Here is a 243,793-nt window from a genome sequence, read left to right as displayed (position 1 = left end):
TTAAGTGTCTTGCCTGGGGATCACAAAGCTAGCAAGTGTCTTAGGCCAGATATGAACTCAGGAAAATGAGTCTTTCTGACTCCAGGCCTGGAATTCCATCCACTGTGCCACCTAGCTGCCCAGTCTGTCTGACCAAACACTAAATAGGGGCTGCCAAGGTTCTATAGTCTTTAACCCAGGCACACGCAATGACATAGGTAACCTTGTGACATCTGTGACCTTCCCCCCCCCAAACCTTTTCTTTTTCTCTATATCTAATATCACAAGTAGCTTTAAGCATGATCTGCAACACAAGATTTTGGCAGAGACATATACAATATGAAAGAACATGAAGGGGAAGACACACTGCCACAGCTACACTACTCTGACACAGAGAAGTTTCCCTAGTTTCTCTTAGTTTCTTTCCTTCAAGGAAAATCACTGACTTAAGCAGTAATATAAGATACCAATGGGGAAGCCTCTCTCCACTATCCCTGTTGGAAGCTATTTGTTGCAGGCAACTTTCCAGTGCGGGGGTGGGGGGGGGTGGGGAAGAAGGGAGGTGACCTCAATGGGCCTATTGTCAGCAGCTACTGCCTTCTTGCCTGTGGCTAGGTGGTGCTGGTGATAGAGTGCTGGGCTTGAAGTCAAGAAAACAGCTCTTCCTGAGTTCAGATCTGGCCTCAGAGACTTAATAGCTCTGTGTGTGTGTGTGTGTGTGTGTGTGTGTGTGTGTGTGTGTGTGTGTGTGTGTGTGTGTGATCCCAGGCAAGTCACTTACACAGTTTGCCTCAGTTTTCTCATCTGTAAAATGAGCTAGAGAAGGAAATGGCAAACCACTGCAGTATCTTTTTCAAGAAAACTGCAAAATGGGACCAGAAAGAGTCAGACACAACTGAAACCACTGAATAGCAGTAAAACTTCCTTCTTACCTTCTAACTACATAGCCTCACTGTCCCTGCTTTCTTGATTATGGTGATAATAAGGGCACTAAATTTCATGATGTTTAAGATTTATCTTGAATATCCCTTCAAAAAGACCAGCCAGGGCTCCCCTATCTCTGTGTAGAAGAGGGAAATTGGACTCAATGTGCAGTGACTCAGTGACAGGATATTTAAATGTAAACACACAGACACAGACACAGACACACACACACACACACACACACACACAGATGACAGCTCTCAACTCTCTAAACTAATGAATCCAGAGCAGAAACCAGATTTCTGGAAACCAATGTATAATCCAAATCAGTCATCCTCAGCTTTAAAAAGTTGTCAGATACAATAGGATTCTCTCTCTCTTCCTCCACTTTCCCCCTGCCTACCTCTCTCCCTCCCTTTCTTCCTTCCCCCTTTCCTTCTTCCCTCCCCACTTCTCCCTCTCCCTCTCCACCCCCACACAAACACAAACACACACACATACAAGCATGAAAACAGGCGCACAGACACATGAGAGCATTCAAGTGTGGGTGTGTGTGCACATGCACGCACACACACATATACACATTAATCCCTTCTGTATCTAGCCCCAACCTGACTCAGTTCTAGAACCAATGTGGGGATAAAAGGAAAGAGACCTGGTTAGCTGACAAAATAGATAAACCACTTGCAATTAGTAGAGAATTTATCTTTCCTGAATGCCTGGATATTGAGTGTGTGTGTGGGGGACCCACCATGTGTATCATTAAGGGTTCTAAAGAGTCAGCTCAAGTTTCATGGTAATATCTGCCTTCTCATGGAAACACAAAGATGCATATCTGCCTATGAATAAGGTCTCTCTTCCTCTCTTTAGGGAAAAGACTAGCATTCTTTTCATTGGCACTGATCTAAATGCCAAGGGACAGAGCTATTTCTAGGCATTGATCCGAGTGATATAGGAAGTGGCAGTTCTACATTTATCTTTTTCATTTTTGAGTCTCCCAGATCCCTTCGAGTGGCCTTCCTTTGTCCCTAGGAGAGCTTCAATGTCTCAGCAGGGGTAAAACCTCAGCTGAGTTCCTGAGAGCTCCCAACCTCCTGCAGCAGCTCTTGCAATTTCAGAATCCACACAGATGGAGAAAAGGTATTTGGGGCTGAAGGAGGAGAACTGGCGTTGAGCTGCATTGTCACTGACATTTAATTGAATAGCTCAGAACTTAGGAGGTCTTTTCTCACTGGCAGGATGAAGTAGGGGCTTGGCAAGGTAGTGAAGTGATGACAAAGGAGAAGGAAGGCTATTTCAAGTCTAGGTTCTTTCCACGGTTTGGTGGTAGGCAGAATCTTTCCCCCTTATCAACAAAATTCTAGTTTCTTTTTTAAAAATAAACTTTTATTGATGTCTTTTTTAGTATCAAAATTTTCCCCAATATCTTACTCCTTTACAGAGAGCCATCCCATAAAACAAATACTTTTTTAAGACAAAGAGAGAAAAAGATCAGCAAAACTGATCAATATGTCAAAAATATCTGAAAATATGTGCAATGAGCCACACTAATGGGCCTTCTACCTCTACTATAATGTGTTTGTGTTTCACCCAAGGAGTCCAGGACTTCACATCTGAGGGACTGCTATATGAAATAGTGGATGGAGCTCTGGACTTAGAATCCTGCCTCAGGCACTTACTATGTATACAACTCTGGGCATGTCATTTACCTTCTCTGGGCCTCCGTTTCTTCTTCTGCAAATTGAGACAACTGGACTCAATGGTCCATAAAGTCCCTCCAGCTCTAAATTTATAATCCATCTTCCACCAGCTCACCTGACGGTGGAATTATACAATGATAGACTCATTTTGTTGCCATTGGGATTTGCTCACTCCTCTGAGGGCCTCAGTTTTCTTATCTGTTAAAGGGAGATGATGATCCCTGTCCTGCCTACACCTGCATTGTGAAACTACACTAAGAACAGAGGGCCTGTCATATGTGAAACAGGAATGAGTGTTAAGATTACTTTAATCTCTTCTGGAATTCATACTTTACATGATTAAAAGATGGAATTTCATTTCTTTCCCTCTTTCAATGATTTTCTATTTATTCTGTATGCAGTTTGTTTTGTATATATGTTTGTTGTCTCCCCAATTAGAGTATAAGCTCCTTGAGGGTAGGGATTGTCTTTTGCCTCTTTTTGTGTCCCCAGCACTTAGCACAGAGCCTGGCACAAGGTAGGCACTTAATACATGCTTATTGGATTGAATTCTCTCTCTCTCTCTAATTGAAACTCTATAGTGTTGTTCTGGCTAGATTTCTTTACAAGGTTGGCACTGAGGGAAAAGGATAACCCTTCCCATCTTAGTTTAATATAGGTGTTACTTAATGATGTTGGTCATTTCAGTTCTGGAACATTTACTGAGAGCATGCTATGTGCTTGACATTGTTGTGAATGATGAAGAAGTATAAGAAATGGTACTTGCTCTGGAAGAGGTTTTAATCCAAATGGGGAAACAGGACATGGACCTGAAAAGGTAACTAATGTAGAAGCCGACTTGCCTCAGGCAATAAGAGCTGACATGTATACAATACTCTACACGCATTATTTCATCTGAGTATGACAACACCATGAGGCAGGTACTATAGGTGTTCTTATCCTCCATCTCCCAGATGAGGAAACTGAAGCTCAAAGACATTAAATGACTTTCCAATGCCCACACAACTAGTAAATGTCAGAGGTAGGATTTGAATCCAGATCCAGAATTCGAGCCACTCTACCAAGCTTCTTCTAAAGTTCGGTGACATCAAGACCATATACTCAGCCTCAATGGCTTTCTGACATGAAATTTGCCCTTTTTCTTCAGTCATATCCAACTCTTCATTTCCCCATACAAGGTTTTCTTGTCACAGATACTGAAGTGGGTTGCCATTTCCTTCTCCAGCTCATTTTACAAATGAGGAAACTGAGGCAAACAAGGTTAAGTGACTTAACCAGGATCACAAAGCTAGTTAGTATCTGAAGTTGGATTTTTGGGGATAAGGCAATTGGGGTTAAGTGACTTGCCCAGGGTCACACAGCTAGTAAGCATTAAGTGTCTGAGGCCGGATTTGAACTCAGGTACTCCTGACTCCAAGGTTGGTGCTCTATCCACTGCGCCACCTAGCTGCCCCTGAAGTTGGATTTTAATTCAGTTCTTCCTGACTCCAGGCCGAGCACTCCATCCATGGCACCATCTTGCTGCTCTAAATGGGCATAATATTAAAATAGAATGTCAGGGGCAGCTAGGTGGCACATTGTATAGAGCACTGGCCCTGGAGTCAGGAGTACCTGAGTTCAAATCTGGCCTCAGACACTTAACACTTACTAGCTGTGTGACCCTGGGCAAGTCACTTAACCCCAATTGCCTAACTAAAAAAAAAAATAGAATGTCAGCTGAAGAAACCTTACTAACTACCTAATTTGACATATTTATTTTCTCAATTAAAAAAAACTAAGGTTTATCCAAGGTAAGTAACCCACCCAAGATCCCACAGGAAGTTTCAGAGTGAAGACTTGAACCCAGGCCTCCTGCTAGTCTGCCCATAGCTTGGAGAATAGAGCAGACCCACCCACTGCACCCCGCCTTTTCCAACATTGGCAAAGAACCAACATCAACTCTAAGAATAAATGTTGCTAAGTGATTTGACTTGTCAACGCATGAGGCTCCTTCTGGAAGCCAAGATCAATAACTTTCAACATTCCCAGTCTTTTTCAGCACAGCTGTATCCCTACCTGGTAATTAGGCCAATGGCTGCTTCTCCCAACATCACGCTGGCTGAGCCTACACTCATTTGCTTCATGAAGAAGCCTCTATGATGATCTGGTCTTATCACTCCTTGCTCACAATTCTTCTGTGACTCTCTAATGCCTACCAGGCAAAGTTCAAGGTTCTTTTCCTGGCATTCAAGGCCCTCCACTATATAGTATTATCTCATAAAACTGCCTCCCATGCACATTATTCCCCAGTCAAACCAGACTACTCTCTGACTCCTAAACACATCATGTACTTCCTTCCCTAATGCCTTACCTTCCATGTGTTGTTTCTTATGTGAAGAAGGAAGTAAGGGCAAAGCTAGGAAGAAGCATCATGAAGGGGAATAAGGACAGAGACAGGCAAAGGTAGAGAGGAGGAGATAAAAGCAAGGATAGGTATAAAGAGAAGGAAATGAGACAAATGACAATAACTGACATTCATATCATGCTTTAAAGGTTTCAAAACACTTTATATACATTACCTCATGGGAGCCCTGTGGGGCCAGGATTATAGGTATTTTCCTCTCCATTTTATTGTTGAAGAAACTAAGAGATTTGCATTGATTTGCCCCAAATCACACAGATTTTAAGTATCAGGGACCTGATTTGGACCCAAGGTCTTCCCGACTTTAGGCCCAGTGCTTTTTTTTGGGAGGGGGAGGCAATGAGGGTTAAGTGACTTGCCATGGGTCACACAGCTAGTAAGTGTCAAGTGTCTGAGTCCAGATTTGAACTCAAGTCCTCCTGGATCCAGGGCCAATGCTTTATCCACTGCGCCACCTAGCTGCCCCCAGGTCCAGTGCTTTATCCACTTTGCCATGCTTCCTGTCTAAGGGTAGAAATTGTTGTTAGGTCATTTCAGTCATGCTCAACTCTTTGTGACTCCATTTGAGGTTTTCTTGTTAAAAATACTGGAATGGTTTGCCATTTACTTCTTTAGCTCATTTTACAGATGAGGAAATTGAGGCAAACAGGGTTATGTGATTTGCTCAGGGTCATACAGCTAGTAAGTGCCTGAGGCCAGATTTGAATTTAGGAAGATGAGTCTTCCTAACTCCAGGCCCAGTGCTCTATCCACTGTACCACCTAGCTGCCCTAAGGATGGAAATAGTGGAATAGATTCTGGGACATGGTAATGGGATAGACTCCTATACATTTGACACTACTGGTAAAGTACCATCCTGACAAGGGCCTACAGGAGGTTACCCAAAGTGGTTAGAAGAGTAGGGTGAAAGGTGATGAGAGTATTCAAGGTATAGGATGAGATTGATTCTCAATAAAGGCCTATTTTTCTTCAGGTGAATTTGAGGACAAAGAAGAGAATGACAACACAGAGGTGGGGGAGGATTATTGGGAGGTAGGAAGAGGAAAATCTACCTGAAGACAAAATAAGGGGAAATATGCTACAGACTCAACATGAGCAATCTGGTTTTAATATTAAAAGAAATTTCTGAAAGAGAAGTCCTTTAGATGATAGATAGAAGAGAGCTTTACTGTAGCCAGCTGATAAAGTGGATAGGAAGCTGGTCCTGGAGCCAGGAAGACCTGAGTTCAAATCTGACCTCAGACACTTACTAACAGGGTGATCTTGGACACGTCACTTAACCTCTCTCTGCCTCAATTTCCTCAGTTGTAAAATGAGGATAATAATAGCACCTATCTCACAGGGTTGTTGTGACGATCAAATGAGATATTAATATTTGTGAAAAGCTTATTATAGTGCCTGGCACATAGTAGACACTATACAAATGCTTATTCCATTCCTTCCCTCTCCCTTCTTGCTCCAAAGGTTTCAAGGTTTCACTAAGTGAGGAAGGCAGAGATAGGGTCTCTATCTAGAGATCAGAAGATGAAGCCAATGTCTTCTTCTAGACCATTCCAGCAGACCAAGGGTTTAAAATCGGCACAGGCTTAAGCTTCTCACACTCCCCAGCTCCTCCCCTGCTTGATCAGAAGAGGAAAGGCCTCCTGTTCTGGGGACACTAGCAGGCCTCTAGATGGAGCTGCTGAAAACCTTGTGCTGTTGGCAGAAGCAGAATCCTGTCCATGTCTACAAGACATCAGCACTTGGTCAGTTCCCTGTATCCCTTCTGTTGAAAGGGGTCAAGGGGAGGGAGAGGAGGAGGTTTTTAAAGCCTAGTTTTGGTCACAAGGAGGTGATGAGTGCATTCCCTGATGGAATGAATTTGAGTATCAGGGCTACAACTTTTCTTCTCTCCACTCTTACCAAATAAAGAATAGATGTGCAGTTGTGTCCCCTTCTACCCTTCACAAGAGGCCCCACAATAATGATAGTAATAATAGTTTAGGGTTGTTAGGTGGTGCCATAGTGCACTAGGCCTGAAGTCAGGAAGACGAATCTTCCTGACTTCAAATCTGAATTCAAATACATATTAACTGTGTGACTCTGGGGAAGTCACTTCACCCTGTTTGCTTTCATTTCCTCATCTGTAAAATGACCTAGAAAAGGGAATGGCAAACCACTCTGGTTTCTTTGCCCCAAAGACAAAACAAAACACAAATGGGGTTATGAAGAGTTAGACACAACTGAAAACAACTAAACAACAAATAATAATAGCTTCCATTTCTATAACACTCTAAAATGAGCAAAGCATTTTACTCATAACAACCTTATGAAGTAGGTAGCACAAGTATCATTATCCCCATTTTATAGATGAGAAAACTGACACCTAGAAAGGCAAAAGGATCTACTCCAGATTTCATGGCAAATAAATGAAAGATACAGTTCTATATTGGGTTTCCCGAATTCTTGATGCAGTCTAGTGTGATGGTAAATGATGGGGAGCCATATACATCATTGGAATTAGGAGTTACATTAATAAGACTATGGATTAATTACAGTATTAGAGTATTATTACTTTTTACATCCTACTTTTTCCCTGGCCCCTACTTCTGGCCAGGATTCAGATCAGGACATGCGCAAAGGGGGCCTGTGACCTCAGCCTCTCCTGATATATTACCCAAGGAGTCTCCTAGTCTGCAAAAAAGGGATGGGGGGCACAATGGCTAGTTGAAGCCTGGGGCAAAAGTGAAGTGAGTTGGTCTGTTGAACCCCACTGGCCCCTGTCTACTACAAAGCACCTAAAGTAGACAGTCCTTGGGTCCCAAGGGCTAGAGGGAGGGGCTGCTTGAAGGAAAGTCTTGCAACTCCAGGTAATTCGCTGGACTTTGTAAGGAGCAGTCTGCAGTTCCAAATTCAGATTGATTCTTTAGTTGTGGGACTAAAGGTGACACTTATTTAGTTCTGCAACCCCCACCCAATTCTGACTCCCCACCCAAGAAGGGAGGTAGTAGGTTCCCAAGTTTCCAGAAAACCCATAAGACCTAACAGCTTAGGAGCTAGTAAGCCCTGTATTTGTGTATTGAGGTAGCTGTAGAATCAAATCCTAGTTGAGTACCCCTTAATGGGAACCAGGAAGGGAGAAGGACCAAGACCTTTCTCCTTACAGGCTTGCCTTTTACCCAAGGCCAACTTCAAAGGAGTTAAATTAAGAGCAGAGCAGCTGCTCAAAGAGAATGGCTGAGGCTGACTAAGACTTTTTGAAGGAGCCCCTAGTTCTAACTCTTCAACCAATTACAAAAAAGCTTTTCCTAATCAGGTACTTGGAAGACTCTAGTGACAAAATGTCTACACATTCTCTGATGTCTCTACAAGGTACTCCCTCTGCATGTCATCACAACTATCCTGGAAGCAGGTTCCTCAGACTCTTCTTGTAGGAAATCAGCATCAGAGGCTCTTTGCTCATGTGCCTGTCCCTAATACACAAGCTCTTACAGAAGAGTCTGTTTCTTTTCCCTAGGACCTAGCACTATGCCAGAGCATATCTGAAAGCAAACCTCCAGTGAGTACCTATTTCTATGGAAGGTATGGAAGTTAACTTTGCAGAGGGAATATGGGATTCTACATAATAGTACTTTGTGCCCCTGCTCTTCCCTTCCCCCATGCCCTTTCTAAATAGGAAGAGGTAGGGTTTTTTCCCTTTGTTACATGTGTAGAGAGAAGCAATGGTGTCCCATAAGAAGGAAGGTAGTACAGTGGTTTTATTGATGCCCTGCCATGTGTACTGGTTGTGTTCCTATAAGTTCAAATTCCTGAAGAATCAACACTTGGAGAGTATGTAGAATATGAGCTAAATAGAGCTGGAAAGTGAAGGGAGAGTTGGACTAAAGGTTGGGTAGAGATTCCTCTCTACTAAGAAAGAAATAAGAACAGGAAGAAAGTTAGAATTAGGAAGGAATAAAAAAGGGTTGATTAACTTGATTTTTTTCCTTCTTGACTCTAAGACCAAAATAATCTACCAGGGAGGAAAAAATCATCTAACTTTCTTCCTTTTCCTTTATCTACTTGGTGGACACTTCCATTTCTTAAACTTATCCAGTCTATCTCTTACATACTCACTAATTGCACTCTTTCCAGTTACTCAAAGATTTAAAACACCATAGAGAGCAATCTTGTGGCAGCAATCCCATCCATTGGCCATATTTGAGAGAGGGCCACATAGCCTTTCCCTACACACAACAGAAAGGAGCTTATTCCATTTCATATCACTCTTAATCCATAAGCACTTATTAAGTGTTTACTACATCTCAGACACTGTTCTAAATACCAGGGGTATCAAAAAAGAGGTACAAAACCAGTGCTTGTTTTTGAGGGTCATACATTCTAAAGGTAGAGACAACATGTCTATAAATACTTGCATACAAAATGCATACAAAATAGATGGAAGGTAAACTTGGAATGGAAGATTCTAGGAAGTTGAGAAACCAGGAAAGGTTTCCTACAGAAGTTGATATTTTATCCGAGTCTTGAAGGAAACCAGGCAGTCTAAAAGAAGGAGCTAATGATGGACAGTCTTCTAGGCAGGGGGAGCAACTAGTATAAAGGAATTGAGATGAGATGAAGGGTAGCATTAGAGAAGCAGAAAATAGACCAGTATGGTTAGGTTGTAAGCAAGCATAGAGGTGAAGAAAGTATAAGGAAACCAGAAAGGCAAGAGGGGACCAGGCTATAAAGAGCTTTAGGTGCCAAACAAAGGACTGTATATTTAATTCTTATATCCTACTCCCTCCAGTCTAGAATGAGTGGAGGAGTCCTTAGTTTCATATTAGTTTACTATATCCTGCCTCTCTCCACCCCACCTTTCCCTTTATGCCAAACATTGGTGTTAGGTGGGGAAATTGCCTTTTTAGGGTCTTAGCAGACCAGCTAGAAGGTCACTGTAGAAATCATCTCAGACACAGACAAGAAGCTGCTTCTTATATGATTAACCATAGACAAGAGTTTGAGTCTTTTAGGGTAAATGACTCCCCTTTTGAAGAATATGTTGATGAATTAAAGAAATTTGGAAAGTGGGGAGGAAATGATACAATTGTAGCATTTGCTAAGCAGCATCAGCTGAATGTGGTGGTTCATCAATTAAATCAACCTTTATTGAAAATCAGTGGCACAGAAAAAACTGATGCTAGAGAACTCCACATTTTCTACCATAAAGAACATTATGACAGCATTAGAAAGATCAATGACAATTCAGAAACCCCTGCCACTTTGGCTTGGGGAGGAGACCAACAGCATTGCCTGCTGAGCATTTGACTTCTGACTTCCGGGGTGCGAGCTTAAAAGGCAAGGAGAGAATGGAAGTGGGGGATTTTTCCTGCTCTGCTGGTCTCCTGACTGCGCTGCACAGACGGTCTCTCTCTCTCCAAAGGTGGCCTTCGGTTTAGGTGAGTTTTTATAAGGAATATAGACTAAGCTTAGACTTAAGACGATTTGTATTGTGTTTCTACTTTCCTATCCTTCTAATCAACATCACCTTGTGACTACCATAACAATAAAAGGTCTATCTAGAAAACCAAAAGCTTCTTCCATTTACTAGTCTGGGAGATAAATTAAGGGAAAGGTTAAGTAGGGGAGATTTATGATCTAATATCCAATTTTAAATCTCACAGTGGCAGGAATACAGTTTTAGGTATAGATACCATGAGAGAAAAATAGTTCTTCTGTCATGATGTGATTCCAAGTAGATCTTCATTCCTACCCCTGTCCCAGAACTGCAGGATTTGGGGAAGTGGTAAAAAATATTAGGAGCTTTAGGTTCCTAGAATCCTTTTTCCTTAGAGTGGGAAGGTCCCAAGCTCAGGAGCTACAGCCCACTTAGTAAATTTCCCATCCTATGGTTTTGTCCATGGTGCTGAAACGAGCAGTTTGGCTCCTGGATCTGCAATGCCTTTTTTAAAAATCTGAAATTTTAAAAAGATTAATAATGACTTTCATTTTCAAACACATTTCATTGCTTTTCCCTCAAAAGAGATCTAATTTATTCTTTAATCTTTTGCTTAGATCACACACCTTGAAACTAAAAAAATTTCCTTCCACCACCCCATCCCTAAAGTCTTAGCACTTTTTGATTATCTCTAGGCTTACTCAGGGTCGTGTCAATGAGATAAAAATAGCCCAAAAAACCCCCCAAAAGCAGGCTTTTGTCCTTTCCTGAGAGCCTTCCTTGATTTTTCTTTTTCTTTTCTTGTTTGTTTTTGTAGGTCAGTGAGGGTTAAGTGACTTGCCCAAGGTCACACAGCTAGTAAGTGTCAAGCTCTGAGGCCAGATTTGTACTCAGGTCTTCCTGAATCCAGATCCGGTCCTTTATCCACTTCTCCACCTAGCTGCCCCTCCTTCCTTGATTTTGTTTTTTGTTTTGTTTTGTTGCAGGGAAATCAGGGTTAAGTGACTTGCCCAGGGTCACACAGCTAGTTAAGTGTCAAGTGTCCGAGGCTGGATTTGAACTCAGGTCCTCCTGAATCCAAGGCCAGTGCTTTATCCACTATGCCACCTAGCTGCCCCCATTCCTTGATTTTTAGCTTTTTTCTTGTACCCCCAAAGATGGATGATTATAAAATGTGGTCACTGATGGTAAGATTTGACTGGCTTTACAAGGTTCCATCTGCCTAAATATGTCTCCCTGACCATACCTCAGTGGCTGAATCCCCTACTTTCCTCTAGGAAGACCTGGACTCTCATTGTCCCTGTCCATAGGTATGCTACTTTACCTTTATGGATCTCAATTTTCTCCTCTATGAAATGAGAGAGTTGGACTAGATAATCTTCAAAATCCCTTCCAGGTTTGAAGATATAATCCTATGATCCATTTGCTCTAGGGGAATAACCTTTCCACTTTTCCCGTCCCCACCTATTCATGTCCAGAATGATCACCTTATAGAATTAGAGGTAGGCAAGGAGCACCATGAAGTAGCTCCAAGGAGGAGCTGAAGAATCTAGACTCAGGTTCTTTCTGTTTTTCTCCCTGGAGGAGAACATGTCTCTGTATTTGGATCCATGGGTCATGGCACTTCTTCCCCTCAGGACAAAGTTTACTATAATAAACTTCATTTCACAAAAAGGCCCAAAGCCCTAATGTCTTTTTCTCTAAATGTAATGAAGCATTAGGGTGTTTATGGAATATGCTTTACTTTCTTATTATTAATACTTACTACAATTAGCACTTATTCTGAAGCTGTGCTAATAGAAAGATTATCTTGATCACATCTCTCCATGATCTAGCAAGTCATACTTTTTTTTAATCTCTGAGAGATGCTATTATACTTTCAGTTTTCTTGGGAAAAGGAGAGGAAGGGCTTGAGCTGGAGGAAAAGATGGGACTGTTAAGGAAATTTTGAACTGTTGGGAAAAAGTTTGAATTTAGGGAAGAGAAATGGGGGGGGGAATTCCAAGGGCACTTAATGGAAGAAAAAGGCTACAACTAAAGGGCTTTAGAAGGAGCAGATATGGGAACAAAAAGAAAGAAAATGAAATCAAGGAGGTAGAAAAGGAGGTGGAAATCAACAAACATATATTGGTGTTTACTAGTATAAAGAATTAATTGTTATTTGAGGTTTTTATGCCTCGGCACGCACTGGCCTGGGGCTCCACAAACCACACTGTGCTCCACCCACTGGTTGTAGCCATTGCCAGGGCTCTGGCACCTCACGTCATCACCACTCTCTGACGCCTACATGGGCCTGGCAAAATTATAATGATTGGAAGCCTAGTGAGGGCAGTCATGTGACTGTCAGAGCGGCCATCCCATTGGCTGGGGCTGTGTGGGGTGTTTCTAGGTTTGGGGGAGGAAAATTGGGCATTCTAGGTGGAAGCTGGAAAGCGACAGGCATTCTGCTACGTATTTTCAGCTGATTCCTGGGCAGTGGTATTTTTTCAGGTATTATAATTTTCCTTTCCCCATTTTATTTCCTTTCCCTTGATCCTACTGATCCTGTTTGTGTTGTGTTTTTTTTTTAAAGTTCGTTCTTGTTAAAATAAATCTTGTTCTGTTTTGAGGGAGGCTGCCGGTCTCCTTCCTTGCCCCAATATTGCGGCGAGCCGTTTAGCTAGCACTCCCCAATTAAAAATTGGTCCCCACACTAGACAGATAAGTGACCCAGTGGATAGAGTGTTAGACTTGGAGTCAGGAAGAACTAAGTTCAAATCCTACCTCAGATACTTATTTAGCTGGGTGACGGAGAAGTCACTTAACCTTTATCTTCAGTAATAATACTAATTAATAATCATAATATCTACCTTCCAGGGTTGTTGTGAGAATCAAGTGAGATAATCTATACAAACTAATAATATATACTTAATACATAAATATTATTTATAAACTTTGCAAACCTTAAAGTGCTTTATAAATCTTATCTATTCTTATTATTATTATTTGCCAAGCATTGTACTAAGTACTAGGGATGCAGAGACAAAGCAAAACCAGCTCCAGCCCTTGAGAAGCTTATCCTCTAGGGGCAGTTAGGTGGTGCAGTGGATAGAGCACTGGTCCTGGATTCAGGAGGACCGGGGTTCAAATTCAGCCTCAGACACTTAACAATTACTAGCTGTGTGACCCTAGGCAAGTCATTTAACCCCAATTAATTCCCTCACCAAAAAACAAACAAGCTTATACTCTAGTGGAGGTAGATAACATGTGCATATAGGTATATAGAAAGACAGACAGGAAAGAGCAGTAGGAGGACTTGAGCTGAAGAAGAAAGAAGACAATAAGGTCAATAAAACAAAGGAGATGAAATGGGTGACCTATCAGCGTGCTAACAATATGAGAGAGAGTCTGATCATTCAAACTGAAAATCCCTGTCAACAGGTTGCCTTAGCAGTTCTCCAAGAAGCTACAGGCAGAAACAACAAAGAACTGAGGACAACACTTCCAGTAAATATGAAGAGAATTCTACAGTGACCTGAAGAGAAAATGCGACACTTGAAGTGCTTATTCAAGTTCCAGATGTCCAGGAAGCAGTCAGTAATATGGCATTACAGGTCATGAAGAGACAGCTGATGAGGACTAGATGTAAAGATTTGAGTCATCCGCATGAAGATAATAATTGAACCCACAGAGTTGATGAGATCACTGAGAATACATTGAGAAAGGAGGGCCTAGAATAGAGTCCTGCCAAGTGTAAATGAATTAATGTCAGAGAGAAGGCACTAGTGATGCAGGAAAGACCTTCTGCAAAAGGTGTGATGTGAATGGAGTCTTGAAAGAAGTCAGGGAAGCTAGGAGGAAGAGAACTCCAAACATTGGAGAACGACAGTGCAAAACACAGTCAGGAGATGAAATGCCATATATAGGAAGCAGCAAGGAAGCTAGTTAGCTTTTTTGAAGTTGAAGGGAAGGGAGTAAAGTACAAGAAGACTTAGAAATGTAGGAAGGGTCCAGGCTGTGAAAGGCTTTAAATGCTAAACTGGGGATTTTTACATTTGATCGTAGAGGTAAAGAGGAGCTGCCATTTGAGTTTATTAATAGACAGACCTGCACTTTAGGAAACTCAGTTTGACAGCTGACTGGTGGCTGAATTGGAGTGAGGAGAGACCTGAAACAGGAAACACAAATAGAAGACTATTCTAATAATTGAGGCAAAAGATGATGAAGGCCTGTCTGTACTAGAGGAGTAATTGTGTAAATAAGGACAAGAGGTAAAATCAAGAGAAGATAAAAAGGTAGAAATGACAAAACATTTTCCCCAACTGTCCTTCTATTTTAAAAATTTTAATATTTAATTGTTTTTCCTAATTACATATAAGAACTATTTTAACATCATTTTTTCCAGTTTTAAGTTCCAAATTCTCTCCTTCCCTCTTCTATCCCACCCTTCATTGAGAAAGCAAGAAATCTGACATAGATTACGCATGTGTAGTCATGCATATTTCCATTTAAGACATGCTGTGAAAAAAACACAGACAAAAACCCCAGGAAAAATAAAGAAAGCAAAGAAAATGTATCTTCAATCTGCATTCAGCCTCCACCAGTTCTTTCTCTGGAGACAGACATTACCTTTCATCATAAATCCTTCAAAATTGTCTTGCATCATTGTATTGCTAAGAATAGTGAAGTTATTCACAGTAGATTATCATACAATATTGCTGTTACTGTGTACAATGTTCTCCTGGTTCTGCTGATTTCACTTTGCATCTACAAATGACAAAATTTGACAACAAATTTGATATGTGTAAGGAGTAAGGTGTCAAAGATGACACTGAGGTAGAAAACCTGGAAAATCGGGAAGTAGATGATGCTTCCAACAGTAATAGGGAAGTTGGGACGAGGAAAGAGTTTGAGGGAAAAGATAATGATGATTCTGGAGAAAGTCACACAAATCTCCAGGTTAGTTTCATTACAATGGGATCTAATCTCAACCAGGTCCTCACGAGTATATGACAATTCTTTTGTATATTTTCCTTGATTGACTTTCCATCACATCATCTATGGCAGGTATTCCAAAACCTTCTCCTCTCTCTTCAAACCTTTTCTTTCCACCATCCTAGCAGAGGACCTTGATTCCTATGTTTCCAAGAAAATAGGCCTTCTCCATCCAATTAGGTCAATAAAACTGACAATCTAAATGAAATAGAATATTTCTAAAAATATAAATTGTTCAGATTGATAGAACAAGTGATAGAGGATTTAAATAATCAAATCTCAAAAAAAGAAATTGAATAAGTCATAAATGAATTCTCAAAGAATAAAATCCTATGACCAGATGAATTTACAATCAAATTTATTAAATATTTAAAGGACCATTGATTCTAATATTACATAAAAGGTTTGAAAAATAGGAAAAGAATGAATCATGATAAATTCTTTTTGTGATATAAATCTGACCTTGATACTTAAATAAGGAAGAGTTAAAACAGAGATAGAAAACTATAGACCAATATTCCTAATGAATATTGATGCAAAGTTTTAAAATAAAATAAAAGGAAATTTTAAAAGGAGATTATAGCAATACATCACAAAGTTTATATACTATAATCAGGTTGGATTTTTACCAGGAATGGAGAGCTGGTTTAATATTTGGAAAACAATAAAACCATAAACATAATTAACCATATTAATAGCAAGCATGATAAAAATTCAAATTATGTGTATAGATTCCAAATCTTTTGACAAGATACAATGCCTATTTCTACTTTTAAAAAATACTAGAGGGGCAGCTAAGTGGCGCAGTGGATAATGCACTGGCCCTGGATTCAGGAGGACCTAAATTCAAATCCCTTCTCAGACACTTGACACTTACTAGCTGTGTGACCCTGGGCAAGTCACTTAACCCTCATTGCCACACCCCCCCCAAATACTAGAAATAATAGGATAAATGGATCTTTCCTTAATATGATAAATATTATCTATCTAAAACCAAGAAGGACTTTCCAATAAGACCAGGGATAAAGTAAGGAAGTCCATTATCACCACTGCTAATTAATGTGGTGCTGGAAATGCTAGCTATAGCAACAAGCAAGAAAAAGAAATTGAGGAAATAAGCATAGGAAAAGAAGAAACAAAATTGTTACTTTTTTGTAGCTCTTATGATTGTTTACTTTGAAAAGCTAAAAAAATCAACTAAAAACTATTTGAAACAATTAACTTCATCAAAAGTTGCAGAATATAAAATAAATTCATATCAGTCATTTGAATGTCTATGATTCAATAGGAAGAGATAGAAACACATTCCATTTTAAATAACTATAGAAAATATTAAATACTTGAAAGTCTACTTTCCAAAACACACACAGAAACTATGTAAACACAACTATAAAACACTTTTTACAACAAAAAGGGACACATCTAAATAATTGTAGAAATGTTAATTGCTTGTGGGTAGCACAGCCAACATAATAAATGAAACAATAACTAAATTTATTTCTTCAGTGCCATCCCAATTAAATTATGGAGGTAAAAAATAATAATGAAACACATCTGGAGGGGGGTAAAGGCAGAATTTCAAGGAAGATAATGAAAAATAGTGGAAAGGAAGAGGCTTAACAGCACCTTATCTCAAACTATACTATAAAGTATTTATCATCAAAACAATTTGGTACTGGTTAAGAAATAGAGAGGTTAGGAGCAGCCAGGTGGCACAGTGGAAAAAGCACTGGCCCATGATTCAGGAGGACCTGAGTTCAAATCCAGCCTCAGATACTTGACACTAACTAGCTATGTGACTCTGGGCAAGTTACTTAACCCTCGTTGCCCCATTTTAAAAAATAGAGAGGTTGAACAGTGGAACAGAATGGAGAGGTTGAATGGTGGAACAGATCAGTTACATGAAATACAGAAGCAAATGAATACAGCAGCCTAGACTTTGATAAACCCAAAGATCCTACCTTTTGAGGCAAGAACTTACTACTTGACAAACTGTTGGGAAAACCAGAAGGCAACCTGGCAGAAACTAGGTATAGACCAACACGTCATACTATATACCAAGCTCTTCAACTTATTAGCACTTTCTCCCTCTTGAAATCACTTTGTCCAACTTTGGTTACATATATTTTGTATTTACTTATTTGTGCACATGTTATGTTCTCGGTTAAACTGATAGCTCTTTGAGGGCTGTGACCAACATTAACCAAAAACAATATCATAAATCCATGAGACACTGAATTGCAATTAGATTTATTATATGAGAAATGAGCATGCAGAGCAAAGAACTCACAATCAGAATTTTGTATATTTATTACAGTGCAACAAAGGGAAGAGGAGAAAAACAGAAATCTCCTAAAGGGGAATGGCATGGGAAGGGAAAATTTTCAGTAAAAGTGGGGCCTCAGACACTTGCTACTTACTAGCTGTGTGACCCTGGGCAAGTCACTTAACCCCAATTGCCTAAAAAAAAAAGTGGGGAAAGGACCAAATCTTTCTCAAAAGGGAGGAACAAGGCAATGGCAAAAGCAGCCTTCTTTCCTCTTGGGAACCACTAGATCATTAAGATTGGAGGGTCTGCTTATCTATAAGGGTCCTAGCTGCACAAGCAGTTTCTCAGCCTAGTATAGACTTGAGTAGTGCCTGTCTTGACTCCCAAGGACATACAGAGAGTCCAGTATGGGATTAAAACAACAAATTGTATTGCTTTAGGAGGGCTTTATCCATGACATATTCAGGGCCTCCTGCAAACTGCCAGTCCAGTGTTTCTGGAAAATGTGGGAATTCAAAAAGCAAGTTCAGGGGACTCCTTAACATTTCTTAACAACAGGATATTCATTAAGACATGATCTTCAATTATTTTTCATCCATTTTGCAGGCAAATAGACTCAAATACACACCCCAGCAATAGTGATAGCTAATTTTTATATAGCGCTTTCGAGTTTACAAAAACCAAACTTCCTCACAGGTCTATGAGGCAGAGAGTTGGTTTTATTATCCTACTTTACGGATGGGGCAATTGAGTCATAGAGAGAGGAAATTACTTGCTTGGAGACCAGATCAGGGCTCAAACCTGGGATTAGAGGCACAGCTACATGTTAGACAATGAGCTCCTCAAGGACAGGAACTATTTTAATTCATCATTGGATCCGTGTAGTACAATATTTTAGGTACTACAATACAGGTGTCAGGGATAGAAGTTAATACATTTACCATTTGTATATAAGACCCAAATGTAATCAAACTAGGGAAAACTGGTTTACCTATTTTTTTTTAAAGCAAGAAAGGTAGGCCTATAACCTCTGCTACTAGGGAGGCAGGAGTAGGTGGATTGCTTGAGTTTAGAAGTTCTGAGCTACTGTTAGGCTAAAACTGATTGGGTGGTCTACACTAAGACCAACACCAATTAGACACTCATTAGAGTGTCTGAGAGCAGGAGACCACCAGGCTGCCTAAGAAGGTTTGTCAGAAACGGAACAAGTTAAAACTTTTAAGCTGATCAGGCATCAGCCATGAGTGGCTGGTACACTTCTAGCTTGGACCAGATAAGGAGACCCAGTTTCAAAAAACAAAAAAAAAGTGTGTGTGTCGGGGGGGGGGGGGGGGAAGGGCAGAAAGATGAAAATAACTCCCTACTAACATTTGTCTGAAGGATGGAATTTCTGGAATGGAAGAAAGGTCCTGAAACAATAATCCCCTCAGAACTTCTCTATCTCCTTTCTGTTTTATCCTCTTTTTTCCCACTACCAGGATTTGTTAAGATGTTCTTTAAAAGTCCTCAAAGACCCTTCACTGATTCACTAGGATATGATCCAGGAGAGTTTTCCACATCTATCATCTGCTTTAACTTCAAAAGAATGAACATATCATACACATTTGTCACAATATTTTAAAATGTTGAAATAATTAGAAACCACCAATAATTTCCTTTCAGACACACACAAGGCTGTCTGTTCAACAGAGGGTATGGGTATGGAAATACACTGCCTGCACATGGACACTCACACATGCTCACAGGCTGTTTGCTTGCTCACCCTTCTTCACATGTGCATTCTCCTCTCTGTCTCTCTGTCTCTGTCTCTGTCTCTGATCTTTCCAGTGTCTACAACAGTAAAAATACCATCTCCAAAAACCAGGCTATTCATGAACTGGATCGCTGACAGTCTATGTCTGTGCTGTACCACAAAAAGTGAACAGTTAAAGCTATCAACCAGGTGTTGTTTTCTTTAACCTGATTAGATTGATTCTTTCTCTGAATATACTCAACTGCCTGGGTATTTTGGACTGAAGTCTTTATTTGGTGCCTTTGTCCACAGAGTCAGTGAAGCATGAGAGAAACCATTAACCTTAATTATCTAACATCAGAAGACTTCCCAGGAAGAAGTGACCCCAAAGAGATCATCTCTTCTTACAAGTCAAAACACTTTTGCCCCCTAGAGAGTATTTTATTCCTCCTGCTTCACTTGAGAATCAGTCATCATTAGAAATGGTTAAGCTAAATGGTCTTTAATGTCCTTCCCAAGTAGCAAATCACTTAACCTCTTTGTGTTTTAGTTTCCTCAGTTGTAAAATCGGGGTAACAACAGCAGCTACCTTATAGGGTTGCTGTGAGGATAAAGTGAGATAATATTTGTAAAGAGCTTAGCTTTAGTCGGTGCTATATAAATGCTTATTTCTCGCTTGCCCCCAGTTCTAACAATCTGTGTTCTAAATTCCAATTCAATTTGGCAAACATTTAGTAAGCACTGGCTATGCACAAAGTCCCATGCTAAGTGCTGGAGATACAAAACATGCAATAACAATGTTCTTGCCCTTTTAGGGCTGAGAACAGAAATATGTAGCTGAAATCTTTTGTTTGACTATAGGCGGTCCCTGGTCATATCTCTAAAATGAGACTGAAAGGAGAAAACAAACCATAAAGGCTTACACTGAAAAACAATAGCAATTATAGAACACATGCAGGATTTGCACAAGGCAGATTTGAGAGAAACGGATGCCCTATATTTGGATCTCTACCATATGGGGTCTTCATAAAGTCCTTCTGTCATTTGACTTTGAAATGACTTATATAGAACAGATACATCTACTAGTCACTGTTCTAAGGTCCCTTTCACCTCTGACATTCAATAGTCATTCTAAGTTCTAAGGTACTTTCCAGCTCTCACAGTCTGTGTTTTTATTCCAGAACTCTCTGTTCTAAGGTGTCTTCTACCATGGACATTCTATGGCTATCAGTTTCCTCATTTGGGTAATGAGGAGGTTTTGACTAAAATGAGGTGGGGCTCTGAAATATGCTTCTATTCAAGGTTTTAAGGTTCCTTCCAGCCCTGAATCATACATTCTAGCATTCCTTTCAGTTCTAACATTCCATCGTTCCAATAATCTGTGATTCTGAATACAAACTATCAGCATCTTTTCCAGAATCATCTTATTTACTCTCTATAATCATATCATACACATGGATGTCTAAACACATATGCATGGGAAGTCAATGGCTGCCCAACATCAGTTTTCTTTTTCTTTAGTCAGTTAATAAACATTTCTTGTATACCCACTGTGTACTGTACTAGTTACCACATTGCTAAGAGGAAATTTTTTTTCTTTTTTTTTTTTATTTCTGCATTAGTCATGTTATACAAGAAGAATCAGAGCAAGAAGGAAAAACCTCAAAAAAGAAAAACAACAGCACCAAAAACAAAAGAGATAGTATGGTCCAATCAGCATCCATATTCCATAGTTTCTTTTTTTTTTTTTTCTGGATTTGGAGAGTCTTTTCCATCATGAGTCTAAGAGGAAATTTTAAAAGGTTGTTTCTTTCTTTCTTTTTGGTGAGGCAATTGGGGTTAAGTGACTTGCCCAGGGTCACACAGGTAGTAACTGTTAAGTGTCTGAGGCCGGATTTGAACTCAGGTCCTTCTGAATCCAGGGCTGGTGCTTTATCCACTGCACCACCTAGCTGTCCCCAAAAGGTTGTTTCTGTCCTTAAGGAGAGGTATCAATCTAGGTAGGAACTGAAGATATAGGCAATTAACTGAGATTAATATGTGTAAATGAAATTGTCATCTGTTTAGCATCTGGCTAAGCAATAATAGACAAGGTAATACCTTTGAGACTCCAATTGCCCTGGAAAAATATCACCACTTCATTGTCTCACATGTTTCAATGTTATTTGGGATTTTTTTCAACCAGCTTGGCCATCTGTTTGATTTTGGGACATGTCCAGTGAAGATGCGTGCTATGGAAAGATGTTGGCAGTGAGGACAAAGTGGCTGCCATCCCATGAAGTTGCCATGCAACTGAAGTGTATTATAGAGGAAGGAACAGGCTGGCTAGATGCAGGTCTACCTCCCCAGCATGGTCTCGCCTTAAGCCTATCCTGAGAGAGCTGTTTATAGAGCAAATCCTCTTTCACATGTACTAGGTTCACTTGCTATTTAAGGGAATGCAAAGGTGAAAGCCTTGTAATATGAAGATTAACGATCCCCTCCCCATGCAGATATTTGGGCAAATACAGGTTTTTCATTTATCTTGTTTATTTTAAGTGAGGTACACTCATAAGTGAAGTAACTTGGTGTCATTCAGTGGCTAAGATATGGCCCAGTTTAGCAGTGACTGATGTCAAGTAAGCAAGCATTTATGAAGCCCTTACAATGTGCTAAGCACTGGGAATAGAACTACAAGGAGAAAGAAAGACAGTCTCTGCCTTTAAAGGGAGCTTATGTTTTAATGGGGGAAGATAAGTAAAAGGAAACTGAAAATGTGGGTGGGGGGATTATCCTAAACAATGTCATTAACCTCTCACTAAGAGATTTTTTATGGCAAGTGGGTACCCACCCATGTGTCAGTCAATCCATCCTTCATAACATCTCCCTTATTCATCCACTTCTGTTAATTCACATAGCCACCACCCTAGTTCAGGCCCTAATATCCTCTAGACTATTACAGCAGCTTCCTAATTAGACTTGTGTCTTCTAATCTCTATCCTCTCCAACCCATTCTCCACACAGTCTGGCATTTCCCTGTCTCCATTTCCTAGCATCCCTAGCTTACCAAAAACAACAAGCATTTGGGTGGGGGTGGGGGTGGGGGGGAGATCTACTCTGTACTAGGCTTTAATGATACAAGGAAAAAATAGAACATTCTCTGTCATCAAGGGGCACACATAGAATTGAGGGATGGAAGGGAATGATATGTACACAGATAAGTATATATACGCACATATATATTTATACATATATACACATACATATATAGTTTTTCATATATCTATATACAGCTTTCCATCAGTTCTGCCATCTTCCAGTGAGTTGCCAAAGTGACAATCACAAAGGGAAAAAGGAGAGGGACATGATACATGTTTTCTTAGCCCTTCAGAAATCATAGTCATGTCCCTTGGGCTACGTATATGTGAATATACAAGAAAGCTGATATTGTAGATATCAAGGGTATGGGCACAGTTCAGCAAGGAATGCCCCACAAATGTTACCATGCCAAGACTGGATGGGTCTTTAATGTTCCTCAACATGCTGTAGGCATGTAACCTGCAAACAAACATGTTAAGGGCAAGATTCTAACCAAGAGAATTAATGTGTATGTTAAGCACTCCAAGAGCAGAGATAGCTTCTTGATGGGGGTAAAGGAAAATGATTAGAAGAAGGAAGCCAAAGAAAAAGGCACTTGGGTTCAACTGAAGTGTCAACCTGCTCCACCCAGAGAAGCATGCTTTGTGAGAACCAATGGCAAGGAACCTGAGTTGTTGGAACCAATCCCCTGCAAATAGATGGCACAAATGACTATAAAAACATAATAAAAGATTATTGGATTATGGGGAAAAAGAACATACATATATACATACATATATATATATATATATATATATATATATATATATATATATATATATATGGAGAGAGCAAATGCAAAGCAATTTGGGGGGAGGCAATAACAACTTGGAGCATCAGAAAAGTCCTGAGTTACTCCTGGAGGAAAGGCAGGGCTTCTAAAAGCACCTAAGTGACATAGCAAATAGAGTTTTGGACCTGGAGTCAGGAAGAACTGAATTCAAATGTTGCCTCAGACATTTACTATCTGTATAAACCTAAGCAAGTCATTTACATCTTCTCATATTCAGCTTCTTCATCTAAAAAATGGGGATGATAATAATAGTGCCTACCTCTCAAGGTTGTTGTAAGGATCACAGGAAATAATATTTTTAAAATGCTTTGCAAACCTTAAAGCACTATATAAAAGCTAGCTACTGTTATTTAAGGAGGGGAGCATTCTAGGAGTGGTATGCAGTCTATACAGAGGCACAAAAGTAGGAAATGGAATTTCATCTACGAGGATCACCAAGTTGGCCTGTTCGGCTGACACACAAAATTCATGTTGGGGAGTAATTTATAATAAGCTTGGAAAAATAAGCTGAAACAAGATTGTCAAGGGCCTTAAATGCCAAACAGAATACTTTGTGTTTTATCCTAGAAGCAATAGAGAGTCATTGAATCTTCTTGAGCAAGGGAGTGATAAATACTAACTTGGCAGCTATGTGAAGGATGGATTGGAGAAAGGAGAGGATGTGGGCAGAGAAAGCAGTGAGGAAGCTGTTACAGTAGTTCAGGTGAGAGATGATAAGGGCTTCAATTAGAGTAGTGGTCATATGAGTGGAGAGAAAGGGGTGGAGGTGGATACAAGAGATGTTGGAAGACTTTGGGGAAACAGAATCAATTCAACACTTTTAAAGTGATTGGATATGGGGGAGGGTGTTGTGAAGAGTTGAGGATGGGGATAACTAGGTGGCGCAGTGGATAGAGCACCGGCCCTGGATTTAGGAGTACCTGAGTTCAAATCCGGCCTCAGACCCTTAACACTTACTAGCTGTGTGACCCTGGGCAAGTCACTTAACCCCAACTGCCTCACTAAAAAACCAAACCAAAACAAACAAAAAGTTGAAGATGACCCTAGGTTGTGAACCTGGGTGACTAGAAGGATAATGGTGACCTCAGAGAAAAATAGGGAAGTCAGGAAAATGGATGGATTCGGGAATGGAGAAGATGATGACTTTTGTTTTGGACAAATTGAGTTAGAGATTCCATTTGGGACATTCTCCAAAGCTTGCTCCACATGCTACCAGCTCTTCAAAGAAGCCTTAGTCCATCCCCCTACTTATTGATGCTTTCTCCCTCCTCAAATTATCACATATATACTTAAGTGGTTAGATGGTGAATCTTCCCCCAGAAGAATTCTACTCCTCCTCCCCCCTCCCCGCCCCAAGTCCATCACACTCCTGAGCAGATGGTGTTCTTCATTCTGTCTTTGTATTACCAGTACCTAGTACAATACCTTGTTCATTGTTGATATTTAGTGCTTGCTAGCCAAACTGGAGTTCAAGATTGAGGCTTCGATATCACAGAAAAAGTTGATTGTTCTATCTATTCTCCATCAAGTGCACAAGTGAAACCAGTGATTTCATGGACTGAGAACTCAAGCCACCACCGCCTGGTTACAGATTCTCAGGAATATAGCACATGGCTGGAAAATTTTGTAAAGCTCAAAAAATAATAATAAAATAACTGACATTCATGTAGTATAAAGGATTTGACATACATTATGTCATTCCTCGGGGACAGTGAGGTGGTGCAGTAGATAGAGTGTTGGGCCTAGAGTCAGGAAGACTCATCTCCCTGAGTTCAAATCTGACCTCAGACACTTACTAGCTGGCCCTGGGCAAGTCACTTAAGTGCTTCAGTTTTCTTATCTGTAAAATGAGCTGGAGAAGGAAATGGCAAACCTTATTTGCCTCAGTTTCCTCATCTGTAAAATATACTGGAGAAAGAAGTGGAAAACCACCCCAGCATCTTGGGTGATGAAGAGTTGGACACGACTGAAAAATGACTGTATATCAACATGTGGTTCCTCACAACAACCCCATAATGTAGCTACTGAAGGTAATATTAGCTCAAGGATGTTTTGACTAAAATTAGGTAGTGCTCTATCATCGTGATTCTATGTTCTAACATTCAAGGTTTTAAGGTCCCTTTTAGCACTGAATGCTATGTTCTAAGAGTCCTTTTGGCTCTAACATTTCATGGCTCCAGTAAATTGTGATTCTAAGGACAAACTATCAGCATAATCTTCTATTGGTGAATCATCTCATTCACTTTCTATAATCATACCCCACGTGGATGTGATCATTTACAGATAAGACAAATACAAGTCATCAGAGAAATGAAGTGATTTGCCCATGGCTGCTCAGCTAATAATTGGCAGGGGTGGACTTTGAATCCGGGTCTACCTGGCTTCAGGAGTCTAGCATACTATGCACTGGGATATACTGCCTTTCTAAGAGCAGAGATGACATTTCTTCATAATCTTATGTGAACCTCATGATGACCCTGTTTTACTATCCTCTCTGCCACTAGAAAACTTAAAACTTAAAAATTATAAGGCCTTTGAATTGTTATTTTAAGAAAAGGTCTAGCTATGATGCTCCTTTTGAAACAATAATAGTAATACAAAACAATTCTATGACTGTCTATAGTAAAAGCTAGCCTTTATAAAGTGCTTAAGGTTTGTAAAGAACTTTACATTTCATCTCATTTGAGCCTCACAAGAACCGTGTGAGGTAGGTGTTATTATTATCCCCATTCTGCAAATAAAGGATAAGGGACTTGCCAAGGGTCACACAACTAAGTGTCTGAAGCTTGAATTCAGGTCTTCCTGACTCCAAGACCAGAATTCTATGTACTAGATAGATCACCTAGTTTATGTCATTAAAAATTCTTTGCATATATTATTTTATAGGATTATCTAATATTGATTTGGTGGTAAAAATGCTGCTTAAAACAATTTCTATTTATTTCATTCTTACTAAATTTCATCTTATTAGATTCAGCCTAATGTTCTCATCTGTTCTAGTTTAGATCTTTTTTTTTTTTAATCCTGACTCTTTCCCACCTAGCTTTGTGTCATCCATAAATCTGATAAAAATGTTTTATCCAAAGTACTGGTAACAAAGGGACTGGATCCTTGATTTCACCGAAATAGGGAATTTCTGGATGAGGACACTTTCTCCCTACTCATACAAATCAGCCCTTTCTATTAGAGAGTTTTCTATAACAATGAGAGGTCAGGTGACTGCCCAGGGTCACCACTTGTCAGAGGCAAGACTGGAACCTGACTCTTCCTCCCTAAGAGTCCAGCTCTCTATTTACTGCAGCACACTTCCTCAACAAAGCACTCATAAAAACATGAAATACTACAGGACTACAGATTCTCTGAGGCACTTCACTGGACACCTCCTTTCAAGTGACATTGAACCATTTTGTTTACTCTCTGAGTCCAACTAATCAACTAGCTCTTTAATCTACCTAAATGTACTATTGTTTAGGTCAAATCTTTGCTTTTTGTCCATAGGAATGGCATCACTGTCAAATACTTTGCTAAAAGCGAGGTAAACTTTGTCTGCAACATTCTTAGGACTTACACGTACAGAAAGAAGGAAGGAAAGAAGGAAGGAGGAGTGTGAGAGAGAAAGAAGGAAAGGAAGAAAGAAAAAGTAAGGAGAGAGGGAGGGAAGGAGGAAGAGAAGAAAGGAAGGGAAAGAAAGGAAGGAAGAAAGAAAAAGTTGAATTTATTCTGACAGTCTGTACTTGATATCATGCTTGCTCTTTAACTTCTTCCTTTTCTAACCCTTTCATGGTATCTGTCATGGGGACGCAGTGGTGAAGTGCTTAGCTACATATGTGAGTGGAGAGGAGTAAGTTTACTTTGTAACCATTTCTCTCTACATTCCTGCTGAATGATACTGGGCAAATTACTTCCCCTCTCTGACATTCAATTTCCCCATATACGGAATGGGAGGATTGATTAAACTGGCCCTCGTTTCCATGATATAGTGATTTGGAATCTCAGAACCGGGAGGGACTTTAGAAGACATATGGTTTAGCTCCTATTTGAAGCAGAAATATCCCTCTACAGAATCATTAATATTTGCTTGAACAAGTCCAGTGATAGCAAAGGCCCTTTCTATCCAGGCAACACGATCCTATTGTTGCACGTCTAATTGCTAGGAAGTTTTTCCGCTATAGGGAGTCAAAATCTGCTTGCCTGAAGCTTCGACCCAATATTCTTCATGTCCCCTGGACTCTCACTGAAAAGCTTAATTCGTTTTCCACATGACAACACGGATTCTTCTCTGGGCTGGTCATCTGCAGTGCTACGGTTCCTCGGTTGCAACGCAGCACAAGGGGCCGGTGCTCTAAAATAGTGCGTGCTCATAGAATTAGCACTTGGAGAAGAGAGACCAAGACTAACCAGCCTCCACCTCCTCGTCTTCGGAGCTGACGCAGGGTTAGTCTCGGGGCTGCAATGGGTTATGTAGGCTTCAGGGAGGGCGCCCTGCAGAGCAGATGGCAGCCTGGCCCTGGAGAAGAGAGCAATGTAGCCAGAGGCTTCGTGGACAGAGCCTGTAGCCCCTAGAAAGTGGTTCCACACGCACACAGGAAGATCTGTACATGCAGAAGCAACAGAGCAAAACTCAAGGGACCTTCTGGGCTAATTTGCCCGGCAGGTATATTAGACCAGGGTGGCCTCCAGCCCAGCCCCTTTCTCACATCCCTCAGCCCGGGTTCAGTCCACGACACCTGCGGCGCAAAAAGCCCCTGGGCACAGAGCAACTTCCCCAGGCGGCGGATTGTTCCCTAGGGAGCGCGCCCAGGTCCCGAGCACACGCGCGCGCCTCTCTTCCCCCTTTACCCCCCTTTCTCCCATCACTGGGCACGCGCCCCTCCCCACAAACTCTCAGGCTGAAGGAGACGGCAGCGGCTGCTGCGCGCGCTCCTCGCCCGGGACTGGGACTGGGCTCGCGCTGCGCGCGTGCCGCTCGCTCGCTCGCCTGGAGCCCGGGCAAGCCTCGGAAAGAGCAGAAGCGGCGGCCGCTGCAGGGAGCTGCAAAGGGGGGCAGGAGGCGGGAGACAATCCGAGAAGCGGCGCCGGCAACGGCTTGTGGGTCCCTGGGGCAGCGGGGCGAGGGACGTGGGACTAGGGGGTAACTGTCTTTGGATGCAGCCCGCTTTCTTGAAGTGGGCGCCCCAACTAACCCTGACTGTCCCCGCAATGCCCCTTAGCTGCAACCAGACCGGTGTTGGCGGGAGCGGCCGCTCCTAGCGACCGGCGGGACGGCGCGAAGGGGCCCCTGGCCAGCCGGGCCCATCACGTGCAGCAGCCTCGGACGCGCCGAGGCGCTGTTTGCAGTGGACGTAGAGAGCCCGGGTCCTCCCCTGAGGGCAGCGGCCGTTCCCATGGTGAAAGGTAAGCGCTTCGGGCTGATGGGCTGGGGATGTGAAGGGCCGCTGCACTGGGGCCAGCGGACGTGGAGCTGGGAAGAGTGCATGCACAGGGGCCGGAGGCGATAGGTCAAATCGGACCGCCTGAGAAGCCCCTTTGGGATTGGGCCCCCTCTCCACGCTCGGTGTGTCCCGCGCTCCCCCTTTGTTGGCCCGTCTGCAGCAGGGTCCAGCCCGGCTGCGTCTGCTCCCCGGTTCTCCTGGGCCTGAGGCCGAGGTGGCCGCGAGACTGGGGGTGACCTCGGAGCCCCGGCCGGCGCGCGCTCGGGGATCTAGAGCAGACGCTGCAGAGGCAGACAGCCCCAGGAAGGGGAGGGGAGGAAGGGAGGAGGGACTGGAGGGTGAAAGGGTTAGCATGCCGGCCACGCCGCCTCCTACGCCACATTCCGCCCAAACAGCAGACCGACTGGGAGGCAGGAAAAGTTTCCCAAGGTGGTGACAGTGGAAGGCAGCACCTTGTCCACAGCCAGGAGCTTTTCCTGATGCATCTGTACTGTAGTGCCGCTAGCCCGTCTCCCTGAGAAGCAGCAAGGCCATGAAAAAGCATTTCGCTTTTTTACCAGCTGAGAACAAACCCTCAAAACACCGGAAGCCAGGAGAGATTTTTATAGGTCTTGATTATCCCCCTACCTTCCCCAGAAGCTCTCTCCTTCCCCTCACGGAGAACAACCATCCCTTAAAGGTGGTCTTTGTATACTTCCACAAACGGGATCAGATGTCTATACGTTGCTGATGGGACAAAATATTTAAGTATGCAAGGTCACTAGATCCATTTCAAGGAGAGATGGAGACGTTTCCAAAGGTCACATCACTATTTTACCTGCAACTTCACTGGAAATGGTTTCCTCTTCCCCCTTCCCAAAAGAAAATCGCACCAATTAAGTCAGGTTCCTATTGGATCTATTGGGCGTCTTTCTCTAAGGGAGAACTATCCCAATCACGCTGCCCCAATCCCCAGCACCCTTTGGGCTCACACTGCCAGACCAGGAAGCTCCCAGGCAGTGGGAGGAATTCAAGCTGGAGAAAAGTTTTGGCTGCATAGAAAGGAGTTGACTTTGAGCCTTTTCCACCTTCTTGATTCTTATAATTAAAGATAAGATCCTTAAAGCATCTGAGGTCGAATGCATGAAAACTGGCGAGTAGGTAGTGGGCGGTGGACCTTCAGGTCTTGGGCAAAGAGACCTCCCTTGTGATCAGAGTGATGGCGATTTTTAACCCTTTTATAACTGGGTTCAAGCACATTGATGTAACCGGGCTCAACTAGCCAGTCGAGTTGCGATTGGGGCTGCAGGTTCAGTCTCCTTTCTAAAGCTAGTTTCCTGACCAAGTGGATTCAATGGCAGAAAAATTAATTAGCTGACAGGAAAATTCCTTTAGAAGTGGATTGGAGTGTTTTCCAACCTATACTGAGAATGAGACGGGAAAACCAGCATATGAAAACAGGTTATTTTTTTGTGTCTCCTGAGTGCCATGTTCCTTTAGAGCTGGGAAGTGGGGGAGTTTTAAGATGAGCTCTTCCGTATTAGCCAAGTCCAAGAGAACCACAGCTTCTAAGTAGGGGATTATTGACCTGGGATCCACAGACCTTGGAAGTCTATGGATAGATTTCTTGGGAATGGGTGTGAACTTGGAACTTTTAACATTTTAATAAGTATTTCAATAGAATTGGTTTCCTTTGTAATTCTATAGGTTTAATGTTCTACATTTAAAATCATTATTCTAAAAAGGGGTCCATTGGCTTCACCAGGCTTCCAGAAGGGTCCAGAAAACAAAACAAAACAAAATAGGTGAAGAACCCCTCCCTGAGCCAGGTGTTTGATGCTGTTTTGGCAGTGGTAGCTTCTTCAGTTCAAATCAACAAGGCTTTATTTGTGCCTTCTGCAGGGAAGGTGTTGTGCTGGGCCCAGGGACTTATTCCCAGGAACCAAGAAGGACAAATGGCACTTGGAGGGATAGAGGGATCAACTACAGCCTTCCAGCTGGACCTTCCCTAAGGGATGCCCCTCTGCTACAGTGCATATGCCAGAGGGCATCCTTATGGCATTCCTGTATGGAATCACAGAATTGGGTGGAGAGGGTAGGTCTAGCTATGAACCTCAGGGTTATTTTCATGCCTGTTGGCAAACTACTTTCTCCCCCACTGATTGGCCTCCTTGATTCACTACCTGTGGGCCTCTTTCATATATCCTAGAACCATAGTGCTAAGGCAACTAGCCTCAGACAGCTGAGCCTCAGGCCCCCCAGTGAGGCCTTCAGAGCCCTTAGAGAAGTGCCACCAGCTTGTTTTCTGGTGCTACTGATTGTGAAAAGCATCGGGATCAGCTCCTATAATTAGAGCTCTGAGCTCAGGCATGCTGGGCTTCAGCAGTAGAACAATGGCATTGGAGAGCCTAGTGAGCAGTAATTACTGTGCTCAGGAGGGTAAAAGGGGGAGCAGAATTACTGAGAGTGATTTATTACATCTCAGTAAATTACATCTGACTTTAAAACTCTAGGGGCAGGAGGGAAATGGGAACAACTGTGCCCTCATCTCCTGTTATTTCCCTGTCTGGGAATGCAGCTTACTGATTTGCCTATTTCCAAAATATCTGTCCCTTGTTCCAGAGAGGAAAAGAGAGATCTGAGGCAGGGAAATTAGGAGGATAGGGGAGGGGGAATTGATTAGTGCAAGGAAGAAGGCAATAGCTTGAAAACATGCAACACCAATGCTGGCATTTGGCTTGCTGCATTATGTTGGGGCATGTTGACATTAAAACCATCACTGTCTGGTCTAGGGGACCTATCTCCCATGTGGTTGGGAAGGCTGGTTTGAATACCAGGCAATTCTCTAGTCCCATAGCCTCACATTCTGTATTTTACTGCCAGAAACAAACCAAAGAGGAGTCATAGAACTCATGATATCAGGGCTAGAAGGGACCTTTGACCTAACATAGAGTGCCAGAACTTCAAGGGGCCTTAGAACATAGAATGTTGGAACTGGAAGACCCTAAAGATCATCTGGCCTGTCACTTTCATTTTATAGATGAGAAAGGTGAGGCCCAAATAGGAGAATCATAAAGTTCTGTAGATAAATAGGAATAGGGACCAGATCTGTGATTGGCACCTTCTTTCCAACTCAATATCTTAGCCAACACTGAGAGGTTAGTTGACTTAGGATCACACAGCCAGATGAATCAGAGACAGGACTCCAACCCAGGTCTTCCTGATTTTGAGACCAGTTCTCTATCCACATAGCACCTCTCACTACATATAAATTTATTCAAAGTCACACAGTTAGTGGCTGAACCCAGACGACAAACAGGTTTCTGGATTGATCCAGGAGGACAGGCCCAGGTCAAGGTTCAAGGTGTTCCCCATATTTGAAGAAGATAACATTTGCCACAAAACTTTATACTCACCACTGCTTGGGTGCCAGTTGGGGAAGGTGAGATGGATATGAGGTTGACGTGTCTTTGGTCATTTTGTTTTAATTTGGGAAGAGGTTTGCAGCTAGTTTCACAGCATTCTTAATCCCCTAATAGTTGGTTACTTTATCCAGTGCTCATGCAAAAGCAGGCAAAGTGTGTATCAAATCGCACAGCATAAACCCCACAGAATATGCCAGGAATTGTGTAGGACGTAGGTACCTGGCAGAGAGGTAAAGCCAAGTCATGTTTAAGCTACCCTCAGAATGTTACAAGACAGAGACCTTGAGGGCTCCATAATTTTTTGAGCACTTTATTAATCACATACTGCATTGTATCATTCTTATTTAAGATGTATCATCTCTCCTATTAGACATTAAACTCCATGGAGCAGGGACTTTTCCACTTCTCATCTCCGTTACCATGCCTTGTACACAGTAGATACTTCATAACTGCTTATTGGATTTAGTTGAACTGGGGATTCTGAATATTCTAGTTTTGTGAAACAAGATCTTTTTGGGGAGAAACAGAAGACATATCATATGAAGTCTGTTTTACTATGAGATAATTTGTCTCCCTTTCTTCTGTAGACTTACTGTAGTGGGACTTTGGATAAATCTTGTGGGCTCAATGCTTGTGACATTTCTCTCTCAAAGTAATGGTATATAATTGATTGATGGAGAAATTCCCGAATGTCTCCATATGCCTATCTCAGTTTGCAAATTTCCTTGGGTCCCTTTGGGGTATAAGCTCCTTTAGGTACTTATTGAGGAGCTTTAAGAGTTAATTAAAAGCTAGGAGTTATTGAAAATTTTAGAAGTTACTGAAAATCTGGTGAAGCCATTCCACAACACTGCCTATTATCATTTGGAGTTCCTGGTAAGCAGATCTGCCTTGAATCTGCTCTAGGGCCTATCATTTAGCAGGCTTACTACAAACACAAAGCAAAAACAACAACAACAACAACAACGTTTTATAATAGTTTTCCCAATAAGATGGTTCCATGACATGTATTCTAGGGAGCTTTTTGAGACTCCACAGTGTAATTGCTAACAGGATAAAAAGTATGAACTCTTCCATCTGAGCATTTTCATGAAAGAGATTTTTAAATCATGAAGCATCAAACAAGTTTCAGGAGTTACAATCATTATTTTTTTTTCATTTCTTACCATTTTCCTTCTTTTCCTTCTTTCTCTTTTTCCTGTATGCTTCACAAGGATGACCCAGCAGTCTTGGAATAGGCTATAGAATAGGGCTTTACTTGAATGACCTTCCTTGATCTTTTGGCATTAATCTGCCATCAGGAATACTCAATAAAGTGGAACAAGGATTTATGAAGAAGCATCATGAGGTTTCAAAGAAAGAGAGCACTAAACTTTCAACCAATTTGAGTCCCAGGTCTAACACTCACCATCTAACACTTCCCCTCATTGAGTCTCAGTTTATGCAACCAAAAATAAAATGAGGGAATTGGACTAGACTGAGGGGGGCGGTGTCCTGGGGGGTTCTTCACCTTTTTTTATCATGGACCCCTCTGGTTGTCTGGTGACACTCATGGACGCTGACTCAGATGACTTTGGAGGACAGAGTGAAGCTGATGACTTTATGTAGATCTGCCTCACAAATCCTATCCACTCACAAGTCAAGAAATCACACTCATAATGTTGATCCTTTTCAAGAACGAAGGCTGAACAACAAGCAATGAACCCCTTCTCAGAATGTTTTTAAATGCACAAAATGAAACACATAGGATTACAAAGGAAACCAGAAACGTTGAAATACTGTTTTCTTTTTAAAAACAAGTTCTCAGACCTCAGGTTAAGAAGCCCTGGATTAGATGAGCTCTAGAATCCTGTCCAGGTCTAACAATTGATCAGCCTGGCATCAACACTCTTCATTCTCTACACTTGATCTCTTGATCAACTTCTCTACACTATTCTCCAACTATTCCTTTATATTAAGCCCTTATCTCTAGCCACATTGTACTATTCTCCCTCCCTCAGACATGTTCGTTACTTTCCTTCCTCCTCTACATCTTTGCTCATGTTTTCCTTCCACATGGAATGCCTTACTTCCTATTTCCCATTCTTGAAATACTGCACATCCTTCAAAGCCTGAATCAAGTTTCATCTCCTCTGTGAGGGCATCCTGGGTAATCAAAGTGCTTTCTCCCTCCTCTGATTGAGGGTGTTACCCATAGTCCCAGGATAGAACAAAGCTCAGTGGAGACTGAGCTCATAGGTAGGCACACTCTGACCAGGCAAGATTACCTGCCTCTCACACAGCCCTGAAGAATTGTTTCTGTTTTCTTTCTCTCCCCAGTGAGGTTCACACCAGGATTAACCATTCAGTACCCTTTCCTGATGTAGAAGTAACAAGACCCATGAGAGAATTAGCATGCTGGCACACCCCTCAGGAAAGGGACTCCATCCATTTCCTAATTCAACATAAATCCACTAGCACATCAAGAATTGACTTGTCCCTTGCTCTAGGGCTGTTATCAAAGAAAGTGAATCTTGTTACATTTTCACTGTGACAATATTGGATCACCAGCCAATTAAATTGTCCTTGGTGTGTTCCCCAAAACCAGCAGTGCTACTTACAAGTGTCTGGTTTTATCATGATTAGAGTCAGGAATGCTCAATAAACAGGGAGGCCTAAACCACTGCCGCTGGGAGCACCTAGGTGGCAGCTACGTAGCTCAGTGGATAGAGTGCTGGGCCTGGAGTCAGGAAGACCAGAGTTCAAATGCAGCCTCAGACATTTACTAGGTGTGTAATCCTAGGCAAAACACAACCCTCTTTGCCTCAGTTTCCTCATCTGTAAAATGAGAAGAAAATGGCAAACCACTCCGGCATCTTTGCCAAGACAGCTTCAAAGGGGCAATGAAGAGTTGTACATGACTGAAACGACTGAATGACAACAAGAAAAACCACTGCATGAGGGATGGCTAGGGCTGCTTTGTTCCACCAGCTGAACAAGGAATGACCATCTTGAAGACAAGAGCTTACTGGACATTCATCAATGAAATCACAGATCTGGACCCCCCAAAAATACTTCTAAGGACTTGCCATCTCTCATCACCATAGGTATTCTCTCCAGTGGTGCAGTTTGTAGCTACATCCTATGTGACTCTTGCCCATATCTTCTCATAAATTCCCTACAAAGGGACATCCAACATGCTTCCTCTAGGTCTCAACTTCTAAAAACTAACTCATTATATAAGCTGTCTACCTCATCTCTTGTTTTTGCCACGTTTTACAAGGAACTATCCTGGACCAAGCAACTAAGTGAGGTAGGTCTTATGAGAATCATTATTCCCATTTTAGATAAAGAAACTGAGGGCCTGGAAAATTTTAAGTGCTTTGTCCCTTTGTCAGATAATTTAGTAAGCATCTGAGTCAGGATTTGAACCCATGTCACGCCTCTCTATACTAAATTGCTCAATCATATCTGCCTCTCTACAACTTGCCCATTTCTCCTAATTCTACCCTTTGGAGTCAAGAATAAGCCTAATCCTTTAAATATTTGACAACAGTGATCATGCCCCCATTCCGCTTCCCAGTTCTTTTCTTTTCTGAGTTAAGTATTGCAGTCCCTTCAACTGTCCCACACACAGCATGGTCTCTAGTTCCCTCACTGGCAAGGTCATTCTCCTTTTTTGCCACCCTCCTTTCAATATCAAGCTTCCTCACAAGCCTATTTTACCTTTTGAAGGCTGTGTCTACACAGCATCAAAATAGACACTTTGTTCAGGTGCTGAACTAAGTGAAATTAAAAAAAAAATCAGTAAAGCTACCTGCTGGGTGTCTTATAGACAAGACACAAAGGCACTGATTGATAAAATTTGTCACTTTACAACTGGCTGCTTTAGTATCACACAAAGCCAAACTCACCTCTTATCTTGGAAAAAAGCAGGAGAGAAGCATTTGTTAGGCACTGCCAGTGAGCCAGAGGAGCTGTAGAAATGCTGCATTAATCACGGCTTCACTTTTGGCTGGATTGAGGAGGGAGTAGGCAAGGCGGGGAGAGGTAGGATTGCATTCAGAATAAAAACATCTCTTTATCTATAGTTTATAGGTATAACTTTCAGAGCTTAGAATAGCCTCTTCCACCTTCTCTACTTATACAAATCCTATTCATCCTTCAAGGATGAATGAATGAATGAATGAATGAATGAATGAATGAATGAATGAATGAATGAATCCCAGACTTTCCTATGACATCTTCCCTAACCACTCTAGTATACAGATAGAAAGAAGGAAACAGGCATTTAAGAAGAACCTACTACATTCCAGTCACTGTGTTTTACAAATATTATCCCATTTGATCCTCATGACAACCATTGGAGTTAGAGTATTATCATCCCCATTTTACTGCTAAGGAAACTGAGGCAGAGATTAGGTATGACTTATCCACGGTCACTCAGCTAGTATGTATCTGAGGTTGGATTTGAACTCAGGTCTTCCTGACTCAGAAAGCCCAGCCCTCTATCCATCATGCTACCTGCTGTCTCTAGATCTCTTACCCTCCCATAGTACTTACTAACTGGGCTTTTCATAGAATTGAGCAATGTCAGAGATGATATGGACTTTACAGGATCTCCTCATTGTACAGATGAGGAAACTGAGTCCAAAGAAGGGAAATGACATCACACCTCACACAGCCAGAACTCAGACCCAAGGTTCATAACTCTTAGTTCAGTATTCCTTCTCCAGTGCCTCACTAAGCTTTAATTCATTTGACACCAAATCAGGAGTCATCCCAGACATCTCTTTAGTATTGTTGAATCAAACAGTTTTTGCTTTGTATGTTTATTGAACTTTTCACATGCATGTGCCATCTTACTGGTTAGACTGGCTATCTGTGGCTGAGACCATGCCAGCACATAGCAGGTGCTTAATACATCTTGGTCGGTTGGTTATTGCTGGTGCTAGAAATAAGGGATGTTTAAATCACTGCTTTCCAAAGATTTATAGCATTGAAGAAGAAGAGTAACTGTAAAAACAAGAGCATAATGCCGACTATGTGCCAGTCACTGTGCTAAGTGCTTTACAATTATTATCTCACTTGGTCCTCACAGTAACCCCGAGAGAGAGGTACTATTTGTTGGTTTTCAGTTGTTTCTGTCATGTCCAACTCTTCGTGACCCTACTTTGGGTTTTCTTGGCAAAGGTACTAGAGAAGTTTGCCATTTCCTTTTCCAGCTTATTTTTTTTCAGATGAGGAACTGAGGCAAACAGGGTGAAGTGACTTGCCATGGGTCACACAGCTAGTAAGAGTCTGAGGCTGGATTTGAACTCAGGTCTTCCTGACTCCACACCCAGCATCCTGTGGTTCACATCACCTCTAAGAATAGTAGTGCTTCTCTCAGAAGTGATTCTGGGGCTCAGAGATCGCTCTCCCTGCCTTTTCCTTCTTTGTTTCAGCTCAGATTCATCTCTTTCTCCAACATACAGATGCTTTTGAACAAGCCAAAGGTTATTGGACACCAGAATATGAAAGGACTATCGAAGGTAGAAAAGGAAGCCTTAAGAGGACATACCCAATTCTTCCTTCACCACCACCAAAGTTAATCTTCAAGAAGAGCTGAGAATGATAGAAAGAAAATTCTTCCTGGAAGCAAAATAATTTTTTTTCTGCAAAAGTGAATATAATGGAATTCAACATGATTTAATATGATTAAAAAAAATCTCCAAGTTAAAAAAAAAGATTGTACCAGGTATATTCCAAATACTAACCACATGATATGATAGGGAAAGAGGGAACCACATCTCTGAGTGAAACCTCCTTATCCTTAAACCTTGTAGGGCAAATGAATTCATTCATTTACACTTGCTATATGCTCAGCAAGTATAGTAGACACTGGAAGTATATAAAGAAACAGGACATGGCCCCTATCCTTGAAAAGCTAATCATTTACAGGCCAGTTGGGTGATGCAGTGGATAAAGCACTGGCCCTGGATTCAGGAGTACCTGAATTCAAATCAGACCTCAGACACTTAACACTTACTAGCTGTGTGACCCTGGGTAAGTCACTTAACCCTCATTGCCCCGCAAAAAAAAAAAAAAAGAAAAGAAAAAGAAAGAAAAGCTTATCATTTACTCAGAAAGAAGCCTTACATGAACAATTAACTAGAACCATGTATAGTTATGTGTTATGTGAGTGGAGAGGCCCTGTACCCTGAAATGGCCAGGAGAGTCTCCATGGAAGGCTTAGAAGAGCTGTACTCTGAAGGGTAGTTGGCTTGGGTTTTTAGTAGGGAAATGGAGAGGGTACACCAGACTGAGGAAGAGTCATGATATGGGGCAAAGGTATGAAAGCAGGAATGTGAATGATGTGTTAGGGGGATGGTTAGTCACTATCTGATAACCAGAATGCAATACTGTCTCATCACCTCATCTGCAGTGTTGCATGATGTGGATTCTTTCATCTGTTTGAATCTTAGGAGTGAGAAGACAGACTCAAATTTGGAGATGGATTGTAGTTGTTTTTCAGTTGTAATTCCATTTAGTGTTTTCTTGGCAAAAAACACCGCAGTGGTTTGCTATTTCCTACTCCAGCTACTCTAGCTGTATGACCGAGGGTCATACAGCTAGCAAGCATGTAAGGTTGGATTTGAACTCATGGAGATGAGTCTTCTTGACTCCAGGCACTCAATCCACTGTGTCACCTAGCTGCTCCTGGGAGATGGGAGGGAAAGTTATTTGGGTAATCCATAGACTTTTCATGTAGCCAGATTTGCACACTGATGTGAATATATGTCTGGTGTATTCTCATATTTAGGCAGAATTTTAAAAATGTATGCATCACAGAATATTTATCATATATTGCTATAAAGACATCACAGGGACTATGCCCAGTGTATATAGAGTGTATTACTCTTCCTAGGAGCCAGGAGATTTTGACATAGAAGAGTTACAGATGCTGAAAAGCACCTATTAAGGGAAACAATTAGTAACATACTTAGGCACCCCCTTATTTCACAAGCAGCAAGAACACAGCTAAAATCAATACACCCCCCTAGTGTTCCATCTTATTGTTTTGCCAAACATGACATTATAGTAAAACTGGCAGTTGGGGGTAAGGGGGAAGAGGGAGAGTACCAAGGGAATGTGTTTAACCAAATACCAATAAGAGACAGTGAATACAAGCAGCAACTCTTGGAAAATGTTATTAGTAGCTCTTTAACATTTGTCAAGAGCCTCACCTAACAGTTGTTTGAAATGTCATATTTACATCATGTTTTCCAATTTCCTTTGCTTGGTATTTGCAGTTAAAAGTTTACAAATGCAATTTCACCAGCTACAACAAGAGGTTTTAAAGGGGACATTAAGGAGCTTTCTTGAGACAGAATAAACATATACCTCCCCACCTCCCCCCTCAAGTTCAATGCAGGCACTCACTTCATATATTGCATTCTCTTTATGCAGGGCAGTCAAACATCCATCTCTTATAGAATTTTATAATAGAAGAACCAGGAAAAGGCAAGCTGATGCTTCTTAAAGGGGGATATCAGATTTTGAATGAATGCCTGCATTTATTTCCTCTTCAGGTTCTTGCCTTCATATATTTCAAGTAAAAAAAAAATATCTTGTTTTAAGGTTGGTATGGTACTGTGCTTCAGTTTGGACTGCATGGGAGGCCTCAAAGGGTAGGGAATTGGGGTGGGGATTGACTAGTATTCTTCAAGAAAAAAATAACAGCTTCATGGTTATAATACAAAATGTTCTAAAATGATATACATGTAAAAGCTTCTGTTATTTACCTGTGCTTGGGTTAGCCTAGTTAAAAAAAATCATTATATGAAAAGCTTCTGTCTTGATTAGACAACATTTGCAAAATTTAAAATATGAGAATAGAGATAGAGATTCAATTTGAACTGGAAAGAGTCTTTGAAGGGAAAGAAAAGGCTACTATTTTGCAAGAAAAACAACTGCTCCATGCTTATAATACAGTTTTGAAAGCTTCTGTTATTTACCTGTGTTTAGAATTTGTTTAGTTAAAAAACATTCATTATGCAGAAAGCTTCTGTCTTGGTGAGACACCATTTGCAAAATTAAAAATAGTCAATTTTAATTTTATCCTCATGGAACTCCCCACTCATAAGTTTACCCACTAATTGCTGAACAGGTTTTCATTTCAGCTAATATACAAGTACAATAATGTGTCCTCTTGAATTATCTGTTCTTACTTTTTCTCAGCGATGAATCATCTCTTGTGTTTCCACAGCATCCTTCCTCCAAAGGGTTCAAGGCATTTCATCAACATAACAGATTGAAACAAGGAGATAAGACTATGGTTTGGGGATGTGTCTTGTGGTTGTGCTGTAGAGTCCTTTGGTGGACAGTTGATGTATATGTATGATAGGATCTGTGTTTGGGATGAAGGATATCTATTGGATATGGGCATTGTTGGTGAGTGAACAGTGTTTGTGAATGTGCATTTCATGCCTTACTGATCCCTTGCACCATGTCTTATATACCCCTAGGAAAGTCATTACCTTCCATTTCAAATGAGATCATGTTCAAAGCCTAGCTGACCCTCACTGTCTGGGTGCCATAAGTAAGTCATTTTAATTCTCAGAGCCTAAATTTCCTTGCCTGAAAAATTAGGTTGATCATACTTGCAATGCCTAATTCACAAGGTGGTAAAGAAAGCCTTTGGTAAACCTCAGAGTGCTACAGAAATGTGAGCTATCCAGGAAAATTGTGTATTGTTCTACAACAGTGCTGCATGCACAGCTCCAAGACCAGCAGTGAAGAGGAATTTAAATAATCAGATTGTAATTCCATTGCTAGATTCTAATTTAGCCAGGTCTCAGGGGTTAATGCCGCCATTCTTGGGGAAAGCGCCTCTGAATATTTAATGGCTGCTACTTTGAAAAAAATCATTTCATCTGCTGGATGGACCCTTTTAACAACACACCCACGCACATTTTAAAAATGGCTGAGCTCACTTTTTTTTTTAAAAGGGAAAATTGATAAAGTAAAAATTGCTCCAGGCAGGAACTTTGCTTCAACCTCCGCCACAAAAGACTGCTCCAGGCAGAAAAGTTGCACAAAGAAGTTTATAATAGAACAGCTGAGTCAGTCACCACAACAGAGACCTGCCTAGGATAAAAGGAAGGGTCTCTGGAAGATCAGACCAGCAAGACTTCTACTGTTTATCCATGAAAGTTCAAAACCTGAAAACAACATGCTAGGTCTGGCCATTGTGAATGGGAGCTATAGATTTTGCCGTTAGGTGAAACATCATGGTAGCTAGTCCTTATTTGTACTCAGCTAAGGACTGCGGATAATCCTTGGAAGAAATAAAAGGTCAGGAGCCTTTGGTATTATTATTTTCTTTCTCAAATGAAAAAATGGCCAGAATCAGAAGCTAGATTACATCTGTAAGAACCTTGCCAAGGTACTTATTTCTAGAACAAAAGAAATTCAATTCCATTATCCTGTGTTGGGTGAGAAGTTGGACTATGTGACCTTTAAGGCTTAAGAGTCTCTTCAGGCTTTAAGATTCTAAGATCTTGGGACTTTAATAATGGACAGTTTACCAAACATTTTCATATTCTAGTGATGTTTCCCCTTCTCCCAGAAAAATGTTCTCAGTTCTTTCTACCATTCTTAATATGATGGTTTCTAGATCTAGTCAGGATCCTGGTTGTCTTTTTCTAGGTAGCATATTGACATTCTTCTTGAAATGTGTAATCTATCTTTCTTTGCCCTTTGTTGGCAAAGGTGCCCAGTTATAGAGCTTAATTTGCCAACTGATAGAATCAACAGGTTCCCAACAATCTGCCTTTGATGTCACAGAGACAGCCAATTCTTTATTTTTTCCTTACTAATATTTTTCTTTTTTTTTTAAATATTTGTTTATCATAAAAGTATTTTATTATTTTCTAGTGATATGTAAAGATAGTTTTCAACATTTGTTTTTATAATATTTCTAGTTCCAAATTTTTCTCCCTCCTTTTCTTCCCTCCCCTCTCCCCAAGACAGCAAGCAACCTGATATAGGTTAGATATGTACAATCACATTAAACATTTTTCTGCATTAGTCATGTTGTGAAAGAAGAATCAGAACAAAAGGGAAAAACCTCAAAAAAGAAAAACCAAACCCCAAAATAGTGGAAACAGTATGGTTCAATCTGCATCTAGATTCCATAGTTCTTTTTCTGGATTTGGAGAGCATTTTCCATCATGAGTCCTTTGGAATTATGTTGGACCATTGTATTGCTGAGAAGAGTTAAGTCTATCACAATTGATCATCACACAGTGTTGATACTGTGTACAATGTTCTCCTGGTTCTGCTCATCTCACTCAGCATCAGTTCATATAAGTCCTTCCAGGTTTCTCTGAAATCTGCCTGCCCATCATTTCTTACAGCACAATAGTGCTGTATTCCATTACGTTCATATACCACAAAATTTGTTTAGCCATTTCCCAATTGATGGGCATTCCCTTGATTTCCAATTCTCTGCCACTGCAAAAAGAGCAGCTATAAATATTTTTGTATATATGGATCCTTTTCCCTTTTTTATGATCTTTTGTGGATAAAGACCTAATAGTGGTATTGTTGGGTCAAAGGGTATACACAGTTTTATAGCCCTTTATAGTTCCAAATTGCTCTGAAGAATGGTTAGATCAGTTCACAGCTCTACCAACAATGCATTAGTGTTCCGATTTTTCCACAGCTTCTCCATCATTCATTATTTTTCTTTTTTGTCATATTAGCTAATCTGAGAGGTGTGAGGTGGTACCTCAGAGTTGTTTTAATTTGCATTTCTCTAGTCAATAATAATTTAGGGCATTTTTAAAATATGGCAATAGATAGCTTTGATTTCTTCATCTGAAAACTGCCTGTTCATATCCTTTGACCATTTTTCAATTGGAGAATGACTTGCATTCTTATAAATTTGATTTAGTTCCCCATATATTTTAGAAATGAGGCCATTTATCAGAAATACTGGGACAGCCAATTCTTTAACCACAGCCAAGACCTAACTCTTTGGGAAGACATACTTTAATGATATCTCCAGTGAAACCTATGCACCAGAATATTAGGTCTAGATTTACATGGACTGAGTTCAGTTTTGACCAGTGCTTCTCACATATCATTCTGTGGTTCATGTATCTACCCAGCTTTTCCCCTAAGAACTTCAGAATTTGGCAAATTTTGTCCTTACCCAGCATTTCCTCTGAAAATAATAAAATATATTTTATGTCTAGATCACCTCAGATGTGGTTTAAAAATACCCCATCTACATATTGGATACAGAACAACCTTTATTTTGCCCCACAAAGAAAATGCAAAAGAAAAAAAAAATCCCCACAGGAGTTCCAAACAGTCAAGATTACTCTTCTTCCCTTTTTGGCAAGTCCCACCTTCCTGTAGGTCTCTAATACCATCCTGTAATTAGGACTCAAATGGAAGGGTAAGGTACTTAGGGCTACAAAGAAACAGTTCTTCATCTTCTGGTGATGCCCACCCTCCCCTAAGGAACCATAGAGTTCTACAGGCTTATTAATAGTCCTGCCCTAAGGGTTGAAACTCCCCTAAATGAAAAGTTTGTGCTTGAGTTCCTAGAAAATCAATTCCCTTTTCATGGATCCACATAAGTTTACTCCTCCAAATATGGTTGTTCCTCGGCTCACTATAAGACTTAGTTCTAGAACATGAATGACTCTTCTCTTCTCTACAAAAGACTGAGTCCAGAAACAATGCAGAACAAATCTTTCTCCTTTCTCAGGAACTCAAGTGAACCTTCCCTTCTGTTCAGGAGACTGGATCCAATGGTTCTCTTGGATACTTTCTTGCTTCCTATGGTTGCTGTCATAGAACCAAGCGGCTTTCCCTCAGAGATCAGAGGATGGACTTTGATATCTGCCTAAACTAAGGCCTCTCTGGGTCTCTAATATCCCTGCCAAATGAGCTTTTTCCCTTTTATAAGACTGAAAGCCACGGGGTGACTTAGATCTACAGTAACTCCGACCCATTCCACTTAATCTACCTCAGGGAGGTATCAGTGGGTCAATAAGTACTCAGACTAAAGAGCCACAGGGGAATGTCATCAAGTAATCTCACCTTGTTAATGGGATTACCCACACTTTCAATAAGGAGATATCCCCAAAGATAGAACAATGGCCAGATCCTTTAATCTCCTCAACCCCCACCAAGATCTTTAGTCATTCCCCATACACCTGGTTTTTATGTAGCTCCTGTTGTAGTGATAAAGTGAAAATATGTTTTTAGCAACTCTTTTGTTGCAGACTGAGCATCAAAGTAAAATCTCTTCCTCCTCATCCTACCCACTCCTACCTGGAAACATCTATAAACTACACTATTTTAGCTGAGGTTGCTCAGATGAAAGAATCTGTTAATACAGGATGGAGATGATATTTATTCCAAATATCACACAACCCCCCTACATTCCAGGAGGTACAATGAACTAAGAAGGTATTAGCCCAATTGGAAAAGTTAGCCACTGTGTCTACATTTTAAGAAATATATCTTAGATAGTTGTTGTTTGTCCTTCGTTCTGGAAGAGGACCATGACATCAGGAAGGGATGTCATGATTTGAAGTGAATTGTATCTAAGTGAGAGAGGGCTGTGCAGGGTCATCAACCGCATTCTCTCCTCCAGAGTCATCTGGGTCCAGTGGCAAGATATACATTAGAAAAACTGGAGATGACAATTGGGGTTTAAGTGGCTTACCCAGGGTCACACAGCTAGCTACTAAATGTCTGAGGTCAGATTTGAACTCAGGTTCTCCCAACTTTAGAGCCAATGCTCTATCCACTGTAGCATCTAGCTGCCCTAGATAGTAGACCCCATCTTCTTTCCCCCATCATCCTGTCCTGACACGATGCCAATACTGGTTGTCTTATGGTGCTCATGAGATAAAGTTAGTTCCCTTCCACCCCAGAGTGGGGATGTTAGTCTCTATTTGGGAGAAATATCTTTACAAAGAGAAAAATCAATCTGCTAGCTGCAGACTTGCTCTCCTAATCTTAGTCAGTTTCTCATAAATGCATGCTGCAAGTTGCATTGCACATTGGGTGCATTGTAGTACAAAGGAAAGAGTCATGCATATATATTTTTTAAAGTTGGAGGGCCTGAGTTTGAAGCAAAGGATCTATCATTACTATCTTTGTAACCTTGGGCAAACCACTTAGCTTTTCTCAGCATCAGTCTTCCTCTTCTGCATAATGAAGGGGTTGGACTAGATGCCCTCCTGAGTCTGTCTCTTCTAGCTTCAGATCTTTGTATGATCCTTAGAGGGAACAAATGAATGAATGCAGTTGGACAGAAGGAAAGCTGGTTGAGAGTGTGGATTGCTCAGTAAAACTCAAATCCACTGCTGGGAAATCAGCCAAAAGTCCAAATTTGACTGATGTAGCAATATGGTCATGCTAGATTGTAAGCCCTGATAGATTGTGAGCTCCTTGAAGGTAGGGATGGTTTCTTATCTGAAACATCTCTCTCAGCATCTCACCCTATATATACTCAGCACAGAGTAGGTGAGTAATAATCTCTGTTGAGTTCAATTGAATTAATATTCAAAGGAGGCCATGTTTATTTCTTTTCCCCTGTTTTCCTGTGTTTTTCTGTGGCCCTTATATTCTTTGGTTGTTTATCAGTCAAGAGGGCTATGGGGTGAAAGAGAAGATACCTTCAAAAGAATGATAGACAAATACTCGTTATTTGAGATACAGACCTCTGGCTATGGGTAAGACTCTTGTCATATTTCCATGGCTATTCTGTGCAGTCTTAGTCACTTTTTATGTTTATAACCATCTACAGAAAGAGCAGTTCCCTGAAGCAACCAAAATATGATTTCTCCTTCCTCCCCTGAAGATCCAATTTTCTACTCCAACCCGCATTAGGGATATTAATCTATGTTTTTATTATGGGGATTATTGAAAGACTAAGTTCCCTTATTTGTAAGATGAGGGGGTTGGACTAGCTGATCTCTATATGGCCCCTTCTGTCTTTGATGTTTACATTCCATATTCTAAGGTCTTCTGGGTCTGGCATTTGGACATTCTGTGTTCTATCATCTATCTAGCTCTAATATCCTATGGTTTTAAGATTCACTAAGAAGCATAGCATTGCTTTTCTATCTTTTTGCCCTTGGATAATCTCTTCTCTAGACCATGGCATTATTCAAATGGCAGAATTTATCTGCTGTCCACTGCATTTGTGGAAGTCAGCATTGCTAAAAGAGATTGAGAAAGATCATATGACGGTGAAAATAGATACTGTACCTCTATAAGAACAAATATTTGGGAACTGGACACCCTGGCCACTGCTTCTAATTGACTATGAAAACAAATAGTATACCGGAAATTTTGATAGGGTATTAATTCTCCCATTAGACCATAAACTCCTCAATGACAGGGATCATTTCCCTTCCAGAAAAGCTTTATGGAGCAGGTAACATGTGAGTTGGGCCTTAGAGAAAGAGAGAGAAACTTCTCCCAATAGAAATGAGTGAAGGAGTCCATTTTGGGTATGGGGAATCTTATGAATCAAAGGCACTGAGACAGGAGAAGACAAAATGATGACTTCTTTACCTTTTTTTTAAAAAACATCGCAGGTGGAAGTCATCATTCCACTTGTTCAAATTAGGACATCAGATTAGGTCATCCTAATGTCCCTTCCAGCTCTAAATACTATGCTGCTCTTAGACTTTTCCAATTAACTGGGAGGGGCAGCAGGTTTCAGGAAAGGGGAAACAGTGCTAGTAAAGAAGGGCAGAAAAAGCCCAAAAGGGGAGACTAAAATATTCTAAATCATTTGGCTCCCTTACTCACTGTTTAGGATACTGAGATAGTGCTGCTGTTGGATTCTCCACTTCTCCAAGGGGGAGACAATTATGGTCTTCCCTGCCACAACTCCCATAAATAAGTCAATTGCTGAGCAAGTAGGAAGCAAGGATGATGGGAAAGAATTTTGGACAAGGAGTCAGGAGACCTAGATTCTAGTCCAGTTCTGCTGCCAGCTCACTATATCCCTGAACACATTGCTGCATCTCTAAGTGCCTCAGCCTTCCTCTTCTGTAAAATGGACATACATTCTCCCTTGACTAACCCCAGTGTTTATTTTGTTGTTGTTGTTGTTGTTGTTGTTTTTAGTGAGGCAATTGGGGTCAAGTGACCTGCCCAGGGTCACACAGCTAGCAAGTGTTATGTGTCTGAGGCCGGATTTGAACTCAGGTACTCCTGACTCCAGAGCCAGTGCTCCATCCACTGCGCCACCTAGCCGCCCCGACCCAGTGTTTATTTTGAAGAGCCAGTGATCACGAAAATGCTTTGGAAGTGGTGACATGATGGCTCTAACACTTAGATGGTCTGAACACTTAGATGGTCAAGGCAAGTGAGGCAGGAAGCATGGGGCATCCTTGCCCAGAGGACCGCCCCCCTCATCTCCTGTGCCATGTGATGGGCAGCCAGATGTGCTGCAAGAGTGGAATAAATAAGGAACCCAGATCTGTTTGCATTAGTGAAGGCAGAGCCTGTGTGCCCATAAGAGCATCATAAAGCTGTAGCTATGGAAACTCCCTGCAGCTTACGAAGTGCGCTTGGCATTGGGTTTTCTGTTTTGTTTTTTTGGTTGTTAAAAAGAAGTCACTGGAATTTCTCTCACGCACAATATCCCAGAGCTATTATTAACCCTTCAAGATAAAAAATTGTATACACGATAATGCCTGATCAAAAAGGTGTGGGGGAAAACAATGAATATATACTCCAAACGAATTTCAGGCTTACCTTTGAAAGGGGTTGGGGCTGCAGATGGCAAAGAAATCCTTCAGTAGGCTTTTTTGCCTCCTTCCCAAGCCTGTCAAGTTTAATTCAAGAGCCTGGACTGAGCCAGCTGCTTTCTCTGTTGTTGAGTTGTTTTCTACTCTTCATGACCTCATTTGGGGGTTTTCTTAGCAAATATACGGGAGTAGTCTGCCATTTCCTTCTCATTTTTCAGATGAGAAACAAGCAAACTGGATTAAGTGACTTACTCAGGGTCACACAGGTAGGACGTGTCTGAGAACATATTTGAACTCATGATGACAAGTCTTCCTGGTACCAAACCCAGTGCTCTATCCACAGCACCACCTAGCTGCCTCTGCTGCTTTCTCTATCCCAGGAAAGGGAGAGTGGACTTATTCTGCTTAGCCCCAAAGGGCATAACAAAGAGAAGAAGTGGAGAAAGGGAGAGAAAAGAGAAGGGGATTAAAGAGAGACAGATTTGGGTTCAGCACTAGGAAAAGAAAGATTATTAGAGATATCCCACAAATGGTATGGATTGTCTCCTGAGGCAGTGAGCTCCCTGTCGCTGGAGGTGTTAAAAGCAGAGGCTGATTCACCATCTGCCAGGGACATTGTAGGGGAGGATAATGCTTTGGGTAAAGAATTGGTCTAGATATACTTTAAAGTTCCTTCACATTCTAACCCCCATTTCCCCCCCAAGACAGGGCAACAACCAGTTGACCAAATGAGTAGAAGGACCCCAGCTAGAATTTATAAGCCAATAATTAGATTTTTTAATAAAAGAAAAGATTTGTTGTATTTTTTTTAAAAAAGAATAGCAATAATATGTACTATTTTGGAACTGAAAAAGGGCCTTAGAGATTAAGTAATCAAACACCCTCATTTCCTTGCATTGAACCCAAAGCTGTCTCCCTATAATAGCTCTCTACCCCTGCACCCCTTTTCCCCTTTCCTCCTTTCTCCTCTTTGTTCTGCCCTCTGGGGCCAAGCATAAGTCTGTCTCTTTCCCCTGATTGGAAAATTGTAGAGAAAACAACATGTTGTGCAGCCCAGAGATTCCTAGGGTCACACAAAATAGCTAAGACAGAACACAGACTAAAACTCAGGTCTCTTGTCTCCCAGTTCAGAGCTCTTTTAGTTGTTCAGTCATATCTGACTCTCCATGACCCCATGTGGGGTTTTCTTAGCAAAGATATTAGAGTAGTTTGCCATTTCCTTCTCCAGCTCATTTCACAGATGAAGAACTGAGGCAAACAGGGTTGAGTGACTTGCCCAGGGTCACACAGCTAGGATGTGTCAGAGGCTGGATTTGAACTCAGGAAGATGAGTCTTCCTGACTCCAGGCCTGGCTCTCTATCCACTGTACAATCTTATCATTTCATCTGCAGTATTCTTGAGTCATACCACCCAGACCCTGACTAGTCATTCCTGTCATGGGCCAAATATGAGCTGTAAGGCTAAAGGCATATAGCAGTATCCTCTGGGGCAGATTTATTCTTTATTCAATGGGTATTTACTGAATACCTACTATGTGTGAAGGCATCATGAAAAATAGATTTGTAAAACCTATACCCCCTTCCAAGAACTTACATCTTTAAATGGGGATTAGACAGAGACACAAATACCTGCAATGACAGGCTGCATGTAATAAATGCCACATGAATAATCCACACAATAAGAGTTCAGAGGAAGGATACATTTTATCAGGGAAGAGATATCATTTGACATGGGCTTTGAAGGGAGGAGTAGGATTTCAGTAGGTAGAGATTAGATTGGGGGTGGGTGGGGGGGAAGGTGCAGAACTCACCAGCAAAGAGAATGGCAGAACCATGGAGGCAGGAAAACACAAGGAACATTTCAGGGCCTCTGGTCCAGTTTGGCTGGAATGGAGCCATTCAGGGGTATAATAGGAGAGAAAGAAAAAAGGAAGGATTGAAACTTGATTCATCTTAGAGTCAAGCTGAAGTATTCAAAGGTGGCCAGCTCTATTTTCCAGTTTTCAAACTTGTATCTCACTCCCCCAGCCTAATAATATCCCCTAAGATATTATTGTTATTATTTTCAGCACCAACCCATATCCTTGGGCTTCTGGTAAATGTTCAAGAGGCTACAGCTTCCTCCCTAATCCTTTCCCTTGTCTATCTGTGTCTCTGGTGAGCTCACAGATGTCACTGGCTGGACCGCTGGGTCAGCAGAAAAGATGAACAAAAGTCAAGGAGGGAGGAGATATTCATTTCAACTGAGCCATCAGATGTGACAGGAGGTACCTTCTAGCTATAGCCTTATGGGGTGGTACAGCTATGTTCCAAGGGCACCAGTGGATAATGGCTCATTTAATTCATTAATTATAGCCTCAGAAAGGGAGAACTGAAAGGAAATCTATGGGGTGACTCTACCCACAAGGGACTGTCCCTTTTTTTGGCTTTTATTATTTCCTACCTTCTCCAAATGTATATACAACTTTGAAAACTATCAAGGTCTCCATTCTATTCTGGTTTTGGGGGGGGGGGTGGACAACTGGAGAATTCAGTCAAAGAATTTTCATGGTTTTCTGGTAAAGCCAGGCCTCCAGGTACCACCAATGACTTTTGTAGTCTTTAGTTTTCTGAAATCTTGATATTCCCCTTTTATAATACCATCCTCTCTACCTAGAGGCAGATAATCAGAGATCAGGTAAATCCATTTATTCATCCACAAAGACTTGTGAGGACCTACTGCGTGCAAGACATGGGCTAGCACTGCAGGGTCTAGAAAGAAGAAAATGCAATCACTTCCCTCAAGGAATTTATATAGACTAGCTGGTAAATTCTCCTAAGGGACACAAAGGACACTTAAAACAGAAGAGGCATCTCATATCTTTCCTGAATAAAACTTCCATCTCCCCTATCTGGGATTCCTCCCATCTCCCCAAATATACATGCAGTTTTTACAGTTTAACAAACATTTTTTTACTAAAATGGTCTGTAAGGAACACCTGTTTAAAACTTCCTTATCCTTTGAAGCCCATCCAGGCTCCACCCCCTGCAGGGAATTTTCTCCGACATTTTAGCTAACAGTAATTTCACTGTCTCTATCTCTGATCTCCCATAGGACTTTAAGTCTGTACCACATAAGCCAGTGCTTTGTTTTCTAATATTCCCTAGCTGTTTCAAGCATGTTAAAGGTCTCCCTATCTAGAGTACAGGGTCTTCGAAAGGAGGGAACATTATTTCTTTACATTTCAAATTTCTATCTAGGGTGCCATCATCCTTCCAGTCCCCCAGATTCACAAGCTAGGGATCATCCTGAACTCTTGGGTCTCCCTTATACTGCATAAGATAATCAGTTGGCACATTTTGTTTCATTTTCATTTATTTTGTTATCTCAGCATCTTCGGCATCTTTTCATTTATCTAGTGCAAGCCCTCATCGCCTCATACCTGGACTTTTGCTATAGCTGCCTCATCATTGTCCCTGCCTGCCCCTATTCCATCCTCTACAAAGATGCCAAAGGGACAGGTCCAAACACCTCACTTCCCTGTTCAATAAACTCCATTGACTCTCTCATGCCTCTAGAATCCAATGCAAACTCTTCCGTGTGTAACATTTAAAGCCCTTTGTGACCCTGCTGCAGCCTATCTTTCATTCCATTCATGCACTCTTGATACAGTAACACTGGCCTTGCTGTTCCTTACACATATCGTCCCATCTCCCACCTCCGTGCCTGTGATGCACTCCTTCTTCATCTTTGCCCTCTTAGAATCTTTGTTGTTGTTGTTGTTGTTCAGTTGAGTCTCTTTGTGACACCATGCACCAGCCATAGCACAATGGGCCCTTCTGTCCCCCTCTATCTCCGGAAGTCTATCCAAGCTCACTCTTCCCCTGGAATGGGCTAGACACCATCCGACAGGGGGGCTCATCTTCTGACATCATATCTTTTAACATTTTAATACTGTACATGGGGTTCACTTGGCAAAGACATAAGAGTGATTTGCCATTTCCTTCTCCAGTGGATTCCAGTTAGATTCTATAGTTTCCTTAAAGGTTTAGTTTAAGGGGCAGCTAGGTGGTGCAGTAGATAGAGAGCCAGCCCTGGATTCAGGAGGACCTGAGTTCAAATGTGGTCTCAGACATTTGATACTTACTAGCTGTGTGACCCTGGGTAAGTCACTTAAACCCAATAATCTCACCAAGTTTAAGTGCTTCTTATTCCTCCTAGCTTCTATTGTCCTCCACATTCTCTAAAAGTTACCTTGTAATTACTTTGTTTATAATTTGTGTGTGTATATATATATATATATTTGTTGTTGTTTGTTTGTTTTTGTTTTTGGTGAGGCAGTAGGGGTTAAGTGACTTGCCCGGGGTCACACAGCTAGTAAATGTCAAGTTTCTGAGGTCAAATTTGAACTCAGGTCCTCCTGACTCCAGGCCAGTGCTTTATCCACTGCACCACCTAGCTGCCGCATTTGTATATATTTAATGTATTTAATGTACAAGTTGATTCCCTTGATAGAATGTAACCTCCTTGAGGGCAGAAGCTGTTAGATTTGAGGGTTCACATCCCCAGCACTTAGTACAGTGCCAATGAATGAATTTGCTTGTTGATTGATCATTTCGTCCAGGGGTTTTGCACAGTCACAATAACTGCCTGCCCAGTAAACACTTAGGAGAGACTGAGTGAGTGCACCACAGGGGTTTTTTCCATTTGCCTGAAACTGCTAAGCCTTAGAAACACAGGAGCAGAGAAAGTTGAGGGGAAAGTAAGATCTTATTACAATGAAACAGACATTTTAAATAAATAGCCTCAAGCTCTTGTGGGTCAGAATAACCGCCTAGGGAATTCAAGGTCTTCTTCCCCCCCCCCCCCCCTCCCGGGACATTCCAACACTTCCGGACTGAAGGTCAGTCTCCCTAGTGCTCAAAGAATCTGGAGAGGTTTGTGTGTAGCCTGGTCTTTGCGTCCTTTCCTCTTTAGACAAGTCTCCTGCAGAGGCTTGTGGGAATGAGCTGTGGCCATTTCAAAGATGTGTTTCTGCATAAGTGGAGGTAATGCTCCTTTGGCAGAGGAAGAGAGCTTGTGACAAAGGGAATGGTAGATTTAGTAATAGTAATAATCCCTTTTCTAGTCTTCAACATTTCTTCAGAAAAATTCTTCACAATTTACAAAGTTCTTTCTTCATACTGACCCTGTGAGGTAGGAAGTGATCTCACATTTTTCTTATTTTACAAATGAAGAAACCAAAGTTCAGGGAGGCTGTGATTTGCCCAAGGTAAGCTCACTTTTAAATGTCAAGGTCAAGACTCAAACTCATGTTTTCTCAATCCAAGACCAGTCCTATACTACAAGACATCATCATCTTCATCACCACCATCACTTTTATGTAGTACTTTAAGATTTAAGATAAATTTAAGATTTGAAAAGCCCTTTTCATTTGACCACATTTGACCCTGTGAGGTAGGTGCTATAGTTATTATTTTCTCCATTTTACAGATGAGGAAACTGAGGCTAAAAGAGGTTAAATGTCTAAGGCAGTATTTGAATTCAGGTCTTTATTTGGCACAGTGTATAGAGCAATGGGCCTGTAGTTAGGAAAACTGGAGTTCAAATCCTTCCTCAGACATTTATTAGCTGTGTGACCCTGGGCAAGTCACTTAACCATATTTGCTTCAGTTTCCTCATCTAAAAAATGAGCTGGAGAAGGAAAAAATAGCAAAGCACTGCAGTATTTTTGACAAGAAAACCCCAAATGGGGTCACAAAGAGTCAGACATGACTAAAATGACTGAACCACATCTTCTTCCCTAAAAGTCCAGCCCTCTCTCTCTCTGTTAATTCACCTAGCTACCTAAAAAGAGTGATGGCACATTTACAGAGCACTTTACATGCATTATCTCATTTGATCTTCACAACAATCCTGTGAGGTGGGTGCTTGTAGTTATCATTTTCTCCATTTTATAGATGAGGAACTAAGTCTAAGAGCAATTAAGTGACTTGCTCAGAGTCACACAGCTAGTAAATGTGGTAGCCAGAATTCAAACCAAGATCTTTTCTGACTCCAACCCTGGCTTTTTCCCCAGTATATCAGAGAAAGATACCTAGGCTGAGGCCAAAGTGGTTCCACCTCAGAGGTATCACTACAATAGTACACTTGCTTTATTCACTCTAATAACTCTGGAGTCTAAACAAGTTTGTTGTTTTAGAGATGACTCTTAGGGCATGACTTAAGTTTTCTCAGCCAATCCCAAAACAATAACAGATCATTGTCACTCTCCAAAAACTTTTACAATAACTTGGTCTAAAGTCTATATTTATTGATGTATTGAAACTAAGTCAGTGGTTGAGGTCAACTGAGACTTATTATCACCTAAAGTACTCTGAGGGGCTAAAATTCTAGCTAGTCTGTCTAAAATATCTAATGAGTGGTCGCCAATAAATTATAAGCTTTAGCAAGAGTTAGACTTTTAAGCTTTTATTAAGGAGAATAAGAATTTGAGAAAGAGGCCTAGATTCAGCTATCTATCTCAGGAAGCCCGCATTTCTGCTCCACTCTCCATGAGAGTCCTGACGAAAGAGAGCCAGCCTTGCCCCTTCTTCCTCCCACAAGCCTCCTGTGAAACTGGGAACATCCCATACACACACACACACACACACACACACACACACACACACACACACACACACACACCTCCAAGTTAATTGGCTGGTAGCTTTGATAGACAGTACCCACGAGCAAACGTCACTTCCTGACGCCAAGGAAAAGCCAGGTGGCTTGCTCTCAGACGCCTTCTCCTCATGGTAGAGCTTTCCTACAGTAACTCTCCAGCAGGTGGCGTCACTCCAATCGTTATAGTACCAGAATATATTTTTACTTACTTTAGTGCAAAAAAATCCAAAACTTTCTCAGGGAAAAAAAAAAAGTCTGAAAATTATAGGCCAGTGAACTTGATTTTAATTCCTGGCAAAACTCTAAAATGGCTACTTAAGGGAATGGTCTGTAAAGATCTAGAAATGGAAGCAAGTGATCACTGAGAGCTAGCACAGCTTCAGCAAGACCTGGTTGTGCCAGACTAACCTTATTTCCTTTTTTGATAAGGGTTGATCACAGAAACAGTATATAGAGTATACTGGGATCTCAACCGAGTATTTGAAAGTCTCACATAACAGACTTGTGAACGTGATGGAGAAATGTATGCTACATTGTAGCATACTTATAGGTAGATTTGGAGCATCTCCTTGAATGGCCAGACAGAGTGAGTTGTCATTAATGATTCAATGTCATCTTGGAATGTAGTCTCCACTAGAAACCTCCCCTCCCCTCCCCCACCCCCGGGAAAATCTGTGCCTGTCCCCATTCTATCTAACAGTTTTGATCAATGACTTCATAAAGGGCTAGATAGTATACACACTAGATTTTCAGATATCAGAAGGCCAGGAGGGATAGCTAACATTCTGGAAGATAAAGTCAGCATCCAAAAAAAAATATTGGCAGAGTAATTCATTTAATAAATTGGAATTTAATAGGGAGAAGTGTAAAGCCCTGCACTTGGATTCAAAAAATCAACTTCTCAAGTACAAAATAGGGTAGATATGACTGGACAATAGTCTGTGTAAAAAGCTAAAGGAGTTTTTGTACTGAAAGCATAACAATGTGACACGGCAACTGAAAAACCTAAACCAGAAAACCAGTCTTAGGCTCTTTCAAGAGAACATAGGCTCCAGCAATACCCCCTCTGTATTCTGCCCTGGTCACCTCACAATTGGAGCACTCTGTGGAGAAGGATATTGACAAACTGGAATGTGTCTAGATCTAGATAAGTGATGAGGGAGATAAAGGAGCAGGAGACTGCCTTATGCAAGGTGGTTAAAGGAGCCAGGCATAATTAGTCTAGAGAAAAGAAGACAAGGGATTATAAGTGGCAGGGGATGATAGTGTTTTTTAGGGTTATCAAATGAAATCGTGATGGAAATTGTTCTGTAGGCCTAGGGAACAAAACTAGAATCAGTGGATGAAAGCTGTGGAGTCAGATTTTGGTCTCATTGTGGAAAACTTTATAACAATTAGAATTGTCCAAAAGTGGGACTGGCTCCCTTAGAAGGCAATGGTTTCCCCATCATAGGAGGTATTCAAGATGAGTGGGTCCCTTGAGAGGGACACTATAGAGATTGTTTCCATTCAAGTAGGTAGAATTAGATGACCTCTGAGGTTTGCTCCTACTTGGAAATTCTGTGAATTCTGTTGCATAATCTCTGCTGAGTGTAGCTCACAGTGACTCAACAGACACATGTCCATGGGTCCTTGGGGAAGCACCATTTAGCAATGGGACAAATGGAGCAGAACCCAAGAAGTGTGGGAAGAGTTCTAGAATGTGCCGAACTGGGGTGGGTAGAGGGAAATGTGCTGGGGAAAAAAGACTTCTTACTCATTTCACTTGTAAGTTTATTGCTTGATGATCTCATTTGACTCTCTCCTGATTTGTTCAAAAGCAAGCCCTAGTCTTAAGTCTTTTAAAAAAAATTTTGGGGGGTGGGGCAATAAGGGTTAAGTGACTTGCCCAAGGTCACACAGCTAGTAAGTGTCAAGTGTCTGAGGCAGAATTTGAACTCAGGTCCTCCTGAATCCAAGGCCAGTGCTTTATCCACTGTGCCACCTAGCTGTCTCCTAGTCCTAAGTCCTTTTGAGCAAAATTCTTTTTGTTAGACAGGCCTCCTATTCCTTAAAGCAACAGCATTCTTTAAGCACCAGCATTTACTGAACAAAACACTTCTGGGTGCTGGGGAAATTTTTTTTTAATTAAGTAATGAAGACCCTGACCTCATGGAGTTTACTGTCAAATAAGAGAATGAGACATACTCAGATACCTCTAATGTACAACATTGCATGATAAGTTCATTAGAGATATAGATACGGGGGCAGCTAGGTGGCACAGTGGATAGAGCACTGACCCTGGATTCAGGAGGACCTGAGTTGAAATCCGGCCTCAGACACTTGACACTTACTAGCTGTGTGACCCTAGGCAAGTCACTTAACCCTCATTGCCCCACAAAAAGAGAGAGGGAGGGAGGGAGGGAAGCAGGAAGGGAGGGAGGGGGAGAGAGAGAGAGAGAGAGAGAGAGAGAGAGAGAGAGAGAGAGAGAGAGAGAGAGAGAGAGAGAGAGAGAGAGAGAGAGAGAGATGTAGATGCAAGGAAAATGCTATGTAAGGTTTGAGGAGAAAGTTATTCTTCCCATTTGGGAAGGGGTCTAGGAAAGCTTCCTGATGAAAATTGCATCTGAGATAGTCTCTAGAGAATGGATAGGAATTCAGTAGGCAAGGGGGAGAAAGAACATTCCAGGCATGAGGAACAGCATAGACAGAAATCAGGAGTCCAGAATGCACAGGATGTGTTCAGAAGAGGTTCTGTCAGTCACAGAGCATTTACATGCTGCACTGTCTATTGTGTGCCAGACATCATGCTGGACTCTAAGGAATACAAAGACAAGAAATGAGACAGTCACTGCCCTCGAAGAGCTTAGCGTCTATCTGGTCAGACATCATGTATACATCCAGTTTGGTCCAAGACCAGAGAGTGAGAAAGGGAGCTATTAAGGAGGTAACACAGGGTGCCAGCAGATTGTAAATGGCCTTGAATGGCAGATCAAAGGAGCCTGAATGTTCCTTTCGAGTAAAAGGAATCTGTTTAAAAGGTCTGGGAATCACCACTGAGTGTGTCACTGTCATTCACCAGTAGGTTTTAGGAAGCTACTGAATATTTTTTGAGCAGGAGAAAGATATGACCAGGTCTTTGTATTAAAAAGATTATTCTGGGAGCAGAATGAAGGATGAGTTGGAAGAGGGTGGAGCATGGAGGCCAGAAAGTTACAATCATCAGGCAGGTGGCACTGAGAGCCTGTTTTAAGTGGTGGCTGTGAGAATAGAGATAGGAGGAGGTTGGAGGCAGTTTAAAAGATGTTGCTGGGATGGAATCAAGAGGATTTTCTTTGGTAAATAATTAGATCTGAGAAGTGAGGGGAAGGAAAGAAGGCAGAGAGGCTGGATGCATGATGGTACCAGGGGCATGCTGGCAAATAACAAGGCTTTTGCATTCTTCCTTCGCCTCTTGGCTGACCCTAGTCCTGCTTGCCCAACAAGGTCCAGCAGAAGTCCTATCTTATTAAACTCTCTCCCATGCTGATCTTTTCCTCACTTTAAATCCTTCCAGGATGCACACAAAGCACTTTACTCATACAATGTCAAGGAAGGAAGGAAGGAAGGAAGGAGGGAGGGAGGGAAGGAAAGAAGGAGAGAAGGGATTGTTGTTGTTTGTCCTTTATTCTTGAAGAGGACCATAACATCAGGGTGATGACGTGACTTGCACTGAATTGGATTTAAGTGAGGGAAGGCTTTTCAAGGTCACCAGCCTCACTCTCTCCTCCAGAGCCATCTGAATCCAGTGGCAAGATATACATCAGGATGACTGGAGGTGGCCCTGGATGTTTAAGGCAATTGGGGTTCAATGACTTGCCCAGGGTCACACAGCTGGTAAGTGTCTGAAGTCATATTTGAACTCAGGTTCTCCCAACTTCAGGGCCAGTGTGCTATCCACTATACTACCTGGCTGCCCCTGGAGGGGAGCAAGAAAGGAAGGTAGGAGAGGAGGAATGAAGGAAGGCAGGAGAGGAAGAAGGAAGGAAAGGAGGGAGGGAGGGAGGGAAGGGAGGTAGGAAGAAGGGAGGGAGGAGGAGAGGGAGAAAGGAAGGAGAGAAGGAAGAGACAGAAGAAGCCAGGGAAGGAAGTTGGAAAGGAAGGAAAGGAGGAAGGGTGGGAGGGAGACATTGCAAGGAGAGAGGGAGGGAGGGAAAAAGGGAAGGAGGGAGGAGTGAAGGAATAGATCAACATGCAGAAGTTCTTATAGGCCAGTGAAGTACAGTTGGGGGCACCGGTCCCTGGCAGTCTGTGCTTCCTGTTCTCAAAGCTCTATACTGTCATTAACTGATTCATTTGACCAGCTCCCTCCTGTGAGGACTTGGTGCTAATGAACAAACTTGTCTTCTGGGTGATTGTACCATTAATTACATGGTGATTCTAATGCTGCAGTGCTTATACTTTGCCTTATAACTCAGGCTGTTGGCTTTATCAAGGGACTTAATTTATCTCATTTGGTTCCAATTGTTAAAATCCCATGGATGTTCATAAGTCTTTCAGGGTTGAATTGCTTGAGTTCTTGTGGGTGGGGGGTGCGAATGGAGGTGGGGGGAAGAGAAGTAGGAACACAATTTTTTTTTTTAAATTGATGTTAAAATTTTGTTTTTACATATATTTTGGAAAATAAAATTCTATTTGAAAAATAAAAATAAAAAATCCCATGGATGGTGCCAACACTCTCTTCTCTACTGGACCTTGGATATACTATAATGTCTATGATCCTGCCATTACCATCATGACAAAGAGAGCTAACTCCCTGTCCTCATTCAGAATCATCTAATGCCCACTGAGCAGCCTGGTGAGTGGGTGCTGTACTCTCCAAGAACAGATTGGCATCTAATTTTAGGAAACAGAGATGGGATTTTGGAAACCCACAACCCTCTCCACTGTTCTACATCTCTCGCAGTGGACTGAGGAAGGGGCTGCCCCCTAAAAGTCATAATGGTGTATCAGCACTCACCCAGTCATCCAGTGCCCCCTAGACTAGCTGACTCACACCCATAGAAACTCTTGCTGATTGTCACTATGTAATATACATGCTTCAAGGGACGGAGACAGCAGTGGCTATCAGTTAACCGGTTTGATTCCAAGTCCCCATATGGCTTGGGGATATCTAATCATCAAGGATGAGGGAAAATCTGATCTCGCCTGGGTCCTGGAAAACCTCTTACATCTTCTTTTTGCAGCACCTCACAGCCTATAACGCCATCAGCAATAGAATCTCTTCAGTCCAGGATCTTATATGTGCTAGGGGCTTCAGGAAAGGTTATGATTTTTGTCTAAAATGCCAACTTCACAGGTCAAGGGATATCTCCCAACATCTGCAACTTCAGCCTTGACCATTATGGTTCTCATCATTCATAAATTTATCTGACTCTTAAATCTGTCTTCAAGCAGGGACTGAATAACAGCCTGCTAGAGATGTACAGAATAGGAGCCTGGATTAGATGAAGTCATCTAAGAATAATAATAATAAGGTCTCTTCCATCTCTGAGCTTTTATCTTTCTGTAAATCCATTATTTTATTTCCAGTCTCTACCACTTCCAGGGATGACAAGTTCCATCCATTTGCTTCCTGCTATATTAAGAAAGCACTGTTGTTTCAGACGGGTTCATTTTATCTGACCAATTAGATTATAAGATCCTTGAGGGAAAGGATCCTGCCAGCTTCTTACATTTTACTCTTGCAAACTACTAATTAGTTTAAGGCCATTCTTCCAGAGCTCCTTCTTCCTACTCTTTTTCCTCCTCTAACACCGCTCAAATGCCTTCTCCCACTATTTCCTCCTCACTCCTGTCTCTCAGAAAGAAGCGAAGAGAGGGGCAGCTAGATGGCACAGTGGATAAAGCACTGGCCTTGGATTCAGGAGGACCTAAGTTCAAATCCAACCTCAGACACTTGACACTTAACTAGCTGTGTGACCCTGGGCAAGTCACTTAACCCTCATTGCCCTGCAAAAAACCAAACCAAACAAAACAAAAAAAGAAAGAAGCAAAGACCTTTCTTGTCAAGGCAAACCCCTTCCTATCACATCATCCCATTCCATTCACTTTCCCGCCAGATTGCCCCCTCCATCACCCTGCGTACAAACACATCCGTGTCTCCCCATCCTTAAAAAAAACCCCTCAATTGAGCTGTCCATCCTTGATTGCTGCTGCCATTCCTTTCATGACCAATCCTGGAGAAAGCAGTCTTGTACCACCACATCTTTCCTCCTTTTAACTCTTCTGACCTCATCATTCAACTGAAACAACTTTCACTGAAGTCATCAAAGGCCTTTTAATCTACAAATCCAATGACCTTGGCACTGGTTTCCTTGCTATCCCTTGTATAAGACACTCCATCTCCCAGCTCTCGGTATTTTCATTGGCTTACCCCCATGCCTGGAATGCTGCCCTCCCCATCTCTGCCTCTTGGCCACCCTGGCTTCCTTTAAGCCTCCACAAAATCTCGACTTCTGCTAGAAGCCTGTCCTTGTTCCCCTTAATGCTGGTGCCTTCCCTTGGAGATTATCTCCAATTCATTCAGTATCTATCTTGTTTATTCAGAGTTGTTTACATATTGACCCCCCTAGTAGAATGAAATCTCTTTGAGGGCAGGGACTCTTTCCCTTTCTTTGTATCCTCAGTGCTTAGCACAGTGTTTAGTGCTTAATAAAAACTTGTTGACTATCATTGTGATAGTGCTTTAAAGCATATAAAGTACTTGACACCCATTATTTTATTTTATCCTCATAATAGTGCTGAGGTAGGCATCCCTATTTCCTGAATGGGAAAACTGAGGCTTAGAGAGGTTCGTTAAATGATTTGGCCAAGGACAGCCAGAAATAGTAAGTGGCAGAATAGGGATTTGAACTCTAGTTCTTTCACTCCAAATTCAGTCTTTGTTTCTACTTAAACCACTGGTTGCCAAATGGGGCAAGTTAATCCCATCTATTTTGGGAAGAGCCCAACCTAACCCTTCTTCTGTCCTCTATTTCTCCTATCAGAAACACTCGTCTACTTAGTATAGAAGTCATTAAACCCTCCCATCTGGAGCTTGCATCATTAAACAACCTTGTGGTCTTCAGAAACCAGGCAAGAGAGAGAGAGGAGAGACAGAGACAGAGAGACAGAGGTATAACTATGTATGTATGTTGTACGTATGTATGTGTTTGTATATGTATATAGATATAGATATATGCATTTTGTTCAGGAGTAAGGGGATTCCCTACTAAAAAACATTATGTCCTTAAGTGTCATAGTTTCACCAATATTAGGAAATGTGTGCTCCCATCTAAAATATGCTTGTCCAAACTCCTCATATGCATGTCTCCCTTTGAAGACAGCCTAGGGAATCATGCCGGAAATTCAGTAGTTCAGTCAGAGTGAGATGCCAAAATAAAAAGAGAAAGAAGGGAAGAGAAACACTATCGTCCTGACAGAGGCAGAATATTACTCTCCCCGTGAATTCATAAATTTCATTAACTTTTCAATTACTTTGGTAGGCTACTGGCAAGCCTGGAATCTGCATCATTGGTGAAAGGCACCCAAGGCCTTTAGGGAAATTTCTGTTTCTTCCTCCAGGAAGACCAATCTAACCAGTTGATCAGTGAGCATTTATTGAGTGCCCATTGTGTGTCTGACACATCTGGAGGGCAGGGATTGTTTTATTTTTGTCCTTGTATCTGCAACTTTTAACACGGTACCTAATACCATAGTGGAACCAAAACCAACATAGGATATGACTCTTTCCCTCATGGAGTAGACAAGATGATTAGGGGACACAGTTCAACTTTAATCCTTTTGGCCATGACACAATGAAAGAGCGGCCAGTATGAATGATATGTGCTAGGTGCTTTCGAAGAAAGGAAGAGTCAACATGGATGAGAATAATCATGGAAGATCTTTACGGAAGACAAAGGACTTGGCCTGGGCCTTGAAGAAGGATTAAAATATGAATGGAATATCTAGACCTGTTAGGTTTTGGATGTTCTCTGGATATGTGACAATAAGATCCTAACTTCAGAGATGAGTGTCTAGTCAACTCTCTCACTTTAGAGATGACAGAACTGAGGCCCAGGGAGATTGTGCTTTGCTCAGAGTTTCACAGGTAATAAGCAGCAGAGGCAAGATTTGAACCAGAGGTCTCTTTGTCCAGATGCAGCGTTCCATCCAACTCCTCTTCCCCCTCCCCTTTCCTCCACATTTTGGAAGAGAGGCCTTATTGTCACTCATTGACCTAAGTTCCTGGGGGGAAGCATGGGAACTTTCTTCCTAAGTGCTTTGGACATGATCTAAAACTTCTCTCTCATCCCTGAAGCTGGACATCAGATCACCTGCATTATGTCCTAGGGTCCTGCTTCAAATCTTCAAAACTCTAATGTACATCCCAGAAATTACAAAAAGCTGGCAAACATAAGCAACAAGCTAGTCATTGTTCTGCAATTTCTTTTTTCTTTTCAACGACAGGACAGCCACGACTGAAGAAAATAATCCTCACCTTAAAACCTTGGCTCACTGAGGAAGGACTGAAGAGCTAACTCCTTGTGCCTACATCCCTCTCCCTCCCCCCCCCAAATTCTCCAATTTTACTCAGATGTCAGCTCCCCTTTATGTATTGCAATGCAACCTGGAGCTATATTGGGATAGGCCCAGGTTTTGGTTTTGCTTTTTTAAAATAAGTTTGACAAGTTTTATCTTTGCTTCTCTGAATCTGTTTCCCCATCTGAGAAATGAGTAGGTTGGACTAAATCATCTTTGATGTCCCTTCCAGCTCTGACATTGCATAAGTCTATTATTCCCTGGTCTAGATGACTGCTTTAATTCTCTCTTGGTCACTGGTTGCTTACTTTGGTGTAGAGAAATAAATTCACTGCAGCAGTGAGAATGTGAAAGGGTGAAAGATACCATAATTTCCACTCTACTCTGACTGTGCCTGATGGAGTTCAGTACTCAGGAGCAGCTTGCACGCAGCTGAGATGGGCCTTCAAGCTCTGGAGGAAGAAAAACGAATGAGACACAGGAACCGATGGGCAACAGAGAGCACAGTTTTCCAATGTCCTTGTTGTGGCAGGAGCTGCGGCTCCTGTATCGGACTGCACAGCCACACTGTGGCCTGTGGCTCTTCAAGGCACTGATCCATGGTCATCCTCGACTGGCGGAGGCCTACTCTGATATGACTCAGTTGGGTTTTTTTTGATTTGCAAAGAGAATCACATGCCCTAGTGGGAGTTTTAGCTCTTTTCTTCTTAATGGACCCCAGTGCTCTTTTTTTGTGCAAGTTTAAATTACTGAAAAATACACATATGTGTATCTATATAAAAACATGTATATATAAATATATACACATATATACATATATTTATATATACATGTATATATATGGCAGCTAGGTGGCACAGTGGATAGAGAACACTAGGCCTGGAATCAGGGAGACCTGAGTTCAAATCTGAACTCATACTTACTATTCTGTGTGACTTTGGAGAGGTCACTTAACTTCTGTTTGCCTTAATCCACTAGAGAAGGAAATGGCAAAAACCACTCCAGTATCTCTTCCAAGAAAACTCCATGGAGAGTATGGTCCACAGGGCTATGAAGAATTGGACACAGGGGGCAGCTAGGTGGCATAGTGGATAAAGCCCCAGCCCTGGATTCAGGAGGACCTGAGTTCAAATCTGGCCTCAGACACTTGACACTTACTAGCTAGCTGTGTGACCCTGGGCAAGTCACTTGACCCTCATTGCCCTGCCAAAAAAAACAAAAACAAAATAAAACAAGAATTGGACACAACTCAACAACAACAATATATAAATATACAGATATAGATGTAGACATATCTATTTATAGCTATGGATATACATGCCCATATATACACATATATGTATATGTGTATATAACCTTTTAAAAAAATGTTGGGCCTAATCTGACCAGAGGAAAAAAAAAGTAGCAAGAGTGGCACCTAGAAGAACTTTCATTCCTTCAGGTACCAAAGATACCATGAATTTGAAAGGTCAGTGGACGTGTCTAGCCTGTGAGTATCACTCATAACTGCACACTAGGCAGCTACAACCTTCAGTGGATAGAGAACTGGACCTGTAGCCTGGGCCAAGACACTCTGTCTCTGTTTCTTCATCTGTAAAATGGAGATAATAAAAGTACCTACCTTCCAGGCTTGTTGTAAGGATCAAATGAGATCTCTGTAAAACACTTTGCAAGACTTCAGGCACAAGATATTTTCATTATAACTATTACAAACAGTCAGATGAACCCTGCTCTCCAGTCTTACCAGGAAAAATGGGACCCAACCTGCCAATGGTCATGCAGCTATTAAGTGTCAGGGGCAGGACTTGAACCCAAATATTTTAAATCTAAGTCTATCACACCAGCTGGTGGCACAGCGGATAAAGCTTGGGACGGATGGTCAGGAAGACCTCAATTCAAATCCAGATTCACAGAGCTGCTAATTAAGTGACCCTCCTTAGGCAAGTCATTTAATTCCTGTTCACCTCAGTTTCCTCAACTATAACATGGAGATAAGAATAGCACCTACCTCAAATGAGATAGATAATAATTGTAAAGAGCCCTTGCCACATAATAGCTGCTATATAATTACGTATTCTTTTCCTTCCTCCAGTAGTACTAGGCATTTGGTCTTGGAACTTCAGATTTAGACCAGGAGCAAGGGGTTCTGGGACCTCGCTATGCCTTCACATGATCAGATCTATCCCTACTGGAGATGTGATGCAGTTTTATCAATAAATATTTAACTAAATTGAACCAAATTAGCTTCCACTGAGCTTCAGTCTCATTTACTCCTTTTCCTTGTTTTTTTCTCTCTTTCATTTTCCCTTTAGCCCCTGATATCTCTATTTCTTTTCCCCTCTTCTTTATGCCCCTTTTCTTCCATTCTCTCCTTTTATGTATTCTCTTTCCCCTGCTTCCTGCACTCTCTTCTTATTTCTTCTCCCTCCCTTTCTTCTTCTATTCTTCCTTCTCTCTCCTCTACCCTTCACTTTCCCTCTCTTCTCTCTTTCTTTGTCTTTCTGCTGTGGGAGAGGCTTCAGGAGAATGCCTTCAGTCTTTGTGATCACCCTAGTCTGAGATAAGGGTCAGCTAGTTCAGGGCTAGGGATTTGGACAGATCTCAAAAATAGGGTAGTGAGCATCATTCCAGCTAAGTAGTGGAAGCATTAAACTCAGAACCTCCCTTGAATAAGCAATTGAAACCAAAATAACCAGTCTGTGAATCACAGTCCCACCCCCATAGTGAGCTGAATCTATTATCTTTGTGAATAGCAGCAACAACGAGAAAACCTTTTGGATAGCATCTGGTTGAGTTTGCTATTCTCCCTCTTTCCATTCCTATTTTCTCTGCACCCCCACCCCCATTCTATCCCTCTTCCTCCTTTTCCAGGCAGAGCTTCTTTGGACTGGTCCCTGTCCAAACAAGGGCTGCTCTAGCTTCCCCCTCTCTACTGGGCATCTCCTTAGTCCCGCCCCCACATTTTTACAAGGAAGACCAGACCTCAAAATAATGAACAACAAAAAAGCCTAACCCAGAAGAAGCCTTCAGGGAAAACACTGTGATTAAAATATAAACAGAATGACAGATGCATATAGTCCTGGGGAAAGGCTTTAATTATAAAAAATCAGGGCGCTGGGGAACCACTTTCCTGACATTGCCCAATTGAGACCCAGATGGCTCCCAGAGGAGCAACCTTGGCAAGAACAGCAAACATTTAGCAAGTGAAGACTCAAGTCCCCTTCTGTCTTCTCTCACTATTGGTAGGAAGTAGATACCCCCAGTTCTCCCTCTTCCTATTCAACATCTACCTGTGCCTCTGGCCTGAGAGTCAAATGTTGCAGGGAGGGGAGCTCTTCTTAAGGGACCAAAATATAAGTAAGATTGTTGCTGTTATTATTGTTTGTCCTTCATTCTCACAAAGGACTGTGAAATTGGAGTGATGTCATGACTTACACTGGATTTAAGTGAGGAAGGGCTGTGTTAGGTCACCAACTTCACTCTCTCCTCCAGAACCATCTGGGTCCACTGACAAGATATCTATTAGGGGGGGCAGCTAGGTGGCACAGTGGATAAAGCACTGGCCTTGGATTCAGGAGGACCTGAGTTCAAATCCAGCCTCAGACACTTAACTAGCTGTGTGACCCTGGGCAAGTCACTTAACCCTCATTGCCCTGCAAAAAACAAAAAACAAAAACAAACAAACAAACAAAAGATATCTATTAGGATGACTAGAGATGGCCCCCGATGTTTTCCAGGCAATTGGGGTTAAGTGACTTGCTCAGGGTCACACAACTAGTATCTGAGGTGAGATTTGAACTCAGGTCCTCCCAATTTCAGGGCCTGTGGTGTGTCCACTGCACCACCCAGTTGCCCATGAGTAAGATTACTAGAATGAGAAAGGTGTAACAGCATTTTTTTGACAGGTGTAACCTGCTCAGAAGGAAAACAACATGCTTACAACTGAGAAAGGTTTGTGCTGAAGGGGAGGATACGGGGAGCCAGAAGGAATCCCTTCAGGGACTTTTAGCTGTGACATATTATAGCTCTTTTCTGGGTTAGATCCCAGGACTCTATAGGATATGGAGGGTATTGCTTTGCAGACCATACAAGGAACTTGTGGTGGGAAGATGTGGTTGTTTGACGTGTTTCCCACCAGCACAAAGGGCAGTTGCAGGCTTATGGCAGGATGTTTTTGGAGTCTTGTGGAAGGCTTTCCATGACTCATGGTCATACTACAAGGCATCTTGTACCTAAAGTTGGAGAGCCTAGATATTCTGGTGACCCTTGCAGAAGAGAGCAAAGCCAGCACCACTAGAAGTTCCTTGTACTCCAGAAGACCTCAGCTTGAAGACATATTGTGATATGTGCTCCTCATATACACCTAGACCCTAAGAGAAAAGTACATTCTCCTCGATCTTGGCCAAATAGGTGGACAGAGCACTGGACTTGGAATCAGGAAGAGTCATTTTCATGAGTCTTCTGTCCTCAGACACTTACTATTGTGTAACCCTAGGCAAGTCAATGAACCCTGTTTGCTTTAGTTTCCTCATTTGTAAAAAATGAGCTGGAGAAAGAAATGGCAAAATACTCCAGTATCTTTGCCAAGAAAACCCCAAAATGGGATCACAAAGAGTGGGACACAACTGAATAACAACAGCAATCTAGAATCTTTTTCTATTTTTATATAGAATCTTTTTCTTTCAGAGATACCTCCACCATTCATCCATCCCTTCTCCAAACTTGGGAATTATGTCTTGAGTCCATTTTACACATGTGGACAAATATAAATTATGCACAAAGGTATTTTATCTCACACTTTAGTTGGGATATTGAGTCACAAAATTCAAATAGACATAATATCCTAGTCATAGATTTAAAGCTGAGAGAGATCTTTGACATCCAGTTCTATTGTTTTATGAATAAGGACCTGAGACACAGAAAGGTTACATTATTTGCCATGAGTCACACAGCTACTAAGTGTGTAAAGTGGGATTTGTTTGTTTGTTTCTTTTGGGGTTTTTTTTTTTGGTTTTTTGGTGAGGCAATGGGGGTTAAGTGACATGCCCAGGGTCACACAGCTAGTGTCAAGTGTCTGAGACCAGATTTGAACTCAGGTCCTCCTGAATCCAGGGCCGGTGCTCTATCCACTGTGCCACCTAGCTGCCCCCACATAAGGTCGGATTTGAATGTAGGTTTTCCTGACTTCAGGTGCAGTGCCCTAGCCACTAAGCAGCATTTTTCTGCCCATTCTTTTCCATTTCTATGCTAGCTTCCTTAGTCAGCTCAGCTTAGTTGATTTCCCTGTCTTCATTCTCTTCCAATCCTTCCATCCATAGGACTTTTCAGAACAGAGATCATGGTGAATTGGAATAGTTGAGGGGGAGGGACTTTAGAGAGGAGGTAAGACTTTGTCTGGATATCCAAGGATGGAGAAGCAGAGATGAGGGGAGCGGACATTCCAACTAGGGAGAATGATTGTGGCATGGATGAAAACAAAGGGGATGAGTCTATAAAGTGTGCATTAGTCATTTTTGTTCCTTTTCCAGATCTCTGATTTCATTGGTGTAAGGAACTCCCTCCCCCAGTGCAGATTAGCCATTCATTTGTAATTTATGATCTTAGAAAATTGCCTGAGACACTGAGATGTTAAGTTCCTTATCCATGGATTCACACAGCTAGTATGTGTTGGAGTCAGGTTTTGAACCCAGAGCCTACCTCATACTTACTCTCCTTATGTCTACCTGATAATATCACATGATTCTATTCAAATCAGTAATCATTTATTAAGCACCTACTATGTGCATTAAACTCGAGGGATACGAAAAGAGACAAAAGACAGTCCCTGCTCTCAAGAAGCTTACAATCTAGCAGGAAAGACAATGAGCAAATATATACAAACAAACTATGTAAGGAATAAATAGGAAATAATTAATAGATGGAAGGCACTAAAATTAAGAGGGGTAGTAGGGCACAGTAGAGAAAGTTCTGTGGAGTCAGAGATAATTCAAGGCATTGTGGTAGTCATCATGACAAATAGACAAAGACAAATAAAAAAAACCCCTCACCTCAAGTAGAGGACTATTATATATATATATATATGTATATATATGTATATATGTATATATGTATATATATGTGTGTGCCTGTACACATGTGTGTAGTACATGCGTGTGCATGTACATGTGTGTATGTGTGCATGTAGATATAATACATATATATGTCAACTGTAAGTTTAGACATGACACTATGAGAAAGAGGGAGGGAAAAGAAACAATTAGGGAGACCAGAAAAGTTTCTCATAGGAGGTGGTATGTGTGTCAAGCCTTGAAGGAAGCCAGGCATTTTAAGAGTCCCATATAATTAGCTCAGTGAATGAGGGAGGGTGGTGCCCCATCCTTGACCAATTTGGCTTTCATTCTTAGCTTTTTGCCATTATAAAATCAGAGCCTCCTCTTCCTGGATGAAAATTGGGTCACTGTAATTAGCACCCATTAATATTCAGGGACCTCCTCAGCCCCAAAGCATCCCTGGAGCTGCTTAATAAATGGTTTGGGGTATTTATTGATAAGTGGTTTGGGGATGACTGTGACAGAGTAACTTGAAACATCCACCTTCAACTGTTTCTCCAGCAAAGCATCAAATAAACTGTACACCATGGGAGAGCACCTTCTGAACCGTTAGAGGGAGGCAGAGACAGCCAGGAGGGGGAGGCCCTGAGCCTTCTCAGCTTCACTGAGCCTAGCTCTGATCACAGCAGAAACTAGCCACAGTAACATTTCTTCTGCAAAGAATTCATGGCAAATGTCAGGGCATGCTGGGGAATATTGTGGAAAGAGCACCAGTCTGGCACGGATGGAAGTGAACAAAAGGGTCAAGTTGTAGGTATTTGGGGTTTTTTCCTCTGTAAAAAGTGAGAGTTGGGCATTATGATCACAAAGAAATTCCTTTTGCTCGAACATTATATGTTGTAACAGCAGTTTTCAAACTTTTTAGTCTCAAGGATCCCTTATGCTCTTAGGAAATTATGAAGATCTTAAAATGCATTTGTTTATGTGGGCTATATCTATGAATATTTGCCATATTAGAAATTAAAATTAATAAAATTTTAAAATACTTAATTCATTTAAAAATAACAACAACCCATTATGTGTTAACAAAAATATTTCATGAAAAATAACTACATCTATCAATATTTTTTTAAAAATTGAGAAGAGTAGCCATGTTTTAGATATTTTTGTGAATCTCTTTAATGTCTGACAGTAGAAGACGGTTACATTCTCATATCTGTTCCTGTAATCTGTTGTGATAGGTTGTTTTAGTTCAAGTATATGAAAAAAAATGACATCTCACAGTGATATAGTTGGAAAAGGGAGTAGCATTTTAACAGGCCAATAACATCTTCATATTATTATGAAAATTATTTTGACCTTTCAGGCCTCTCCCCCAAAAGAGTCTTGGGGGCCCTCAGGGGTTTGGGGACGACACTTTAAGAACCACTGTTCCAAGGATTTAGAGCTGAAAGAGATCTTGGAGACTCCCTCATTTTATAGATAAAATAACTAAGGCCCCAAAAGTTAAGTGTACTCACCCCAGGTTACACATCTAGCTGGCAGTAGCACTGGATTTATAATCCACACTTTCTGTCTCCAAATCTGGTGTTGTTTTCCCCATAACTCTATCTCTTATTCTCATGTTTTATGTTTTGAGGACCTTTCCTTCTCGGATGGTTTGTGTCCAAGGGTCCCTTTCAGACCTGACATGCATGCCATGGTTTTAAAACTTCAAGTTCTGAATCTAGCCTAAGATTCTCTTCTGTTCCTGGCTCCTTTCCTCCAGGACTGGGCTGCTTCTGTTCTTTTCAGTGTGAGATGTCATGGTCCCCAACTTCAGCCCAGAGTCAGAGTCGAGTGGTATCACTCGTGTTGTTTACTTCAGGGAGCACGACAACAAAGCTAATTAGAAACTCAAGCTTCCCTCTTCCCCATCTGGATTTGAACAAGCCAAACCTGACAAGTATGTGGGTTTTCCTGAGTTTACAAGGAGGAATTCTACACCTTGAATAACAACTTGTTGCAGCCACTTTAGCAGAAGCTATGGTGATGGGAGGCAGGTGGAAATATGAGAACTATATGTGACTTTGGACTATAAAATATTAGAATATAGAGTGTCAGAGCTTAAAGAGACCTTAGAGACCAACTTAGGATGTGTGGGCTGTTCAAGGAGGACTAGCACCTCTGGTGTGAGGGCTTGCCAAGCCCTTTTGAGGGCTGCTCATCCACCTTCGCTGTCCATCCAACTCTCACCAGTGGCTCCAAGAAGCTATAGCATGCAGAGCTGCCACACCTCAGTAAAACTGTCTTGGCAGATGAGTTAACTAGGTTGAGGGTAACCACCAGGCCTCAAACCCATAGGTGAGTTAGGGGAATGTCTACCCCAAGCATGAATGGGCTGATGAGAACAGTTTTTTCCAACAGCCATGAAAGTGGCTGAAACAGGCGTTGTAGATTTCTTAGAGCTTGGTCAGACATCAAAGACACCAATGTCATCCATAAGATCCCGGGCCAGCACCAGTTGTCTTGACTTTTAGGTTACCACCCCACTTCAGTGATTCTGGAAGAGAGAGTGAGGCTGACAGTTTTGTACAACTCTGCCTCACTTAGATCCAATTTATGCATAAGGGGCGGCTAGGTGGCGCAGTGGATAAAGCACCGGCCCTGGAGTCAGGAGTACCTGAGTTCAAATCCGGCCTCAGACACTTAACACTTACTAGCTGTGTGACCCTGGGCAAGTCACTTAACCCCAATTGCTTCACTTAAAAAAACAAACAAACAATTTATGCATAAGTCAAGACATCACCCCATGATGTTATTGGTCCTCTTCTAAAATGAAGGACAAACAACAGAGATCCACTTAGTACCTCTTTCCCATTAGCACATTAGTGTGGACTGGTTTGCATGATTAAGCATTTATCACCTTGGCTTCTTTCGTGAAGACCCAAGGTGGTGAAACAGGAAGGAAAAGTTTGCAAGTTTGGGAGATGGGGTGAGCCTGAAGCTGAGGGCAGGGAGTTGTTTTGATGGGCCCTTGGCAGCTCAAATAACAGGGGTCATTGAGATATGGAGGAAAGCCTTCTGACCAAACCTTAAAAATGAAGACTTTCATTAGAAAAAATAGAAGGAAGAAGGTTAAGAGCCAAAGGAATTGAGAAAGGAAAAATAGGCCTATTTTCCCAAATCCTAGAATTCTAGCTCAGGAAGTATAACTTCATAGAATCGTAGATAGAGAGCTTGAAGAAACTCCCTCAATTTTACACAGAAGGAAAACTGGGACCAAAGCATTTAAGTGACTTACCCAAGGTCACATAAATAGTTCTGGCACTGGTGGGATTCAAACACAGGATCTCTGAATCCAACCCCGCCACACTCTTTTCTCTTAACCGTGCTGCTTCAATTAAAATATTCTAGGCCCTGTCCTAAGTGCTGTGGATAAAAAGAAATCGAGGAACTTACAATCTAATGGAGTAGTTTCTGGATGCCTTGCCCCTCCACCACAAAATAGTGGCCATCTTAAAAATTTTTTTAAAAATAATAAAAACGTGGGTTTGCATATTGTTATTGAGACATATAAAGCCCCTTTATAAATGGTATCTTCTCTCTGCATCTGGAGCCTTCCCTCCCTGTACCAGGGTTCTGGATAATTTCTCTGAGACCACAGCAGCAGCGCAAAACACTTCCCCGTATATTTATTACTAAATATAAGAATCCAGGGGCCTGTGGAGCATGAAATTAGGAACAAATGTAAAGGAGGTCTAGACAGGAACTGTTCAGCTTATGGGCCTCCTTCATATGCTATATACTTTTCTACTCATTGGAGACTTTAAAGCTTCCAGGTAGAAAGAACTTTTTAACAAGACAAATGTGTTTCTCAGGAAATGACTGAAGTCTCCGTTGTTTCTGAGTGTGAGGCAACTTGGGGAAAAGGAAAAGTCTCTGCTCTCCAACTTACTACTAGTACTGTGACCTTGGACAGGTCACTTCCCCCTCACCAAGGCTCAATTTCCTTATTTGTAAAGTGACAGAGGGTTCCTAACCTTTTTGTTTGTGCCGTGAACCCCATGGGCAGTCTGGCAAAGCCTATGAACCCCTTCTCAGAACAGTGCTTTTAAATGTATAAAATTAATCACATACATGACAAATGAAACAAAAGGTCAGTGTAAATAAATGTCATTTTTTTTCTCTCTCCCAAGTTCACAGATTCCCCTGAAATCATGGACATATGGGGATCAGCAACCCCCAAGTTAAGAACTTCTGGTCTAAATGGTCCCCAAGATTCCTTTCAGCTTCGACATTCTATGAAAAATGTTTCTAAAAGTTAGCTCAAGAGGTTATGGTGATACAAGTGCTAAGCATGAGGCATGGATTGGGGTCACAGAGGGTGGGGGACACATAATACAAAGGAAGAGACACTGTATGTTTTTTTTCAATAAACATTTTTAAAGTTTTGAGTTCCAAATTCTATCCCTCCTTCCCTCCCTCCCCTGCCCCTCCCGGAGGCAGTAAGCAAACAGATATATGTCATACATGTGTAGTTATGCAAAACATTACTGCATTAGTCATTTTGTATGAGAAAACTTGAATAAAAGAAAAAAAAGAAAGTGAAAAACAGCACGCTTCAATCTGTGTTCAGTCAATATTAATTCTTTCTTTGGAGGTGGATAGTATGCTTTATCATTAGTCCTTTGGGATTGTCTTGGATCATTGTATTGCTAAGTATAGTTAAGTCATTCATAGTTCTCATCAAACAATATCGCTGTCACTGTGCACAATGTTCTCCTGGTTCTGCTCACTTCACTGTACATCAGTTCATATATGTCTTTCCAGGCCTTTCTGAAGTCATTCTGCTTGTCATTTCTTCTGGCACAGTAATATTCCATCACCATCATATACCACAGCTTGTTTAACCATTCCCCAATTGATGGACATTCCTTTGATTTCCAATTCTTAGCCACCACACCAACAGAGCTACTATAAATATTTTTGTACAAATAGATCTTTTTCAGGGGCAGCTAGGTGGCACAGTGGATAAAGCACCAGCCCTGGATTCAGGAGGACCTGAGTCCAAATCCAGCCTCAGACACTTGACACTTGTTAGCTGTGTGACCCTGGGCAAGTCACTTAACCCCCATTGCTCTGCAAAAAATAAAAAATAAAACAACCAAATAGATCTTTTTCTCTTTGGGAGGGATGAAGAGACACTATTCTTTTTTTATTTATTTATTTTTGGTGATTTATATTTATTTATTTATTTATTTTAATTTTATTTATTTATTTATTTTTATTTTTATTATTTTTATTTTATTTCTTTTTCTAGCTATACAACTAGAAAGCCAAGAGTTTCCTTTCATCATTAGAGATATGATCTTATAATCATATCTGAAACAATTGGAGAACAGTACAAGGTAGTCCAACAGAAAGTACTGGACCTGGAGTCCAAGGACCCAAGTTCCGATCTCAACACTGCCATTTAATAGCTATATGCTATTGGGTAAATTACGTAACTTCTCTGGGCCTATTTCCTCATTGGCAAAATGAGAGTATAATACACAGTTAACAGGCATGACCTGGATGAAGATGTAACAAAAGAGACTGTGAAGAAACTGTCAAACAAACAGGTAGGAAGAAAACCAGGAAAGAGAAGTTTCCTAAAAACCTAGAGAGAAGAAATTATCAAAGAGAAAAGGATAATTGACAGCATAAAAGCCTGAAAAGAGACCCAGAAGGATGAGGATTGAGAAAAGGGCCATTAGATCTGGCAAATAAAGAGATTGTGGTAATTTCGGAGAGAAAAGTTTTGTTAAATGATGAGATGAGAAGTCAGACTGCAGAGAGTTAAGAAATAAATGACAGGAGAGGAACTGGAGGCTCTTGTTAGAGACATTTCTCTTGGAGTTTAGGCAGAAAAGGGATGGATCCAATGAGGAATTTTTGAGGATGGAAGAGACATGGGCTTATTTTTAGGTGGCTTTCCCTACCAGATCATTATCCATCTCTTGCCCCAAGGCTCTGCCCTCTTCTCTCTGTATTAATTTTCTCTTGGTGATTTCATCAAACTCCTATGAATTAAATTAACTACCCAGATAGTTCTCAAATCTACATATCCAATCCTAATTTTGATCCTGAGTTCCAGTCCCAGATCAACAATTGCCTGCATGGATTTTCCACTGGGATCTTCCACAGACATCTCAAACTCAACATGTCCAAAACAGAACTCACTGCCTTGCTCTCAAATCACCCATTCCTCTTCTGAACTTCCCAGTTTCTATTGAGGGCACCACCATCCTTCCAGTCACCCAGGTTCACAACCTTAGTGTCATCCTGGACTCTCCCCTCTCTTTCCCGCCCTCTTCCCCAAACCGTAATTGGCAGCCAGGTTTTATCAATTCTGTTTCCATTAAGAAATCTGTTCTCTTTCCATTCTCACAGTCACAGGCTCTCTCACCTTTCACCTGGCTTATTGCAATAGTCTAACTGGCTGACCTATTTCCAGTCTCCACTCTTCAATCTATCTACCAAGTAGTCTTCCTAAGGCACAGATCTAACCATTTCATTACCCTGCCCCAAAATCTTCAGTGGCTCCCTATTGCTTCTAGGGCAAAATACAGACTGAGCCTGGCATATAAAACCTTTCACAATCTGACTCCATCTACCTTTGCAGAAAGGACTTCCCATTATACACTCTGTATCCCAAATTGGTCTCTTTACTGTTCCCTTAACTCCCCAACCCATTGCACAGGCTGCCCTGCCCTGCCTCCTTCCCTCTGCATATTAGAATCCTTAGCTTCATTTAGGGTTCTGCTCAGCTGCCACATTCCACCCTAAGCCTTTTCTGATCTCCCTAGTTATTAGTGTCTACTCCCTTGTCAAATTACCTTGTGTTTACTAATCTGTTTATATATTGTATCCCCCAGTAAAAAGGTATACTCCTTGTTTGGGTTTCTTGGGGAAGTTTTGGGTTATTTTTAGTCTTTATATTCCCAGCACCTAGAAAACAGTCAATAGAATTTTTTAAATGCCTAATGTGTACCAGTAACTGGGTTAAGTATTGGGGATACAAAAAGAGGCAAAAGACAATCTTTGCCCTCAAGGAGCTCACAGTCTAATGGGGGAGACAACAAACAAACAGATATGTACAAATAAGTTCTTCAAGATAAATAGGAAATATATATTATATATGTATATACACATACATAAATACATGATAAGCAGGAAAGGATTAAGAAAGGGAAAGCACTAGAATTAACAGGGGTTGGGAAAGACTTTCTGTAGGAAATAGGATCTTAATTGGGACTTAAAGGAAACCAGGGACAGTAGTAAGCAGAAATGAGGAGGGAGAGAATTCTAGACCTAGGGGAAAGCCAGATAAAATGCCGAGAGCCAAGAAATGGTTGTGCATTGAACAGCAGGAAGGCCTGTGTCATTGGATCAAAGAATAGGTAGGAAGGTGTAAGAAAGCTTGAAACGGTGGGGCAGCTAGGTGGCGCAGTGGATAAAGCCCCTGGATTCAGGAGTACTGAGTTAGAATGCGACCTCAGACACTTGACACTTATTAGCTGTGTGACCCTGGGCAAGTCACTTAACCCCCATTGCCCCACAGCAAAAATAAGAAAGAAAGAAAGAAAAAGGGGAAAAAAGAAAGCTTTAAAGGGAGAAGGGGACTAGGTGATGAAGGACTTTGAATGCCTTGCACATAGTTATCAGTTTTATCTTCTTCCACTCTGTCCTGATCAGACTCCATCTAAAGTATTATGCTTAGATTTGGGTACCACATTTTAGGAAGAATATTGATGAGTTAGGGCAGATCCAAAGGAGAGTGATCAAGGTGTTTAGAGGCTTAGAGACCATGTTATATAAGGATTAGCTCAAGGAACCGAGACTACTTAGTCTAAAAAAGAGAAGACTTTGGAGTTAAAAAATAATAAAAGGGATGGTTTGAAACAAACATGAGCAAACTCGTATGATACAGAGTGAAGTAACCAGAACCAGGAGAATAATTGTATAATGCTAGCCACATTTGAGGCAGCTGGGTGTTACAGTGGATAGGGCACTGGGCTTTGAATCAAGAAGATCTGAGTTCAGATGTGACCTCAAATACTTACTACCTGTGTGGCCCTGGGCAAGTCACTTAATCCCTATTTGCCTCAGTTCTTCATCTGTACAATGGGAGGATGGTGACACACTGGAGAAAGAAATGGCAAACCATTCCAGTATCCTTACCAAGAAAATCCCATAGAATTTTGTCACAAAGACATATGACTGAAAACCAAAATCGGCCACATTATAAAGATAACTTTGAAAGCTACAAGAACTCTAAGCAGGGGGCAGCTAGGTGGCGCAGTGGATAAAGCACTGGCCTTGGATTCAGGAGGACCTGAGTTCAAATCCAGCCTCAGACATTTAACTAGCTATGTGACCCTGGGCAAGTCACTTAACCCTCATTGCCCTGCAGAAACAAAACCAAAACCAAAACCAAACAAACAAACAAAAAAAAGAACTCTAATCAATGCAGTGAGCAACAGGATTCCAGAGAACCAGTCACCCACATCTTGAGAGGCCAGTGATAGACTCAGGATGCAGAATGAGGACATGGCTAATGGGAGAATTTATTGTGCTTGACTCTTCATACTTGTTACAAGGGTTTTCTCTTTCTTTTCAATGGTGGGAAAAGAGGGAAGGTAGGAGAAGAGAGAGTAAATAGATTTTTTGTTCACTGAAAGAAATTAAATAATTAAAAAAAAACTTTAAGAGATCGTGATAGCTGGTTGTTAGGACTTGAAAGGCCATCATGTAGAAGAGGAATTATACTTGTCCTGCTTGGCTTCACAGGGAAAAACTAGAAGCAAGAAAGGAAATAAGTATTTATTAAGAACCTACTATGTGCTAGGCACTTTACAAATCTGATTTCATTTGATCCTCACAACAACTCTATGAGGTTGGTGCTATTCATATTTCCATTTTACAGCTGGGGAAACTGAAGCCAAATAGAAGGTAAGTGACTTGCCCAGTGTCACAAAGATAATAAGTGCCAAATTTGAACTCCTCTTCCAGACCCTAAGCCTAGTGCTCTAGGCATTGTGCCACCTAGTTGCCCATTTCCTAGCAATGGGTAGATTTTGCAAGGGGAGTGAATTCCAACTCATTAAAAGGGAAAATGTCCTAACCAAAAGCGTCAGATGGGGATTGGGTGCTCAGGAGGTTGGTATCACTGGACATTCTCAAGTGGAGGCTGGATAACCACTAGTTAGTATTATTGGACCAAAGATTTCTCTTCCCATACACCTCAGACTGGTAACCTCTGAGGTCCTTGACATCTCTAGTTTCTGAGTTTAAGTGGAGTGGACTGACTAAGGAGGTAGTGGTCCCCTTACTGAAGGTCTTCAAGTAAAGACTGGATGACCACTTATTAGATATGTGGTAGAGGGGGCAGCTAGGTGGCGCAGTGGATAAAGCGCTGGCCCTGGATTCAGGTAGACCTGAGTTCAAATTTGACTTCAGACACTTGACACTTACTAGCTGTGTAACTCTGGGCAAGTCACTTAACCCTCACTGCCCTACCAAAAAAAAAAGACATCTTAGTAGATATGTGGCAGAGTGGATTCTTGTTCAGGAACAGAATGGAGTTTGAGATATAGAACAGGATAGGCTAAAGAGCATCAGAAGATCTGAATTTCTAATCTCGATCATGTCACTTTACTTTGTAACCTTGGGTAAATCACCTAATTTCTCTGGGCCTCAGTTTGCTCGCATATAAAATGAGGAAGTTGGACTAAATGACTTCTAAGTTTCCTTCCCTTCCAGGGATAGTGAGGTGGTCCACTGGATAGAGTACTGGCCCTGCAGGCAGAAAGACCTGAGTTCAAAACCAGCCTCAGATACTAGCTGTGTGACCCTGGGCAAGTCATTTAACCCTGTTTGCCTCAGTTTCCTCATCAATACAATGAACCTGAGAAGGAAATGATAAACCACTCCAGTATCTTTTGGGGAAAACCCCAAATGGGATCACAAAGAGTTGGACATGACTGAAACTGAACAACTTGTCCAGTTCTAGACTGAGGCATTAGGTGGCCTCTGAAACTTCTTCCAATTCAAGATTTATTTACATCTAGGGATTCACAGAATAGAAAGATGATTGTAGAGTTGTGGTCAGGTCAGTCAGGAAGGGCTCCAGGGAAAACATGGTTCCTTAACTGGGGAATAGGGCTGCTTGAATCCCCTTCTAGAGTAATCATCCCCCAGTTGGTAACCCCAGTAAATCAGGAGACATAACTAGAATTTATCAGAGTATTTTATTCTCTTGGTTTCTTAGGGCAGGCATGGGGGGATACAAGAAAGGGTCCTACCCACCAGGTGGGAAATTGGGGTTAGGATTAAGGGGGTATGGCTCCCATCTCACATTCTGTTCTTGTAAAAGTGGGGAGAAAAAGTTTATAAAGCTTTTAAACAGTTTATGGTCCAGAGGGACACATTAACAGTTCAGTGAGATGCTTGCCAAATTGTCTTGGCTAGTGGTTCTGAGATTTCAATAAACCATCAGAGAAAAGAAAGAGAATTTTAAAAACTGACAGATTGCTCCTTTACTCCAAACAAGAACCGGGGCGGCCTTTCCATAAGAGTTAAGACCATCCTTCTTCCTCCAAACTGCCCAAGCATTTTCTACCAAGTCTCCCAACTCCATCTGGGTCACTACAGGAACACTGAACTTTGTCACCATATTCATTCATTCATCCATTCAACAAACATTTATTAAGTACCTGCTGTGTGTCTAGCACTGTGCTAAACACCAAGAGAGATTAATAAATAAATTAAGAAATAAGGCCAGCCCACTCTTTGAAAAGATGGGAGGGGGGTTTCCACAAGGGTGTGGTGTTACCCATATTTTCAGACTTTTTCAATGATTTTTTATCTTTCTTTTTTGTTCTTAAAATATTATTTTTCAAAAAAATATTTTTCACATAGAATGACTGTCAGGGAAAGAGAGATGGAGGAATATTGAGGGAAATTTTGGTGACATAAAAAGCAAAAGACATCAGTTAAAAAACAATTAAGCAAAAAAAAAAAGACAAGCCCATGCACTTTTGAAACTTACAAAGTCTTGTGGGCAGATATTGTTTTTTGTCTTTCATTCTCAAAGAGGACCACGACAGGTGTCATGACTTGCGATGAATTGGATTTAAGTGAGGAAGGGCTGTGCAAAGTCACTGGCCTCATTTTCTCCTCCAGAGCCATCTATGTGGCAAGATATATTATCAGGATAACTGGAGATCGGATATTTAAGGCAACTAGGGTTAAGTGATTTGCTCAGGGTCACACAGGTAGTAAGTTTCTAAGGTCATATTTGAACTCAGGTCCTCCCAACTTCAGACAAACACAGATAAGTATAATACACAACATCATACAATAAGGACAATAGAAAGGGAAAAAACAAAGTAATATTCTAAATCTCAGGGGAATCAGGGAAGGCTTCCTCTAAGAGGTGATATTTGACAATGGCTTCAAAGAACTGGTAGGAATTCAACAGGTGAATAGAAACCAGGCAGACATTTCAAGGATAGGAAGCAGGAAAACAAAAGAACACATGTGAGGAGTTTGGAGGGCAGTTAACACAGAGGGGGAGTCACATAAAAAAAGCTTGAAATGCAGGGTGCTGTCATATCCTGAAGGACCTTGACCTTCAGGCAGAGGGGTTTGAGTTCTACTCGGGAGACAATAGGGAACCCTGAAGGATTTTAATGATATTTGTGCTCTATTGCTGGGTTGTTGTAAGGATCAAATGAATAGATACATTCCTAGAAATAATTTTGTAAGGCTTTAAGTGCTTAAGATGGCAAACACTGTTATTGTTGTTCTCATTATGATAGCATCATCTTAATTATCATTGTCTTTGCAGTCAAGTAAAAAGTCACTCCTCACCTGGCCTGAGGCGTTGCTTACTGGTGCAAGTAAAAATTGTTTGATTTAGATCCTACACAATGGTGTGATGAATAAAGCATTGGACCTGCAAGCAGGACGCCTGGAAGTGGTTCAGATCCTGCTTTGGATACTCACTGGCTATTCCATAGGGAGCGGGCAGGTTACTTAACCTCTCGTGCCTCCATTTACTTCTCTGAACAAATAGAGATACTAACACTCAAACTACCCTCCTTATAGGACTGCCATGAAGAAAGTGCTTTGAAAACCTTAAAGTACTCAGTAAATGTGTTTTTATTAGAACTAGAGTCAGGTATGTGCTGAGAAATGTTTAACAAGTACCTCGGTGGGGGGGGGGGGATACGCACTCAACGTACTTGTAAGTTTAACCAGCCATAACATTTTCTCCATCACTTTCATAAGTCCAGACAATCAACAAAACAATAAATTGAGCCTTGATTGATAGGGGGAGTTCAGAGATGTAAATGCTTACATTGAAAATGTAACCTTTAAGAGTGAATTCATCCCTTTTAACTCTAAATTCAATGATGCTAGAGCCGATAATCCTCCTGTCTCCCATCTTGAAGAACAATAAAGATTTCTCCACCACAGACTGAAAGATCTCCATTCCCTACTAACCACAGGCAGCTAGGTGTAGCAGAGAATAGTGCACTGGGCCGCTGGAGTCAGTAAAGCTGAATTCAAATTCAGCCTCAGACACTTACTAGATATATGACTCTGGGTAAGCCACTTAATCTCTAGCTACCTCAGTTTCCTCAATTGTAAAATGGGGATAATAATAGCACCTACCTACCAGGATTGTTGTGAGGATCAAATGAGATAATATTTGTAAAGCACTTAGTGTAGCACACAGTAAATGCTTCACAAATGCTTGTTCCCTTCCCTACCAGGCAGCAAAGTTGGATATTGTTCCCTTGCCCTCTGATAACTTTGTGCAACATCAATCCAATTTGTGAGCAAGTCAAGACACCACCCTGTGATGTCACTGGTCCTCTTTGCAAATGAAGGACCGACAACAACAATAAAGACCTCCCCCAGTCCCCTGAATGATGCAAGCTCAAGGATTGCAGTGTCTTTCCTGCCCTCAGGAGACTTTCCCAACTAAGGAGACCAGAGCTTTTCCACAGCCCTCTTCAACCAGTCTGACCTTGTTAAAAGGAGCTAAATACCTAGATTTGGAAAGTGTTGTATCCCTTTTATAAACAGTGCTTGAGTGGCACAGTTCTTTTTTTTTTTCGGGGCAATGGGGGTTAAGTGACTTGCCCAGGGTCACACAGCCAGTAAGTGTCAAGTGTCTGAGGCCGGATTTGAACTCAGGAACTCCTGAATCCACTGCGCCACCTAGCCGCCCCCAGTGGCACAGTTCTGACTAGAAGTGCTCTGGATGTAGGGAGAAAGGAGAAACAAGGCTGGAGTAATCAGGGAAGGCCTCTTCAGAGGCCCTGCTTAAGCTGGCTTATAAAAGATGATCTAGCTTTGCACAGGAGAATGAGCAAAGAGGATGGAGGGAGCCCGGGGCACCGGAGACTGGTCACAGTTAACAGAGGCTGGCCTCCCGCCAGGAGGCTGAGCTGTCCCTGTGTGTACATGGACTGGGGACTTGGCCTCTCTGGCCCTGGCATTCATCTGAAGCATTTCTGTTCCTCAGCGTATCTATAAGGCCTGGGATCAGATCCCCGACAGCATGCTCCAGCTGGCACAACTACAGGTGTCATGGAGATAGCTGCTGACAGCCGTTGGGGTTGGGCTGGGAGCCTTTTGTGGGCCAAGTACAGAGGGCTGGACAGAGTTCCCCGTCACACCACCAGGTTGCTCTCTCCTCCCAAGCTGTGCAGAGTCAGGCAGTGGCAGCAAAGCTCAGTACCCCTCCAACCCTGTTCTCATAGGGAAAGAGGCTTACATGGACTCCCCAAAGCTATTTGGGAAGGTGGCATGAGGGGCAGGAATGAAGCCAGACTGTTCTGGGAATGGTGTCTAGATCTCCAGTTGGCCTTAGCAGTGATCATGACAATCATCCCCCTCCTTAGCACTTACAATAACTAGGGGCGTGGTGGTCTGAGCATTGTATTAGGTCAGAACTGGAAGGGACCTTAGAACATAGAACGTCAGAGCTGGAAAGAACCTTAGGGCATAGGACACAGACTTAGATGGTATATTAGTGCTTAGTTCAAACTCTTCATCTTGCAGGCAGAGTCCCTAGAATTTCCCCAAAGGACTCCCTACCCAAATCCTACCCCACCTCCACCCCAAATGGATAGTTTCAAATGAACAAGAAAGGGAAAGGATGATGTGGCAAAGAACATCTGCACTAAACGCTCTTTTGGACAGATGTGCAATTAAGGCATCCCCCCAATCTGTCCCACAGCCACTGCCTGATTCAATTTTTCAGAAACATAGGTTTCCTCCTGACACACCCCTTGCTCAGTGATCTTCATGGTCAGCCCATTGTGAGCCCAGCGAGAGGTAGCTGTGAATTGAATAATTGCCTGCTGGCAATTACTGAGTCTCCCTGACTCAGTCTCTCCCCGATCCAGTTCCATCCTTCACTCAGGCACCAAAGTGCACTTCCTAAAGAGCAGGTCCAACCACGTCACCACCCCCTCCCCCACATACTCAATCTGCTCCAATGGCTCCCTAAAACCTACAGGAGAAAATATAATATCCTCTCCATTCAAAGCCCTTCACAACTTGGCTTCCTCTTAATTTTCCAATTTTCTTATACTTTCCTCTCTTCCATTTACTCTTCAACCCAATGACACTGGGCTCCTGGCTGTTTCTTGCACAAAACACTCCATCTCCTGACTCCATACATTTTCTTTTTTCTTTTTTTTTTTTTTAGTGAGGCAATTGGGATTAAGTGACTTGCCCAGGGTCACACAGCTAGTAAGTGTTAAGTGTCTGAGGCTGGATTTGAACTCAGGTACTCCTGACTCCAGGGCCAGTGCTCTATCCACTGCGCCACCTAGCTGCCCCGACTCCATACATTTTCAATGGCTATCCACCTTACCTGGGATTCTCTCCTTCCCCATCACTTCTTCCTGCTTTCTTCCCTTCATTCAATCAATTTATCAACATTTATTCAGTGCCCAGTAGGCTCCAAGTAGCCAGGAGGCAGTAATGAGGAAGGAGAGAATTCCAGGTCACTTCTTCCTGTGTGCCTCAGTTTCCTCATCTGTAAAATGAGCTGGAGAAGGAAGTGGCAAACCACTCCAGTATCTCTGCCAAGAAAACCCCAAATGGGGTCACAAAGAGTGGGACATGGATGAAAACAACTGAACAACAACAACTATGTACTAGGCACTGTGCTAAGCACTGAAGATAGAAAAAGAGGCAAGAGATAATCCCTGGCTTCAAGGAGTTTACAATCTAATCCTTCAAACCTCAGCTAAAATTCCACCTTCTTCCAGAAGCCTTTCCCTTTTCCCTTCAATGTCAGTGCCTTACCTCTGAGATATTCTCCAGTTTATCCTGTGCGTGTTGTGTTTGTATGTGGTTTTCATTTTGTCTCTCCCATTAGAATGTGAGCTCCTTGAGCTAGTGACTGTTTTTGCCTTCCTTCGTATCCCCCAGCCCTTAGCACAGAGCCTGACATAGAGTAGTTTCTTCATAAATACTTCTTGACTGACTTGACTGTGTATTCTTACATGTTGTGTCCCTTATTCCTCCCTCCACTAGATTGTAAACATCTTAAGGTCAGGGATGGTGATCTTCCTGTATTACCCATAGTACTTAGCACAGGGCTTCACCTGTAGCAGGAACTCAATAGATTGGGTTGATAAGGGAATGGTGAGGTTGTTACTGGAAATTTCTCTATAAATCCCTTGTTTTAGAAGGGGATAGTCTAACCCGCCCCCCTTAGTCTAAATCCCCATATTATTTGTGCTTTCTCCCAAATCATCCTTTCACTTAATGATATTCTATTTTTCTCTACTGGTTCATGTAACTCTTATTTCCTAAACTAGACTTAAGCTACTTTGGGTGAGAAATGGTGTCTTCTTTATCTATCCTATTCATCTCAGAACCTAGAACAAAACTGGAAACATAGAACTTTCCCAAAAATGGGTTTGATTTATTTTTTGCTTGACCTAAAACTCCATAATTAATAATAGCTTATATGTGTATGTATATGTATGTATATACACACACACACACACACACACACACATATATATAGACATACACACATATATCTCAGCTAGATGGTACATTGGATAGAGTGCTGTGCCTAGAGTCATGTAGAGTCCTCTCCCTGAGTTCAAATCTGGCCTTAGACATGTACTAGCTGTGTAACCCTAGCCTAGTCACTTAACCCTGTTTGCCTCAGTTTCCTCATTCATAAAATGAGCTGGAGAAGGTAATAGCAAACCACTCCAGTATCTTTGCCAAAAAAGGCAAAACCCAAATATAATCACAAAGAGTGGGGCACGACTGAAACAGCTGAACACCAACAAAGCATTTACATAATACTTTGAAGTTTGCAAAATGCTTCACCTGTTATTAAATTTGATCCTCACAGCAGCCCTTTAAAGGTCAGTGCTATTATTAACCTCATTTTACAGATAGGGAAACTGAGGCTAAGAGATGTTATAAACTTGTGCAGAACCACACAGCTAAGTATTGTTTGAGAAGAGGATTTGAACTCAGGTCTTCTTGACTTTAGGTCCAGTGCCCTATCTTCTGTGCCACCTAGCTGTCCCATGGCTGTGGCTGGATATGCTCTATCATTTATACTTTTAAAACTCTACTTCAAATCAAGTCAACATGAACTCTTAAATGCTTACTATGTGCCAGGCACTGTGCTAAATGTTGGAAATAAAAATATAAACAAAAGGACAGTCCCTGCCCTCAGTAAGTTTATATTCTAATAGTTCTTCCATTAATTCAGATTTGGGCTACATGGTCTTGGCCAAGTCTCTTCCTTCTCTAGAATTCAGATTCCTCCTCTGTAAAATAATAATAATAGCCATCATTTATATAGTGCTAAGCACTTTGCAAAAATGATCTCATTTGATCCTCTCAACTCTGGGAGATAGGTCCTATTATTATTTCCATTTTACAGTTGAGGAAACTGAGGCAAGCAGAGGTTAAGTGACTTGTTCAAGGTCATACAGCTAGTAAATATATAAGGCCAGGTTTAAATGTAGGTCTTCCTGACTCCAATCCCAGTGCTCTCTACTGTACCACCTTGCTGCCTCTAAAATGAACTTCAAAGTCCTTCAAGCTATGATAATCTGTAATCTCCTTTGAATTCCTCGAGTAAAGGTATAGTTTTTATACACAGACACTGAACTTGGAGGTCAACAAGTTTTGCATTCCAATTCTACTCTGCCACTTACTCATTGTGCGACTGTTGAACAAGATAGTTTTTCTCTCTGGGGTCTCAATGTCTTCATCTATAAAGTGGGGGTGATTATCTAAGCCCTGCTTCCCTCACAGTGTTGGTGTGAGGATCAAAGAAGATAATGGATGGAAAAGCACTTTGGAAAGTATAAGGGATTATTGTGGCACTTGCTTTACCTGGTGAGTTGGGGAAAAGCTAAACCAAAACACAGCTGGTTTTGCTCAGAGCTAAGTCTCCACATTAACCAAGAAGGAGGGAGGGCGGTGGAAGCCTGCAGTTTAAAAACTCTTCCTCCCACTCTGAGAACCACTGCCTGATTTATTTCTCCTCACCAAACTGGGCATCAGGAGGAGCAAGAAACTTGTTTGGACACAAGGCTCTCTCCCATGGACCCCCATCTCAGCCACTGAGATGCACCCCCCACCCCCACCTCCACCTGCCCCACCAACCTCTACCCCTCCCTCCCTATACACACCATGTACTTGGATCCTGTGCTTGTCTTACTCTTGTAGTCAGCAGGGCCCAGGCAGGGCCAGCTGGCTCAATCCTGACTTTGGCAGTCAGCCAGGCCAAGACTGTCTGTTGAGCTTTGCAAGAGCTGGTGTGTGTGTGTGTGTGTGTGTGTGTGTGTGTGTGTGTGTGTGTGTGTCTCCACTTGCTAGGCCATTCCTCACCTCAGGGTTGGGGACTAAGAACCTACAAAACCCTAATGGCCCCAAAGGGTTTTTGAAAACTCCCCCTTTCCCTTGCCAGGGGCATATCCTCTGGGAGAAGCAGCAAAAGTTTAATTTATCCCTAAACTGGGTATTAGGAAACCTGAGTTCTAGTCCCAGCTCTAGCACTAAATTATTAGGCACCTAAAAAGTGCTAAATCTGGCGGTGGCCTCTTCAAATTTAGAAATTAAAAAACATCAATGCTAACAGCCTCAAACTTCTCTGTCATTTTTTAAGGTTTACAAAAAGAGCTTTCCCTACAATCCCTTGAGGTTAATAGAGTATTATTATTATTATAACCATTTTACAAATCAAGAAACCAAGGCTCACAAAGAAGTGTCTTAACCTGGGGTCACGTAACTGGTGGGTATGTCTGATCCAAGATTAGAATCCAGATCTGACTTCAAATCCATTACTTTTTCAACATCAGTTCCTGCCTTCAAAGAGTTTATAAATTAAGGGAAGGAAGGGAGAGTGATGGAGAAAAAGAAGAGATGAAGACAAAAAGCTATAAATAGGAGCCTTGAGGATCTAGAGACAAGACTTTCTTGTAATTCTGGCCTCCATTCTATCATTTGCTAGCATGACTTTGCACAAGTCACCTCATTTTTCTGGGCCTCTTTAAGGTGAGATTGATAATCTCTGCCCTGCCTCCCTCACAAGGCTGTAGTGAAGACTGAAAAAGATAACGGATATGGAAATACTTTGAAGCGGATACAGAGCTATGTGAATCTGAGGTGAGATTAACCTGATTCCCCAATTTCATCCACTTCTGACCACATATAATAGTAGATTGTCTTAGTGAGTTGGTCCTTTCATATGAATTCCCTCATTTGTGCTCTTCATTCCCTGAGAGATGGGAAGGCATGGATGATTATTATCCCAATTCCCCAGATTTGGAAATGAATGCACCAAGTAATTTTCCTGAATCACAGCATCCATCATCACTCTCCTTTAAAAAACAAACATACAAACACTTTAAGTAAAATAAGCCTCTGGCCCCCAGTCAGCCATGAATTTACACCATTTTCTTCTAGATTTACCGAGATATAGGTCAGTCAGAGATATGTAAGAACTAAATCCATGTAGGCTTCTGACCCTTTCCCCCAGTCCCCTCAAAATTTTTCCAGGTTAAAATGAATAAGGACACTCTTAAAGGAAGAGTCCCAAAGGGCTAGAGGAAATTAGTTGGCATAGTAGAAGCCCTGAGTTAAAATCTATCCTCAGACACTTACTACTTGTGGGACCCTGAGCAAGTCACTTAATCTCTTTCTACCTCAGTTTCCTCAACTGCATAATGAGGTTAATAATAAGCCCTACCTCCTAGGGCTGTTGTGAGATCAAATAAGATAATATTTTACCTGGCACATAGTAGGTGCTTAATAAATACTTATTTCCTTCCTTCCAAAGGAGAGCCTGAGGGGAGAAGGCATAACCAAAGGGGAAGAGATAGGACCCACTTTGCCTTTTAATGACTGGATTCATGTGACCTTCAAGTCTTTCATCCATTCATTCATCCATTCGTTTGTTTATTCATTTATTTATTTAACTACTTATTTATTTATTTTAAAGCAGCATGATGTGGTGTTAAGAAAGGTGAATTTGAAATCAGAAAACCTGGGTTCAAATCAGCTTTTTCTTAGCTGTGTGACCTTTGGCATGGGACTTCACTTTAGTTTCCTATTCTGAAAAAAATGAGGGAATTGAACATTTGAGCCTCTTTCAACTCTAAATCCTATGTCCCTACAAAGTTATCCCTGTTCCTCCTTCACTGGCCACCTTCCTAGAGGCCTGGCTGTTCAGAACCCCCAAAGTACCACCTGGACTCTGGGCATTTTCTTTCTGGCTTGAAAACTTCTAGGGAGGCTCTGGTCAGTACACACATTCTCTGCTCTCCCTAACCCAGTCCTCCCCAACTCAATATCTTTTTCCTGTGCTTTTCAAAGACTGCTTGTATCTTTCAGGCAGTTAATGGAGAAGCGGGCGAATGACAGCCGGGACTGTGGTCATCACAGGTGGAATATTAGCAACAGTTATTTTGCTCTGCATCATCGCAGTCCTATGCTACTGTAGGCTTCAGGTACAGTGATAAGCTATGCTTCTTGGATTGTATTGCATTGGGTGAGGCTGTGTTCCCCAGCTCAGTTTACTCCTAGCTTCTGGAGAAGGGTCCCCTACTGGCATCTTAGAAGGAAGTTGGGAAAGGGAAGGTCAGGCCTCAGAGACTATACAAGAGGGGCAGTCCCACCCTGATGGCCAGCTTGGCCTTTGTCTCACTGTGTGAGTTTCCCCATCTGGAAAGTCAGTGGTAAGAGAGGGAAGACATTGCACTTTTAAATGGGGCATGATAATACCTGCCTAACTCACTGGGATGTTGTGAGAGCCAGATATGATGATGAATGTGAAAGTACTTTAGCAATGTTAAAAAGACTAAGTGTTATTTCTTCTTCTGTATCCAGTATTACTGTTGCAAGAAAGATGAGTCAGAAGAGGATGAGGAAGAGCCTGACTTTGCTGTCCACTCCCATGTCCCACCACTCCACTCCAACAGAAACATCGTGCTGACTAATGGACCCTCACTCTACCCATCCTCCTCCACATCTTTCAGCCAGAAATCCCCCCAGTGCCGCACCGTCTGCCCCAGCTGCTCCCACTACGAACCACCAGCATTCTTCCTTCAGGAACCAGAGGAAGTTCGAAATGGGGGTGAGCGAATCAACTATAAGAACATCAGTCAGGAAGACATAGAGCTACCAGTGACCTTTGGTGGACTTCAGGCCCTCAACCCCAACCGCCTCTCTGCCATGCGGGAAGCCTTCTCCCGAAGCCGTAGCATCAGCACTGATGTCTGAGCCCCATCCTGACCCCTGGTCTGGCACTGAGGAGGAACACTGGACTGGGAATTGAGACCTGGGTTCTAGGGGAGCTTTGCCACTGACTCACTATGTGACCATGGGCATGTCATAGTCTCATTTTCTTCACCTGTAAAAATGGGGGCTTTGAATAGGTTGTCTCTAAGATTCCTTCCAGTTCCATCATAATTTGACTTGGAAGCCTTCAGTCTAAACTCCAGATGCTGAACAACAGCTTCACCACTGGGGAATCCACCATGGGGGCTGACTGAGAGAGCTTATGAGATGATAAATATATTTTGGTAGTTCGTTGATCCAGCAACAAAACAAGTCCTTCAGTCAATCAGCAAACTATTTCCTGAGCCCCTACTGTGTGTCCAGCTCTTCATTAGGCACTACAGGAGACACAAAAAAATAGAAAATACATTCCCTGTCTTCAAAGGTTGACAATCTAGTTGGGGAGGTAGGGCACACAACAACATAACTAACAGTAGCAGGTAGTCTGTCGTTAATACCCAAGAGAAGTACAAACAGTAGGAAGAAAAGAGAAGAGAAAGGCCCCCCTGATGTGAGGGGGTCAGGCTGGGAAGGTCATTGTTTAAGGGTGAGCCTTCGAAATAAAAGTGGGTAAATTGCAACTGAGATGACTGTCATAGAATGAGAGTAGCTATGGGGTATTGGGGTGCGAGAGGGAAGAACCCAAGAATTAAGGGAGTTTAAGCCATTGCTTCCCCTTTATTAAAGAAATTTTGGTACCAGGCTGTCTTCTGGCTCCCAGAACTGTCCTGAGTACCACCACATCGAATGTCTTGTCTCACATATCAGATGGCTGCCTGAGGTTGGAAGGACTTTCTACTGGCAACTAGAAACACATAGCCCCCTCCAGTTCCCAATGGACACGAAGGTATTCATTCTTCTTTTCAATATCTCCCCGTCTTCTTGGGACCCCAGATCCCTTTGGATCCTAAGTGGCTTCTGGCCTTGGGTGACCCCATCTGTGGAAAAGGAGCAGGATACACAAGGGAGGAGAGAATGAGCATAAGGATATTAAAAAATCACCTAATTTGTCATCAATATATAATGAAGTATGACTCTTGTCCTGCCCCTAGCATACACGGAAATATACATGCAAAAAAGATAGTGTTAAAAAAGTGACCCAAATTTGCAAAAGACTTCCTGAATCAATCAATCACATAAGCACACACAAACAAATATACAAATATCATACCCAGGCCTTTTTGAGAGAAATGAGAAGAGCTTTTGCTGGTTGACATAGCTGCCTCTCTGCTGGAACAGTCCTTGGAGTTTAAGTCATTGTCCCAGATGCCAGAAACTAGTTTGTCCCATTCTCCTGCTTCTCACCTACCTTCCACATTGAACACTGATCTGCAGGCATAAACAACAGGATCTGTTCCAAATTGTCTCTCAACATACCCCCAGTTCCAACAATTTCCTCTCTAAGTGTTTTAACATTAACACACAGCTCAGCAGCAATGGTACACATTCTCCGGGTCTGGAGGAAGAAAGAAATTGGTTTTAATATCTAACATACTGATAAAAGAAATTCCCTAATCCTAATGATGGGCAAGTCACTTAACCTCCCATGAAAGCAGCCATTCATATAGGTCTCCAATCATTTTCTATTTAGTAAAAGGCAATACTTACTCTTTGGTGGCAGTTCATTAAACTATATTTTTAAAAGGGTACAGGAAACTAGACTGTCTGGAAAATCTTTACCCCCTTAGCTTCTCTCTGGATGCCCCCAGTTCTGTCTCTAGGGATTTCTGCTTCAAGACTACACTGCATGGGATTTGGGGAAGAATAGACCTTTGAGACATTCTGCTCACAACCAGAGAAGATACTCCTCACTGAACTCTCAGTTAAAACTTCTACTTAGAAGACGTGCTCTTGGCAAAGGGCAAGCTGTCATTTTAAGAGTTGTGGTTGATTTATAAATATTGTGCGCACCGTGACAAGATATTTTCCTCTCTTTTCCAGAAGGTTTTTAATTCCTCAGAAGAGGTTTCAAAGTACATGAAAGACTCACCACTTTTGGTATTCTTGATTTTCTTTCTTCTTCTCTTTCTGCTTTTGTCTATAGCACATTAGATTTGCCCAGTTAATCCATCCCTAATGGGGCATGTAGTCAGTGAAGCTTTGGTGTGAGTTTCTTTGCCAGGGATGGTGTTCTCAGTGGTCCAATGTTATAATAGAAGCTTGAACCAAACTCTTACTTTGTATAATTCTTATCTGAAGTTGGCTCTGTTGCATTTGACTTAGGGGGGAGGGGGGGTTGGGGAGGGACAATTTCCTGTGGCTGTTGTCTTTCTATTTTCCTGTTTTCTTTTCCAATCTATACATAACTATAAAACATATATACATATGTAGCTTTGAAATGAAACAAGAGATGGGCAGCTGAATTTCACACAGGTGGACTGCTGAGTGGGACTGACTCTTGGGCCTGCTGAAAAAACAAAATAAAATGAAACGAAATGAAATAAACCTTATCTTTGACATTACTACGGAGAGGAGGCTCTTTAATCTGTTCCCATTTCCAGACTGCTCTTGATAGTGGTTTAGGAAAGAGAGGTCATGCCAGCCAACAATGACATTGTACAGAAATCTGACTTTAGAAGACAGTTCCTGGTGAGTGAGGTCCAGGCCACAGACCAGGCCTATAATTGGTATATGGTATCGTTTTGAAAATGAAAGGCTAAGAATTGCAACTGTTACAGTCATCTGACTCAGAAGTGGTGAGTGGCTGCCACAAAACTCACCTGGAAACAGGAGGGATGGATGTTTTCCCCCAGAGTGAGCCTTAGAGCAGGAAAAGGAGCCACACTTCTGGGGCACAAGTGGAAGCAGAGAAGACCTCATGGGTAGAAAGGTGCCTCCAGAATAATCCAAGAGGATGCCAGGTACCCAGTACCAACATAAAGGCAGCCCATGTGCCCTTATTTCTTTGAGTCAGAAAGAATCCTTTAAATGCCAATATTCCAGGGCAGAGCATTCTTTGTTATTAGCCCTGCACATTAATGATCAGTGAGCCCCTCAATGGTTAAACAAGAATAAGAATGAAATCTGGGGTGAGAGAGAGGAGGGAGGGGAAGGCCCCAAAGACAGCTTTGGCTGACTTCTCCATCTACTGAAAGCTGGTCCTGACTACTTGAATGCGAGGCTCAAAGAAAAAAGCTTTGGGGGGAAATAAAATGAGGTAGGTATCATCTACTCCACCACATGATCTCTGACACTAGTTGGGTGATCTTGGGCAAGTCATTTAAGGGGGTTCAGACTGGGTAGCCTTTAAAGTCTTCTAGCTCTAAACCTATGATCCTATGAATAGCCTGTGGATGTCCTCATCTCAACACGAAGTCCTCATAAACCCTGAACAGTGAAAGTAAGCCTTAGCTTTCCCTCTTTGAGGAACTTTTCTCAATTAAGGAACTCAAGGAAGAGGAAAGAGCCCCACTGATGACCACACTAGTTCATAGGAAAAAGCGCTGATTCTAGAATCAAAGGACTTGGGTTCAAATTCTACCCTTGAAATTTATTACCTATATGACCTTGGACAAGTCACTTGACCTCCATGGGTTTCACTCGTTTCCTCACCTCTAAAACCAGGGAGTTGGACTAGATGACCTCTAAGATTTGCCCCAACTCTAATTCCATGACACTATGAAGCAAATTGGTATAAAAAAAGCCACAATGCCCAAAAGACTTTGGTGCAAGGCAAAGATATCAAGTTAGTGAGTCACCCACTAACTTGGCTTGGGAACAATTCTCTTTTCCTTTGTGGACCTCTTTTCTCATCTGCACCATGATGGGCTGGAACTTGGTGGACCCACCTCTAAAGTGCTACATTCAAGGCTCATGGAGAGGTAAGTCTGGAACAATTTTATAGATTGTTCCACCACCTGCTCCCACCCCTAGTTTGGGAAAGGCCAGACCCTGTCTCCATGGAAACTGGAAACATTTGTTGAATGACCAGTTCCCCTCAGTCTCCATCCTATCTCCCCACCCACACCCATTCCCCCAGAAGCTGCAGACAGGTGATTGACAGCTCTGAGACCCAATCAGCTCCACAGAGGGTTAAGTTTTTATGAATTCAGTCATGGGGAGGGGGGAATTCGTCCCACTGAATGACTGAGGAATCCTCATCTAAGGTGGGTTTCTCTGAAGTTTTGTCATGCCTGGTAGAAAGTTCACCATCTTCTAAGGGGAGAGAGAGAGCAGGGACTTAAGCCACTGGGTTTTTCCTGGGGTGTACTTATTGTCAGGCTTGGGGAAGAGAGTTCTCATCTTTATTCCAGCTCCCTCCCTCCTCCCCTTTCCCCCTCCTCCTCTTTCTCTCCTTTCCCATCTCTCTCTCTCTCTCTCTCTCTCTCTCTCTCTCTCTCTCTCTCTCTCTCTCCCCCCACCCCCACCTCTCTTCTTCTTCCTAACACAGGCAGCTGGTGGCATAGTAGAGTGCTAAGCCTGACATCAGGAAGACCTGAATTCAAATTTGACCTCAGATGCTTACTAGTTACAAGACCCTGGGCAACTCATTTCACCTCTGTTTGCCTCAGTTTCCTCAACTGTAAAATGGGAATAAGAATAGCACCTACCTCCCAGGGTTGTTGTGAGGGCCACAGGACATATTTGTAAAAAGTGCAGCTGACAGTAACCCACCACAGAGAAGTTGCCTATCCTCTTCACCTCTTGGTGTTGTGAAGCTCAGGTGATATAATGGATGTAAACACTGCAAACCTTATTGTTGTTGTTCAGTCATGTTTAACTCTTCCCGACCCCATTTGGGGTTTTCTTTCTTTCTTTCTTTCTTTTTGCGGGGCAATGAGGGTTAAGTGACTTGCCCAGGGTCACACAGCTAGTAAGTGTCAAGTGTCTGAGGCCAGATTTGAACTCCTCCTGAATCCAGGGCCAGTGCTTTATCCACTGTGCCACCTACCTGCCCTCATTTGGGGTTTTCTTGGCAAAGATACTGCAGTGGTTTGTTATTTCCTTCTCCAGCTCATTCTACAGAGGAGGAAACTGAGGCAAACAGAGTTAAGTGACTTGCCCAGAGTCACACAGCTAGTAAGTGTCTGAGGCTGTATTTGAACTCAGAAAGTCTTCTTTAACTCCAGGCCCAGCACTGCATGCACTATGGCGCCACCTAGCTTCTGTTCACAAACCCTAACGTGCTCTACAAATGCCAGTTATCAGTGTGACTATTAGCCTCCAATCTGGAGATGAATGCATTCCCTGAGTCTTCTATTACACTCCGGCTGAGCTAAAGCAGTATTTGTGGAGCAATCCAGGAGGGTGCTGGTAAATGTTTAACCAACTGGTATCTTGGGGTGGGTGGGGAGGGACTTTTAAATGTAATCTGCATTATTCACAGAACGAATCTAACTCTTATTTGTAGTGCCCATTTCTGAAGCATAAATGCTCACATTGAAAATCGAGCAGTCAGAAGCTGCTCAGAGCTGGCTCCCCCCGCCTTTCTGACTGCTTCGGTTTGCCCTGCTCACATGCCAGTCTTGCTCTGAGCAACAACCAGAGAAGCAGAAAGCTTTTGTGAATGAAGTCCAGGATTGGGAATCTAGAGACCTGGATCCTCGCACAACACCTGGTACATTGCTCTTGTTCAGTCCTGTCTGACTCTTCATGACGCTGTTTGGGGATTTCTTGGCAGTTACTGGAATGGTTTGCCATTTCCTTCTCCAGTGGATTATGGCAAAAAGAGGTTAAGTGACTTGTCCAGGGGGACACGGCTACTAAGTGTCTGAGGCTGGATTTGAATTAAGGTCTTCGTGACACTAGGCCCAGTACTCTATCCACTGCATCATCAAATTGACTCTAATTCTTGTTGATTGATGGACTGCAGCTAGGAAATGCAATGGATAAAGCACTGGGCTTGGAATCAAGAAGACTGATCTTCCTGAGTTCAAATCTAGTCTCAAACACTTAGCTGTGTGATCCTAGGCAATTCACTTAACCCTGTTTGCCTCAGTTTCCCTCATCTGTAAAATGAGCTGGAGAAGGAAATGGCAAACCACTCCAGTATCTCTGCCAAGAAAACCCTAAAATTAGGGGCAGCTAGGTGGCACAGTGGATAAAGCACTGGCCTTGGATTCAGGAGGACCTGAGTTCAAATCCAGCCTTAGACACTTGACACTTATTAGCTGTGTGACCCTGGACAAGTCACTTAACCCTCATTACCCTGCCCCCCCCAAAAAAAGAAAGAAAGAAAAAGAAAGAAAACCCTAAAATTGTGTCCACAATGACTGAACAACAGCAATCCCTAAGTCTCAGCTTTCTCATCTGCACAACGAAGGGTGGGGGGATGCAGAGTCTATAAGGTCTCTTCCAGCTCTAACATACACCGTATGTCTTAAGACCACTTCCAGCTCTGATCTTCCATTTTCTGAGGTTCTTCCCAGATCTGAATCTGTTCAAGACCTGCCCCCCACCCCCAGCTCTGATATTCAGCATTCTAAGTGCTAACATTTTATATTCTAAGGTCCCTTCCAGCTCTGACATTTCATAATGTATTTTCTAAAGTTGGCTGGTACAAAGCAGAGCCATGGATATATTTACAAAACTGCCTTGGCCTGGTTGTCATCAAGGCCTGGGACAGACTTTTCTGGCCCTTTCAACATGAAGTCTGTGTCTTACTGCTGTTCCAATGAGGGCAAAAGTCCAGGGCTCTCCCTCAAAGCTCCCTGAGCTTCTTAATAATAGCTAACATTTATATAGCACATACCACGTGCCAGGTACTGTGCTAAGCACTTTACATTTATTATCTCGTTTAATCCTCACAACAACCCTGGGAGGTATGTGCTATTATTATCCCCATTTTCCAGATGAGAATACTGAAGCAAAGAGCAGTTAAGTGACTTGCCCAGGTACACATGAGTTAGTGTCTCCCCCGGCCTGGTGCTCTATCCACTGAGCCGCCTAGCTTGCCTCTTCGCCCATCTCCTCCCAGGTTCCCTCACCCTGCCCCAAGCATCCAATATTTAACATTTCAAGGAAATGAAACCAGATGCCAATCATAAATATGACAACTTTATTACCGTACACTGATGAGTACTGATTAATGATTATAGGGATAAAATCCACTGTTTGTAAACAAATATATTAAGAAACAAATGCGTCTTTTTGTGATATAAAGTGCAGGTACGTTTCATTATATACACTTCTGTCAGCATGGATGATCTTTTATAAGGACTATGAAACTGACATGTGGTTATGAGATAAAGTTCTCTGAGAAGTATACACCTACTTTTACAGTCTCCTGTAGTACCCCTCACCCTAGGGCCCAGAAAGAACCAGGGAATAAAAGGGTTTCACTCCAAGGCAACTTGTACATCAACAGGATGGTCATCTAATTCCCAATATGCTTTGGTGGCCAGACATGCTCCTCTGATATCCCCCTCCCTCTGGACTTTTGTAAGAGCAAGCAAGAAGCCGGGCATGGAGGCAGGAGACCAAAGACCAAGGGTTGGAGGAGAAACCCATACAAAGATCTGGATCTAAAACAGAAACAAATATACAAGATCCTATGTACATCCTTCCATAGCCAGACACTACCAACACACGGTAGTGAGGAAGCATGGATGAGGGTTCTCAGCCTTGAAACCCAAGGCAGGTGACCAGTGGATCTCTCTTCCCTGGGATCGGCAGAGTGTGGTCAAAGTGTCTTCTCTAGAAGCAGAAGGCCAATGTTCATTTTTCACAGGCTTGTGCTCCCAGCTACCGGGAAGAGCTTCAATGAAAAGAAGGGGTGGGGAGATCCCCTTCCATGGGGCTCTCTCCCCAGGCCTTCAGTCTCTTGGTGCGGCAGTCCAGGCCAAGGTCAAAAGGGATGTCTCTCCTCCAAGGTGCCTAGGAGTGGGTGGGTCTACAAGAGCGACAGCAGGCTTTGCTGTAGTACCAGTGGCTACAAAGGTTGACTTTGATGGCCAGAGCACAGTTGGTGCCTGGCTGGTCCTGGCAGCTGTCATCTGGAGGAGAAAAAAGAAAAGCAAAGAAGCATGGTGAAGGGTGATGCCAGAAAGAAAGCCAACAGGCTCATGCCTCCCCCTAACTGCACCATCTAAGAACTGAGCTGACATCTCTGTAGCCCTCTCCCTCTCCATGGGTGCTTGCTGTTTGCAAAGCTAGCCCAAATCTCTCTCACTGATGTGTAGAGGGAAGGCCAAAGATAGGTAGGGAATATGCCACCCATTTCTTTGCTTTACCCCTTGAGTTAACTAACTAGTCCATAATTCCTGGAATAATGGCTCCTCAAACTATAGTGTAGACTAAAACCGGAGCTCTAACCCCAGATCAGTCACAGGCCCTTAGGCCTCCCATCCTATTTAGTACCTTTTCCTTTCCCTACCTGTCAACCATAGTCAGAGGAAACACAACTTACTGCCAATAGGGAGGTTTGATCTGGGCAAAAGAAAGATAATACAGAAATTTGAAGTGGTGCCAGATACAGTTTTTTTTTGAGGGGGGCATCACTATCTGATTTCACATGGGGTGAATAGAGTGGTGTGACTGAGGACAATGAGACAGTTATTCAGCAAATGTTTACAAAGCCCTTACTATGCATTGATCTTTGTGAAAGGCACTGTAGGGGATAGAAATCAATTAAGAGATACAGTCCCTGTCATCAAGAAACTTACAGTCTAACTAGGAACAATCAATTAGAGAAGTTGACAGCACTAGGTTAAGTGGGAGAAACTCTGTAAGACAGTGGAAAAAATAAAATGGCCAGAATGGAAGGATCATTTAAGAGACTAGACTAGAATAGAATAGACTAGACTAGACTAGACTAGAATGGAATGGAATAGAATAGAATAGAATAGAATAGAATAGAATAGAATAGAATAGAATAGAATAGAATAGAATAGAATAGAATAGAATAGAATAGAATAGAACAGAATGGAAGAAATAGAATAGAATAGAATAGAATAGAATAGAATAGAATAGAATAGAATAGAATAGAATAGAATAGAATAGAATAGAATAGAATAGAATAGAATAGAATGGAATAGAATGGAATGGAAGGGAAGGGAAGGGAAGGGAAGGGAAGGGAAGGGAAGGGAAGGGAAGGGAAGGGAAGGGAAGGGAAGGGAAGGGAAGGGAAGGGAAGGGAAGGGAAGGGAAGGGAAGGGAATGGAACGGAATGGAACGGAACGGAACAGAATAGAACAGAATAGAATAGACAGAAATCTGCCTATATTCCCCACTGAGCCTGCCACACCAATCCCCAGGAGGTGAGGCCAGGAGCTGGAAGATCCCAAGGCCCTGACCACAATGGTTCTCCACCCACCATATCTCCAGCCTTCCCCCTCCCACATTTCAGCCCGTCACACCTGGAGGTTCTGTGGGGCATGGCTGTAGGTCACAGGTCTGTTTGGCAACGGGTTTCACCAGTGGGTCACAGCCCCGAACAATGTCTGTCCCTTGATAGCATTTCACATCACGCATTCTCACACCTACTCCACAGGTTTTGGTACACTAAAGAGAACAGAGATGGCACTTCATTAGGTAAAACTCCTCCCACCTCAAGCCAAACAGTGCAGAGACCCCAGTGTGCTAAGCAAGACAGGTTAGCCTGGTCCAACCTAGATAGCCTCTGAGATGGGCACTGGGACAGAGTACATTGATAGACGCTGGCTATGTGACTTTGGGCAAGACTTAATTTCATAAGGTGGCAATTTCCTTTATCCATCAATGACTCTTTAATATTCCATTTTATTTTATTTTTACATCAACATTCTCTGTCTCCTATCACCCCTCAAACCTATGAAAGAAATGCAATTACATGAAATTACAAACATGCATAGTCACAAAAAACAAATTCTCCCATTGGCCATGTTCAAGAAAAAAAGTCTCCATCTACACTCTGTGTCTATCTCAGGATGTGGATAGCATGTTTCTGGAATTGTGGTTTGTCAGTGTGTAGATCAGATTTCCTAAGTCTTTCAAAGTTGTCTTTACAATATTGTTATTATATACGGCTCTTCTGATTCTGTTCACTTTACTTTGCATCAGTTCCTACAAGCCTTTCCCAGATTCTCTGAAACTATCCCCCTCATCATTTCTTACAAGCACAATAATATTCTATCACATTTATAGATCATAATTTTTCAGGCATTCTCTTATTGATGGGCACCCCTGCAGTTCCCAATTCTCTGCCACCACAAAAAAGTGCTTCGATAATTCAAATGGGTCTCTTAATCTCTGCCCTCCTTTTCACAGGGATCTTGTAAGGATTAAATGAAATAATGGATATGGAAATTCTAAAACCCAATACAAATTGTTACATTTTCTAGTGTTTGAGTAGAGATGGGGGAGCTGGAATTTTTTTCCCACTCCAATAAAAGTCTTGTTTTGTTTTCCAATTAAATCAATCCTTCCCCAGAGCTCCCTGTGCAGATGTTGCCCTTGGAAAACCCCACTTCACGGTACAGAGTAGTGAAGACGTCTGCTGACCCCACCTCACTCCCTGCCAAGATCTCACAGACAGCAGACACGGCCCCCCCTCTTTCTGGGTTCTTTCCTGCCCCAGTACAAGCGACCCCACATTACACAGCCAAGTCTGAGGCCTCCAAGCTGTTTATCTGGTGCAAGTCCTGATTAGAGCTTGCTTGGGAGAGCCTTGGAGGACATACACAGCCAGCTTGGCATCCTTAGCCAAAGAAACTATAATCAGCCTCTCGGGATCACCCTGAAGGAGTCTCAGGGCAGCCTGAGCCTTCTTAGGCCAAATGCAAGGCATTTTACTCCATTTAGCTCCTTGCTCTCAATTGTTCCTAGTGGCCCAGCTGTCTCTGGGCTACAGGAAATCAAGATGCTGTGCTTTGGGAATGGAGTGAGCCTATACCAGTACACTGAACTATGGTTCAGGGAGGTAGACACTAGCTAACAAGGCCAAACATGCAGATTGTCCAAGGCAGGGAGGTAGGTGCAACTCCATCTTCTCTCTCTCAGACTGCCCCCATGGTCATTCCCCTGACCTTATTTCACCTGATTAAATTCATATGATAGGGCAGAAATGGGTTTGTTCCCAAGCTCTGAGAATGGCCTTGGGATAGCTCTAAGTTTCTCTCTTCCTCCTCCCTCCCCTTTAACCCCAAGCCCTGGACCCAGAGAGAGAGAGAGACAGAGAGAGAGAGAGACAGAGAGAGAGAGCTAGGCAGGAGATGGTGGGGGACAAGAACAGCCAAGAGAACATTTGTGCTCTCCCAGGCCAATCAAGGAGAAAGAAGGGGAAGAGGAAAGTATCCTGTTGCATCATGTACAGAGCAGAGGAAAGGTCAAATCCCAACTTGTGTTTACTCAGAGTTGCAATTAAGAATAATTTGACCCCAGGGACCATCTCTGTGTCTTCCTATTCTGTGGCAGAGAGAGCCATGATGATGGGCACCAGTGGGAGGACCTGAAGATGCCCGATCCTTGCCCTTGACCTACTCCTTGAGCAAGCCCCAGGAGGGCCCTTCCCAGTACTGGGGAGAGCCCGGACCGCTCACCTCGGACCATGGTGTGGTGTACCACTTGAAGCACGGCCTCTCAAAGCAGGTGCTCTCCTCTGTGGGCTTCTTGGTGATGTCACAGTCAGGGGGGCTCCTCGTCTTCAGTTTCCCGTTAGCCAGCTCCAGACACAACACGATCCTCTTCTTCACCCCACGCCCACAAGTGGTGTTGCACTAGGAAGGAGAGGCAAACAGACAGAAGGTCGGCCCTCGCAAAGATGAGGAAGGAGCTTGGGGTCACATCCCAGCTGGCTTCCCATGGTAGCAAGGCCACTCACCCGCTCCCAATCCTGAGCCAGCCAATGAGCAGGGCAGTTCTTGTCCCCGCAGGGGTGGATGGCCAGGGGCTTGGCTTCCATGTTACACTGGGACTCAGGCACGACCCGCCCATCGCTGGTCTTGCAGTAGACATGTCTAATCATCCGTCCCTGGCCACAGCTTCCGCTGCACTGCAAGGGGAGAGAGAACCAGGAGAGAAAGAGAAAAGGGGGGAGGGAAGAAAAAAAAAAAGAGAGAGGGAGAGAGGAAGGAATTTAAAGAGAAGGTAGGAGGAGACAGGGAGGGAAGAGATGAATGGAAGAAAAGAGGATGCCGGAAAGGAAATGGAGAGGGGAAGGAGGGAGGGAGGGAGAGAGATAAGGGGAAGGAAAGAGGAAGGATGCAGTGGTATAAAAGGGAGAGGAGAGGAGAAGGAAGTATGGAGAAAGAGAACACCCTGGGTTAGAAGATTTCAAATCATAAAAACTTGGGGAAGGGAGGTGAATCTGAACCCAGGTGGGTGACTGCTTGGCTCTCAACTGTCCTTGGCACTCTCCCAAAGGAGAAGGTGCTTTAGGCCTCAGGTGAAGGCAGTTGCCATGGTGACAGTTTATTTTTAGAGAATGCTAGAATCCAAAAAGATGGAGAAAAGGCCCAGGAATCACTGTTTATCATAGGATTCTTTCCCAAACTCACCTTTCCTGCTATCTTGCTCCCTGTGCCCAGCCCAGAGAGATCCCTGTCCTCCGAGCTGTTTGCCTTGGGAGAAAAGGAGACACTCACCGGTCCCCAGTCAGAGACAGTCCATTGTCGGTCACAGGGGGGGCCAGTGCAGTTCTTCTCTGCTACAGGTCTGGTGTTGACATCACAAAGCTTCTCATCCTCAGAACATCTGATGTCCCGCGTCACCACACTCCTCTCCCCACACCTGGCAGCACACTGAAGACAGCAGGACAGGCAAAGAACAGAGGGAGTCTTTAAGTCAGTATCCAGCAACTTCTTCCCAACCCCAAAGCATATGTTTACTTGGAAACAGAACTGGCTTCATTCATAGATATAATTTGAGGAACACTGGGAAGGACCCCACCATCCTAATTCAAATATCGTCAGTGTCTGAAATTCTACCATTAGTAATCCATTCCTTTGGGCCAAACATATCCCTTTTTCTGAACTTTAAAAAATGTAAATGCCTATGTGGCTCAGTGGATAAAGTACCGGCCCTGGATTTAGGAGGATCTGAGTTCAAATCACTTGACACTAGCTGTGTGACAATGAGCAAGTCACTTAACCCTCATTGCCCTGGGGAAAAAAAAATGTAAATGTCCTGGAAGGTAGCATGTCAAATGCCTAATACCTTAGAATGAATGCCTTTTTTTCCTCTGAGTCATGAGAGAATACTTAAATATAAGGACTCTGCATGTTTCTATCTGGTGGATGGAGTAGAGAGAATAGGGTAGATAAGAGTGTGGAAAGGGGAATCTGGATCCTAACTTCACTGACTTCTCAATTTTGCTATGTCTCAGCCCTACCCTGGGGGCAGCTGGGTGGTGCAGTGGATAAAGCACTAGTTCTGGAGTCTGGAAGACTTAAATTCAAATCTGGCCTCAGACCCTTGCTAGCTAGGTGACTTTGGGCAAGTCATATAACCCCTATTTGCCTCAGTTCCTCACCTATAAAATGGGGACACAGTGGAAAATGGAAACCACTCCAGTATCCTTGCCAAGAAAACTGCATGGTCAAAAGTCCATGGGATGATGTAGAGTCAGACACAACTAAAGGACTGAACAACAGTAGCCCTACCCACACTTGTCTTATGTCTAAGACGATAAGCTCAGACCCACCCCTACCCTTTCCAGAGTGTGTTCTCTGCTCCTGTGAATCTCTACACCCCTTTGTGTGTACCTCACTTTTGCACTTTTCTCTCATCTTGTACAGTTGTTATTTGTACCTACACCTTACCTCCTCTACAGGACTGTAAGTTCCCTGAGGACAAGAACTATGTCTTATTCATATTTGTATCTCCCCAGGCCTGAGAACAGGGCCCAGATCAGTAAATGTTTATTAAACTTGAAAGACTGACCCAGAATGGATCAGTAGTTCCGCCCATCTGCCCAGTGGGTCTGCATGAAAAATAGCCCTTGACTGCTGTGCTGAACATGCTATCTTTCATACGTGAAGACTTCCCTCAGGAGGCCACGGCCTTTAAGCCAAGGGTGGGGATGGGATCACAGCAAGTGACCAAACTAGGTTTTCCGGCTCCTCGGGAGACTGATTCTACAACAGCTGAACAATTTCCTAAGCCATGAGTCCATTCATCTCAAACTAGAGTCCAAGTGGCTAAACTCCAGGAAAACAGAAGAATTTGGACTGATCCTTCAAGATCACTGTAATGGGAACACTCACCCCAGTGTTCAGGGTGGGAAGCTCTCCTTAGAACTGGCTGGATCTGTCCCTGGGAGGCTGAGCCTCTCCCTAGAAGGCTGGGCTACCAAGCAGAGTATCTGGAGGTTAAGGCCATACCAGATCCCTCTCCCCAAACAAAATACAACAATTTCCCCTGGGATACTGGCTCCTTGTAGAATCCCTGTCCATCACTCAAACCCTGAACTTGGTAGCCACACTGACTCCCTCAGAGCTGGTCCCTTTGTCAGTCTAGGGGGTAGGAAGAATTTTCTAATAACCAGAACTGTCCGGAATAGAGTGTGTTGTTGAGTGAGGTAGCGTGTACCCTGTCAATGGATTTATTCAACAGAAGCCATCAGGGATGTGATGGCAGCTAAGAACTCTTCCAACTGTGTCATTCTTTGATTTTGTGGTTTTTAAGGTTATTTTGTTGTTTAGTCATTTTCAGTCATATCTGACTTTTTGTGACTCCATTTGGGGTTTTCTTGGCAAAGATACTGGAGTGATTTGCCATTTCCTTCTCACAGATGAGGGAAACCGAGGCAAACAGGGTTAAGTAACTTGCCCAAGGTCACACACCTTAATAATGTCTGAGGCCGGGTTTGAACTCAGGTCTTCCTGACTCCAGGTCCAGTGCTTTATCCACTGCACCATCCAGCTACCCTACTAATGTTATAGTTCCATCTGTTCCAAAAACACACAATTACAATGACATTCAAGGGCACACACACACACACACACACACACACACACAGAATTTGTCCTTACCTCTGACCATTCTGACATCTCCCACTGAGGCCCACATGCTGGGTTCTTACATGTCTTGCGCTCATCTGGCCGAGTGATATCCGCTGACTCACACAAGTCACTGTACACAGAGCTGTCAAAGCCAGGTGAGATCATCTTCCAGCAACGAACAATGCGGAATTGATAACCTTCCCCACAGGTTCGAGAACACTCACTCCAGCTACTGGTCTCCCACCTGCACAACAGAAAGAAAGGAATGAGCAAGGATTCCACTGGTTCTACTTGGCCAAAGAGGGTAGAGAAATGGGAGGAAGTAGCAAAAGAGCAAATTTGGACATGATAGAAGGACCATATTCCGAATAAGTAATGTTCTCCAAAAAGTAATGTTCTAGGCTCATAGCACAAGGTCATATCAAGTCGAGATAGCCCCTCCAACCTGGAGAATCTGTGATTCTTTGAAGGACTTCTAGGTGGAGGATTAACTAAGGTGGGGCTGAGAGGGAGTCTGCCTATTCTAGTACCACTCCCAGGTTCCTAGGTCACGGTTGTTATTGTTCTTTGTCCTTCATTTTCAAAGAGGACTAATGACATCATGAGGGGATGTCTTGACAATCTCTCTTCTAGAGTCACCAAGGTCCAGTGACAAGACAAAAGGCAAAATGACTGACTATGTGGCGAGTGCCAGGTGGACTCGAAAGGTGGATGAGTAGTCCTGAAAAGGGCTCAACAAGCCCTTACACCAGAGGTACTAGTCCTCAGTGAACACCCCATATACCCCAGATTGCCAGGTGGCATGGTGTATAGAATGTGGATCTGGAGTCAAGAAGACCAGAGTTTGAAGCCTCAGACAGTTGCTAACTGTGTGACCCTGGGAAAGTCACTTAACTTCTGCCTGCCTCAGTTTCCTGGACTGTAAAATGGGGGTCCTACATAGCATCTTGTTGTTGTGAGGATTTGTAAAAAGCACTTAGCACAATGCCTGACACGTAGTAGGCACTTAAATCCTTCCTCTGGTCCCAGAGAACCTGGGTTTAAATTCTGATGGTCTCTTCTGACCTCTCTGGGCTTCAGATTTCTCTTGTATAAAATGAGAGGTTGGATGATATAACCTTTGAGGTCCCTTTCAGCTATGAAGGGACAGTGCATCAGTTAGATGTCTAGAACTTCTGCTACTGGGGTAAGGGGGTGGATATCCTTTGGAAGAATGGAGTTCTAAGGCCAGCCAGGCCTCAGGACAGGGCATCCAGCTCTGCCGACTGCTGTTCCAGTCCCTGAAAGAACAGAGAGGGTAGGCACTTCCCCCTGCCAAGCAACCCCAGTGACCCTGCTTTGGGAGAGTCCTACACTCAGAAATTGGGCTGCCCTGTCCTCAGTGACCTCCCCACTCCCCTCTCTCAAGTGCCTGTAACTGGGTTCTGACCCCACATCCCAGCAGAAACAAGAGGCTGTTAAGAGCCTACACAGGGGCTTGGAAACACCTGGCACAGTCCACCCACAGTTCTCTGCCCATTTTACCCTTTCCCCTTTGGCACATGAGGGTGGCTGAGTTCCCTCTGGCATTTCTCAGACATTTATAGGCACATTCTTCTCTGATTAGTCTTTGGGGAGAAGAGGTTAATTGAGGCATAGCCTGCTTTTGGGAGGAGAGGGTGTTCTACTTCGGAGGCCCGGCACAGTTGGGGGGAAGGAATAGGAGATGAATTTGGCTGCACAGTCAGTGACACTTGATTTATACACATTCAAGCACTCACACCCCCACAACCCCCCACACACATCCCTAATACAACAAGCTTGGCTATGTAGGGACAAAGTTCCTCATCCCATCATCACTGGAACAAAGAGAACTAACTGGCTGGGACTCTTTTGTAGGGTCAGAGATGGTTAGACCATGTAGGACAAATAGAGCTGGCTTAGACACTTAGGGATAATTTCCAATAGCTTATTTAAAAAAATTCAAGGCAAGTGAAATAAAGAAAGGAGCCCATCCTATAGATTGATCCCAAATGCCTGGAATTCACACATAAAGTGGAATTAGAAAACAACACACACACACACACACACACACACACACACACAAATCACTGTTGATATCACTACCACCACCACCACCACCTCCATCACCACCACCACCACTGCCACCTATGTCCTCCAGCTCCCAAGAAAGCACGTCAGCATTTCTGTTCCAGCAATAGAATTTGAGCTGCATTTTTGCTCCCCTAGCCTCATCCCCCACAACAGCAAGGAGGCAGTGACCCCACTCTGTCCTCCTCAGAAGTCCCTCACATCTCATCCTTCTATGGGCAGCCCACAGAGATTCATTTGACTATCTCTTCAGTGCTGGAGACATTACCTTGGCTGGCATTCTCTCCCAGCACAGAACTCGTGAACAGGCTCCGGGCGGGTCAGGGCATCGCAGTAGCTGTCATCAACCTCAATCCCATCATAACGGACACACATGGCATATGTTGACATGACCCCTAGTTTCAAGGCAGAGGAAAAGAAGCGCATTGGGACTTTGAAAAACCCGTTCTTTCCTGACATGCTCGATGGGTCTGAACATGAATCACGCAAGCAAATGGGAACCTGGAGGAGCTGCCCATCACAAATCTGCCAAGCCAGTGGTTCCAAATCCAGGTGACCTCTAGAGCCATTTTCCTGGGCTGTTGCATTAAGCAATGTTGGCCAACCAGCTTGCTGAGGCTATTAAACAGACGGGTTGAGGAACCCAGAAACTCCTATCTGTAAAGGTCCTTAAAGACCATCCAACCCAACTCCCTCACTTTATAGATGAAGAAAGTAAGGCTAAGGAAGGTGAAATAGCTTGCTGAATCTCATCTCACAGATAGTAAGTGGAAGAGTCAGGATTTGAACCCAGGTCATCTGACTCCAAATCCTTTCCACCATCATAGGATGCTTCCCATTCCCCAGCTCTCTTTTCTACCACCCTTTCCATAGATACTCTACAGCTCGTCATAAACCCAAGCCCAGTAGCTCTCTTCTGAGGCATAGCTGAATTTCTACCACCAAGCCAAAAAAGATTCAAGGCTGAGATTTAAAGACTCTCAAGAGGGGGCAGCTAGATGGTGCAGTGGATAAAGCACCAATCCTGGATTCAGGAGGACTTGAGTTCAAATCCAGCCTCAGACACTTGACACTTACTAGCTGTGTGACCCTGGGCAAGTCACTTAACCCTCACTGCTGGAGAAAAAAAAAAAAAGATCCTCAAAAGGAGGGAGCATAAGGGTTATGGAGGGTGCCTCTACCCTCTACCTCTTTCTATTTCCCTCCAGGTCCATCTGAGATAGAGGATGGTCAGCTCTTTCAGAGAGTTGCAGGGGTAGGTAGTAAATAGCAGAGAACCATCTGCCATCTCTGTTTTGCTGGGTTCTGAGAGCTTTTTGCCATGGGCCAATGGTCTAATACCCCATTGCAAGGTGGTAATACCCTTCCTGAAAGAAGAAAGGAACCATCCTTAAAGGAAAGCCAGGTCATGGACTCCAGAGCCTCAGGCCAACCTCCACTCCCTGGGAAGAGACAAACAGGACAGGCTACCCCATCTCCTTGGTTCTTATTGTCCCCTGGGAGATCACCTTCCCTAACTCTCCACGGAAAACCTGCAGAGGGCTACTTTCCAAAGGACATATAAACACAGTATAGGGTCTTCTTTGCTTCTCTCCTGGAAGAATTTCTGACCTCTTTTTCCCCTGATTCTCCTGTAGCCACATTCTAAAGCTTGGGCTGATAGGCAGAATCAGAATCCAAGGAGACTAAAAGGGCTGGTTGACTCCAGAGAGGGTACAAGGCCCAGAGTAGGCATCTATCGGTTCTTTTTTTCCATCCTATGAATGGGCACTCATCTGAACCACAGAATGTCAGAGCTACAAGGAACCTAAGAAAGCTTTTAGGGGAACACCCCCAATTTGCAGATGAGGAGTGCACAGGGAAGGGGAGTAACAAAATGCACAAGGCCACACAGCAAGTTAATGGTAGAACCAGAATTAGAACCCAGGTCCTACTTCCTAGCTCCCAACTCAACACTTTTTTACCCAGTCCATGCTGCTTCTCATCAGTTATGCATAATATGCTTCAATTTCCCATTCTACATAGTGAAGATGCTAATACTCAGAAGCTTTCATGGGTCAAAAAAGCACAAGATTCAGATTTCACTCATCTCCCACCAGCCCAGGTTGCCTAAGAGGATGGAGGTACAAAATACTATTGAACTTCACCATCACCCCTAACCCCTCATGTTCCTCTTGGAGCCCTATGAGGAAGAGTGAAGCCCTGGACAGTGCTGGGACTGCCAGCTAAGCATTGGACAAAATGAAAAGTGGACCATTGTTCTGCCCTCTTCTCACATTTCTTTTTCTCAGGAAGGACAGCAGAGCCTTAAGCAAGGAGACTGGGATGGGTTGGGGCAGGGAGCAGGTGGGAAAGGGCAAATGATGATTTTTGAGGGAGGTAAAGTTGAAAAGGCATATCTGGAGGGAGAGAGGTTGGATTTTTTTAATGACTTCACCTACTCCCCACCTGCTCCTAACCCTCAAGCTATGTGCCCAGAGTTGTCCTGACAAAGTTAGGACAATCTTATAACTTCAAGTTATAAAGCTTGTTTATATATATATCTATATATTTACTTATTTATTTTAAATTGCATGTGCTATGAACATAATAAATTCATTTAGCTCTAAACATGAAATGGTTGAATTTCTATCTACCAGGTCAGAATCATGTTTTCTGGCTCTCTTTAGATGGGAGAATCTTCCCTAGCTGTAAATATTTCTTACTCTCAGGGAGAGCACTGAATTTTTAAACCCCAATGAGATATCCTAAATAGTGAAAATGATTTTGAAAATGACATGATTTCTCTGAATACCAGCAATGGGAGGACTTAGAATTGACACTGAATGGAAGGAAGGAGAGGACAGAGAAGGACAGAAGTTTAGTCTAATGGAAAGAACATCATACTCTTTGTCCAGAAACCTGGCTCTGAGTTTGGCCCTGTCACTGATTCACTGCCAAAGACCCTGGGCCTTTTTCTCTCTCTAGGCTTCAGTTTCTCTCTTTTGAAAAAACAAGAGGGTTGAGCTGAGATGGCTTCTCCGGTCCCTTTCAGCTCCAACATTTTGACCTGGGATGCCATGAAAGTGCTTTAATCTCTGCCTGGCTTGCTAATAGCATATCCCTGGCCTGGCTTCGAGCCTCATCTTCCCAACTAGCCTGTCCAATCCCAGAAATCAGAGATCTCATCCATTTTTCTTGTCCTTGTCTCCCAATACCACTTAGAACTTTATTGGGCTCCAAGGTAATTGAACTGAAATGAATTAACCCTTAAAAGAAGAGAGTTATGTACAGTCATGTTAGTATGAATATTGGGGAGGAAGGAGTAGTGTTTTCTGCTTGGAGGTATGGGGGGAAAACAGGAAGAGGATTGGTTTTTCGAGGCTACCTTCTCAGAACATAGAATGTCATCATCAGAAGAACACAGAATGTTAGAACATTGAATATCAGTGCTAGAAGGAATCCTGAACATGGAACATTAGGGCTGAGAGGGACTGTAGACTATAGAATGTCAGAGCTGGAAGGGGCCTTAGAACATGGAATGTCAGAGCTGGAAGGGATTTTGAACATGGAATATAAGAACAAAGCACACAGAATATCAAGCTGGCATTCTATATTAGAATATAGGATGTTAGCCCTGGAAGGGGCTTTAAACATGGAATGTAAAAACATAGACTACAGAATATCAGAACTGGATGGGATTTTCAAAACCATGTAGGTCAGTTCTCTCACATTACAAATGAGAAACCTGAGACCCGAAAAGGAAGTGGGGGAGGGGAAAGGGGTGTTGGTGAAGCACTCTGGTAAGGGAACACAACACAAATTGCCATAGTGCACTATTACTGTATACCATAAGTGCAAACAAAAGATGCAAACTAATTTCAATGTAAGTAAGAAGCCATTACTAGCTGGAGACATAATAGAGGTCTGAAGTAGGTGGACTTTGAACTGGGCTTTAAAGGATGGTTAGGAATTAAAGAGACTGAAAAATGCAGAAGGAATTAAAAGCATAAGGCCCAGAACCAGTCATGACCTTGTGATAAAGTGGGAAGAACCCTGGGAAGTGGAGTCAGAGGGCTTCAGGTAGAATTACTGGCTCCAATATGACTTTGGACAAGCTATTTCACCTGTGTCTCAGATTTCTCACCTGTAAAGTGTAGGGGATGGTATAGATGATTTCTAACTATACTTAAATGGTATGAACCTAAGATTCAATGACCGAGGCTGGTTCTTGTGAGAAGGACATCAATTTTCCCACAATCAAAGGCACTCTTGACTTGGTTCTCCCTAACCACAACATCCTCTGATATCCCACTGCATATGGAGTCTTATCGATGTGGGTATTCTCCCCAACCATGCGGACTACCACCAATCCAAATAAGCCCTATTGCATTAGGAAAATAAAACAATTCCACCCTCACACCACAACCCATCCGCTGCTATCTCCTAAAAGGGAGACATACCAAACTGCCTTAAGAGAGAAGACATGAACTTTTTTCCCTCCTGATCTTCCATTCCCCGCCACACACAACTACCCCCCCCCAAAAAAAAAAGTATAGCCAGACAGCAGATACTATTTTCTTTCCTGCCAAAGTTAGGCTGTATCTTCAGCCTTGGGGAAGGGAGTTTTTCCTAAACAATTTGATTTGAATATTCCACAGCCCCAGAGACTAGAGAATTATCTTCTAGGTCACTACAGATTCTGAAAGTCCACTGGACTTCATAAGAATTCCTGGCCAACATTCTAACAGTGCCATCCATGAGGACATTTCTTGGGGCTAATTGATTATCAATGAGGAACTAGATCATTTCCTATGTCTCACAGAGACAGAGCTAGAAGGGAACTCAGGGACCATTTAGTTCAATCTCGTTTTACAGTTGAAAACAATGAAGATCAAGGAGATACAAGTGACTTGCCTAAGGTCATACAGGCAGTAATTGTCAGAGGTAGAATTTGAAGCCATGTCTTCTGACTCCAGAGTCTATCCACTATACCACAAATAAACATTCTTGCTCTCTCTTACAAGAACATACTCTAATAGATGGAGATCTCAACATCATTGCTGACTCAGTGTTAACTCAAGCAGATCATTCAGGACCAAAAAATATACTTTGGGGTATCTACCAGTATTCAAATAATCAGATTCTTATTGTATATGGATGCAGCCTACAGATTGGAGGAGTGGGGAGAGATGAGGCTTAAAACATTTACACCACTTTAAATAATTCAGGACACAAGGTTTGAGGGAGCTAGGGTGGGAAGGTTAAGGCTGATAGGGCTAAAATGTCTTTGTGTATTGCTCTCGGCACAGGGGCATATCATCATAACCACACATCAGTCTATTATTACACTCTCCCTGAAGCAATGGCTTTCCTTCCTAAAATGACTAAGATGCCAAGATTGCTAGGCTTCCATCACTTAATGCTTCTGTTTCCTGCTGATTTGTGTATCCTGGCTCTCTTGGCACAACCAAGAGCCTGGGGAAGCAGGGAGCCATCTGCTTGTCTGGGGTGTTGTAATGACCCTAGTCCCCAAATATTATGGCTCTAATGGATAGGCTCTAGACACTATGAGTATGCTTTAGATTTTAGACTTTTCCCAAAACCCTCTCCCACCTACTGTTTCACTTCATACTCACCACTACCTTTTGGGAGATAATTAGCTGGTTCTCTTTCCATTTTACAGATGAGAACAGTCAAATCCCAGATATATGAAGTAACGTGCATAGCAACCCTCTTCAAATTGATGACAGAGCTGGAACTCTGCAGTCTTCTGACTCTGAGCAAAGGAATTCTTTCCACTTTCCATCTTTCCATCACAAAGCCAACCTCCTTTAAATTTGGTCTCAGAAAGTACTTCTATCTTTATTGCCAAATAGCTGGAAGGGACCTTGGAGTCTAGTCTAACTCTCATTTTATGAAGGAGGAAACTGAGACCCAGGGAGGGGAAGCAACTTCTCCAACCAAGCATAGTAAGTTAGGCTTTCTAAGGTAACCACTTAATTCTGTCTGCATGGTCAATGGGAGTTAACTTTTACTTAGTATGGATAGAACAAGTCAAAACTATCAGAGATTTGGCATGGAGCCAAGATCAGAGAAGTTGGTTCATTTTTAAGGGACTTAAAATAGTCATATGATATGATACAACATTATAGTCATATTATAATAGTCTTCATTTGGTGTTAACTGGGATGTGGTTAGCTTGCTCAGTAATCAACACATAGTGCTAATAAGATAAAGGTAATGGGTTCAGTCCCATGTGGGTCAGCTCACTTCCTCCTCTTCTGTGGCCTTGGATGGTATAAAAACAGGCATGCATCCTACAAACATCTGTCCTTGCTTCCAATGGGGACCAGGATCCAGAGCCTACTTGATTCATTTGAACTCTTACCCATTATCGGAAAAACAACTCAAAGCAAGTACCCTAGAGATGATGCTAGGGCATTGTTAAGTTTTAGACTCAGTCTTAATAGAAACTAGAACTCACCTTGGCTTTCTCATCTCTAACTGAAGTTTCTCTTTCCCACAAATCCAAAAAAAATCTCCAAATAAACACAAGACCATCTAGTCCTTAAATCTACCCCTTCCCCCCAAAAGCAATTTTGAACAAATATTTCCCCAATATCTTCTTGTTTTTTAAGCATGTTTCTTTTACATTGATCTATACCATGAACTTTCAATTATTCACATATCCTTTTCCTAAAACAAATATTTAATCCCAAGGTAGTCTTTTCCCTGATCATCCATCTCCAGGAGTTTCTGAGACACCTCCCCTCCCTTCCAACCTCTACCTCACATCAGCTTATGTTCAGTCTGGAAAACAAATTCACTTAAATACCACATTTGACCAATCAAAGTACAATTAGGAAAGAAAATCTGTTAGGGGGTAAAATGTGTGGCAAAATCAAATCTATGGGGTTTGCGATCTTACTGTGTACACAGTGGTGTCAAACTCAAGTAAAAATGAATGTTGTATTGTATTTTTATTTATTTTCTTAAATATTTCCCAATTCCATTTTAATCTGGTTTTGCCTAATTTGTGGCCTACAGACCAGGAGTTTGATACCTCTCGTGTATATAGGATCTGACGAACAAGTTAGGTTCTATATGCAACATCTAACATCTTATGTTCCAAGGTCTTTCTCCTGCTCTGACCATCACTATTCTCTTTCCTAACTTCTTGAAGGTCTCCTTCCACTCTAGCATTCTATATTCTAGGACCTCTTCCAGCTCTGATATTCTATGCCTTCTCAGGCCCCTTTCTGATCTGACATTCCGTGGTACTAGAAGTGTTTCATTGACGTTGATGACAATGATAATGGAGACGTGATGGTGAAGGTGATAGTGAGGTAATGATGATGACTCATGCATTGGGACGTGGGCTCATTGGTGGCTGCAAATCAAAACTCATGCATGACAACTACCTGTTGTGCAGGTGGAGCTACAAGGCTCGTGGGAAGAGAGCTTCCACCTGTACATGTCAGCAGGACTCACACCTTGCTTCCTGGACTTGGGCCTGGTCCTAGAAACAAAACCAACCACAGAAATTGACGAGGAAAAACTCCAGCCTGTCCCACAGAACCCTCCAGCTGATTCTGGGGCTTGGATTTGGGCAGTATGTCATAGAAAGGGGTTAGTTTGGGGTTTGTTTGTTGTTTTTCAGTGTGTGGTTTTGTTTTGTTTTGTTTTGTTTTGTTTGTTTTAATAACATACCTGTCCTGATTCCCCCTTGGAATCCCCAGCTTGGTTAGAGTTAGAGCTTCCACTCTCTAGAAATAGAGAGAATGGGATAAAAGCACCCACAAGGAGAAACATTTCAGAACTGAATTAGAGTCTGCATGTTTGTTTTTGGGTGGTGTTTTGTTTCCCAGCTCAAAATCTCAACCTAAGCATCCCAAGTATCAAAGGTATAGTATCTCCTTTCAGAAGAAGACATGAAGAGTCAGGAGCTCAGTGCCCCCTTAGACATTCCTCAACTCAGTGCTCCCTATAAAAGTATGTAAGCTTCTCAGACTCTGACTCTCAGCTCTCTTCCTTTTTGCTGAGCTGGGGTGGGAAGCTGCAGGCCTTTTAGACTGCAGGAAAGGCATCCCTAGGCTGAAAACATCTGAGTTCTTGCTGCTTCCCCCTCCTCAGCTGGAGATGTTTAATTGAATGGTGGACAACAGCCACTTGGCCAGCAAAGCCTCATAAAAGTCAGCTGTGAGTACCGCAGCCCCAGCTCTCCGCACTGCCAAGTCTCCTCTTGACTCCCCCGTTCACATTTCAGCTCAGGTCTGGGTCTACACACACAAACTGGCTTTTTGTAGTTGTTTTTTTAAAAGGAAAGGACAGATGAATTATAATTATATGGAAGTGGTAGAGCTGGAAAGGACCTTAGAACACAGACTGTTTGAGTAAGAAGAGACCTCAGAACATAGAATATTAAAACATAGAATCTCAGAACTGGAATGAAGCTAAGGACTATCTCATTCACCTCCCCCCCTTCATTTTACAGATGGAAAAACTGAGGTTCAGAAAAAGGAAGTGACTTGTTCAAAGTCAAATAGCTAGTGGAAGAGTTAGGATGAGATTCGCTGCTCTTTTCGCTGCATTCATTGCAATGTTCAATCCAGCCACTTAGGTTGAAAAGTACCAATTGTTAAGTGTGAGTTTTAACTCAGTTTAAAAAAAAAATAACGTTGTTAGATTAAATCTAACCTCACTAGGTATGTTCATCTCCTTAATCTGGTTTTGAAGTACAAACACCACCTAAAAGTTCACTTTAGAAACTGAATTTGTGCCTTCTACCAATAGCAACAAGCCACTCTAACTTTTGGGCTTCACTCCCAAGTAAGCTAGGATGTTCTGGGAAAGCAGAGGAGGTGTAAGCCAGACCTCAGGGAAAGTTCTTGCCTGTACTACCCTAAACTCTGCTCATACAAGGTGAAGAATGGTGAGGATCCCATCTAATTTGTCTGAATCAGAAACCTTGGGCCCCAAATCCCAGTCTAAGATGAACCATATTCTCATTATATATTCCCTTTCCCTTTGTACCATGAGATGTTAGCTAAAGGCCAGCTTGGGTTCATGCCAGTTTAATAAGGCTCAATTTATTAGCAGATTCAATAACCAGTATGGTATAATGTAAAGGACATTGAACTTGGATTCAGAAGACATGTATTCAAGTTCTAATTTTCCTTGTTGGCCACATGACCACTTTGAGAAGGGTAGAAATTATTCCATAACTTTGTCGTGATGAAAGTTTTTTTGTGAACTAAAGTACTACAGAATAGTGTGTTATTAACCAGGATCATGTTTAGACAGCTATTGTCAACCAAAGTCATCTGTGTCACAAGCAAATGTGAATAATAGTCCTCTTCCATTTCCCAGAGGAGTCTCACCCTCATGATAACATGGAACCTTAATTATCCCTACAAATAAGAATCTAGTTAATGAATTTATTCATAGTTGTTCTCTATTTACTAGAGGCAGTCCCAGTTTGGGATTTTAGTCAGGAGGTGGGGGGAAAGAGGGAGAAGGAAGAGTAATGGAGGAGAGAGGAGAAAGAAGAGTGTTAAGTAGGAGGGAAGGAAGAAGAGAGATGGAAGAAAAGAGAAAAAAGAAAGAGAAATGAAAAAAGAGGAGAGGAAAGAGCAGAAGGAAGATCATAGTGTCATGGGGCCAAACCCCGTACCCCATTCCCCCTCCCCCATAACAATAGGAAAGAGAACAAATGCGAGGAGAGAGGAGGAAGAAGAGAATAGGAGAGGGGAGAGTGGGAGCGAAAGAGTGGCGTGGCCCACCTACTCACTTTATAGATACTGAATCCCAGAGATGGACTTGACTTGCTCCAGGTCACACAGTTAATAAGTCGGCAAAGGTGAGACTTAGACCTAGGTCCTCTGGTTCAAATCAGTCCTCTGTCCATTGTTTTATTTGAAAACACATAACTGCATATAGTCTAGAGTTCTGTTTTTCAACAGCATTCCATTTTCCCCCAAACTAGGAGAAATTAAATGAGCCACACCCCTCTAGAGTAAGGAAAGGCTGCCATCTTTGTCTAGTTACATTTTCCTGGTGGTTATGTGTGACTGCACTCAGCCCAGCACAGTGACTAATGCTTGATTGAGGGAATGGGGTGGGGGTGGGGGGGCAGGCAGGGAAATACTATTCAAAACCTGTTCTTGATTTTTCAAAAACAAAAGGTATTTTCAGGAGTAACTGCCTACGCAGCATTTCTAGCACAGCACACTCCACATCTTTTTTTGGGGGGGGGAAGAAACAAAAAAACCCCCATCTCATCTATTTGCACAACAATGCCAACAGGTTTCCTTCTTGGAAATCCTCAGACATAGAAACTCAGAGAGAAGTACCCAGGAAAATAAGTTGGTGAGGACCCAGTAACTGGGCTAGAGTAGCCTAAGGCTGCTGCAGATAATACTGCACCTTGACTGTGATCAAGTCTTCTTAACTGCCAGGCTCAGGATTTAGCAAGACTGTTAAAGTGTGTTTTAAAATCTTATGTCACAGTACTCAGGCCTATTGTTCAGCTGTATCTAGCCCAGCAGTTTACACTATTTCCAGACAGGAGAAGTTTTCAAATGCTCATGTCAAAGCATTAGCCCCCCAAAGTCTGTTTTTCAGTTTGTTTTGTGGTTTGGTTTTTGGTGATTGTTGTTGTTGTTGTTTCCGATTTCTAAGGCTTACAAAACGGACACCGTTCGTTTTGAACATTTGATTGCAATGGTCCCTCCCTGAACTGTTTGTAGCAGTCACATAGAAGAATGGAAATAGCATTTCTTTTCATGTTCTTTCTCAACCTCCAAACCCCCGCCTTGACTTTACCTTTCAACTGGGCAGACATAATTTCCTGTGTTTAGAACTGAGGGGAGACGTGGCTATTTTAGCCTACTCACTTTTCAGCTCACTGCACCGGGGGTTTTATCTCTCCCAAACATCTTTGCCTCTGTGCCCGCCTCATCGCCTGATGGTCCCTTGGCCCGAGGGAATAGCTCTAAATCTGGCACCAGCAGCAAAAACGACGTAAGACACTGCCTTTCTCTGAGACTCACCCAGAACAAACAACCTCCTCTCTGTCCCACCACTATCCACACAAACAAATTGGAGACTCTTTCTGGGTGGCATCCTAAATAAACAACAGAAGTAGCCCCAGCTACAGGCCTTAGAGGACCCCATGAGGAAGTCGAGTGCCTTAGAAAGTAGGGTCACAGGAAGCAATGGGTTCGGAGGGAGGAAGGGATCAGTTTTACTCAGGTGCTTCCCATGACTTCCCAGACCAAAACACCCTTCCATGGTCACCATCCCCCTACAAGAACACTTCTTGAGGACAGAGACCATCTCTCTTTCATATCTCTATTCCCAGAGCTTAACACAGTACCTGACACATAACAAACATTTGACAAATGCTTTCCATTCATTCATTCATTCACTCATTAATTAATTAATTAATCAATCCATTCACTCATTCACTCACTCACTCGGAATTAAAATACATGTCCCAGGCAAAAAACTAGATCTGTTCTATGAAATCATTACTTTCTTAGAACTCAATGGGACTTAAAAAATCATTTAACCCAACCCTCTCATAACCTATATGAGAAAATGGATGTCTAGAGAGGGGAAGGGACTTGGCCAAGTTCACGCACACAGGTAGGACCTAAGTCACTTAATTCCCAGGCCAGTGACCTTTCCAATATACCAGGCAGTTTTTCTGGAGGGAGGCTTCAGGTTCAGTCCCTCACCATTAAATAGTTATACCTCCAATGTTCCAGAAGGATATGTTAGCATCCCAATCTAAATAAGATAAATAATCTCTAATAGCCTGACTATCAGAAAGCCAACTCTCTCTGGAATTCCCTTGGGACCCAGAAGTCATCCTTTATCCACGCCCCCTCTCAAGTACCTTAGAGCTTGGAGGGTGGTCTTTAAATGAACCGAGGCATTTGGTCCCCTCTTGTCCTGCACCGGCTTATAAATAACTGAGATGTCATCTGGAAACATTTAGGCTCTGGACCACATGGAAGAGCAGACATCAGTATTATTCTACTTTGTCATCTGAGTACAAACAGCAGTAAGCTATTATAGAACTTCTATCATGTACGGGAAGAGACAGAGACAGAGACACAGGAAGGGAAAGAGAGAGGCAGAGACAAAGAGAGACAGAGAAAAGACAGACAGAGACAGAGAGACAGGAGCAGGGAGACAGAGAAAGAGTTTTCTCTCCATGTTCCTTAGTCTGAAATGGCCTGGTGGTGGATTAGGAGACAATCAAGGTGGCTCTATCTTGCGGTTCTTTGGCAAGTGACACAAGGAGGGTAGTTCAAGAACAATCTTTCCCCTTTGGCAGGAATTCTCAGCCTGGAATTGTTTGTTGTTTTGGCCGCCTAGTGTCAAGGCAGGGTCTTCTTAATCACCCAACCAAAATACTTGGAGGCCATACAATGAAGTTTCTCTCAGCCTTCCAGGCCTGAGTTTCCCTGAAGTCCTGAGGTCTGGGGAAAGTATAAAGTTTCTCAGAAGAACCATCCTTGTCACCTAATGCTCTGGGGAATTGAAGAGACAATGACTTCCCTGGGAGCCTCAGTCCTGTGGATGTTGTTAGGGGACAGGGCAGTCCAAGAGATGGCCATAACCCAGCCACACGTCCTGCAAGTCACCCTTTGGAGACAGTGTCTATCCCACCCTGTCCTGACCACAGAAAACCTCAATCACAAATACTCTCTGGCGACAGACTCTATACTCTTAAGGGACAATTTGGGGGAAGCCATTGTTTTCCTCTTTTACATGGGGTCAGAGATAGGAAGTCCCCAAACACTCTTCCACACATTTTCTTGATATGGGTGTATCTGCTAACCAAAGGTTGTTTTTTTTTTAAACTTTCTATCCCTTAAAAGTTATCACCAGTCCCTCTTCCATCCTGCTCATATTCAGCTATTTGCTCATTGAGGATCTTTTGGTGTGGTTTATTTGTGACATTCAAATCTGGGGTGGTACAAGACACAGCACCAGACTCACAGTATCAGAACTGGATGAGACCTCGGTGGCCAGCTAGTGCAATCCCTGCCTGAAGCAGAATCTCCTCTGGTCTTTGTTGGAAGACATCTATTTGGCGGGGGAGCACTGCTTCCTGACTTCATCCATCCAATTTTAGAATGGTTCTAATCATCATCAATTTTTTTCTTATATCAGACCTAAATCTGCCTCCACATTTTCCTCTCATTGCTCTTGGTTCTTCCCTCTGAGATCAAGGCTGAACCCTCTTTCACATTATAGCCTTTCAAATACCATTAATGGTTCTCCTTCTGCCCTTTACCCACAATATTCTCCCAGGTTTTAATAGCCTCAGTTCCTTCAACTCATCATCACATATCATAAAGTTGGGGGAGCTAAGTGGGGTAGTGGATATTGCTGGGCCTGTAATCAGGAAGATGAGTTCAAATCCATTCTCAGACACAGCATCAGACACTCCTATCTCACAGGGTTGTTGGCATATTAAAGCAGAGTGGTTGGCATATTAAAGGTTCTTAATGGATGTTTATTTCTTTCTTCTCCTTCCCCCTCCTGGTTGCCTTCTTTTAGATGTTTCCAATTTGTCAATGTCTTTACCTTTTAAGTCCAAATTATGTGATGTATTTTATTATTTTTTAAATTTTTAAATTTTATTATTTTATTAACTTCTTGAAGGACTTGTAAGGCTACCAGGTATCCTGTAAAAGAACTATGCCTTTAAAAAGAGACTGAATTGGATTGTTCTAGTTAGCTCAAAGCTACAAATTCAGAAGAGTGAAGACATTTCTTGAGTAGGTAAAGGCTTAGCACATTGGAAACACTGTGTTGAATGTCCTCATAACCAACTCTGATGTTCCTACCCTCTCAAAAAACCCCCAAACAAAACCCTAAAACAAAAGCAAAACCCCACCAAACCTTGTTATTCCCTTCACAGTCTATCTTCCCACTGATTAGTGAGTTAGTTCAGTTCAGTGGTCACTATATATTTTATCACCATCACCATCCCCACCACACACATACACACAAACATCCCAAGATAAAGGCAGTTTCTATCAAGAATGAGGAGCTATATGTAACATCACAGGGTAAGGTGAATCACTACAAGGGAGGATAGCACAATAGATTGTAGTGGGAAGCAAAATTGCCCAGATAGAAACTCAGGGAGACTCCTATCCCACCTTCCCTTGGGCTTTGTGTCAGTTCTGAAAATGGAACTGAATGGGGGAGAAAAAAAAAACAGATCAGAGTACCAGTGATTTTGTCTTGAAGCTTATTGTCTCGAGAAAGGTCAATCTCTTGGCATTGTGATCTTCAAGGCCATCAGTTACCCTTTTGGGACAATGTCTCAGAGTCAGAGACTGAGACCCTGACAAGTTGTGTCCAACTTTTCATGACCCCATTTGGGACTTTCTTGGCAAAGATATTGGAGTGGTTTGCCATTTCCTGCTCCAGATTATTTTACAGATGAGGAAACTAAGGCAAACAGGGTTAAGTGACTTGCCCAGCTAGTGTCTGAGCTACCTTGTACTGTTTTCATTTTGTATATATTCTGTATACACTCATACATGCATATGTTGTCTCCCTGTTAGAATGTAAGCTCCAGGGGCAGCTAGGTGGCACAGTGGATAGAGAACTAGCCCAGGAGTCAGGAGGACCTGAGTTCAAATCCGGCCTCAGACACTTGACACTTACTAGCTCTGTGACCCTGGGCAAGTCACTTAATCCCAATTGCCTCACCAAAAACAAAAAGAAAGAAAGAAAAGAAAAGAAAAAAAAAATATATATATATATATAATCTCCCTGAGGGCAGAGACTGTTTAATTTTTGTCTCTGGATCCCCAGTACTTAGTACACTGCCAGGTACATGTTGTGTTGTTCAGTTGTATCCCACTCTTTGGGACCCTGTGGACCACAGTGTCCATGGGGTTTTCTTGACAAAGATACTGGAGTGGTTTGCCATTTCCTTCTTCAGTGGATTAAGGCAACCAGAGGTTAGACCTGCCCAGGGTCACACAACTAGTAAGTGTTTGTGGACAGATTTATACTCAGGTCTTCCTGACTCCAGGCTTATAACTCTATCCACTGAGCCACCCAGCTGCCTCCTAGGCAAACAGAGTTTAAGTGATTTGCCTGAAGTCACACTGCTAATAGGCATCAAAGGTCAGATTTGAATTCAGGTCTTCCTGACTCCAGGACTAGTGTTCTATCCACTGAGCAATCTAGCTGCCTCTGCCTGGCACACAGTAGGTGCTTAATAAGTATTTATTGGTTAATTCTAGTCAAGCTGATGTGCTAGCCCTTCCCATTATAAAGCACTGTTTCTCATCATTATGCCTTTGCACAAATGGTCTGCCATGTTTGGATACATTGCCTCTTAGAATTCCTCAAATCCTTCAACAGGTAAGTCCCACCACCTACAGTAAGCCTTTCCTGCTTTCTCCCAGTTGTTAATACTCTTTCCCTCTTGTAATTACCTTGCATATACTTTCGACTTACTAATTTGTGTGCATCCTGTATCTTCTCAATAGAAAACAAGCATCTCTTAGTAGCTGTGTGACCTTGGGCAAGTCACTTAACCCTCATTGTCCCATCCCCCCCCCAAAAAAAAACACAAAAAAGAAAACAAGCCCCTTGAGTCTTTTGTCTTTGTCTTAATAAATATGTGTGATTCGGTTTTCTAGTGTTTTACCTAATGAAACCAACCTTCATCAGTAGAATTCACTGCTCCCCCACCCTTGACCAAAAAGGCAAAATAAAAAGTCACCAAAATCCTCTCTCAAAACTGATGTAGGGTCAGCTAGGTGGCGCAGTGGATAAAGCACCAGGATTCAGGAGTACCTGAGTTCAAATCCGGCCTCAGACACTTGACACTTACTAGCTGTGTGACTCTGGGCAAGTCACTTAACCCCTCATTGCCCCACCAAAAAAACCAAACCAAACCAAACCAAAAAAAATCCCTGATGTAATATTGTTAGATTGTCACCCCAAACCTACAGTACACTTCAACTACTAGCCTATGCCCTTCTTTGCTCATGCTAAACCTGGTGCCAAGAAACATTATTAAATTGGAAGACTTCAGTGGCTAGCTAGTTCCTAGTCAGTAATCTATTGTCCCTGACAATCACATTGACGTTTGTCACATCAGTCAAGGCAGAGTTCAAGGGCCACCTCCTCCTGATCCCCACACCAGAAACAATCTCCATGTCTTGTGTACTTCTACAGGAATCTGTTCCTCTCTTAAGCATTCACCACACTCTCCCTTATAGGATAGTTATTTGTAGACATGCCTTAGATCTCCTAGTAGAAAATCAGCCCAAGGACAGGGACTCTATCATTTCCCATATGTCCCCCACCCAAAACTAACAGTGGGCACAGATAACCAGATGGTGGTTGAATTTGCATTTTTTCTCTATTAACAAGAATTAATTTGTCCTCACTCATTCACACTCTCTTGCTCAGGCTATCTAAGGCCCTGTATAAGTTAGTACTTTCCTTATGAGATAACCTTCAATTTACCCTGTATTATATCTTGTTTCTACATTATTGTTTGCATGTTATTTCACCCTTTAAATCATGAGTTCCTTGAGGATAGGGACTGTTTTTGTCCCTTTTTTATCTCTAAAACTTAGCATACAGTTGGTACATAATAAATGTCTGTTGATGACTTGGACCCTGACGTTTCCCTGTCAAATTTGCATCTAGTAAGAATCTTCTGAAGAGGTGGTAGAGCCTGAGTCAATGTAAAGAAAAGCCTGTGCTCCTTGTTCTCCTGTAGAGCACAGCCCTTAGGTGTCGAAAGACGTATGCTATGGATGTGCTATAGCTCTCCTACCTTGCTTTGTGTGTCCTGTTTCCTGGGGAACTCGGGAGGGTAGCACTGGCATTGGGGAACGGTGTCTCTGATGATGTATTAGCCATCCTATCATTGGTCAGTTCCAAGTAGGTACCATTGAGGATGTAAGCCCCCTCATTCTCCTCATAGTCCAAATAGAGGCTGTCCATGGGGGAGTTCCCTGGGTGATGTGGGTCACCTTGAGCAAAGATGCTGTTCACTGTTACATTCAAGACAAACTCCTTAGAGTCAGAGTTCTTGCCCAAAAGCTGGTCAGAGATGGCATTCTCTGAGAGGAACTCCTGGGAGGCAAGGTGAGCATCAGTGTCTTGATCCTCCTTCTCCCCTGTATGAACCCCCTGGGTAGCATTTGAATCTGGTGTTTAAAAAAATAAGAGGGAGGAGAGAGAATATGGAAAGAATACTGAATTAGAAAGTCAGGAAACCCAGCTCTGCCCCTGTCTAGCTGTGTGATCTCCAACAAGGCAATTCCCCTCTCTGGCCTTACTTTCCTCATCTGTTAAATAAGGGCACTGCATTAAGGGATTTCTCAGGTCATTTCTAGCTCAAGTATTCTGCTTATGGGGGGGGGGTTATGAATCAAGCCAAAGGGATCTTTATGCCAGCATTGGACATGCACAGACACCAACATGAAGTGAGTGACCTAGGGAAAGTCTAAAACGTTTCTGGACACCCAAATCTTTTCCCCACCATAACTGAAAATAGATCCTTGTAGATTGAGAGACAGTACAACATTGTGGAGAAAAGGTGCTAGAGTAGGGGAGGCCTAGGTTCAAAGTCCACTGTTGATGTTTACCAGCTGCATGAGCATTGTAAGCCAATTCACCTCTCTGAACCTCAGTTTCCTCTTCTGTGGGGATAATACCTGTAGTACCTACCTCATAGGATTGTTGTAGGGTTCAATGAAATAATGTGTATAAAGTGTATAGGTTAGTTATTATTATATATTCATTTGGTTTAAGCATTACCTTCTTGCAGGATTGACTTAGGTCAAATGTCCTGGGAGAAGGGGGAAGGATGTTAGGCATCAAAGTATTAAAGGACTGGGCCCCTGGTTTTGGGCTGGGGTGGCTCCAAATGAAGAAAAGGGCATAGGATAGGGACTCAGGTCCCCACCCCTCATTTTTTGCTGAGGCCTGGCTCTCCTTTTCTGGGAAAGGCCTAGCTACCTTATAATATTAAATCTGGGACCCTGGAAAACAGACACCCCTATTAATGTTTCTACTGCGCAAAGTCAGGATTGTTCCATGGGGCAAGGCCTACCCTTTCTGGGAGCATCTTCCCCAGCTCTGGTATGTAGGGTTGTCCAGTACAGAATAAACAGCTAACATTCTATACAGCTATCCCTGATCAAAGCCATGTGCAAGAACTTTGTACTAAAGAGGCCTGAAGAATGTTTTAGGCATATAAAAACATAACTGAGGGAAGGTAGGAGACTTCTGACAAAAGCCCAGACATCCCCAAATAGAAGAGTGCATCCAGTTCCCCAATGTGGCTACAGCCCTTGTTCCAAATGACAAGTAGACCTATGTCAAAGGGTTATGTGGGAGAAACCTTCCCTTCAAGCCCTTTGCCAAGGAGAGAGAGCAGCAGTGATCAATCACTGGCACTGCTCTCTGGTCTGGCATCATTCACAGTGGGGAAGGCACCCCTGCCCTGGACTTCCCTTACTGGCCCATTACCTCGGAAGGCCTTGCCCCTCAGTGGAGCCTCGCAGTCCATGCCTCCTGCTCTCTCATACACCTCATTGGTCTCTTGGCCCTTGCTCAAGTTGATATCCTCAGAGGGGCCCGGCTGGCCAAACAGCTGGTTCTCTAGATCTAGCTTCTCCTTTGATGATTTCCCATAGTAGCTGCCATTGTGCTGGACAAAGCCCACCAGTCCCTCGCCATCAAATTCCCGGCTTTCTGCACTCTCTGAAGCAGTTTCAGAGAAGGTATAGTAGACAGGCTGGATGCTCTGTGGGTGGGGCTTTCTGAGAAGGGTGTATTCAAAGGTAATTGAAGGGCTCTTGCCATTTTGATTCCACACCTGGGGAGAAAGAAATTATCCTCCTGTGGGTCACTCAGCCCCTCCCAGATCAGAGATCATAGAATGTCAGCCCTGGAAGGGACCTTGGGACACACAATGTTAGAACATAAAATGTTAGAGCTGGATGGAACCTTAGAAAATAGAATATTACAATACAGAGTATCAGAGCTAGAAGGGACCTTCGAACATAAAATGTCAATGCTAAAAGAGATTATCTATCCAGCCCTTTATTCATTGCACAGATAGTACCCAGAGAAGGGAATTTGATTTACCCAGAGTCATACAGTTCACTGTATTTTTTTAACCAGGTAGCAGCAAGCAAGGGACAGTAGACCAAGGCAAACCCTTGTTAACTAGTCTGATTGAGGATTAGATGAGGGAGAATTTGGGAATTAACCATTCTAAGTTTTGAGATTAAATGAGGGGTCAATCACCTATATCCTTCCAGCCTGTGTTTATCAAAGTATATTCAGAATATTTAAATTGATCTGAAGAAAAAAAACCCTATTTGAATCTTTCTCTATCAAAATGTCATTCAGAATTTACAGCAGTGTCTCTCCACTAACATGATATGAAACACCAAGCTGGTATAGTAGCCACACAGTTTAGAACTGCTATTCATAACAATTTCCTATGAGAAGCATAAGTGCCCTCTGGATCATCAAAGATCAAATTCTCTTCCATACATCTTTAGCATTCGATTAATTCACAGATAATCTAATTTTTTGTAACTGTGAAACCATGCCCAGTGTATATGGCAAGTAATTAAACAACATAGGAGGTTAACAACAAAAACCTAAAAAAAAATAAACAACAACAACAAAAACCTATTCTGACCATGTTATCTCAATGACTTAGAGATTAATTAAAGAGTATTTAGTCCAATGGCTTCATTTTACAGATGAAGAAACTTAAGGCTAGAGAGTCTAACATATTTGCCCAGGGTTTCACAGAAGAAAAGTGTCATAGGTAGGATTTGAATTCAGGTCCTCTGATTCTAAATTCAGGCTCTTTCAACCATTCCACCTTGAGAATGCATTCTTTTCTCATAGTGCCTGGAAAATTAGGAGCTCAATGGGAGTTTCTACATCCCTCCTCTATTATGTTTATGAAGCACCCTGCAAGGAATTTGACAGAATGTTGTCAATTCCCTTCTGCTCCACAGCTCATGTCCCTAAAACTGAGGACATTGTATGATTATGGAATCATTTTTCCTGGGAGGATTCTAAGGTCAAATGGCAGCTGCTTTCCTGGCATAGGGTTAGGGATAGGGTGTGAGTTCAACAGACTCAAAGTCTCTCAAGTATAAGGAATCTTTAAAAGAAAAAAAAGGCACAATTACCTTTGGGAACTGGCAGAAGTAATGATTTGGGCATACCATCCACATTTAGGGACAGAAGAGGGAAGGATATAATTAGACCCCACTCCAGCCAACAGTACCATATACCCAAATTCATTCATCCTGCCCTCTGCTCTTTCCAGCCTTGATCAAAACAAGGCATGGTGAGATCATCTCATGCACCAACATCATTACTTCCTGCTTCTATGATATCATCATTTGTCAATATCAGTTCTTATTTCTGTGATATCATTGGTGTTAAACATTATTATATCCTATTTCCCTATTCATTTGACTTCTCTGACATTCAACACTTCCCTCTGTCAGTCTACTTTATACATAGTAAGTTCCCCATTTTCAATCGCTGAGCATACCATGACATTCAGACCCTGGTTGGTGGGGCCCTGGGCTACAATGTATTCGATGCCAGTTTCATACACATCCATGGGCCTTCGGTACTTGACAATGGTGCCGGCGATGTTGAAGTTCTTTGGACTGTCTACTTTGTAGTTCCCATTAAAGAAATAGTATCCAGCTTCATCAGCAAGCGCTAGAATAGCAAAGCATGTACAGGTCATTAGTCAAGAAGGAAGCCTTTGCTTATCATTAAATGTGTATCCCTGGGCTAAATCATTCTTCTAGTGGACTAGCCATGGACAGGGTGGGAGACAATTCTAGAGTCAATCAAGCCAGAGCTTCTAGAGGATTCAACTTGGCTCTACCATGAACTCTACATGTGAATTTGTGTGTTGACCTCTGATCCTCAAATTCCCCATCTGTAAAATAAAGGGTCTAGACCCAGTGATCTCTAAGGCCCCTATCTAGCTCTAAAGTCCTTTCCAGCACTAATCTTCTATGACTCAGGACACTGCAGCTCCCTTCCCCCATCCCAACACCCCTCCCACTCTCCCACCCAGCTTCTAAAAATACCTCCAAGTTCAGGACTTTTGCCACGTGGGTGAGTCAAACCCTGTGTCAGTGGCAAAAGTCTAACCCGAGTCAGTGGAAGCTCAGGAAATGCACTCCTGTTTTAATATCAGCCCAAAATAAACAACAAAGGACATGTCTAGACTATTGAAAATAACTGGCTTGAGGCCCATTGGGTGCTATTTGGGCTGTCTTGATGGATGGTTTGAATTGCTACATGGTGATTAGCCATTGCTGCAGCCAATGAAACACACACCAAGTGCTTAATTCATTGGCCAAAGCAAAATGGACACAGATCGATTCTATGGTTTTTCCCACTTCGATCAACTTCATTTCTGGTCCCAGTTCTTTCATTTGCTGTGAGACCATGGGCCAGTCCTTTCCCAAACTGATCCTCAGTTTCTACAACTATAAGATATAGGGCAGGGGAGTAGATTAAAGGATTCGATTCAGAGTCAGAGGACTGAGTCTGAATCCTGAATGGCCTTTGGCTAATCATTTGAACTCACTAGATCCAAGTTTACTCATCTATAAAGTAACAGAGTTGAAAACAATGATTGCTAGGGTCCTTTCCAGTTGTACATTCTCTGAGCTTCAGTGTCCCCATCTATAACATAAGGGGGTTGATCTAGATCATTCCCTAAGGTCCCTTCCAGCTCTGGTATCCTGTGTTCTATGACATCCATGATACTGTTCCAAGCCAGAAACAAAAATAAATCACTTTTGGATGGGGAGTGACTCTACTCCCTGACTCTGTGTACAGAGTGGCCAAAGTTTTCTCACTCTGGTCTGGAAGGATTTTGTTTGTTTGGGGTGTGTGTGTGTGTGTGTGTGTGTGTGTGTGTGTGTGTGTGTGTGGCAATTGGGGTTAAGTGACTTGCCCAGGGTCACACAGCTAGTAAGTGTCAAGTGTCTGAGGTCATATTTGAACTCAGGTCCTCCTGAATCCAGGGCCTGTGCTTTATCCACTGCACCACCTAGCTGCCCCTCTGGGAAGGATTAAGTTCTATTGCGCTGAAAAGAAAGGTTTTGTCAATCAGCAAGTTCTGATTGGGTACCTACCAGAGACTCATCCCTGGGCTAGGCCATTCTAAGGGATGAGTCGAAGGGGACAATATCCTTAGATAGTCCTTCTTTCAAAGAACTTCCAAAGATCTCCCTAACTCCAGCAAGGTCCTAACCTCGAGACACACACAGACAGTGGGTGGGTTTGGTCTGGTCCACTCCCATCCTCTTTTTGGCACCAAACACCCATCATAGGCAGCTAGGGATTGCTCAGATCCCTGCAGACAACCCACTCAAACCCAGATGAGAGGAGAGAACATGTCTTTGAACTTGTAAATTCAGCAGAAAGCTTAAGTTTTCCAACTTTCCTGAAGGTTTTTAAGTGCTTGAGATACCAGATCCACAGTTCTTTACTTGAGGACTAACTGAAGGTTAGGGTTAGGGTTAGGGTTATCCTCCCTATTACTATATTCTAGAGGAATTTATACAGAAACTGGACAGAATCACAGAATGCTAAAGTTGGAAAGGGCTCTTAATGGCAATTTAGCTCGACTACTTTCTTGTACATGAAGGAAACTGAGGCTCAGGGAGAAGTGACAACCAAGTGACAACACAGCTGAGCTGGTGAGGTGACAAATTAGGATTCGAACCCAGACCTCAGGACTATAAGTACAATGGGCTTTCCTCTATATTGCACTACCTCCCAAAGTCCAGGAGCTGGAGAAGAGAATACTGAATTATGACTTGGGTACAGTTTGTCTTCCAAAACATGTCCTTTAAAAGTTTATTCCAGGAGCTGGAATGGTCCACTAGAGAGTATGAGTTTTGCTTCCAAAGCTCCTGATGCAATTCAAGGAGTGAGAGTCTGGTGCAGTTAATTTATTATCAGATGAACAAAATGAGTGGAAAATGGAGGCTTAAAAAAAATCTAATTCTGAGCCAGAGAGAATTGTAGAGCAAGTTAAAGCCACACCCAACAGACCCCCCAGCAAGAACCTGTCTGTCTGCAAAGGGTTAAACCTCCAGCCCAAATCCAAAACCCGTTTCCTGACAATAATGACCTTCCTTCCTGCGGCTTTCCTAATGCTCAGTCTTAACTTGGTATTTCCATGCGTCTGTTTCAAGTAAGAAAGCTCGGGAGGCAGCCCAGAGTACAGTCTGTTTCCTGGACTGTCCGTCCCTCCCACCAAAGAGGACAAAGTAACCGGCTTGTCTGGAGACTGCAGTTACACCAAGCTGCTTTCTCCAAAAGCCCTCAGCCTGGCTGACCATCCCTGGAGGGCAGTTCAGGGGAAAGGCCCCGAAGATGGGATCCTGCCCTAGGGGGCATTGTTCTAGAAAGCGGGGCAGCGGCCCCAGAGCTTAGAACTCTGCCCCATGCCTGGGCCTCTTGGGAGTAAGCCCAATTGGCTTTGAGTGGGTCCCTCCCCAGATCAGGACCCCACCCAGCCTAAACCTCCTGCCTCTGAGGTGGTTCAGGGTCTGCTCAGTCTGGGAGAGAGCCACAGCAGCCGAGAGCTCTATGTAGTACCCTGTTGGGGATCACCTGCATAAGAAGAATCATTCTGAGGCCACATAGTGCCTAGCACAGAATAAACAATAAATAAGTGTTGGCTAACTGATTGAATAGAGAAGGAAAGGGAATGCATATGCTGTTCAGTCCTGCCACCAATCTGCTCTCACTCCCTTCATCCAGGAACAAGGGAGAAAAGAATCTGAAATCATGCATCAGAAGGTGTCACTGAGCCAGTCCCATGGACCAGCAGGCCCCAACGGCACGCTGGGGACCACATTCGATGGCCTGGTGCTCTCTCTCACTTTTTAGAGAATCAGAAGCTGAGCTTGAGAAGAAATCTCTTCTTATCCACAGAAATCTCCTCCCCAGCTTTCCTATATAGCACCTATATAGTCTCTGCTTGACTTCCAGTAACAGGGACCTCACTACCTGCAGAGATTCTGGTCGTTCCACATCTAGCCCCTTCTGCTTGTTAGAAAATCTGCCTCCTTGTAACATTTCCCTATTGGTTCTGGAACCACACCGAAGTCTGTTTCCTCTTCTACATAACCAGAAATTCCCCCCTTTCCCCTCTTCGGCTATAAATTTTGCCCACTGATAGCAGGGGATGAAAAGACAAATGCTGCCAGGCTAGCCGCCAAGGCCATACACACCTAAGACGTCTGCCGACTTCTTCCGTTCTACAATCTGGATGTCTCGGGCGCCAGCTGGAATATGTGTTACCAGGGAATAGCCTGCAGGGAAACTATACATTAATGACCAGGCAACTTTCTGGTCAGTTAAAAAAACAAAGCAGGAAAAAGGCACTACCTCCGATGATTTTCAGGATGCCTGGCTAAACTGGAGGTGGTCCACATGTTTTGCCTCTGTCCGATCGTATGTGACGCTGTCATGTTCACTATCTTTTCACCTCAACAAACTAGACTGTGCATGTTGAGGACAAGAATTATGTCTCCGTCCTATCTATCCTCTGCCTCACTTGGCTCAGGGCAAGTTACATTTGTTGTTCAGTCATTTTCCATCATGTTTGAGTTTTCGTGACCCCATTTGGGGCTTTCTTGGCAAAAATACTGGAGTGTTTTGTCATTTTCTTCTCCAGATCATTTTATAGATAAGGAAACTAAGGCAAACAAGGTTAAGTGACTTGCCTGGGGTCACACAGCCAGTAAGTATCTAAGGCCAGATTTGAACTCATGAAGATGAGTCTTCTGGACTCCAGACCTGGCACTCTATCCACTGTGCCACCCAGCTGCCCATCATATAGAAGGTGTTTATTGATGGATTGTTGATTGTTATTAATAATCAACCCATATTTCTTTGTAACCTTAAGATTTCTTAAGCCTGTTGCCTCATTCATTCAATAAGTATTTCATTCACAAAAACCCTATGAGGTCATTTCTGACTCTTGTGACCCCATGGACAGGTTTTCATGGTAGAGATATTGCAGTGATTTGTGATTTCCCTCTCCAGTGGCAAGCAAAGGTTGTGACCTTGGACAAATCATTTCATCTCTCTGAGCTTCAGTTTCCTCCCCCACCAAAAAAAAAAAAAAGGTATTGGATGAGATGATCCCTCAAGTTCCTTCCTGCTTGAAATCTATAACCCTATGATCTTGATCAAGATTAATTTAGCCAATTAACTGAAAAATCTATTGGCCTTCATACCATTTCTTCCAAACAGTAATAAGAGAACAAGAGGGAATATAAGGCTCTCTTGATGGGAAAGGAAAATTTTTCTCACCTTCATTGCCCTTGGTTTCTGGGATTTTTTCAGTCTGAAACTCTCCAACTGGCTGCCCTTGAATTAGCCTCACACCCAATGGGGCTGTAGACTATATCTTAGGGACCTTCCCTCAACACAGCACACTGGTCCCATGAATAGCCTAATGATAGCACCCTCTTTTGAGCAGGATGCTCTCAGAAAAACCTGGAAAGACTTATATGAACTGATGCAAAGTTAAGTGAGCAGAACCAGAAGAACATTGTACACAGTGACAGCAATTTGTATAATTACCAATTGTAAATGACTTAACTATTCTCAGTAATACACAAAGATCCGAGACAATAAATTTTGAAGGTCCTATGATGAAAAATGCTATCCATCTCCAAAGAAAGAACTGATGGAGTCCCTATGCAGATCAAAGCATCCTATAATTTTACTTTATTTTTCTTGTTTTTTTTTTACCATGTTTTCTTTCATAACATGATTAATATGGAAATGTTTTACATGACTGCACATGTATAACCTTTATCAAATTGCTGACCTTCTTTATGAGGGGGAAAGGTGGTAGAGATTTTGGAACTCAGGATTGTAAAGAACAAAGATTAAAAACTGTTTTTACATGTAATTAGAAAAAAGATAATATTAAAAATTTTTAAAAAAGAAAATACCATAAGAGCTTATGTGATCACATCATCTCTATTGTGCTAGCCCTATTCTCCTGCCCTTCATTAATATGCATGTGTGCTCACAAGCAAATCATACTGGACAGAAAAAAACAGATAACAGCTAGACTACAGCTTAGTGTGCTATTATGCCTGAGCTTCGCCCACAGCTAGGATTTGAATTACTTCCTAATAGAGCCTTCATTCCAACCAGGCCAACCTCTCTCCTTTCCTCGGCCATATGCCTGTCTGACTTATTCCAATCTTTGTGCCTTTGTTCACAATGTCATCCATGCCCAAAGTGATACAAACTATTTTTTTTTGTTTTGGACTGAATCCATGATTTTATTACCATAGGGAACTCTTGGATGAGGAATGTCCCTGTACAAATGTAGACCAGCACCTATATTGCGACTCATCATCTTAGAGATTTGCCCAAGGCAATGACAGACTAAGCACCTTGTCTTGTGTCGCACAGCCAGTATGTGTCAGAGCTGGGATTTGAACCCAACTTCCTAATTCTAAGGCTCCCTTTCTATCTATTACACCACACTGTGTCTCTCATCCTTGTTATCCCAGAAGAACCAAAATTGGGCATTTGACCCAAAGGGCAATGGAGAGATGCATGACAGGTTGTATGTTTTAGCATGTTACCAACAATAATTTGTGCATAAGATGCAATGCATCATAAGTGATGACTGGAAAAGAAAGGGAACTAGTCATGAAGCAAGAGTTAGGGATGACAAGTGCCTTCTCAGGTGTCCGCAAAATGTTGAAAGTCCCAGAAGATGTCCAGTGCATTGGATTTTTCCTAAGGAATTATGGAAAGCTCTGGATGAGAGGTTGAGTTTTACATTGAGGGAAGACCTCTGAGATCAACACTGAGATCCCAGATCCATCAAAGATTTGAAGTGGCATTATTATTGTTATTGTTATTGGATCTGAACCTCACATGTTCCTCTATTCTCCTCCCTCCTGCCCTAAAGCCAAAGATTATAACCAAATGAGCTTACTTACCCAGGTGGGTATTTCCCTTTCTGTAGTTCCCTGTCACGTGTGTGCAGCTGCTGCCATCACCCTGACAAACCCCACACTTGTCCAGAGTGTGGGTAGAGAAGAGGACCCCATCACATCCAATTGGCTGGAAAAAGTTACAGGAAAGAGCATTGATGTGCAGGCCTTGGGGTGGGATCAGGGCTAATTTCCTGAATGTTACTAACAGTATTTTTGCTATAATGTTTAACAACCTCACATTTTCCAGACACGCAAACCCCTCGGAAGTCGATGAATTTGCAGGAAGTCCCATCACGAGCTGGTACCATCAGTTGCCTTTGCCCATCCACAGTTGTGCAATGCAAGTCACAGGGCTTGCTTGAGATATGCACATAATCATCTGGTGGAAAAGGGAAGCAAGAGTGATATCCACACAATCAGTGGGAAGAGCATGTCCATCAGTAGCCATGCATGGGGTCGGGAAAGGATACAGGGAGTCAAAAAGACAAACCAAACTGACCGAGTCACACCCAGTGGTCTTCTTGGTTCATGGCTTACAGTTTCATATCCCAAGCTAAATCCCGCCCCCCACTAACACACCCCCAAAACACACACCTATAACAATATTGTGTTGGATAGTCTGTACCCTACTCTACAACTTATAAAGTACTTTCATATCCATTATGTTATTTGACCCTCACAACGACCCTATGTCTTACAAGAAGTAGAAACTACCAGGTTTAACACCCTTCTCCATTTTTCAAATGAAGGAACTGAGGCCCAGTGAGGGAGAATGACTTGCCCATGATCATGGAACTATTAAGTGGAAGAGTAAGAACTAGAACCCATAGCTTCAGGCTCATTATCTAGTGCTCCTACCACCACTATGGGCTATCCCCCCTTCCCCCTGGCCTCCATTCATCCTTCCATCAATCAATATGGCTCAAGGAAATCACTTTAACATCAGCCCGAGTAACACATAACAAAGAAGGAAGATCACACCAAACCTTCCCCCCAAACATATACAAGCCACTAATAATCATAGTATGACTTCTGAAACCAAATATAGTTAAATTACAAGCCTTTTTCTTCGATTTTCCATTCCCCTGGGTCCCTTTTCTCAATCCTACATCAATTGGTACAGTCAATTGAGGGCTGGGAAGCAGCATCATTAAAACAGACACAAGGCTCAATGATGGGATGATGCTGGACAGGAAGCTGGGAAACTTAAGCTTTGGATCTGGATCTGCCACTAACTGTTGCAGGGCTCTGGGCAAATCCCCTGGGTCTCTGTGCCCTGGTTTTTTCATCATAAACTAGAGATCATAGATCATCAGATCCCAAATCTAGAGTTAGCAGGGATATCAAAGGTCATGTGGAGTCTGAGGATTTTAAAATATTTTGTCAAAAACATTAAATTATTCATTAATGTTAATGAAATAACAAATAAAATGTTAAATAATGCTAATTATTAATTGATATTTCTTAAAATATTTTGATAACTATTTTCCAATGTTTTTATAATCCTGTGTATTTTATGCATTTAAAAATATTATTCTGAGAAGGAATCTATAGGCATCAATAAGTGGGCTGCCACTAGGGTCCATGACACAAAATCAAAGAGGCTGTATTCTAATGCAACCCTCTCATTTTACAGATGGGAAAACTGGGGCCCGAGAGGTAACTTTCCTAAGGTCTCAAGGTCATCAGAAGTTGGCTTTATGCCCACGTCCTCTTACTCCACAACTTTAATAATCCCTGCACTGCAGAACTCATAGGACTGACTATTCATAAGGTCAAGTAACCAAAATGCAGGTGAAAGTTCTTCGAAAAGTATAAACCACTCTCCAGATGCAAAGTGGAAATGCTAACAGCCCAAGGCACACTCTTGCAGTTGGGGCTATGTGTGCCCTAGCCGTCAACCTACTGAAGATTTCAAACTCCACATTGGCTCCAGTGTGTGGAAACATTTTGGCTGAACACCTCAAGCCTGTAATCAGTACAGTCAAAGAGGAAGCTGTGTGATGAAAGAACTGTGGACCTAGTAGCATTGTGAGACAAGGAGACTCTTGTTACCTGGGTATAAGGGTTTCCATTGATACGTCCTTCCATTGTACACATGGGAGTTGAAGGATATACACTGCTCCTCCCTGAAGCTTCTTCCATCAGCAGGACACTCCTAAAAGGAGACATGTTACTAACATCCTGGTGAGAAACATTTTTTTTTTCATTTGTTTAGTCATTTTTCAGTTATGTCCAACTCTTTGAAAGTCCATTTGGTGTTTCCTTGGCAAAAATATGGGTCTGATCTGCCATTTCTTTGTTTAGATCAGTTTACAAATGAGGAAACTAAGGTCAGCAGGGTTAAGTGACTTGCCCAGGGACACACAGCTAATAAGTATCTGAGGTTGGATTTGAATTCAGAACGAGTAGTCTTCCTGACTTTAGGCCTGATACTCTACCCACTGTGACACCTAGATACTCCAGTGAGAAAAATAGACAAGGACAAAAGGAAGCAGGCAGATCAGGCAGCCTTTCTCTTTTAAAAAGAACTGACATTCAAAAAAGACTGATACTGGTCCTGAAGCTTGAAAGAGCTAAACTCAGGATTGGAAGGTAGAAAGAAGGCAGAATAAAATTATCCCCAATCTGCCTACTTGAGCAAGGTGATTCACCTTGGGCAAGGTGATTGAAGCTTGGGACCTGAAGTCAGAAAGAGCTGAGCTCAAATTCAGCCTCAGACTCTTACTAGCTGTGTGATACTGACTGGGCAGGTCACTTAACTTCTGTCTGCCTCAGTTTCTTTGACCGTAAAATGGAAATAATTAATAGCACCCACCTCCTTGGATTGTTGTGAAGATCAAATGAGATGATGTTTGTAAAGCTCTTAGCCCAGTGCCTTGCACATAGTGGGCACTTAATAAATGCTTGTTTCCTTCCTTTTAAAATGAGGTTCCTGAAATCAAATCATCTCTAAGGTCCCTTCCAATTCTGATACTCTATGTCCTAAAATCCCCTCCAGCTCGGATATATGTTTGAATGTTGGCATGATGCCGCAGCAGCCACCCATTAATTCAGTGTAGAATCACACACACACACACACACACACACACACACACACACACACACACACACACACAGAAACACACTCCACATTTCTTCCTTGGATTGACATTGTAACGACTACTTAAAATGAAGACTTCCTTCCACAAGACCATTCTGGGAATCTCCAAACCAAGACACCAAGGCTTCTGAGACACATACTGTATTACCAAAGGCTCTAACAACAACAACAATAATAGTAGCTCATATTTATATAGTACTATAAAGTTTGCAAGCACTTTATATATGTTATCTCATTTGATTCCACACCAACCATTATGAGGTAGGTACTAGCATTATTCTCATTTTACAGATGAGAAAACTGAGTCTGAGAAGGATTTGCCCAGAGTCACATGGGTAGTAGTAAATGTCTGACACATAATTCAAACTCATATCTTCCCCTCCTTTGCTCCTCTTCCCCACTGCCCAAGGCCCAGGTGAAGCCCTACCCCTTGTAGAATAAAAGAGTCTCAAAGAGAGAAGGAAGTATCTGCTTACCACCTCAGGCAGTAGGGAGGGGAAGGAGGAAAGAAGGGAGAGATAGAATTTGGAACTCAAAACTCTACATGAAAATGTCTAAAATGAATGAATGAATGAATGAATGAATGAATGAATGAATGAATAAAATCTTATTGGACCTTGCCAATTGGACATGAGAGAAACCCCATTGCGGTATTGTTGTGTATCTTAGACTGTAAATTCCTAATGGACAGGGAATTTATCTATGCAATTCTCTGTATAGATAATTAAACACTTAACTAGAGAGAGAGAGAGAGAGAGAGAGAGAAAGGAAAAGACCTTGCTGATTTCCTGACTGAGGTATCCTTTTCTGTCCTCTCCCTCTTTTGAACATCATTAATCTGGTCCACATGTGACTTAGAACCTTAAGATATATAATCTCATTTACTACATGCTTCTTGTACTAGACAGTAAGCTTCATGAGGGTAACATCTTGCATATAGGCAGCTTTGAGTAAATGCTTGCATGGAATTGACTGGGAAAGAGAAGGGGAGGGTTATTTTTCTCCCCATATTTGGAGAAGACAGAAGAAAAGCAGGGGACTGAGCCCTCAGACCTTCCTCTAGGTCTTGGTCTGGGCCTGCTCTGTTAGCAGGGAACTGAACCAAGAGTGGGGACAGAGTTAGGTGAGGCAGAAACCATTTCCCCACCCCCCACCTCCTCCTACCTGTACTTTACACAGCTGGTGCCGTTTGGAGGTGCCTGTGCAGGTCTTGTTCCCAAGTCCTGAGACAGATTTCCTCCTAAACAGATAAGGAAAGTGTCGGGTGTCACAAGACTTCTCACCAATGGCTTTCTAAGGATGTGTGGGCCATGAAACCATTTCAGAAAAGGCTGTTGGTCCCATCCCAATCCCCTGTGAATGTTTCCACTTTGCCAAAATGGCTTCCCCGGCCAGACCAGGATGGATACTTCTATCACCCTACTCCCCAAAAGTGAGCCTTGGCCTGGCCTCATGAGGAAAAGTCTGGCTGCTCAGGGGAGACCATTCTGCCAAGACTTCTCAGGTCACATTCAGGCAGTTGTCTAGAACTCGATCAGCATATGAAAGGAAAGGGTAGTAGCACTGGGGGGGGGGGAACCAACAAGACAGGAGTCATGGACATAAATTTCTGCCATGACGACTACCTCTGCTGCAACCAGGGTGAAACTACGGGGCTATTTATGCCCCTTCCACACACATACGCACTTGGACCTCCACCCTCAGGAGAATACAAGCCTATGGGTCCAGAGCCTCTTTTGTTTTGGCCTTTGCACCCCCAACTCCTAGGGAAGTGCCCAGTACATAAGAAATGCTTAATAAATGCTGATAGAATTGTATTGAACTGAATTCTTCTTACCTTCTGGGCTACCTTGGATGGTCATTGAAAGCCAACTTCCCTGGGACAGCAGCCCCCACAGGGTGACATGCTCTGTGCCTCCCACAGTCCAACTCTGCTCATTGTGTCCAGAAAACCATTTCATAGGCCAGACAGAAGTGCCCCCAGCCCCTGACTATGTGAGGAACCCAAGCACTTTTTTTCCTTTCCTCTAGGGCCCAAACTCCCTCAGCCCTTTGAACCCCTACCTCTGGCGAAGACAGTGTCTCTCCTGAGATTTCACCCCACCGCCACAAGTCCTGGTGCAAGCCGTCCACTTGGTCCACTCTCCCCACCAGTAAGCCGTGGCATCTGTTCCTTCTTCTAAGCTATTCGAGGTCTGGGCATTACCCTGTGCAAAAGTCCCCCACACCCACCACCCCCCAACAAGTCGCCTGTCAGGAGAAAAGGACTCATAGACAAAGCAGAAGGTCGAACAAACAATTCTGCCTGTCTGTTCTCAGTAGACGCCCCTCACCTCTGTGTCCTCTAAGCCTTTGAGATAAAAAGGCAGGCTCCCTTCTGATCTACACAGTCAGGCACAGCGTTCTTTTAAGTTGCAGCTCATTGGAAATCCAGACCAAAGACATAAAACACTGTCAACCTCCTTAGCACACCCTAGATCTTGACAGGGCTCCTCACCCAGACTCTAGTTGTTCTGATTTTCACTGAAAAAGTCCAGGGCCTGCTTTGAAGAGACCTATACCTGTGACCTGAAACATTCTGGAATTCCCCAGCCACTCCACTCTTGCCCAGGTCACACTGGCCCCACTCCCCACCCCCAACCTACCTCCTCAGACACTTGATGCAAAACCTCAAGCCAAGTTAACCCCTTATCCACTAAGAGCTGCCAATGTAAGGGATGGGGTGGGGACTGTTGCTGCTGGAGGGAATTAAAGACTTGGCAGCATCAAAGGCAGCAATGGTCTGGTTACCATTACCTGGCAAAGAATATTAGCCATGACATGAATGAGCCTAAGAAATGAAGCAGGGAGCGGATGGCCAGCATGAGGGTGAATGCTCCTCATTAGGGGGCTGTTGAAAGCCCCTCACTCCCATAGTGAGGCTACAGGGACTTTGTGCTGCATATCGAATCATTCTTGACCCCTTTCTCACAAGAGAGAATGGAATCTCAGTTCTTTTGGACAGGCTTCTGTCCAGGAATGAATTCTCTTCATACATATTCTGACTGCTTCCAACACCACCTTTCAAAAAATGGAAAGTTCAGCCAATCAACCCATTGTTTGGTCTAACAATGGATTTGACTGACTTATCCACCTAATTGATGATCTGGGGACTCAACTGACTAGTAGAGCCAGGCCTGGACAATTTAGAGCTGGTTGGCATTGATCATGCAGTCTAGCCCTCTTCATGTTCCAGTGGAGAAAATAAATGCTAACGGGCCCAAGTCACAGGGCTGATAAACAGGAGATCCAGGCTTCAAACTCTGGTCCTCTGAGACTAAAATCTTGTGCCTTTTCCACCACACCCCATGGGTTGTGGCTCCACCTAGATCCATCCCTTGGCCTCTACCACCATGTCACTGCCAGAGGAGCACACAACCCCCACCAAAACTAATCAGTCCAGCAACCCTGAAAGATTAGTGAAATCAGTGAAAAAGTCAATGGGGCAACTGCTTATCTGGATGCTTAGTCAAAGTTTTTTTGTTTTTGTTTTTTGGTGAGGCAATTGGGGTTAAGTGACTTGCCCAGGGTCACACAGCTAGTGTTAAGTGTCTGAGGCTGGATTTGAACTCAGGTCCTCCTGAATCCAGGGCCAGTGATTTATCCACTGCGCCACCTAGCTGCCCCCTGTTTTTGTTTTGTTTTTTAACTGAATAGACTCAATATCTCCGAGTCAGTGCTCTGACCTTTGCATCTTGCAGAAGGTACCCTCCCCGTGTGATGACTTTCCAAGTTTGAGGGCTTCTGAAAGCAACACAGGAAGCTTCTCTGCTCACCTTAGCAATAACGAGCATGACATTCCCAACCACCAGCACCACAGCCAATAGGCCCTTCAGTGGAGACCAGGTCAAGAAGCCCCAAGCTGAATGGCGCCATCCAGCATTCATCCTAGAACAAGACCAACATTTCACTAAGTAAAACGCTATTTGTTCATGTTCTCCACTGACCAGGGATGCAACGGGGAAGAGAAAACACAAAATCCTTACCAGGGGTCCAGAGGCTGAGCTCCCTACACTGAGATAGAAGATGCCTCGAGCCATAATCTGAATAATCATCCAGACATTCAAATTAAAAGGGCTAAGTCTTGTTTATCTGTCCCTATTCCCTCCCAAACCAACATACTATAAACAGAGTTGATGACTTAGGAAAAACACAATCATATGGAATCATCTCTCCTCCCCTCCCTTCCTCAAAGAACCAATTATGAAGCAAAGGGGCAAGGAGGAGGGGGGTACATGGAGGGGGAAAAGCCAAGTATCTAAAGGTTGGATTGTACACAGTCTGATGAACTGAGCCTCAGTCGTCCTGAAAAGCTGGTTCCCAGCCTGTGAATGACTTTCATTATGCCCATCCCAGTGGGGCAGGAGGTTCCCAGACAAGGAGCCGGCTCATTTTCCCAGGTTTCATTTCAACTTGAAAGTGGCCATTTGCTGGGTGAGAGAAAAGCCTACCCCAGGACACAAAGAGCTCCCAGCGATACTGAGCAGCACCATTTCCTCTCCTCCTTTTTCACAAGCCAGCCTCTCAGCCACCCACCCTGGCCCCAGCAGGTGGGACAAACCTATTTCATAGCAGCAGAGAAATCTTGAGCCTCTCGGGAAGGAGGAGGTGGAAGTGCTTTTCATCCCTGGCCAATGCTGTATCTCCCAGAAAATAGCTATGCAGGGTACTTTCAGGCAATCCCAGAGAGGAATGACTGAGAGGAGCTCTCTTGTCCTGAAAGTTGACACTCCATCCCACCCAACTCAGAACACTATTGGAATTGGAATTAAAGATGAAAGGGACCCTAGAGGTCATCTATTCCACCCCCCCCCTCCATTTTACACGAGAGGAAACAAACCCACTGAAGCACAGAGACTTGCCCAAGGTCACATTGGCAATAAGTAGTAGAGCCAGAATTCAAATCCAGGTCCTCAGGTTTTAAATTCAATGCTTTTTCTACTTCCCAGTCAAATGTTAATAGCTTGGTACGATAGAAATGTCCAGGATTTCCAATGCCAACCTCATTGCACCCCAAGAGCCACTTCCCAACCACAAAGAAGGCTTCCCAGAGAAGCCTTGTCTCCAGGGAAGTTTCCTGGATCCTTGGGACCCACCCCATTCCCTACTGAGCTGCCCACCACATCTGGTGAGCCTCCTCCACCCAGGGCAGCATCTGCACATACCCCCAGCCTTCTTTGCCCCAAAATCTGGTCTCCAGGCCACTGGACTCATTGCCTAATTGGAGCCCAGTGCTCCTGGCTGGCTGTCCTGGAGACAGGTGCCGGAGACAGGGCTTACACTTGGTTTTCATTAAGGCTTCCAGACGCCGCTGGCCTCCAGCCAGAGAATGGCTCGCTTTGGATCCATCCCTCTTTGGGGTCCAAAAAAACCAACCAGAAATGTTTCAAATGAAAGTGAAAGCCACAAATCTACAAACCTGGGGCCCCAGAGCCTGGTGGCAGCGGGGGAGGGGAGGTACCTTAGCATCCAGCTCTGAGAGTTATTTTGGTCCTTATCCTCCCCCCCCCCATTCCCCTCTTGGCCTGAGCCTAATGCCTAGAGTTATATAACTGCCTTCAAATACACACACACACACACACACACACACACACACACACACTCCACTATGATTTCTGATTCTGCATTTCCTCCAAAGTAGGGGCTGGAAGAATAGTTCTCCTCCAATCTCACCTCCCACCCCAAGATCCACACTAAAGATTATCCTCTGCATATGTCCTGTTGCCGAGGGAGGGAGTTCCTGGACTTTTTCTTTTTTTGGAGAGGGGCTGGGGAGGGGGTGAATTTTTTAAGGAGAAATCCAAATGTGTGTTTCTCAATGAGAAGAGGGAAAGCTGGTAGGGGTATGGGGACCTTGGGGAATAGGGAGAGAGAGGGGAGAAGAGAGAAATAAACCATACCTGGCCCAAAGGCAAAGTGTCAGCAGGTTAGCAGGGGGGGGAAGAGGCAGGAGATGTTCCAGACACCAGGTGCGAGCTTGTGTATGTGGGGGGAAGAAGGGACTGAAAGAGGCAGCAAAAGCAATAAGAATTGTTCTCTCTCTCTCTCTCTCTCTCTCTCTCTCTCTCTCTCTCTCTCTCTCTCTCTCTCTCTCTCTCTCTCTCTCTCTCTCTCTCTCACCTTCTTCCTCCTTCTCTCCCTCCCTCCCTCTCCCACTTGAATGGGCGTCCAAGAGAGTGGGGGTTTCCAGGGAAAGGCATTCAGCCCCAGTGGCTCTCTCGGCTGTGTTTCCCTGCCTTTATAGCTGTCAGACAGACTGGGAGGAACTCACACTTCTCACCCTGCTGCTCCCCCCCCACCTCCGCCTGGCTCACGCTTTAACCCACTCTGCGCCTCTGGACCAGGGCCAGCCACAGCTGCCTGCTGACTGGAGTAGCCAAGAGAGAGAGGAGAGGAACATATGTATCTGTGTCTCCCCATATTCTCCTCCAATCGCATACCCCCCACCAAAATCCCAGGCTCACCAAAGAGACCTGGGGAAATGATGAGAGGGAGTGAGGATCATGGAATTGTAGAATAGCAACTCTGTAAGGGAAGGGACTCTAGCGATCTAGTCTAATCCCATCATTTTGTAGATGGGAAAACTGAGACCAAGGCAAGGAGAATGACTGATCCAAGGTTACACAGCTAGTTAGTGACACAGTAAAAGATCAGAAAACAGGTCTCTTCATTGTTCTGTCTGCTACATCATACGGCTTCCCTTGAGAATGAGCCTCAAGCTCACACAGTCCTCTGGGGAAGGGGAATCCGTATCTGGTCGAGGCACTGACAGGTATGGGCAGGAAAGGCTGGGAATGTGTGGGGAGAGCACTGTGTGCAGAGGAATGAAGGATGTATAGATGAGGCCTCTGGGTGGTCATGGGAGAATTTGTGGGTTTCCTAGAGGGTGGACAAGAAAAATTGTGGGCAGGCATGAATAAAGAATTTGTATCAGTTGGAAAGTAATCAAGAAGTGTCCCTTGAGTCCTCAGGATTAGGGGGTAAGAGTAAGTGATGGAAGGAGTGCAGGTACTGCCCTGCACCCCAGTGACAGAGGGAAAGAGGCCAGATGAGGACTTCTGGGTGTAGGACAGATGTTTTCAAGGCAGCCAGTCCAGACTCTGTTATTACACAGGGCTGGAGTGGGGGAAGGGGGGAGATTAGGAATTCTCTGCAGATGTTTAGCACCAACTTGGCCCTAGATGAGGCAGTGCTGGGCTCACGCCAGACGGGCAGCCCCTGGACAGTCTAGTCTTTGATGCCAGCTCTTTGTTATTCGTCTCTGAGTCAGACTTTATAAAACACACACACACTTTCACGGTGAGTTTGTGCTGAGGAGCAAGGCTGGCTCAAAAGCCCCCAGGAGACTGGATTCCATTCTTAATGATCTCTAATTCCTCCCCCCACCCCAGGGAGCTAGTTCCCTACCCAGACCCAAGCACCTTGGCTTCTCTACCAGACAATCCAAGACTTTTAGCCAGATGCAGGTGAAGAAGTCCTCCCAAGATCATGTGATCCATCCACTAGCTGCCACACAAGGAAATCACCTTAGCTAGACTCCGTCAAATACTACCCCTAATTTGATGTTATTATCTACCACTTTGTAAACTTTAAAGCACTACAGAAAAAAGAGTTAGGATATTATCATCATTATTAATTAGTCTTCCATTACAGAATTTGTGTTTTGGGGATGTTCTGCCTGGTCTTACTCCTGGGGGAGAAAATTCTGGAGTCAGTACAGAGAAGCCAGAGATCCTAGCTAGGATTTAAAGCTGAAAGTATCCTTTGTTCAGTCTTGTCTGACTTTTTGTGACCCTGTGGATCATGGCACCATAGCAGTATTGACTATCCACGGGGTTTTCCTGGCAAAGATATTGGAATAGTTTGCCATTTCCTTCCCTGGTAGATTAAGGCATAGAGAGGTTAAGTGACTTGACCAAGGTCACATGGCTATTAAGTGTCTATAGCCAGATGTGAACTCAGGTCTTCTTAACTCCAGGCCTAGTGCTCTAACCATAATGCCATCTAGGTGCTGATAAGGAAAGTACCTTTAGAGATCACCTAATCCAAACTCCTCCTTTCATGAGAAAGCTAAGTAAGGCCCACAGTAACAATAGCAGAGCTGAGATTTGAACCCATGTTATCTGCCTACATATCTTGAGCTTTTCCCACAAGATCAGATGGTTAAACTTGGTGGGAATTACTTCTTATATTTCTACTACCCACCTCATCTACTCTTTATTTGGAGCATTTGGGATGAGAACAACTAAAAGGGCATTAGCTTCCCCCACTGCCCTTTCCCTGCAGCAGCTTCAGTCAGATCCCTGCACGCCACCCCTGGCCCAGAGCCCCAACTCTATTTTTGGCTTGGAGATCTACAGCTCCCCCACGTGTTCAGTGACTAATGTATTCCCTTGGGTGGTGCCTCAAAGCTGACCAACTAAAACATCACCAGTCTACCCTTCAGGATAGTACAGAATCTGGGGAGCAGACCTTGTGAGAACTAGACCTTGAACCTCATCCTTCCAAGCCTAGTTGTTGTTACCTTACTGTGGACACTCACCTTGTCTGGTGAGCCAGGACTTCCCATGGCTGTTATCCTTTTGATTAGCTACATGAGGGGGTAGAGGAGACTCCTGGGTACTTTTCTAGACAAACAAATTTATGTGACCATAGACACCATAATTTTGGAATATTCATATAGTTCATATATAGCTTCTTTAGCTCATTATATAACTTATAGCGTTCTTCTCATTTATTCTACAGAAAAGGAAAGTAAGACCCAGAGAAAGGAATTGACCTGCCCCAGGTCACCAAACTGAAACCAAGGTCTCTTTTCTCCCAGTCCAATTCTCTTCCCAAGCTATAGAACCTCTGAGTTGAATCAGACCTTCAGGGTCTTCTAAAGCAACTCATACAGAAATAAGAACTCCCTTACAGCATTCTTGATGAGTGGTCCAACCTCTGCTTGAAGACCACTATAGAGAGTCAACTAATCAATCAGTCAATGAGGAACTTATAATGTTCCAGGCAGTGTGCTAAACACTGGGGATCCAAAGAAAGGTTTAAAAAAATCCAACATTTCCTGACCTCAGAGATTTCACAATCGAAATATAAAAAAAAATTGTATGTACAAGATATACAGAAGACTCACCACCTACCAAAACAACCCATTCTACTTAGGAATAACTCTGATGGTTGGGAAATTTATGCTTCCATCTGCCTCTGTGCAATCAAAAGTGCTGCTCCTAATTCTTTCCTTTTGGGGTTAAACAGAACAAACTAATCCCTCTTGCAAATGATAGACACATGCTGGAAGAGTGCTCTTATTGCCTCCTCTAAATCATCTCCAGGCCAAACATCCCCAAATCCTGGCCTTCTAGAAGGCATTTGTGATTTAATCTATGAGTGATTTCTTTCTTTCTTTCTTTCTTTTTTTGGTGAGGCAATGCGGGTTAAGTGACTTGCCTAGGGTCACACAGCTAGTGAGTGTTAAGTGTCTGAGGCTGGATTTGAACTGAGGTCCTCTTGACTTCAGGTCTGGTGCTCTATCCACTGTGCCACCTAGCTGCCCTATGAGTGATTTCTAAGGATTTACAGTTAAGAGTAGAGTGGACACAAGAAAAAGATTAGGAAATCTCAGGACCCAAGGGCCCTTCAAGATCTTGGTGCCCCTTCATGCCATCAGCCAGGAAATAAAGTCTAGTCAAGTCAACAAGCATTTATTCAGTTCCTATCATGTGCCAAACACTCTGTTAAACTAAATAAACAGGAGTGATAGCTTAGTACAGCAAAGATTGCTGGACTTGAAGTCAAGGGACTTGGGTTTCAGATACTATTTCTACCTATGTGACTTTGTACATAGAACAGTAGGAAATCCCTGGCTCTGAAGTCAAAGGTTCTGAGTTCAAATCCCTTCTCAGAATCTTACTACCAATAAAACTGTTTCTGTCTCCTCTGTCGGTTCTTTGTTCATGTCATGCCCACTTGGGTGTCCCTCAAGGTTCTCGTCTTTCATTCTGTCCAATCTCTCTCGGTGATCTCATTAACTTCCTTGGGTTCAGTTTTCATCTCTATGCAAATTTATATTATATATATATATATACATATCTATGAAGATGTGTATGTGTATATATATATATATAATATAATATATATAATATATACACATATAGATATAGATCTCCTGATCTAGTCAAGAATTACCAACTACCTGTTGGACATTTTGAACTAGATGTGTCCCATAGACATCTCAAACTCAATATGTCCAAAGTAGACTTAATAATCTTCCCTTCAAAAAACTCTGCCCTCTACTGAACTCCCCCATTACTGTCAAGGACACCACCATGTCCCCACTGGCCTAGACTCACAACTTCAGTGTCATTCTCATCTCCTCACTCATTCACCCCACATATCCCATAAGCTACCAAGTCTTGATTTTTCAGCCTCCAAGCCCTCTCATATACTCCATATTTCTCTCCACTCACAACTAAGCCAATGCCTTAGTTCAAGCCCACATCACCACACCAATGGACTACTTACACTAGGAGCCTTCTCACCCATCCCCTGGCCTTAAGTTTCTCTCTCCTCCAAACTATCCTCCACTCAGCTGCCAAGGAGATTTTTTTTTCTAATATGCAGGTCTGACCTTGTCACCTGCCTGCTCACTATTGTTATTGTTGTTGTTATTATTGTTTGGTCATTTCAGTTGTGTCCAACTCCTTGTGACCCCATTTGGGTTTGTTTGGGTTTTTTGGGCACAGTTACTGGAGTGTTTTGCCTCTTCCTTCTCCAGCTCATTTTAGAGATGAGTTAAATGACTTGCCCAGGGTCACACAGCTAGTAAGTGTCTGAGACTGGATTTGAATTCAGGAAGGTGAGACTTCCTGACTCCAGGCCAGGTTCTCTATACACTCTGCTGCCTGGCTGCCCGAGGATCAGGTTGCTTCTAGGATCAGATATAAAATCCTCTGACTGAAAGCCCTTCACAAACTGGCCCTTTCCTCTACCTCTTTCACCTCACTCCCCTCTCCAATCCATGTGCACTGGTGCTTTCATAGTCCCTTCAACATTACACTCCATCTTCCATGGTCATGCCTTTGCACAGTTTACTCCCTGTGTCTGGAAAGATCTGCCCCTGTATTTCCTCCTCTTCATTTCCCTGACTTCCCTCAAGATTCAGCTGAAGTCCTACCTTCTGCAGGAGGCTTTTCTCAGATTGCCCTCCATCTAGTATGCATCTATCTTCTTGTTACCTGCTAGAATGTGAGCTCCAGGAGGGCCTTACTCTGCATCCCCAGTACTTTGGACAGTGCCTAGCAGAGAGTAGCCACTTCTTAAATTCTTGTTGACTGGCCGACCATTGGCTAGTCACTTAACCTCCCCACGTCTCAATTTTCTTATCTGCAACACGAAGGGGCTGAGCTAGATGACCTCTGGGGTCACTTCCAGTTCAAAATTCATGCTCATAAGTTAACAGAGTCTCAGTATAAATAACATATCATAGATTCAATTTACATGGCCTGGGATTCAGCGTGCTAAATCTTTGAAAAGATCCCCCTTATTATTATTATTATTATCGAGTCTTGCCCTCTTGACTTTAACTTGGACCTCCGTGCTTCAATATACATTTCCTTGGGTGACAGTCCGACAAAAACAAACCCTCTGTCTTTTTGCAGTTTCCAGAAAACCAGTACATAACCTGGTGGCCAGACCTCTGAGAAACCGAACCTTGAAGTTCATCTTCCCAGCTCAATCTAGTATCTCACTGGGTAAACCTCGAGCCACTAGAACTCTCGTGGCCAAGGGTTTCCACATTATCAATAGGACTGTTAGTCTTTTGCATATGTGCCAAAGACTCTTTGTACTACGTGGGCTCTTTGTTCTTTGGGGTTGCTAGGGGAGGAATTCCCTATCGGATGGTTGCTTTAATAACATGAATGATCCTGGAAGCCAATGAGGGGAGAGGAGACCAAGTCTTCTGTCACCCAATCAATAAATATTTACTAAGCATTAGCTGTACATCTGGCCTCCTGTGGAACCCTGGGGGATACAAAAATGTAGAACAAATTTCTGCCCTCCAGGAATTAACTATTGCAGCTTTACTAGAAAGACAGGAGATGCCCATGAACAGATAACTGAGAAATAAAGACATCTGTGCTAAGTGCCAAATGAGTGGGAGAAACAGTAGGTGTCCCAAGTTTTCAGAAGAGCAAGAGCTGGAGTTGTTGGGGAAAGGGGGGGGGGCTCTTCCTAATTCCTAAACCCTAATTCTTAAAGGAGGTGAGGTTGGACTTAGGACATAGGGAGTCACAGGAATTGATTCAAGGCAAAGCAGGGCCTTAGGAAGATTAGTTTGGTTCATTCTGCAAGATGGTCCTTCCCATTAATGCCTAGACCCTTTCCCTAACTTCCTTCCAGGGGTACTGGGCAGCCAAAGGGGAGTGAAGGATGCGATGCTCTTCCTTCAGTTCTTCCTATGAAGAACATAAAATTCATTCACATGCAGCAAGAACAGAGTAAATCTCCCTCCAGCCAGAGGGGAAGGTAGTGACCAAGGGGAAAGACACAGAACAGGAGAATGCATAAGCTCAGCCTCCTGCTGCCTCTTTTATACCCTTGCCTTATTGGGGAAAATGCCCCAGAGCAAAGGTCTCTATGCACAGGTGCCTGTCCTCACCCAGGACTGTGGGACCACCTCCTCTCTCACAGATTCCAAAAGATCAAGCTGTCCAGACTCAGCACAGAATTCTGGGGGAGGTGCTCCTTCACTGAGGAAGGAAGGAAATAATCATTTATGAAGTACCTACCAAGTGCCAAGAACTATGCTAAATACTTTATAAATATTATCTCATTTGAACCTCACAACAACCTGAAAAGTAGGTACTACAATCATCCCCATTTCGCAGCTGCGGAAACTGAGTTTAAATGACTTGCCCAAGGTCACAAAGCTAGGAAATGTCTATTTGACACTGACAAGTGGATTTGAACTCAGGTTTTCTTGATTCCAGGCCCAGCACTCTATCTACTATGGCAGTGGGAATAGAGGTCCAGAACATCATACTTGTGGGTCTCTTTAAATAAATATCACATTGAAATGTAAATCCTGAAGAACATTGAAGAAAGAAAAAGAGAAAGAAGTCCAGAAAAAGATGGCAAATGAGAGATGTGGTATATTAGGGAGGAGATCCAGAATTTTCACCCTAGAGAAACCAGGCTTTAAATATAAGAAAGAAAGGGATAGCATGACCAAGGTGGGAGAAAAATATTCAGGAAAGAGGCTGTAGACCAAGTGTCAAATTCAAGGAGGTGGCTTAACTAAAAATGGAAAGTCCAGTGGGAGGAGGGAGGGAACAGAGCAGCAGGGACATGGCCAATTAGGCAATGGAAGGATCTTGCTCTCTGTGTGTGAGTCCCTGGGGGCTTAGTGCTCAGAGCTGGACAAGTTTGTGGAAGGATTAATGCCTGAAGTAGATGGGCTGACCAGTCCCAGCAGGCCCCGCCCTTACCAGGTGGTAATGCTACCCAGAAGCCATAACGCAAGGAGGCTGATGCCCTGCTCTGCACATCATGTGCTGGGGCTACTGCCAAGGAGCTGTTCAGTCACCTGGTCTGACCCTCATCAGAACAGCCCAACAGAGCTTTATCTGGTCAAAGGTACAGTCGCCTGATGCCAGGACAGGAGGATTTCAACTTTAGAATTCATATGGGTAAGCTCTCTCCCCAGTGTCCAGACCTACAGTCCTTACTGGGACCCTACCTATGCCTATGGGCCCTGTGGGGGACAGGCATCGGGAGCTGAGATCCTTGAGCAATCAACCTAGCCTCACCATCTAGAGTTGGGCCAGCCCATAATTTTTATTGCTGTTCAATTGTTTTTCAGTTATATCTGACTCTTTGTGACTCCATTAGTTTTTGTTGTTGTTGTTGTTGTTTTTGTGGGGCAATAAGGGACTTGCCTAGGGTCACACAGCTAGTAAGGTCTTGCCTAGGGTCACACAGCTAGTAAGTGTCTGAGGTAGGATTTGAACTCAGGTCCTCCTGAATCCAGGACCGGTGCTTTATCTACTGCATCACCTAGCTGCCCCACCATTAGGGTTTTCTTGGCAAAGATACTCTAGTAGTTCACCATTCCCTTCTCCAGATCATTCTACAGATGAGGAAACTGAGGCAAATGGGGTTAAGGGACTTGCCCAGGGTCACACAGCTAGTAAGTGTCTGAGGTCAGATTTGAACTCAAGGAGATGAGTCTTTTTGATGCCATACCCCACTATGCCACCTAGCTGACCTACCTACCCCATAATTACCAGGCTTTGATTCATCTGCTGAGCAGAACAAAGCGAATCAGACAAGAGCATCTCCTGACCCACTGGAGTTGTGGGGATGGGAAGAGAAGAAAGAAAATCATCAGGGATTTTTTTTCTAAACCTCGAGGGCACTGGCCAATTTGGCAAAGAATCACAAAGTATTCATTATGTGCAAGGCACCAGTCTCAGTACTGTAGATATAGGGGACAGGTGGAGCATATTGGGGAGACCCTGATGAGATTAGTGAGTTTCCCAAAGATCCTGATGAGATTTCAGAAGGTGGATCTTTATTTGATTGCAAGGCAGGGTAGGCATGAGCACTGGCAGCTTACTGAGAGGACAGTGGAAACTCCTCTCTTAACTCCAGTGCCTTCACTTTGCTAATTTTTTCCTATTAATCCTGTATATAAATTGTTCTGTATATATTTATGTGCATGTTATCTCCCCCACTAGATTGTAAGCCCATCGAGGGCAGGAACTATCTTTTGCCTCTTTTTATATCCTCATCACTTAGCACAGTGCCTGGCACACAGTAGGTGTTTAATAAATGTTTATAGATTGAATGTTCATTGGTTGGTCCCCAATGATTGGTGCTTCCTCCAAGTTGATTGGTGATTGAAAGTTAGGGAAATAAATTTGTTAGAGGAGTCTCCCCACCCTTTCATGGTCTATATAAAACAAAGTGATGGGGGCTATCTCTCCTTTCAGGACTTCCTCTTCATCTTTTTCCTTGCACCTTCTCGCAGAATGAGACAAAATGGGGGACTGAGAGGGGATGTCTCCTTTCCTCTTCCTTGTCCCAGAAAAAGTTAATGGTGATTTTCAGGAGAAATGTAGTGAACTATGCGTGATTTATTGCCAAGGTGGTCTAGGAGGGAAACTCAGAGATCTCAGATTTCTGGGTGCCTTCTGATTTTTTTGTTTCCTTTTATGCACATAGTTAAGAAATTAGAATAGCTGAGAATCAACTTCCCCTGCCCCATAAAATGGCAGCAGATGGGTCACTGAGTTCTCACCGAAGCACATGGTAGAGGAAGTCATGTGCTTACATACAGCCTAAGAGGAAAGACCCTGAGAGTAGACTTCCCTAAACCTTGAGGATTACATGGTGCATAGATCTAAATTCTAGTGTGATGGGCCTTTGCACATGCCTAGATCATGTAAGATAGAGATCCCCACGTGGAAGATAGCAGGGATCTATTTCTGGGAAAAGACACTATGTATTTCTCCTACCATGTTGGTAGGCATTGGCTGAGTAGTCTGGAAGACTCTGAATCTTTAAGACTACCTGACTAGGAGAGTCTCAGCTCTTTTCCCAGCAGCACTCAGGGGTAGAATAGGGGCCAGGGTGAAGGTGCTCGTCTCTCCTAACATGGGAACCCTGCTCTGAGTTAAGTAGAGTGGAAAGGCTACCTTACCCCTTTCCCTTTTAGGTCCTGGGGCCCCAAGACATGAACTTGGGAATTGAGTCTCCTTTGCTTATACTTTTCAGTTGCAGACCCAAGTAGCAGAACCATTGACCCAAGAACTCAAGCCAAGGCAACACTGGAGGCAGGATTCCAGGCCAGATGTTGCTGTCAACCCAGCAGTGACATACTGAGAAGCTAGGGTGTGGGGACACAAGCCCAAAGTGGGCCTTGGATTCAGAATGTGGTGGGACCATGCTACATAAGAACCGAGATAAATAAACTGGGATTACAATCCCTCTCTCCTCTTCAGAGACTGAGTTTATGTAAGAGGGGATTATGTACCCATATGTTAGAGGGGGAGGAATGTTTGTATATGTGTTCTTAGAATACCTTGAAAGTTTATTATGCCCTAAATCTTTGTTACAGTTAATCTGATTCTTAAGTGAGTAAACGCAACTGGGATGCAAGGGACCCCCCACATTGTAGGAATACAATTGGTATGGCTTGAGCCAATGGCAAAGGCTTTTTGAAGGATCAGAGAGCCTCGGAGAGGGGCGAAATGTAGTCGGCCCCACATTTAGGCAGTGGGGTCCAAGGTAAGCACCTTGACACTAGAGTTTGGTCACTAGCCCCCTCAAGGGAGATTTCCCTAACAGTGCACCTGTTAAGGAAAAGGAAGGTTGCCAACATAGCTCTTGTAGCTGGAGGACTAGCACCATGTCATGAGGGGGCCAAAGGATCTATAGCTTGCCATCCATCCCTTTTATTGCCATGACCTGGCTCACCAGGGCAGGTCTAATGGGAAGGGACTCCTTGATATCCAGCCCCCATTTGGATGAGCATATGTTTGTTCTCCAAGGTAAGTGTGGTGGGTTGTGCAAACGCCTCAGGTGCTTCTGTATCTCTTCACGGACTCCTACAAATCTTTCCCATGGTGCATTTTCTGGGTGGGTGGAATAAAATCAGTCCCATGCCTAATGTATCTTTAATACCTTGAGTGCCTGTGTGAAAGTTGGGGGTCTTGTTACTCGCTGTCGGGGAAACCCAGATAAAGCTATAGCATGAGTGTATTTATAGATTTTTTCCCCTGGAGTATTCCAGGTGAAGGCAATAAGCCAAAGAGAAAAACTGACTCTCTTTGGTCAAATGCCCCAAGATTGTACATGGTCCATATGAGCCCAGAGTTTGGAAAACTGGCTTAGGCCATGGTTCACACAAAGAGGAAAAAAAAAACCATATCTTCCCTTCAGAAGCTGACAGTCTCAAAAAGGGATTTAGACCTATACACAAGATAGAATATGATAGAAGCAAAGGAGAGTCCCAGGCAACGTGCTCTAGGAAGCTTCAAGGAATCAGGTTCACCCTGAGCTGGGCCATTCAGATAGTAATGAAGGTAGACCTCAGAATTCCCAGGTCTCTTTTGGGATAGCCAGGTGCTAGCCCTCCAGGCATGTCTAGTAGGAACATCAAAGAGACAATGGACCAAGTAGCCCTTCGAACCTGGGTGCAGTAAGAGTAAGACTTCCCCCAGAAAGACCACATAACCTCACCCTGCTTGCTCTCTGACCTTTCCTAGTGCTGAGGGTCAAGACTACACAGTTTAGTGTTTACTTACTTGTTCTCGAATTGCCTGGACCTCAGAAAAATCGATGGCACATAGAGCAGTGTGCCCAGGTCTAAGAGCAAGGAGTCCATATCCTGATACAAAGGCATCCCAAGACTTCTATTATTAAGGAGGAATAAATCAGATTTCTGGCCATTCGGTAACACTGCTTGCTTGAAGTAACTGTTCAAGTAACTTACTTGAAGTAACTTCAGTAACACTTGCTCACTTTGTGTTCAACTGGGATTCCCAAGTCTTTTTTTTTTTTTTTTGCATATCTGAGACTCCTTCCAGCTCTAGAATCCTATGACTTTAAAAGCAAGGCCATGAGGACAGAGGATACAACCCAAGGGATTGATTAAGCTATATGAATGACCCAAGCAGAGACCAGGGTGGGGACTTCCCTCCAGGAGAGCTGAAAGTTTTGCTGCAGTCCTAGGTGACATCACTGTCCAAATATAGTCGAGTCAGTGGCCTTTGAGCTGGGTGTATGCCTGGGGTGGGGTGAGGGAGGAGGGTATCAGAGAGAGGAAGTAAAAAGGGTCCTGAAAACACTATTCCCATGGCCTGGCCATTAAGAGAGATAGACCCAGCCAGATATGGGAGAGTGTTCTACCCAGTCTGGGCAGGAACAACCCCAGTTCTATCCAAAAGCACCCAATGAAGAGACATGGGACTGGGCCTCCAAAAGCCAGCCAGCCCCAATCTGGGAGTAGGTACCCAAACAGAGTATTTACAGAAATGGGTTGTAAATCCGCTTTGGCTCACACTCACAATTTCCAGCCTCTGCCCAAAGCCAACTTTCCGCCATTGATTTTCCTCTGGTCTGTGAACTGGATACTGCCAGATATGCAGTCCCCATGAGAATATGAGCAATGAGTGAAGTCATTCCCAGGAGGTCTGGCCCTGGAACCCCCCTAGGGTGTCCTAGCATTAATTGCCAATAGCTTGATGTGAAGACTTAATCAGATCACATCACTTCTCTAGGGCTCATATGATAAATGAGAATATTTGTCCCGGTAATCATCAATATCCCCTCTTCCTGCTTTGAAACCGTTAAGAGTTTTAAATTCATTTTAAATGAATCTGCTCTGAACCTCTAAGTCAGAAGGGATCTTGGGGGTCCTCTAGTCCAACTCATACTCTATCAGGAAGTCCATCTCTGACATCCCCCACACTGGTCACCTAGCTACTACCTGAAGATCACCAATGACAGGGAACCACCACTTACCACGGAAACCTATTCAACTTTTAGATAATCCTATTTGATTTGAAGTTTTCCCTAAACAGGTCTCTCTGAAACCTGAACCTATTGCTCCTTGTTCTGATCAAGCTCTTCTGGATATATTCCAGTTGACCAATGTCCTTCCAAAGTTCCCATTATTTGAGTGAGGAGGAAGATGGCTTAACACTTTCTTCCAAGATGAGCACAAAGCTCTCTCCCTATTTTCAACTCATATACTTGGAGATGTTAATTAACTAAAAACAACCAGTTAGAGTATCTCTCTTATTAGGGATGTTACATCTTTTTGTTTGTTTTGTTTTTTGTTTTTGGTGAGGCATTTGGGGTTAAGTGACTTGCCCAGGGTCACACAGCTAGCAAGTGTCAAGTGTCTAAGGCTGAATTTGAACTCAGGTCCTCCTGAATCCAGGGCCAGTGCTCTATCCACTGGTGCCACCTAGCTGCACAGGGATGTTACATCTTTAACAGGGAAAACCCTTTCACTAAAGGCATGAAACCCTAGTGGTAGAATGCCAATCCCTTCCAAAAGGACAGGAATAATTGGGGGAAGGGGATCCATTAAAGTGACACACATGGGCAATGGCCTATTCTCTGTCTGAATCAGGGGAAGATTTTCTCTCCATCCAAAGCTTCCACCATGGGACGAGGCATAGGATGAGATCTAAAGCCAAAAAAGACTTCTGGAACTCCTACTGTAACAGAGGTCTCCACATCCAGGAGGGAAAGCCTAGGTTAGCAGGTGCCCACCCAGGAGGCCAACAGGCCACTAAGAGGATCATGCTTTCCACAGCAGCAACTGTGGCTGCAATTGTTTTCCCTAGCCAATCATTGGGATTTTATAAGGTCCGCAGGTGGTTTGGCAGGGTCCAAGCCTGTCTGGGAGGCGGGCACTTGCAATAACAAAAGCAAAGGTTAATGATTTCCCAGAGGACTTACAAAAGCCATCTCCCAGGCACTTTTGAAAATGTCTGTGGCTCCCTCACCCCTGCCTTCTCTAGTGTTCCAAAGGCTTCCTCTTCCTAGGTAGCAACTTTCTCCTAGGAAGCTGGGTAGGGTCCTGGTCCAGACCAGTACCACCTGTCTGTCAGTAAAGTGTAAGTGGTTACAAATGACCAATGCTTGCCTAGCTCTTCTGTTACCTGAGATACCTGGTTCCTCACTTAAGAGCTAAAAATTGCAGAATTAGTCTTTGAATAATAGGAACTAACATTAATATAGTACCTACACAAATTACCTAATCTGAACCCTGGGAAGTCAGTCTTATAATTATTATTATCCCCAATGTACTATAGACGAAATCAAAGCTCAGATTTATACCCACACATTAGTGTCAAAGACAGAATTTGGACCCAGGTCTTTCTGATCCTGCTACCTCTTTCAGGAAATAAACTGCCTCATTTTACATTATGAGGAAACTGAGGCCCAGAAATGGGAAGTGAATTGCACAGAATAAGTAGGAAATAATGTCATTTTTAGTAACAATGAGTAATAATAAATAATAATTAATTTCATTGCTACTAATTAGCTTAGCTGTGAAACCCTGTCTTCAGGCCTCAATTTTCTCATCTGTCAAATCAGGGGATTATAGTCCCAGGGGCTCTTAACAATCCCTCTAGGGCATCTATGGATAGATTTCAGGAAGTCTACAAACTTGGATGAGAAAAAAAAATTACATCTTTAGTTTCACTAACCTTTCATTTCCTTTGTAGTCCTATCTATTTTATTTTATTCATTTAAAATATTATTCTGAGAAGGGGTTCACAGGCTTCACCAGACTGCCATGGGAGTCCATAGCACAAAAAAGGTTAAGCACACCTTATTAGATAGACCCCTAGGTCCCCACCTGGTCTGATACTCCATGAGTCTATGCTTCTCATACTAGCCCTAAGGTGTCAGCAAATGAACCCTGTTACCCTAATTCCTTCTGAGTTATGTTTGAGACCAAAATACAGCAAGGCATACGAGCTCACCACCTCCTAGGCAGCCCTTGATGAGCAGTCAAGGTATCCAAAAGCTTATCTGGAAGCCTGCATCCCACTGGAACTCTCCAGATCCCCATGCACCCAAAGTGGACAGGGCAGCAAAGGCCAGAGCAGAGGGAACTAGAGTACTAAAGCTCGGAATTCCAAGAAAACAGATGGAACAGCTGGTCCAGGCTAAAAATGGGAAAGGCAGACAGACAACTGCCTTGAAAGTCAGGAGCGAGGCTTGAGAAATTCCAAGCATTTCTATACCTCCATAAAACACAGCCCCCGGTCCATTGGTGGACGTGGGGCGAGAAAAGAAGGGAGGGGAAAGGAGGAAATATAGAGGGGAAAGAAGGAAAAACTGGGAGGGAAAGACTAAGTGATAGAGCCAAGAAGCAACAGAGTTCAACTCGGAACAGCATACATAATTGGAGAGGACCATTCCCGAATCCTTGCTGATTGCTGGTGCAGGTTCAATTAGTCTTCACCACCCTACTCTTCCCCTCCCCAAACCTGCCCCACTTCCAGGCTCTAAAGAGATCTCCTCAAAGCAAATTCCCATTGGGCCAAGCGCCACCTGGTGGTCAGAATGGGGGAGTGAGTTATAGGTCTCCCCCCAGGGTCTAATTGTGACTGAGTCTGAATAACGAGATTCCCAACAGCAAAGGCAGCAGGCTGTGTCCTGGCTCTGTTTTCTCAGCTGGACCCTGGCATTCAGCCTCCCATGCCGTGAGCTAGGATGTCCCATTGGCCACCAGTACCCCCAAAGTCTGATTTCTGTCCTCTTGTCTTCCTGCTTTCAGTTATCCATTCCCCACCCCAGCTAGTTTTCTGCTGCAGTAGAAAGATCACCGCCACTGTAGTCAAGGAACCTGGGTTCTGGTTCTAGCCAATCAATTTTTACTCCCTGCATGACCCTGGCCAAGTCATTTCCCTTTTGTGAGCTTCCATTTTTCTATATGAAAAATAAGGGAGTTGGATTAAATGATCACTCCATGCTCTGTTATTCTCTGCCCTAACATCTGATGCTCCAGGGCCCTTTTCAGCTCTCAATCTGCCTGTTCTTTGCTTCCAGATGGTACAGGTCAATCTCACAATATTAGGAAGGACAAAGCTTTTCCTCTCATTGAAAGGACATTTGTCTTCTACTCCTGTCCTGCACAGAGTTAGGAACCCTTTCCCACAGCTTGCTGGGAGCATCCCCAGGAGCTTAGGTCCTAGACAGAACCCCTGCCCTGGTCAAGCCAGCTGGCCCTCAGAGAGCCTCCCCAGCTGCTCCTTACTGCCCTGTTCTCACCCACCTACCTCTCTCTATTCCCGTTCTGAACACCCCAGCATTGTCTCCAGGCTCTCAGGTTCCGTTTGCCTGTGAACCTTTAAACAGGAGTTCTGGAAGCTGAGCTAAGACCACTGTTCCTAGCCACCTGTCTCCCCCCTTCTTAGGCCTAGCTCTCCACCACCCCTGTTCTCCCTAATCGTTGTAACACATGTGCATCTGGAATTTTTTTCCTCCCTTTTTTTTCCCCTTCCTGAGCCTACAGCGCTGGCTCCCACCTCACACCAGGCCCTGGGGTTTACAGCTGTGAAGAAACACATGGCGTATAGACACACATACGCGCGTGCGCACGCACGCACACACACACACACACACACACACACACACACACAGAGCGAGAAAACCAACTGTGGAATGTTTTCTTGCTCCTGAGCCCCAAGTGTGTTTTATAGCTCCAGAGAAATTTCTCCACCGTTGGCCAGTCCTAATGCCTGCTGGCCAATCCCATTTCCTCACTGCACAATTCTCACTCCTGCAGGAAGCTGAAGGGGGTGGCTGGGCCCTGGGCACAGCCTGGAGGTGGGAGGTGGGGTAGGATAGGGGCAGGGGAGTAATTGTTGACCTTGAACTTGATGAGGACATAGATATTTTTCCTGTCAAGTGGCACACTTTTTTAAAAATAAGATATGCAGACATTTGTTTTCTGGGTTTAGGGTTGTTTTGTTTGTTAAACGTTTTTGTTTTTGCTTTGTTTTGTTTTGCTTTGCTTTTTAGAGAGGGCTGGTGCTGCTAAGAATTGGTGCTGGGTATGCTATTCTCTCAAGCTTCCTTTGGGCTTCAATGCAGACTTGGAAATTTTCACTTGCCTGCATCCGCCAAGCTCAGAGCAATGTAACCCAGCAGCAAAGAATGCTGAAACAATGCAACTAAGGAGGAAAAAGTACCATTTTGTCTATTTGATCAGCAAGGTTAATTCTGTTTTTGTTTTTTTGTTTGTTTTTGGCAGTGCAATGAGGGTTAAGTGACTTGCTCAGGGTCACACAGCTAGTAAATGTCAAGTGTCCGAGGCCAGATTTGAACTCAGGTCCTCCTGAATTCAGGGCTGGTGCTTTATCCACTGTGCCACCTAGCTGCCCTTAAAGGTGCTTTTTAATTGTTATATTTTTCAAGATCCTCTTCTCCCACCATCCCGCTACATTTGAAATGGATGTCAGGCCTGAGAGATCATTGTTGTTGTTTGTCTTTTGTTCTCAAAGAGGACTGTGACACATGTCATGACTTGCAATGAGTTGGAGATAATAGCAATCAACCTGACTGTGCCCATCTATCCCAAAGTCAGTTCTAACTTGGAGCTCTCCCAACACTAATTGCTATTTCAGGCTTAGGGTCACCTAAGGTAACATGGGTTAGGTTGTGATTCAGCAATATTACAGTCCTGCTGAGGATATGGCAAGAGCAGTCTTTGCACCAGGCTTATTTTCCTTCAATTCAACAAGCATTTATTAAGCACCTTCTTCCAGGTACTGAGAATATAAAATCAGAAATGAAACAATCTCTGTCCTCAGGGAGCTTACATTCTACTAGGGGATATAACATGTCGACCAATGGTTCTCAAAGATGTGCCAAAGCATGTTTCACTAGGTGTGCCAGGAAATTTTGGACATGATGTTATTGAAGATAAGAGACAATTTATAAATAATTATGTTTAATATAAATGTCACTTACCCAGCTGTATGCTGGGTAATGAATATGGGAGGCAGAATATTTGCAAAATAAACAAAACGTGCCTTTTACATGTACGCATTAACCTCAAAACATCTTAGATCTTGAATCTGAAATGAACTCAAGCAAAAATAATTGCTCTTACATAAGAAGACTGTGCATGGGTGAGTCTCCCTACTCTCCTGTAGTGTTGCCAACTTAAATATTCAATATACTACAATTCCTCACAGCAAAGCATATCACATCATGAGCAAAAAAAAATGTTTAAGGACCAGTGATATTAAAAAAAAATGAACCAATGATGTTGACAGATAAGTATAACATTAGTCCCAAAGCCTGTTGGTAAGGGACTCTTTCCTCATTAATGGAGATGAATGCCCTGCTCTGCCCAGCAGGAGAGTTCCAGCCTTCTTTAGCCTTCTGTGGGATTCTTCAAACTTCTAGTTAGCTGGGGTACTGAAGTCACTTCAGCGTCTTCTGGCTTCCAGCTTCAAGAGGGAATATGGAAGAGCCTAGCTCCATTTCAGGTTGGTGAAGGAAAGACTCTAAAAAGACATTGGAGGATCTGGCAGTCCATCAGGTTATGCCACTCTAGAGACTTTGGGCAGTTTCTCTCTCTCTCTCTCTCTCTCTCTCTCTCTCTCTCTCTCTCTCTGTCTCCCCCCCACCCTCTCTCTCTCTCTCTCTCTCTGAGTTACCTCTCTCCCAATAGAGAGCTCCTTCTCTCTCTATTTTCTGGCTTATATTATCCTATGTATACCTTCTCTGATTTCTGTTTTGCTATGGTTTGAATAAATGAGTTTCTTTGCTATTCACTGTGTGTTCTTTGTGGAACTGGTATTAGGTAGGAAAGGGATCAAGCCTTGGATATAGAGCCTGTGGTCCCTTTTTCCTCCAGTAGTAGTAGTAGTAGTAGTAGTAGTAGTAGTAGTAGTAGTAGTAGTTGACATTTATATAGCACTTGAAGGATGGCAAAGTGCTTTATGTGCATTTTCTCATTGCGTCTTTTTTTGTATCATCCACAATACTAATCATAGTGTTAGGCCTGTTGTTGGTACTCAATAATTATGCAAATGAATGATTCCCTAATTAAAACCTTGCAGCCACAGTACAGGAAATCATAAACTGGACCTCACAGTCTCTACTGGATCCTGGGGATAGGAAGGCAGAAAAGGAATAAGGAAGCTGGTTTTTGAGACTATTCCTCACCTCCATTCATTATTCCATCTAAACAAACAGCTATTAAACACCTACTGTTTCAGGTCCCTGTGCTAAGTGCTATGGGAAATATAATATAGCAATAGAACAAATATTTATCAGTTGTGTGCACCTCCTATGTATAAGAACACTATGCTGGGCTTTGAGGGAAATGAAAAGGTTAAAAAAAGACACATTCCTTCACCTCAGGGAGCTTGCTATCCAGGAGGGAAATGAGGTCATAACTAAGATAATCATAGGAACATTTATTACATGGTAAGTACATTAGAAAGCTGTAAAACTGGCCAAAGACAAAACTTGAGAAAAATTCAGAATATTAATAACTATATGAAAAATTATTACAAATAAGAATAATAGAAATGTACACAAAAAACCCCAACACTATGGTATCACCTCACTCAGCTAATTCCAGAGATGGAAATGATTGGTATAGAAGAAGTTATGGGAAGATAGGCCCACTAATACAATATGGTAGAGCTGTGAATAGGTTCAACCAATTATAAAACAATTTGGAGTTGCACTAAACAAAAAAATTCATCAAAACGTTCATCACTTTTGACCGAAGGATCTCAGTACTAGATATATATCCCACAGAGATTAAAAAAATGAACAAACAAAAATAAAATTAAATAAACCAAAACAGAAAGCATGATCCCACGTACACCAAAATATTTAGAGCAACATTTGTCTTTGTAGTAGCAAAGACATGGAAACAAAGAAAATGCCCATCAATCAGAAAATAGCTAAACATATTGTGATACATTAAAGTAATGGAATGTTTCCATAATATAAAAAATTATGAATCTGAATAATTCAGAAAAACACAGGAATATTTATATGAACTTAGTAGGAATAAAATAAGCATAACTAGGAAAACAGTATACATAACAACTGCAATAATGTAAAGGAAAGGACAAAAATAAAATAAAATAAAATAAAAACTGAATGCTATGTAATTATAATGACCATTCCTGACGCTGGAGAAGAGCTGAGAAAGTACAGCTCCCTCTCTTCTTTGCAGATATGGGGGGAGTATCAGACACAGTTAATGTGTCACTTTTGCTGATTTCCCCCCCTTTTATTTATTTATTTATTTTAGTGAGGCAATTGGGGTTAAGTGACTTGCCCAGGGTCACACAGCTAGTAAGTGTTAAGTGTCTGAGGCCGGACCTGAACTCAGGTACTCCTGACTCCAGGGCTGGTGCTCTTATCCACTGGGACACCTAGCTGCCCCTCCCCCCCCTTTTCAGAAATATTTGCTACAAAGGATGATGGTTCACTGCTTAGGGCAAGAAAGATATTTGGAAATTAAGGTGGTATAAAAATAAAATGTACTAATAAAAATAGGAATAAACTTTTAAAAAATTGATAAAGCAAAGTGCATTATGGAGTCTTAGGGGAAAGGCTGTTACCTGACTAAGGGTAAGGTAGGTCAACATAAAGAAGGTGGCATTTGGATTGAACTTTGAAGGATGGTAGGAACTTAACAAGTGAAGAAGTAGAGGAGGCCATTCTGGGCATAAAGAACAAAAGCTCAGAGATGGGTAAAACCAACACATGCTCCAGTGGGTATAAAGTATACAGTTTGGGTGAAGCATAGAGAACACGGAAGAGGATAATATGAAATAAAAGTAGAAAAGGGTGCCAACAGATTGTGAACCAGATTCTTGAATGTAAGAAAGAGGAGCTTTGCTTAGTAGGCAATAGAGTCTGTGGAAAGGTTTAAACGGAAGAATAACATGATTAGACCACAGTATAAAGTCCACATACAAACATGAAGATCATTATCCCTACAATCAAAAACGTAGAAGACAGAAGAAAGGGACACTAATAGGGGCAGCTAGATGGCGCAGTGGTTAAAGTGCTGGCCCTGGATTCAGGAGTACCTGAGTTCAAATCCAGCCTCAGACACTTGACACTTACTAGCTGTGTGACCCTGGGCAAGTCACTTAACCTCCATTGCCCCGCGCAAAAAAAAAAAAAAAGGGACACTAATAACCTTAATACAAAGAAGAATGTGATAAAAGTCATGAGAGAGAAATAAAATAATAACAAATAAGCAGATGATAGAGGGAGGGAGGAAGAACTTCTGCCTGAGAGATTGGGGAAGACTTCAAAGACTTCAAAAATAGGCAGCATCTGAACTGAGCCTGGAGGGATTGGTAAGGTTTTGATAAATGAAGATGAGGAGGAGATAGTTCCAGGCAGAGGGACAGTATGAACAAGGTGAGTGGGTATGCACAAGGTCTGAGTCAAACCCTGGTCATTCAACAAATAGGGAAGAAAAAGGATCTTGCTGTTGGTCAAGGGGCATGGCCAAAAACTCTGATTAGAAGATGTGGAGGTCAAGAGTTCACCAAGAGCCTGTGTCCTCAGCCAAGGTCAGGAATTTATGAGCAATAGATCTGAGCTGGGAGACATTCCCTAGAGAAGCAGTCAGTGACACCAGATTGTACCCATGGTACCCACATTAAAATGAGATCAGATAAAGAAGATAGAAAATAGAGTGAATATCAAGGTGAGGGAATAGGATGGAGGGTAATATAGTTAGCAATAGTAACTGAAAAAAATTTGAATCAAGTTTGTCTTAGGCCTCAGTTCTCAAACACAGAGAGAACTGAGTCAAATTTATTAAAATGAGAGTCATTCCCCAACTGATAGATGATCAAAAGACATGAAATTTTCAGATGAAATAATCAAAGCCATCTATAGCCATATGCAAAAAAAAATGGTCTAACTCACTATTGATTGGAGAGATTCAGGTTGAAAAAATTCTGGGTATTACCTCATACCTACTGGATTCAATAATAAGACAGCAGAAGAAAATGACAAATGTTGTGGGGGATATGGGGAAAATGAGACATTAATACACTCTTGGTAAAGTTGTAAACTGATTAAAACATTCTATAGAGCAATTTGGAACTATGGCCATAAAACCATGTATCCTCTTCAACCTAGCAATACCACTACTAGGCTGGTATCCTAAAAGAGATAAAAGAGTTGAATTCAAAATTGAGGTTAATGGCTGAACAAATTGTGGAATGAGATTAGGATGGAACACTATTGTATTGTAAGAAATGATGAGCAGGATGCTATCAGAAGGACTTATGAAAAATGCAATCCATCTACAAAAAAAGAACTGATGGTATCTGAATACAGATTGAAGTATAATTTTTTGTTAGTTCCTCTTTCTAAAGTTTTTTTTGTCTCTTTTCTTTCATGACCTGACTAATGTGGAAATGTCTTGCATGACTGCACATGTATAACTTATATTGAATTGCTTGAGTTCTTAAGGGGTGTGGGGAGGGAGGAAGGAAGAGAATTGGGAACACAAAGTTTTAAAAATCAATGTGAAAATTTGTTTATACATGTACCAGGGAAAATTCTAAATAAAAAAACAAATAAATAAGTGCATAAGTAAATGAATAAATAAATGGGTGGATGGATGAATGAATGAATGAATAAGTAAACAAATAAATGGATAGAAAGATAAATGAATGAATGAATGAATGAATGAATGAATGAATGAATGAATGAATGAATGAATGAATGAAAAAGAAATTAGATCAGATACATAGAATCAGAGAATCTCAGAGGTAAAATGGAATCTCAAAAGAAGAATGGACCAACCTGTGAATCTCTGGGACAAAGCAGGGAAATGGATTTCCAGCTATATGCTGCAGTGAAAAGGGAAAAGAAAGAACAGTGGAAAAAGGTGGAAAATGCATGAGTACCAAGGCTGGGAGGAACAGAAAGATGACTGTCTCTGAACCTCAGCTCTGGCCTCTCCCAGAAAAGCAAAAACAAATATACCCATCACACCACCCATCAGCTGTTAACCCCCTCCATGTGTTGCCTGCCATCTGAACTGACATTGCTCCTCCCTGGACATTTAAACTTGGGAATGTGTGGTCTTTGGTCACAGCTGTGAGCCCAGCTCTTTCAGGGACCAAGCTGATTGAAAGCCTTTGGTTGTTCCTTCTGGCCTCTCTCTTTCTCTTTGTGCTCTCTTTCCTGAATTTTTGAGGAGTGGGTAGAAGAGAGGGTTTTGACTGAATTGAACATTTTCCAGTGACACAGGACCATGGGGACCCTTGTTACCAAGTTGCTTCTCCCCACAATCAGCAGCCTCGCCTTCCTCCCCACCATCAGCATTGCTGCCAAGAGAAGGTTCCATATGGAAGCCATGGTCTACCTTTTCAACATGTTCTTCATAGCGGTAAGGATGGGATTGGGATCGGAATCCTCTTTCCTCTTGTTTTCCCCACCTTGGAGTACCTGGTTGGCAAGTTATAAGGATATATTATTTGAATTCATTGTGTGGTTGAAGGGAAAGAGCCCTGAACTTGGGAATTAGAAGACCCCAGCTCTGCCACTAACTCTTTGGATGACCTTGAGCAAATCACAACCCCGCCCCTTCTCGAAGCCTTGTACTTTCCCTCTTTCAAATGAGATGGTTAGTTTAGGTAATTCCTCAACTCCCTTTAATCTCTGATATTCTGTGAGTCTATTTTGTGTGTGTGTGTGTGTGTGTGTGTTTGGCTCTCTCTCCATTTAAGGTTCTTTCTATTTCTATCTTTCTGTCCAAAGTTTTTCCTTTGTATCTTTAGGTCCTTTTATCTTTCTATCAATCTCTCCATTTACCCTTCTGTGAGGGGGATCCCATGATTTGTAAAAAGTCTTTGAATCATCTACTCTCTTCCTCACTCATATACCATCAAACTTGTCCCTCAGTGACAAGCAAACTCCCCCTGAGACATTTGTCTTATTGAGAGAAGGATTCCACTCAGATTTAACCAACAGAGACACATACACATGTGTGTAAATGTATATGTATGTATAGGTGTGTACATGCCTACACAATATACATATGTGTCTATGTTTTATAATCACTGATACACACATATGTGCATGTGCACCTATGTGCCTGAATCTAGGAAGCTGCCATGTGTGAATGTGTCTATATACACATTACTGTCTTTCATATTCCAATTCCTTTTAAGGGACAAGTTCTCCTGGAATTTCTGAACTTTAACCTTTTTTCCCCTCTTCCTTAGAAAGAAGGATTATAGGACAGCTCTCTGACCTTTATTTCAATCATTTGGGTCTAGGCCTGAGTGCTTTTAGAAGGCTTTCTTAACTTTGTGTGTGTGCCATTGGCCCCTTTGACATTCTGAAGAGAGCTGTGGAACTCTCAGAATTTTTGTAAGTGTATAAAATAAAATGCATAGGAATACAAAGACAGCCAACAACATGACATACATTTATTGCATTATTTTATATCAATCCTACAGATCTCAAGTTAAGAACCTCTGTATCAGAAAGTGTTTTCACACAGGGAAGAATGACCATCATCTCTTACATTTGCATTGATGGTGTAACCAACACGTGCATTGGCTCTTTACAAACTTCCCAGGAGGTTGATAAGGCACGGGATTCTTATGCCCATTTTTGACAGCTGAAGAAATTCAGTCCTGGGTCTTATTTTGCTTGGAAGCAAAATGGCAGTGGAAGAATTGGGACTAAAATCCAGATCTCCTGATTACTGAGTGAAGACTCATTCCATTGAAGTGCTGGCTCCCTCCTGCTCCCAGTCAAGCCTAGTAGCTAAAACACAGCTTAGTGAAGGTGAAGGCAATCAGGGGACAGCTGATTCCCCACGCTGCTCCTTTTCAGAGCCTGGGCTCAGAGCCATTGAGGGAGAGGGAGAGGGGGAAGGATGGGGTCTGGATCCAGCAGCTGCTGTTGTGGTCTGCATCAAGTCTTCATATTCCTGCCACCTCCATCTGCAGAGTAGAAGAAACAACTGTTCCCCTTGAACAAGAGTGTTTTGGCATTGATGGACATTCACATCTCACTTTTGCCCCCCAAATCCAGGCTTCCATTACAAGGAGGTTTGCTCAATAGATTGGTTTGCTTGTTTTTCTTTCTTTCTTTTTCTTCCCTTCCTCCCTTCTTCTTTTCCTTCTTTCTCGTGCTTTCTTTCCTTCTTTGTCTTTCCCCTGATACCTACTGGTTGTGTGATCCTGGCCAAGTAACTTAACTCCCCCGTGCTCTAAGCAACTAAGACTATAGGCTGCCACAAAGGTACCAACCTGCACAGGCAGAGGGCATTTCCATACTTGGGTCTGGTCTCTATCCCTTGTCTTCCTTCTTTCTTTGCCTCATTTTCCTCACCTGTCAGATGGAGAGAACCATCCCTGCCTGGCCTCCCGTGCAAGGCTATTGTAAGAGTCTGGTAGATGGGACAGCTCTTTGTAAGCTATCAAGTATTATGAATGAGTAAGGAATTGTTTATTATCATTTTAGGCAAACCTATATATATATAGGTTTGCCTAAAATGATAATACTCCTTCCATCTGCTGACTGGCCTCCTAAGAATGGGCTAAACCAATTCTGGGAAGGCTGTCTCATCCTAAGTCACTGTCAGCCCTTTGTGTAATATATGCTTCTTGGTTTTCTGTTAGATATACCATGCATGTGATGGGCCAGGCTTATCAGTGCTATGTTTCATGCGCCACGACATACTGGAATATTTCAGCATCTATGGGACAGCCTTGAGCATGTGGGTGTCGTTAATGGGTGAGTACCAGTCTCCTTTATCCCAGTCCTGCCAACAAAGACCTCGTATACAAACCTGCCTACCTATTCCTGCGCAAGCCAGCTTACTGACTCATGGGGAGCATGGAAGGCTACGTGATAACCTCTTTTCCCATTTTTATGCATATCTTCCTTGCCTTCCATTCCTACTTCCCATTGCAAAGGCAATGCTTCATCCATATTAGAAAAAATAGTTTTAAAGCACTTTAGAAAAATCCATTTCACTGACAGAGGAAGAGGAAAAGGTCACATATACTTCATTTTCTTTCCTCATCTCTAAGCATTTTCATCCCTTCAGTTCCCTCTTTCCATTGCAAAGGTATTGTTTAACTCATTCTTTAACATAATAGCTAGGGGGCAGCTCGGTGGCACAGTGGATAAAGTGCTGGCCCTGGATTCAAGAGGACCTGAGTTCAGGTCCGGCCTCAGACACTTGACACTTACTAGCTGTGTGACTCTGGACAAGTCACTTAACCCTCATTGCCCTGCAAAAAAAAAAAAAAAATCAGAAGCTAAAATAATAGCTAGCATTTAATAGTATAAAAATAATTTACATAATACATAGTATAATAATTTAATAATAGTTATAGATCAAATCTCTCATTTCATCCTCACAACAACTCTGGGAGAAAAGTTCAATTACTATCCCCATTTTATAGATAAGGAAACTGAAGTCACTAGAGGTTGTACTTTCCTGGAGGAACAAAGCTAATAAGTTTCTAAGGTTAGATTTAAACTCAGGTTTTCCTTACTTCCTTAGGTAGAGTTCCCTACCCACTGTACCACTTTACTGCCTAGCTAATGCTGTTTTTGAGCACTTTAGAAATATCTATTCATTAGAACCCAAAACTTAAAAAAAAATGTTAAAAATTCTTTTTACATGTAATTTCAATTATTTAATTTTAAGTTATTTAATAAAATAATTGTTTAATTTAAATTTTTAATTACATGTAGTTGGGGGAAAATAAATTGTTAAATATATTAATTCATACCACTTCATTAAAGCAAGTCTCTAAAGAATTTTGTTAGCCTTGTTCAAGTAGATATATGAACTGATTAATAATGAATGGATTTTCTTCAAAGATGTATGTATGGGTATATATTGGTATAGATTTGTGATTTCATTATTATAGGGAACTCCCAGTGAGGACACTCCCTCTACTAATACAGATCTGCAACTATATCACAGTTTAGAATTTTAAAGAGATTTCTGGGACAGTGAAAGGTTAAGTGAAACACTCAGAGTCACACAGTTAGTATATGTCAGAGGCAAGATTTAAACTCACCAATTCACTATTCCCTGCAATAGATAGCCTCTCATGTATGTGTGTATGCATATGTGTGTATACATATATGTAATATACACATATGATTGATAGATAGATAGATGATAGGTAGATAGATAGGTGATAGATGGATAGATTAGATAAGACAGATAGATGGAAACCGAATTTATTAGAAACTTACTATGTGCCAGGCATTGTGCTAAATGATATGGGCGGGGGGAGGGAGATGCATACATGTAGGTATATGTTATACAAATATGTACATGAATATATATTTAGACATATCTGTGTGTGTATCATAAAAATCAGACATTTAAGGAAGTCATAGTGAAGGTACTTTTTGAGATGTTAATTCAGAACAAGTATTCAGGAAGTACCTCCTTGGACCGTACATCCTGCAATAATTAAGGTCCCAATGAAGTTACTAACAATGGAAAGAGGGCTAACCTGAGAGTTAGGAGATTGAGGTTCAATTCAACAAATACTTATTAGGCGTCTACTATACACAAAACTCTGTCTTCAACACTGGGGATACAAAAATACCACACAAGCTCTACCATCAAGAAATTCAAGGGTAAGAAGGGCATGTAAACAAATAACTATGATAATAAAGAAGAGATAAGTACAGAACATTCTGGTTCTGGCTTTGCCGTAACTCTGCTCATCTTTTCTCCTTCATGGGCCTCAGCACCTCCATCTGTAAAATAAGTGGGTTTGATATGATAAATGAGCAAACTAGATAGATAGATACATACATACATACATACCTAGATACATACATAGATAGATGATAGAGACATAGAAAGATGGATACATAGATACAAAGATACATACATACATAGATGATAGATAGATGATAGATAGATAGACATATAGATAAGTAAGTAAACAAACAAAAATAAATAAATGTCTAAGCTCTAACATTCTGTGTTTCAAGGTGCTCTACACTTTTACATCTTTAAATTTTTTATTTTTTTATTATTTTGTGAGACAATTGGGGTTAAGCAACTTGCCCAGGGTCACACAGCTTGTAAGTGTCAAGTGTCTGAGGCTGCATTTAAACTCAGGTCCTCCTGACTCCAGGACCTGTACCACCTAGCTGCCCCACCACCTTTACAACTTTGATACTATATTATAAGGCCCCTTCCTGCTCTGACATTTCACGTTCTAAGGTTCCTTCCAGCTCTGATCTTCTGTGTTCCAAGGCCCCTTATAGCTCCTGACAAGCTGTGTCCTAAGGTCCCTTCTAGCTCCAGTCTTCTATATTTTAAGATTTTTTTCCATCTCTAATATCCTGTGTTCCAAGGTCTCTTCTAGCTCTGACCTTCTGTATTCTGAAATCTCTTCCAGCACTGGTATTTTATGTCCCAAGGTCCCTTCTAGTTATAACATATCACGTTCTAAGGTCCCTTCCAGCTCTGATATTCTTATTCCTCCAAGAAGTGCCTTCTCAAGATGACAATAATGAAATTAGAAGTCTCCTTCGAGGAACTAATGAGGAAACTTACTGTGCACCCCTATAGAAAGAACTGATAAAAAGAACACTTGTGGATTGTACATATATAACCTGGTTGCGATCTTGTGGAGGGGGGAGGAAAGTGAGGGAGGGAGGGAGAAAAATTTGGAACTCTAAATCTTATGAAAATGAATGTTGAAAACTACCCTTACATGTAACTGGAAAATAAAAATAAATGTTTGTTGCTAAAAAAAAAACAACGGAGTTGGTTAGTATAAATTGAAGCAGAGTGAAATAAGGAGAAGAGCAATATATACAATGATTACAAAATAATGCAAACCAAAAAATCACCAAGAAGAAATCTGGTTCTTGCTTTGGACAACTGCAAACCCCATAACGGTCTTGGAGAGCCAATATGGAAGCATGCTTCTCTCCCTTCAACAGAGAGGTGGGGGACAGGAGCAGCATGTTGCATACATTATTAGATGAGCTTAGCACTTAGTTCAGTGCTTAGCACAGTGTCTGGAACATAGTAGGTGCTTAATAAAAACTGATTGATTGCTTGGTTGATTGATTGAGGTCATTATATCAGATTTTTAATAACATGTTTTTCCTGTTATAAGAGAGGGCTCAATTTGAGGTGAAGAGGTTTTTCTAGAAGTAAAGAGTATAAAAACAAGGCATAAAAAAAGAAGTCTCCTTTGAGTGTAGGTGAACTCTAAACTCTTCCCTCTCTTTCCAGCCCTGGCAGAGTTCGATGAACCAAAAAGGTCAACTTTTGTGATGTTTGGGGTGTTGACCATTGCCGTGAGGATCTACCAAGACCGATGGGGCTATGGGGTGTACTCAGGGCCCATTGGCACAGCTGTTCTCATCATTGCAGCAAAGTGGGTGAGTGATGCGAAAGGAGAAAATGTGATATTTGTAAAGCACCTTGCATCCCTTAGAGTGCTACAAAGATGCTATTATTATTACAACTTTTTGTCTAGTTCTGTGACCTTGAGCCTACCCTTCTCATGACTTCAATTTTCCCAAAGTGAGGGGGTTGGTGTAGATGATTTCTGAGTTTTCTTCCCATTCTGACATTTTGTATAATTGGGTCTATGTTTTTTCCAGCATTCCAGGTATCTTGAAGTACTGACAGAGGGAGCAGTTAATTGGGAAACTGTCAGGCTTTCCAGACCAGTTGTAGGCCCTTGCCTGTTAAAGACAAAGCAGTATGATGACCTACATCTGGTCCTCCCAGGTGATTGGCTGAGTTTCCTTACCAGACAGAGAAGAGCTGAGATTCTAGCTAGCTTTATATCCATTTTTCTGAGTTGCCTCCTGGTTCTGAAAAGTTCTAAATACTGGGTCCTCCTGTGAGGTAGCTATGGAAGAAACTCTGTGCTATGATAGGCTGGACTCTATTACTCATTAGCAGTCTGACCTTAGGGAGTCTCTTGATCTCAGGCTCTCAGTTTCTTTTTTTCTGAAAGGGGAGCTGAAAGTGTCTAAGGTCCCTTCCAACTCTAACATTCTGTGTTCTAAAATCTCTTCCAGCTCTGACATCCTGTGTTCCAAAGTCTCTTCCAACTCTGACATTCTGTGTTTCAAAGTCCCTTCCAGACCTGATATCGAGTGTTCTAAGATCCCTTCCAACTCTGACTTTCTATGGTCATTCCAAGGTCCCTTTCAGCAACAATGTCCTAAGATTCCTTCGATCTGTGGCTCTGGCTTTAAATGATGACTGACGCTGACTGTAGCTGTGCCTGGTATTGTAGTTACAACTTCCCTTTAAGTCCAATGTCTTCATTGCTATTTCTGAGTCCACCTTAGGCCCTGACTCAGAGGTGTGGTGGCATCTTAAAGAATGAGTTCATCTTGGAAAGCTTTCTAGAAGGGGCAGCTAGGTGGCGCAGTGGATAAAGCACCGGCCCTGGATTCAAGAGGACCTGAGTTCAAATCTAGCCTCAGACACTTGACACTTACTAGCTGTGTGACCCTGGGCAAGTCACTTAACCCTCATTGCCCCAGGGGAAAAAAAGGAAAGCTTTCTAGAAGAGGGGAAGCTTCAGCTCAGGGTGTTGAGAGGAGGGCCAGAGTTGTTGTTGTTGATGTTGTTTGTCCTTTGTTCTGGAAGAGGACTGTGACATTGGGGTGATGTCAGGACTTGCACTGAATTAGATTTAAGTGAGGCAAGGCTGTGCAAGGTAGGTCACCAGCCTCACTCTCCTCCAGACTGGGTCCAGTGACAAGATATAGGTCAGGATGACTGGAGATGATCCCAGATGTTTTAAGGTAATTGGGGTTGTGACTTGCACAGGGTCACACAACAGTGAGTGTCTGAGGTGAAATTTGAATTTAGGTCCTCCCAACTTCAGGGCCAGTGCTCTATCCACTGTGCCACCTAGCTGCCCCAGAGGACCAGAGTAGAGAAATTCAGAAGGCTGGACCATGAACACCAGAGATAACTCAAATCAAGCTTCTGGGACAGGGAAATGAAGTGTAAGTGGTAGGTGTTCAAAAATACATTTGTCTCCTTTATCTCTATAGTCCACCCAGTAAAAGGGGTCAGGATTTCTTTTCCTTATTTAGATAATGAGGCTCAGAGACATGAGGCAACTTCCAGAAAATCACACAGCTATACAATGGCAAAGCTAGACCTTGAATTCAAACATCTTGACTTCTTCGAATGCTCTTCCGGAGGAGGAGGGTTAGAGAGGAGGTTATTCTTTCTTGATCTAGTTTAGCAATTTGAATCGATGTTACTTGGGGTGACCCAAGGCAGTGCCTCTAAGTTTCCTGCCTTGGGAAGGAGAGACTTGTTGGGGTGATGCAATAGCATGCCTTATTAATTAACATTCTGGAATACATAAACAATGCTGGCTTCCAGAGATAATCACTGAATTCCAAGTCTCTGTTTATGATAAAAACAACTCACCCCAAGCCGGAAATGGGATAATTCTCTCCTGATTCAGCCTGGGTGGATTTCCCTCCTCACTCCCCCAACTAGACATTGGGTAATTATCCTCAGAAAGGCTTGGTATGAATATGCTTCTGAATTATAATTAGGTAGAACGGTATTTACTCTTTAAAGCCTGAGTGGAATACCACACAGACTTTCCTCTCCCTGGGCAAGGGGATTCGGCAATAGGACTAAAGCCGGGTGGGGTGGGGGGGTGGGGCAGGGAGGGAGAGAAAGGAAAAGCCATTCATTAAGTGCTTACTATGTGCCAGACACTATGCTAAGTGCTTTACAAATATTATCTCATTTGATCATCATAACAATCTTGTGAGGTAAGTACTTTTATCCCCATTTCACTGCTGAGGAAACTGAGGTATGGCCAAGGTCACACAGCTAGTAAATGTCAGTCTAGTGAACTCCAGCTCCAGACCCAGTGCTCTATCCACTCTACCACCTAGCAGTTCCCTTTGGGGGAGAGCCAAAGCAAGTTGGCCAAATTCCTGATTTAAATAGCACCTTCCAGCCCATTGGGGAGGGAATTCAATCTAGGGTGGGCTAGGAGGGGAGTTGGTTTCTAGAATAAGTACACCAGACCCTCAGGGCTTAACTGTTCTCTAAAGGCCCTTCCCCCAGTTGCTAGACACTTGGGACCAGTAAGCAAGCACCTCAAGGATAAGTGAGGTGGCAATTATTGAGGGACAGCATGGAGTAATGGAAAGTGGGCTGGATTAGTCTAAGGAAAACCTGGGTTTAAACTTGCTCCTGATACTTAATGACTGGTGAACCTGAGAAACTCACAAACTTTCTCAGTCTGAGTTGCCTCTTCTGTAAAATGAAGATGATAATAACATCACTTATTTTGAAGGGTTCTTTGAAAATCAAATGAGATAATGTACATCAACGATTTTGCAAACCTTAAAATGCTATATAAATACTTGCTATTATTATTGACTCTCAGGTTCGTTGCAAGTAAAAGGTTTTCTGCTTCCCTTTCTCCTCCTTTCAGAAGGTGAAGAGACTAACCAGCAGTATGGGCAACACCTTAGGGGAATTGTGACTAAGACTAAAGAAGGCAACCAGAGAGAGCCCAGGAATTCATAGCTCTAGAGCTGTATAAGGCCTTAGAGGTCAAGTAAAACCCCCTTATTTTACAGATGAGGAAACTGAGGCACAAGAAGGCCAAATGGCTTGTCCCAGTTTATCTGGGTAGTCGGATACTCTCACTAATAGACCATGTCTGACTCTGATGTCTTTCTCAGTTAGCCCATTCTTTGTTTCACCACTGTTTATTTCACCATGCTTTATTTATCTGATTTATTTATTTCACCTTTATTTCACCATGCTGCCCTCTGGCCCTGCCCGAATCTCCAAATCAACTTGTTGGACACAGCTTCTCTTCCCCTCAACATGCTTATACTTTCACAATTTCTGTTAGTAGGTCCAATGTCTCATGTTTGTTGTAACATTGGGGTTATAATTGTCCCTTCTCTTTTCCTTAGCTCTCCAGTATTTCCAAAGCCTGTCTGTTCCAACTGTTCCATCTGTCTCTTCTCCTTTGTTCTCATCGCCACTTTCCTAGTATAGGCCCAGGCCTACTACTACCTGGTCTACTGCCTTCTAACCTCCATGTCTTCTTCCCTCTCCAATCCACCAAAATTACCATTGCCAAAATAATCTTTCTTACTCTGCTCAGGATTCTTCAGTGGCTCCTCTAGTGGCACCCAAGTAAAATTCAGAATCCTTTTCTGACATTCAAGACCCTCTGCCATCTAATACCAGGTTCCTACCCTTGCAGTCTTCCTTTACCTCCATACTCTGATCAAACTGACTTACTTTCTGCCCCTCTCATCCTTGTATTTTTCTGTCTCTGTGCCTTTGCTCACATTGTGACCTCTGCCTGGTATGACTTCCATCCCATTTTTTTCCTTTTGGATTCCTAGATGTCCTTTAAAGTCCTTCTCAAAAGTCAGCACCTGGGAGCAGCTAGGTGGCGCAGTGGTTAAAGCACCGGCCCTGGAGTCAGGAGGACATGAGTTCAAATCCGGTCTCAGACACTTAACACTTACTAGCTGTGTGACCCTGGGCAAGTCACTTAACCCCAATTGCCTCACTAAAAAAAAACAAAAAAAAAAAGTCAGCACCTACATGAAACCTTCCCTAATCCCTTCTGTTGGTAATGACTTTTCCCTTCAGACCTCATTACAATAATTACACTTGGTTCTATATCTCTCATATACTTAACTTGTACTTTTATATAGCATTGTTATTTGGGTAGGCTTATGAAACCATAATTCCATAAAGGCTTATCTAAATTTTGTGTCTCCAGCAGAATCTATTACAGTGCTCAGTATAACACTCTCCACTGAGGGCTTAGTAAGTGTTTGTTAAATGGACGAGTAAAAGAATGAATTTGGTAGCATCCAGGCTCCCTGATCTCTTTCCCTTTCCAGCTGGCTTTCAATCCATCAACAGATATCTCCAGAACACCTCTCATAGGCGAGACATAATATGAAGAGGGGTGCCAATGACAGGAAGATCGAGATTCCATCGCAATGTCTGACACTTAGCTATGTGACCCTGGGAAAATCACCTGACTTTTCTGAACCTTGGTTTCCTCATCTGTAAAATGGATTTAATAATACTGTATTACCCACTTCTGAGCAAAGTAAGAAATGTGGTAATGCATATAAAGTCCTGTGCAGACTTTAAAGCTTTATCTAGAAGTTATTGTCACACATAGCAAAGCTGGGTAGCTTTCAGAATGTCAGAGGTAGAAGGGAATTTAGAGATTATCTAGTCTAACGTCTTCATTTTACAAATAAGGAAACTATGGTCCACAGAGGCTAGGTGACTTGTAACAAGATTATCAAGTAGTGCTTGTAAAGCAGGTACTAGAACCATGTCTCCTGATCTCCCAGCTCGAGGCTAAAGAACTAGAAGAGTGCTAGATGAAGGGTATGGACAGCAAATTCTCCCAGAATTCCACCTGCATCCATGTGGGCTGGAGTGATGAGGGCTGGCTTCCCAGAGGAGGTGGGATTTCAGCTGTCTGTCTTCAATCCATCTCACTTCTCACTCGTCTATCTACTTAAGGATTTGCAAGGATAGAGAGAAGAAGCAATGCCTAAACCAATCACTTTGCTCAATTCAATTAGACATGATCTATTTTTGGATGGCTTTTGTCGAGAGGCCCCCATGATACACAATCCAACTAGCATTTATTGTGTTAGCTATGTGCAAAGACACTGGGCCAGACATTAGGGATGCAAAAATGAAATACCTTCTGCCCTCAGGGAACTTCAATCCTATTGGGGGGTGGTGGTGGAGGGGATGGGTTAAAGCAAGGGCTGGGGAAGAGTTTCACAGAGGAGATACCACCTGGGAGGGGCCTCAAAAGGAGAAAAAGGTCCTGAAGAGATAGGATTGAGAAGGAAGTGTACTCCAAACATAAGAGACAGCCTTTGTCATCTATTGTCTTAAATAAAATTGTTATATAGGTCATGATGGAACAACAACAACAGCAACAAAAAGTATATACATTGTGTAGAATCATAGAACTTGGTTCATAGAAGGAAAAATATAAGAGAATGGTCATATCACTGAATATTTGATATATTAGACTATTAAAAACCAAGGGAGAGAGGAGGACAGCTAGCCTGGCACAGTGGATAAAGCTCCGGCCCTGCCTGGATTCAGAAGGACCTGAGTTCAAATCCAGCCTCAGACACTTGACACTTACTAGCTGTGTGGCTATGTGACCTTGGGCAAGTGACTTAACCCTCACTGCTCCCCCTGCAAAACAAAAACAAGAACAAAAAACCAAGGGAAAGACCTAGATGGAGAGGAAGGCATAAACAGAGAGTGGTGAGTTTTAAGTGAAGCTCTTCTGCTTGCCTCTAAGACCATGGAAAAAAATGGAAAGAATATTCTGGCAAGAACATTCTAGACTCTCCAAACCAGTGTCTCTCATAAAGAGAAAAGGCTTTGCAGTGAGGAACCAAGGGAAGTGATGGAGCCCTAGTCAGTAGACAGAAAGCATTCAGATGAACCAAAGGATCACAAAATCTCCAGCTTGGAAGAGACTCCAGAGGTCATCCAGCCAAAAACACATCAGAACAAGAATCCCCACTACAATATATCTCAGACAATGGCGATCCACTCCTCCCCAAGTCCTCCAGTGACTCGGATCTCGCTATCAGCCCTGACTGCCCACTTTTGGACTGCTCTAATTGTTAATTGTTAATTGTTAATTAATTAATTAATTAATTGTTATGGGTTCTGCCCTCTGAAGCTGATCCCAACAAGTCTAATCTCTTTTCCAAGACAGTGACTCTGTTCCCCCTTTGGGACCTAAACCTCCCGAACAACAACACAGTCATCTGCCTGAAGGCAGGAGCCTAGAACTAATGGTTCTGGTAGTTTCTTTCCTGTCCTGGTATTCCAGAGTTCCAGGGTTCTAAAATTCTGGGACTAGAATTTTAGATTTCTCTGATTGTGTCTTTACAAATGTTTTCATTGGCTTCTGACCTATTGCTTCATGCAGCAGAAGGCTGCCTCCCAGGAGGCTGTCAGGGGGTCAGCTTCTTCCTTGTTGTCTTTGGGATTTCCCTCTTTGTAGATCCAAATGGAAAAGACTTAGTTCTCATATTTATGTAGCACTAAAATAGTTCTCACATTTATGTGGTACTTGAAGGCTTGCCTAGCACTTTACATATATTATTCTATACATGATGATGATGATAAAGGAGGAGGAGGAGGAAGAAGAAGAAGAAGAAGAAAATAATGGCTAACATTCAAATAGCACCTTTAAGGTTTGCAAAGTATACCATATATTATCTCCTTTTTTTTTTTTTTTTTTTTGGTGAGGCAATTGGGGTTAAGTGACTTGCCTAGGGTCACACAGCTAGTAAGTGTCAAGTGTCTGAGGCCAGATTTGAACTCAGTTTCTCCTGAATCCAGGGCTGGTGCTTTATCCACTGTGCCACCTAGCTGCCTTATATTATCTCCTTTTAATCCTGAGTGTTAATCCTTTTAAGCCTGAGTTCAAATCCAGCCTCAGACAATGTGTGACTCTGGGAAAGTCACTTAATACCTGTTTGCTTCAGTTTCCCCGTCTGTAAAGTGGGAATAATAATAGCACCTACCTCCCAGGGCTGTTGTGAGGACCCAATGAGATAATAATTGTAAAGTGCTTAGCACAGTGCCTGGCACAGAGTAAACTCTGTGTAAATGTTAATTCTCATTGCTTGTTAATCCTCACAAACAACCCTGTGAGCTAGGGATTATTATTATCCTCATTTAACAGGTGAGCAAAGTGAGGCCCAGAAAGACCCTTTGCTGAGGATCAAACAGCTAAGTAAATCTGAAGTAGGGTTCAAACCTGAGTCCATTCAAACCCTAAGTCCACTGACCCTAACCACTACACCTCACTTTCTCAGAAAAAGACAGGAGTTGTTGTATTAACTGTTATATTTTTTCCAAAATGGAAGTTCAGAAAGAACCCAGGTTTTCCTGACTCAGGCAGACAAGGAAGCATTCCACTTGTCTCCATCTCTCCCAGGCCCCCAATTCACAAACAAGCAGCTAGTTAGTTCCCTGCCCACCTGGCCCATGCACAAATTTCTGTCTAAGGAAAGAGTTGTCTCCGCTTTATGCAGCTCCTGTCCTTAGATGCCACGCGGAGACGTAAAGCAAGTAAGAACTCTGTCCACTGTCCTCAGGGTACCTGAAAGCTGGAAGACATGAAGACTTAACACTAATGTGAGTGTATCATCGAGGAAGAACAGAAACCTTAACTGAGTGACCCCGGACAAGCTACACCATTTCTCTGAGACGCAGTTTCCTCATCTGATGAAATAGGGACAGAAAGTTTTGCTCTATCTCCCTCAGAAAGAAAAGCCTCTGAAAACCTTAAAGTGTCATAGAAATGGACAAATAACAAAGATTAGAAGTAAAAAACACTGGACCTGGAGTCGGGAGATCTGACCTTGAATCTCAGCTCTAAAATTTAGTACTTGTGTGACTTTGGGCAAGTCCCTCAGCCTTTCCAGGTCTCAGTTTGCTCATCTGTAAAATGGGGATAATAATACAGGCACTATCTACCTCACAGGGTAATCATGGAGAAAGCACTTTGCAAATTGCAAAATGTTATATAAATGGGAATTATTATTACCTAATCTAAATATAGGAGGGGGACACAGAACAAAGGAGTCAGAGAGTTGAAAGAAGACCATTCTTTCACCTAATGGTTTGTTTATCATTTAACTGATGGCTGTTGTCCCCTTGGGGCACATCAAGGTGGTATTTGTTGAGTCTGGCAAAGTGACTTTCTTTATTCTAGGCTTCCCAGAAGGAATGAGTTTTGAGTCAGGCCACCCAGAGCTTCTTCACTGACTTCTGTGTTTCCTCTCCAGCTGCAAAAGATGAAAGAGAAGAAGGGTCTGTACCCGGACAAGAGCGTGTACACCCAACAGATAGGCCCTGGTTTCTGTTTTGGAGCATTAGCCCTGATGCTGCGTTTCTTTTTTGAGGTAAGGCCCCTCTGTGCGAGGTCCCATGGGGGAATATAGAGAGGTGAGAGCCGTAGCCCCTGCCCTCAGGAAACCTGTACTATTGGGGAGACAAGATATCACAGTGTGACAGAAAGAGCATTAGCCTGAGAGTCCAAACTCTGCCACTAACTAGCCCCTGTGTGACTTTGGGAAAGTCATTTGCCTTCTCTGAACTTGTCTCCAAGTCCCCTTCTAGGCTCTTCACTTCAGGAGGTTAAGCCTAATATACTTGGATGGATCTGAGATTTCCCTGGGTGGTGGAGATTCCCAACCCATCTAAGCCTTCTTATCCAGTGGCATTTTGGTCCATAGTTCCCATAATTCCTCCTTAGAGGGTTCACTTACTTCAATGGAGGCCATCTTCCTTTGATTCTTGGCTCTGTGTGTGACTTTGGGCAAGTCTCTTCATCTTTCCAGGGATCGGTTTCCTCTTCTGTGAAGTGGACTAGACTCCTAAGGTCTCCTCCAGCTCTGGATTGGCTTAAGATCCAATCGTGCTCTGCTTCTTTTAGTTCAAACTATCCCCAAAGTCTTAGTGCAATTTTAAGCTATTAACACCTTAAAATCTTAGTAAGGAGATGCAGGTCCTTACACCCAGCATCCATCATTCCATTGCTCCCAGAGGGATCCATTGTTTGAATGCTTCTAAGATCACAATGGTTCACAGTTTTGCAGCCCCTTCACATCATTGGGAGAATATTGGAGTTAAAGAAACAGGCTTCTGCAGCAGAGAACAGTAAAAGTGCTGAACAATTTTCCAAATATGATCCAAACCTACGTCCTCACCTTCTGCACAGTTCTAAGCCCAACTCATTGTCCATCTATCTGCTCAATTTATCCATGATAGAAAAATATAGATATAGATATACAAACATATATGTATACATGTTAAAATGGACTTCTTTCATCTTCAGTTTCTATAACCATAAATTAGGGATTAAAAACATTCTCAATGCCTATAAACCCTAGGGAGGGGATGAAAGTGTTATATGCAAATGGGTTATGGTCCCCTCAATATAGGCATTCCCTCCAATGATGCAGGTCACAGCCTATCTGAGATCACTCATCTTGTGCAACGGTAGCTCATGTCCTAACCAAAAGGCCCATCGACATGCTGGATGCCTTTCTCAAGGTCTCCTGTCTGAGCACACAGGCAGAACACGTGGGTTGTCCATCAGTTATCCCTTCACCAACTCATCTTCCTTTTTCATCACACATTTTTTCTATGACATCTTTTTCACCACTTCTCTTATGTAATTCCTTGTCTCTATTGTATTACAGCCTGTTCACACTCACCCTGTGCCTCTCTGACACTCTTTGGTTGATCCCCAATTTCAATTCTTCAAAGACTGAAGTGTTCCATGACTTACTGATGTAACATGGGTACTTGTTTTAACAAGAAGCTTGGAGTCACCAAAAATACTTTGTAATTTCTCAAAGACAATTCAGTCCTCTCTTCCCTCCTCCTGTTCAATTTTGGGCCCAGTTCATTGTCCATTGGCAGTGTTTGTCTAAGATACATAGTCTGGACAATAAACATTGTTCATCCATTTGGTTTTTCCTATGTGGATAGTTAGGCGAAACTCTTTTGAGTGGTTATTCACCTCTTCCAGAAGACTCTGTAATGTTTCATGGCTTGATGCAATAAGCACATTGTCATATGCATACAGAGCACACTGAAAAACTTTCCTCTCTGAGGAACCCTTTCTATTCAGACCTTGTATTGGATCTCCTCCACGACTGTGGCCAACACTTTTGACAAGCCTACACTATTGCTTTATGCTTCAGTTGATATATATATATATATATATATGTATATATATATGTATATATATATACATATATATTCAGTTAATAGCAATTAATCATCATTGTTTATTAATATCAAGTAAGTTGTTACATATGATATTTAATAGTACATAAAAGCAATACTTGAAATGTCATAAGGCACTGGGTGATTAATATTTGGTGTGTAGACAGTATGATTAATGCCATAGGACTTAAAGAAGAAGGAATCACTGTCAACTGAAATAATAAAATTTTGTAGAAAGGATATGGCAGAAGGATGGGGAGGTTGTCTTAATATCAGTAGATCATAGATTTTAAACTGGAAAGAAATAAACAGGTCATTTAGGCAATTCCTTCACTTTAAGGGTGGCCCTTGTTCAGTTGTGTCCAACTCTTTATGACCCCATTTGGCATTTTCTGGTAAAGATACTGGCTATTTCCTTCTCCAGCTCATTTTGGAGATGAGAAACTGAGAGCAAACAGGGTTAAGTGACTTGCCCAGTGTCACACAGCTAGTAAATGTCTGAAGATGGATTTGAACTCAGGAAGTTGAGTCTTCCTGACTCTAGGCCCAGCACTCTATCCACAGTGCCACCTAGTTGCCTTCATTTTATAAGACAAAAAACCAAATCCCAGAAAGGTAGCACAGAGAGTATATGGAAGGACAAAGTTAAATGATCATATGAGGGGAGTTGTCATAGAGTGAAAAATGGCTATGAGGAAGTATGTTCCAAGCAGCATAAACACATGAGCAAAAGTGTGGAGGTAGGAAATAATGAATGTTAAAAGATGGCTATCTGAGAAAAATAGGGACAGATTAAGGAATTCTTTCAATACCAGGTTGAGGTTTCTAAGGCTGAGGCAATTGGCTGACTCTCTTTCCTTCTTTCCCTCCCTCTCTCTTTTGCCATCTTCAAAGGAATGGGATTACACCTATGTTCACAGCTTCTACCACTGCTCACTAGCCATGTCCTTTGTCTTGCTGCTGCCCAAGGTGAACAAGAAAGCTGGGAATGCTGGGACTCCTGCCAAATTGGACTGCTCTACACTCTGCTGTGCTTGCATCTGACTGCACCCTTCTCCCGACTCTCCCCAGACCTCTATTTGCCCTATGGAGCATGCATCCCTATGGAGATATGAACCCAGTCCCTTACTCTTTTCTTCTCTCAGGTCAAGTTAAGCCAATAAGTATTTAAGATCTCAATGTAGGCCTAGCACTGTTGTAGGCACCATGTTGCTTTTCCCCTTTTCATCTAAGGCTTTCATATTTAAACTCAGTATCCTAGAACTAGATTTCCAGAGCCAATCATAGCCCTCTGCCTCTGTGAAGGACTGCACCCAAATTATCCTAGGCAGACAAGACTTTTCCTATCAAAGATGAGTCTACCTGCTATCCTTGGTTACAATCCTTTTGCGGTGAGTAAAATTATAAGTGTAGTCACCTTATTTCTGTCCCAAGTTTAGGGAAAATTAGGTGGGGTTCCTAATATAGTTGTTACTTATAAATTAGAAGCTTTAGCACCAGTTTTTGGGCAATAAGCATTTATTAAATTATATTAAATATTAGTAAAGAGAGAACACCTGGCTTAGAAAGTTAAGAAAAGGTCTATCTAGCCTAGAGGAGAGAATAGAGCTCAGCCTGGCCTGCTTCTTCCTCCAAGTCCTCTACCACCATTAGCACCTCAGAGAGCCTAACAGAGTAACTGCGTGAGGAAGCTTTTTCTGGGTCCCGAGGAAAGGTGGTCTTTACACACTGCTTCAAGCTCATTGGCTAGCATCACCCAAATACATTGGTTCACTGGACTTGAGGGTGGTCCCGGGTTGAGGTCAGAGTTCACACCCTCTGAACACACTTTCTTGAGGGCCAGGCAGGTGTGGTTTTAATTGAATTAACTTTAAGTGAGTTAATCAGTAAAGTCAGTCAATCCAATCAATCCCCTGAGCTGGGGCCTTTGGGCGGTCCTATTATTTTCTCATACTTTCCCTTCTAAAAGTCGAGCACTGTCTCCTGTTTGGACATCTCTTTTCCCATGGGTCCTGATGAGATTTCTATTTTTGTACCCATCATCTCTGAATGAGCACTTTGGGAAGGGAGGGGTCAGTCCAATAGGGAGTGCCACTGTTCCAGTACTAGGTTGGTCAATTTCAGCAGCCACCTCCTGACCCCAAACCCCACCCCTTGGCCCCTATCCCTTCCTCTAGCTGAGTTCCATGAGCTCTGAGTTCTCTGCTTCTAGGAGAGAAATTCCAGACTGAATTGATGTAGGAGCAAAATGATTTTATTTATTTCACTCTAACTCTGTTGGAGGCCATAGGCTCTTTCCCAAGACTGCAGGAGCCCAATGCCAACTCACCATACCTAGTGTCCAGCCTAGGGTTGACAAGTATCCCTTTCCCAGATCCACTGAGGTGGGTGGTTTAATGACGAAAGTGTCTGGGCACCAAGGGCACCCTCCTGGGGTCCAACTCATTTGGAAGCTACTGCCCTTGTTCCCTTTGCCCATGGCCAGATTTTTTCCCACAGCTCTCCAATAGAAGGGCAGTGAGTACAGAAAAGTCTCTGAGTTCCTCCAGATAATTCTCTCCTTTGAAAATAACTGGGGGCTACCCAGCAGGCATCCCCTTACCTCTTTTTTTTTCAACAAACTTGGCTCCATATCTGAATGACTCTTTCTGCATAACAGAAGCATCATCTTAATAGCATTCCTCTTCTTTCCACCCACACAGGGTCAATTCCATAGTTCCACTAGTCCAGGATCCTACCATAGGTGATTTAGAAAAGTTATGACCTCCCTTCCTGACATAATCCTCCCAGATGATTCCAAACCCTCTCCTGCCCCCAGCTGCCCCAGGAGATTGTTATATGAGCATTGGTCTGTCCTCCCTCTCCCACCCCTTCCCAAGTTTATAGAAGAAAACCACCTCCACACTTTCCAACCCTTGAAGGCTTTCACTGAGCTCAGACTCATCCATAACTCATCTCCACTCCTTTGATCCTTTTAATTGGCCAGCCCAAATCCTCCTTCTTATCTTGTTGGGTCCAGTCCTTTACAAGGTAAGGAAGAGAAGAGTATTCTGAGCTCCCTATATATGGTTGTCTTCCCCCACAATCACTTATGCACACTCATAGACACACACACACACACACACACAAATGCCTTTGTGACTCTCTCCAACCTTTACTCGACGGCCCCATCCCAAGTGTGTGGCAGAAGACATTACAGCAGAGCACATGAGCCACCTGAGTTTATCACAGCCTCCAGGATAAGGAAAAATAAAGACACAATTTTCTAGCAAGTGAAAATGCTGCTAGAATTTAAAAATTCAAATTCCAGAATTTACCCTGTGTTTCTTAAGGGGACCAATATGCAGCATTCCCTGCCTCCCGGGGAGAGGGGACAGGGGATTGAGTGGATGGTTTCCAAAGGTGCCCTACATTCTGGAAGGTAATGTTTAGGCCTTTCCAAAGTCAGTAACAACCTCTGACCCCCAGGCCAAGAAAACGCTCATGAGCCAGGAACCCTGAGACGAGGAACACTGAGGAGGACTTCTTGGGAGGGGACTGTTTTGGGATTAGTGAATTCTGTGATGTCTCCAGAAGGTGAGATTTCAGGGTAGGAAAGAGGCGAAATGCATCTAGTATAGGAAAGAACCCTGGATTTGGAGTCATTGTCCTAGAGCTAGATGAGACCCTAAAGATCATCTAATTCAACTCCCTCATTTTACAGATGGGGGAAACTGAGTCCCAGAGAGGTTAAGCGACTTACCCCAAATCGCCCAGGAATCAGAATATCTGGTCATGGCTCTTTCTCCCCATGTGATCTTAGGCAATAGCTTAGCCTGTCTGGGCCTCAATTTCCTCAAATGTGAGGAGGTTGTACCAGATGGCCTCAGAAGTCCCAGTTCTAAGTGTCTGTTCCTATGATCCTAATAAGATACCAGTCCTGTCCTCCAGGACTGTACAGAGGCATGCAGAAACAGCCCACAATAACTCCCACATGCCCTACGGCAGAGATGTGATTGGGACATGAGAGGTACAGACTCTCTTTCCAAGGACAGGTAAGTTTCCTGGGAAGGGCAGACCAGGGGTGGGGGTGGGGGACAGCGGAACCAGGAGGAGACTGCAGGCAGGTGAGAATATCCACAGGGGCCATCGGACCCCCACACCTTCCACCCCCTGCCACCCCCTGCCTCCTCCTGGTTTGGCTGGAACACTAAGCACTTTGTCTGCAGCGAGCTCTCTCCCAGGCCTCCCAGCTCCCTGGCAGCTCATGGAAAATCAGAGGCAAAGAAGGCCGCTCCTGAGGAGGGAGGCGGAGAGGTCTGCAAAGCTCATAACATCCCACATTAACAGACTATTTACTATAGCCAGAGCAACTGATTTATGAAGACTGCCTGGGAGAAGAGCCAGGTCTATATGTCATGGACAATTAGGGCAGCCCTGATCTACACTGGTGTCCACTGAGAACTGGGCTTCTCCACCTAGCCCTCTTTCAGCCAGACCCTCCAAGGCCCTTCTCAAGAATAACAGGCCTTCTTTCCCTTTGTCCAAAGGCTGGGGCTTTCACCAAGTGCTTTCATAGACGTCATCTCAATGGATCCTCATGATAACCCTGCGGGAGCCCCATAAGGAAAATACCATCAGTTCTATTTTACAAAATAACCACAATAGTAATGATGATGACAGTGTAGTACAGTGGATAGAGAGAGCCAGCCTCAGAGCCAGAAAGCCCTGGGTTCGAGTCTCACCTCTGACTTCTGGCTGTGTGACCCAGGGTAGGCCACTTCATCTCTCAGTGCCCCAGGCAACTCATCTAGGGAGAGAAATCATCTCATAGAAGTTCCTCATGGGGAGCTCCTACCCAGATGAAATCACAGGTCCAATTAAAAAAATAACTCCCTCAGAAAAAGATGAGAAGGTGGAAAAAGAATAATTCCCGACTCCCAGTTTAACCCTATGTGACCTGGGGTAAGTCACCTCCCTTCTTCAGGCCTTAGCTTCCTCACCTGGAAAAGAAAGGAGTTGGACTGGAGAATCTCTATGGTTTTTCCTGGCTCCAAATCTGTGACTTTTATGTAGTGCTTTGAGGTCTGCAGAATGCTCTCCTCATAACGGTTCTGTGACATAGGCATAGCAAATGTTGTTTTGACCATTTCGCAAATGTGCAGACTGAGGCACAGAGAGGGGTCATGAGCCACCCAAGGCCACACAATCAGGGAATCTGGGTTCCTGACTACTACTCCACATGGACCGGCACACAGCATCCCATCACAGTAGCTCCCAGCTCAGGCCAGAACTCCTTGGAGAACTCTCAGGCAGTTAAACCAAGAAGCACTGACTTAATGACTAATTAGCACAAACTATTGCCTCTGACTGATCCCAGGGCTGTGTGAGAGATCCAAAAAAGGAAGCATGATACCGTGTTCACTTACAATCTACTTTATCTGAAATCTTCCCCTCCCTGGACCTGCCTCAGCCGAGTCCCTCAACTCCCTTGCAAAATCATGGATCTTGGACTTAAAGCTCAGAGAATCCTTCAAGGTCACGGAGCCATCTCCTACATTTTGCACACCAGATAACTGAAGCTCCAAAAGGCCTCGCCCAATGTCACACAAGTAATGATGGATGGAGCAGGGATTCAAACCCAAGTTCCCCAGCTCAATGTCCAGTACCTCTTCCACTGTACTCCATCCCTCCTTCACCCAAGCCCCTAAACCTCTGCCCCCACCTCTACAGACCCTCCCTGGCAGCAAGACTAGCAAGAGCTTCACCCCCCTACCCCTTCTGACTTTGGAATATTTTCTAGAGATGCCCTGGGGAGAACGATCCTTGCCCCCATCCATAAGCAGCTGTGCCACACTTGGATGCCCTGTGTACGAGCCCTGCTTCTGCCCACCCTCAGCTGCCCCTTCCTCGCTCCCCCTTCGTTTCCCCCTCCCCCATGACGCAACCTTCCTGATGGGAGGGGGAGTGCAAGCTGAGCTCTGGAGGAGGGAGAGGCTTACCTCCGGCAGTACAAATGCAGGGAAGCCTTATAAACATTTACAGCAACGTAGACAAAACAGTCTATTGTAACCTCCCCGTGCTGGTGGGAGGCTGGCATGGGAGTGCACTTGAGCCTGGGCCAGCAAGTCCTCTCTGCTTTCATTAAGATGGTGTTTTTGTCTAAGGTGTAGTCTGAGCTCTGTGACCTTTGTCGTGTCTGCTACTGAAATTTCCTGTCTCTGTTATTCTCCTCTTCAGTAAGACGATCTGAAACCCAAAACTTTTATTGCCCCTTTTAAAACGTCTTTATAGCTCCCCATCTACTTCATATACTGTCTTGCTCCTCGACGCTGGGATTTTACTTAGGGGGAAGGGTGCACAGAGCTGCTAAAGGCATTTGTGCTTCCTTGAGCCACAGGGCCTTGGCTGGTCCCACCAACAGAAAGTGGAATGAGAAGTAAGGGGTTTTGAGAAACTACATTCCTAAGTGCATGTGGCCCGTGTTGGGTATTTTTCTGCAGAGTGTGCAAAAAACCACCTTTTTTTTTTTAAAAGGGTGCAAATTAAATCTCCTTGAACCTCCAAATGTGGGGGCCATGCTTTTTTGGTTGGCTAACTGCACAAGTGGATAGATGGCACCCAATACTGGGTGTTGCCTACTCTTGCTGGGAGTCAGGAGTTGGAGATTTCACTCTTTCTTTTGCCATTATTTTTGATTTGTGTTCATATGAACATTCCCTCAATAGGCCTCCTAACAAGGGGGGCATCCAGACTTTCTTGCTTTGTCTCTTTCAGCCTCATTTTCCCTATTTTACAAATGAGGAGAATCATCCCTGCTTTGCCTATTTCATAGGGCAGTTTTGAGGATAATAAGATAATGAATGTGAAAGCTTTTTGCAAATGCATTGCTGTTGGTTATAGTCATTGAGCATTTTTATGAGATGTGCTCCAATCAATCAATAAGTATTTATTTGGAGCTAACAAGCTCTGTCCTAGATGGTGGGCATACAAAAAAAGTTCCTGCCCTCAAGGAGTTTACATTCTACTAGATAAATAAAATGGACATATATAAATATTCAAAATATGTATAAATCAGTAAAAGTTCAGTAAGTTGGGGGGGGGGGGGTCCACCAGCAGCTGATACAGCTCTACAATCCAGCTCCTGTTTCTTTTTCCAATCATATCTCAGTCCTCTTCTACCCAAACCCTCTCCTCCAGCACTTAATACAGTGCCTAACACATAGCAGTCACTTAAGAAATGTTTATTAACTAACTGACTGACTCCAGCCAGGATAGCCTCTTTACTTTCCCCTGATCCCTCAGCCTCAAAGGACCTCTTACTTCTTTTCCCTATATGAATCCTACACATCCTTTGAGGTCCTGCTAGGTACAGTCCCATCTCTTACATAAAATCTCCTCTGATGTTCTCTGCCCTTTACATGAATTTCTGTGGCCCAACATTCTAGTGATTAGCACTTAGAAAGTGTTCAATAAACATGGCCCAGGGTTGATTTTGGAAAAAAAAACCCCAAACAAACAAACAGGATGCTTGTGACTGTGAGTTACAACTTACTAGGGAAAAAGGGGGAGGAAAAGAATCTTATGGAAAATATCTTAGAAAGAAAATAATAATTAATATTTTTGTGACACCTTAAGGTTTACACATCAATTTCCTTATAACCACCCTGAATGTAGGTAATGTGAGTACAAGTATTCCCATTTTACAGATGGGCAAAGTTGATGTTCAGAAATGGGAAAAGACTCAGAATCAGATAGCTGTAAGTGACAGAGTCAGAATTCAAACTCAGGTCTTCTGCCTCTTGTCCTTTTTACCACTCCACCTCTACCTTGATAGGTAATTAAAAACCATCTTCTGAGGGCAGCTAGGCAGCACAGTGGATAAAGCATCGGCCCTGGATTCAGTAGGACCTGAGTTCAAATGTGGGGACACTTGCCATTTACAAGCTGTGTGACCCTGGGCAAATCACTTAACCTTCATTGTCCTGCAAACAAAACAAAAACAAAAAAGAAATTTTAAAAACCCTCTTCTGTGGAACAAAGCTTGGTAGCTGAGGGTAGACTAAGGAAAGATGGTAATTTCTCTCATCTCTGCTTTCTAGACAACTGTACATGTGGTCAGATACATTGGAATACAGGAATATGTGTGCATGAATGTGCCAGCCTATGTATGCCTGGGCATTTATGCATATGATAATGGAAAGTTGTTGAAAGAAAGCTGAGTCATGGTCTATCAGGGCCTAGTGTCCAGCCAGAGATTCACAGGCAAAGGCTAAGATTTAGAGCTGGAAGGGACCTAAGATAGGTGGCACTGTGGATAAAGCACCAGCCCTGGATTCAGGAGGATGTGAGTTTAAATTCGGCCTCAGACTCTTGATGCTTACTAGCTATGTGACCCTGGGGAAGTCACTTAATGCTCATTGCCCCATAAAAAACAAAAACAAAAACAAAAGACTTTTTAAAAAAAGAAACATACTCAAGTTTCACACAAGTGTGTGATCCAGCAAAGAGATCTCTGTATTTGAAGTCAGAAGATCTGTGATCAACTTCTCACCTATGCCACTTACTATCAGTATGTGCAAAACATTTTATATCTGCCTCAGTTTCCTTATCTGCAAAGAGGGCAGGCTAGTTGATTTCAAAAGCTTCTAGCACTAAATCTATGTTCTGGACTTTATAACCTTGAGGGCAGATCCTCAAATCTCATCTAGATTGTCTAGTCTTAGGGGCAGCTAGGTGGCGCAGTGGATAAAGCACTGGCCCTGGATTCAGGAGGAACTGAGTTCAAATCCAGCCTCAGACACTTGACACTTAACTAGCTGTGTGACCCTGGGCAAATCACTTAACCCTCATTGCCCTACAAAAACAAAACAAAACAAAAAAATAAATTAGATTGTCTAGTCTTGTGACTGCCCTTTCAAACAAACCTGGTACTTTTCAGCATTTCTATCTTGGGAAGGGCAGAGGGGGGGAAAGGTCAGGGATGGGGAGGATTATTCCTTGAAAGGAGAGAAACATGAGCTTTTGGGGGATAGGGGTATATGACAATGCTAAGAATTCTTGGGTTCCTTTTCAATCTTGTATTTTGACTACATTTGTTCTTCACTGGAGACTGTGTATCCATCAATCTACCTGACTACTAGTTTCTATAACACATGTACTCAAGGGATGTCAGAAATTGAATTTTACTACCTGGGAGACACCGTGAGGAAGGATGTACACACATAGAAAGCAAACAACTCAACAAACTTTATTGAGCTGTTCCATATTAAGAACTGGCAGGAGAGCCCCCTTATAATACTGGGTTTGGGGAACAGGAATGACATTCATGTTATAGGCTGAACATGTTCTGACAGGAATCTACTCAAAGGAGGTGGGTTTAAGGGCCCTGGTCTATAAAATAGGGGTTTTTTAATAGCATCTAATTGACAGGGTTGTTGTGAGAATCCAATTATACACATGGAAAGCAAACTTTAAAGCACCATATAAATGTTAAGTATTACTATTTGCGACTGCTGATGCTATATACTGTACTACATTTATAAGACCATTTGATTAGGAGGTGATGGCAGGCTAATTATGAAAGTGGAAAACCTTTTAATTCCCCCTAGGGGAAGACTAGTAGTTGGTAGGTAAATGTTCCATTTGAATGAAAAGTTAGCCTGCCATCACCTCTGGGCAGCTAGATGGTGGAATGGGTAGAATATGGGCCCTGGAGTTAGAAAAACATCTTCCTAAATTCAAAAGATGCCTTAGGCACATACTATCTGTATGACCCTGGGCAAGTCACTTAATCTTGTTTGCCTCAGTTTCCTCATTTGTAAAATGAGCTGGAGAAGGAAATGGAAACCATTCCAATATCTTTGGCAAGAAAACCCCAAATGGGTTCAGGAAGAGTCAGACATGACTGAAAACAACTGAACAACCAATTTGGTGAAGACTACTGAGTTTAGCACTAGAAATACTAAGGGTTTTTGTTTTTGTTTTTGTTTTTGTTTTGTTTTTTTGGTGAGGCAATTGGGGTTAAGTGACTTGCCCAGGGTCACACAGCTAGTAAGTGTCAAGTGTCTGAGGCTGGATTTGAACTCAGGTCCTCTTGAATCCAGGGCTGGTTCTCTATCCACTGTACCACCTAGCTGCCCCTAAGGTTTTTTTTTTTTAATCACAAAATTTCTGCCCTCAGGAAGCTTACATACAGCAAGGGAGGCTATGACATGTTAGAGAAGCATCATGGTATAATGGAATCAACATCAGAAGACCTGGGTGTGAATTCCCAGCTCTACTCTTTATTATCCGTGTGACTTTGGACAAGTCACCTCACTTCTCCAGGACTAAGTTTTCTCCTTGTAAATGAGAGTGTTGTCCTACATGATCTCTAAGTTACCATCCAATCCTTAAATCTATGACATTCTATGATCTATGGCATTTACACATAAGAATGATACATGGGAGAAAGTGATAGGTGCTAAGTGCAATTAGAAACTGGGGACTGGGAGAAGTGGCAACAGAATAAATGCTTGAAGGAAGAGACAAAGAGGGAGTGAAAAGGATAGGAGTGGGGTAACTTGCACTTAGGAGAGTAGGCACAAGGGCAGGTCACCACATCTGAACAAAACCCTGGCAAGTAAAACCAAAGAAGGGAAAGAACAGAAGGACTAATGGAGTCCCAACCACAGCCCAGGGGAAGTCAGATTGTCCAGGAGCTCTAGAAGACATTTCACTCCAAAAGGACATTTGCTTTTTGTTTTTTTTGTTTTGGTTTTTTGTTTTGTTTTGGTTTTTTTTGCAGGGCAATGAGGGTTAAGTGACTTGCCCAGGGTCACACAGCTAGTTAAATGTCAAGTGTCTGAGGCTGGATTTGAACTCAGGTCCTCCTGAATCCAAGGCCAGTGCTTTATCCACTGCGCCACCTAGCTGCCCCCAAAAGGACATTTGCAAACCCCAAAGCACTATAGAAATATCAGTTAGTAGTAGTAGAAATAAGTGATGGCATTGGAATTTGACCCTAGGTCCTCTGACTACAAATCCAGTGCTCTTTTCATTGAATGGCTGAGAAGTGTCAATGGTAGGATTTAAACCCAGATTACTCCTGATTAAATTTCAGTGCTCTTCCCATCACATCATGTGGCCCCTTAAAAATGCCTTTATAAAAGAAAGGAAGGAAGGAAGGAAGGAAGGAAGGAAGGAAGGAAGGAAGGAAGGAAGGAAGGAAGGAAGGAAGGAAGAAACAGAGGGAGGGATGGATGGAGGGAGGAGGAGGAGGAGGAGGAGGAGGAGGAGGAGAGAGAGAGAGAGAGAGAGAGAGAGAGAGAGAGAGAGAGAGAGAGAGAGAGAGAGAGAGAAGGAAGATTAAAAATGCTTTCATGCTATTAAAAATAATGAGTAGGATTGTTTCGGAAAAACCTGGGAAGACTTATATGAACTGAGACAAAGTGAAGATAACATTACACACAGTAATAGCAACATTGTAATGATAATTTACTGTGGAAGACAACTATTCTGATCAAGATAATGATTCAAGACAATTCCAAAGGACCCATGATGAAAAATGCTTTCCACCTTCAGAGAGAGAACCAATAAACTCTGAGTATAAATTGAAGCATAGTTTTTAAACTTTATGTTTCTTGCTTTTTACTGTTTATTTGCAGCATGGCTAATATGGGAATGCGTTTTGCATGACTTCATATGTTTAACTGATATCAATGAATGGGGAAGAACTAGGAAGGAAGAAAAAAATTAGAACTCAAAAAATTTTAATGAATGTAAAAAATTAATTAAATAAGGATGCCTTCATGGCATTAGGTTGGGCTTATACATGTGTAACACCCTCTCTTACCCAGGCAAGGTGAGTGGGTTTTCCTGAAGGAAAGACTTGTCTCCTGTGCTACATGCATGTAAGTAGACATGACTTTAGTTGAGAGAACACTGAGTACCACACTGTATATCTGCCTAAGGGACTTAATTCAATTTTGCTGCAGATAAATTTTGGGGCAGGACATCCAGCAAGACACTCAACTTTTTGAATGGCTACTGGGAGCTCCTAGAGCCACAGATGATACGGGGAATCTGGCCCTATCATGTCCCTTAACTTCCAGGCTTGAAATAATAGAGATTTCTGAGAGTGGATCCTTTTGTAGGCAGATGGTCTCCCATTCCCTCTACTTTCCTCTCTCCCTCCTTCCTCCCTCTTCCTCTCCCTCTCTCCTTTTCCTTCTTTCTCATTTTCCTTCTTTCTCTTCCTTTCCTTTTCCTTCTCCCGCTACCTCTCCTTTTACCTCTTCCTCTCCCTTTCCCACTCCTTTTCACTCTCCCTCTCTTTTCCCATTTCCTTTCTCTCCCTTCCTCTCCTTTACTTTCTCCCTCCCTCATAGCCTTGCCATGAAAAAAAAAAAGAGCAAAAAGTGTTACTTAAATTTCAGGACCCCTGTAGCACCTCCATCTAGCCCTTATAGGGAAACTCAAATCAGGGGCATTTTTACTCCAAAAGGAAACATAGTCCCAATAAAAAGACAAATGTGAGTCCTTTAAAAAAGAAAAAAGGAAATAACCTCCTGCCCAAGCCAACAGTGCTTGTTAAAACTCAGATTTCCCTTCTTAATGCTCCTCTAATCCAGACGGGCCCGGATTTCACTTTAAATAATCGGAGATTCAGAATCCTCATCTTTCTGAAGGAAGCAGGGGGGCCCCTCTGTAGTCCTTAGAGCTCTGGGAATCTGTGATCAATGACTCTAGGATCAAAGAGGCTGACAAGTCATATGAACCATAGGGGCAAGTCAACAACCCAAGAGACTCACAAAGGCAGCTGCCCAGACAGAGCATCCTGGATGTCATTGCTGCCCCTGATGAAGAAAACATTTGTTCAAACATGGCATCAGATATTTTCCTCTCCCTTTTTTGTTCCTTCTTTATTTCTTCCATAGACACTGAGAGCTAGAAAGGGCCTTAGAGACCATTTATCTGAGAATTACAGAATTTCAGAGTTGGAGAGGACCTCAAAGGCCATTGAATCTAACCATATCTGAGCAAGAGTCCCTGTTGCAGATGATGGTCAAATGAGCCCCTCTCTCTCTCCCTCTCTCTCTCTCTCTCTCTCTCACACACACACACACACACATACACACACACACACACACACACACACACACACACACACACAGGAGCCAAGCCTTCACTTTAACTCATGAGGGATTCTGAATCTTTGGGAGTTCTCTCCATGGCAGGATAACTCACTAACTGCCTTGGCAGCCCTAACTGTCTAACAATTGGGAGGTTTGTCCTGACATCATCTGTAACTTCTACACATCTCTCCTAAATTCTGGCTTCTAAAAACAAACAAATCTAATCCTTCTATACCATAGTCCTTTGAATGCTTGAAAAGAGTGATTAGGTCCCACTCCCAATCCAAATCCTTCTCTTCTCCAGGCCAAACATCCATGATTCCTTCAATTGATTCTTATATGATATGCTGATGACTACTAGCTCTCTCACCATTGGGGTAGCCCTCCCCTGAACCCCTTCCAGTTTGTTAAAATGTGGCACTTTGGAGGTCATAGTTCCACCATCTATTTCCCTGGTCAAATCATATCTTATGTATAATATTTAGTTATAGGTACCTCTTTTTCTGTATTTCTTTTTTCTTCTGGCTCCTTTGACCTAGAGAGAGAGGGAAAAATAGTTTAGGTCTGGAATGGACTCCATCCTGTCAACCTAAATTGACTAAGCAATTGACCAAGTGAGACCTCAAGAGCTTGGGTTTTGCCTCTGTCCTCTTTCAGAAAAAAGGGTTTGAGATCGTAGGGGGGAAAGGAAGTTGGTGTGGGACTATAGATGTTTAACATCTTTCCTCAAAATAATCCAAAGTGTCTTCAGGTTTATACATACATATATATATATATATATTTACCTGTTAATAATAGGCTAATTATAAAGAAGTTTGTTCATTAAAGCAGAATTTCTACTTAAAATTTATTCACTATTGTTAGTTTGTGTTAAAAATATACCTGAGGTTATTCTAATCACATTTCTTTAGACATATTCTATATTTCAGACTAATTAATATCTTTATTCTCTATTCCTCCTGTTTCTTCTTTCCTACCTCCAGTTATTTTAAATCTGTGAGATTTAGTTGTGTTTTCATGCCCTCTGATCTTTAAAATGTTCTGGACCAATCCCCAGAGGTCGGCTCCAGGAGGCAGGACCATAATCTGGTTGAAGAGACAAGATTAACACAGGAAATAGTGGGAGAACTCAACAAGTGTGTAATAAAGTGTTAAAAATGCATGGTGTCGGGGCAGCTAGATGGTGCAGCGGATAGAGCACCGGCCCTGGATTCAGGAGTACCTGAGTTCAAATCTGGCCTCAGACACTTAATACTTAACAAGCTGTGTGACCCTGGGCAAGTCACTTAACCCCAATTGCCTCACTAAAAACAAAACAAAAAAACAAAAACAAAAAAATAATGCATGATGTCTCAAAGATATACCCCAAAAGAGAAAAAGACCTATTTGTACAAAAATATTTATAGCAGCTCTTTTTGTGGTGGCTAAGAATTGGAAATCAAAGGAATGTCCATCATTTGGGGAATGGCTAAACAAGCTGTGATACAGGGTTGTGAAGCAATATTACTGTGCTATAAGAAATGACAAACAAGATGACTTCAAAAAGGCCTGGAAAGACATGTATAAACTGATGTATTGTGAAGTTAGCAGAACCAAGAGAACATTGTGTACAGAGACAGCAACATTGTTTGATGAAGAACTGTGAAAGACAACTATTCTCAACAATACAATGATTCAAGACAATCCCAAAGGACTATTGATGAAACATACTATCCACCTCCAAAGAAAGAACTGATACTGATGGAACAGACTGAAGCATGCTATTTTTCACTTTCTTTCAATTTTTTTCTTTTAATCAAGTTTGCTTGTAAAAAATGACAAATATGGTAATGTTTTACATAATCATACATCTATAACCCATATCTGATTGTTTGCCACCTTGGGGAGGGGGGAGGGGAGGGAGGAAAGGAAGGATAAAAATTGGAACCCAAAACTATAAATAAAAATGTTTATTAAAAAATACACGGTGTAAATGATTCGTGCTATAGAAGTGCAGAGAAGAGAAAGATCTACATGGACTCTAGCAGTTGAGGAAGGAACAAGACTTCTTTCAGAGAAAATCAACCTGAGTGTCACACATCTTTAGGATGCCAGAGCATGTCCAAGGGAGAGCAACAAAATGAAAGGAGTAGTTGCATCCACAGCCAAGATTGAAAGAGGGATGGTGCAGAAGGAGGCAGGCAGAAAAATTCTAAAAAGTCAGGGCACCTGGGACTAGAGTCCAAGGGCAGTCTTGTTTTTGTTTTTATGGAGCAATGGGGGTTAAGTGACTTGCCCAGGATCACACAGCTAGTAAGTATCAAGTGTCTGAGGCCAGATTTAAACTCAGGCCCTCCTGAATCCAGGGCCAGTGCTTTATCCATTGCACCCCTAGCTGCCCCCCCAAGGAGAGTCTTGAACTTGGAATCAGGCCTGTGCTCTATGGAAATCAAGCTAAACTATGAACCCTATAATCCTCTTCCCCTTCCCAGAGACTGAGGTGATGCAGGGACAGGGGTGGGGTGGGGTGGAATGGGAAGGAGGATTATACCTCCCACTTGTTGGGGGGAGTAAATTTGTATATTTGTGATTATCTTTTTTTCAGGTTAAACATTTTTATTTATATTTTTCTGTTCCGATCTCTATCCCTCCTTCCCTCCCTCCCCTTCCCCCTTCCCAAGGTGGCAAACAATCTGATATGGGTTATACATGTATGGTCATGCAAAACATCATCATATTTGTCACTTAATGAAAGAATGTGAAAAAATAGCCTGCTTCAGTCTATTCCATCAATATCAGTTCTTTCTTTGGAGGTGGATAGTATGTTTCAACAATATGCTTTGGGGATTGGCTTGGATTATTGTATTGTTGAGAATAGTCTAGTCATTCACAGTTCTTCATCAAACAATATTGCTGTCTCTGTACACAATGTTCTCTTGGTTCTACTCACTTCACAATACATAAGTTCATACATGTCTTTCCAAGCTTTTTTGAAGTCATCTTGTTTGTCATTTCTTATTGCACAGTAATATTCCATCACCATCATATACCACAGTTTGTTTAGCCATTCCCCTATTGATGGGCATTTCTTTGGTTTCCAATTCTTAGCCACCACAAAAAGAGCTGCTATAAATAATTTTGTACAAATAGGTCTTTTTCTCTTTTGGGGGATGTCTTTAGGATATAACCCAAGTAGTGGTATTGCGGGATCAAAGAGTATGCACAATTCTATAGCCCTTTGGGCATAGTTCCAAACTGCTCTCCAGAATGGTTGAATCTTTTCAAAACTCCACCAACAGTGGATTAGCATCCCAGTTTTGCCACAATCCTTCCAACAACCAGTATTTTCCATTCTTGTTATATTTGCCATTCTAATAGGTGTAAGGTAGTTGTGAGGTAATACCTCAGAGTTGTTTTAATTTGCATTTCTCTGATCAATAATGATCTAGAGCATTTTTTCATATAATTATTGATAATTTTTATTTCTCTGTCTGAAAACTGCCTGTTCAAATCCTTTGACCATTTTCAATTGAGGAATGACTTGTATTTTATCTTTTGAAATAAATAGTCCTTTGTAAAAGGTCCAGTGTTACATAGCAGTTGGGGAAAATAAGGAAAGGTCAAGATAGTGTCAAAATAGTGTCTGAGTTGCACCTTAAAGAAAGAGAGAGACTCAGTGAAGTGGAGGTGAGGAAGAAGTACATTCCAAGTATGGGGGAGGAAGGAAAGAAACATTTATTAAGCACCTTACTATGTGCCAGACATTGTGTTAAGCACTTTTCAAATATCACCTTATTTATATCAAATATCATCACAAGCCTGGGAGAAAGGTGCTATTATTATCCTTATTTTACAGTTCAGGAAACTGAGGCAAAAAGAAGTTAAATGACTTGGCCTAGTCACACAACTAGTAAGTATCTGAGGGCATATTTGAACTCAGGTCTTCTTGGATTTCTAGAATAGTCAAGTTTGAAATATCCAATAGACAATCAGTGATGTGTTACTGAAGTTTAAAGGGGAGATCTTGGAGAGAAAGTAAGTTTGGGGGGGGTGCACACGCATGCATGAGAGAGACAGAGACAAAGAGACAGGGACAGAGACAGAAAGACAGAGACAGAGATACAGAGAAAGACAGGGACAGAGAAAACAGAGAGAGTCATATGCATAGAGATGATTTTGCTCATTCAATTGTATCCAACGCTTCATGATCCTTGTGGAGCATATTGTCCATGGGTTTTCTTGGCAAAGATATTAGAGTCATTTGCCATTTCCTTCTCCAGTGGATTAAGGCAAACAGAGGTTAAATGACTTGCCTAAGATCACATATCTAGAAAGTATCTAAAGCTGGATTTTATCAGCATCCTATCCATTGAGCCATCTAGCTACTTGCATAAAGATGACAGTTAAATCTGTAAGAGATGATGAGGTCACCCAGAGACTATGGTGGAAAAGAGAAGAGGGCCTAAAATAGAACTCTGTGAAAGACCCACACTTAAATAGTGACATGGATGATTATCCAATAAAGGAGACAGAGAAGTGATCAGACAGGTGGGAGAAGAACCTGGAGAGAGTATATACGACTATCTTCTAGTATAGAAAGGGTTTTCTTGTAAAAGAAGAACTAGATTTCTCATACTTGTCCCAGGGAAGTAAAAAACTAGGTTCAATGGATGAGAAAGAAGAAATGATAAAGATTCAGACTTGAGGGAGGTCTACAGGGCTGCTTCTCTCCAAACCAGGGCCTGGGGGAAGGGCAATTGGCTTCCTTCTTGGATCTGAGTTGTGGAGAGGTTAATTTGTCTTTATCTCTGTTTCTATTTCCTAACATCTAGGCTATTCTGGTAGCCTTAAGAACTCCTGATGTAGCCAGAGATCTCTGGCAGTCAGAGGATTCCTCACTGCAGCCATGATACTGGTGGCAGTGACATCTGGAAGAGATTTGGGCAGACAATCACAGATACCTTCAAAGTAAAATCTGATAAGGAATTCCTGCTTTACCAGAACAGGGAGGAATTCATAGTCCTTGCAATGCCTAAGGATTAGTCAGAAGGGGGTAGGTGTAAGGAGCCTTCAAGACTCCCTGACTCAGTGTCTCCCCTCCAGATCTTCTCTTGGGATGGAAGAGAAGAAGCACACCATAATGGTTAAATCTCCAATTTGGACTTGAGAGTAAATTGGATTTAAGTGAGGTAGAGTTGTAAAAAGTCACCAGCCACACTCCCTCTTCCTAACTAATGGAAGTCCAGTGACAAGACAAAAGTCAGGACATCTGGTAATGGCCCAGGATGCAGTGAGTGGCTTTGTTCTATTCAATACCCTACCAAGCTCTAAGCACTCCACAGTGCCTGCTTCAGCTGCTATTATGGCCATTGGAGAAAAATGTTCCCATCTGCCCTCAAGGGCAGGAACCATTTTAATTTAATTTTATTTTAATTTACCCATAGCCTAGCACAGTGCCTGCCACATAATGGGTGCATAATAAGTGATTTCTGATTCACCTGAGTACAGATCAGTGATAAAGGCAGTTTGCCTTCCGTTAACATTTCTCTCAAAGTTTATCTTTCCCTCTCTTTTCCTTTGTAACTTCTCTCCCTCCCCATCTTTTCAGCTTTTCCCCCTCCCCATCTGTCTCTTCCTTACTCATCTCCCCTCCTCTTTCTTCAAGTTCCTTCTCTCTTTCCTGTTCTTCCATGTCCCCTGTTGCTCTCTAGGAAGTCAGTGGGGAAGTTATTTTGAGCCAGGAGGCACGATGACATTTCTATATTTTGTCTCCCCACATATATCCTAAGCTCCCTAAAGGAAAGGGCTATGATGTCTGCTTTCTCTGAATACTCCTATAGCACCTAGCACGGCATTAGGCCCACAGTGGGTAACCAATAGGTGGGTGACTAGGTGGCACTGGGGTTGGAGTCAGAAAGATTTGAATTCAAATCCAGCCTCTGACACTTAGATAAGTGCTTGTCCCCTTCCCTTCCCAATAAAGGTTTGCCAAATGAATGGCTGAAGGATTGCATGCCATAGGTTGTGCGTAGAGATTCTAGAGTCCAAGATAAAATGTCAAAGACTCTTCCCAGTTACCAGAAGTCTGATTGCTAAGTCCATACTGTAACGATTGGAATGACGCCACCTGCTGGATACTTACTGTAGAAGAGTTCTTGGCGGGAGGAAGTGACGCGGACTAGTGGGAGGAGGAAGGAAGAGACTGGCGCTGACTCTAGGGCTCTTTCCTGAGGACGCTGGTGGAGAAGGGAGCTAAAAATGTGCTCTCCCTTTAATAGATAGAAATCTAGGCCTTTCTCTCTCTTTACCAAATTCTTATTCTCCTTAATAAATGCTTAAAAGTCTAACTCTTGCTAAAGCTTATAATTTATTGGCGACCACTCATTAGATATTTTAGACAGTTTAGCTAGAATTGTAGCCCTTAACAATCCCAAGGAGAAGGCAGAAATTGGCATGGAGCTGTTCCTGACAGGAGGGAGGTGACAGCTAATAGATCTATGGACAGATTCCAGGGATTTGGCAAGTGGCCTCCCCACCAGGCCTTCAGAGTAGGACAGTTGGGCAAAGAAGCTGTCCTAAATCGCCATCAGGGGAAAAGTACTGGGCCTTTGCTGCTGAGACAGCCTGACATAGATATATATCTATATGCATGTATATGTGTGTGCATATATACATTTACATGTATATATGTGCTTATATATATTTACGCATGTATATAGGTATATACACATATGTATACATGTGTATATCTACACACATACATATATATATATCACTAACAATAATAACTGACATTTTAGATGGTGCTTTAAACATTTATAAGCACTTTACCCAAAACATGTAAATGGCACTAAAGGTATTTGTATATTCCCATTTTGCAGATGAGGAAACTGAGGTTAGGTAACTTACCCATGGTCACATGCATAGTAATGGAAGTAGGATTTGATCCCAGGTCTTCTTGATGCCAGGTCTAGAACTCTATTCCACTATACTATTTTTAGAATCAAAGATCCTGGGTTTGAATCCTGCCTCTTCTGTTTCCTATCTTATGTGACCTCGGGCAAGTGACCTAACCTTTTTGAGCCTAGGTTTCCTCTTCTGAAAAATGAGAGGGTGATATTAGGTAGTCTCGAAAGATCTTTTCAGCTCTGTTATTCTATGATTTTAGGAATCCTCATCATTCCTGAGGCCACAAGCCCCTTCAGTATTTATCTGAGGCTTCCCTTAAAGTGCTTTTTTTGAGATCATAAAAAAGGGAAAAGGACCCACATGTACAACATTATTTATAGCTTCTCTTTTTGTGGTGGCCAAGAATTGGACATTGAGGGGATGTAAACTAAACAAGTTGTGTACATGAATGTAATGGAATACTATTGTGCTATAAGAAATGATAAGCAGATGGATTTCAGAAAAACCTGAAATGACTTACATGAGAATTGATGCTGAGTTAAATGAGCAGAACCAGGAGAACATTGTATATAGTATCAACAACATTGTATGATGATCAACTATGATATACTTAGTTCTTATCAAAAATACAATGATCCAAGATAATGCCAAAAGACTAATAGTGGAAAATGCTCTTCACATTCAGAAAAAGAACTATAGAGTCTAAATGCAGATTGAAGCATATTATTTTCACTTCTATTGTTGCTTTTTTGTTATTGCTGTTTATTCTTGTGTTTTTTCCCTTTTGTTCTGATTCTTCTCTTATAGCATGACTAATGTGGAAATATGTTTAGCATTATTATAGTGTATAACCTATATCAGATTGTTTGCTTGCTTTGGGAGGGGAGAAGGAAGAGTGGGAGAAAAATTTGGAACTCAAAAATGTCTTAAATGTAATTGGGGAAATTTTTTTAAAAAGAATTTTTTAAAATGCAAAATGTGAAGAAAGTAAAGTGCTTTTTTGAGTCTTCTAGAGGGTAGGTGGCCAACTCATAATGACACTCACAATGACAGCAAACACAATGAAAACTGGATGTTGTGGCTACATCAACCCTTTTCCTCTATACCTACTCCCAACCCTTGAAGAGATTCTTACCCAGTCAGGACGTCTGCCTGGAAAAGACATGGGACAATTCCCCCGACCCAGTTCCCATGGTCCCGTTGGCCTCAACTCCACTGTCTTTGAGAAGGGGCAAGTCCCACGCTTTTACTAGACTGATGCACCTGCATTGTATTTATTGAGACATATTTCAATTTCTTCAACAGTTATTTTTTGGAAGCCAAACATCAGAGAATATGCTCCATGTTTCTGGATTCAACTCAATTCAACAAATATTTCTGGGGTATGAAGCACCTTGTGGTATATGTTGTGAGTTCTTGTTCTTTCTTTCAAGGGGCTTACAATCTAGAAGGGAGGATGAAATTTCATAAGTAAATAAGTTATGAAATATAATATAACAAAGTCTCTAACAGAGCTAATAGCCTCAGTAGCTTTAATCACCCCCCATTGCAATGGCCCTCATCTGGACACTCTCCAAGTTATTGTTGTCCTCCCTAAAATGTGGCAGCCACAACTGAATATGGTACTCTAGATGTGGTCCAAATAGGTTGGTGCACAGGAGAGCTCTCACCTCCTTATTCCTGCCAGCCTGAAATCACATTGCTTTCCTATCTACCATATCTCCCAATTTACTCATATTGAGCTTATAATCCATTTAAAAAACCCAGATCTCTTTCACCCAAACTGTTATCCAGTCATCTTGCCCTATCTTGACTTGCAACAATGACTTTTTAAAGAGATTTTTATTGACATCTTTTACTTTTACATCACCTAACTTGCCCCTTGTATCCATCCCCTTATGCTTCCTATAAAATTATCCCTTATCACGAATAATTTTTTAAGAGGAAGAAAAGAAAATCAATTCAGCAAAATAAATCAACACATTAAAATCTCATATGCAACATCCCATATTCATGGACTCTCACCTCAGCAAATTCAGAGGGTCAGGGAGAAATATTTTCTTTAAACTCTTCTTTGGGACACAATAACATTGACTATTTGAACCATATATAAGCTTTTACATTTCTCCCTACTAGCTTTTATTTTATTCATACCAGTAAGAATCTGAGTAGACTCCCTGAAGGGCATGATGTTTGATCTAGGCCCTGAAGGATGGGCATTCAAGTAAAGGGAATGTTGTCAATTGAGGCATAAGCACAGGTAGTGTGGGCCATATTCCCAGAACATTAAGCAGATCATCTTAACTGGAATGTGAGGGGTGGAGTTGGAGATCAGCTGAGGAAGGTAGGTTAGAGCTGGTCTAGGATGCTAGGTTCTTCCCCATAAGTGCCTAGGACAGTGCTGAACACATCATGATAATATATTGTCTTTGTTTAATACTTAATGTATTTTAGACCCCCTTTACACATTAGGATGCCAGGCCAGCTGAATGAAGAATCAGTGAAGAATCTTAGGTAGGAAGCTATGGATAAGGGTTGGGATTAAGGGGAGAGAGGGTAGACTTTCAGGAGAGTTGGATACATGGTCTATAGATTTCTTCCCAGGAACACGTCAGTCAGGATTTAGCCCTGTCTGCTCCACCCGGATGCTGGCTGGAGGGAGCAGTCATTTCAGCTCCCAACGGAAAAACCGGAAATCAACTACAGCTCGGCCTCCTAGAGTCCAGGTGTCTGTTCCAAGTTCTTGAGTCTGAGTTTCAGGCCAGAATACTCTTGGAGGAGAGTCCATAGGTCCCACCTCATCTGATCTAGAAGAGTGGGGGCTCTTGCTTTTAGAGTTGTCAACATGTCCACTCCTCCTCCAAAACAGAAATTGCAGAAATGTCTGTCCACTTGGAAACCTTCCCCTCCCCTCCCTAATAGCTGCATTTGGGTTAGGTTTTAGAAAGAACTTCCTATCACCGAGTTGCAGGGTAGGTCAAGGGCAAGATGCTTAGGTACTCGAAAGCCGTCTTCCAATAAAAGATTGCTAAAACTTGGTCCCACTTAGAGATAAGGAGACCAATTCAGTGACCTCCCCCTCCCTCCCCACCAGCCTACCAGATAGGAGTCAATAATGTGAACTTCTTGAACTTTCCAGCATATAACGTTTACTTGGGGAGAAGTGGAGTTAGTTCTTACTCTATCCCCATGAATTACCTATATCCCTGGCATCTCCACTGTGCTTAGGTAAAGTGAGCCTGGGGGAGTCCTTTATCCAGGGGCCCTTTCAACCCAAGCAGGTCTGGGAGAACACTCAAAGCTTCATCACTTTTCTAAACCAAAGACCACCCACGAGGTGATTCCAGGGGGCCAGAACCCCATGCTCAGAACATTTGGTTCGTATTAATTACATATGGACATTTTGAGAAGTAAAAGAAATTTTTTTAAAAACTGGGGCAGGGGCTAAGAAAGAACTAATTTCTTCATAATAACAGAAAGGAGAGAAATAAATATTCATTCTGATAAGTATTCCCTGAAAATGAGCAGATAGGAGAGCCTTGCTCAAAAAAAGTCTTAGCCCTTCCTGCCTAGGACCACGGAATAGTTTACTCAATTTAGTATTTACTATCCTTTAGCTTTTGGGTGTTCTCAAATTGTGTGGTATGGCCAGGGTAGGGAACAGCAGCAGAAACCAGAGTACTCAGGATGTTCCATTAGCATTTTTTCAAGGTTCTAATCCGGAGTTTTCCATAAAGGGTTCTTGTTCTGTTCTTCCTCCTTCTTCCTTTGTCCTGAATCAGAAAGATATAAAAAAAAAATATGGGAGAATCTTGGAGAAGATAAGCCCAAGGAGACTGTGGGCAATGGAATACAGAACAGAAAGAGATTTGGATTTAGAGTTTTGGAGTTTGCAGATGAGTTGGGATGGCATAACCTAGCTGGAATAAGATAATTAGCTAGCCTTTTGGCTAATATCCAGGGGCATCTTTACCAGGACCCCAAAAGGGTTCACACTACCATATCTGAGTGACAAGGAAACCAGAGGAGAAAATCTTTGGAAGAAACAGGGTTGCTAAACAAGTAAATAATTAAGCATTTATTACATGCCTTCTACTTATCAGTCACTATGCTAAGCAATAGAGATACAAAGGCAAAAGTCAATAGTTTCGGGGTATTCCTAGCATCTTGCTTTGCAATACCATGAGCTATAGTTCCTCTGCCCTGATTAAAGACCTTATTTTCTCTTATTTAAAAAAAGTCAATAGTTTCTGCCTTCAAAGAGCTCAAGTAACTCACACTTTAAACCTGGCACATTTTGCAATTTTTGTTGTTATTATTGAGTTGTTTTAAGCTGTGTCTGAATCTTTGTGACCCGATATGAGGTTTTCTTGGCAAAGATACCTGTGTGGCTTTCCATTTCTTTCTCAAGTTCATTTTACAGATGAGGAAACTGAGGCAAACAGGGTTAAGTGACTTGCCTGGGGTCACATAGCTAGTAAATGTTTGAGGTCAGATTTCAACTCAGGTCTTCCTGACTCCAGGCCCTGCTCTCTATCCACTGGGCCACCCAGTTGCCCTCTACATTTTACATAAGACTTCTAATTGTTTACTAGGGAGACACAATATGTTGAGTCTAGGCAAGTCAAATAAACAAACATCTATTAGGTGCCTGTACTTTGCAAAAGGATTGGGAATACAAAGAAAGACACAAAAAAAATGCCCCTGTTCTTAAGGCGCTCACAGGCTAATGAGGGAGACAATTTGCATACAACTATATATAAAGAAGACACATACAGGGAAAATTGGAATGAGTCCATAGAATGCAGGTAATCCCAGATATAAATGACCCATTAAAAAAAATCCACCTCATTGCCCCACAAGAAAAAAGAAAAAAAAGAAAAAAATATCCAGAAGAAAATAGAAGTAAGTTCAGAAGGGAACAGAGGACAGGCAAGCCAATGTTGTTACTACCATGATACATTTAATATACACTTTAAAATAAGGATGTAGCAGGAGTTTAGCTTCTTATACAATACTCTTTTCTGTTCTTTGTAGATTGAAGACACTGAAACGTTCCTCTTTGTCGATGTTTGTTAAATTTATGCTGGACTTTTTTCAAAGACAAGGAAGCTCATCTTCCATCTCTGCAACTCGTTGAATAAAGCATAAGATCATAGCTGTAGACCTGGCATGGACCTCAGAGGTCTATCTAACCCCATTGTTTTAAAAATGAGGAAACTGAGGTGCAGGGAGACTTAGTCAAGTCAGATGAGTCTTCTCCAAGGTTCTAAGGTATTGGAGAAGAGAGCTAGGAGAACTAAATAGAAGTCATAGAGGGGCAGATTCCATAAAAGGGAAACTTTCTGACAAAGATAACCAGAAATAGAAGAGGCTGCCTCCAGGTACAATGTGTTTCCCATCACATGAGGTTATTCAAGAAGAAGCTGGGTGACCAATTTCCAGGGTGGTGCCTGTTTAGGTGCAGGTTGGATCCAATGGCTTCTCAGTACGTTAGGGGCAACATGGTATAGTACAGCACTGGCCTTAGAGTCAGAATTCTGGGTTCGAGCTCTGCCTCAGACACTTACTAGCTCTGTAATCCTTGACAAAGTCATGTAATTTCTCTGGGCCCTTATTCTCCTCAGATGAAAATGATGGGGTTAAACTAAATGACCTCTGAGAACCCTTCTAGCCCTAAATCTAGGATCATTTAGACGGCTATGTGGCACAGTGAAAAGAGAACTAGGGGAGCAGCTAGATGGTGCAGTGGTTAAAGCACTGGCTCTGGATTCAGGAGTACCTGAGTTCAAATCCAGCCTCAGACACTTGACACTTACTAGCTGTGTGACCCTGGGCAAGTCATCTAACCCCCATTGCCCCGCAAAACAAAACAAAAAAAAAAAAAGAGAACCAGGCCTGGAGTCAGGAAGACCTGAGTTCAAAACCAACTTTATATGGTCACTAAGTGTGACCTTGGGAAAGTCATTTTACTTCTGTCTGCCTCTGTTTCTTCAACTGTAAAAATGAGGATAATTATTGTACTTACCTCTCAGTATTGTTGGGAGAATCAAATGAGATAGTATCCATAAAAGTGCATAGCACATTGCCTTGTACGTGGTAAGTGCTATATAAAGGCTTATGGGCAGCTAAGAGGCACAATAGGTAGAGGGTCTGAAGCTTGGAAGACCTGAATTCAAATCCAGCCACTGATACTTACTATGTGACCCTGATATCAAGTCATTTAACCTGTTTGCCTCAGTTTCCTCATCCATAAAAGATGGATGATAATATCTCTTATCTCCTCAGGTTGTTGTGAGGATCATATGATAAAATTTTGTAAAATACTTAGCACTGTGCCTGACATGTAGTAGGTACTATAGAAATATTAGCTACAGCTACCTTATGATCCTTCTAACTCTGGGATTCTATAAGAAAAGGCCCAGGCCTATGAAAATGACCCTTAACAGGATCATACTATCTTCACCTTCTTTGCTATTTGACCTGAATTTAGGATAGTGAAATAGATTGGCATTGGCATGAAGCTTTAAGGTTTGTAAAGCATTTCCAAAGTATTTTCTTATAGGAACCTCACAGCTGTGAGATGCATACTACAGTTATTATCCCTATTTTGCAGATGAAGAAACTGAGGCTTCTCAGGGGAAGTAATATTCAGGATCTCCCTGACCCCAAATTCTCTCTATTAGGCCATGTTGCCTAGGTCATCAGTCAGGATAGTTGAACTCCAAGTCCAGTCTAGTCTGATTCCCTCACCCAGATGTGTTTATTCTCTCCCTCCTCTGAACCGTCATAGCATTTTAAGTTCTAAAAAGCTTCAAACAGCACTCAGACTTTTGGGACACCCTCTATCTAGCCCTCTCATGGAACTTCCTGAGTTCTGCCCCATCTATCTGTGCAAGTTCCATCTGAGCTCTAGCTCAGGGGCCAGGTATGATTCATATATGCCCCTCCCTCAGCATTTCCCTGGGCCCAGGAAGCACTCATCAACTCGAATTGTAGATTAATCCATCTGGAAGAGAATTTAGGGATCACCAATCCAATCCCCTCATTTTACAAATGCAATAGAGTCTGAGTTTCAGAAGAGGAAATGCTAGCTAAGGTTAGTGAGTGGCAAAGTAGTAACTAATAGCACTAGTAACTAGTGAGCAGTAGCAAAGCACGAACTAATAGATTTTGCCTCAGAATTTTCTCCTGTCCCAATGTCCCATCTACAAAGATGTCAGGTTATTGTTGTTGTTTCTCTCTGTCTGTCTCATCCTCCTCCCTCCTGGCTTTGGGGACGTGTGTGTGTTTATTACATGGTGTATGTCTATGTTCAAATCCATTCCCCTCTCCCTGGACAGTTTCCATGTGTTTGGAATTAGTGCTACGATTTCAAGGGAAGGCGGCAGATGGGTCCCTCTCCCTCCTTGACCCCCTCCCCCTTACTCCCTCCCCTCAAGAACATTTGAAGGTTTAATCTCTGAAGAATGCAGAATGTCTGTCTGAGGCCCTGGGCCAACATCAACTCCATGACACAGGAGGCCAATGTAAACGCTCATGTTTTGTGTCACCAAGATTTCATTAGATGTTTTTTTAATGTAATTGCCTAAGTAGAACTACTGTGATGAGTCCTCTGGAGCCAACGAATTAGCTGCAGAGTGAAATCTCTCTTCTGAGAAGGCTCTGGCTCCTTAGCTGTGATAAGGAGCTGGGATTAACTTTCTCTGGCCTAGAAGGGAGTGCCGAGCTTCCTTCCTTAAAGGGAACAGCAATCTGGGCTCTGGCCTCATGGAAAATCTGGAAATTCCAGGAGGGAGGAGGGAAGCATGAACTCCAAAGAGCCAAATTCAAATTCTGGTCCTCAGACCCCAACAAATAGCACTTCCAGGCTTGTCTTTGTACCCAGTCGATCTAAATGTGTGTTCCCCTCTCTGTCCTTGAGTTTCCTCTGTAAAATGAAAGGATTAAACTTGATAGTCTCTAAGGTTCCTTCTCGCTCTGGGTCTTAGAAGGGAGCTGCTTGAGAAAGATGCCTGTTTTGCCGTTGGGTCCCTGACCTCTCTGAATTAAAGTCCCTCTATTATTGTGAACAATCCCACAGGGATCTCTCTTACCTCTGCCTATACTCAGAGAACTTCTGATCCTCACAAAAGTCCTGTGCGATGGGCAGGACAGACAGCATATTCAGCACTCTATAGATGGGAAAACCAAAGCCCAGAGAAGAAAACAATGATGGCCAAAGTCACACCGTGCTTCAGTCACAAGTCTGGGCCTAAAATCTAACCCTCAGGAGAACAGCAGGTACCTGGGCCCCAGAACATTGAGGGGTATGTTGTATATAAATTAATAGACATAAACACGGGGTGACATACCCTTACATTCTCCTCTGTGGTGTCCACCCCCCCCCCCAATTTTGGGAATCTAGGCTGACACTGATCTAAGTTTCCATGTTGAGCCCTCTGATCCATATCTCACAAAGAAGCCCTTTCCCAAGCCCCAGCCAGGCATGCTGAAATGACTCCCAGCCTGAAGACCCTTCAAGGGCAGGGATCCTAACCATGTATTGGAGCAGGCTCTTGGAACTGGAGTCCCCCAGCTGCTCTGAACACTGCTGCCGCCTGATGGCTGGCCATTCATGTGCTCCACCCCTTGGCACCAGCAACACAAAAGGAGGTAAGGGACTACTGCATTTTGCAACTTCTAGAAAACTGAGTTCCCATTCCTAAGGTCTGCCCAAAGGGATCTTAGTTCTCTTCTGGATTCATGCACCTGGCGTTCCAGTGGCTCCCTTGGCCAAAGGATAGGAATCCAGTCTCTTGCCAATATCCAACACAGACTGCTAACCCATCCCCTCCAGCCCCACTCCTTTGCCTTTATCTTAACATTAAGATGCTCTTCCAGTAACATGACAGAAAGGGAATATATCAAATGCCAGAGGAGATGTGGAAAAATTAGGACATTAATGTGTTGTTGGTGAAGTTGTAAACTGTCCCAACCATTTTAGAGAACAATTTAGGATTACATCCAAAGGGCTAAAAAATTGCATATCCTTTAACCCAGCATACTACTACTAGGTCTGTATAGGGAAAAGACCTTTTTGTACAAAGATATTTAAAGCAGCTCTTTTTTGTGGTGGCAATGAACTGGAAATCAAAGAGATGCCCACCAATTGGGGAATGGCTAAACAAGTTGTAGTATATGATTGTGATGGAATCCTATTGTATTATAAGAAATGACAAGCATTATGGTTTCAGAAAAACTTGGGAAGACTTATATGAACTGATAGTCAACTGAGCAGAACCTGGAGAACATTGTACATAGTAACAGCAATACTGTAATGATGATGAACTTTGAAGGACTTAACTACTCTGATCAAGACAATGATCCAAGACAATATCAAAGGACCCATGATGAAAAATGCTATCCACCCCAACAGTACAGATAAACTCTGAATAGAATACAAATTAAGGCACACTTTTTAAACTTTCTTTATTTTTCTTGGGGTTTTTTTGTCTGTGGTTTTTTTTTTCATGCAACATGGCTAATATGGAAATATATTTTGCATGACTACATGTAAAATCTACAACAATGAGGGGGCAGAGCCAAGAAAGAGGGAGAGAATTTGGAAATCAAAATTTTTAAAAATTAAGGTTATAAAATTTTGTAATTGGGAAATATTTAAAGAAATAAAATCTATTTTCATAAAGGAATGAATGAATGAATGAATGAATGAATGAATGAATGAATGAAATAAAAGAAGCTCTGCCAGGGAGTGGAAAATGAGGGCCCCTCAGGGAGGCTGGGAACCTTCTAGCTTGAAACCCTCTGTCCTATAGATATGGGGGGTGTTGCTGTCACCTGGGGCTTGAGGACACCTCCTGTGTCAAGGAACAGCCTGTTCTTCCTACAGCCAGAAGGGCCCAGCTTTCTTTAGGAGACATCCATCTGTCTACATCCTGTTTTGGAGGTAAGAGACTTGGCCTGGGAATTAGGAGAGTTGGATTCTTGTCTTAGCCTTGCCTCTGATTTAGCTTTGTGATCTTAAAAGAGTCACCTCCACTCTGTAGAAAACAGTTTCCCCAACCAAAAAATTAGAGTAACAATCCTTGCTCCATCCTGCCCTATATCATAGGCTGTTGCAAAGGTCAGATAAAAGAACATATAGGAAAGTACTTTGTAAGTGGCAAGTGTTTGTGCAAATCTAAGGGATTGTAGTAAAAATAAGGTAATTGGGTGAAGTGGCCATGTAAGTCCTTTTCAGTTTTGACATTTGGAGATTCTGAAGCATAAAACAGTGAGTTGCAAAGTGGGGATCTGGAGTGGTTGCCTTGGCCTCTGCTTCTGGGAGAGTTTAGTTCCAACTACCTAGAGCTTGCTCTTATTAGTGGGCCAGGCAATATTCTGGAAAGTGAAGTAAGGGAGGGTGATCAGAGACCTGCCAGGAGCCAGTCCGGGAGAAGAGGTGGATGGATGGTATGTTCTAATCCAGCCATGTCCTCAGTCTTATGAGTGGTGTTGAGAGTTTGACACTAGCCACATTGTTGTTGATTTGGAAAGTCCCCATTGACGTGGAACTGGGGAGGATGGGGGAAGGGCAGGAGAGTAGGACAATTCTTAGGAACCCTTTGTGCTCCTTTTGCCTCTTCTTGGTATGCCATCTTCTCCACTAGACCATCAGCTCCTAGAGGGTAACACCTGTATCATCTCCTCCTGCCTCACTGGAGACAAAAAGGAACCAGAAGGTACCTTAGAGTTATCTAGTCCAACCCCTTCATTTTACAGATAAGGCTTATCAATGCTAAGTTAAGTTCAAGGTCATATAAATATCAAGTAGCCAAGCCAGGATTTGTACTCTAGGTTTGTGTCTCCAAGATCACCACTCCTTCTATTACTCCATGATGCCTCCCTATAATGGACCTGATCACACAGAATTTACTCAGGTAAGATTTCTTGGCTGGTCTGGCTAGAGATATAACTGACTACAGGCTGGTAATGAGAACATGCAGGGGGCCATCAAGGGAAGGTTTCAGGACATTTGGGGTTAGCTTGTTTCCATTTCAGCCCAGATGATGAAATCACAGAAGGGGTAGGTAACAAGGAGGTGTTGTCTTTAATAGAGGACAGAGAAGAGCTTTCACTTTGCAACTCCAGTGGATAAAACATGGGCCCTGGATTCAGGAGGACCTGAGTTCAAATCTGGCCTCAGACACTTGACACTTACTAACTGTGTGACCCTGGGCAAGTCACTTAACTCTCATTGCTCTGCAAAAAAAAAAAAAAGTGTAAAGAAATACTTCCTTGAAGAAAGTAGAAAGGCAGTTTTTCACAGGCTGGCAGCAGAGAAGAGAGCCAATTACAGAGGAAGGAATCTGCCTTTCCCCCGTGGGCCTCTTCCAGGTGATTTTCACCACCACCACTACCCAGCCCCTGCCATTGGCCATCACATGATGCAGTAGATATATTTTCTCAGAAGGAGATAACACACATTACATCAGGGGAGTCAGTGAAGACACCTGCAAGGAGTATGGTTTCTGGCATTAGAGAGGAGAGCCTATTATAGATTTGAAAGAGAATTAGCGGGGTAGCTAGGTGGCACAATGGATAGAGCACCGACCCTGGAGTCAGGAGTACCTGAGTTCAAATCCGGCCTCAGACACTTAACACTTACTAGCTGTGTGACCCTGGGCAAGTCACTTAACCCCAATTGCCTCACTAGAAAAACAAAAAAAAAAAAACAAAAAGAAAGAGAATTAGCACTGGAAGTTGGAAAGCAACCTCTGAAGAGAAGCAGAATCAGGAAGCCTAGCTGGGCAACTTGGCCAGCAGAGACACTGATTCAAGGGGGAAACAGTTCGAAGACATCATGAGGAAGGACAGTAGGGACACACAGAGCCAGAGGTGTGAGTTACTCTGGGCATGTGTATTCCCTAAGTATGTGCTTCTCCACCAGGTTGTTCTTTATTTATGGGTACTTTCCCTACTGGTGCTGTGGGTATATGTGCGGTATATCCCTCCAGTTTATGGGAGGGAATATTTTATAGCTACTGTTCTTCCTATGCCATTTCAGTGGATGCCTTTGCTATGAGTTAATTGTGTCTAATGGCCATTAAAGGTAAGTGTATTTGTAGGGGTTTGTGAACTTGTGAGTTTTAGGAGCACAGAAACATAGGGTACCTTGAACTGTAGTATCCACAATTCCCACACAGTATCCACAGGTGGCCGACAGTCACCCAATGGGAGACCCAAATAACATGTTGAGGGATAATTCCAGAAGAGGTGCTATAGGGGCATCTTCCTACAATCCCCTGGGAGAACCCATAATTACCCCACAATAGTAAGGGAGGGAATAGAATAAAGAAGGATCTCAGGCCACAGATTCCACACACTTTCAGAAAGGGTCAATCAGGCAGGTTCATTTCCCACTACCCATGATAATAGTTCACATCCTTATCACTCCCAGCCCTAACCTAGTTCACACTTGAATAACTGTGCCTCAGTTTCCCCATGATGTGGTTGGATTATACAATCCCTAAAGTCCTTTTTATCTCTAACATTTTAATTAGCCTATAATTTTGAGATGACACTATTAGAAATTAAGAACAAAAATTAAGTTGCCTCCTATTTCTTCTAAGGCTGCAGAGCCTCCTGATCTGAGCCCCCCATCTCTCCTCAGGCCCCCCCATCCCTGCCCCAAATCCTCACCCCCACACCCTCTGCATCCCGGTGGAACATTTTTGACATCGTCCAAACCATCAGCAAAACAAGATGTCAACTCTGTAATTGCCTCTGGCAGAGATTTTGTTGGGCTGGAATCATGGGCCAAGAATAACAAGGGGGAAGGTTCGACAGACGGCAGCCCATCTCTCCCGCCTCAGAGGCCTCTTAGCTCTGGGGCCTGGCCGAGAGGACAGGCTGGGCTGCCCGGACTGAGCACTGGGGGGCTCTGTTTGTGCTATGTCTGAACAGGGAGAACTTTATCAACCCTTGGGCCAGAGAAGGAGCAAGAGAGGGGAGTGGAGGAGAGAGAGGGAGTGAGCAAAAGAAGTCCTGTCTTCCACTTTCGTCAAAGAATTATCAAGCCATCCAAAAAAAGTTAATGTCATATTTTAGCAAGAAAAACAGCTGTTGTGGTACTCTGAGGTGCAGAAATATTTGGCTGCTGCCACATGTGGGTATTGGATGAGGTAAAAGTAGTGTGAAAAGGGAGAAATTCTAGACTGGCATGGCATTCCTTTATTCCAGATAATAGTTACTTAAAGTCTCATTCTGTCTTTCTAATTGTCTGTCTTTTCTGTCTCTTTCTTCTCCCTCCTCATCTCTTCCTTTGTCTGTTCCTATGTGTCTCTCTTCATCTTTTCCCTCTTTTCCTTTGTCTCTCTACTTTGCCTCTCTTTCTCTCCCTTTTCCTCTCTCCTTTTCCTTTCTCTATCTCCCTCTTCCACTCTTTTCTCTCCCTTTCTCTCTCTTGTCCTTTCTCCTCTCTCTTTCTCTTTCTTCCTCTGTCTCAGTCTCCTTCTTTCCCTATCTCTCTCTTCCTTTATTTTTCTCTCTCCCATTCTTTCTATCTCTGTCTCTGTCTCCATCTGTGTGTGTGTGTGTGTGTGTGTCTTCTTTCTTTCTGCTATTTGATCAAGTTTTGGGTTGTTGGAGCCAGCCATGGCTTAAAGGAAAGTCAGGGGAAGGATAAATTATACACAAGGGATTATAAACTGTGAGATTCCCAAGCACTTTTCAGTGGTTCTGCAAATGAAGAAACATCCTTATCACTCCTAGTGGGCATTTGGGTGGGTATCACCAACATTCCATTTTCTCCACTCTGAGAGCAATAAAATATATGATAGCTTGGGAAGATCATTTCTTTTCTCTAGATTTCATATTTTGGGACATTCTTGTCCAGAGACTGGCCTGTCAGGACATTCCAGGGAAGTCAATCTACCATGATAACATTCAGGATTTGGGTTAGTGAAGTAGACTGGAGCCAGGTGAGATTCTCCCTGGAAAACTTGACCCTACCAAGTCTCCTTGACATCAACTCAACCAGCCCTCTGAAAATTCCACATTAAATGTAACATATATACTATCCTCTCCCTATCCTCAGCCCCCAAAGAACATTTCTCTCTCAAAAAGATCTGTACCAGAAAGTTGATCATCTAAAAGGCAACATGATATAGTAGAAAGGGCACTAGACATCACTTACTACCTGGGTCACTGTGGTGCTCAGTACTTAAAGACTATGATTTCATTAATGTGGATATTCTTGGCCGTGCAAATTGAAGCCTCTCTGGGACCCTTGGTAGACAATTTTCAAGAATGGTAAAAATTTATCTCAGGGCAGCTAGGTGGCACAGTGAATAGAGCACTGGCTCTGGATTCAGGAGTACCTGAGTTCAAATCCGGCCTCAGACACTTGACAATAGCAGTGTGACCCTGGGCAAATCACTTAACCCCCATTGCCCCGCAAAAAAAAAAAAAAGAAAAAAAAATTAGCTCCCAGCAGCCAAGCCTCTGAGTATGAGAGCCTCACTGAACTTAATAAGGAGCAACCAGGTGGCACAATGGATAAAGTAAGTACTGGGCTTGAAGTCATGAAGGCTCATCTTCCTGAGTTCAAATCTGGCATCGGACACTTACCAGTTGTGTGACCCTGGGCAAGTCACTTAACCCTGTTTGCCTCAGTTTCCCATTTATAAAATGAGCTGTAGAAGGAAATGACAAAATATTCCAGTATCTTTGCCAAGAAAACCTCAAATTGGGTCATGAAGAGTCAGACACAACTGAAATGACTGGACAATAACAACAAATTTAGTAAGGCCAGTTGGTTCTTGGACAGAAAACTCATCGCCAAGTCTACTGTCGATATCAATAAGTCCTGTTAATAATGCTCAATTATTAATAATAATAATAATAATTAACATTTGTTTAGAATTTTAAAATTAATAAAGCACTATCTTCCCAACAACTCTGACTTCATAAAGGTTGCACATAGAACCAGTTAAGACTCAAGTTGAGACTACATTTGTGCTAGCTTAGGAGAAAAAAGAAATTGATGAAATTCAACTAAACAGAAAATAATTCAATTTTATTCAATTCAACAAACATTTATTAAGTACCTACTAGGTACAAGGCACTATGCTAGTCACATGAAATATAAAGACATACGTGAAACAGTCCTTGTCCTCAAGGAGCTGATGTTCTAAGTGGCTAAGTGGTATAGCAGGTCAAGCATTAGGCCTGAAATCAGGAAAATATGAATTCAAATCTGGCCTCAAGACACTCACTAGCTGTGTGGTATTGGGTAAATCACCTAATCTAAATTTTCTTGATTATAAAGTAAGAATAATAATAGCACCAGGGTCAAAAGAGATGTTTTAAAATTGCTTAGTACACAACTTGGCACATAGTAGATGCTATATAAATGCTAGTCGTCATCGTCATCATCATCATCTTACTTGGAAGATACAAAATTCATACATGCAAAGAAACAATTTTTCCCTTTAGGAGCAAAGAGAGCAAGTCTAGTTCTTTTTCACTTAACTACCCCCCAAATACCTAAAAACAGTTATCATGTATTCTCTGACACCTAAAAACCTTTTGTTTTTTCAAGCCCAATACCTCCAGTACTTTCAACAGCTGATCTTTGTATACCATGGTTTCCGGTCCCTTTACCATTTTGGTTTCCATCCGCTAGATATATTATATATTTCTAATATTCATCCTAAAATAAAGTACCCAGAATTGAACACAATATTCCAGATATGGGACAACCAAGACACGGGCCAATGTGACTACTGTCATTGCCTGCAACCTGAGCACTGTATCTCCACTCTTGTAGTCCTCTTGTTTGTTGATAAGAAAACATTTGACACTGTTGATCATAACCTGCTCCTGAATATACTCCTCCCTTGGTCTCTGTGACATTATTCTCTCTTGGTTTTCCTCTTACATGCAGGATAATTCCTTCTTAACCCCCTTTACCAGAATCTCATCCTTCTCCGAGTATCCCCCTGTCCTGATCTCTCTTCTTTTTCTCTCTGTACTTTCTCCCCTGGTGATCTAGCTCCCATAGGTTCAATTATTACCTCTATGCAGATGAATCATAAATGTACACAGCCAATCCTAAGTTCTCTCCTGAGCTATAGATCCATATTTCCAACTGCCTGCTGCATATTCCATATCCCTGGATGTCCCATAAATCTCTCAAAATCAACATGTTGGGGCAGCTAGGTGGCACAGTGGATAGAGCACTGGCCCTGGATTCAGGAGGACCTGAGTTCAAATCTGGCTTCAGACACTTGACACTTACTAGCTGTGTGACCCTGGGTAAGTCATTTAACCCAAACTACCTCACCAAAAAAAAAAATCAACATGTCCAAAATAAAACTTATATTTCCCCCAAAATCCATTCTTCCTGAAAATAATCCTATTTCTAATGAATTAAGGAACCCTAAACCTAACCCTCTCCTCCCAGGCACCCAAGTTTACAACCTGGGAGGCATCCTTGACTTTCTTATCTCTCATCCATCCTCATAGCTAATCAGTTGCCAAATCTTGTCAATTCCATCTTCACAACATCCATCATATCTCTCTCTATTCACAGTACCATCACCCTATTTCAGGCACTCAACAACCTTCAGCTGGACTATTTCACTAACCTCCTACTTAGTCTCTCTACCTCCAATCCTTTCACTGACTCATCTGCCACACAACTGCCAAACACATGATTCTCAAACAAAAGTCTGATCATGTCACTCCTATGATCAAGAACTTATTAACTCTAGAATAAAATGCAAATTTGTCTGTCTGATATTTAAAACCCTTCGTAATCTGCCTCTAGTCTACCTTTCCAGTTTGATTTCACATTGCTCTCCCTAGTGAACATTATGTGCTGGCCAAACAGACCACCTGATGTTCCATCTTCTACCTGTATTCCTTGGCTTAGGTATGGGATATATCCCTCCTCACCTGTGCCTCTTATAAGTTTTAAGTCTATTCAAGGCTTAGTTCAGTTACAGCATTTTTTGGTTCTCACCCCAGCCCACCCCCAATTGTTAGAACTCTCCCCATTCTGGTAAATTATTTTGTTTCTACTCATATATACCTTGTATTTACTGATCCATGTACATGTTCTATTCATCCTAGTAAAATAAAAGCTCCCTGAGGGCAATATTATCTTATCCTTTGTCTCCCTAATGTTGCTATTGTTTATTGATTTTTCACTGGTGTCCAACTCTTCATGACTCCACTTCAGGTTTTCTTGGCAATGGTACTGGAATGGTTTGCCATTTCCTTCTCCAGCTCATTTGAGAGAAGAGGAAATTGAAGCCAACAGTTAAGTGACTTGCCTAGGAACATTCAGCTAATAAGTGTCTGAGGCTGAATTTGAACTCAGGTCTTCCTGATCTTATTCCCAGCACTCCCTACCACTGCATCATTTAGCTGCCCCTTGTACATAATAGGCACTTACTAAATATTTGTTGAATAAATGTGAAGAAACCCAATTCCTAATTAATATAATCATACAAGGTCCAGACATTTCCATTAAATGAATCCATCAATCCAAAGTAAACTTGTTATGTCCTCAGTCAATTTGAAAGGATTAAGGGAGCTGACTGTCAGCTGTGACTATCACCTGACTATCAACAGATAACTCAGGGGCTTTGGGCCATTAGATAAAAGCAGATAATATGACCAGATGGAAGAATCAGGCATACATATGTATCAAGCATTCAAGCAGCAAGTTGAAGGAATGAATGGATCAATGATCATTTTAGTCTTGCCTTGCTAACAACTACCTGTTCTCTAGTCCAAGACCAAGCTGCTAGGAAAGAATGTCATATTCACTCATTCTCAACTCACTAGAAAAGACTCTCTGGTTCTCATATTCCAACTCCTGGGTTCATCTCCCTCCCTCAAATCCTATCCCCCACCCCTATTTAGACTCTGTGGAGTATGACCCACCAAACACCATTGCACATATTTTCCTAACCTCAGACATCTGGCGGCCCATGCACCCCGTAAAAGAGGTGGCTAGGGAGAGAGTGGAAAAGGGGGGGCAGGAAAAAAAACCCACAAAGGAACCACAATGTTTATAAAATGGGTCACTGAATTATACAGAAAAATATCCACAGCTGCTTACGTTTGCCTCAGCCGCTCTAGTAAATGCTTTACGGCCTACTAGATCAACAGTAGCAATGTTGGAGTGGAGTGAATCGCCCTGTTTTAAATTTGTCCCAAAACCACACGGTGTTTTCATGTGCACATTTCACAAACCCAAACAAACTGATTCTTAACTCTCTACACTTTTCCCTCTTCCTCTGATAATGTGTTCCTCATTAGCTCTCATCCAGATAGGAAAGTTTTTAGGAGATAGTAGTAAGAGTCTTAAAGCAATTCCATCCTCTGGCAAACTGGGACCAGGTTCCCCAGCCCCCACCTCACATCCCTGCTCTTTAAAAATGAAATCTGGTTTCTCTTGCTCACCTGAGCTTTCCGGACACGTTTGTCTCTGTCTGGAGGAGTGGAAGGCTGTCTGGCACAGGCTGGCCATAAAAGCCAGCTTCAGGGGGGAAATGAATTTGTGGAATTTGCGGACGTGGTCTTGGGTTGTGGAGAGAAAGGAAACCCAGGCTTCAGCTCACCTGCCCTGTCAGCCTGAGTGGGGAGAGGCCCAGAGTTTGGCTCTGAATGCTGGGAGGCCCCAAGCATCTGGAGAGGAAGCTGTTAGACTGCCCAGAGGAAAAAGTGTCCCAAGTGGAGGGGGCCTGAGCAGAGAGCCACAGATAAGCCCAGTGACCCAGGAATGAAAAATGGGTTACTGAATTATACAATAAAAGAGTCCTGGCTCAAGGTACAGGTATAGAGGGCTTAGACTCAAAGTCCAATTGCTGAAATGAAAGTCAAGGAGTCCCACACTTGAAATGCACATATATGAATTTCACCATTCCTCTTCCTTCCACTGACCTCCAGGAAGGAAGGAAGGAAGGAAGGAAAACCCTGAGTAGATCCAAAAAATGTGCTGAGATGATGGTTAAAAAAAAATGTGGATAATTCCAATGTTGTCTATTCCTGCTGCTGGGGGAAAATCCCAGCTCAAAATCTAATATTTGTGGATGGCTGGACATCATATTCCCATATCTGGACCTTTGTTCACATCATTCTTTTATCCAGGGTACCTTCTGGTTCTGCTCTGCTAATCTAGACTCTACCTATCCTTTTGGACCCAGTTGAAATCCAAGCACCTTCAGGAAGTCATCCCTAACTACTCTAAACCACATTGATTTCCTCTTTCTCTTATAATAGGGATCTATCTATTGCCTGACATTTTCTATAATGCTGATTTCCAGGAAGGTAATCCATTGGGAGACACTCCAGGGACTTCATTTTTCTCCAGGTGTGTGTGTGTGTATGTGTGTGTGTGTGTGTCCAGATGCACAGGGCTTGTATCATAAGCCATATTTCAGAGTCTATACCACCTGATTGCCATTCCCCTATGTTAAGACAAACAGTACCCTGGGAAAAGTGAGGTCCAATGAACTTTTTCCAATTGACTTACTGGGTTCAAGTACTATAGAGTAAGTAGTAGGGTAGACACTTCCTCATTACCCTTTAAACTTCTCCTAAAGAACCTGCTCTCTGTATTGTACATTTGCACATTTTGTTGTATTCTATTTAACAGTCCACTAACTCCTGTCTTATATTTTTTCTTAGTCTCATGTGTTTTATCTCCCCGACTAAACCACACAATCCTTGAGGGCAGAGACAATATCTTCTGCTATGTGACCTACAGTGGGCTTCTCCATCTGGGAGGTCAGGCCACTGGGCTGAATTTTCAAAGTTAAGAGCTAATTCCACCATCCCACATCCCACATCCCACATCCAGCTGCTGGTGTGTGCACAGCCTACTTCCCGCTTGTATACAGACCCTTCTTCCCAGACAGCTTGTCCAATCTGTTCCTCATTAGTGGAGACAGACAGCCAGCTTGAGGAGGTAGGAAGCCCTCACCCTAATGGGCTTTCCATTTGGTCCAGCATCAAGGGAGAAAAAGGGGCTGGTTTCTCCAAGACATTTGGTGAGGTGACTGTGGGTTGTTCCATGGCTGATAAGGCAATGCTGCCAGCCCATCTCTTGGGCATTTCCTCATTGTCCCACCCTGTAGAGTTGCAAGAGTCCTGGCAGCTTGTGCTGCAGACAGCAGCAATGAGCTCCAGCATGCCTCGGTCCTTCATTTATTTGACTAAAGTCTTCTTTGGGATTAATGATATTCACAGCCTCAGAGCCATCCCTGGCTGATATTAAGAGGAGAAAGTGATATGTTGTGTCTTGTCCTGAGGAAGTGAGGCAAGGAAAGAGGTGTTATTTTTCCCCCCACAAAAACCTCATATATTACAGCCAAGAGTCTCATAATCTAGGGATAGAAAGAGTCCTTTTGGAATGTGGAAGAGGGCAGGAAGATTATCTCGATGAGAAGTGAAAGCTCTACCTTTATACTGTTTCCTCTTCTTCCCTCCTCTCCTACAGAAAACCAAAATTTCCTTTGGGTACCACAAAGCATCAGATAGGACATGTGCCATTCAAAACAGAAAAATAGAAACACAGCTAAGAAGCCACAAGGGGTGGGGAGGCGGTAGAGGGGGAGGGTGGTAAGCAAGAGGTGGACTCTTGGGATGAGATTTCTCCTGAGAGAGAAGTATGGGACTGAGAGGAAGAAATAACAAGTAGTGGGTTCCCCATCATTTGAAGTCATCTAGCTAAGGCTGGAGAACTTGTCAGCAAAGACATAGAAGGGATTCTTGCTCTAGTAAGTTTGAACTAGATAGCTTCTCAAGTCCCAACTCTGAGGTTCTATGATTCAATATTCCTGGGTCCCCCTCACATTGCCAAGGCTAAGTGTGAAGAACAATAGGCAGGAGAATGGAGTGAAATAGACTGCCAAGGATTTGGTGTCTCCCACCAGCACGGGCTGGACACCAGAGAGAACATCGGGTGTTGGAAAGGGGACCGTTGTTCAGGCCAGGAATCTCTCTAGGAACCCAGGCTCCATTTCCTAGTGAGCTGAACAGCGTATCCTTTCCCTAAAGGGGCCAGATTGTAGAATTATAGATGAAGCACTGGAAGAGACTTGGGAGTCCCTCTAATCCAACCCCCTATTTTATAGATGAGGAAACTGAGGCACAAGGAGGTTACGTGATTTGCCAAACATCACAAAGTAGTATCAGAGATGGTTGCTGTTGTTTGTTTTTAAAATCAGTTAACTAGCATTTATTAGGTATCTTTTATGTGCCAGGCACTGCACTCAGTATTGGAGATACAAATAAAGGCAAAAAGTCTCCACTCTAAATCAGCTTAATTTAATAGGGGAAACAACATGAAAACAACATACAAACAATTTTTAGCCCAGTTTGTACCATTCCTGAGCCATTCATCCTTCCACTGTCTTGTGATGCCTCCCTTGGGCCCAGGGTAGTACTCCCTCAGAGATGATAGAGTAAAATTCTAGGCTAACCATAATTTATGTAGGGAAGAGAGTGGCAGGCACCTGAGCTAGGGATACTCTGGCCCTGGGTCTGTCCTTCTGCAGATGGATGTAGTTATTTAAGTGTTGGTTCCATTTTGGTTCCAGCCCAATTCCTCAGAACCAGGCATAGAACACAGTCCTTCCCCAAGGCAGGAATCTCAGGATGCTCAACCCACACCACAGTTTCTTCCCTCTATTTCCTCCCACCCTCTAGCTCCTGTCTAGACCCATAGTCTTCCAGAAAAGGACCATTTAAATGCCCCTGGGAAGACAGAGGAAAGCCAGGCCTTACCCCATCCCAACCCCAATCCCTTCCAAGAAACAGGTAGCCCTTCTGGGGCCTGTTTGTTACTTGGCCACAGATGTTGACAGTGTCAGACAGTGGAGCGAATCCCAGGTTAGGAGTCCAAGAGTACAGATTCCAATCCTTCCTCTGATGCTTCTGCCCCTCTGTGACCTTAAACAAGTTACCGACCTTCCTTGGGCCTCAGTTTCTCCATCTGTCAACTTAAAAGGACTATCTAGTAGGTAACCTCTAAGGCTCCTTCCAATTCTAGGTCTATTATCCTCTATTTGGGTCTCAGATTCCCACTTACTACTCATACAACCTTGGGCATGCCATTTACACTTGATCTTACTTTCCTCATGAGCAGAATAAGGGAACTGGACTTACAGATGATCTGAGAGATTCTCCCTAGCTTGAAGTCCTATTGCTAGCTTTAGAAATCAAAGTACCTATGTATGTTTTCTTCTTTCATGAGTACTGATTTCTACTGCGATGGAGCTTCCTCTGCTTGCCCCCTTTACCTGACTAGCATGTGGCAAGGGCCCCCATTCCTGGAAAAAGATGGTCCTCACCTCAAACCCATCTGAGCAGATTTCCACAGCACCAGGGCACCTGAAGAGAGGCTATAAGCACCAGACCCTAAGGCACAGAGAGGCAGCTGACTGCTCAGGGAGACCAAGGACTTACAACTTATCAGAACCATAGGTGACTTGTATCATCTCTCTGAGCCTTGGTTTATACATCTATAAACTGGGATTAGTCATTGTAAGGAAAGTACCTACAGGCTCCCTAGATGTCAATTCCTTCTGTTGCTACCAGCTATATCTCCTCTTTCTAAGCATTACAGATAGTATTTAGAAAGACCATCTAACTGACCTAACCAGAGGTGATCAAGCTCTGGCCCAAGAAATTTTCAGACTGCCCACATAGAGCCCTACTACCCAGATGAGATGTTCCTCTCAGGAGACAACATGGCAAAATCACTAAGCTAACTCTTGGTGAGCACCAAAGCAGAGAAAATGCCACAGTTGTTTTTGCTTAGCTGAATCTCTCACAGAACTTTCTTTGAACTAGATTCATCCCCAATTGCTTTTTTTTTTTTTTTTGGCAGGGCAATAGGGGTTAAGTGACTTGCCCAGGGTCACACAGCTAGTAAGTGTCAAGTGTCTGAGGCCAAATTTGAACTTAGGTCCTCCTGAATCCAGGGCCAGTGCTTTATCCACTGCACCATCTAGCTGCCCCACCCAATTGCTTTTCTTGTTTTATTAGGCTATATTGTTCATCATCTTCCACTGGCCTTTTCTGTAAGAATCTACAAAATGGGGGTGGGGGTGGGGTGGAGTCAAGATGGTGGAGGAGAGGCTGTGATTCCCACAAGCTCCCAATAAACATGTCCACTCACTCACAAATAATGCCATTTTTTAAAAAAGCAGCCTAACTCACATAAGAACAGAGTGAGACTACTTTCCAGCCAGAAATAGCAATTGAGATCACCTGCTGATCAGGCTGAAAGAGGAGCACAGTGCAGGACCCAAACCCACCCAGAAACAGATGCCTCAGAGTCTTCATCATGCCAGCAGCTTCTTCTGAGGCTCGGCTCATGGACCGGTGAGGGGGTTTGGTGGTTGGCTAGGGTGGTTGCGATCTCTGCTGGAGTTGGGGTGAAGCACCCTGGTGCTGAACCAGTGGGCCAAGTCAAGTGGTGGCAGTCCAGTGGGGGAGGGGCACAGGTACAAGCTTCTGACCATATAGAATCAGATTTCAGACATCTACTTCCAGCTTGAGATGAGTCAGCAAAGAAAACAGTGGATGATAGAGAGCTTCTTTTGGGGAAAGATAGACCAGAATACACCATCAGAAGAAGATAATAACAAAGTCAAAGCTCCAATATACAAAGCTTCCAAGAAAAATATGAATTGGTCTCAGGCCTTGGAAGTGCTCAAAAGGGACTTTGAAGAGAAAGTAGGAAAGATAGAAGGAAGATTTAGAGAGAGAGAGGAAAGAATGGATAGAGAAATGAGAGTGACACAGGAGAGTCATGAGAAAAATATCAACAACTTGAAAAGTCAAATGGGAAAGAAGATAGAAAAACTCTCTGAAGAAAATAATTGCCTAAGAATTAGGATTGAACAAATGGAAGTAAGTGATTTTATGAGAAACCAAGACACAGTAAAGCAAATCCAATTGAATGAAAAAATAAAGGGCAATATGAAATATCTCCTTGGAAAAACAGCTGACTTGGAAACTAGATCCATGAGAGACAATTTGAAAATCATTGTTCTACCTGAAAACCATGACCAAAATAAGAGCCTAGACATCATCTTCCAAGAAATTGTAAGGGAAAATTGCCCTGATATTCTAGAAGCATTAAAGGACCAGAAGGCATAGAATATGATATTCCAGAGGGCAAAGGAACTGAAACTACAACCTAAAATAACTTACCTAGCAAAACTGATTATAATATTTCAGGAGGAAAAATGGGACTTCGATGAAAAAGAGGGCAGATTGGGGCAGGGGCAGCAAAAAGCAAAACACTTTTAAGGAGGGATAGAAGATAGAAGTGAAAGAAGATAGAAAATGGAGTAAATATCAAGGGGAGGGAATAGGATGGAGGTAACACAGTTAACCATAGTAACTGTGAAAGAAATGATGAGCAGGATGATATCAGAAGGATGTATGAAAAATACAAATCATCAACAGAGGAAGAACTGATGGTATTTGAATACAGATTGAAGTATAATTTTAATTGTTAGTTCCTCTTTCCAAAGTTATTCTGACTATTTTCTTTCACAACTTGACTAATGTGAAGATACTTGGCATAACTGCACATGTATGATTTATATTGAATTGCTTAATTCCATAGGGAGGGTTGAGGAAGGAGGGAAGAAGAAAATTTATAACACAAAGTTAAAAAAAATCAATGTGAAGAAATGATTAGCAAACGGATTTCAGAGAAATCTGGAAGGACTCATATGAACTGATGCTGAGTGAGATGATCAGAACCAGGAGAACATTGTACACAGTATCAACAACATTGTATCTTGATCACCTGTGATACTTGACTCTTCTCAGCAATACAGTGGTCCAAGATAGTTCCAAAGGACCCATGATGGAAAATGCTCTCCAAATCCAAAACCAAAACAAAACAAAACAAAAACCTGTGGAATCTAGATGCAGATTAAACCAGACTATTTCTACTTTTTTTGTTTTCCTTCTTTTGAGGTTTTTCCCTTTTGCCAATTCTTCTTTCACAGCATGGCTAATGTAGAGATATGTTTAGTGTGATTGTACATATATAACCTTTATCAGATTTCTTGCTGTCTTGGGGGGGAGGGGGGAGGGAGGGGGAGGGAGGGAGAAAAATTTGAAACTAGAAATCTAATAAAAATAAATTTTGAAAACTATCTCTACATGTAACTAGAAAAAAATAATAAATAAAATTTAAAAGGGGGGAAGGACCCACATGTACAAAAATATTTATAGCAGCTCTCTTTGTGGTGGCAAAGAATTGGAAATTGAGGGAATGCCCATCAATAGGGGAATGGCTAAACAAGTTGTGGTATATGAATGTAATGGAACACTATTGTTCTGTAAGAAACGATGAGCAAGAGGAGTATGAGTGAGAGGAGCAGAACCAGGAAAGCATTGTACACAGAAACAGCAACATTGTGTGATGAACAATGGGGATAGACTTGGCCCTTCTCAGCAGTGCAATGATCCAAAACAGTTTCAAAGAACTCATGATAGAAAATGTTCTCAACACCCAGAAAAAAGAACTGTGAATTATGAATGCAGATTGAACCATACTGTTTCTACTTTTGGACTGTTTTTTCCTTCTTTTTTGAGGTTTTTCCCTTGTGCTCTGACTCTTCTTTCACAAGATGATTAATGTAGAAATGTTTAATATGATTGTACATATACAACCTATATCAGACTGCTTTCTGTCTTGGGGAGGAGAGAGGGAAGGGAGGATGGGAGAAAAAAAATTGGAACTAAAAATCATGTGAAAACAAATGTTGAAAACTATCCTCATATGTAATTAGAAAATAATAAAATATTTTTTAAAAATCTCCAAAATTAGTTTATATTTTAAACCAGCATTACCTTTAGCTCCTATATCTCTCCACTGGACAAGTAAGTCATGGGACTTTTCAGCCTCTGTTGGTCTTAGTATGATTGATTTGTATCAGTTACATCTATATGAAACAATTACAGTTAGTATTTATATCCTTTTTTCCATCCATGTCCCATTTTTCATCATTAGTAATTTGTTTGAATGGACCTGAGTTGGACTGTGTCAGCTGTACATCTAGTTTCCCCCCATACCTATCCTTTCATCTGCTTTTTCTTTTTTTGGTGAGGCAATTGGGGTTAAGTGACTTGCCTAGGGTCACACAACTAGTACGTGTTAAGTGTCTGAGGCCAGATTTGAACTCAGGTCCTCCTGACTCCAGGGCTGGTGCTTTATTCACTGTGCCACCAAGCTGCCCCCTTTCATCTGCTTTTATAGTCAATATGATTCAGTCAGTGGTCTAACTATATAAACTTGTGTCTGCTTCAGGAGAAACTCCCACGATTTGTTTTCCTTGACAATGTTTATTAGTTACAAGGTTTTGTTTTGTGGAATGGTGTTAGAGATGGAAAGATGGAAAGAAAGGAAGGAAGGAAGGAAGGAAGGAAGGAAGGAAGGAAGGAAGGAAGGAAGGAAGGAAGGAAGGAAGGAAGGAAGGAAAAAAGAAAGAAAGAAAGAAAGAAAGAAAGAAAGAAAGAAAGAAAGAAAGAAAGAAAGAAAGAAAGAAAGAAAGAAAGAAAGAAAGAAAAAGAAAGAGGGAGAGGAGAGAGAAGGAAAGAAGGAAAGAAAGAAAGGATGAAGGAAGAAAGAAAAAAGGAAAGAAGGAAGGAAAGAATGTGTGTATATTTGTGTGTGTGCATGTAATGTACAGAAGAAAATAGAAGTAAACTAAAAGGAAACACAGGCAAACAGGACAGCTTTGAAAGTTACATGTTGAATTTATTATATATGGAATAGCTTAAGTCAGGTCACAGGTACCCAATGAAATCCTTGTTGCAGGAATATATTTAGAAAGATATAATCTAGGATCTGAACTGCTCAACCCCATGTCTCCAAGGTACACTGTGATTTCTGCCTTTATGGAGAGTATGAGGGTGGCCATGACTGGACAATCACTCCTTTGCTCTTCTTTCTACAAGGAGATATTAGGTTAGTATTATATCTATTATATATCCAATATTTTCAATCTAGGGATTTGAGAGAAATGCCACTTTCTCTGATCACTCCAATAGGAATTAATCTCACCGCAGATTGGGAAGGTAATAGCTTAATCCCAGCCAGTTTAATTTCTCTTCCACTAAAGGTTTATTACACAAAAGACAATCATGGATATTGGCCAAACATATTTATCAAAGTAACCAGTAAAATTGAGGGAAAGTCATACAAGTTACTTTCAGTGATAGATTAAGCAAGAGGAAAGACGTTTTGCAACGTGGAAATGAGATGAAATCTTAGCTTCACCAAGGAGAGAACAATCTTATCTGAGAAAGTTTGCTTTTAGCAATTTCTAGGGGTTCCGGTGCTGAGTAAATGGACATGCTGGGGTTGAAGTGTACAAGCTTTCCCCACATGACTGTCTCACTAGGGGATAGACAGAAGAGATTATAGCCATTTCACTTTGCTTTTCTTTGACGTTCCTTCTGGTACATTTGTAGAGCTTTGCTGGAGAGTGTATGTGTGTGGGGATAAAAGATAGATTGGGGAGAGGGAGAGAAAAAGAAAGATGGGAGAGAGAGAAGAGGGCAGAGAGCGACAGAGACAGAGATCATTAACAACTAAGAGGATCAGGAAAGACTTTCTGTAGGAGGTGGTGCATGGACTGAAACTAGACCAAGATAGAGATTCTAAGAAGCAGAGATGCAGAGAGTTTGTTCAGTCATTTTTCAGTCATGTCCAATTCTTTGTTACCCCATTGGTTTTTCAGGCTAAGATACTGGAGTGGTTTGCCATTTCCTTCTCCAGCTAATTTTACAGATGAGGAAACTGAGGTAAACAGGCTTAAGTGACACACTGCTAGTGTCTGAGGTGAGATTTGAACTCAGGTCTTCCTAACTACAGACCTGGTATTCTATGCACTGTGCTACCTAGCTGCCCCATTGAAGATAGGCTATAGCATAAAATGCAAACTCCTCACATCAGGCATTCAAGGCCCTCTACAACCTAGTGAAATCCTGTCTTTTCAACTTTCTCTCATAGTGCTCCTTTCCCTGGTGCAGGCCCTCATCACTCCATGCCCAAACTATTGCAATAACCTCCTGGTTAGCCTCCCTGCCTCATCTTTCCCCACTCTAGTTCAACCATCTGTCAAATTAATCTTCCTAAGGCACAGTTCTGACCATGTCACTCCCTTATTCAATAAAATCTGGAGCTCCTTGTTAACTGCAGTTTCAGATATAAAATCCTCTGTTTGGCTTTTACAGATCATTATAACTTGGTCCATTCCTACCTTTCCAGTCTTCCCCTCCATGTCCTCTGTGATCCATTTATTCCTCACATAAGACACCCCATCTCCAGAATCCAACTAGAAGCACTTTCATTGGTTGTCCTCCATACTTAGAATTCTATTCTGGCTTCCCAGGATCCTTCCTTCATAGCTCAGCTAGAATCTTACCTTCTGCAAAAAAGCCTTTCGTGGTCTCCATTAGTGTTTTCCTCTCATATTATCTTCAGTTTATTCTAATATATCTTAATTATAAATAGATGTTTAGGGGGCAGCTATGTGGCACAGTGGATAGAGCACCAGCCCTGGATTCAGAAAGACCTGAGTTCAAATTCGGCCTCAGACACTTGACACTAACTGTGTGACCCTGGGCAAGTAACTTAACCCTCATTGCTGGACCAAAAAGATAGATGTTTACATGTCTCTCCCAGAGAGGGTGCTTAATAAATGCTTTTCTACTGACCAACATAAACTGGAGGCAAAAACTGGGCTACTCCTAGTATAAGAGCATGCTTTTGCTCACAAGAGAGCCTGGACTGTCCTCTCTCCCTTTCTCCACCTGCTGAAATCCAGCCCATGTTATTAGCTTCAAGAAGATGGAAACTGTCACTTTGCACACAGTAGATGCTTAATAAAAGTTTGCTTCATTGTTGATTTGATTTTAATTCAATTTCCCTCCTACAGAGCATTCCACCAAAGCGGTAGGTATATCACCCACTGGAAGAATGGTACCTGTGTCCACCACCTATCATACTGTGTGTGTCAACTCCCCCAGTCTCCTCAGGACAGGATAATTCTCCTCCAAAGACATCCTTTTACAGAAAACTTTTTAACTGTCTGACACAGGTGCCATTTCAGCTCTGGCCACAGGATGGCACCAAGTTAGCATCCTTGAGCGGTGTGAATCTGACTGGCCACAAGGTGGCTGCACTAGCCCATTTTATCATCTTTCATACTGTTTTAAACAACCTGAGTTAGGAGGGGGAGGCAATCTTCCTAATCATCACCCGGCCCTCTGCTTTTCTTGTCTCTAATCCCCCCACCCCTTCAAATGCCACAGGGGAGCCAGGAGACCCTGGATTTAAAGGGGAAAAGTGATTATCGGGGCAGCAAGGTGGCACACTGGATAAAGCAACGGCCCTGGATTCAGGAGGACCTGAGTTCAAACGTGGCCTCAGACACTTGATACTTACTAGCTGTGTGACCCTGTGCAAGTCACTTAACCCTCATTGCACCCCCTCCCCAAAAAGTGGTCTTGACCTCCCTAGTCAGACTACCAGTTCCTACAGAATCCTAGATCTGGAAGATGAGCAGAAAAGCCCAGCCTGAGCAGAATTTCAATAAACATTTGTGAAGTGACTACTGTGTGCAAGAATAGGTTCTGGTGATGTTGTTGTTCAGTTGTTTCATTCCAACTTCATGACCCCATTTGGAGTTTTCTTGGGAAAGATACTGGAGAGATATGTCCTTTCCTTTCCCAGCTCATTTTACAGATGAAGAAACTGAGGCAAATGGAGTTAAGTGACTCACTCAGGGTCACACAATTAAGTGTCTGAGGCCAGATTTGAACTCATGAAGATGAATCTTCCTGATTCCAAGCCTAGTGTTCTATCTATGGTGCCATCTAACTGCCAATGGACCATTATATCAGAGTGAGGTCTCAACTTGCACTGAATTGGATTTAAGTGAGGGAGGGCTGGGCAGTAGGTCACCAACCTCACTCTTTCCTCCAGAGCTATCTGTGTCCAATGGCAAGATAAATATCAGGACAACAAGAGATGTTTGAGGCAATCAGAGTTAAGTGACTTGCCTAGGGTCACACAGCTAGTAAGTGTCTGAGGTCACATTTGAACTCAGGTCCTCCCAACTTCAGGGCCAGTGCTCTATCCACTTCACCATCTCTCTGCCCTAATTGGTCACAGCACAATCTCAGAGAAGAGGGTCTGAGGGAGATCAGTCCTTCATCTCTACACTATCCTCTCTTGAATCCTTAGACCCCTTACTTATCTTTTTGCCCATTAAACCTCAATCAAGCCTCAGGCTTGGCTCACTCCCACCATTTGTTGCTTTCCAGCTGAATGAAAGGGAAGAAAATCACCCAGTTGTTGTGACTGGGTGTTCTACACATTGATGTCATACAATCTTCACTGGGCCCTCACTACTTCTAGGCAATCCTACCATACCTCCCTTATTGACTCACCATCCGGGTCTCCACAGAGGCTCTTCCAAACCTTTCCACTCCTCCTCAATACACCCCCACCCCCACCCCAGCGGCTCCCTCTGTCCTTATCTCAGCTGAGAACTTTGCCTCATATTTTACAGGAAAATATTGAAGCCATTTGCCATGAACTCCCTCTTTTCCCCCCTCCTCATCTCCTATCACTCTGGTTGATGCCCTTTGCCACTATCTCCTTTTTCACACTCTGTTTCACCTGAAGAAGAGACTAACCCCTCTACCTGTTCAATTGATTCTATTCTATCCCTTTTCCTCCAACTGATTGTCCCCTGTTATCTCTACTTTTTCACTGATTTTTCAATCTTTCCCTAATTTCCTACAAACAAGCCCATGTCCCCCCATCCTCAAAAAAATTCTCACTTGATCCTTCCATCGCTGCTAACTATCATCTTAGATCTCTTCTGCCCCTTACAGATATATGTGTGACATGTACATGACACAGTATGACATTGTGACAGCACAAAACAGCCCTGGTGTTGACATTGGGACTTTGGCTTGACACAGGTGTGACATGTGCCACATATATGGCATCAGTGTAACACAAACATGACCTGTGTGTAATAGTATGATGTGATGTAATACAAGCATGGTACACCATGATATGACATTGAAGGACAATTGTGGCATTTGTCATGGCGTGAAGCACGGCGACAGGGTCATTGGCTTGTAACATGGTATGACACTGACATGCCATGAGCATTGGCATGCTGGCATGATATGTGTGACATGACATGATATATAAATAGATACCACATATATATGATTTAACAGAATAATGTATAACACAGAAACAGACAGTTACTGAGAGTATAATAACAAAAACCTCTCCTACAAAAGCTATAGAAAGTGTTACCATCTCTTTAAGAGTATAGAAGCCAGGAGTGACCAGTACAACTGTCATTCTATAAAGTGTTGGCGTGTTTTTCCTTATGGATTCAGGGCATCTGTATGAGTTTAGCTTGTCTCTACCAGGAGGTTGTAGAATAACAGAGACAAAGACAGAGAAAAGAAACATCTTCCTTGTTAAACCCAGTTTAGTCGGTTTTTTTGTGATAATATCATAAAGAGCTTGTCTTGAGAGAGATGCTTCAGCATGATGCCTCGAGAGAAGTTCTTTTCCTATCACCTCTGAGGAAAGACTGAGAGAGACTGAAAAAGATGGAGCTATTTTCTTTATGGAATTTTTGCCACTTTTATCTTACCAAGAGGATGAGGAAGATTCTTTCAAAGAAATTTTGTTAATGTGTGTGAACTCAATAGTGTGAGATGACATTCTCAGAAGCAAGGTAATCTCCTATTCGAGGAAGGGTCTGGAATAACTCTGGCTGTGATGGTTACTTAAGACAGCTAAACTAATAGCTATGATTAGCTATGGCTCTTTCAGTAACTTTTATTATTTATTTAACCCTAGGAAATTAAGGAATTTTGTACATATGGAGTTAGAAATAACTGCTATTGGGAAAGGAAATTGTTCTAACTTATTAAACAAATAATATTTGATGAAATCACATCTGAGTTTATATCAAGCTGATACCTCAAGTTTGAGACTGGAATGAAATGATACTCAGAGTCTAGGTTAGCTGTAGCCAGCTCCAACTGGATTAAGAGTGAGTTTTTATATGTTGGAAATGAGTAAATGCTACAAATCAGGGCTTGGCTTAGTTGGTTTAGGAAAGTGCAGTAGAAACTGTAAATAATGCAGATTAAATTTAAAAGCGGGCTTTGTGTACTCTCCCCACCCCCAAGCTGGTTGTTAAACATTTATCAGCAGAACCCCTGCCCTTAGAGGCCTGGAGTTAGGAAGGCCTAAGTTCAAACCCAGCCTTAGACACTTACTAGCTGTGTGTGACGCTGGACAAGTTACTTAATCTCTATCGGTTTTAAGTTACCTCAACTGTAAAATGAGGGTATTAACAGCACCCATTGGTCAGGGCTGCTGTGAATCTCAAATGAGATGAAATTTGTAATAAAGCACTTAGCAACTGGGCAAGTCACTTAACTCCAATTGCCACACACACACACACACACAAACAAACAAAAACACTTAGCACAGTCTCTAGCACATAGCAGGCACTATAAACACTTATTCCTCAGGCAGCTAGGTGGCGCAGTGGATAAAGCACTGGCCCTGGATTCAGGAGGACCTGAGTTCAAATCCAGCCTCATACACTTGACACTTACTAGCTGTGTGACCCTGGGCAAGTCACTTAATCCTCATTGCCCTGAAAAGAAAAAAAAATGTACTGGAGTGGTTTGCCATTTTCTTTTCTAGTTCATTTTATGGAAAAGGAAACTGAGGCAAATGGTTAAGAGACTTTCCCAGGGTCGCACAGCTAGTAAGTGTTTGAGGCTAGATTTGAACCCAGGAAGATGAGTCTTCCTGACTCTAAGTCTAGTGCTGTATCTACTGTGACATCCCCTGCTTCAGTTGAGTATCACTTCCCATTTTTTGTTAAGCCTTGCTGGTCTGGCATTTTAAAGCTTCAGGGAGGAATCCATGACATCATTCAATGGCTTTTCTCTACCCAGGTTACCAGGAAGCTTCATCCATGGCCCAAGTTTTGGTCCCCTGGGCCGATGAAGTGTCAAGAATATGTTCAATGTCTTTTTAAGGAATAACTAGCTTCTCTTTCTCTCCTCTCACTCTCTTCTTAACCCCTTTCAATCTGGCTTCCAACCTTATCATCCCACCCAAACTGCCCCATCCAAAGTGACTGATGATCTCTTAGGTCCCAAATCCAATGGCCTTTTCTCAATCTTTCTTCTCTTTGGCCTCTGCAGCCTTTGCCACTGCTTATTACTCCCTTCTTGATAATCTCTTCTCTCTAGGTTTTTGAAACATCCATCTGTCCTGGTTTTCTTCCTACCCATCTGACCTCTCCTTTTCTGTTTCCTTGGCTAGACCCTCATCCAGATCATACTCTGTAACTTTTGACTCTTTTGTATCTCCACTGCTTAGCACAGTGCCTGTCATATGGTAGCTGCTTAATAGATATTCATTGATTGATTGAGGGACCAGCCCTTTCTCTCCTTTTCTAAGGAAGCAGCAGGAGACAGCCTCCAGATCTAAGCTTCTTAACTGTGGGTCAAGACCCCATATGGGGTCATGTAACTGAATGTGGGGGTCATGAAAAATTTGGCAACAGTAAAAGGTTATTTTATATACCTATTTATATACCTATATACCTAGGGTCACATAAAAATTTCTCAGGCAAAAGGGGTTACAAATGGAAAAAGTTTGAGAAGTCCTGTTCTAAATATCAGTATGTCTTTATTAGAAGAAGAAAGTCTTGATTCTTGATCTCAGGACAGGAAAAAGTGTTGCTGATATAATCTCAGTTTTAGTTACAGGAAGATAACAGGAGACAAACTTAGTCCTGATATATGGCAAGTCCCCCAAGGCATTAGAAACTAGAGGTTCCAATAAATAAGGGGAAAAGCAGATTCTTTCCCAACTATGACTTTATCTTCCCACAAGAAAACCCTGGAGCAAGCCCTTCCCTTGACCCACACCCTAACTCCACTACACCTTGCTCAGGTAAATTTGAGATCTGAGTCATATAAGTCTGGTTACAATAGCTTGCTTTGTTGCCTAGGGCAAAGGAAATTCCCACATCCAATTTAGTTCTGCTTTTTGGGGGAAGTTTATTTTTACAAAAGCATTAACAAAAAAATTGTGAAGTCCTCTCCACATGTAGTTCATGGACCCCTTAATTAGGAAGAAACTTTAGTATTTTCAAATGGAAATTTCAATCTCTGACCTGGTTAAATTCTGTGTTCCCAGCTAGTCAGTGGTATCACAGAGTAGTTAGGATCAATCACAGATATTTGAATATGAATAGAAATAAGGAACTAGAAATAGCTTAAAGAGATAGTAATAAAATCACATAAAATGCCTGCTAGTAGCAGGCACCAGGTAAACTAGGTAAGGGAAATTTAAACCTCTGGGGGGCATGTCTTACATCTGGCATCTTTGTCCCAGAAGATTATCAACAAAGATAATGTCATTTAGATAATCATAGATTTAGAGCCAGAAGAGACTTTAGGAATGAATTATCTAATCCAACCTCTTCATTTAACAGGTTGAAAGGGTGTCCCTAACATTTTTCTGAGGCCTCAACTTCCCTTCAACCATAGAGGACTTTGTTCTGCTATTAATATATCTTTAACCGCACTAGCTTCCAGAGATTAAGCTACATTTTTGATAAGACGGGAAACCCTTGATTGCCTCCCCCCAACATGTACACACACACACACACACTCCCATGGGTCTGTGTTCTCTCTTTGTCTCTTTGACATCACAGTAAGGTTAACTGATTCCCAGAGAGTTTGTACACCTGGGCTACATACACCCTTGCACTTGCCCTTTAAAAGGGAGGCTAGAGGACTGGACAAGAGTCAAAGAATCACAACATTTGAGAGTTGGAAGGAATTTTAGTGGCCAACTCATACCCCCAAATGATTCCCACTGCAGCATTGCTTATAAGTGGCCACTTAGTCTCAACTTGAAGGCCTGCAGGGAGGGGGAACCTGGCTCCTCATGAGACAGCCCAACCCACTCCTGGACAATGTTAACTGTCAGGAAGTCTTCCTGAGGTCAACTCTAAACTTGCCTCTTTGTAACTTCTACCAAATGCTTTCACTTCTGATTTCTGGAGCCAAACAGACCAAGTGTAATCCCTCTTCCACAGGGTAGCCCTTCAAATCCCCAGAAGCAAAGATTATGAGCCATCCTCCATTTCCTCCCACAGCATGGACTTAAGGCCATGCCAGTTTCCCTGCTCTGGACACATCAGCTGATCAATGTCCTCCATAAGCTGTAATGCCCAGAAGTAAACACAACATCCATAGCTGTGGTCTGACCAGGCCTGAGGACTGGGGCCCTGGCCCTGTCACTTCCCCATTCCCAGAAGCTTTACTGGTCAAAAGCAGCTCAAGTTTACACTGGCTTTTGGGGCTGTCATATCCCACTATTGACTCACAATGAATTTGCAGGCCACTAAAACCTTCAGATCCTTTTCAGAAAAACTGTTATCTAACCATTTGTTGTTGTCATTCAATCACATTCTATACTTTCTGACCCCATTTCTGGTTTTCTTGGAAGAGATAGTAGAGTAGTTTGCCATTTCCTTCTCTGGCCCATTTTCCATATAAGGAAACTGAGGCAAGGTTTAAGTGACTTGCCTGGGTCATACAACCAGTAAGTGTCTGAGGTCAGATTTGAACTCAGGTCTTCCTGACTCCAGACCCTGTTGCTGTATACACTGCACCACCTAACTGCCCTGTGTCTTACCATAGTTTCTGTTATACTATATTTGTGAAATTGATTTTTGAACTGAAGTCTAAGACACTATACTTAACCCCATTAAATTTCATTTCATCACATTTACTCCAATGCTCTAGCCTGCTAATCTCTTTAGGGGTCTTGACCATGACACCATAGCTGTCCCTTCCATCTTTGTGTCATCTGTAAATTGACCTTTATCCAGGTCAATAATAGTGACAGGGAAAGAGGCTGTTCCTGTGATTCCGGTGGCATAAAATGATCCCAGATGAGCACACTCCCTCTGCCAATGCTTCTCTGACAGTTACAGTGTTAGAGAGTTGCCAAGAGCAGAAAAGTTAAGTGACTTGCTCATCTTGTTAAGTAGGACAGAACTAAAACTAAACTCAGGTCTCCCTAGCACCAAGGCCAGTTCTCTGTGAGCATAGAGCCAAGCACAGATCCCTGGGGAACTTCCCTGTAGACCCGAAATTCCAAGTTGACATTGACTCACAATTCAGTGGCTCCCTATCTCCCCTCTAGGATCAAATATAAAAATGCTCCCTTGGGCTTTTTCTGTGAGGCAATTGGGGTTAAGTAACTTGCCCAGGGTCACACAGCTAGTAAGTGTCAAGGGTCTAAGGCCAGATTTAAACTCAGGTCCTCCTGACTCCAGGGCCGGTGCTTTATCCACTGCACCACCTAGCTGCCCCACTGAAAATCCTTATTATTGAAACCATCAATATAAACCCAGAGCTTTAGATCTGGGCCATAGGATCCAGAGAAGTGACTTACCCAAGGTCACATAGCTAGTAAATGACAGAGTCTGGATATGAACCCATGTCCCCTCGATTCCAAATCCAATGCTCTTTCCATAAAAGCCACCCTAGTAGGTAGCCTTCAAGACCTGTTAGGGCCAGAAAACTCATCACTCTGCAGCCAATTGAGTGAGATTCCCAACTTAGCTATGCTGATATTTGGGAAAGAGACTTACACTCAGCACAGGTCACTTAACCTTTCCGTGACCCAGACATCTGTCTAGGAGGATAAATTTCAGAGAACATGCCAATCTGCATTGGTAGAGTTTCCTCATCAGGAACTTTCTACATCCATGAAGTCACAGGCCCAGTTTAAAATAAATAAATAAGTGGACTCACCATTAATCTCCCAATCAAAGACAACTAGCTTTTAGAGGATTAGATTGAGTTCATACTCCCCTGGCACAGCCATCAGGAATCTCAGGTCACCTCCCCACCAAGGCATTAGAAGATTTTAGTAGAAATCTAGGGAGGCAGAGCAGAAATTATTAACCCCATTTTACAAAGGAAATTGAAGAAGTCAAGTAATTTGTCCAAGATCACCTGGATAATACAGGGCTGGAAGGGGCCTTAGAACAGAGAATGGCAGAGCTGAAAGAGATTTAAACACCTAACCCAAACCCCTCATTTTAAAAATCAGGAAATAGAGGGCCATGGAGGGAAAGTGCTTTGCTAAAGGTCTCTCACCAAGTTCATCGCTGAAGTAAGACTAGAAATGACCTCTTTGCTGGGTTCTAGCCATGACTTCAACCACAGTGCTCCTAACTCATCCCACTGTTCCTTCCATTAGAGTACACTACCTCTCCTTACCTCTCCTCATTCAAGAAGGGCTGGCTGAGTGTCTTCTGTGTCCCCAGTAGTGTGCTCAGGTATGCCCTGGGGAACACAGCTGGAGGACCAAGTTCAATGGACTCCAAGCCTTGGGGGAAGAAAGAGAGAATAAGACTAAGGGATATCAAATCAGGGAGCTGAACTAGTGCTGCTAGTGCCTGGGCAGCGCGTGTCAGGGAGGAAAAGCAAGCATAAAAGACCTGAGACTCACCTCTATCCAATCAGCTCAAAACTCCCTGCCTGCACCATCCAGTGGCCTCAGGGCAAAAGAACCCCTCTCCCTCTCCCACACTCCCCTTGGTGTGCCACTCAGGTAGCCCAACTATGATCTCTCCCCTTCCAGGTGTCCCTGAATGGTTCCCTGCATTCATATAGAGGGGAAACACAGTGATTTCTCCTTCAATCTGCAGCCCCCTTAAGGACAATAATACCAAAAATATAGAAATGTTTAGGCTGAAATTCTCTGTTCTAAGGCCTTTCCATCTCTAATACTCTATAATGCTCTGTTCTAACATTTTATGTTCTATGATTTCTTTCTGTTTGGCCATTCTATGTTTAAGATCCTGGCCTTTCCAGTTCTAGAATCCTGTAATTTCTGCAATTTGGTGATAGATTGTAATCTATACCATTTTGGAGAACGATGTGCTCACCTGGACTACCGTTGTTCAGGGGTTCCTGTTGCTGCTGTTCCCTTCCCTCCCTGCCAGGAAGAATAAGAAAGACAAGGTCCCTCTACAAACTGTCCTAATCCTGGGAATCTAGCCCATCCTTCAGGCCCCAGTGTCATGACTTTGACCAGTTTCCAGATTTCCATCCTTAGCCCTCTTTCCTCCTTCCCCATCCTAATCTTTGGGGAAAGGGTTCAGAGGAATTTCTATTCTAACTCACTTATCTAATAGTGAAAGGGCAAGGTCAGATTAACTTGATTCTGGGGCAGAAAGTTTGGGAAGAAGGCAGGGATATGCCAGCAAATGTTTAACAACCAGCTCTCTGAAAAGCACTGACACGTTTTAAAATTTAATCTGCACTATAAACATTTTCTCCATCACTTTCTTAAGTCTAGAAATCCACAAAATAATAAATCAAGCCCTCATTTGCAGCAGTTGCTGATTTCTGAGGCATAAATGCTCACGATGAAATTTTAACAGTCAGCTCTCCTCATTTGGGTTGATTCTAGTATATCCCCAGAAGAGGGTTAACGCAGAGGGCATTGGACAAAGCCCAAAGGCTTGAATAGGATTCAGCAATCCTTGTTGGTATTCTGGGGTCAAAGGTGATAAAGAGGACCCTTGTGCCCACTGCTCAGAGACCTGGACCCATCATTTCTTGGTAGATTGTCCTACAGTGTCTCAGGACTAACTAGTGGTCTACCTCTCAGCACAGTACCTAGTTCACAGCAAGTTCTTGATAAATGTTAAATGCAGTGTGCATGTGTGTAGTATAAATTCAATAAGATTCTACTAAATGCCAGCTGTGCACAAAATAACATGCTGTATGCTAGAGTAATTAAAAGTTTCCATTGTAGAATTATAGGATCATAGACCTGTTCTCAGAAAGGTTACAGTCTAATAGAGGATAAACCACAAATAGGAATAGCTTTAATAAACAACATTACATGACAAGTGAATAAGAGAGGTAGAACAAAACAAAGTCAGAGGATAGAGGACTGTCATTGGCTCAGATCAGGAGAGACTTCATGGAAGAGGTGACATTTGAGTTGGGTTAAGACATGGAAAAGTGGTAATTTTCATCAGGAAAAGTGGTGATTTTTCCAGAAGTCTGGGTAAAATCCTGACATGGATGCAGGAAAGTAGAGGGTATGTTAGAGGAGCAAAGTCGTCTAGCCTGATGTACAGAGATGAGGGAGAATAAGGTGAGAAAAGACTATCCAGGTAGGGTGTCCCCAGATTAAAAAAAACCTTATGCCAGGCAGGGAGTTTGAACTTTACTTGGGAGATACTAGGGAGCCATCGGAGGCAATAGGCAGCATCGAAGAATTTTGAAGCAGGATAGTGCTGTGATTTATACAAAGTATAGCATGTAAGCAGTGAGGTATGATGGGGAAAAAAAAAAAAAAAACAAAACCTTGAACCTGTTTAGTCAAGAACCTGTCTCTAGTACCCTAATACTGGATCTGCCACAAATTCAGTAGGTGACCCTGACTAAATAATTTCCCTCTTGGGACTTGGTCTCACCATCTGTAAAAGTGAGGGTGGGGTAGGATGAAGTAGACTAGATGAAAGTTTCCTTCCAGCTCACACAGAGGCTGAATCTATGTGAAATAAAAATAGGAAGTGTGTGTGTGCGTGTGTGTGTGACACTGTCCCAAATGGGAGGCGGTCTTAGATACATCCCTAGCTGGGAAACTCCCCTAACCCCACCTAGCCAGTTGGCCCCGCCAAGGAACATCAGAACAGGTTCTCTGGCTCCCCATTGGTGCTGGCTGAGCAGCATAGTGTTCCTGGGAAGCCAATCAGAGCTCAGGATCGGCCGGTGTAGCATGAAGAAGAAGAGAGGGGAGGGACTGAGGGATGGAGAAGCTTTGGTCCATCCCAGGAGCCCGGCCACCCTGATCCTAGCTAAGGGACCTAGTATTCTGGGGGAGGGGGTGGGTGTGACCCAGCATATAGTGATTTGTTCCTCCTGTTTCTCTTTCCTCCAAAGGAGCGGCTCTCTACACCCCAAACCCTGCCCACTTCCTCATTTCGGGGCAGTTTAAGGACAGAGTTCTCCCTTCCCCCAGTCTCCCAGGACACACATTTACACCTACTAGGACCTGCCTTCTGAGGGCCTCTGGGTCACGCAAAGGCCCCGCTATCTCAGGGAATCCTCATCATCAAGAATACAGCCAGGGTCTGACGTCTGGCTCCTAGACCCAACCACCATGGAGGAACCCCTTCTAGGAAGTGAGACGCCAGACTATGAGACCTTCCCGGAGAAGCCGGACCAGCAGCAAGAACAGGATTATATCAGGTAAGAGATGGAAGGAAGAGGGGGGAGGAAAGCGAGGGAGTTGAGTTGCTTCTCTTTCATCTCTAGGAGGTTATTATCTTGACTCTGGTCCTCACATTAGGGAAATCTAAATCCCAGCTGTCTTCTCCACTCCCTCCCCACCCTCCCACCCTCTAGGACAAGAGGCAAGAACTGGCCCCTTGTCTGGATGCCCCAGGCCTCTTCTATGATCCGACAGTGTCAGTGCTGCTGGCTGGCTTGTAGGGGGTGGCAGCTCTGGGCCAAACCTAGGAAGGCCTGATGCTTCCTGTCTGTAGGTGGTTCGGGAGCTGTCTAGTGAGACAGGGCAAATAGAAACACCTATCACCTATATACAGAGATGATACCTTTCATCTAAACAACCGTCAAAAGGACATGTATTTGAATTTGCTTTTCTAATGTTGGGGGTGCGATGCGTGGAACTATCCACATGCTCTCACAGGACCGGATGACAAGGTTAGGGCCAGTGAAGAAAAAGTAAAGCTTCCTGTCCCATGGGGGAGAACAGAGCCCATGAACCTGACCTCACTGAAGCACAGACTCAGTGGCTTAGGGATGGGGGAATTAAAGATGTCTAGCCCCAGATATATCATATGGGCCATGTGGGACCAAACTCTGCCTCAGGCACAAGGACATCTGAGCTTTCCCCCAAACTCCTGTGAGTGTTTGGGGGGAGGGAAGTAAAAGGGAGGAACAGAGGATAGAAAGAATGTGGAGAGATATTGGAAACCTGATCCCAAGCCTCTTTTTTTAGCCTTTCCCTTTCTATAGAAACTGTCCATTCTTAGCCATTTTTCCCAATGGATAAGAACTGACCTATCTCCATATG

The 243,793-nt window shown here is 42.6% G+C and overlaps 4 protein-coding genes and 1 pseudogene across 10 annotated transcripts in view; 4 read left to right on the top strand and 1 right to left on the bottom strand.

The window, feature by feature from the left end:
• Positions 1 to 21,606: 21,606 nt before the first annotated feature.
• Positions 21,607 to 23,198, top strand: LOC122739035 (annotated as a pseudogene).
• Positions 23,199 to 27,828: 4,630 nt separating this feature from the next.
• Positions 27,829 to 92,481, top strand: FAM163B (family with sequence similarity 163 member B). 5 transcript variants are annotated; one of them, XM_043988959.1, is made up of 5 exons: positions 27,829 to 28,393; positions 28,516 to 28,699; positions 61,556 to 61,683; positions 89,075 to 89,190; positions 89,570 to 89,603. In XM_043988959.1, the coding sequence occupies exons 1-4, from the start codon at positions 27,904 to 27,906 to the stop codon at positions 89,080 to 89,082; spliced, it is 810 nt and encodes a 269-aa protein (XP_043844894.1). In that variant the 5' UTR covers positions 27,829 to 27,903; the 3' UTR covers positions 89,083 to 89,190; positions 89,570 to 89,603. The 5 variants fall into 5 exon arrangements, with proteins under 5 accessions (XP_043844894.1, XP_043844895.1, XP_043844896.1 ...); XM_043988960.1 differs by lacking the exons at positions 89,075 to 89,190; positions 89,570 to 89,603 and adding an exon at positions 87,693 to 87,821; XM_043988961.1 differs by lacking the exon at positions 61,556 to 61,683 and having other exon boundaries at positions 27,889 to 28,393; positions 89,570 to 89,711.
• Positions 92,482 to 97,020: 4,539 nt separating this feature from the next.
• Positions 97,021 to 143,392, bottom strand: ADAMTSL2 (ADAMTS like 2). 3 transcript variants are annotated; one of them, XM_043985736.1, is made up of 20 exons: positions 143,290 to 143,392; positions 143,070 to 143,171; positions 140,946 to 141,057; positions 139,195 to 139,337; positions 138,295 to 138,370; positions 136,083 to 136,185; positions 134,261 to 134,406; positions 134,031 to 134,154; positions 131,283 to 131,363; positions 127,556 to 127,731; positions 125,494 to 125,842; positions 123,791 to 124,166; positions 114,372 to 114,469; positions 107,237 to 107,363; positions 104,908 to 105,121; positions 102,433 to 102,675; positions 101,757 to 101,927; positions 101,476 to 101,652; positions 99,316 to 99,460; positions 97,021 to 97,953 (listed from the first exon to the last, which is right to left on the bottom strand). In XM_043985736.1, the coding sequence occupies exons 1-20, from the start codon at positions 143,367 to 143,369 to the stop codon at positions 97,835 to 97,837; spliced, it is 3,162 nt and encodes a 1,053-aa protein (XP_043841671.1). In that variant the 5' UTR covers positions 143,370 to 143,392; the 3' UTR covers positions 97,021 to 97,834. The 3 variants fall into 3 exon arrangements, with proteins under 3 accessions (XP_043841671.1, XP_043841672.1, XP_043841673.1); XM_043985737.1 differs by having other exon boundaries at positions 102,520 to 102,675; XM_043985738.1 differs by lacking the exon at positions 143,070 to 143,171 and having other exon boundaries at positions 102,520 to 102,675; positions 143,290 to 143,369.
• Positions 143,393 to 150,665: 7,273 nt separating this feature from the next.
• On the top strand, positions 150,666 to 183,589 carry MYMK (myomaker, myoblast fusion factor). The gene is given in 7 exon segments (XM_043980639.1): positions 150,666 to 150,701; positions 150,703 to 150,857; positions 165,973 to 166,111; positions 168,360 to 168,474; positions 171,977 to 172,125; positions 180,595 to 180,711; positions 183,440 to 183,589. Coding segments are annotated over 7 exon segments (861 nt in total).
• A 58,888-nt stretch (positions 183,590 to 242,477) lies between these two features.
• The window catches only part of SLC2A6 (solute carrier family 2 member 6), a 13,461-nt gene continuing 12,145 nt past the window's right edge, over positions 242,478 to 243,793 (top strand). The window contains exon 1 of the mRNA XM_043984669.1: positions 242,478 to 242,946. Within this exon, the coding sequence (XP_043840604.1) occupies positions 242,858 to 242,946 (89 nt within the window). The 5' untranslated portion in view covers positions 242,478 to 242,857. The remainder of the gene's footprint in view (positions 242,947 to 243,793) is intronic.

The sequence above is a fragment of the Dromiciops gliroides genome, chromosome 2 (genome assembly GCF_019393635.1).
Source record: "Dromiciops gliroides isolate mDroGli1 chromosome 2, mDroGli1.pri, whole genome shotgun sequence".
NCBI classification, from domain to species: Eukaryota; Metazoa; Chordata; class Mammalia; order Microbiotheria; family Microbiotheriidae; genus Dromiciops; species Dromiciops gliroides.
The sequence above is the reverse complement of the archived record's forward strand: the minus strand, read 5'-3'. Positions and strand labels throughout refer to the sequence as shown.

Bases quoted from the DNA above. Each gene is read 5' to 3' on its own strand.
- FAM163B (XM_043988959.1), top strand. From the start codon at position 27,904: ATGCAGAAGCAACAGAGCAAAACTCAAGGGACCTTCTGGGCTAATTTG. The intron at 28,394-28,515 runs GTGGGTCCCTGG...AATGCCCCTTAG, and splicing joins AGCGGCGCCGGCAACGGCTT to CTGCAACCAGACCGGTGTTG. The intron at 28,700-61,555 runs GTAAGCGCTTCG...TTCTCCTATCAG, and splicing joins GGCCGTTCCCATGGTGAAAG to AAACACTCGTCTACTTAGTA.
- ADAMTSL2 (XM_043985736.1), bottom strand. From the start codon at position 143,369: ATGCCTTTCCCTGGAAACCCCCACTCTCTTGGACGCCCATTCAAGTGG. The intron at 138,371-139,194 runs GTAGGGGTTCAA...TTATCTGTTTAG, and splicing joins AGACACTGTCTTCGCCAGAG to GAGGAAATCTGTCTCAGGAC. The intron at 101,928-102,432 runs GTGAGTTTGGGA...CTCCCCTTGCAG, and splicing joins GGAGCAAGATAGCAGGAAAG to TGCAGCGGAAGCTGTGGCCA.